Genomic DNA, 263528 nt, shown 5'->3' on the forward strand with positions numbered 1-263528 from the left:
TTCACATTCATGTTATTTTAAAGAAATATTGATCATAACAAACTGCCAAACATATGTCCTCTACTTTACTCAAAAGTAAATTCTCACAGTTTTTAAACTGATATTTTCAATTTTCCTAATCGCACATGTGTTAATTGCACTTTGGCCTACGAAAGACTTCCAAACTAGTGATGGTGTCATCACCCAAATCATCCTTATACATGCACGTTGTAAACTCATATTTGAAACAAACACAGACAACGTTCAACCTTTTAAAGGATTAATGTGAAACAGAATCAAACTCCTACTCACACACTGCCGGAGCCTGACAGATTAATGGGTTGGCCGATAAAAAACAGCTGATATGAGTCAGCATCAGTGTTTATGTTGGACAATATTTGCAGACATGAACACTTTTAATTCACAGAATAAACAATGCACTAAAGATGTGCATTTAGGTCTCACAATCCAACTTCTATATATTTGGTTGTATTTGTATTTTCTTTTATGTATTCTTATTCTTAATAAAGTTTAAACTGTAAGAATTTGATCCCAACATATTAGGAATCGTTGCCAAACATTTCCTTCAATATCCATATCAACAAGATAAACACAATTTGAGTGTTTTATTCTGCTAATCTGTATTTTCAGTGTATTTGGTGAGAACCGTAAAGTTTGCAAACACAAATTTAGACACACAATGGTGGTACAGTAACTTTTCTATCAGAGCAATTAGGGCAAAGTGTGTGTAAGTGGCGAATACAGAATTACCTCTTAGATGCCAGAGAGACTAAGGCTGTATGAAAAGACTTCATTCAGCAGAGCCTGAGAGCGATGTCTTCATGTCTCTAATATAAATTAGCCTCCTTGTTCTCAGGCTCTGTAATCTCTCCATTTTTGGCGAACGGCTGCAGACGCAGCTGGGAGCTCTCACATCAGCTGTCATTTAGAAAACAGAGCAAATTGTTGTTCATTTAAAAAAAAAAAAATCAGCCGTTATTTCTCTTTCCTGCTAATCTCTGCTATTCAGAGAACCACACAGTCCCACTGCACCCCCGAGGTTTCTCTAATAAGCCTCTATTTGTTGTTTAATCTACTAAAGTAGAGGAAATGTGATATTGCTTCAACTGACGTGTTCTCAAAAGCATGAAATCCCTGATAAATAGACGACCAGTTTTACTTCTCTTCCACTTTAACAGTATTGACTAGTCTTTATCTTAGCTGAGCGCATGAAGTCAAAATGTGATGTTGACTTTACAGTGTGATTACCTAATTCTCAGAGGTCAGAATCTGTACAATCTGATCCAGTCTGTGTTACAACAAGAAGACATGTGTTGGAATTCTCACAGCCCTGGTCACAGTCTCATGTGTTGCTTCACTGAACTCAAGAGAGATATTTGTTTTAGAGCTGACCTCAAGTCACCACGTTCCTCCTCTGTGAAGAGGAAATGACCCAAACCTGAAAATACACCAGATGAGAAAAATTAGCTTCTCTTTCTATAGATGGGTGCTATAGCTCTTTGCCAACACATGTAACTTTACAATTTAGCATCAAACACGTGACCCCTGTGACTGTTATATTTTCATTAATTTCATAATTTGGCTAATATTGCTGATACAATAATATTTAAGCAAAAGTTAAATGTTGAAGTTGGTCTACAAGGAGCTTTTTTCAACCACTGGAAGTACTTTCTGTTTTTTTGAATCAAATTAATAACATAGTCACATAGTTTATATGTATAATGTGGAAAGCAATTTGTAAGATAATATAGTCAAATACTGGATATTTGAGGCTAATAACGACATTTAGAAATTATATAATATGCTACAACAATATATCATCTGTTGCATAACCTATAAAAGCTAATTGTTATGATATTGCACATTGGATTAAAAATATTTCAGAGGGTTCAAAATCAATCACTTGCCACTTTAGAGATAAATAAACCGTATTTAGTACGAGTTTACTGTGTAGAAAGAAAACCAAACTCACTCACAAACGTCAGTAATTTTATTCCAAACTTGTAAACAAACATTTTCATCCATCTTACACTCAATAAAGATGTAGAAGACCTGAGCTTTCCAGTCTCTTACATTGACTTTAAAGTAATCCCTGAAACAACACTAATCTTTCCTAAGATTAGCATCTATTATTTCTCTTTTCGATAACACATTTAAATCTATCGTGTTGTAGTTGTAGCAGGTGATGCAGTTACAAGTATATGGGTTTTCATTTTCATTTGAGGAGTTACCGTGTTGATCTATAAACAGAATATTTTGTAAAGTGGACCTTTAAATCGATTTCTTGCTTAATGGGCATCATACTATGAACAAAGGATTTCCTGAGTAATATTATGTTCAAATATTTTTGGACTATGCATAGGTACCTCTGCTATCAAACGCAGTACTTGAACCACTGAGAGTTGTGTGTCAGCCATACAGAACTCTGGTACTTTTTGCATATACTGAAGACGGAATTAGCCTCGTTCGGGGGTTAGAAAATGATATATAAAATTGAATGGAGATCGATTTGGGGATTATACCTTTGAGGCTCAGTAAAACATAACTGTAAAATCTAAAGTGACTCTACCTTTGGCCTGGTAGTGGTGTTTAAGGAACAGCCAGAAACAGCAGCACATTTGTTTTAGGGATTTGTCTTGTTTTCAGGACAATGAACTTCGCAGCTACGATTTACTTCCTGTTTCCGAATCATTGCTGAGCTGTTTGAAGTATGAACACTCTGCTTAATAACATATTTACACAGATGCTGCATGTGATGAAACAGGAAGGGCAGATCAATTTCATAGATGTGGAAAAATAGGCTTTTGACTGAAGTTACATGTGTTCAGACAACGAGCTACTGGAAATGGACCAGCTGATGGTGGTACGGGATGTCTCCACTTCCACCTCCATCAATGAGCTGATTTTGGTAACAGTTTCTGTTTGTTTAGGTGCCATTACACCCACTGCAGAGAGGAGGCATTAAAAACTACAAGAACTGTACAATAGCTGAAACTAGCTGCAACGTCAGTGCTTTGCCTTATAAAATGCATATACAGTATAATATAACATATTATGAAATATCCCTTTTTGTAGAGGAGCGAAACACATAGTTTGAAGACCTCTCCTCTCTGTGTTCAACATTGTAAACAGTCCATGACTAACTATTACATATATCAATTTGCTGAAGGCCTTTGCTCACATACAGTATTTGTCATTAGTTATCCTGCATAAACACCATAATGGCACGCTACCTGGAAATCTTAACAATTCACAGATTGACAAAGTCCCCACAAATGTACAATGTTTTCAAAATAAAATGATGAACGTTCCATCTCCACGTGACTTTTTTTACTAATCCAATCTTTCGCAGATGAAATAAGAAACGGTCACATGTCACTAAATATCTCCCAGTTAGGATGAAAATTACTTCACACCAAGCAAATTCAAGTGGCTCCAGTTTTCTCCTGTTCATCCAAGGCCAAAGTTTAAATCCACCAATGGGTTTTAATAGTTTTGAAGTTTCCTTTTTCTTCTGTTAAATCAGTCTTTAGAGTCGCTAAGACCACAAACTCGTTTCTCATGTTGTGACAGAATCACAGTAAAATTCTCAGTGGAAAACAAAGTGCTGCCTCATTTTTGGCTTGATGAACGTTTGGACCCCTTGGGTTTTTTATCTTGGTCTTTTTGCTTTTCCTGCTTCTTCACTCTCTTTTTCTCTTCCTTGGCTTCCTTGTACTTCCAGACAGGAGGCTCCAGGTAGCCCTTCTCTCTTTTCTTCTTTTTCTCTTTCTTTGGAGTGGGCTCGCCAGATCTTGTCACTTCAATCTTAGGAATACAGCCCGAGGGGAAGATGCTGTTCCTGTGTGCTATGCTGCGGGGAACGAAGCTTTTCATGCCACCTGAGGCCAGGCTCTCCCTGCGGCTGGAGTCCTGGCAGCATGTCAGAGATACGGAGGTGGCTGACACAGCGGGAGGAGAAGCTGAGGTGATGGAGCCGTTGCTGTGGGATACTGTGCCCTCCTCCAGCTCCTTGATGCTGTGCTTTTCGAGCAGTTCGGGAACGGCAAACCGTCGCTTGCCAATCTCTGGAGGGCTGGTGGGACAGAGAGGACGGCAGCCAGTGGCTATCAGGGGGCTGTGGATGCTTGTGGTCATTCGCACCATATAGTCCATGACCCCATTGTCTTGTGGGTCCTGAGGGAAGCTGAAAGTAAGGCTGTCTTTTAGACGCTGCCTCAGTTTCTGACTGGTTGATTTTGGGGCGGTGGCCTTTGCCACCAGTGGCTTCAGCTCAGGCCACTCGGGCATGTAGCTTTCACAGAAATGCTCAGCGACAGGATGAGCCTGCAGACGGCGTATTCTGTTCAAAGTTTCAAACCTTCCTGTCCTCAGGACCCAGTCCTTCAGGCCTCTCCCTTGGACCATGTCCATTGCATTCATATCAGCACCTGTGCATGAGAAAAAAGCAGAAAACAAGGAAACAAGTTATTGGACGATGAGAGAAGTGAGGAAATCAAATGCTGCCTAAACAGTAAAATGACCCCACCATGTGGTTGCTTTTAGAGCCAGTATTAGAAATGCAAGCCCCTTGCCAATAGACTTCCTGATCAGCTGAAAACACTGCTGTTGCCACAGTAATGGTGTTGTTTCTGCTGTACCTCAATTTGAGCCAAACTAGTTAGAAGGGTATGTTACATGATACTTGGTGAAAATAGCCAGGAATGCAAAGAGGGTGTTTTGGATTCCTCAGGAGCAAAGCTACTCCCTTTGCCACGGACGTTGGCCTTTGTAACTTAGCAGACCTTTCAATTGCACAGAAAGCAACATGACAAACACATTTCTCAAGTGCCATAAACCCACCATGCATTAGCAGGGCAGACACACACTCCTCTCTGCCCTGCAGGCCTGCCTTGATGAGGGCAGTGAAGCCACGGGGATCCCTGACCTCAGTGTCCACGCCAGAGTAGAAGTTGAGGATATAGTTCAAAATGGTGATGAAGCCTGAATTGAAATAAACAACCACATTATGTTTCTGGGGTATTAAATTGAGACCTGATGTTGAGTTTATGTGTTATTACGGTATGACTTCAAACTTACCTGCCTGGGCAGAAATCATGAGGGCAGTATTTCCATCATTATCTTGCTGGTTGATGTCTATTAATGGACATGTATGCAGCATGGTGACAATATCGACGAAACCCTTTGCCACAGCAAACATCAGTCCATTCTGACGAGGAACAAGGTAGAAATAAAGTGGCCTTTGTTAAAATCTAACTGTACCTATATGTACATCTGTATATATATATATTTGTATCTACATATACAAAAATAAACTCCTCACCCTGCCATTGATGTCCATCTCATTGGCCTCTTCTTTAGTGACTCCTCTCTCCAGCATGCTGCACAGGGATGTGGGGTCGTTCCTGGCACAGGCCTCGTACACTGTTTTAGCCGGCTCTCTGGGATCTTCCTCCATTTCATAGTCGGGAAGCACCGAGTCATCGGAAAGCACACTCTCTGAGTCCGAATCATCCAGGAGGATGTCGCAGTCATCGGATGGGCCTTCGCCCAGGTGGGGGTCATCACATGCAGTGGCCATTGGACCCCGCACTCTGCCTTGGATCATGCCTCGGTGTCAGGTCTGCTGTCCACTATTCGCATCTTGAATAGAAAATTTAAGAAAATGAACACGATTTCTTGATTATCTTTTTCCAAATTTTTTCTCTGAGCCATGTGACAGCTATGCACTTCCTCTGAGTTCTGAGTAGCCAAATCGGGGGGTGTGGACGGGCATTAATTCTAACAAAAATGAAAATATAATGTTGGAACAGATTAACATATCACCTTTAAATACTGTCTGGCCCAGTCACACAGCATGGAGACTGTGGAGTGCTCATTTTCAATTTAGATAGATGCTACTGCTACAGTGGGGGAATAGCGGCTTTAACAGACACTAAACAAATACTGTGGTCGGTGGTCACACGCTGCTGATTTCATTTGAAGTTGTACTGCATATTATATTGTGCTCATCCCAATAAGAAAGGTTCTGTTGACTGTGTCGACATTTGTGTACAAAAGATACGTCACTACAACTAGCATCTAGTTTAGGAACATGCATGATTTGTTCTCCATCCATCCATGAGGGTTGCTGACATTGGCTGAGGGGGCGGGTACACCCTGGACAGGTTGTCAGCCTATCACAGGACCAGCATACAGAGACAAGCAATCATTCACACTCACATTCACACCTACGCTCGGTCTAGAGTCTCCAATTAACCTCACCCCCAATCTGCATGTGTTTGGACTGTGGGAGGAAAACCCACAACCTCCACAAAAAGACTGAACCGCGATTCAGACCGGGAACCTTCAATGACTTCTTCTCCTCAAATCAAAAGTCTCAGTAGATGTTTGACTGCGAAACTACAACAAAACAATGGCAGCCTCTAAGGTAAGCATGCTAAATCGATCTGTTGACCTGAGAGCGCCTTGACTAAGGCATGATGCCTAAAGTGGATGAGGAGCTTCATCTCTGCTCAGCCCCTCTGCTGAGATGTAAGTCATTTACAAGGCATCCGTATCATTGCCTGCGCAACATGCTTTGTTTACCAGTGTTTGGAATAGAGTAGGAGAATAGTTATTATGACTGAGAATTTACAAGTAATGCCCCCATATGTAGGCTAATTAAAACTCAATTGTATAAAATGGTGCAAGCCATATTTACAAATTAACAACAGGCAGAGTAATGACCGACAAACAGTGTTTGATTTCAGCAGGAGCCCAGTCTGTGACAGTGATGGCAGGGAAGGCATAGCAGGAGGAGTTTACTGGGTTGAGAAAGGCCATATGGTGCCGGAAGCAACGGGAGGCCAGTGTAGTGACAGCATCTGTCATGGTGTCTTAAGCGTGTCACGCTGCTCTGCACTTCAAGTACACTCCGGTTCTCACGTTGTTTACAATTTGTGTTTGCATGTATGTAAATCAATAACCTCCAAACACACTCATAAAATGTGTTGTGATCTGTTGGGATTGACTTATTCCCAAGGAGCTGCAGATGAAAGAGAGAGAAAGAACTTGGCTGCTTTAATGTGCATCAGTGGATGAATTGAACCTGTAAAGCAGGGAGTCCAATGAGTCTCTACGCTGCATACATCATTAAACCAAATCACACAGATAATTGTTCGCACAGAATTAGTTTTGCACCTGGTGACAATTATATGTTAATGCTAAGTTATTAGCCTAATAGCATTGTTTGGATAATCTGTCGTTAGATGTCAGATAGAACTGCTCAACTCCTCTAATCCCGCAGACATATGTTTCTGTTTCATCTCTCGCAAGAAATAAATGAGGATTATTATCACAAACATTTTCTCTCTCTTCTTCCTCCTTCTGCACAAACATAGAAAGCTCTCACTTTACTCTGCCACAGTGGCCTAAACGTCTGCTGCAGTCCAAAATAGTAATAGTCAAAAGTCTCACCCTAAAACAATCCAGGGATTGTTGGTCCTCTTCGCTCTTTGTTCTCTCTTTTAAAATTTGCTCTTGTTGATTAAACCATCCTCATGTCTTTGACCTCCACTCTTCCTGATGGTTCTTGGTGGAAACTGGTTTCAGTTTAAGTTTCCCAAACTGACTCCAGCTCGAGCCGCCCCCCTCCCTCCATGTATCCCACTGGCCAGTTAGCTCTCCTCATCAGCAAGCAATCCGTCCAGGTCCCAACTTAGACTCCGCTGTCCTAAGTCAGGCAACATGCTCTGTCCCTCTCATCCTGATTACAGAAGATTTACGGATTAAGAGAAAGAAACAGACAGAAGCCAACCTTGCTCCCCTTACAGTCTGTTGAGTTTAGTCTGCTCTCCCTCCTGCTTCTCCCCCGCGCTCGTCTCCACTGCTCTTTCACAATCTGTCCACTCACAGCTCTCGTCTGCCCATCTGTTGTGTCAGAGCAAACCTGTATGACTGTCCAAATAAGAGCTTTGACGGAATCATGGAAGTTATGGTTTCCAAATCTGCTCTGCTGCCAAGGACCCCCTGCCTGAGTCATTTCAGTCTGTGCAATGGGAGACAGCGCCTTGGGCCGGGGTTTTTCCCATGGAAATCCATTTACTGGGACAACAATCTAACTCTGCTCTTATTCTAAGCCAGGGGGCCTTGGCAGTAATTATTCCCATGACAGGAATGACACACATACATGCTCAAACACATGGCACGCACAAGCACAACTCCTTAGTACACCCACACAGGCATTGTGGAGAAAACAACTGATCAGCATACTGATGTGATGAAACATCTTAGAAAATGTTTGTGGAAAACTTGCACAGACGAGTTCAATAACAGAGTAAGAAGGGCCTGCATGTTCTCTATTACAGTTCTTCTATTTTTGACTTTCGTTAATCTGGTGACATTGTTTTTTTCTCAACAAAACTCGTAAATAATCTTGTATTCAAGTTGTAAGAAACGTGGCTCTCTAAAAACAACCTCTTATTTTGAGGTCCGAATCCCTTATGTGAACAGGAATAGGAGTATCGTGTCAACAGGTTTATTCATAGCACCGCAGGGACTCAAGCACGTGGTATCAAAGGTGCATGTAAACAGATTAACCCTCATGTTGAAGTGGAGTGAGGCCAATCAGTGACTTTGTACATGTGAATGCAGCCTGGATTATGCAACAGCTCCTCTCTGTTGTAGAAAGGTCGACCGCCCCCTTGTGAAACTACCGGGACGTGCAGTACCAGGATGTGAGGTTAGAGTTACTGTGTTGTAGGTGAGCAAGATATTTAGACTAAAATAGCCCCAACATTAATCCTCACTGTAGCTTTCAGCTGCTCTCTACATCACCTCCAAATATATCTGTCTAGTTTGCACAGAACTCTTCATTTGACATGAGTGGAACGGTTTGTCGTCAAATTCTGTGCCCGTATAAAATTATTGTGATATCAGTTTGTCTGTAGAGCCCCGTTCTGGCAGTGTAAAGCCACTGTGACAAATTGGATTCCCTTTGAAACAACTTTTTGAGAATTATAGTTGCTGCTCTGTCTGAAGAATTAACCAGAGATGTCACTGACGCTTAAACACCTCCAACGACGTCATCCCTGCTGGAGCCCGTCAAACGCCTCAGCCATTTCCTTATTAGAGGCTGCCCCCGTGGCAAAGAACCATTAGATCGGACACAGAGCATCACTCTAACTTCAACTACAACTCGGAAGGTGCTATGTTTAGACACAAGGGCCTGAGTTGTGTCTCGACTCTGTACTGATATGAAACACAGGAAGAGGAAAAAAGAGGGACCTGCTTAGGGGCAAAGATTTATCGCTTGTGAGGCCAAAACAGAAAAAGGAGCTGATAGGGAAAGGGAAGTGTGTTTGGCACACAACAGGGCAGAGTGTAGTGGTGTGTGTGCGTTTGTAATTTTCCTTTATCCTATTAGCAACACAAGAATGACCTCTCTGTGGCACCAGATGGGGGCAGTGTAGCACACAATGCATGCTCCAACATGAGGTTGTAGTTTTCCCCCCAGAACTTAAAGCTTTTGATTTTTACAAATGATCATCAAACTTGTGGTGTATGAGTAAAGGAACATTTTGTCCTGATTCCCACCTCCCGATAACACTCACACTTTCCTTATAGGGTCAGAGTTATTTTCCTCCCGATTCTGCAAATCACTCACTCATCGCTGCAAATGGCAGCTCAGTCTTCTCCCCAGACACCACGGTACCCACCAGAGGTCAGTGGCAGAGCAGGAGAACTTGGAAAGAGGCTTGGGAAGCAATGAACTAAGTTTAGCCGGCTTAGTGACTGATTCTAAAGTCAGTGCTCAGCTAATTTTAGATTGTTGGCAGTCTCTCCACCGCCGCTCCTACCAGCACCTTCTCTGCTCAGTAGCAGTTTTCTATATGCATTATTTTTAAAACATTTATTTTTATTATGCGGAGTGAAGACAGACTGCTTTTACTGCTAATTTGAAAGCATTGGAAACCCCTCGGGTAATCAGGTGAATGAGAGGAAGCAGGGAGGAAGCAGCTAAATGTGTTATGCAAGGCAAGAGGGGGATTTTTGGATGATTTGGGAAAAGTTATTATGAGGTGAAGTGGAAGTTTGTGGGGTTTTACTTTTTACTCATGCTTGGTCAAAAGTGCATACTGAGCAGATGTATTGTTCAGTGCCAGAGAACACACACAAAAAACATCAAACATAGAGAAGTATGGAAATGAGAGCACCACAGATCAGTGTATAACTCTCTCCATCATAAATACTTAACATTTAAATTATTTTTGAGATGAAGCCCAAACAGATGACAAGTTTATACAGTTAATTTAATATAACATCTTTCACAGAGCGAGTCACTGTTGTAAACTGTTGAAATTTAACAATAAGAGACAGAGAAAGCGTTTTTGCTCAAATAAAAAAAGTAGGAAAAGTAGAAAAAAGGCAGATTGAATTTATTAGTTTTTATGTGATGAGATCTTATGTCAATAGGAAGGACATTCCAAAGTGTCTTGCCATGGCTTCAGATGTGCAATCACCTTTTAATCATGTGCGAGGGACAACTAGTAAACTCTGCTCACAGGACCTGAGTGACCTACTGGTGATGTAAGGTAGCAACAGGTTGGAGATGCACCTAGTTCCCTGGCCATGGTTCGATTAGCTTAAAATGAATTCTGAAGCCAGAGTACAGAATATGGAATGGGTGTGATGTGCGTCATCTTGTTGGATCCGGTCAGTAGCTTTGCAGCAGCAGCATATTGGACAATTTGCAGGCGTAGACAATTTACTGAGGCCGGTGAAAAGGGACAGTAATCGAGTCTGGGAGATATAAACGCGTGAATCATCAAGTTAACAGATATTGCAAGGTGATTAAGCAGATTTTGTAATAACTCTGAATTCATTTGGTCTTCTTGCTTTAAAATACCAGAAATACAAACCTCTACACATATGAAGATCATCTTGTAGTTTTATTTCATATTGAATCTAAATGACTAAAGTATTTCAGTTCAAAATGTATAAAAAACCCTCAACCACAGAGACAACTGCGCTTTTGTTTATTTTTTGCTAAATTATATATAAAATCTAATTTCCATTTCCTATGAATTATCATGCAGAATAGGATTCCTACTTTATAAAACTGTAAAATGCCTCAGGGTTCATGTGCCATTTCATTCTATTATCAAGTCATCACAGGCTCATAGGCTCCTCTTTTGGCAGCTCGGGTTGGGATAAAGCGATTCTGATGTCCACACAGTCTTGACCTTGTGCTAATGGGGGGTGTTAGTGATGTGGAAACTTTAAACGAACACAAAGTAGTTGGTGAAAGCAATCCCTGCTCGACTCAAATCTTCACGTCTCCCTTTGCACTTTTTCATTCTTTCACTGCTCTTTCTTTGTGGAATCTAGACGTCTGCCTTAGCTCAATGAAAAGTCAAAAGCTTAAAGGATAATTTGAAAAGGGGATTTAGAGCTGAGGTGGTGGAAAGTAACAGTTTCAACGCAGTTACGCTCAGGGCTTAATTTGTCTTTGTTGTGTTTCCCTGGTGTTTTGAAAGTTTATTAAAGGTGCATTGTTTTCTGACTGCCGACATTCCTTCTGTGTCTGCTATGTCTCTGTGTGACTGAAAGCTCAAATGAACTGGGTGAATTCAGCGGAGCAAAGTGAGCCTTACTAGGACTTGTAGCCTAACTAGGTCTCACTTTGGCACATTTAAATCTTTAAATATATCATAAAAGTGCAGAGACAATTTAAATGAGAATAAAATGCAGAATCTAATGTGGCAACCTTATACTGCTGGGCAGGTCTTATAGGCCCCGTACACACATGGTAGTACCATGTGGTTTATGTGATCCAATCACAAGCGGACAGCTCTGAGTCCATGCATTAAGAGCTTCTCAGTCCTATATGCAAATAAACACGTACATCATTTCCGCTTGCAAAGATGTAATGCATGGCGAGAAGCAGCAAGGAGAAGAAGAAGTCAAAAGACACCGTTGACGTCTTCAAGGCAAATCGCTTCTGTTGTTGTCTCTTGAGTAGGCGCTCGTCCAATGTGGCCTGGACAACATTCGCGTTCACACTGCTAATAGAATGTGGACACGTTTGGCCTAGACCACCTCTGAATGGAGTCTGGCGTGATTGGATAGACGTCCCATCTGAGTGCGTTCACACCTGTACTTCGAGCTGACCACTTGTGATCGGATCACAGAAACCGCATGTTAATACCAGATGTGCACGGGGTCACAGAGACTCTCATGGAAGAAGCTGGATCACCCCCGGCCTTGTCTGCGTATGACCAAAACAGGAGAGCGAGTGGATCTCTGGCTGCACTTTGGCTCAGTGGAGGTTAGAAACTCTCAGACACAACTGGAACATTTTCCAGAAACTGACAGCAATTTTATATCATAAAAAAACAAATCCTTGGTTGTACAACTCTATTTTCTCAGAGAGTTATATATAATATATAACTTCTAGATAAAAGAAAAAACATGGAGCATAGTTTCCAGGTGATTTAAAGGCAAATACTCTGTATGTTTCTATAACTTATATTGGTGCCAAAGCTGAACATAATTCCTCAGAGGAACAGCAGCAATGTTCAGTCTCTGACCAAGCGTCCACTTTTTAATCAAAATGATAAAGCTCCTGCGTTATAGATTTTTATTAAATCTTCAAGAAGTCTATGGGAAACACAGTCGTAACTCCCAGTGTCAGCATGAGAGAGTTCAAAAAATGTTTTCAGAGACAAAAAGGTGAATGAAGATGTTCAAACTGTAGAGAAAACCCATCCATCCATCCTTCGACCCGTCCATCCATCCATCCATCCGTCCATCCGTCCATTCATCCATCCATCCATCCATCCATCCATCCATCCATCCATCCATCCATCCATCCATCCATCCATCCAAGTGGCCATGGAACCAATCCCTGCTGAGACTGGGCGAGAGAAGGGGTTCTGGACAGATCACCAGCGTATTGCATGGCCTGTAAAGAAAATGTTAAATTGATTAACAGGGAAAATAATGATTACAGCAAAGACGAAAACTTTTAAACACCTCATGAAGTTGAGCCCACTTTTTAGTTTTGCCGATTCTAGAGGGAGCCTACATGAGCAGCACTACTGGTAAGTCGTCCACCATTTGGTTTCAAACGTAAATATCTCCACAACTATTTGACACATTTCCATAAAAAGGCATTCAGACATTCATGTTGACGTCAGGATGCATTGCGTCCCTTTGGGAATTCTCAAAAGTCTGAGCTGTACTCTGTGTTTGGTGCTGCTAGCAGCTAATAGCATGTTAGCATTGGCACTGTGAGCGTGTTAGCATTCTGACATTTAACCTGCTATTAGTGGCAGAAAAGTATAGGCAGGGCATTTTTGAGTAGAATTACACCACAGTCTTAGCAAATCCTGCAACAATAAACACATTTCTGCAGTTTAGTGTTGAAGAAGTGATTATTCCACAGAGTAATAATGTGTATATACCACTGTGAAGCAGCTTCTACAAGTAGAATTACGTACATGTGCCTTTGTGAAACTGGGTCCACAATAAAAACAAATGGTCCAGAATAAATTGAAACTAAAATGGAAGAAATTAATCAACTGAGAAAGTATTTATGTACATTATAGATACTTTTGTTTCTGCCTATGAAGTCTAATGAAAAAATATCTTATCTATTAAATGACAAATTGGGACTTGGTATTATAAATGTACATGTGTGTTATTCAGTTTTTCCCATGTTGTTCCCAGTTGTAGATTTATGATGAGGGCTCAAGTGCCTCTTCTTACTTCTTTGTTTTCTTTCTGCTGTTGTTCATAACTGTGCAGTCACAGTGTGGATATAAATAACATAACGTACCTCATTACAGACACATTTGAGTCGTATTTGGGAATTTATTCAAGCATTTATACTTGCCTAGTGATATAAATATGTCCAGATTTGTAACTCTACATTCTCGATTAAAGTAACACAGGTTTAAAAAAAGAAAATCAAAATCTAGCAGTGCAAGAAGTGTGATCGATGTGTTTTTCTTGAAGGATTACACACACTTTCCATGTGGCCAGCAGCGTTAATCTGTCAGTGAGCAAATAAGCAAAGCTTTTAATCAAATCATTTTAAAAGCAGGCGATCTTTCAAGTGACCACAAACAAACAACACTGCTGTGATCAATCAGTAGAGTTAAAGAAGCTGTGGAAGTTGTGTGCACGATCGATGACAGTGTCTTGAATAGTTGAGCTTCGTGGACTGTGTGTTCATGCCTTATTTGGGCTGCCCAGTTCACACAATCTGTGTGTCACTGTGTGAGACTTGGCCAAAGATGAAGAGAGACTGTCGGGTGCCAGGATGGGTCAAAGCAAGACCGGAGGAGATAAAGAAAAAAGATTGAGATAGTTTGAGGTTTCGGGGGAAAGAAAATCCAGGTGGTGAAGACAGAGCAAGAAAACGAAAGGAGAGAGAGAATGATGGAAGGAGGAGAGGTTTTGGGGAGGGGGTGGTGATCCTCTGGAGCCAATGGAGAACAAGAAAGGAGGATTTCAGGGAGGGTAAAGCCCTGAAGGGACAACTCACCGTTCAGCACTCAGAGAGGACAGGGGAGGACTCACCTCACAGAGAGACACATGGAGGATGACAAGGAAGAATGACAAGGAAGAGGACAGATGACTGTGTTCAAGGAGGCCCAAGAAAACCTTCTATCTGTATTTCCAGGAGACGCTCATATTGAGAACACAAGGTGGACGTATTTACTGGACTTAGAGACACTTGCAGCCAACTGTTGTGTGTGTACTGGGAGAGAGAGGAGCTGTGAAGTTCCTGTCCACAAGCAGGAGACTTGCCCCCCGCGTCCAGGATCAGTTCTTCATATGCGTGAGGTTTCCTGTGTACCAGGGTATAGAACAAGGTGGGCTACGGTGGTTCAAGCTCCAAACTGTTGCTCTGTGTGAAGGAGCTAAACACACAACGCAGGACAGACAGGTTGGGAGAGGTTGAGTCAGAATTGGACATCGAAGGCCACAACAGCAGGAGGAGAATAACTTGAGGTTTTGTTTTGGTGTTGTGGACAATGAAGGCTCTGCAGAAGAATCAGGGACGCACCGACCAGATGTTGGGAGCCATGGCTGACGTGCTGACTTCTGTGGCCATGCCCAATCAACAGTGGGTGAGTTGTGAAGCCGTGTTTGTGCGGTCACATGAAAGCTAAATGTCACAAACAAAAGGCAAGCAGCAGATGCATGTGGAAGCATTTTTCCGAGCTCGCAGAGCGTAACGCAACATCATAACACTCATGCTGAGTTTATTTTAGGTCATAAGTATAACTTGGTCATAAACCTAAAATGGTCAAGCAGGAGAAGCAGAGAGAGGGAGAGTGAAAGAGAGAGAGAGAGGATGGAGGGGTTGCCAGTCTCCGTTCAGTGCTCAGCTGGAATCTTGGATGTTTCCGAAGAGGAAGCAGAGTAGTGGTGATTAAACCATCTGACCATAAATAAAGTCATGCTGGACTGACCCCCTGCTGCAACACTGCAAATTCATCCTCCTTCTTCCTTCCTCAACTTTTTCTTTATGTTCCTTTCTTCTTTTTCTTTTTGTTCACACATTTCTGCATTGAAACTGTTACAGGTGATTCTTTCTATTTTATCCGCAATTTTAAATGCTTATCTACAAAATCAACATAAAGTCTAGCATATAATTACATTTAATGAACTTGACTGAATTTAAGCACAACACAACAAATGGAAATTGAAAGAGTCAAGGGTCAGAGTGAGTTAAAAGGTCCAAATGTCTGTCTCTTTGAAACTGTTTATCTTGATGAATCATTTCCTCCCTGCCAAATAGTGGTAAAAACCATAGGAGTGATTATAATCTCCCTCCATCTCTGCAGAGGAGCGATAACTCCTTTATAAACCTCTGCTCTGCTGCTGCCAGGCTTTAAATACAAATTGAAACTGTCGTCTGAGAGGCAGCTTTTTTTCAAGCTCTGTGGCAAAAGTTGAACCTCAGTGATTTCCACTGCATTCTTGTTCAGTCTGTAATGGAGGAAGAGGGTAAAGAAAGATGCCGGGAATCGTGGAAACAAAAGCAGCCGCTGGTATGTTTTGTGGTTACGTGACCAAAGGTATACTCTGTACAATATACCATCACTTCCTCCACCGCTGACAAGGGCATCTCTGTGTGTAGCTCTCAGAGGGGGGTGAGGCGGACCTCCCATCAAGCGAGGATGAAAAGGGGCCTGTCCAGGGCCTGTGGGAGCCGGAGGGGCTGGAGTGGGAGCAGCAGGCCGCCGCCACCACCAACACAGAAAACCCAGAGCGGAGAGAAAAAACAGGTAAGACCTGAAAGAGCCGCACCGAGCGTGACAGACCATTTTGTTCAATAAAACTCACAATGCTAGTCCAAACACTGGCTCTGACCAAACCAGTCAGAGCTTAGACACTCACCGAAACACAAACTTTCAGAGTCGGCTTTGATTCTTTGTGTGCGACGTCTCAGATTTCAGCGCAAGTGACATGTAAAACAGCCTGCTCGGCCACTCCATCACTCTGGTGAAAAAAGAAACATAGTAAACAGTGATGATTTCTTGATCCAAGATTCATGATATAAACAAAAAACATCTTGAATCTATTACCTGCCATGTGAGCTACTGCCCAGGCCTTTCCAGCGAAGTTTCAGCTAAGCCTGCTCTTGCATGTTAGCCACATGTGAGTCAAAACAGGCCTGAGTCCCATCTGCCATATCTGATGGTGGTCATTAGGCAGTAATAACTTCAGGGGAAGTATCAGATGGGAGTCACCTGGGTGTTTACTCTCATTAAACTCCACCCTCCGTATCCTCTATTAGCACTGATGAGTTGAATTGCTTTGCTGTAATGTAGCATACATAAGTACGTGAGAGAGACTGAGAGTTCTTGTGTGTGTGCCTCTTTGCTCGAACACTTTCCAGATGGGGCAAGAAAACATGTTCAGCTGCCGGCCTTCCCCTTCTGACCCAGCACTGTTGTACTTTCTGATTTTTGTTGTGAGAGGGTTGCGTGCGTTGCCATTTTTTCCTTCAGTGGAATAGAACAAAAGGAGCTTTGTCGCTGGCTCAGGGTTTGGGTGAGGGAAAGTGTGTGTGTATACATGAGAGGTTTGCTGGTGTGCACCGTGTGGCCGGACCACTGACTGTTGTGCAGAAAGGTACATGGCGTACACGAGGCGTGTGAGTGAGGCCAGAGGAAGCTGTCAGCGATGCTTATCTGTAATGGTCTTACTAGGATCGGGTGTGCTGCTGAGGTTAATGCTGCCAAATATTATTTTAGCTCACAGCTCAGGGCTCTGAAAAGCAAGAAGAATTCAGGGCCATAAGGATGTTAGGGATGATGACCACAAGGGAGATTGTTTATTTCAATCCCAGACGAGCTCTTCTGTTCAAATGTTTTTGCGTAGCCCAATTTCCTCCGGATGGGAAATTGGATGGAAAAATCTATGAAACACAAGAAAACATCTGAACCCACGACAACAAGATACAGATGATGTTGTGGCCTAAAGTAGAGCTCCACTATAAGTGTTTAAGGGGACTAGCAATTCATGGTTGTTAATGTGATCTGTCTACCTGAAGTATTCAAATGCATCCACTTCCCCCCGTGCTCAGGTCCAGCACGGGCGTTGCCATACACGACGGCCACCGGAGCCCGCTCTCCGGAATGTCAGGCCACGCACGAGACGCAATACACGGAATAGCTGAGTCGGCGCGGGCTGTATCTGCAGCATGCGCATTCTTGGCCCGTAATGTACCCCCCTCTTTCTTTGTGGGGGGACATAAGATTAACAGACAAATTTTAATTTGTTTCCTCTCCATTCAATATTCATATAATCAAATAATGGATCAGGGTTTTAATGTGTGAATGAGCTAATTAGTTTTTATCAGAATCTGTGTATAATGTTAAATACATGAGTGATTTTTTTTTTTTAAATGAAGACATTGAAGAAAAGCATTTAAGTAAAAAAAGCAATGTTGGTGAATTTTAGTAAACTTGTAGTAGAAACTAGATTTGATCAATATTGGCCAAAAGATAGTTATTCCATTGTAATTTTCTCAATAAAGACCTAAATCTCAAACTTTTTTTGACAAAGTTTTGAGACAATTTTACATTTTCATTTAAAGTATATATTTATACAAGACAATTACACCATTTAAATAGTTTATTTTACAATAAAAATATATGCAAATTACCATTCTACCACTTAGATGAGGTTATGTGAAACTTTATTGTCCACAATGAGGACAATTTTCTTTTACTTCAGGAAAAACAACGATATAGATTACAAATAAAAACAAACGAGAAAATAGAGTTTACTCACAGACACTTAAATACAGTTCAACAGACCCATTACAAAAATAACATAGAGTTCAGGGCCCCATACTTAATTGTTTTAACAACTTAGGACAAAAGATTACCTGTTTATGGTGGCACATGGCTGTTTAATGGATGGTACGAATCACTTGTTAAGTCTCAAGCTTTCTTTTTGGTATTCACAGCTGTTGCATCTGTTGTTTCCCTATGATTTCCCTGTAGAACCAAAGTTAGTTATAAAAAGGTTAATGCTTATCAACCACTAAAAACACAAATACAAATGGCTGCATGGTTTGATTGGCAGAGGACATTTAATTAAAGACGGGGCTCACAGGACTGTAAGTGCTGTCTGGGATCTGCTAGTGGCGTCACACAGGTAACTTCTTGTCTCCACCACGATCAATTATCTTTATTTCCTTATCCCACTTACGTTTAACTCCCCCTCTTACTCAACAATGAACTTTATCACAGTTGGACTTTCTCTTCTCCTCGAATCGTTTTCTTTGCCCTCATTTCACCCTTGTTTTTTTCTCCACTACCTATGTATCTCCACTCTCCTCAACGCAATGTCCTCAGCGGTGGTATGTTAAACCAGGCCTCCTCCGAGTACACAGAGCTGCTGATCATATTTCTCTCAAATCTCATCTGTTCCCCCCTCTCTCTTCCTCGGCTCCTCAGACCCCCGTCTATACTGTTAGCACTCTCGCTCTCCCCAGATGAAATGTGTGTCTGTTGTGTAACACAGATCAGTGATGGATGGCCACGTGTGCCCAAGCACTCTGTGTTTTACTATGTTGTCTTTTCCTATAGGTAAAATGCATGAGGCCACAGGAAAACAGGAAACTGCATTGAAGCAGTAACAATAACAGTGCTGTAATCGACACACAACTGCATGAGTACACTGGTACAAACCCACATACACTGTTAATGTCTCTATTTCAATATACACATGCTCACATGCAAGAACATTTGTGAAATATTCTCACTTTTCAATTTCCTCACAAAAATGGTGAAGAATTTAAATATTTACATAATTTTCTTCCTGAATCCTCAAATAATTAAAGGATTTAAAAAATGGAATATCAGAGACCTGAGCTAACATATAGAGGGAAAACATCCATATGTTCAGAAGGACTATATGAACCCAATGTGGTGGCGTGCATATTTCATCACATTGACCTTATTTATGAGTAGTTGTTCTGTAAACTATGCAGAAAATGCATGCCCTTGTCCATATTGGGGTGTGTGAGAGGCTGAGACTGTGCCATCCAAGGAGAAGTGCTGATCTCTGAGGACCCTGCGACTGAACTGTATGTGTGTGACCTTAAATGGGCAGAGATCCCCCTGAAGTTGCATCATATTGTATAGTAAGGGCCAGAGATTACACAGCCTTACCTCACACAGGTAGATAGTGTATTCTTTTGTGCGTATATATCTACACAGTTGTAACAGCGTCTACTGAAATGCATGTCAGATGACTCCTTACATCCTGAACTGGGAAATATAACTAGCACCACCAACACAAACTGCAAATCTCTTTAATGTATATAAACCCACAGAATACAGTGACAGGACCATGTGGTTATAGAGTTGTCATAAATATCACAAAGTTAAAAGTTTGATCTTCTTCATCAGTTTTTTTTCTGACTCTCCTGATGTTTTTGTACACAACGTAAATGACGGATCAGTATTTGTTTTAAATCTGTTATCTGCACCTTTGACCCATCGATCAGGCCCTTTACGAGAAACATTCCCATGAAATAGTGAACGTAACTTCAGGTACGAGAGTTTTTAAATAAGTTAAGGAAATAATATGTAGAAATTCTTCAATAAAAATGACTAAACCCTTGACATATATTTTCTTGACTTGTGTACCTACATTTTCTAAACTGTTTCCAACAACGTTCAAACTCAGAGAAACCCCGAGCTTTTTTTTGGTCGCCTTTTAACTACGTCATATTCACTTTACCTACGCCTTTGTCCGTCTCATAACTTCCTCAAAGGATGTGTGACAAAGGAAACACATTTACTCCTCCCTCCAAGGTTTCTCTGTTTTCTCCCCCTGTTAAAAGAGATGTTTTTGTAATTGCTCCTCACTCTATTAGGGTTAAGGGCAGAATACATCACCCCTTGTTAGGCCCTGGTGTGATTTGTGAATATGGGCTATACAATGTTTTTTTCCTTCCACTGTTTGTATTGGTCACTTGTAAAACAACACGATCATTCATTGCCGTTAGTTGCTTAAGGTGAATAAAATTTGAATACAATTCACATCCGTAAACATGATTTGTGTCTGACTCGCCTCAGGTAGAACAACTCCCATGATCCCACGCTTCTTAACACCATCCTCAAACTGGGTCTTTTGGTATTGCTTTGACTAAGAGACCAGTCACCTGTTTACTATCTAAGACTCGCAGAGTCACTGAGTCGTTTCTCTGTCTTCCAGGAAAATAAAAGTCCAGTATTTACTTTCTTTTAGCTCTAGTTTTGGTCACAATCAACTCATGCCTAAGATATGTTGTTTTCTAGCTCCATTGTTCTAGTTGCTAACTGTGTCTCTCTGCTGTTTGGTGATCACACATTAACCCTATTGATTAGCTGCTGCTCACAGATCTATCATAATTAAAAGATCACAGCATCACTGAGTACACATCTTGTCAATGTAATCAAAAGCTTAAATATACATATTGTGTCCATTTAATACAATCTTGTTTTTGTCTAAGGCCGGAGAAGAATGAAGCCAGCTGATTTGGAAAAAGTTTGATTCATTTGATTCATTAAACTATGAACTGTTTCCTATTTAAGAGCCAACTGCAATACAAGCTAGTACACCCTCTTCCTCCATGAAATTGCCCCTCTTTATTTTTTATGTATATTTTGTCCTGGTTTATTTTGGATGACAGGTTTAATCCTCTCAGCCATAGAGGATACCAGTCTGGAGACTTCACAGATGATTCTTCTCAGCTGCTCTTTGCTGGAGGCTGTTGTTGCTTTCTCTTCCTTTTTAAATCACTCCAAATGTGTTCTATTGGATTCCAGTCAGGAGACATATTTGGTCAGGTCATGTTTTTCCCTCACCTTTTTCTTCTTTAAAAACGTTTGTGATTTTCCAGTGAGTTATAAACTTGCATATAGTTCCATCTAGAAATGTCGTCTTTGCAGTCAGACAGTCCCATATCATTACGCTCCCATGTCCGTGTTTCACGGTCAGTGCTGTGATGTCTTTGCCACGTCTATGCCAGATGTGCTGCACCTCGTCTGATCCAAACAAATTCATTTTGACTTCATTTGAAGAACGTTCTGCCAGAATCTCATCAGGCTTCCTTTTATGGTTCTTTGGCAAAGTATCGTCATGAAGTTTGTGTTGTGTTGCTGCAGTGGTCACAGGTGCGCTCACTTTGAGGTTGTAACTTTGGGGCCAGTATTCGCTGTGTAGTCTATCTATGCCGTCTAGTAATTGTGTGTGTGTGTGTGTGTGTGTGTGTGTGTGTGTGTGTGTGTGTGTGTGTGTGTGTGTGTGTGTGTGTGTGCGTTTTGCTTCTGTGCTGGTGATGGCCAGCGGCTGGAGGCATTATGATTTTGTGTGTCTGTCCCATCCTTGTGAACGCGATATCTCAGGAACACCTTGAAGGAATTTCTTCAAATTTGGTATCAAGCTGTCACTTGAACTCACAGATAAACTGATTAGACTTGGCTGGTCAAAGGTCAAAGGTCAAAGTCGCAGTGGACTCAGAAAACATGTTTTTGTCCTCTTGAACATACTGTCTCAAGTCTACTTCGACCGAATATCTTCAAGTTTGACCAAATGCCACTTGGACTCAAGATGAATTTATTAGATTTCAGTGGTTAAAGGTCAAATGTCAGAGATACCTCATATGAATCTGGAAAAAATTGCATTGGTTGTCAGAGGCAATTCTTTTTTCAAATATACATAAGACCAAATACCCTATATTCCAACTTGAAAATACAATGAAACAGTTTTGAACACTTTAGCAATATTTCACAGGGCTGAACTCAGTTTTGTTGTGGGCTTTACTCTGTCTCTGTTGCCTATTCTACATGAATAATCTGCTTCCAAAACATATTTAATGTGTGTGTTTTTATGCCTCTATGCTGACGGCAGCTGCAGCCATAGTCATTGTACTTGGTTGTCCTTCTGATTGCGAGTTCCACTCTCATAAACGTGATATCACAGGAATGCTTTGATGGAATTTCTTCAAATTCAGCAGAAACATTCAGTTGCTGGTAAGAGACAAGTGGGATCTTACATTTTTGTCAACACGACTCATCAGGAATGCTTAGAGCAAAATTGATTACATCTGTGGCATCACACCACATGTGTTTGGCCATAACTCAAGAATTTGTATGCTTATTAAAACAAAATACACATCAAAACTTGTATTCAATTCTTTAAAGGTCTTCACTACACGTATTATATGAGCCTGGACAGACACGGGTGTAAAATGAAACTTGGTTGGTGCAGGCAGAGAAGCGTGAGGAGGTAATTCTAGTTTGTAGAGTTAAATTGCAGAGGCTCGTGTTGTGCTTTTAGAGAAATGGGTCAGGCAGGGCTGGCTGGAAGGTGCACATCAGGCAGGTCAGACACCTCACAGGTCACTGCTCCACAGCACAGCTGGCATTTAGTCTGCAGAGTGACCTGGAAGGGAGGACGCAGATTATAGGGACAGCAAAACATGTGAGTGCACAGGCAGCAGCACTCACAGCAAAAATCAGGAATACAGATTTGTATTTCCATCAGTTTGTTTGTATGGATTTGCAGCATGATTCCAGCTAATTTAGCGATGGAGCAGAAACAAATCTCTTTTTCTGACGTTTCCCTCAACAGCAAAACCGCTGCTTTCACAAATTATTAATTAAAGATAACACGGCAGTGTCTCTCCATGTGTGGTCCCTAGGTTTGCTTTTGTTTAATTAACGTCTTCTCCTTTGGGTGGCGTTTTTAGCTCAGGATTACGCCTTGAACAAAGTCAGCAGGCCCTGAGTCCCGGTGCTCGCATGCTGCTTCTAGAGCAAGGTTCACAGACCAGGTCCAGAGAGAAAAAGCAATGGAGCGAGGCTGCGGGTCAAGTAGAGGAGGAAAACTCTGACAGCCTCCAGTAATTTCCCCAAAGTGAGAGGACATAGTGTGTGATTGTTTGAACGGAGTGTGTGTGCGTGTGTATAGTGTGAATGCTTGTAATTGTGGGCGGTGCATGAGTATTGTGGATGTTTTGAGCAACACGTCTCTGTGGGTGGTGCACCTCCCTTCTGTGTGGTGCAGAGCTCCTGCTGCCTGCAGAGCTGCACTGCATCGTGAGGTACAGCAGTGGGAGGTATGGACTGGTACCAACACACACACACACACACACACACACACACACACACACACACACACACACACACACACACACACACACACACACACACACACACACACTGGTGTAAGTACCAGTACCAGCACTGTAGTTTAGTCTAATTGGAGAAAAACAGCAGCTCTCAGCAGACCAGTGGGACACAACAGAAGAGAACAGGACAGTTTCTCTGTGACTTCTGCTCCGTGATGGGACACCGGCCAAAAAAAGCCTCCCCTCTCATTGGCTTGTCCAGAATGCCAGTTTTCCTTAATTGGCGTTCAGCTTGGAGATGAGGGGAGGGAGAGAGACAGAAAGAGAGGGACCGGGGGAGAAGGAGTAAGGAACATGAAATCTAAGTGAGCATTTTTTGGCAGGATTTCAGCTGGCTGATGAAGTGAGGAGAGGCTAATGTCAGTGGGGGGGTTGGGGAACACACTGCGAATAAGCAACTGCATATCTGCTGATGTGAGAGTTGCTCTAGCTACAGTATTACTGTGCATGTTCATGTCACATGTATCTATTTCCTTGCTCATCCTATAGCTTAAGTTTAATCGAGCAGTGAACATTGTGTTTATAGTAACTTTATTTTTGAACGAGCCGCTTTACATCATAGATCATTCTCGAGATTCCACTCTGAACACGCTTCCTAAATGTGACTGAGTGTCTCTGGTGGAAAGATGCATTCTCCCTATTTGGCTCGTTGGCCTCAAATGAAAAACACAGCCATATATCTGCAAGTGTGCAGATCTGCAGACAAGCCTCTAAATCCATCCCAGTGTGAATGTACTTATATAGATTTTTATTTAGCCGTCTGGGCCGCTTTCGACACACCTGCACAAGCATGCGTGTGCAGATGAATCATCTTTAGTGTGACTATGTGACTCGTCAGGGGGATGCAGAGAGGAGGAAGGAGTGAGGGGGAGAGATAAAAGGAGAGAGATGAATGGGAGTTAATGCATGCCTCACCTCAGATCCCCTGCTCCTCCCTTTGAGCCAGGGGAGGAAAATGTTTTCCATATTTCTGCAAGCATCCAGGGCTTTGTACACGAAGCCTCTGTCAATGGCAATTATTCAGGGTGGTTTCATTACACATAAGATACTGATGGTGTTGAATACACAGGCATACGACTGTATCCGTTGTATGTCAGTATGTTCCACAGTGTGATACTATGTATCCCAAAATAAAACAGTTCATTTAATGTTTACATTTGAAACAGCACCTCTGACTGGGCGAACCAACCTTATGCAACAAGTAAAAAATGCCCCCTACTGGGTGTCTGGCAGTAAAACACTTTCCTCTCCCTCTAGTCTAGTTGGTGTTTTGAGCAGGCATGTGTTCATTCAGTTGGTAATGCTTTGCCCCCTGGATTCTCATCCGCGTGTCTTTGTTTTGCCTCGTTTCGTCTGTTCTGCAGTCAAGTTCGCTGTCTCTCAAACCCACCTTGAATCGTGCTCCCGTGCTTCGACAGTGTTTGTCAGCCATATCAGACAAGTGGAGCCATTCCAGCAGCGCAATTCAATATTCCTCTGGTGAATCGCCCCTTCAATCACAGTCGCTTAAGGCATCCATTATGAGAAAAGAAATGGAGGGAGGGAGGGAGGGAGGGAGGGAGGCCAGGAGAGAGAGAGAGAGGGGAGGGGGGGTGATTGTGATCTATCTGTGTAAGTGTTGCATGTGGCAAATCTGTGTGCGGCCTCCCCCAGAGAATAGATAATGTATCTGTGACTGTGGGGTTTCTCTCTCTGCTGCAGAACTTTCTTCTATTACATGTCACTTTTCTCTGAATATTTTTGAGTGAGGGAAAAGAAACAGATATGAGGAGAGAGAAGAGTCGAATGCAAGTGTGTGTGTGTGAGTGTGAGTGTGAGTGTGCTCTACTTGTGTGGCTAATGGCTGAGGCAGCCCGGCTCGTGTTTGCTCTGACAGTCTCCTGTAGACGACAGAAACATCTTCGACAGCAGTCTGCCACCATCATGTCACTGTGGAGAGATGGATGCTGAAGAGACAGTCCAGAAAAACTATTGAGGCTCTTGACAGTGCACCTGAATTTGTGGTGAATCCAGCGGGGGGGATCCCCTGCTTTGTTCTCACATCAACTTCTCCTTGATCTCTACAGACTTTATAAAAGGAGGCCAGGCAGATAAAGTCCTGAGAAACTGTGGAGCGTCTCACTCGGACATTTGCGTTCACACGTGGAGAAAATCCAGAGAAACTGCGGAGCCCAGTGCATGTTTTAAAGCAGCATATGCCGTGTTCACGTTGTGAGATGAGATCACTCACTGAGTCATGAGCTCAGCTGCCTCAGGCCTAAGAAATGCTGTTTGTTGGTCAGAAACTAATTGGTCAGGTTTCAGACGGAGCAGCGTCTCATAATAGCGTTCTCGACAACCATTTTCGGTTTCCTCCCTGGTTGTAGTTCCATTCTTAGTTGTTTCCTTGGATAAGTCGTCTCGCTGACATTTCAACACTCTGATTTCAACAGCCGGTGACTCATAGTCTAGTGTTAATTCAGTTTAATATGCTCTGATGCAAAGCACACATCTAAATATGGTAATGCTATGTTGGTCATTACACAACATCTCCAGCTTCTAGGTTCAACACACTGACTTGGAAAAGTGACATTATAATGATTATGAAAACATTAAGACTGGCAGATTGTGTATTTTGTGTGTTTGATCTCAGTGATGTTTCTTTTTAATCTGTTTCTTTTAAACCCATAGACGTGTTGCGTCAGTGTCACACACATGCAGGCATCATTTTATGGATGAACAGGTGGAAAATCAATAAATAACAGCACCTGTGATGTTTTTTTGGGGAAATATACTTCGAACACAGATTTTGAGATCAGAGTTGGGCAGTATGATAATGTATTCTTAAGGACGTTTTGCTATAATGTGTATTCCAAGAAGAAGAGGAATTCTTTATTACCTCCGCCAAGGAGGTTTCGTCTGCGTGTGTGTGTTAATTGGGAGGATATCAAAAAGTACTCAACCGATCTCTATGTTAGGGTGGGGCATGACCAAAGTAGGAACCAATTCAATTTTGTTTTGCGAAAAACTGATCGGGGGCTGACCCAGGATTTTTGTTTCACTGATATTGCGAAATAGGGCGTTTTTAAACATTTCCATAATTTAGGGAATAAATCATGGATTTTGATGATCTAATGAATTAAAATGTGGTCTCTTAAGGGGACTGTTAGGCCTTGGTGGAGGTATGGGCTCTAGTTTCAGTGATGAATTTACATATTTTTAATCAACATGACCTACAATATAAAACAAACTTGTCCAGTAATGGATTAAATCATATTTTCTGATGATTATTTAAATTTGGGGATTAGTTTCAGCTAAGCTTGTGAACTGTTCTTTAGCCTATAGGTTAGGCTACACACACACACACACACACACACACACACACACACACACACACACACACACACACACACACACACACACACACACACACACACACACAGAAAGAATGCCTACATTATGAAACGTGAGAACTCCTTCTCACTCCATGGAAACACTAAGAACAAAAATCAACACTGACCCCCAGGATGATAAATGAACACAGACGTCAGTATTGGAGCAGCCCCAGCCAGGAAAGCCCACTACGATCCATTTAGTGAACATATGTACACACACGCACACATTCTTCAGAAAGTGTGTAACACGCCGACAGACCGTGGCTCTGACACTGTGGCTGCCTTACTGGAAAGTACATGACACCTCCAACCCAACATGGCCTCCCCTCTGTAAATAGCATTATGCATCATTACAGACGTTACTATTAGCAGGGTCAGCTCTGAGTGGAGAGCATGGCATTTAATCTGCTTTCTGTGCTGGATACCTAAGAGCATGCATGAAGAAGAAAAAATAACAGAAGACGGCGGACGAGAGAGAGAGAGGAAATAAAAGGGAGGAGGGGGGAGAAAACAGCTGAGAGGAGGGGAGAGAAACAGAGGAGAGGAAGAGAGAAAATTGGGGGAGTGGGAACCTTATCCTAGAATAGCCAGCAACTAGAGCTGCAGACTCCACCCTCCTCACCCCTCCCCTTACTATCTCTCTTTCTCTCACTCTCTCCCCCCTCTCTCTCTCTCTCTGAAGCAGTCTCCCAGTCTGTCATTTGACCAGGCAGTTCACAGAGGCAAGAGCTCAGCACCATAAAGAAAACAGAGGGACGGGGGCTCATTCAATATCACAATAAGCTTGCTGGAATGTTTCCCTGGCTGTTTATCACCAGCTGAAGAAAAGAAACAACCCTGTGAGTGTGGATTTTTCCTGTTGGCTGCTGCTTTTTTCTTTGCGGACTCTTCCTCTTCTTCTCTGTGTGGATGTGGGCTTTAACTCTGTCTGCAGTCCACTGAGGAGCAGGATCCACCTTCACCCTTTTGGGGGGGATTTACACTTTGAGGAGTGGAACCTCTACTTGGGAGAGGGTGAGCGAGGGAGTCTGAGAGACAGAGAGAGAGAGAGAGAGGGGGACAGAGGGGGAGTGGGAGAAAGAGAGAGTGCCGGGCCATGCCCACCTCTGCTCATGGTTCACCAGCATGAAAGGGGGCCACCATCACCATCGCCACCACCGAGGCTGTGGCTGCCAACACTTGTTCCGTAAAGTCCTCGCCAAGTGTGGCTGCTGCTATGCCCGAGTCAGAGGTCAGTCTCTCTCACACACACACACACACACACACACACACACACACACACACACACACACACACACACACACACACACACACACACACACACACACACACACACACACACACACACACACACACACACACACACACACAGTTTGTCATTGTCATTCTGAAGTTTATCTACATTGAGGCTGGAAAAATGCTCTGTGAGTGTTGTGCTGAGTATTGTGTACACTTATCTGTTGACCATACTGAACTGAAGCAAGAAGTGACTCCTCTCTTCTCCTCTCCTCTCTTCTCCTCTCCATTTAATACCTCACTCTTTTTTTCTCCTCCACATTTTCTCAGATGTCCACCCACCTCTCCCTTATCTCTCTTTCCATTCCTTCTGAGCGTGTGCTAATGGTTTAAGTGTAAACCTCGATCCTCTCGCTTGGTCTCTCCGCCTCCAGCTACAGCAACAGATGTGTATCAGACACACATCTGAGCAAGCATATGAAAAAAAAAAAGAAGACGTCCGTCCTTCAGTGTGGAACAGGAAAGAGGACATGAATTACACATTCCTCGCTTTAAGATAGAGAAGGAAAAGTGAGGGAGAGGAAGTGTGTTTGGGTTAGTGTGTGTGTGTGTGTGTGATTTGGAAATTGACCATCCTCATCATGATGAGTGGGTGTCAGTTGGGTATGTGCAGCACGTGGATGGATGGAAGACAGGGGGAGAAACATTCCTCTACCCCAAACAGTGTTTTCAGAGAACAAAAACAGCAGTAATCTCTCTCTCTCTCTCTCTCTCTCTCTCTCTCTCTCTCTCTCTCTCTCTCTCTCTCTCTCTCTCTCTCTCGCTGTAATGAAGTGCAGCAGGAATAGCAGCGGTCCATTAGTATAGTGTGGTCGAGTAAAAGCAGCGGGTGGCATATGTAATAACAACGCGCAGTCGTCCACTGCAGGCCGTGTTGCTTGTTTAGAGTTTATACAAAACTCTGGGCTCAGTGTAACATCAAGCTGAGAGCAGGGCGAATCAGAAATCAGATCTCTCTCCGGATACTTCCTGTCTGTCTGTCGCTTTTCCCCCTGTCGCTGTCTCGTGCACACACATGACCCCTGTCACTGTGACTTGCAGTCTAATAGCAGTGTAGGAGTTTGCACTGTGGTGCCACGCTATGTGTTTGTTCCCTTTTACAAGCCTACATCAAAGGGATAAAGTGTGGCCCACCCGCTGAGGCTCTGTACATAGGGGGGCTCATGAAGTAAGCTTTCATATTATTGGCATGCATTGCTGGATGCATACCTCAGATTCCTCCAGCTTAATCTGTTATGTAATGGATATTCTCCTTTTCCATCACCCGCAGCTCCCCGCTGCACCTCCACCATGTTATCATAGAAAATACACGCACACTTAGATCATAATATATAAACATGTGGGAGATGGGAAGAATGAAACATTTCAGGCTATTTAGAGAAATCTCTTTAAACTTATGATAAGAGCGTTTTTTTCCAAATGGATTTCTTTACAAGAAAACTTTTGGTGTATGCATGTGGCTGGTTTTGGTGCAGTATCACAGGCTGGAGTCTCTTGATCTTGCTTTACGATGTTGAACAGGAGAAATATGAGTGCTCTGTTTCCTCTGGAGACGCCACATTATAAAACTACAGTAGTCTCTTAGAGTAACTTAACTCTTAAAGTGAAGCTGTGTAGTCTATAAAGTCTCCTCATACAGCATATAAAGTACGTTTTTATGTTGCTATCACTACTATGCCGTGGAGCTCACATACAGTGCTTTTCTAATTATCCGTAAAGCAGCTTCTATAATTAACCTGACGTCTGGGGGAGAAGGGGCGGCTGGTGGACTTTTTCTTTAATAGCACTTCCTCTTTCTCTCCTTTTTTATCTAATCTCTTTAAAGTTCTGTCTCTTCACTGAGTGACACATCACATTTTTGGTCTTTTCAAACTCATTCACTGAGTCTGCCTGTGTTGGGAAACTTCCAGTGGGAGCACAACCTGCTCTGACACTCAGGACCCGGCTGTTTCTGTTGTGGTGTTGACAGGAAAAACACTGAACACTGAACAATGAAGGTCTGACTCCTCTAGATCAAGTCCTCAGCACCTCTGACCGCCAAGGCACAACAGTCCCATTAAATTCAATCAAGCTGTGCCAGATTTCGCAACACTCATAGATATAAGTTCAGCAAACATGCCAGGTTTTTTTTCATCAAGAGCCACAAGTTATTCTGTGGGAAATCTGTGAAAATTGTCAAAAAATCCTACAATGTTCAAGAAAGTGAAAAAACATTCTTGGATCTGCCCCCTGATATGGATTCCCACCAACATTTTATTAGTTCTTCCCTGACCCATATCACATCCTTCGACCAAGTTTCCTGGTAATCCGTCCAGCAGACGCAGATAAAAACAAAACCTTGAAGCTAAAATGTGTTTTTAATATGCAACACCAGCGAATGCGGTGCCTGGACTGACTGACATTAGACAATCAAGATCAAAATAAAAAATGATGGCTAATTGCGTGAGCTGCCAGATTTCTAATGTGACACCGATATCCGCAGCAAACAAAAAGATTCCCAGGCTGCCTTGCTCTATTTTCTCGGACGTAGCTGATGCTACGATGCATCCACACCATTCATTGATTCTAAAAGAAGCCACTCCACTCACACCAGAGGAAATGATAGTGTACTGCGTGATTCATTCCCTACTCAGGAATAATAACCCTTACTTGTACGCGGCACGGTGACACACAGTGCAGTGTGCCATTACGTGACTCCATCCCGGCTTCATTCACACGCACACTCAGATCAAAACAGGCCCATGTAGCTTTAGGTAAATAAATAGCTAAACTCAATCCCTTCCGCTGCTGTCGGTCAGACTAAATGATGGTCATCAGTTCTGCCTACAGCCGAGGGACTGCAGTGCGCCAGAGAAACAGGTGAATCAGTGGTTTGCAGTGGCACTCCACTGACTCTGCTGCCACACATTTGTTTTTTCACTTCTTAATCAATGTGTATTGAAAGAGGAACCCATAGACATTAGCTAAACATGATGATGTCTGGATGTGTGTGTGGGGGGGGCTCTGTTTGCTGTGTGTGTGTATGTTTCAGGTTTATTACTTGACAATTGCCAGAAGGTATGACAAAAAGAGGAGATACGACGATATATAAACATGAATGCGGGGAGAAGGGGAGGAGTTATTGATCTGAACTTGACGGAGGAGACCAGAGCGATGGACAGGTGGACAGATGGGTGTAATGAAAGAGAAGAGCATGTATCATTTAGCTCTGATGTAAGAACCGGTCACATCAGCAGATTGGCTGCGTGAGGGCCATTAGTGAGGGCAGTTTCCCAGTAAAAGACTGTTGGCGAACCACATAAAAATAGATGGTGTGCCATTGTTTAGTGTCGTCCACAGGGATTTTCCCAGTCCAGGGGGAGGAAATGAAACCTGTGGATTCAACAAATCACTTCTAATGGGAGGGTTGCACGTGTGTTCAACTTCTTTTTGAGGATCAAACACAGATTGAGTTCACTTAAAAAAAGCCATTTGCATACTCTGATTGATGACACTGAGAGTGTTTTCCTTATACATACAGTACATAGGCATGATATACCACTGCACTTAAAACCAACTCAATCATTTTCTAAATCACATCTTTACTGCGGAACAGCCTCCCACACAACTTATGGTATTTGGGGTGCACACTGAAGGGAAAGCTGTCACATGTGAATGCAGACTGCCAGAGGAACAGAGAAAACAAAGAACTATAAGGAAAGAGTGTTAGATTGGGCTTCAACAAGGTTGCCAACCCATATAGACAAATATATATTTTGAATATAAGCCTCTTTGCTGCACATGCTGGTCTGAATTAACTTTTCAAGAGATAAAGGTTAAGCCGTGGTCAAATATTTTTCTTTGTTGAATTTCGTCTATGAAAACATGTCACATGAAATGAATGGTGATGAATAGAAAACTGCTTCTGAAATCGGTTTATATGCAAAATATACCTTCAAATAAAATTGGCTGCACTGGCATGAAATGAGTTTGAATAATAATGTCTGAAAGAGTGAAGAACATCCATCAATATCAAACTAACAAACTAAGCGCTCTTTCTCAAACGTTTTTGATTTAACATTCATCATTATATTTGAAGCTGCGCACATTTTGTGTGAACTTTTAAATACAAACTCTGCTGCCTCTCATCAGAAGGCTTTTCCATATAAGTCAGCAAAGGGAGATTTAGGTTTTAACTTAACAAGAAAGGCTCAATCTGAGCTTCCTTTTCGCTCTCACTCTGTCTCTCTTCTCTCAGCATGCACTTACAGATGTCTCCAGTTTTTTTGGTTGTGAGATTTTCTCAAAATATTCCCGGCCCACTCTGTTCCACCGTGCGACAGTAAGCAGCTTTACCTGTGTCTGAGATGACTTGGGAGCAGCTGTAACAGCAGCATAGCAACAAGAACAACTTTTCTATCTATAGACCTAGAATATCCATCTTTTCCCATAATAAGTATCTCAATCTTTCTGTTCCAAATGTCTTCCTCTCTCCGGCCTTCTCTTCCTCTGTATTCTTCTCCAGCCGCCCTGTACATGCATTTTGCATTTATACGTGCTCCCTGTGCATCTGTGAGTGTGTTTATTTGTGGGCATCGGGGGCTGGTGTTGACTCATGCATGCAATGAGTTAGGACAAGGATCCCCCCCAGCAATGACATACACACACACACACACCCCCACATGCATATTTATTTACATGGTTGAATGACAAAGACAGAGAGAACAGACAAAATCAGGGAAAAGATTAAAAAGACCCAATTCAAAGAACGTTAAATGGAACCATAAGTGCTGCACACTCTGTTCCCTGCCCATGTGTGTCCATTGGGCATACACACATGTATTTGTATTTGAATACATGCAAGGTGCGTTATGTAATTTTTATATTATATAGTTCAATGAAGAGAGAAACTATCAGCAAATTTTTGCCTACACTTACAGTATATTATGAAGTTGCTGCAATAGATTAGGCCAATAGAACCTTATGTTTATCAACTAGAATGACACTCAGGAAAAACCTCTGCAAAAAGTCCCCTAAACCACATTTAAATGAACAAGATCCCGATTTTTATTGGGTTCAGCATCTAAGAAATGAGAAATTATCAAATATAAGATCTTGCAATGTTAAGGGAAGTGAAACAAATTCCCTGTTCCTGGGGTCATACCAAATTCCAAACATTTTCACGGAACTTGGTTCAGTTGTTTTTGCATCATCCAGCTAACAAACAAACATACAAACAAACCAACAAGCAAATGGAAAGGGGTGAAAACATACAACTCTGATGCGGTTAATTATTCCCATCATTGTTTAATCTACCGAAACAATAAATCAATTTCTTGTTTGGTCATAAAATATAAAAAAATAATGAAAAATTACATCTTATAGATTTTTTGGACTGACCCACAGTCCAGAACCTTCACGGTTTATTTATCAAGTATCACATGAAAAGCAGCAACTTCTCAGAACTAAATCAGATGAATTGATTATCAAAACCCACTAATGGATCAATCGTTCCACCCTGTAACTGAACTGTGTGACTTTGTAAAGTATTTTTTTTATCCGCTCCTCATGCTTGTTGGCTGGTTCATTGTGTTCAGCAGAAGACACGGCTCATTTGCAGTTTCCAGCCAATTTAGAAGAAAATACTTCATCATAGTCGGGGAAATTATTTTTGTCCACTTGCCCTCCATTTCAGACTCTGAGGGCTGGATGAGTTACAGCCCCTTCACGTGGGAGGGTTCAGCGTCCCTCTTGCTCAAGGGCACTTTAGCAGTGTGGTTGTTGTTGAGTTTTTTTTTTAGACACATAGGAACATGATCCTCAAGGGTTTCCTCGGCTAACCTGTGACCCTATGACCTGAATGCATTTAGATTACAACTGGAGTTCACTTTTGACAGAAAGCAGCACTCTTGGCAAATGCTGGGGGAAAATTGCCTTGACCAGTTTGTCTTTTTATGTCTCAGCGGGAGCAACCTTCTTTGTCATCAGCTTATAAGGCAGAACTCAGACATTATGGAAAAAGCAACAAAAATAGCTGAAATTGAAGGTATGCTGCTACACTGCTGTGGGCCCGGCCTTGTGCTCGGCAGTCTGAGATATTTATAAACGCTGCACCCCGGCCCACCCTGCACCTTGTCATCTCCTCCTGACCTCCCACCCAACCCCCCGTCTCCTCTCTGCCGGGCAGCCGATCTCCTCCGCATTGTTTCTCCCTCACTCATACATGGGAGACAAGGACGCAGATAAATGAAGCGAGAGAGAGAGGGAGAGAAGCCGAGTGCGCTCACTCAGCGACCCAGTGCTCCCAGTCTCCCGGCTGGATGGGGAAATCAGCCGGTCTGAATTTCGGGTTGAATGTTGCATGATTTGCTGGCTTTGGAATGTGAACACCAAGTGGAGCATTAAAATCATTCCTGGGGCATTCTCATTTTCTCTCTCTCACCTCCTCTTCCCTGAGTTTCTCTCTCTCTCTCTCTCTCTCTCTGTCTCTCAGACTGGTCGGCATAAGGCCAGTCAGCCGATTATTAATTATATCTTCTCCCCTTTTCACTATTTTCACCATCTCCCTTTCCTCACAGTTCATTCTCCTTTCCTTTTTGCTCCACTAGCATGGCCTTGCCCTGACATATTTCCAGGGCTCCAGTGCACTTCTCTTCCTCTCTCTTTTCTCTCTCTCTTCCTTAGGCCTCTGTTTGTAAATGTGCAGAGGAGAAGAATGAGGGAACAAATTATGAAACACAGGAGTGCATTCCATACCTTGTTTAGAAAGAATTCTCCAACAGCGCAGAGGGGGAGAGGAGCCACTTCCCCCTGCGAGTCTACCCCCACTTTCAGGCCATATGGGTCTTTTTACGTCGGTGGTCTTTAGGAGTATCTGTTACATTTGTTCTGACCACACTGAAGCTTGGATATTAGTCTTAGTGTCCCACTCACTCCTCATTATGTTCAATCAAAAAGCTCCAATGCTGCTGTAATGAGGTGTGATTGAGTGCAGAGCAAAACGTGTTGACTCTGGTGGAGGAAACTTAAAACCACTAGACAAATATATGAGTAAAAGTAAAAAGTACCACAAGAACTTTTCTACTCGAGTAAAAGTACTAGAGTACTTGCTTTTTAATATACTTAATCTATTAAAAGCAATTGGCAAATGTAGCTTATTCGCTTCGCTTTATCGTTATGAGTGAGTGCTGCTGCTGCAGGAGGCGGAGTCCAATGTTACCTGCCCACCCTGATTGGACAGTGGACCAATTCCCTCTCGTTATTGATTACTTTTGAAAATATATAAAATCATGTTCCATGTTCCACGTTCCACTTTATCTTATGTGATTTACTTACATTTATATCTCTGCCTTGTTGTACATTCAGTTTGAATGGTATATATTTTTAATTATATAATATAGGTCATTTTATTTTAGGTTTAGGAACAACAGATGAAAATAAGCTTATTTAGTTAACTATTAAATGTTAAATGTTCTCAATGTACTTTGTTATACTCCCCCACTGCTTTTTACTCAGAACATCTTTTTTCATCCAGTCAGACTGGAGCATGCTCACTGCAGGTCTCAGAAACAGGTTTACTACAACGTCAACGTCCTTCAGACTAGACACTGATTCTGGATCGTCTCCCTCAGCGATCCTCCTCAGATAATTCTTGATAAAGGCCTTTGCTGAGAAACTTTCCATAACAGTGCTCTAAGCAAAGCAAACAATGGAAAGTGACAATATTGAGGTCAATGCAGAGTTGTGCTGATGAAGTGAGTTTGCTGCTTCTCTGCAAGTCGACCCTGAGGAACAACTGCCTGTTGCCTCTGGGAGAGGTTTCCTCGTTCTTAATCAAATCTTCAGTTCAGACAGTGGACACATGAGGCCTCTACCAGTTTGTTAGTGGTACAGTATATGTTAAAGGAAGCTCTAAAGGCTTTGGTTCCACTGTCTAATAATAGAACATCAGTATAGAGTGTTGTTGCCCTGTTGACTTCTGACCTAAATTGCGTCTCTTGTTCATCTCTGTGATCAGACGACAGTTGAACAAAGTCATGGTTCATCAGCTGCACAGTATCTTAAGTATTAGTAAATCATAGTGACTTCTGGGTGTGAAACACAACTCTTTTTCAAACTAACAAACCCTGTTGACCTGTAGCTTCTTGGCTCTGTTCACTCCAACAAAAAATGGGTTGTGTTGTGTGATAAAGAATGGACCTGTTTTCCCCTTAATCGTCAACAGACGACATTGATTTCCAGCTATCAGTAGCAGATTGTTACCACACACAGCTCAGATAGAGCGTGCAGCTTAGGAACACAGCAAATGTCTTCTTCACTAAGTTACTGCATTTTCAAAAAATACAGTACGTTATTGCAAATGATCATGCACTATACCCAAATAGTGGTAACTACCTGTCAAGATGTTTTTAACCCTAACCCTAACCCTAACCCTTTAACTATAAAAATACAGCAAAGGTTAACAGTGCAGAGTGTTTCAAAGGACTTTGGAGGCCTCAGGCAAAAAGGGACCTGGGGGGGGGGGGCTATATCGTATCAAACCGAACACCCCCAATAATCCTCAAAGAAAGACATGATACCAAATATCCTCTAATCTTAAATACTTGTTTAACCCCCGATTTCATTGCCTGGTGCCTCCGTTGCAACACATGCAAAGTTGAACTCTGCCCAACTTCTGCCGTACGTAGCGTGAGAAACATGATGCGACAGAACTATTCACATATTCACATGTGTAGAAGCAGTCGTGGTGTGCAGTGTTAACGACACATACCAATGTCCCCGGTGTGATTCTATGTGGGAACCTGCGTTGTGCTGCATATTCTCTCTCTCTACATGTTCAGCATCTTCCCCGTTCAAATATGTAATTAACATCTTTGCAATCAATTTTATTTTATTCTTGTTCAACTGCTTGTCTTTATATAGCAGGAAAAAACATTACCTCAGCTATGATCATTTTAAAAGATCATTGCCCCAAGGCCATCCCAGAATATAGAGATGTGCTTCTGCTCTGAATGACACCGGCTTACAACTGACAAAAAGAGGAAAAACTCAGACTGCAACATTTATGCTTTTTCTATTGCTTTGCTTCAGTATCATCATTTAATTTGAACCTCTCTAGATCTGCTGTATCGTCAGCACTGTTCAATCTGTGGATGGATAAAAGGTGGACCAGCCCCAGGACTTTCTGTAACACGAATTCATTTTTACGTTTTAGCATTCATTAGTAAGCCACCGAATTAATGACCATATGGAGAGTTCTGGCTCCAATTTGATCTGAAATAGACAAAAGCCGACAGGTGCAGATGGTTTTCTTGAATTTGGAATTAGCTTTTTCAAAAGCACCATTTGTGTTCACATCATTGTTTTACAAATAACCAGAAGGCATGACACACATTTAGTGGAGTGTTACTGTACACACGGAAATATTCATGCAAATGTATGCAAATTATTACTGTGTGTGTGTGTGTGTGTGCCACAGAGCATATGTGCCTGTGTGTGTCCCTATGTGCAACGTGAGTTAATGCGTGTGTGCCCACATGTGTAGGTTGATTTCATGTCTTGCTGATATCTTTTGTGCCGTCCCTCATTCTCTCTCCTTGTGGGTTTAGTTGCTATGGCGATGCGAGTGGGGAGAAGTGGAGAGCCATGGAAAGGAATGAGAATATGTGTCTGGAAAGTCCATCAAGTCGGACTGAGAATCACTGTACTAACACATCTTTACATGCGCAGGTCAACACAGCGTGCCACATCTGAATGAGAAATTGTGCTTCACTTTTTGTTTACTTCTGAGGTTTCGACATGTGAAACTCCTTTGCTCAACTCAAATACACAACATATCAGGATGTGTTGAAAGCCGGGATGAGGAAGACATGTATATCGCGACCCTATGTTTGAGCGATTTGCATGCCAGAGGCTTCAAACGAATCCTACCCGCAGTTCACATCCGAGTTGTTTCGTTGTGTACAGTAGTCCTGGCTACGTGCGGTTCAGAGAAGTGACCTTGTGCACCAGCCAGCGTGAAAAACAGCGTGAGCACAGAACCCAGAGCTAAAAGTACCAGAGCTGTCAGGCAGACTGGGGCCAGGAGGAGAGGCTCCATGTCCCCACGGCCCAGCAGGCACCACGGCTCTGTCTGCAGCAGGCCCCCTCACTGGCACGGCCACAGCTGCCATATGGAATCACAATCGCTTTTAATTTGCTCTGTGTTCTCAGCCACCTCTGGCTTAATGGCAGCTTTGTTTACCCTTCATCACAAGTGTTAGTCTCTCTCTCTCTCTCTCTCTCTCTCTCTCTCTCTCTCTCTCTCTCTCTCTCTCTCTCTCTCTCTCTTTCCTTTAGAGAGAGCGAGAGTGTTTGTGCATATGTGTGTGCCCAGATAATCATACAGTGCTTGCTGCTGCCTGCTGCTAAAGAGGCTGTAAATGTAGTGTTGATCATCACTATAATGATCTGGGCCCACACCGTGGCAACATAAACTTTGGAGGGCAGAGTATTTCTACACTGTGGAAGTGATTCAGGTTGATCTGCAACCTTCATGTGAAATGATCTTAAGTGAGTATGGTTCAATCTGCTGTGCAGGATGTGGCTCGAGCTGGTCTTCCACCGACCAGACGGTCTGTGGTTCCTCCAGTCTCCATGCCGAAGTGTCCTTGGGCAAGACACTGAACCCTAAATGTGCCGACAGTGTTTGTCTGATAGAAAAGTGTTTTGTATAGAAGCGCTGTATGAATGTGTGTGTGAATGAGACTATATTGTAAAGGGCTTTCAGTGGTGGATAAGACTGGAAAAGCACTATACAAACACAGTAACTGAATAAAATCCAGTCCATTACCATTATTGGATTAACTTCCATCATCCACATCTCTATCAGATCAAGAGAAGCAAAGTAAACATTTTTTTCTGGACAAATTTAAGCTGAAATATCAGTGTTAAGCTCATCCACTGTTTCTGAAAGTTGCTTTTACAAAGAAATGAACTTGTGTGTGATACTCAGCACTGCATAGTTTGGCACTAGTAATGCAGTCAAAATCACATTCTGACCAAATTTAAATATTAATGAATTTATAACATTGACATATTGTACTTCTATCAAAATATATGTGGTCTGAATTCTTTCCCTTGATATTTCCCTTATTTTAAATGCAGTTTCTTTCTTCCATAGTTTTTTTGGGAGAGACCAAAGTTTAATAAAGTTTTGGATTGGGCTTGAGACTTAAAGCTTAAATTACAAACTTGATACTGGATTTTGGGGTAATTACCAGGCAGGGAACTTTCTAATGACAGACACTTAAAATGACATTCTGAAACACATTGTAGGATGTGGTTTTCTAAGGCCTCTATAGGATACCCAAGTGTCTGCTGCTTTGAATTTGACCACTATTAGTGGCTATAGAACTTTCCATTCTCCTGTTGATCCCGTTAATATCTCGGTGTGAGTGTAAAATGGTCCAAGCTGGAACCTTAATCCCTTGAAATTGAAACAGTAATTCAGGCAGGGAATTTGACTCCAACCGAGGCCACTCTATTCACGCAAACCAGCAGACCAGCAGAACTTTGCAGGCTAACCCTACATGATGTTGCAATAGGAACCAGACTACTTATATACATTTGGCCAGTGTGTTCGTCTGGTAGGAAAGTTATTCATATTACAATATACAAACATTGTTAGAGGTTTAATTACTTTAATTGCTTAGCCTAAAGCAGAATGAGGGACAGAGTTATGTTCAAATGATCCAATCAAGCATCAAGGATATTCAAATTATGAAAGAAACGTCCCTCAAACCTTTACTAAAACATCATGAGCTACAACAAAGTAACTCATGTTTTTGACTGAACCTGGTACTGATGAACCTGACACTTTATTATTTGTGCTTTTACTTAAGTAAAATATTTGAGTACTTCCTCCACCTCTGCTAAGCTTCTTGCTATACTGTCCCTGGTCAGGTTGACTGGTTACGACATGGCCAAAACAACCCTCAGGCCACCAGGAAATATCCTGGTGCACCCAACTGGCTCTCCATCGGTGTGTGTGTGTGTATATTTATTTATATTTGTGCATTTGGTTCCCGGGAGCTTACACTAAGGGGAATAACGGCTGATGGTTCGAGGAACTTAGCTGGTTTCTCTCTCTCTCTGAATGGTTCCGGAGGAATGTCTGGAGTTTTCAGACCCACTAACCACAAACATGGTCTCACATTGTCAAGAGCCAGCAGCAGCAGCAGTTGCAGCAGCAGCAGTTGCAGCAGCAGCAGCAGCTGGAGGAAGAAGCAGGGTCTGTGGTGAGATTGCAGTCACCCACTCATGCGGATGGACTGCTTTAGATGATTCAGATGCACAGTCGATGCTGGATGAATGAATGAAACCTCATTTGGGAAGGTGGGAACAAAGTCTATCAACAGGAAAGCAGCGAGTGTGATGTAAAAGCACAACCTTCACCATTTGAAATGCATCTCCACACATGCTGACCTGATTTTGACCTTCAGTCAGCGGCACGAGTGGAGTTTTAGATCTATCACTCAGGAGAAATGTGGGAATTAACTCTTTCACATTGTTCCACAGACAATAGGATTAATGGCAGCATCGTCTATTCAGGTTTTTGTGTGAGTGACATCGCCTTGATGCTTTAATCTGATGGAAAACGTGCCAGGGAGGGCTGACGGCGGGAGACCCCCCCCTGATGACTTGTTTGTGTCACTTGATTCTCGTACTACGTATTGGAACCACGGCTGTGTGTGCATGTGTGTCCGGGTCAGTAGGAGGACAGGAAATCTCTGTGTGACTGCAGTGTGTCGCTGCCAAAGTTATTGCACACTCTCACAGGACCCACACATATTAAAAGGATGAGAGCAATTGTTGCTGTTGCATATGCCTTTGCATAAGATAAGAAATTAGTATTTAAAGGGTAGTTTGTGTCTGATTCGTCTGCCTTCCCTTCTTCTCCTTTACTCTCGCTCTAGGTTTTAGCTTCCTTCTGGCTGCCATTTGTCTGCCTTCTTCCTGTTTTACCTTCATTCATTGCTCACTTTAAAATCATGAATAATCCCCAGCTCTCAGGTCCATCTACCCATCTTGCATCCCTCTCCCTTATTATGCTGTTCATTATAATACAAATTCATATTCACTGGAAAAACGCGTCAGCTCGATAATTGCTGAGGATTATTCAGGCAGTGGGCTCATTTGCTTAAGCTGTGTACTGACAAGAGGAGAGGAGAGGAGAGGAGAGGAGAGGAGAGGAGAGGAGAGGGGAGAGGAGAGGAGAGGAGAGGAGAGGAGAGATCTTCCTATTACGTTTTTCTTATGCTAGATCATCAGGAGTCGAAAAAGGTGACAAATTTGACAAAAAAAGGTAACTATAATTGGGACCACAATTTGTCAAATGCCACCTTTAAAGTGTGAAGTTATAGTCAATTACATCATGAGGTTATAACACCCTCTAAATAATGTAATCTTACTGTTACCAAAGTAATGTGAGTGGGATATATTTCAAACCTATTCTGACCTTTTTCAGCTTTTTTTTAAAAAACGGAAACAAATTTGCATCCCTGTGGTGTGCAGCAGTTTTCTTTGCCAGTTTGGTTTTGCATGTCAAGCTTGTGCTGATCTCAGCAGCCCCCGGGAGCAGATCTGGGCACTGCATCAGAGCAGGGCGCTGCGTGTCCTGATCCAGGGGCAGGACCCAGTCAAAGTCTTAAAAAACCAAGCTGCAGTGTAGAGAGCGATGCAGAGGGAGAGAGAGGGTTAGAGTGCAAAAGAGGGTGGCAGAGTTTAAGAGGAAGAGTCAAGACGAAGCGGAAAGGAAGAGGGAAGACATGAGGATGAAGTATAATGAGAGAAAATACTGAGATATGAGACAAAAGGTCAGGAGTTTAAAAAGGTCTAAAGATTGTTTCTTCAGCTCAAAAGAATAAAAGGAGATTATTAAAGATTATATAGTAAAAGATTATTATAAAATACTCCTATAAAAGTTCATGGGAGGACAGTAAGAGGGTTTCCGGTCATATGTTTCAGGTACTAAGTGCCTCATTGTCTACCAGGTCTTTCAGTCTGCACATCTGAGTGCCTGAGTGCAGCCCAGGTCCTGCTGGTTGATGGGAAGAGTGTCCATTTCCTCTGAGTGGGTGAAATGTAATATTCAAGTAGAGCTGGGGCTGAAGAGCATTTAAGGTAGAAGGGCAACGAACCAACGAGAGGATAGAGAAGGTAAGAGTTGTTAGCCACGATGCAGGTGGGCGTCTGGTGCCTGTAGGTCAACTGTCACACTCTCCGACAACCCCAGTTTTTACCTTCAAGGATGCCGGCCTTGATGGGCAGCTCCAAGAGTCTCTCAGACTCGGCTGGACGTTTGACATGTTTGGCACTGCGGTAACCAGCAGGCTGCGTGCTTCTGATGTGCTGTGCGCTGTTTGCTCTGACAGAAGGGCGACACTGGAGGCCTGGATCACAGGTGAACAGTCGGTGGCAACCCATCTGGACAGCAGCCCTGGAGAAAATGTGCATGTGGCATTGCAAGTGTGTGTGTGTGTGTGTATGTGTCCCGAGAGGCTGTGGGATTGACAGAGGGCTCCAGAGTGGAGCGGCTGTGAACAAGTTTGCTCCATTACAGCCAACGCTTTTAGCCTGATTTGTCAGCTCAGCAGCTCTCACTTATCCGCTGATCAATAAAAGGAAGCTGGACCAAACTTCTTCGAAAAGGCCGACACTTAAAACACATCCATCCACTCACAAACTCCTGCTTCACCGCCGAGATTCTCCCTTATATTCTCTCCAGTTTTCTGCTGGACCTTCATGAGAACATCAGGCGACTTCCTTGTCCACATGACTGTGAGCCGTGTCACAGATTATTGGATAATTCAATTTAGTTGCAGACAAATTCAAAACTTTAGTAAACAGACACGGTTCGTTAACTCTGTGAAAAACAGGGAAATCAAATGATGTGGAGCTGCAAATATCAAATTGATGCGTCAATTTTCAGAAAACTATTGTTTGTACAAGCAAATATGTTTGATGTGTTGCTTCCTGCATCTCAGATGTGATGATCTTCTGCTTCTTACATAAGAAAATTGATTTGTTTGGGACTTTTCGGGGCATTTTGCTTAATCAAGAAAATAATAGTTACTTGCTGCCCCTAATTTCATTCGATCAGACAAGGAGTCAAAAGTTTGATTTACTACAAAAGAAGTTGCTGATTATTAGTAAAACAGCTGAAAGAAAAAAGATGATCCGATCGTGTGTTATCTATTCACATCATGAGCAGACAGAGAGCACATGTACCTCCGCCAAGGCCCAACGGCCCCCTTATGAATCCACGTTTAAACATGTCAGATTTTTTGTTATTCTCTGAGAAATCAACGAAAATGCCCTCACAGTGTTAACGGAGGAGAAAAAAAATCCTGGATGTGCCCACTTATCAAGATCTGCTCCAAAATGTAAGGTTATTTTTCCCTGACACATTCCACATCATTCCACCAAGTCTCGTGATAATCTGTCCAGCGGTTTTTGCGTAATCCTGCTGACTAACAGTCAAACGCTGATGTGAACAGCATCAAGAAAAAGTCTGAAACTTCTTTTCAGCAGAACCCACTCATCCACCCCAGCAGCCGTGAGTTTGTCACTGATCACCACTGATCCTGTTGCTGCACCTTCAACTGTTAATGATAACAACCACACTAACCAATCACATTAACTGAATCAGCCCAGGGAATCGTTTCTTCTCAGTGCCATTATGGAGACGGATGTCACTGGGCTCTATCAGCACACAGCGAGACGAGAGTTTCCTTGGTGTAGGTGTGAAATTACATCAATTCCTCTCATCTTGCGGTGTGTGGGGGGAGCAAATTTGCCCTAAGGGTACGCTCATCATCTCCCCTTGTGCTTTAATTTCCCTCGCTGTCACTGGGAAAAAAACAGGTCTGTTATATATTTCGCTGTAATCACTTGCGTAAGGTTTTATAACAATACAGAGATTTAGGTTCTGTGGGTCAACAGGGAAACCGACCCATAAATACACAAGGATCAGACGTGAGAACTGCCGGGTTGCCATGGAGACAGATGCTGATGTAACGATCCTCATTATAAACCCAGTAAATTATGTACACGCTGCATGTTGTAAATCTGTACATTTGACAGAGCCACTGTGTCATTCTGACACAGAGTTTCAAATCATGAAGCTACACTGCTGTCTCTGCTCATATTTAATTGCTTCTAGGCACAGAAAGGGTGTCAGCCTCTCTTTTTTGGTTGATAAGCCATCTCAGCTGATGTCTGGAGATGGTTAGGAGCAGTGTTGCTGGCTGTCTCTGCACTGTGACCTCCTTCAAACCTGGCCTGACTCAAACCTGAGCAGGGAACACTAAAGGAAACACAAACCCCTGGGTCTGGACCTTGTTAGAGGTCAGTGAAGCTGAGGACGGGGGGTTGCACACATATCACATGTGCTCAGAATCATTTTTACATCCTCTCCCCTTCTCTCTAACCAGGGACCCCTTAGGACACAGTGCAGGCGCTGCCTCAGGCTTTTTTTTACATCATGAGTCGTAAATACAATGACTTTCAGATGCTTTTTGATTTCCAGTTGTATTCTACAGCTACGACATTTCAAAAGAGCAAAGGGCTTGAACTGAGACTGCTGTTTCCCTGCTATGTCGTCTCACGGTCTGTGGACCCATCCAGTGTTTGTTTAAATTTCCGTCTATTCCCCGCAGGGTTTAGCCGTCTCCCTTCTTTGTACCCCTCTCTGTTCCTCATCTCTTCTCTCTGCTCAGCCCCCCAACTTGCCAGATCTCCTTACACTCTCCAGTCTTTCATGTGGATGGGGGTAGGTGGGCGGTGGAGAGGCGGATGGGGAAATTGGCCACCCTGGGATCAGACACATGCATGCATGATGCCTGTAAAATGTACAACGCGACAAGCCGGAGAAAGATTTCAGAGGAAGTGTCTGTGCTGGCGATGAACTGTTTGTACTCTGAATCCACAAAATACACATTTAATCCAAATCTGTGAGCAGTGGACTCATGCACATGAGATTTATTGCTCTGAGGTTAACCCTCTCTCAAACAGTGCGGCTGAGGCTTGTGCAGGGGCCATTTTTTCACACAGTTCATTTGCATTGATCAGTGCGTGGAATCAAATGAGTAAAGTGTGGAAAATCTCAATCTCTTAAGTATGAACACGGGAGGAGGGTTGTGAATGTATTTGGTCTTTGAAGTCGGGACACAAAATGGGCCATGCTGTGCTAGCGTGCCTCCTGCAGTCTGGGCATTACTGTGATAAGATCTTCCTCGATGGCTCACATAAGGAGCCCAGAAATGAGGTCAGTGTTGTCTTCTTATAAACAAATTCAGAGACTTAATAAAATCTTTCTGGAAAGTGCATTTTTGGAAAAACTAAAGGCGAGTTATTTACTCTTTGATCTTTGATCTTTGAGAACTCAGAGAATTGCTGTGAAATCACTGCTGCATTTTGGTGAAGATCCACCACGGCAGTGAGTCTGAGCAGAGGAGAGTGCTTTTCCATCTGTAGGTGACTGGTGATCAGGGGTCAGAGGTCGGGTCTAGGGCAAGAAGATGGAGGGGAGGCATGACCTGCTCTTCAGACACGCAGCTCAGAGGAAGCTCTATCTCGGGCCTGAAGGAGGCAGGAGGAAGGGCGGCAGGATGGGAATGGAGGACAAGACAGAAAAAACAAACAGTCCCAAGCGAAGACCTTCCCTACACAGGATTAAAGTGGATGTCCGGTCCCAGTACCCCCCTCAGCTCACTTCCCATGTCCTCCTGACATCACAGTTTAGCAGCAGCAGTCGATCTGCAACGGGTCTGGAGTATTTTTCACATCCTGACCTCAGCTGTCTGCCTCGCATCAGAGCGCGCACCGGTCATGTGATTGGACGCACGGCTCAAATATGAAAGAAAAAAAAATGTGGTCCGTCTGACATAAACAGAACAGTGTGTCTTTTAGTGGGGCTCACAGCTGCACAGCTGTGTTTGAGGAGGAAGGCTATTTATATATCCACACTTTGTTTTGATTTCTCTCTTTACGTCTTCTCTCCTGGTGGGTTGACACGTCTTGTGCCGTCAGTGCTCGATCACCTCTCACTGACCAATACTGAACAATGAATATTTCCTTTTTGCATTATTGTTTTTGTCCAAAGATTATTAGATTCAACAACTGAAGTTTGAATTTAAAGAATATGAGCTTTGACCGATTAAACCCTTATTTTTAGTGTCTCCTTCTTCTACCAATAATCCTCTCTTTCTCTCTCTTTCTCTTCCCTCCAGACTCGTACTCAGCAGCGGGCAGCGAGGGCAGCATCTCCACCTCTGTGGCGTCCCTGCCCCCTCAGGCTTCGGGCAGCTCGGCCCCCAGCTCTCCGGGCTCCAGACGTTCTGTGAGCACCCTGAAGAAGTGGCTCACGAACCCCGTCCGCAAACTCAGCGCCGGGGCTACTGCCAAAGGAGAGCGCCAGGTCCGCAAACTAGAAGGAAAATCTCCGTCTCTTCCATCCCAGAGCCACGGCCAGGACCTTGGCAACCCCCCGAGGCCTGATGACACCCTCACCATCCTGCCTGTCACCCACAGAGAACTGGTGAGAACTGAAGTCATGATGAGGATGCATTCTTTTTTATTTTGTTCTTGGTCACATGAACTTTGTGCTGTATGGTTCTGAAGCAAACAGGCTATTACATATATGATAAAAAATAACAGCAGCATTACTGGCTCAGCCTGCAGGAACCCATGTTCTCTGACTCACGTGCTCTCTTTTCATGTTCTGCAGCTTCCAGCGTGAGCGTGTTTCTGTTTGCCTGAATGCATGAGTGTACTCCACATATTTTGCATCATGATGATATTGTGTTGTTCTGACACTGTGGATGTATATGTGTGTGTTGCAGGAGTGGAAAGATGGCCTGGCCAGCCCTGAGGACCTGTCACCCGCTACACTGCAGTCCCCCAGCTACATAACTGACTCCCTCATTGGCTGCACATCCCTGCCAAACACTCAGGTCTGTTCACATGACATACTGTAAAACAACCACTGTCCAGCCTGTTGTATCAGTCACCACCTGATGTTATAATCACAAATTATAGAAATTACATGATTGAAGCATTGTGTTAATAGGGAGATTTCTCGATGCCACAAAATGTGAGTGTACCCGACTGTTTTTCTGAATCAAATTTGGCTTTAATGAGTTTTTTAATCCACTGCTGATTCATTCTAGTGAACAGTTTACTGTCTGTGAGAGGAGTAAAGCCGTTCTCTCTGTGAGGACCCGGCCTGGCAGGGCAATGACATCAGTTCTCTTTGTATCTATGGTCCCCCAGTCAGATCTGGAAATGACTAACTGTACTGCTGCTGGCCGAGCTCAACTATCAACTCAAACAAGCACACAGATGCACACAGGAGATCTCCGTTCTGTGACCACACAAACACGCACACACACACACACACACACACACACACAACAAGGCATGCAAAGATATGCTCACAATGGACGTACTGTAGCACACACATGTAACGGAGTCCAAATGAATCCAAGGCGCTCTGGGAGCAGATCAATGCAGCCGAGAACCAGAGGGTATAGTTTGACAGTGTCCCGTTTGATGCATGACTCACATTCAGCATGTTACAAAAGGACATGCCCGGAGATAAATAGGAAATAGCACGAAATGGCAGAGAAGATGAGAGATGACTCCGCTTCTGTGAAGTGAAAAACAATACTGTGTGTGCACACATGCGCTTTCATTTTTCCATCAAACACTCTGAGTCAGTCGCTCATGGCAAAGACGTGTCTCCAGTCAGAGGGTTCCTTTTTGTTTGTGAGGTGAAAGTGAGGCAGAGACCGGGATTCGCTCGGGCAGCCGCAATATTGTATGAATCAGCAGAGCCTGAGTCCTTTCAATATGAAACAATATTGATATCTGAGCCTTTGAGCGCTTCGGAGTGTCTCCTGTTAGACACCAGTGCACTTAAATCCTAATTTCAGTCTCAACAACACATCAAAAGCCATTATTCGATTACATCATGGGGGGATGAGGTCAGCGCTGTTGTGTTTTTACTGCCAATCTCTTGCAGTGAGTGAGAGAGAGAGAGAGAGAGAGAGAGAGAGAGAGAGAGAGAGAGAGAGAGAGAGAGAGAGAGAGAGAGAGAGATTAAATTATGTAGGTCAGTCACCTCCAAGATGTGGTTTCTGTCTCTCTCTACTCCACATCCGTCACCGGCCACATGTCCAGTGTAATACTCATTGTTGTTTTTCATCTTGTCTTGTTGTCTCTAAAGTCGACCACAGAGGAGCTCAGTAAGTTTGGATTCAAGGTTTATTATTTCATGGTCAGTGGAAAGTTCTTGTGATTGTGTGTCAGCAGTCAACTGAGCTGTGGTGTCAAAAGGAAATCCAGAACCACAGATCATAGTACAAAAACAGTTTGTGCAGTCTGTCATCTTGACCACCGGTAAACAAATAACTAAGGAACAACGCAATAAACTAAATTTGTGAAAACAACACACATAATATAATCTGATGTGAAATGTAAAAACTCAAATAGATGTAAAATTATAGAGTAAAAAATAATATAGTGACTTGAATATTGTGCTCGTACACAACTATAAACAACAATTTATCTGCAGTTGTTTGTTTATTTGTTTTAAATGTAAAATGCACATGAATTAACACGTCCAACATGTAAATGTGACAGGTTTAGCCCTGCAGGCTATTTTGCATTTGCAGTCCTTGAAAAGAAGAAAAACATACAAATTACATATAGGCATAAAATATATATTTATATAAAAAATAACAGAAACACATACACAAACACTTAGCATAAACAATGAATAACTGTATAACATATAAAAACATGGGTTAGGGCACATAACACATCAACCCCATTAAAGATTTTCTGATTATTTAGATTTTTAAGAAATCTAACTTCAAATTCCTCTCATCTAAAATATCACATTTTGAGAATAACTGAACTGTTGTTAGATTCTATTAATGATAATGATTAATGAAAAAAAATCTACTGTCAGCTTTTGATAAAGCTGTTTTCATTTTTTTTTTCGTTTGTGAGCTTCTGCGTAGAAAAACAAAACTTTGAACAGAGGGAGAAGAGGGGGATTTTTCCTGTGGGCTTTGCCACTGCACATCTGGAAGTGATCAGGGAGCCAGGGAGACCTGTCAGCCAGGCTGGAGCACTCCGAGCAGGGCAAGACGAGCAGGGGGAGCGAGGGTCTTTATGGAGCCTCTCTGTCTCTCCCCCCACGCCCCTGTGTCTCCACTCAGCTTTGTCTCTTTCATTCTTTACTCTCTCTCTCACACACACATCACTGTGACGGAAAGCTCACAACTCGAAGACACCGACACGTTTATCAGGGAAATGGCAGGTGAGCAAGTGGAAAGGAAAGTTCTGTCTATCTTTCCATTTGCCTAAATGTCCATCTGTCTATCCATCCATCTATTTATTTCTCCATCGGGCGGCCGCCTGCCAGGGTAGTCTGGGGGATTAGGTGAATGTCTGTGGTGGGTAAGCAGGTTTGTGTATGTGTTTAAGGTGGGGAGGTTCTGCTTGACTGGGACAATTGGACGTGGGGATTTAGGTGAAGACAGACGACTGCTCCTATAAGTTTACACGGTCAGGAGAGTGAAAGCCTAAAAAAGAAACTGCTCAAGGAATATGGTGAGAAATAGTGCATCTCATCATATAAGGACAAGTGTGGTTATGGTGACAGAGACTTTCAACTTAAGGGTCGTGAGCAGATGTATCCATTGAGTTTGTGATGATATCGGTCTGTGAGGGCTTTGTTGCAGCGCGCACAATGGCTATATTTGTGCCAGGACCCCCACAGGAAATGATATCAATTCCAGGAAAAAGCGTGAAAAGGAGGTCATGTTTATAACACATGAACACAATCGATTGGATCAGAGTAACCTTGGCTTTATCCTGCGTGCATTTCTATTTGCAGACATAAGGCAGTAATCCACTCAGGTGGCAAAACAAGGAAATATAGTTTATGAATTCACTTATAAATCAGAAATATAATGTAATATCCACTGGGCATGCTGTAATTGTATTCTTCTTAACTCCATCAGGAACCTTCAAATCTTTATTTGTCGTCTCCTATGTTGGTCCTTTTCACTCTTTGTTTTTTTTATCTTTCAATCTATCTCTCTCCATCCATCTGCGGCTGATGTGCACAGCACGGATCATTAACGGTGACAATCTGAATCTGATCTTCTTATCATTCAATCTCTGCTCCATGTCTCGCTCTGCTCTCACTGGTCACCTTGGAAACCTGCTTCACTATCATCTCTCTCGCTGCGCTTTACCTCCCCTTGCTTACTTCTTCTGGCGTGATCCATAACCCTGTCCGTCTCTGTCTCCTCAGGACACGCAGTCCACCAATGTTTTGCCGGACGACAGCGGCTCCGTGTTGATGGATGACACCTGCAGCCAGTGGTCGGCTGCTGCGGACACTGAGGAGGAGCGGAGAAGTGCCTTGGAGAAAAGCTTGTACGTGATTCATCAACGCAAACATGATCTTAATTCAACATGTTCGTGTTATCACATTCTTGCGTTGCTGCTGTGTAGAAATGTGTCAGTTATCATTTCATCTTATAACTAAGTCCTAAAAAGATTTACAGCCTGTTGCAGCACAAGCAGCAGGATGCATGTGGGCACAGTGGTGCTAAATGCAAACATCAGCGTGCTGACATGCTTAATGACAACCTCGACTGCAGTCTACTGACGGCTTACAGGAAAAATAAAGTTCTGAGACTAAAGGCTGCTTTTTAATAAGAATGGCACTTACAGAGCATCATGAAAACACATTTTAATTCACTAGATGCCGATTTTATTTGGATCTGCACCAAATTATACAAACTCACCAAACATGGCGGATTTTTTAAAATCAGGATCAATGAATTATTCTCTGAGAAAATCAAGAAAAGTGTTGGAAATCGCTCACAATGTTAGAGAAGGTGAGCAAATCCGCCACCTGATCCGGATCCAAAATTCATTGGCTTCTTTCTTGGGTCATGCCCCACCCCTCCACAAAATTTCATGGAAATTAGGTTGAATAGTTTTTGCATGATCTTGCTAACTATTAAACAAAGAAACAAACAAAGCATAACCCCCCTTGGTAAAGGCAATTATCCCCACATATCCGAGTTTTTAAGAACAAGGACATTATTAAAAGTTAATATAGTAGTATAGAAGGTAGTTGCTGTTGTTTCCTGAAAGAGCTGTTAAAATCTTCATGACTGAAAATACTGTTAGATATCAATTTTACTGAAAAGAATATAAATTTATTATTTATTCTGCATATTTGCTGAATTGTTTGCTTGTCTAGACTAATTCAATCTTAACTCAGGGGTTGATTGACCTCCTGTGACTTTCAGCATCATCTCATGGTCTTCATCAGCTGAAGTTTCATACCAACTTCATATAAAGACAACTGAGAGCCACTTCCATGACAAATATAAACTGCATTTGTTGATCAGGACTGTGAGATGCTCTCCTCTGTTACATTTGACATTTGTTTGTTTGTTCCGCTTACCTCTTGTTTACTGAGAGGCTGCAGTGAACTGGATTTAGTTAGCTGGAAGTTTGCACTTAAAAACTGGCTGCGTTTCTCTGTAACTGTTACCAGACACACTCCTTTCCAGGATATACAAATTTACAGCTCTGTATCGGTGCCTTTCTGGAAAATTACTCAGAAACCGTGACTCGTAAAATGAAGTGCTACTGAGATTTTGCTAAGTAAACTCTAACACCGATCCTCCCTCATTTGTGACTTTACAGGTATGTACTGAAGGAGCTTGTTGAGACAGAGAACCACTACGTGGGAGACCTGGGATTCATAGTGGAGGTAAACCTCACAGTCTGCCAGCTAAGAGCACACAATCGGAGAGAAGAAGAAGAAGAAGGAACTTAGTCATCGAGCGTCCGTCTGTCAGAGAGAACTTTCTAAAATCTTATCTACGCAATGTCTCCACTTCCCTTCAACACCCAAGATTAATGTTAATATTATCGATAATAACAATAATAATCATCTTCATCATAATAATAACAATAATATCAATGTAATAATGATGAAATGAGAAGTTAAAAAGTACAACAGTAATAGAACAAACAAGAGGGATATAGAAATAAATAATTAGATAAATAAGTGTATTAGGATTTATGTATTTATTTAAATTTTTAATAAAAAGAAATAAGACATTTACAAAACAACACAAGGAGGACTAGAACAGTGAATACAAACCAGTTACAACAATGTCATCATCATCATCATCATCATCATCATCATCATCATCATCATCATCATCATCATCATCATCCATCATCATCATCATCATCATCAAGGAGAATATTTTCTGTATCCTCTTCCATCTCTCATCAAATGCTTTTGTGTGTGTGTGTTTTCCCTTGCAGGGTTACATGGCCACCATGAGCTCCAAAGGAATACCGGAGGACATGAAGGGAAAAGACAAGATTGTTTTCGGAAACATCCACCAAATATTTGACTGGCACAAAGAGTAAGTCTGTGATTTAAAGAAATCTATATTTCCTCATGGGGAAAAGATGCATTCAGACTCAAAGACAAACAGGGATTTGCAGACAATTGTGTTTGTGACTAAATGGAGGACAAAGGAACAATAGGTCGGGAGACAAATCTGACCTTTCGTTTTGGGGATGATTGCGCTTGTGTTTATGTGTGTGTGTGTGTGTGTGTGTGTGTGTGTGTGTGTGTGTGTGTGTGTGTGTGTGTGTGTGTGTGTGTGTGTGTGTGTGTGTGTGTGTGTGTGTGTGTGTGTGCATGCTCTGCAGCTACTTCCTGGGAGAGCTGGAGAAGTGTTTGGCAGAGCCAGAGAGGCTGGCTCAGCTCTTCATTAAACATGTGAGTATGACTACTGCATAGACACACAGACACACACACACACACTCAGTCAGTAGAAGTGTCTGGGTCTGTTTGGAGCGAGGGTAAATAGAGCTAAGAAAACACGCAGAGCTCCTGTTTATCCTTTACCATACGTCTTCTCCTTCTCTCTCAAACTGCCAGCGTCTCTCCTTCCACTTCCCTGTTACTGATATGTCTCCGTCCAGGCTGTGTTTTTACAACAGTGCACACGGCAAAACACACACACAAACACACACACACACACAAATGACACACTGGCCAATTTCCAGTCTGGGCTGGAGTGGTCAGGAAACACCAGGGAAAAAACAGCCAAAAGAGACAACATGAATAGGACAGGGAATAACAAACCCTCAGCTCACGCCCTTTGATACGAAAGCTTTTTTTTCTTCAACGTAAACAGCAGCATACTTCTCTCTACATATCTGGAATCAAGGTCGAAGCATACAAGACATTTTTATTTCTACTTTTGATTACATTGATAGAGCCTGAGCCGGTATGGAGTCATGAGACTGAAAGGGAAAAAAATTTGATTCACACATATTGGTTAAGTGGTGGCACATGCACACTGGGAAAAACATAATTGGTAATTTGACCAATTTGCCTTTGCCTCTGAAAATGATTAAGTTTAATGCCTGTGTCGCTCTTTGGCTTTATTCACTCTTCGCTACGCAATCCAGCCAAGCCCAGCTCACTGGATAATCAACTTTAAAAAAAAGCCTGTGTGGGAATAAAGAAACCTTTAACTAAATCTAAGCAGGGTGTCACATTGTGAAAAAGCAGAGTGAGAACACGGCTCGAATGAGAAGCAGAAACCCAATCTGCTTTTAACAAGAGCTTTGCCACCAGTACAGGACATGCGTGATCGCTGACACATGCAAAATATTAGCACATGTAAACATTTATCAACACAGGAGGCTGGTGGACATATTCGCTCCCTTGTATTTGACATGCAGCCGTCGTCTGCAGTGTTACACGATGTCCACATTCAGGTGGAGCGGCTTACTGGTCTCTAGGTTACAGAGCCATGCAGCCTGTTGCTAGGTACAGCCTTATATCAGCAGGCTCTGAAAAGGCTCCGGTTACACTGAGGGTAACCTGGGTGAATTATACATAACCTGGTGCTCATCTACATGGAACTCCATTAGGGCGCCGCAGGACCGCCACATCTGCACCCCCATGTCAATCAGTCACAGAAGAGTAGGCACTAACCAGACAGAGGCAGCTTCAAAGGCCCTTTGCTCTGAGACTAATCGTTAGCTCCGCTCCCTCTCGTCCCAAACGGCAACCCAGACGCTGCACATCCATCGCTGATGTTTTTCCGCTCACGTTCAGTAGCGTTTTCATTTGTTTGTAACGCAATAAAAGGCACATTTGTCTCATGTTGATGTCATCTCAGCTAATTTGTGTCAAAGGTCGAACTGAATGATTGTAACGAGATGTTTGTTTATGCAGGAGAGGCGTCTGCATATGTACGTTGTGTACTGTCAGAACAAGCCCAAGTCGGAGCACATTGTCTCCGAGTACATCGAGACTTACTTTGAGGTGAGCATATAACACATTTTACCACTGTTACCTGCAGGTTATGTTTTCATCATGTGTTTGCTTGTCTCTGTTTGTATGTGTGTTGGTTTGCATGATTACGCATACACTACTGGATGGATTAGGCTACTATGGAACTTGGTGGAAGGATGTGGTGTGAGTTACGGGAGAACCCATTAAATGTTGATGTGGAGATCACGGGGCGAATCCAGGAATTTGTTTCCCCTTTTTTTAACATTTGTGAGATTGTTTTCTAACATTTTCATCGATTTCTCAGTGAATAATTAATGGCTGAAATAAATTGACTTGTGCAATTTGGTGCAGATCCAAACTAAAATCCAGATCTAGTTTTATAAGGTTACTGTATGCACCTTACTGAGCACCATTCTAGTTCAATATGTAATCTATGTTAAGTCAATACATTGCGAAAAATGTAAATGTTTCTAGAGTCAATCTCAAAAAAATGAAAACTATCAAATTCCCACATATGAGAATCTGTAAATATTCACTCTCATACCCACCATGCACTGGTCACTGGCCACTCGGGCCTATAGTTAATAGCACATTTAGTATGCATGCCTGCCTGATTGTTCCTATATTATATATTATACATGGCCATGTGGATGTCTTTTCAGCTGCCATTTATTATTCAGATCGGCTCCTTTTCATTGTCAGTAAACACAAGATAAATGGACAGGGATAATCCCTCTGATATATTGTTAAAGACAGACGGCAGTGGCTGTCAGCTTCTGTGTGTTGTGCTGCGGCCAGCCCCCACCATGACTGGTGTTGTGTTGTTGTGTCTGTCTGCGCCGTCAGGAGTTGCGGCAGCAGCTCGGCCACAGGCTGCAGCTCAATGACCTGCTCATCAAGCCCGTCCAGAGGATCATGAAGTACCAGCTGCTGCTCAAGGTGAAAAGCAGGACACCGCTGCGCTGTTGATCACACACCAACACCTATGCACACGCACACACTGAGCAGCTGCCTGGTGCACAGCAAGGGTCAGCCTTGGGGTTGTAAACATACAAACACACACAATCGCACACGTACACGCTACGGCACACAGGGTGTATTGTCTGCTCTGACTAAATTGTAGTCGGAGAGGAAGAGGAACAATTACATCATGAGACTCCATTCGCACCGCATGATTTAAATATGTCTTTGAAGATGATCATAAAATTACATCTCTGGTATAAAACGTTGCCCTTTGGCACTCAAATGAAAGGTGGGTTCAACACCCATAAATACTCCTCCAGATGTCCTCACCTTACTCTGAGCGGTAAACCTGGAATGCTCTGGTGACCATGCTGTGTTTATTTGAGCAGGACTTCCTGAAGTATTACACCAAAGCTGGGATGGACACGGAGGAGTTGGAGGTGGGTGTCCTCATGCATATGTCTTGATGGTTTTTTTATTTGCAAACTCGTTCTTTTTATTGATTTTCCTGACAACAACCGGACTATTGACTTTCAAACAGAAAGCAGTGGAGGTGATGTGCTTTGTGCCAAAACGTTGCAACGACATGATGAATGTGGGCAGACTACAAGGCTTCGAGGTACGTCTCAGGGAATTTCAAAGTCTTTCAAACATTTCTCATGTCAGCCCATGAAAACTGCACTGTAACAACTTCCTCTGTTACGTTTGTCTTCGCTGTGGTACCAGGGTAAGATCACAGCTCAGGGCAAAATGCTCCAGCAAGACACCTTCACTGTTACGGAGCAGGACAGTAGCTTCCTCTCCCGGGCCAAGGAAAGACGGATCTTCCTGTTTGAGCAGCTGGTCATGTTCAGTGAGCCAATCGACAGGAAGAAAGGCTTCTCACTTCCTGGATACATCTTCAAGAACAGCATCAAGGTGAGCACCCGCGGTGAACTCAGATCAGCCACGTGGGATGTTTTAGCAAAATAAAATCCAACAAAAATAAGAAAGGCCAACTTCCCTCCTGCGGGTTCTACGTTACACAACAGATGCCACGCTAATTTTTGCAGATATCAGCACACGTTGCATAATCCCACATGGCAGAGACCTTTTAGAGGCTTGCATGTGTTAGTGAAGTATTTAACAAGCAACTCAGCAGGACGGATTCCTCACAGACGCGAGTCAACTGTGATATGTTCCAGGTGAGCTGCCTAGGAATGGAGCCCAGCGTGGACGGCGATGAAGCCCGCTTAGTGCTGACTTCACGCAACCCCGATGGGAGCGTGGTGCGCTTCCAGCTGCAGGCCTCCTCCCCGGACATCTGCAGGGCCTGGGTCAATGATGTGATGCAGATCTTGGATTCCCAGCGTAACTTTCTCAATGGTAACTACCAGCTGTTCTCTGAAGACTACGCCGTATGCTCCCCGATCAATAAATCATGTTTCAGCTTGGCATATTATCCATTTATTGACTCTGTTGTCAGGTCACAAGTTGTCTGTCTCGCAGTGTGGTAGCCCATACCTGAAAATAAACAAATAAAAATATTCATGGTCAAAACTATAGGCTAGTAAGCAATTCTCAAAATGCTGACTTTGGGTGTCATAATTTTTACTTGCTATGTTGTGTATTACAAGAATTTGGACAACTTTTATCTTTATATTGCACATTACCAGAATAGCCTAATATTGTGTATAGTATTTATATTTCTGGATTGTTATGTAATAATATATTATTATATCTTTATATTTTTTTTAAAATCTATATTTTCACTAGGTATATTATAAGTTTACTGTACAGTCACATTTTTTTAAATTAGTAACTTCTAATCCAAAAAATACACTTTAAATACAGTTCATAAACATATTTTATAACACACTATGATGATAAGTTGTCAGCAGCTTCAATGTATTATTATATTATTGTGTTTTCTGCAACTATAACGCCCCCTGTGGACACTGAGTAGATGAAAAAAAATCTATAAACAAATGACAAAGTTTTACAACATAATAATAAATAATAAAACTGTCTTCTTAGCAAAGGTTATAGTTGTTTTCAAATACTGTATATTAAAAAAACATTCAGTAAATCTTTACATGGTGGATCATATGAAGTTGAACATATTAATAATATTTGCTGTCTGTGTCTTCCAGCCTTACAGTCGCCTATCGAGTACCAACGGCGGGAGAGCAAGTCCAACAGCCTCGGCCGCTGCATGAGGCCCCCTCTGTCTGCTGCTTGTGCCCTGCGGCCCCACTCCTCCGCCTCCATCGACCGCCACAAGCTGCCGTCCCTTCACTCCCACAACACCTCCTTGCCCACCCTCTACCTGCCCAGCCAAGGCCCGGGCCCAGGATCCAACGACACGTACTCAGCACGGGACGTAGGTTTCTCCCACTCAAACACAGGGGTTTTAACTATGAGGCACACGACACACTGCCAGGCCTGCTTTTTAGCTGTGTGACTAAATATCGCACAAATGAAATGATAAAAAATGGTGCTGTGTGTTGACTGACTTCCCTGTTGTTTGCATCCGCAGCCCACTGTGGTCCAGCCGTGCCCTGCTGATCCCCACACTGTTTCTCTCTCACACGTCCAGCTGGGCTTCACTGATCAGCCAAACTGTCAAGCTGTGTCAAATGGGCTGTACACACCCACCACACAAAGTGCACAGGTAGTGTATATTTATATATTATAATATATATATATATATATATATATATATATATACATGCATTTCGAGACAAAGCTGTTCGAATCAGGGCCTCGGTGCTGCAGTTAATATGTAATTATTTTCCACATAGTTAAACATTGTTCTCCTGGGTTGTCTAACAGTCATTATTCAACAGCAGCACTGGGAAAAATTAATGACAAAACAAGCCACAGGAAGCTAACCACTGGGGGAGTAATGGGCTATTGAAAAACGTCTGACAATAATTCCAATACACTCATTAATTTTTGTTAAAAGATGAAAGACTTTAGCAAATGGTAACAATTTATTTAGATACACACAGTGTGGTGTGTGTGTGTGTGTGTGTGTGTGTGTGTGGAGGCGATCTTCAGTTTGTTGAATGTGATCTTTTTTTACATTGAATATTAAATCTTTTAAAATTTTAATCCAATCCGTTGCTGCAGCCGACAACAGGACCATCCTGTTGTCGGGCTCTGCATCACCATTAGTGTCGTGTCCCTCTGTCATCATGTCGGCACTGAGCCCTGTTGACAGGCCAGCAGTTGTTGTTCTCCACCTCTTGTCTATGTTCGCTCTGTTTGGATAGGCTTGGCAGATAACAAACAGGAAGCAGACTGGGTCAGAGGGAGATGCCTATCGAAGGCAGATAATTGTTTCCCGTACTTGTGCTGGAGAGAATAGATGGAACTTAGGCCAATGTAGAGGCTATAAATTAAATATTGCTGATATGCAACTTTTTGCACAATCTCTCGGATGGTGGGGTTCAGAGCAGGAAAGGACTCTGCTATTCTAAATCTGTGTGAAGGGGAAATAATTGGTAGAGTTGGAACTGAGAGTGTGGATATTCCGTGTGATGATTGTTCCCTCTCTTCCCAGCAGAGAGCAGGAGAGGCCTGCCGAAGGGGTCAGCCTGTCGACGCTGGGAGCCAGGGTCCACTGTCGGGTTTCTCAGCTGGACGACGCCCCAGCAACCTGGCCCAGCTAGACGAGGATGACCTATGAACTCTCACGCTTACCCTGTCTCCTGGGTCGGGAGGAGAACAGCAGCTAAAGCTACAGCTGTGGAGGCAAGAGGACTTGTCTACTGTCTGTCTAGGCCAGGCTGGGCCCTTACCTGGCTCAACAATCATTTCTGGAGTATAACGGAGGAACCTGAAGGATCGAATGAAGGAATTATGAGCTGCATCTATAAAAATGACTTTGCTCCTGTTTTTAGAGAGCCACGTAAAGGGAGGGGAACGAGCCTCGGCCACCTTCAGTGTACATATATGGCAGCCGGTGGGCTTACAATGAAAAGAGAAGCACTCAGTGGAAACTCAGTGCTATGACGATTTCTGCTTTTTACCTTTTCGAGAGTTTGTACGCTACAATCTTCTCTCTTTCGAAGGGCAACGGGGGATTTGCTCGATGAAGAAATATCCATTCCTATTCGGGGCGGTCACTGGAGTTGCGTGTGCCTGAATGTGTGTTTATGCAAAGCTGTGCGGATGTGTGTGAGTGCATGAGTGTGTGCACGGAGCTCTGGTGGCTCCTCTCGTACTCTGGTCAATTGTCTTGGTTATATTTGTTTTCTGATGCCCCATTGTGAAGTACAGCTACATACATATACATTGTCATTCCCCTGCTGACGACTGAGTTTGCTGTTTATGTCGAGAAGAACGGGAAAGGGCAGAACACTTGATGTGAACATGCCACGAGGAGTCTGCTCGCTCGAGCTGCTTCTGAAAGAACTTTCTTTTCTCACCACGGCTCTGAGAGACCCTGTGCTCTCCTATTCTGTTTGACTGGCCCTCCTTTTGATCTGGACAAAGAAGGCGTGAGGGAGCCCCCTGGAGGTTCTCCGTGGGTATGACGTCACTCCAGAATACTTTTTTGCACTTTGGGCAAATTCCACAGGAGTTGCTACATAGGTGCATTCAAAGGGGACTGCTGTGCTGACCCAAAGTGTTGCAAGCTACATCTCCTTGTCGGGCACAATGCTACTTAACACAGATGTTTCTTTGCAGGCCGGAGTAGATTTGGGGACTCATCCTTAAAATTGCATTCGTTTAATACTGATTGTTTTATTAGTCCACTGTTGTCATGTCCAGGCTGTGCACCATTTATATAACCTCTGTTAACTTTTGCTCGCATGGGTTAAACACTGCGCAGTACATATGATTACAGGAATCTTACATTGCCGCTTTTAAGGAGAAGAAGGACCCAGTTTATGCCAAGAAATGTTTCCGCTCCAGTTGGTTGAAATGAAGGATAATGTGTTGCTGGATGAACAGAGTGATGCTGACAAATCTGCATGCAACCTCTTCCTCAGACAACAGTGCCAAAAAAAAAAATAACGCAGCTCACGACTCAAATGTTTCGTGCTCATGTTCGATAGTTCAGTTTGCCATTACTCTAACGAAATAATTATAGATATATGAGTTCCGATCTGGATTAAAGAGGAAAGCAGGGTAGATGAAGGGGATTTATTCTGTTTATATCAGGTCTGTTCTCGTTTGTGGCCAGTAGAGGTCCCCACAAGGCTTTCAAATCCAGTTCAGTTGGACCATACAGCTGCACCAAAGATCAGTAGGCCTCAAGTTTCAGTGCTAACATTGAAATCGCTTCATAATCAGTCTGAGAAATAAAAGTAAACTGAAAGGGGAAGACATTAGACTTTAAAGACATCGCAGCTTTAGTCTGCGGTTGGTGTGAAACGCTGAGTTTTCATGGGAAATACCAATCAGGCAGCTTTGCATGTGACACAAAAGGAATACCACTACAGAGAACCAAAAGCAAGGACGTATAAAAACCAGGAGAGGGTCGATTAACGCCATGTTTGACTGAGTAGAAACTGTTGTATCATATCAAATAAAACGTGTCTTTTTGAAGCTGATTGCCGTCTTTGTGCTTCTCTACACAAGCTCTCCTTGACAATAACCATGTTTTTCTTTTAAAGTCGACAGTCTGTTGCGGTGCTTTGTAACCACTTTGTGGAAATATTTGATCAATGCGTTCACCCATACTTGTTCACACAGTGAAATTAAAGTATTATTTAGCCGTGGAGGTCCTTGGCCTCCTCTGTGGGACCTCTGACAAAGACAAAGTTTTCTGCTTGCTCTGGTGTCCCCCCCTTTGGAGAAAGTTCAAACAGGATTAAAAACAAAGAGAAGAAACCCCTGGATGAGCAGACATCTGGTTGACTGGCCTCTTGAATAAAGCCCCATTCTGGGCAGTAAAGCAGGGCCGATCGTAACACGGCTGTGATATATGGAGGCTGTGGAAGGAGGGGGGCCCGGAGGGGTATTAACTTTCACAAGGGTGCAAAATCAAAGGGAGTTCCTGTCACCACTGAGGGGGTCTCAGCAACAGGGGTCCCATTCACAGGGAATTCCTCTCCAGTGCCCTCTGTTGCATCTGTTGACTCAATCTTCTCCATTGAGAGAAAGAAAACACTCATTAAAAACCACACGACTGTGAACTTGATTGGAGCAGGCGAGACAAACAGGCCCGTCAATGGGATGAGTATTTGCTCTGAGGTGTGAAAACCTTTGAACAGCCTGTACCATGGTGGGGCTTCTTTCTTAAGGATCTTCTTCCTTCACACCGGCAGCACAATGAGCAGTGTTTCCAGCCTGAATGCAGGCAAATCATCATTTAAATAAAATGTTAAATCTTTGAGGAGCTCCGGGGGCATCCTTGAAATTTCACACATTTACTGGATCAGCTGGTATAAGAGGGTTTAAACATTGACACCCGCTGTCAGTCACAGATCTTTACTGATCAATCAGTCATCGAGACGTAAGAGAAGAACATCATTAGAAACAGTGGAATTGTTTCAGCAAGGACAGTGTTTATTAAAATTTACATGCGGCCATGACCCCGATAAAATTGTTAATGGTATTTTTTTACATATTTTACAAAGAACTTTAAATGTTTGCTAATCTGGAGCAATGATGCTTCACGCATCTGAGAAGATCTGTAGATCAAACGCTCGCATGTCTGCTTTTCAAAAAGAAGATATTTACCTTGAAGAAGACAAATTAGGATTTTTATTTTCTTTTGGAATAAAAATCTAATTACCAACAGCAACACAGTCATTTTTTTCCCGCTCTGAGCAGAAGTTATATTGTTTATACAGCAACCGTCCACTGTACTAAGGCAATCGTTTATTTTGAACATGGAAATATGGACAAAATATAATATTTTTGCTCAACATCCTTCACATAGATAAAATATATACAGCACAGATTTATCAACACCAGCAGAAATTGAAAGCAATTGTTAAAGGCATGACGTCTGTTTTGTTCCAGTGAAATCAGTTTGTGTGGCATCATGAAAAAGTACAATGAATGCACCGAAAAAAAACACTCACAATGTCACTGAAAAGAAGGGTTCAAGTTCTCTTTAAAGGTGGCTTGCCTCAAACAGCACACAGTTACTTTCTATGAATCAAAAATGGTCTCTAAATATATTTGCATGGTTTCTACTGGGAGTCCAAAAAGGGGGTTTTGACAAGAGGAGGTGTTCAGGGAGCTGGACGCTTACCCTCTATAGTGCAAACCTATGGCAGCAAGTGTGCGTCACAGAGTGTTCATTGATGGTTACTTTTGAATGGTGGTGGTCACTCTCTCTTGATGTTGGTGAGCAGGGGGTCCGTGCTCTGTGCGGGCTGCGCGGACCGGCTCTTCCGGGTCTGGTGCGTCTTGACGTGCTTGGAGAGGTGGTCGCTCCTCATGAACCTCTTGCCGCACTGCTGGCACCCGAAGCGCTTCTCCCCCGTGTGCGTGCGCAGGTGCCGCTGCAGCTCGTCGGACCGGGTGAAGCTCTTCCCGCAGAAGAGCCAGTTGCAGATGAAGGGCCTCTCCCCGGCGTGCCAGCGCAGGTGCGCCTTCAGGTGCGAGGTCTTCTTGTACACCTTGCCGCACTCCGGGATGTGGCAGATGTGCAGTCTCTTCTTGCCGAACTCCAACCCCCCGCCGTTCGCCTGGCAGTTGGGGCACTTGCAGCGTCGGCAGCGGCGCGTCGAGCTCAGCAGCCCCTTGGAGGTGCCCTGGAGGAGAGCGGCGATCTGCGGCTGGTGGCCCAACACGAGCTGTCTGCCCAGGGAGAAGGGGTGGTTGGAAGGGGTGGCGTTGGTTTGGGGCAGGCTCCACCACTGCTGCCCTTCCTCCACGTGACCCCCAGGCAGGTGGTGCCTGGCGGAGGAGTTCTGGAGGAAGCTGGGGAAGTTTTGTGCCACACTGTTGTGCTGAGGGTAATAGGGGCCGCTGGCCTGCGGCTGCGAGGACAGGACTTTCACCGGGGACAGTTCGAATGAGTAGGATGAGGGAGGTTCAGCGGGAGGGGTGAGAGGCAGCTCATGGTGGTGGTGGTGATGGGGGTGATGATGATGATGGTGGTGACCCAGGCCGGACTGCATGTGTCCGGGGAACTGCACCTTAGGAACCGTGAAGGTCATCTGGTGGGTGCTGAGGGCCGTGCTGGGCGTCATTTCGTTGCTCCAGAGCTGAAACATCCCCGATGCGGAACTGACGGTGCCCTCGTAGGGGAACTGGGAACCTTCTGAGCCCATGGAACCTCCCACCTGCCAGGCCTGGCTACAGGTGGTGGCCAGGAAGGAGAGGGCGTTAGGAGCTCCCTCTGGAGAGGAGCTGGGCGTCCGGTCCTGTGTGGAGATTCACAAACACATCAGATTACATGCTCCACTGTTAGGACAACAAGATTTAAATCTACATTTACTTTTACGCGGCAGTCTAAAAAAAAAAGTCTGGAAATTGACACTCCAAGTCAAATTAATAATCGATTTAATAAGACTATTTCTAACATTAATTATCCAATTATGTTAAAACATTTCATCACTACAGCAAGTTTAATCATCTCCTCAGGCATCACACATATTCATCCATTACGCACAAGTTGTGGAGACGTGCGCTTCCACCCCAAACAACAGCAGGTAATCTGTCAACTATAGTTTGATCTGCTATATATAAAAACAGAGACGGTGGCCTGTAAAACAAACCTGTAAAAATGTGTGCAAAAAGTTGTCAGTCCTTTGTATCGTCAGCGCAGCCATCTGTCCTCGCGCTCCTGCTCGACGCACCTGCAACCCAAACCGCGCCGCGCAAACTCTCAACTACAGATCACAGCGCACCACAGAGAAAAGATGCTCACATTCGGGTCTTCCGGCACTTTTTTTGCAGAGTAGATTGGAAAATCCAGTGTCCTTCAAACGCCCGTCAGTCCACTATGGGTCATTTTTTTTTCTGTGCAAGACCCAGATCAGTTGCTAAGTTAAGAGAGAAGAGAGGCGCGCAATAAATCCTCGCGATCATCTCACAGGCGCCCGAGCTGCATCTTGTCTTTATAGAGAGGAAAGATCCTCTCAACGGGGTCTCCAGTATGATGCAGGAGAGCCAGTCAATAGAGAGATGTGACGGAGGGAGGAGGGGGAGGAGGAGGAGGAGGAGGAGAGGGGGAGGAGGGGGATAGGTGAAGGGGTGGGCTACTCATAATTTCACTCAATTTCAACCAAATGCTGACCCCAAAAACATGGCTCCTCCTCCCACTGTTCTGCAAAGAGAAAGGATTCAAATGCAAAGAGTCCTGTCAAATGTGTACTTTTCACTGTATCATGTCTATTTTCACATCTCTGGAGGTTTTTGGTGTGTGCCACTTCTTTCATTTTTAAATAAGGTCACACACACACACACACACACGCACTTTTCACAGAGTTAACATTTAGTCTTTCAGCAACTTGCACAATAACAAAGTGCTTCGTCTGTTAAAATATCTAAGATTATTATAGCCGGCTTAGTCAAAAATACTTTGAACACTCTGGGACTATTTGCATACGGCTTCAACTCCACTGTGGGGATTCCAGTAAAGATAGTAAATAAATAGATTTTTTATTCGTGGCAACAAATAAAAAACAATCTGTGCCGTGTTACATGAAAAGCTGGACAAAGTATGATCCCATTCAACAAATAACAAAACAAACAACCACAGTGTTTTGATATAATATTTCACAGGTCCATTTATTAAAAATGTCACAAACATCAAAGTCAGGTGCTGAAAATTTACATCAGAGGAATCGATGACAAGACGAATAGTAGTTTGTTAAGATTTTATTAAATTGCTGAAAACACTAAGCACAAAATTAAATTGTGATTTTTATAATAGTAAGATGCATTAACATGCTTAATTCTGCTTAATTGAGATAAGACATGCACTTTACTGTAAAACCTATCACCTGATGGATGAAGTGCTTTTTGGTTGAGATGACACAGGAGGTAGTTTCGAGTTTATTTAATTTACTGTTTGATTACATGATGACACACACACACACTCATTGTGTCTTGACGCAGCAGCAGGCAGCTCACCGGCCTCTCTGAAGACAGCCAGGGTATTTTCCCTCACAAAGCTAATTGATAAAACTCAATCAAAGCCGCGGACTTCTCACCAGTAGGTGACATGTCAAATAGGTCGCCCTGTGTGACACTCTCGCATTTCGGAGTTCAAGTAGAGGCCACTTCAGATGTGCTCCATTAAATGCAGATTGAGGCTTAATCTCATTCTGGAAGTCTGTTCACCATTACAATGTTAGGAGTTTAAATCCAGGCTGGGAACCCGTTTCTCATGTAAATTCCTGGTTCCTCACTTATCTGCTTCTCCTTGTTTCACAGACTGTGATCCTTAAATAAACACACTCCGAGGAGAAGCCGGCTATAATTAGAAATAACTGCACAAGATCTACACTTATACATTATTTGAACAGAAATGTAAAGATCCTTTTATTCCACTTAAGTTATTGACAGCTTTTAAAAACAAGTGAAAGACAATAAAGATAATCACTAACCTGTGCTATTTGGGTCGGGCCTTTTTGAAGTTATTAGTGCGACGGCGGAGCAGACAGAGTGCAACGCCACGTTATGTCCTTGACAAAGAGACACCCCCGCCTGAAACAAAAGGTTTCTCAGACTCACGACGACTTACAGACTGCAGCTGCAGCGTGTTTTATCAATAACACAGATTGTGTTTGTTTGAGGACGGGGGGAAACCCTGAAAACGTTGAAAATCTGTGTGTTTTAAATAATTATGCTTTTCCTTTTATGAAACAATTCGCAGGATGCTAGACCAGATTAACATTTAACCAGGACAACATGGCTGATAAATCATTTTAATGAAACGCTCCAGATGTGTTCCATCACCTCTGGCTAAAGAGGATTTCAGCAACTTCTGCAGATCAATACTGCAGCGATGATATGAAATGAAATGAATGAAAACGCATTGATGCATTAATGATACAAATTTTCCCGAGCAGATCTTAACAAACACGATGCAGCTCCTGCAGCTTTGACAAAACTGAAAACCCCTAATTCCAAATTAAAGAGAACATGGGATGAGATAATAAGAAAACAGCAGTAAACGGCAAAGAGCAGGGAGGACATGGAAACGGTGAGTGTATCTTGCAGGCAGAGTTATACCACGTCTCTGGTTTATTACGGAGCAGAAGTTGTTAATTACCCTGATTCTTATTTCCTGTCCCCTCTCCCCCACACCACCCCACCCCCACTGTACTGCTTCCCAGATGAGTGGCTTTGAAGTGCAAAGTACCCTCTCCTCACTTTGAACTGTGAAAACAATGCTCATGTGGTGGTGCTTACCTTCCCCATGTTACCTCATTTAAATAGACCTGGATACGGCTTCCACAGTTTTCAAGGGAAAACTCATTTCCAGAGAAAGAGGTCCCTGTGTTCATTAAACAGCTGGTGAGATTGCTGGTAATCAGGTCTGCTCCGTCATACACAGCATCGCCGCGCTGTGACTAGGTGGCGGCGTCTTCAACTTCAAAAACTGACAGACTCAAATACACCCTCAAATACGCCGCGTTCAAATGCATGTTTCCAAACAGACACAAAAGAAATCGGAGAAAAAAAGAGGATTTTAAAGGTCCACTGGGCGTCTTTGTGAGAGTTTAATGTGCAGAAATCCCCCCCCAATCTGGGATGATGTTTTTGGTTCTTTTAGTAGATTGTAGACAACAAAAGCCGTTGTTTTTGTTGCAGACATAATCTTAAACTCAGTGCGTAGAATATGCAAGTGGCCACTCGAGCTGTCTTTTTTTTTTTTTTATCATGCCTGGGGGCCAGTTTAAAAGCCTCAGATCACTAAATTGTCCCAGCTGTCTTGACCATCTGCACTCGAAAAGGGCAGCCGTAAGTGGAGAGCGGCCTTTGTACTGGTGGCCATGTCAAAAAGCCAATTTTATAGCGCCGTGCCACCTCAATGGCCCTCATGTGACAAATGTGGCCTAATGGATGAGAGCGGCAGCATGTAAAAGCCTGCTGCTAACTGTAGTGCTCCACTCTTTAACCATTCAGCGAGCCAAGACAGGACAAGATGGGCCGTAATTACCATGACACTCGGCTTCATTGGGATGAGCGGCAGCGGCAACAGCTGGACTTTTCAGGGCGACAATTTGATGTACCTCCACCAGGAGTCTCTTTCCTGTCTCCTATTGAGTGTTGACAGTGAGAGGGACGAGCAAAGATTGATGTTTTTTTTACGTTACTTAGGAATATTTTAGCTTCACCTCTGCGGACCGGAGGATCTCACGACACCGTGCTGCCGCTTTCTTCTTCAGCCACAGTTAATCAGTTGTGTCACTTGATCTCTGCAGGTTCATGTCCTCGTCCGACAGTTAAGACTTCGGAGCCTGAAAACGGAAAAGCTCACTTTTTTCTTGTCAGGTTGCTGCAAATGGTCCTTTTAATAAAACTCCTGTCTCGTCTGACCTCAGTTATTTCTGCTCTCAATAATCTTCCTGCATAAATTGTCTCAAGACGATGAAGAAAAAAAGGGGGGAAATGATTTTGCTGAAAATGCAAAGATAAATACATTCTGAATTAATCCCTCACACCTTTAAACAAGGTACTTTAAACTTCATTTTATTTTTAAATTTAAATTTGACATTGCAGCTGTCATCACGTAAAGGGATTTCATTTAAGATTTTATCACTCAGGCGTCTTAATTTACCCGTTTAGTTAAGTTGTAAATACAAACACTCTAAATCAAATACAAATGAAAGCATGAATTAGAGAATTGTGAGAACTTTTGCGCCGCTACTCAAACTACCTTGCTACCGCAGCAGGATTCTGTGTTGTGATTCCCACCCCTTTACCACAGTTTACATCTCTAGGTGCGCGAGGAAGCAGTGAAACCATAATAATAACTCCCTCATCTCTTGTCCATTAGCATGTACGAAAACCCCAAAATCTCCAGTCTTGGGCAGACGCAGGCAGACAGCACGCATCTCCACTTGTCAAAGAAAACTTTTATCAATACCAAGAGCACTTGAAGTTTGTTTGCATTTTGTTTTCCAGCACTCTTAACAACTTCAGAAGTCAGATCACAGGAGTATCTGATCAAAGCGCTTCGTGGTTAGTTCTGGAAACACAGGAGTGCTACACCACGCTTTGATACTCCACATCAATATTTCAATTCAACAATCACTTGACATGCACCCATACTCCCAGAGACGAAAGACGAAAGGGGATAGAGAGAGAAAGAGAGAGATAGTAGAGAGAGGGAGAGGGAGAGGGATCCAGGGGAAGATGGAGGGGGTTTGGGAAGTACATATAAAAGGAATGGATTGAAGAAATCGCTGCCTTCCTCACCTTTGTGGTGATGTTATATAAAATGAACTGGATTGCCCTTTACATTACTAATGTAATCTGCTAAGATACGGCAGCACAAGTCGACACGTTTCATCCTGAAGCACATTTTAGTCAACACGCAGCAAAATGCTAAGTTACCCGGCAAATCCGTGTCACAAAATGAAAATTAACCCCAAAATCCGACGTTAACGTTTCTTCTTCAACAGACTCAAGATCTACAGTAAGTTCGGTAACTTCACTTCTGTACCAGCAACGACGCTGAAACACTTGTCACACAGACTGGAAATCTGAGCAGAGGATATGTTTCATGTTTTATCAAAGGAAAGTAGTACAGGAACTCTGCAGTGATAAAGATGAATACGGTCCATCTGCCAAATGTCACTTTCATGGTGCTTCATAATCATTTCATCATCTCGACAGGATACGACACACTTTGAAGGTTTCGGCCTATAAAATATGGCGTTTGATCTGAAAAGAGACTTGTGGCAAAGTTGCACGAGGAGACGTGTAAGTCAATCAAGAGATAATCAGTGACAACCACCGGCAAAGACTGGAGTTATGCTTCTGTAAATGTGAGTCATTTGCACTGATGTAAAAGTGTAATTAAACATTTTGGAGAGAGTGAGAGGATATGATGGATACTGTTCTGCTCATATTTCTCTGCTCAGTATGAAGCTGGACGTAGGAGCTGGTTAGCTTAGATGAGCATTAAGACCAGAGGCAGGGGGAAACAGCCTGGCTTTGTCCAGAGGTAACAAATTCTGCAATATGATTTAGATTATTACCTTCGCCATGGAGTTTCTGTCTGTTAGGTAGCAATATAAAACATAAAATCTACTGGATGGATTACTAACCATGTGGCATGGATCAGGGAAGAGACCATAACATTTTGGTGAGGATCAGGGGAACGGATCCAGGATTTCTTTTTTTCACTTTCTTTAACAATGTGAGATTGTTTCTTTTCAACGTTTTGCCAGATTTCCCCGGGAATTATTCACAGATCTTGATGTAAAGAATCCGATCAGGACTGTTCAGGGAACTGATATCTATACAGCCTCTTTTTCCACTGGTTAAAAAAAAACTCCACTAACACCTGCTAACATCTGGCTTGTGATATTCACTCCCAGGTCAAATGACTCTGCAAACAAAGGTTTTAATTGGCTCCAGCTCCAATAGGCAGTGATGGAAACATGTCAGCCAGGTGAATGTGCTAATAAAGCAAGGTGATAGAGCCGGGGGTGGGTTCCTGGGTTCTTGACGCCGAGCAGGTTGCACAGGGAAAAAAAAAGGATATAGGCAAACTCCTCTGCTGGAAATGGGAAAAGGAGGAAATTGCCTTTTTTCTTAGCAGGATTAGAAATGTTCAAAAATAACATGTCTACCTGCTAATTTTAGTGTAAAATAGATAAATGAATGTGTAAAATGTGTTATTATCTTATGTGCACAGACATGAAGGCGGTTACTCAGGGAACTTAGACTTAACCACAAAAACAGATATAGTATAGTTTGTTATCATAAGGTAAACATCTGTAGTTGTACATACTGAATAAACTGTATATACGACCAAACAGACCTCAACCATTTATACATTTCTATTTCTTTTTAACTCATCCTTCATTTAGATCGTAAATATATTTATAAAATATTTTCATTATAATGAGTTAATCTAAAACATAATCTATACAACTGAGTTTTTTCAGTCAGTCAAAATCCTCCTATCTGTCATCATAGCTGATGAAATTGATTATGACTTCTGTTTGATAAAATCCACCGGCAGCGTGTTTGTCAACTGTCTGACATCCTGAATTTCCTGTTGGTGCTCTAAGTATCCACTGTTGGACCCTTTCTGAGCACAGTACATTTATGTTGATTCATTTTCAACCAACACAACATTTAAAATTAATGATAACTAATTTACCCAGGAAAAGAATGGATTGTTTATTCATAGGGTTTGCTGTGTAAATTCCCTAAAACGATGAATTCCCCTACAAACGCCTGTCTGTGCGGCGCCACATTAAAATGAATAATAAAAAAGCAAACGCGGAGACAAAAGGAAGAAACAGAAACAATGGGATTATCAATCATAAAGCGTCTCCAAACGTGTTTAGACAAAGATGAGCAAAGGTAAATAATTAGCTCTAACACTTGACAGTATCACTTACAGCCATCAAGCTAATGGGTATTGCAGGCAGGGACCCGCGCCAAGTGATCTTATAGCTTTGTTCAGTGGCTGTGGGAGATGTGAGCACCTGTCACAGAGATGCTGGCGTCTGATCTAAAGTACTGTACTCAGGTGGGACTGACTCCAGTAGGAGATAGGAATAAAATAACACATTATTAAAAATAATTATGTATAAAGCCCATGTTTTTATCGTATTTAACCTCCAATTTGAAAATTGCCAAAATAATATTCTGCAGAGTGATTTTCTCTTGCAGGGGGCCCTACAGTAGCATCAGAGCTAAAATGTCATCCACCCCGTTTCATAAATATTACCCAAGAAGCCCAAACATGCCATCTGGGAAGCGGGACTCACATCAGCACGGTAACCAGATCTTAAGGCAATGGGCTCAAGCTGGAACCCGGAATGCAAAGCGGCAGCAGAGATACAAGGGCTACATGTGCAGAGGAGTGCCGCACAGCCAGAGCAGTAGATCTTTTTTTTTTTTGTTGTAAATGTACGCCTGTGATGCCACTATCTGTTAAGCCCCTCAGTCAGCTCAGCCGGCGTAATGTGAGGGGAAGTGTCACCCTGTCACCACCATGCCAGGGATCAGCCTGCTGTTTGTGTGTACTGCAAATCAGGCCCCGGCTTGGAGGAGGAGGGGAGGAAATGACACAGAGGCTCTTTCATCTAATCCTTGTGGTGTAATTTGCACCTCAGTAAGTTTAATTGATGACTACTGATCAAATGCTTGCCTTTGAAAATAAAATCTTTGGGATTGTTATTTTCCCCTTCAACCTGCAAAAAGAATTCTTAATGCACCCGATGAGAGGTTTCTGAGTGACGGATCCGTTTTTGAGAGTTTGAACCTTGGTACAGTAGTACAGTATACCGAACTCATGCCAATATTGTGTTTATTTCCTTTTATTCACTATGTTAACTTTGCGACAAAGTTCATTAAGCAAACTTGGATGGAGCAGACTTTTCTTTCTTTCCATGGTGGAGCAGCAGCAGCAGCAGCATATGCACCTGGGTTCTGTGTGTGTGTGTTTCTACTTCCTCCAGAGATCCAACCTGAGCATCACTGTCATTCAGACAAATGGATAGTGACAGGCCAAGCTTATCAGTGTCAATGTTCGGCTCCTCTCCGGGACTTTGATTCCGCACTTTTCCCACAGCTGAACAGAAGGCTGTGCTTTGCAAAACAAACCAACAAACAGGGAACCTGAAGAGTGTGATGAAAGAGTAAACAACACGGCCCGGTATCATGCCCCACAACCATGACACTTCCTAAGTAGGTTACCACGGAGGGTAACCCAATTTAACACGTGTGTCTGAGCACAACACGCTGAGAACTTCAGGAAGTTGAGGGTCGCTCCGGCGAGGAGGGCTGATGAAGATTGATCCGGTTCAGGACCGTGGCCTTTGCAAAAAAAAAAAAAATCAAGTGGCCCAACCGCTAATGCCCATGCACATGTACATAGCAGTTCATTATCAAGAAAAATTATAGGCAGTCAATCTATTGATGTTGCCTAACTAATTGTAAGGCAGGGGGATTCAAAAGCAGATGTTGCATTTCAAAGCAGTTGTGAGCAAGGAGACAGGTTATGATTTATGCTAAAATGTGTGGCTTCAAAGCATCCAACGCGGCTTCTAAACAAATTGAACAAGTCAAGCGCTATTCACCCAGGACCAGGAGGGAGCCCGGCGCTTGTAGATCAGAGGCGCACGGCTGCCGCTTGTAATATCACTCAGTGGAGGAGGGGTCCCACAGGGGGGGAAGCCGCGCAGAGAGGCTAACGCCGAGCACTGCTCACACAGAAAGGAATTATGTACGAATGCAGCTGCAACACCTGTGCAGAAGCTGCCCCTCCCACCCCCCTCCCTCCCTCTGCTACGCTCCTGGAGCGGCATGCACGCAGGGGGGAGTGGAGAGGGGTGGGCAGCACCTTGAGACTTGACATCCTTCCCGTGGATGGCACTATTATTTGGGAGGAGATGGGAGAGATGGTGGGAGATTCTGGGCCGATGTCAACACACTGATGCAATTTTAGTAAACAAGGATACTGGCATGGGCTGATTGGTGGATGGGGGAGGCTTTAAAATGTGTTTATCCCTGTTGTCTCCTGAATGAGGCAGGCCATGCGAAATGTTTACTGATGGTTATTGACTTGACTGATGTGAGATCTTTCAGTAACATCACAGGCCCGACTTGCAGATTTGCAGAAATAGAAATAGGGTGATTCAGGAAGTGCGAATGAAGGGTTGTCTTCAAAAATATTAGATGAAATAAAAAGAGAAATATATAAACTACATACTAATGTATTTGTTAATGATACACACTTCATAAAGAAAATAAAAGATTGGCGTATTATCCTGAATTCCACATTGAAGAAGCCTCATACCTCCTTGTGGACATTAGCATACATGTAAAAAGACAGACTACACAGACTTCTCTCATTTTTCCGTCTGTTTTCCTCTATTTGATGCAGCCTAAATTGGGACAGGAGAAACGAATTGCTAAATTTTTAATTAACTTCATAACATCTGCACTTGTGCTTTGAGAGAGCAGCGAGATTTCCTTTTAACCTATTCCAGCACATTTGCACACCAAGGTAAATCTTGATGCTGGCACTCTTACAGAAAGGAAGAGGGAAGAAAAAAAAAAATCAAAAATGGAAATGAACTCTCACTTGTGTGTGCAGATCAAAGAGGCAGAATTATTCAACTTTTTTTGCCATTGCTTGATCTCCAAAAAAGACGAGAGGAAAAGTAGGGGAGATAGATGGATGAATCCGTTTGAGTGTTCGTCGTTGTTTTTCTATGGGCTTTCTTTTTTCTTATCCACTGTATTTACATCATGACTTTAATGTCTTCGTTCTGGGCAGCTCCACTGTGCAGGTAAAACAGACTCATGCTCAAGGGTTTTTTACTCCAAAGCATACGTAAAAAAAAAAAAAAACTGGAACCTTTCTCAAGTAAAAGTGATTTAAATACCTGAAAAGACACTTTAAGGGTAAATTAATAAAAATAAAAATATCAGTGTAGGTTTTAATAACTGAAGCATGTTATTGTTGTTGCCCAGCTTACGGGAAACCAGAGCATTACACAAAGATGACTTCTCTCTTTCCCCAGCATATCAGCATATCTGGTAAAGTGTCATATAAATTAAATAAATGCAGATGTTTTGCACATTTCTAGTTGCTTCATAGCTGCATCCTGTATTCTCACGCAGCTCATGAGCCCCAATGACAAATATCCACATGATGTTTGTGAAATATCTGAATTACCCTGCATGAGTCTCTCTTAATATGTCTGAAATAATATTTAATCAAACATTAACACAAATTTATGTCAAATAATATTTATTCAAAATGTGACCTTGTGCAAACAGATTTTCCGTCACATCTCTGCTGTGAAATAAAAACTGTGCACGTGTGCAACTTCAACAGATTGAGAGAGAATCAATCCACTCGCTTCAACATTATCTTCCCACCAGTATTACAATTTCACCCGATCTTTTACCTGCTCCTGTGAAGTACCTTACAGTTCAATACCGCCCCACTAGAGAGGGCTGTAGTGGAGGCCACACAGTTCACTATAACACACACTGACTGACTGTTCCAGGACAGAACAGCATCACAACTGCATCACTTTACAGAATAGTACAACTATTTACAGGTTCATATAGAGATTGTTAGAGAAGAGGGGACTGATCCATTATTTTGCTTTAAGTTGACTCTGTTATATGGCCTCACCTCTACTGTTACAGTCTCTCCTGTCAGGTCGGAAGCCTATGAAATTGGAGCAGGGAGCGAGTCCACCAACTCCCCCCACCCTGGTTATAGGCACCTGCACGGGCAGCCCCGACTGATGTGGGTGATACCACAGCACACACCAAAGCTCCTTCAACAAATCTCCCTTTGATACCGTGCACACAATGATGTCTCTATAGGACACCCCCGTCTCACGTCTGTGTGTGTGTGTGTGTGTGTGTGTGTGTGTGTGTGTGTGTGTGTGTGTGTGTGTGTGTGTGTGTGTGTGTGTGTGTGAGTGTGTGTCAGCAGAAAAAGAAAAAGGCCATTGGAAAAAAAATGTTTAATGAGACAAAGCTCATTCTGGATCAAAAGAAATAAAAAAAACGTTGTTGCATTTGCTTTACCATACCTCTCCACAAGAGGACGCTGCTCCCATATCGTATCTGCTCCATTCCTGTTACCTAGTCACTCATCATGTGTCATGTGCATTTTTTTGCAAAACTGGTGAACTTTATTTGACATAAATGATAACTTTGTGAAAAATGATGAAACAGTAACAAGAGTTGAAACAGTTGGTCAAACTCTATTTCAAGGACATTAACTGGTTTGTGCCTCCTAAGCTCCTGATCTCATGTCGTGATATAAACTGGCACATTAGGTGCAGATTTGTACCTTTTATGTGATAAGTCTTGATTTTTCTCAGACAACAAGTCATCAAACAAATAAACAAACAAACAACACAGAGGCTCAGTTTGTTATTTTGTTACTAAAACTGACACCTTTGGTTGTCATGTGCTGTACACATTTTAAAACCTTTTATATGCAAATGTGATTTGTGAATTTGAGCTACACAAATAAAACCGATTTGCCCTTTTAAAAAAAAACAACCTTTTTAGATGTGAACAGAAGGTTTTGAGTAACAAAGCTCTCATGAAAAAACACCGCCCCTCTCTTCAAAAGCAATCTATAACATCAAAATAAAAGCATAAGATATCAATAACAACTGTAACAAAACAAAAAATATTTCTGACGAAAGAAACAGAAGAGAAGTGACAACAATAAAGTTGAGTTGAGAAAACTGGGGAAATATACATTTGAAAACCAAACATTAAAAATATCCAAAATGTGTCTATTTCTAGAATAACACAACTAAAGCTTTAAAATGTTTTCTCTTTTTCAACACAAATTCTTCATTTCCTGTTTTGAGAACTTGAATCTGGTCAGTTGGAACAAGCTCAACAGGCTTGTGTCGTGTTGGACGGACCTGACACCCCATGACATAAAGCTCATACTTTAATTTCCAATAAAAACATGTACAAACTCAATCTTATGTATTTAACATCTGTCTGTTTTACCCCTTTCCTCGTTTGATGTGACATGTCTGGTTGCATGGGTGAATTGTTACAATTTGCTGCTATTTAAAATCTGTTTGTGCAAACATTGTCTTGATTTACACAACTGTCAGTGTGTTGTCAAAGTCAACTTTATTAATAACATGTTAATAATACTTTTGACCTGCACCGATTCACTTTTCTCAACAGGTCTGTGTGGTCCAGTTGGTTATAATTTCTCTTTAAATGCCCAGAAAATGTGTAGTGCTTTGATGCATCTATCGGTGTTTGCAGAACTCCTTTCTTCTATTGACATGTGTAACAAAAAAAAGAAGAAAAAATAAATCAGGGAGAGTCTCATCACAACCAGCGAGGTGGGGGGAGCCCCCAGGCCCTTGGCTTTGTCTGCCTGTTGAGTGGGGCCATCAGATAACAGTCAGGACAATGGCGCTCCATTCTGAGGGCTCTCTTAAATGAGCAGGAAGCGGCGGTGAGCGCCTAGTGGAGGCTTCTGGTGGACTCCCTGGGGTCCGCTCAGCCCTGACGGAGCACGCCACTACTGAATGGCTGGAGAGCAGGAGAGGAAATGAGAAGCTGGTGGCCACCCAGCCGGAGCCACGGGTGGCCTTTGATGCTGAATAAGTACGGGTGGGAGCAAGGGAAAGGTGATGGAGAGGCGAGAGGAGAGGAGAGGAGAGGAGAGGAGAGGAGAGAGAGGAGAGGAGAGGACAGAAGAGGAGAGGAGAGGAGGGGAGAGGAGAGAAGAGGAGAGGAGAGGAGAGGAGAGGAGAGGAGAGGAGAGGAGGAGAGGAGAGGAGAGGAGAGGAGAGGAGAGAAGAGGAGAGAAGAGAAGAGGAGAGAAGAGGAGAGAAGGGTGAGGAAAAATTCAAATTAAAAATTAAAGCCTCTAGAGATGACATCATAATATACTGAAGCTGATCTGGGCCCAGCTCAGGTGTTTGCATAACAAAAACAAATCCAAAACATCAGACACTCATTTCTGAGGAGATGATTGCTACATGGTTCACTGCCATGTAGATTATGTGACTTTTGTTTTCACTGTGTTATTTACGTTACGCTCACATGACCACATGGTGATGATCCATCAGCTACAATATATAAAATAAACTCCACCAAACGATGCATCCATCTTTAAACCGTCTCTCTCCTCGGCTAAGAGATCTTTTTTCCCCAGCACAGTGTTTCGGTTGCTTTCTCTGCATGTAACACCAGAGTTCATCAGATGTTTGTTTTTTGCACTGGTTCTGACTTCTTGCCCAATGTGGAGTGATACAATAGCCCTTGCCCTTGTTTTATTTTTGTGGTCTGGCGTCAGATGTGTGTGCATGAGTGATGGCACGTTGTGGCAGGAAGGCCGTCTGGCAGCGGCTGCTCTAACAGCTCTGGGCCCACGTCTCCCTTCCCTCCACCCTGGTGCTTACAGCCGGGTACGTGCTGCAGAGGGTGTCTGCTGATGCAGCAGCCCTGTGACCACATCCACACAACTCGCAGGCTGACGTCAGGGAAATCCACTGTTGGAATATGACTGACTGGCAATAGGGGTTACATAAGAAACTGTAAATGGATACGATCCCTACTGCAACTGAGCACGCTCCCCTACTGTGATCAGCCTCTTCATTACTGCCCTGAGAGACTATGTTAACAGATTACAACTGAAAATTAATTATATTTTACTTACAAAAATCTATTGGAAACCAATGTTTTGTTTATTTTGGACATCTCATGAAAAATGTTGGACATCTCATGAAAATCTGTTTCTCACATTTTCGTTTAATTAAGGGGTTTTCAAGTGTTTTGCAGGAAAACTGTTTGGAGTAACACATGCTCAAACAATTAGAGTCTCTTATGCACATCTTATAGAAGAGTAAGACGATTTTAAACAGCTATCAAGTTGTGTGCAAGCAAACTATACCATTCATGGAGAAGTTCAAATTATTAGGATCCGTTCACCCACACTCAGCGAGGCTAGTTACACTTGTACATTATTTCAAACAAACAACGGTGGCAGATTTCAATTTGGATACTATAGCTTTCATTTCAAAAAGACATCAGAAGGTGTCAATCTAACTGGCAGATTCATTTTTTTTGCGCGTGAGAACGGCGTTTGTATTTCTGTGTAATCCTATCCCCCTAACAAACTTAAAGAAAACATTTGCTTGCTTGTGAATAATAAGCAGCTGGAGTCGCATAGAGACGGGTGGTGCTGGTGATTGCAGCTCCCGGTCCAGCAGCTGGAAGAACATGGTGCTTTTGTTGCACTGTGAGTTTTGTGCCAGGGACCGGTGGAGCTGAGCCTGATACACAGACACTCCAATCGTTTTGTGCACCATGTGGGCCTATCACTGCCTGTGGAGAAAATTTGGCTACTTTTCCATTATGGCATTCATAACCTGCTCATATTAAATATATATATTTTTAAAATCCTTTAGAGGTGACACAGACATTCACCACACTGTTGTTCATGGTGACCCCTACTGTCAGTATGTCAGGTTTCAAAAGATTTTACTGTCGAATTTCTGTGAAAATTAAAGGCAGATTTGGCTACTTTTTCATTATGGCACTCATAACTTTCTCATATGAGCTGGGTTACAGTCGCTAAGCTCTGATTGGACCAACACTCTTTAGGGGAGGGGTCAAGCGAAACGGTTGTCTAAAAAATAAAACAGACAGTATGAGCAGTGATTGAGGGATGAGGAGGTCCGTGGATCGAGCACCATATTGAGAACCAGCAATGCTTTGAGCACCATAAATTAAATTCCACGCTTCCACTGCATTGGAGTAAAACCAGAATCATATCTTTTTTGGTTTTTGCTGTGGTGCACACGAATCAAACTGCTGAAAACTGTTGAGTCAACACTGAAGGGCAGTGAGCACAACCCGCCTGCTGTGAACCCAGAGTGAGGTGAGCCTCGCTGCACCGCTGACTCTCAAGGACCCACTCCATCGCAGTCTCACGCACAAGGCAAAGTCTCCTAGAGTCACTACGGTGGATCAGCGCAAAATCTCATTTGCTTCAACCCCCAGTGCTGTGGCTGAATATCTGGTTGTCCGAGAGTAATTTTGAAGTAACATGCGCAAATTCTCTCGCTCAATGTCAGCAAGGATTGGCTCCGACTCCCCTTGTGATCCTCAAAAGCATCAGCAGTATAGATAATGGATGGATGGATGGATGGATGGATGGATGGATGGATGGATGGATGAATAAAGTCAGAACGTTTCAACCCTCCATTTTAACATGGAGATCTTTCTTTATTTTCAAACCCATTATTTTATGTGTACTGAATACGGAGCTACTTATTATTCTCTAGCCTACATACACCAGTTATAAAACAAATCAAAGTATAGGGTGTTGCCTGAAGGCTTTGAATGACAAACCAGGGAAATGTTTCACCGTTTGGGTTAAACGCTGTAAACGCTCTACAGCTGAAAGTGAATCTAGTGTTGACAGAAGTATGGAGGTGAAGCAGACAATGTGAATGTGAATGCTGACAATGTGGTTCAAGGCTGTGTCGCCGCTGTGTACTTGAGCTGGACAATGCTTTGGCGTGGGCTAGGAAGGGAAACATCCTACAACCAGTCTTTCCAGTCAACCAAGGGGCCTCTATCGGTCAAACTCAACTCCCCTGCATGGTTTAGTAAATGTAACTTATTTATTATCAGCTGTTATAATTCAGTAAATTATGCTAATATTACTCTGAAAGTGCTGTTGTGCTTGAAGGCAGATTTTAAGTTAAGTGTGAGTCCACAATCCGGCACTTATTGTGAGAGGGGTCAGTCTGTGCTGAGAGTCAGCAACAAGCACAACAGTCAGACAGAAATACTCCAGATGAGACACAATTGGAGAGTGTTTGTTTTTTCATCTATGGCACAACATCTGGACAGTGGCTGAGATAAAGAAATGTCAGATGGGAACCAGGTCTCACCTTTTGTTCTCTCCAGTTGACAGACATGCTGCATATCCTCTAATTTGGTGCGATCGGCCATGGAAGAGCAGAGGAGATCCCAGTCTTGAGGGTACATCAGCTCTACTATGGTTCCACATGAGTGTTTTCGGCTCCATATCAGTTTTAATCACCATCCTTACTAGCAAGCCTGAAAACGCATATTATGGGACCACTCATATACATTAGGTATGAACGTGCCAACGTTAACAGGAAGGCAAGCGCATCAAACACAGGACACGGGAATTGTCGCAGATTGCTCGAAAACAGGCTCAGGAATGCTTGTAACTGATGTTGTCCACACATGGTAGCCGAGGCTGATGCTGTTTTTTTTCTTCCAGAAGGGGGGGGTCATGTGATAGGAGTCTTACGAATCAGCAAATGCTGCGACCGAAAAGACCCAATCGGCAGGCGGTTGTAAGTCTCTACATTATTGTTTCTAAACATCTTCGTTTCTGCCCATCCAAACAAAAACGCTGTGCCGGAGTTTTCAAAGTCCAGCAGCTCTAAAACTTTGGAGTAGTGTGGATACCCGGCATATCCATTGCAGAGTAATGTGACATTATAGGCCCCTCACCAGTAACCAGTAACATATCCACACCTCATTTAAATGGAAACAGCATTTTGATTACACACTCAACCCAGATTAAAACGGTTTGTGTCGTCAAGTCCTCATCATCTTTGTTGTAGCCTCAATGAGAACATAAAACTTAATTGTGGAGGAATTGTGAGAGGACGCGTCAGCACAGTTCCTTGGGGAGCCTGTTGATGTAGGCGTGTGCTGCCTCACCCGCCCAGGAGATGCATGACCCAGATGGTTGATAAATGGCCGTGACCAGTGTAGGTGTGGTGGAGGTCAGGAGGCGTTCATCAAGAATGAGAGGAAAATCAGCGGCTCACTCCTACTGGACTCACGCACAGTTAAAAGCACAGCTGGAGAATATGAGAGAATTGAGAAACTGTGACACTTAACAAATGTATGAGAATTAAGAATATTAACATAATGGGAGGGAGATTCTCCACAGAGCTTTGACTAAAGCGATTTAGATTATAGTGTGTTGTTATTTCAGGCACAGTTAAAAAGAGAAGTATTAGCAGAGGAATAAAAAGTTAAAGAATGCAAGAATTGTGTGATCATTGTATTGCCTAAATAATGGCGCTTGACAGGACACTGTAAAAAAATGCACTTTTCCGTGCACATCAAAGGGCCGAATGATAAATTCCTGGGTTGTGCTCGGCTCTTAACCCCAGCAGAAACTTTGTATGGTGTGAGTGACAAATCACAACGACTTCTCGAACCGACAGGAAGAATTCTGCACCGAGGCACGACTCATGAAGTCAAACAATGTAAACTGGTCTGGACAGGCTCTAATGGATGGAGACGAGCACCGGGCGGAAAGGGATGGGAGAGGTAAGGAGACAGGGATACAAGGAGAGGGTTGGCTGCCAGCAGCCAGCCTCATAGACAAGGTCATTTCCAAAGCAGCGTGCTGTGGGGGGTCGGGACAAGCATCCCATAAAGCAGATAAAGAACAATAGCAGGAACTATAGGCCACAAAAATGACTGGAGCCTCTCCCTGGTCCAGAGTAAAACAAAGACCCTGTAAGATCACGACACACACTCAGCATGAAGGAGACAGGGCGGGAGAGATATTTTTATAATTTGATTAATGCTAATGCAACAAGCAAAGCGGGATCACTAGGTTTACGCTGCGAAACACAACTAGAGTTGTCAACAAAGCGCGACAACACGCCGCGAAACACAAATGGAAACACATACCACAGAGTAACAGATGATTGTTCCTTTTCATCTAACCTCAGCCATTAAAACCTGTGACTTCACATTTAAAACATGCAAGTTTGTGTGAAAAAAAACAGGTGGTATCACTTGACACATCTTGTGCACACGAAAAAGGTGTTGAGACCCTGTTTGTTGGTGCTGCTGGGCTAATTGAATGCACGCTGCGCTGTATGAATGGCTCAGCCTGTGTACTTTGTGTCTTGTTGTGCCACTCAGGTATTCACATTGTCATTGTTTGAAATTCATAAAGTGCTGCCCCTGTTTTGATGGGGCAGAAGGGTTTTCGTGTCTGGTTCGGGGTTAACACTCCATATCCTTTTCCATTCAGCACATTGTTCCTTTTACCACTGATTAATATCTTGTTTAAACAGCCCGCAGACACACCAGGCCGTCGGTATGTTCATAAATCCTCAGGAGCTGATCAACACAATGGCAACACATTCCTGGCATTTAAAGGAAATTCCTTATATCACTGTGTCTCCTCTCCACCAGAGACACAGAAATTCTAGGAATATGACACTGGAACAAAAACAATGCCGCGTGCCTGTTTATTTCATTTAGCTTATTAGAGGTCGGGCAAATCTCACCCTGGACCTTTCACCTAATAACTGTTTGGCTTCATATACATCGTCAGCAATGTTTTCTCCTGCATGGAAACACAACAGTATGGAGGGAAATTTGTTACATTTAGAATCAAGACTCGTCATTAGAAAGAAATTGAGACGTTTATCACGGTTTAATCGTTTGACCTGTCTCCTATTGTCGCTGATTACTAAACCTCCATTGCTAATTATGACTTCATCTGCACTGAGAAAGTGACAAAAATCTAAATGATGAGTTCATATCCATTAATTTTTAGCTCTTTTAAGTATCTGGCTGAAATATAGATCCCGGCTCCACCGTGTTAATGGTTGGGACATGGATAGAATGAAAAAAAGTCAAAATACTCATCAAATATATTTTTCTGAAAGATGGTTTCCGTCATTTTTAGGAAGTTCTAATCACTCTGATGTATGTTCAAGTTCATGTTTTCCAGTAAGTTTAAGATTAGTTATTGGGTGCTATAAAAACATCATGACTCACAGCTGAGACTGACCCGTGATTGGTCGAGTATGTGTATCGGTGCGACCTCACTACCTGGGCTCCATCCCCTCTGGCCCCAAATGTACATGAATGCATTGTTCGTAGAGACGTGTCGTCCATATTTATACACAGTCCAGTCTATGCAGAGAAGGGTATCATGGGTAACCATAGATCGCAGAAGGCTGCGTAGGAGCTGACATGCACACCTCCTAAATGTCAGCAGCACGCTGTGTGGACCTGTTTATCTAACCAGTTGACTTCAATGTGACATCAATGCATATTCTCCTATATGTGTAGCCTCAAGGAGAATATTTCCAGTTTAAGTATAAATATAAAGTTTTAGGCCATATTATTCGTTTCATATACTTCACATTGTCACTGTGTGGAGTGAAGTTGACTATGCCAGTAAAATACACTGTATCCTTGAAGTACAACAAAGGTTAAACATCTTAACAGATACAATTGTGCAATCCAATGCTACGTCATCTTTGTTTGATGTGTAGTGAGGTTTATTTTGCATTTCGAGCTTCAAACGTTCCATCCTTCTGCCCAAGGTCTCGGCCCATTCAAACTCAAATCCTTGGGTGTTGTCCTGCGCAACAATAGGAAATGGTGGCATTGCCTGCACTGCCTCACGTAGCTTCATGGGACGGGGAGGGTCACTCATGAGATGGGAGAGGTTCATTCAAAGAACCAATATCAGGTCATAAATCAAAAATAAATTCTCCATTTTCTTTGTTTCCCAATTACCCTCTGCCTCATGCTCACTCAAACATATGAGAACATCTCTATTTTGATCAGATCTAATGGTGATTTCTAGATACATTTTATAAACATTATATTAATAGCAGTAAACACATAGATCCAGATTGATCTATTTTATATTATAATCATCCAAAGCTCCTTTGTATTCGCTCCTGCAAGACAAAGAACAACATCTCACTCATCCCACGAGATCTGTGATCAGAGTCAATGTGCAGTTTGATCCATGAACCAGGCTGCCATGTGTGATTGGGTTTCACAGGTGGCCTCACGGGTACCGGACCCCTTTTTCTTACGGCCCCACAGTTTAAACTCCCCTACCCATTACAGACATCCATCCTTCTCGGAAATGAACTCCTTGCTAACAGACCTGTGGTTTGAGGTTACACCTCATCTCCAGCAACAATATCACTTTGATCCCTGTGGGCGTTTCACAGTGCTTTACATTGTGTAAGTCAACTGTGCCTCTTCTGAGCTTGTACCTCCCGCACAGCTCTCAGGAGGCTGGAGATAAGGGAGGACAGGGGTGTGTGCAGGGCAAAGGATGGTGTGTGTTGGTGGAGGAGGGGGTGTGAGTGTAGGAAAAGCAGATTGTGTGTCTGAAGGGTCTGCAGTTTTACTTTCTGAAAAAAACAAAAACACTCTTAGCAGTAGGACCCAGAGGATTCATAGTACAAAAAAAAGGGCCAGCACACCTTGATGTTGTGAGGCAGGACCAAGATGTGGAGAAAAAAAAGTTGTTCAACACTGTAACAAAAAAAAAAGAAAGTTAAAGCTCCGAGCCACGTCATTGGCTGCTGAGGGTCTGACAGGAAAACACAATGGATCCTGAGGTCACGGCTGAGTTTGCTATATATGTATAATCACAGACTCCACTGACTCCACAGCATGAGTCTCCACCTCAGCAGGGACACGATGAGCGCGTCGGTGGCCGTGTACAGGAACATCTACACGGAGGACCGCTTCCAGCAGGCCTACGGCTCCGAGGACAGCGCGGGGGGAAGCATGCGGCTCCGGGAGAAGCTGGCCGACAGGTGCAGGTGCTCGAGGCGGGCCTGGCTCCACCTGCTGAGGGAGAGAGTCCCCATATTCAGGTGGCTGCCGACCTACAGGCTCAGGAAGTGGATCTTAGGGGATACTGTGGCCGGACTGACTGTGGGGATTCTTCACATCCCGCAGGGTGAGTCAACCACTACATACAGCATTGAAAAATCAATGAATTCAGTAAATAATTAATTAATGAGTTACTAAATTAAATATCACCAAAATATTGTATTACTGTTTAATTGTAAAACGATTTAATTTCGGAATCAATTTAGCAAATATTGTATGATTATTATAGTTATTATGACAATTATTAATAATAGATTACCAATAGTGATGATAATAATAATAATAATCATAATAATCATAAAAATCACAACAATATGTAAGATCCCTTTATAATCCCACAATGTGGAAATTTCTTGTGTTGCATGAGTAAAGATCAAATGTAATAAATAAGTAAACATGCAAATATAAACAAAAGGAAATATAAAAATCTATATAGAATAGAATGTGAGCAGAATATATACATTGTAACTGGACTTCACATATAGAAATGAAATATATGTAATGAAGTACAACTATGACCATAAAATTAACATTAACAGTGAAGATAAATACTTAAAAGCTTTCTCTTTTCTTCATTTATTGTCCTGTCTCCAATTAACAGATTGAAGTTATGAACATTGATGAAGTGAATCATTTGTTTGTTTATTGTTAACTATTCTTTTAAATGTCCCTCACTGAACAGGCATGGCATTTGCTTTACTCACGTCAGTGGCACCAATATTCGGCCTCTACACCTCCTTCTTCCCTGTGATCATCTATATGTTTTTTGGCACAGGTCGCCATGTGTCTACAGGTATAACTCATGCCCACATAACGTCTGTTGTTTACTTTATAAAAAACATTGTTTTACACAGAATCTTATGTGATGGCTTTGCCTTATGTACAAACATTATCTCATGCATGCATTTGGAAATCCGACTGTCAGCCCCCTGGTACTGAGATGATGGATCCTTTCTCAGGTACCTTTGCTGTGGTGAGTCTGATGACTGGCTCCGTGGTGGAGCAGCTGGTTCCCAGTCCTCTGGGACTGAACTCCAGTTCGTCTGAGGCGTCTGACTTCGAGGCCCAGAGGATCGGAGTGGCCTCGGCCGTAGCACTCCTCTCAGGGATTATCATGGTAAAGGCAGACGCACAAAGTCCAGAAGTCACAAAATGAAATAATAATACAAATGGGAACGTCAGATTTATCTGTTTGTAAAGACAGTCACACTCCGACACAGCTCACGATGCTTCGTTGATGTCTTGTGTCACAGCTCTGCATGTGTGGGCTTCAGCTGGGCTTCCTGTCCACCTATCTGTCAGAGCCAATCGTTAAGGCTTTCACCAGTGCTGCTGCCTTCCATGTCACCATCTCCCAGCTGCAAAGCATGCTGGGCCTGCGGCTCCCTCGCCACACCGGGACCTTCTCCCTCTTCAAGGTAAGCAGCGCTTCACAACGAGGCCCCGATGCTCTGATCCAACATGCGGTCTGTTTTTCTCACAGCTCACAAACTTGTGTGTTCAGACGTTAGCGTCAGTGATGGAGAACCTGCCTCACACCAACATGGCGGAGCTGCTCATCTCCATGGTGTGTTTGGCCGTCCTGATCCCAGTTAAGGAGATCAACATGCGTTACCGGCACCGCCTGCGCACACCCATTCCTGTGGAGATCCTCACGGTTGGTCAAGTGGCTGTATGAATGTGTAGATGATATTCACTGTGCAAGGAAGACATTAGAAGGTTTTTATTCTTCACTCTTCAGGTGATTGTTGCTACAGCTGTGGCCTACGCCTCCTCACTGGACTCGTCTTACAACATCGAAATAGTTGGTCACATCCCAGCTGGGTACGTTTTTTATTTACAATTTGTAAAATACTAAACTACTATCAGATAAGATAAGATAAGATAAGATAAGGGTGAAATTCACTTGTTACAGCAGCAGATAATGAATATGAAGTAGACAAGAAAACATGTGAAAGTATGAAATGGAATAAAATAGGAAATAAAATAAAATAAATTGAATAAAAAAACAGAGGATATGTACATAATATACACTTTTCACCACAGACAGAATATTATTGCAAAACTAATTGCATGAGGATGTATTGTATTTGTGCATTATATATAAGGAGATATTAAATAAGGAAATACTAACCTTTTAAATGATTTTGGTTTCTCTCATCCTCAGATTTCCACAGCCACGGATGCCTGCCTTAAAGACTTTACCTGATATTGCTGGAGACACAATAGCCATAACATTTGTTGGTTACGCCGTGTCGGTTTCACTGGCCATGATTTATGCTGATAAACATGGATACTCCATCCAACCCAACCAGGTAAAGTGTGAGAAAGGGAAGAAACAGCTGCTGGTTGAAATCTCAGCAATCTGCTAACTCTCTGTGTTGCACCTGTGTTTGGTTTCAGGAGCTGCTGGCTCACGGCATCTCAAACACGGTGTCCTCGTTTTTCACCTGCTTCCCCAGCTCGGCCACTCTGGCCACCACTAACATTCTGGAGAGCGCTGGAGGATACACACAGGTAGTGCACATGATTTACAGTAACTTCTGTGCATATTATTCTGTCATGTGAATGTCCCGGTTGTTCCAAACCAATTGAAAGATCATTTAAAGTAAGGACAGACAATATATCTAAATGCTTGTATCACCTGATGCTTTAGACACAGCAGCAATTAATCCTATACATTTAATTGTGATCAGCAAATTCATCTTAACACTAAATGGAGAAATACAAATGCTGATTTCCCATCTATAGCTCATTGTTCGATCATTATCAATATCTGAGTGTACCTTATATTTATAAGCTATAAAACAGTTTAATGTCCACTTGAAATTATATAAAACCTTAATATTAAATTTGTATTAATTTTTTTTAAAATTGCTCATTAATCAAACTTTTATTTTGCAAAAGAAAATGCAGCTAATGAGGAGCAAAGCTTATAGTCACACTGAGATATTCATCGTGTGTGTGTGTGTGTGTGTGTGTGTGTGTGTGTGTGTGTGTGTGTGTGTTTGTTTTCCTGCAGCTCTCCGGCCTGTTCACCAGTCTGGTCGTTCTGATTGTCCTGCTGCTGATTGGGCCTCTGTTCTACTTCCTACCCAAGGTGCATTTTATGTGTTTGTGTCTCTAACAAACATGGGACAGAGGACAAGTGGGGGAACGTTCACTCACCACATCCTTTATCTCTCTGTGCTCAGGCAGTCTTGGCATGCATCAACGTCACCAGCCTCAGGCAGATGTTTCTGCAGTTCCAGGACTTACCTGAGCTGTGGAGGATCAGCAAGATGGATTTCGTAAGGCCATTTATCAGCACTACAAGAGAGACATGAGTGTTTTCTGCCATGTGGTCCACATATAGGAGTAAAACACAACAGAGTGGAGGCAAGATGGTTAATAAGCTCCCTAATAAGCAGTTGGTCAACAACTGATCCATAAGGCACAGTTTATTGGGTTTTTATACGAACTTGACATACTAGATCATCTAGTTATCCTGTTCAAGTTTTAAAAAAAAAAGCTGTATTTAATTCATGCTATCTATAGTGAAACAATATTTCTTTCAGCAGCTTTTCCCCTCTGTTATTCGTAGTTGTAAAATGGCAGACGGCCACATGAAAATCAACTTCACTGAATTTGAAAAAATTCTATTTGCTGGTAATTTAGCTGGAATATTTAATAGAATTTACACCGTTTTTATACAGTTTGCATCAGCTGAGCAGTCTGGTCACAAACTGATGATGCATGCACTGTATATTCAAACAGTAACTGCCAAACAGTTGCAAGGCTATTAGAAATAAATGCCACTCCAGTAAATGAGAAAGCACATCAATCAGCTATGGGACAATGAGCACAGGAAGCACATCAGATAAATCACCTTCAATCCTCCTCTTTTCACCCTGACGGCTGTTTTTGCAATTATTATAACCTGACGTGACGATATGTTTTATCGGTCCCGTCTTCGTGCAGATGGTCTGGCTGGTAACATGGCTGTCTGTCGTGGTGCTAAACGTGGATCTTGGTTTAGCCATCGGAGTGGTTTTCTCCATGATGACTGTCATCTGTCGCACACAAAGGTACAGTTCCATTCCCTCTGCACAATGTCAATATTAAGTTACAGCCCAGCTAGTACCTTTGCCAAACTGGTGTATATCTAAGAGACATGAGACCTGAACTGACAGCACACTCCTCTGCATCTGCTATTGAGACATTAAAACCCCACAGGGACAAGGATGCAAGTCCTCCTCTAGTAAAGGACATTTATCTTAATTTTTTTGTAGAGACACACCACTTCATGTCTGTCAGTCTAAGTAGATCACGTTTCACAATGTGTTACCCATGATTCCACAGGGCTGGTTGTTCAGTTCTTGGCCGAGCCAGCAACACAGAAATTTACAGACCTCTGGAGAAACACAGCAAGGTGAGAAGATACTCCTGCTGCTCCAGTATGAGCAAGTAAACCCTCCACTTCAAGACAGTTTGAGAACATTTACTGTAATTTTGGAGGGCCCCATGAATTTCTTATTTCTTATTCAACCAAAATGTGATGTTCATAATTTCAGAGGGAATGCAGGGCAGATCTTGAAAGTAGATCATGAGATCGTGCTGGTTTCTTTGCAGTGCTACGAGGTGCCTGGAGTGAAGATCCTCACTTACAACGGGCCGATTTACTATGGCAACCGTAGCTTCTTCAGGGAGGAGATGAGCAGGTTGCTGGGCCTGACGCCAGAGAAGATCCGCAGCTGGGAGAAGGCCAAGAAAGCCCTGGAGAAACGGGAGAGAGAGGCCATCAACACCGTGGTACGCTACTGTAATCACTGCCAGAGCTCAGGCCAAACACACTGTGAAATGTAATTGAATTAAAAATGTCTTATTGTTCTCCCTCCTCCTCCACAGGAAAGAGGCATCGCAAACACATCATTTTCCTCAGAAAACGACTTCTTTAAATCAGGTTAGTAATAACGAAACTAAACAAATACGGTCACTGTAGTATATACACACATTTCTAATTCTGCATTTTTCTTAGATCAGCTGTATTTTCTTGTGATTGCTCCTGTGCTGCAGATCATTTCAAGGAAAGCTAGAATTTATGTTTTGTCCTGCAGAAACGCCGGAGAGTGACGTCCAGGCAGTGTTAATCGATTGCAGCAGCGTGATATTCGTTGATGTTGCTGGAGCAAGACTCTTCACACAGGTGAGGCGGATAGAGCACGACATGGTGCCAACTTCACTGTATAGGCTTTTCTCCATGACTTTTTTTCACTGTGTCTACACAATTGGTTGCTTTTGCAGATGTGCACCGAATGCCAGAAGGTTGGAGTACATGTGTATTTGGCCAACTGCAATGGTAAGGGTGATATTTATACACAGAATACATTTGTCAAACTTCACCTGCATGACATGATTGAGCGTTGATCGGGGATTTCTGTTCCTTTTAGAGAGTGTCTTAAAGATCCTAACATCCAGCGGTCTAATGAACCACATGAATCCTCAACATATTTTCGTCACCGTTCACGACGCTGTGATGTATATTCAGCAGCAGAGGGTAAGATAGTTAGCAGACATTTTCACAAATATACAATATACTTTTATTTGCTTAGATCGTTGTAAACAAATCATGATGTTGCCGTTGTTTACTGTAGGAAAAACCTCCAGAGAACACCACAACTGTTTGGGTATGAGGACGTGGATGAACCATCCTTCTTTTAACCAACGGTCTGGGACTAAAATGGCGGAGGGCATCAGGACTTCGTCACTGGTTTTCCCTGCTGAGTCTCTCAGCTGTGTCGGAGCACTCCAGCATGTGGTTCAGATTGTATTGTACACCAGTGTTTCAAAGAAGCAGTAGCCTGTTGTAGCACTATGTCATGAATTCAAATTTTAATTATATTACAGTGTTAACTAGTTTCCATAAGACTCCACCGTGTCACACTTTGATCCGCCACACATTCGGAAAGCTGTCAATGCCGCAGAAACAACAACATACAATCATATATTCAGTATAAACACATCTGAAAAAGTCGAATGTTTTTTACTTGTATGTGACAGATATCAGTTGTGTGTAATTTCTGCGTGTTTTTTATTGTCATATATGCTGGAACCTTACCATAGAGATATTTATTTAGTTACTGTTTGTCTTTTGCAATATGGATAATTATACATAAAGTGCACTGAATATGTTGTTTAAATACTTTGTATATTTATATCTTGTTTTTTTTTTTAATAAATATGTGCTGGAATATGCAAATATGTACATTAAACGACATCCCATACAGCCTTCAAACCATTCTGGCTTTTAACGCCACAGAGGCTGCACAAAATACTACATTTATCAGCAACTGTGACAAGCAGGGGCTGTTTTGACAATAACTGTCTCCCCAAAGAAGAATTTGCAGTGATTACAAACAAAATTGATTAAATATCAAAGCAAACTGGGTTATAGGTGTCTACATCAATATTTGGGCGAGCGTGGTTATTAAATATGGATACATTTGAGGAGGAAAGATGGTGTGGAATGTGAAGCATGCCAGTCTGAACAGATATTGGGGAGAGAAGAAGAGCAGTCTTTGTATTTGGTGAAGTGCCGCTTACCAGCGAATCTGCACCGAGACTTAATGAAAGAAGAGAAATACAGGATTCATACGACAACAAAGACGGAGGGGATATGTGCAACAGAAAGGAATGAAATTGTGGAATTAAGACCAGGTCATCTGTCCCGGAGCTTTCTGCTTTGTTCAGCATGCAACATGAATCTTTTTCCAGATGTACATGTCGTCACATCACATTGAAGATATGTTTTACCACCATGCTGCCCTCTGCTGTTCAACAAATACAGATTTTCCCCTCCGCTGCGCCTCATACGAGACCTGCTACCTTGACCTGATAAAACTATATGTAGTGTGAGCTCTAAACCAGGACAAAAAAAACTAATTATTTCCCTGCTTGATGTTGGATAGCCAAGTTATTATTATTTTTCCATATTTCAAAGAGGCCTCTAGACACTGCACCCTTTGGGTTTTCCCTTTAAAGCTCAAGGAGTGTTTCACTAATTGGCAGGAAGTAGTCCACTTCAATTAGAACATGGTATACAAGGCTCTGGCCAAATGTTTACCACGCCAGATTCTACCGGCAGACCTACTAACACACATGCACACACACATACACACACATACACACACACAAACGACTCCAAGGAGGTCAGCAATCTAATGACAAGCTTTGATTTACCTATGAAAATGTGTTCACATACAAGGTTGTTAAAAATGGAGAAATCAACATATTCAAATGAAAGGAAAGAAATAATGCTTCTTTCACAGTGTCTGTGACGTCAGACAAAAAGAGACTGTGGACTATAGAGGAACACTGTTTTCAAAAGAGGTTACGACATCAAGCTGTTTCTGTTATTTGAATGAATAAAAGCAACAACAAGATATGGTGGAGCAGACAGTCTTTCTGTTAACACTGCTCATTAGTAGTTTTAAATGACTACAACTACTATGACTACACCTCTACTTCTCCATCTCCTCCTACCAGTACTAATTTAGGTAACAACCTTTAGGTACCAGTACAGGAAGTAATTCAGCTAGAGATATTTTTGTTTGGTCTTTTGTTTCCATCTTGTGGTGAAATGATGGAATGGCAAGTCCTTTACCCTGAGGTCACATGACTGTCACCAAAGTAACAAACTCAAATCCTCAATACTCAGATACTTTAGTCCAGTACTGGAACAACAATACCAACATCATCAGATATTTAATTCAACAATGTGCAATCATACATTCACTATTGTTGCTTGGGTTGGAGATTGTTTGAACTACTAATATTTTTGGATCTCAGAAATAATATTTGAGCAGCCGTCAGCGCCACCAGGCCTTTGAGCCATGTAAAACATCTTCAAACATAAGATACTCTTTACACAGGGGTTTAACAGAATACTTGATGGTTATTATTTAGATAGAGATGTGCATACATCATTATACTAAGCTCATTAACATTTTGAATGCAATATTTTATCAATAGTCAATATCAGTCTATCACCATCTTGTACTTGTCCAGAGTTGCAGCAAAGAGACAAGATGACTGTGATGATGATGATGTTGATGATGCTTTAGATAATCTTGCCTATGGAGAGTACTATTATGCTCATATACTGTCCGGACTAGTTCGTCAAGATTTCTGCGGAAAAGTGGAAATTTAATTCCGTGCACACACATATACATTTTTCTGATATGAATGTTTACCTGTGTCATGGTCGTCTTTTCTGAGGTGCATCAACACCGTTTATTAAACGTAATGAGCCGTTGTATTTCCCGCCCACTTTTGTCGGACACAAAGTCATTTGCACGATGAGCTTTATTGTTTCCTCGCTTTAATTATTCAAACAGAAAAGTACAAAAATAATCTCAAGCACAGCTTAAAAGTTAAATTACTCATTTGTACATCATAATAAAGACAAACTCAAAAATCCTTTGACTTGCCGAACAAGACATGTTCCAACACTATGTCCCTTTAGCGCTTACAGTCAAGTCACGATACATTCAAAAACATCAATATCTAGGTATGCTCATCTGAATTCTCATCTGAACGCCTTGAATATTTTCATTGTTGTCAGTGCAAAGTTTTCAATCAAAGCTGCAAACAGGGAGGCTTATTCAAAGTTACAGTGTCTGGATTAAGACAACATTCTTTTATACATCAAATTAAATATTAAATTTACTTATACATTTGCAAACAGGTGAACAATTCACACACTACCACGTTGACAAAGCAGCATGATGATCTTAAATAAATGATTCACGAATGTTCCAGCACCGAAAACCCTTATGTTTGTATGAATTCTTATGTTCAAATATGTACAAATGAATTCATGAACGCAGCAAAACAACAACCGGGGAGTGGATAAAAGCTTACAGTTAACAACCCGACATAGGCAGAATTTACATAATACAAATTGAAATACACAAACAGGCATTACATTACTGGAAAATCCTTATAATAAGTGAGGAAACAGGATGACAGTGGCCCACCCACGGGGTTTGAGGTGTCAATGAAGGGTTTGAGTAAGTGAATCATATTCTTTGACCTTTGCTGTGACCAGATCTCAACCCAAGTGAATATAGCTGGAGGATTTTGGACCAACGTGTTAGACAACGCTCCGTCAAACCAAGAAAATGAGGAGATATCTTTTGGATGTTTGGTGTTTATCCTCCAGTAGACGTGCACTGAAGTGCTGTTGTGTTGTCTCATAGTGGCCCAACACATTGCTCAGACTGTCAATGTTAGTGTTTCCTCTGATATTTCATCATCTGTGTGGTGTAATGCATTGCCTGTATGAGCTGAATAAACCTCAACGGACGTTGGTTGTCATTGTGGTTTGAATGTTCGTGTAAAGCTCCTTGAGTAGTTGACTATAAAAGCACTATATAAATACAGACCATTTACCATATAGTTTTAGGTTGTGTCTATATATTCAATCATACCTCTACTGTGCGTTTCATTATTTTTCTGATCAATATAAGCTTTAGTCTCTCTAGCCTCATTATTTGCGTAGATATCTTGGAACATATTTTTTGGACCATATCTCTGATCACCTTGACCTTAACTGTTAGCTCTGTAGGTTAATCATCTGTAGATACCCTCCCAAGTGGTATTCCCACAGAGTTTGGTGAAGATCCAAACTGCGATATTGGTCATTTTGCACGCACACACGCTGTAATATAGTTGCTGCAGTTGTGTTTGTTTGTACCCTTGACTCAGTTTCAGTTACTAGTCTGGCACTGAAACCTGTTCTTGAAGTAGAAGTCTTCATTATGAATGTTGCTTTCAACGTTGGAGTAACGGAACTTGTTGTAGGCCTTTTGATCGTCCGTTTCACCCCAGGGTAATTTGATCTTAGATGCATGGTTCACAATGACGTCGCTGCAGGAGGCGATGTGGAGGGAGCCCAGAGCGTCAATGAAGAACTCTGCAGCATCAAAAGAAGGTTTAGTTTTTCTGGCTTTTTAACTTGAGGCAACTCGGCAGCTACATACAGATAGACTCACCCAGATGAGCCTGCCGTGACATGCGGGGGTTGAAGCCCACCTGCTGCACCTTGTATGTCCGGCCCATGAAGAAGTTGATGACAGCATCAGCAACCACGCAGTTGGGAAATTCCTCGATTACATGGTGGTAGCCATTTCTGATGTGTAAACAGTCGCCCTCCTCTCCTCCTTCCTCCACTGAGATGGTGTGACGGTATGTTGCAGTGTAGCCTGTCACCTCTCTCACTGCACCACCAACCTACAGTCGTTACGTGGCAATGTTAGGACTGTGGATACTTGCAAACAAGAAATAAGATATAAAGTTTACACTGTATAATACAGATGGGGAAAAAGAAAAGTACACCTCCCTAATTTTGACTGCGTTATTGCCATTTCAAAACAGAGGTTTGGACATCATGTTGTCATGTCAACAGAAGTTGCCATTGCAGCATCTATGTACGTGTCTGTTTTTCTTCATAGATCTCCAGAAATGGCTAATTAGTTTTTAGGGCTAAAAAAGGAAATGTTGTTGTTACCTGACATTGTTTAATTTACTTCATGCAAATGTTTGAGCGAAAGAGGAAAAGCGATGAAAAGGGAAAAACTGGCACCAATAAAAGTTTAGCATTTCCCTATTCCTGCCAAATTAGGGAGAAGTGAACTACAGCTGGAAAGAGCCTTGCTTTAGCATTATGGGCACAATGGACAGAAGCACACTCTTCATCCTCTTGGGAGCATTATTTATAGATACATTAATATATAAAGTCAACATTAACTCAGCAGATACACTCTATTGTATCTGGGGATGAATCTCACCAGATCTAGCGAGGTCTTCTCCAGGATGTCCACCATCTTCTCCAACTTAGTGTTTGCACTGAAGATGAAGTCATCATCCACCCACAGAACATACTTGGTTATCACTTGAGACACTGCCAGGTTTCTTCCTGCAAACCAACCCTGTATACAATGGATGAACGAAGGCCACAACACATTAACTGAACTGTTTTATAATCACAATCACTCAGCAAATATAAGAGATCTCAGGTGAGCTCGAGTCTCATAAATGTGTGTGAATATGTTTGTGATTTAACAATTCTTAAATCTCAATGATCAGAGTTCCAGCCCACAAACATACCAACACACAGGACACTTTTCATGCACATCCTGAATGCCAGGTACACAGAGGAGGCAGTGGATGGCTACTGAGCACGGAACACCTCTCCTTAGAGCTTCCACACCGAAAGCAGAAACTACAGGTGTTCCTGGAGTTCTGCCTGCCTGCCAAGGTCAGTAATAACTTTATGGATTTTTTGATAAGCCACTGATGCGTTGTGATTTGCTCTCAGTCGCCAGTACTACTATGGCTGATGGATCTATTGTCAATATATTCGTGAGAATACAGTAAAGCAATGATGCAAAACACTATGTTACAGATCTTATCTTATGTTAGTACAAGTAGATTGGTACTGGAGGGCAAAACATCCAGGTGTGTGAGGAGTTTGGGAGGGCTATAGAGAGGATTCAGGCAGGGGAAACAAGCTGTGGAGGAGGAAGTACTGATTATGTGTGGGGATATCATGAGGTGATGGAAAGAACACTCCTCCTGGAACAACTTGAAATCGTTGGCAAGGAGAAGGGTGTCTGAACGACCCGCCTGCCACCATGACCCAACTCTGGGTGCCAGAAAATGGATGGAAGGGTTGCTACCAATGCTGAGCAGATTTCTAAAATTGCATGAGTCTGGACATAAGATGAAATAATTACTCACATTTAGCTGATGTATTAATCACCCATAGAAACAGGACCTGACTGATGATACTAGAGACACACTTCAAACTTCTTTACCTTTCCAAATGGCATGATGTAATGTTCAATGTGAGGCCCAGTCACTGGCTCAGGGTGTTCAGAATCATCTGCTATCACTATGGTGACGGTGGGATAATACTGGCGTATGCTGTCGATGAGATCTTTGAGTTTGTCATAGCGTATGAAGGTCTTGCAGGCGATGGTGACAAGTGCACTAATATTGTACTCTGAGTGGAAACAAACAAACAAACAAACAAACAAAAAGACATAAATAAATATGTTGCAATGTGGCATTCAAGCACTTTCCATCAAATAAAACTGATATAATTGATCACAAACCTTTTTGGTTTCCAGTGTTGTAAAGTCTGGGGATGGAGCCATGTCCGACTTTGATGGTGAAAAATGAGCGGTGACCCTCATTCGCAAACTCAACTGCAGAGCAAAATAACAACTGTGATACTTTTTCTTATTTGAGTGGAGCATATCTAAAAAATACCACTGTGTATTTACTGTGTCATTGAATTACACTGTGACACTATTGCTGCTTAAAGTCATCTTCACATATCAACAGCATCCCCTCCCCCCCCCCACCCAGATATGAATCAAGAACACTGAGCTGTAAACACATGACAACAAAACACAGCCTCTTCTGACCGATAATAACCAAAGAAGCAGTGGTCATGAGGTTGCACGGTTTCCAGTTTGCACACTCGTCCCAATCCTGTTGCCCTGTGGGGAGATGTCTAATTATGCAGCACCTCTGTATTTGAAGATAATAGTAAAACGTTACACGAAAATATATGATTTCAGGATTGGATGGTATAAACGGTACAGACAAGTCTTGGGTATAAATAAACCCGCATGGTAGGACTTTAAAATGTACCTTTGCCTGAAAAAACCCTCACAGATCTAAAGTAGCAATGGCATAACTACAGCAGTGGGGGGCAGCAATGCACTAACTGTGCTGAGGGCGTCAGAGAGAATTTAGCCACAGACTTTATACAGACATTGTTCTGGTTTTAAAAGTCAGGCAACACGCAGGAAAAGAAGCCACTATGGACTCCTCGTCTACATTTCAGAGAACCCTTGAACCTTTAAGGAAGGTTCAACGCCTTTTCTCATTAAAATTATAAACTAATTATCTACTGATTTAGTCACTTTCTCCTACATAGGGACTTTGGTTTATGAGTATTCCCACATCCACCCAGGAGTCAATGCATCTATCATGAGTGAGCTTATGCTTCTTCTATGGTAACACTGAGAGTCCAACACACTGCAACTTAACAAAACACATGCAAATGGGGAAAACATCTTCATCAGTTTCACAACACATGCGCTGCAAATACTCGCAACCAAATACTCCCAACACAACCTAATACTAGCAAAACAACCAAATACTCGCACAAATACTCATAACACAACAAAATACTTGTGACACAACCAAGTACAACACAACCAAATACTTGCAACACAACCTAATACTCTTAACACAACCAAATACTTTCAAGACCACCAAATAGTTACAACACAACCACATGTTCACTACACAACCAAATAATCGCAACACAACAAAATACTCACAACACAACCAAATGCTCACGACACAACCAAATACTTGCAAACAACCAAATACTCGCGACACAACCAAATAATTCAAACACACAGACATGCCTGTTGTTGCCATGGTGACTCATGACTTATGTTGGCTATTCCTCAGGCTGGTTGTTTGCAGCGTGTTTCAAGTTGCAGTGCATGTGTTGTCAAATCGATGAAGATGTTTTGTCAAATTCTGTGATGTGTAGTGTTCTCTTAAGTTGCAGTGCATTGACCTCTCAGAGCCACCGTACCATTCCTGTAATTGTGACTGAGGCAGCAGCATGTTAGCTTCTAACAACACGCAAAAAACGATGGCTTCCTTCCTGTTCCAGTTTTACATGGTGTTTTACATTTTTAGAGCAGTTGATCTGTCAAATCTAACCTGGTTTTGCCTGCATGCTTTTCCCTTTGTATATGGAATGAAATGCCACAGACAGTGAGCCATGGTATTTACCATCCATCACATAGAAATGATGTGATCGCATTCAAATGCAGTGTAGTGTACAGATAAGCACATGAACTCCAAAAGAATGTTGTGTGTTACACTGTGCATAAGATGAAACTCAGAATTTACAAATATTTACAAATGACATTCTATCTTTTAGACTAGTGTTCACGTAATAACTTCACCTGTATCTGCTGTCTTTGGATGGAAAACGGTGTTTGTGTATGTGACAAACTGGAGCTGCTTGTTCAGAGCGGAGAGATCCTGACTCGACAATATCATGTGCTTCTCTCCTTCTCCTTTGACAGAGACACTGTCCACTGTAGCAGCAACATCAAAAGTCCCAAGAGTTGCAGTCAAAGACACCTGTTACACAAGTTAAATGATTTTGGGTGAAAGAAATATAAGAAAAACGTACACATTTATGTATGTAACCACATGAAATCCCTAAAATTAAGAAATTACCGTATGCTTTGATTTTTTTTCCTCTTTAAGGCCCAACCCTATATGGAAAAAGAGGAATTGTTATCGGATATAAACACAGGATGGTTGTTAGTGATTTAACTAAATAATTTGTGATGTGGTGACATTTAATCAACATATTTCTTTGATATGTGTTGTGTTAAATATGCTGTTACCAGGAACGATGATTGTTTTAAGGGGTCGCACCTCCACACCCTGGGTAGGATACTGAAGAGGACTGTTGGCCTCGGCTACAATAGGTAGGTCTGCAGGGCTGTAGGACCTTTACTTAAAGAAAATATCAGACAGAGAGGTAGGTGCACATTAATATGACTTTTCTGTATGATTAGAGTCTTGAGCTAAAAGTAATCATTCACATTTAATCAAAACTAGCATGAGCTGGTGTATTTAAATTCAGGGGTTAGGTGTTGTTCCCGAATGACAATTGTGATGGAAATCTGGAAATACAAGAGGCTGGAAAACACCAAAGTTATCCACGTGTATTTTAATAGGGGCTTTCTGCAGAAAGGATCAACACAGAGAGTCACAAGGATCTCAGAGTGAAGATGGAGGACACTCAAATGCAAGGATCTTATATAGGAGGACTAAGGCTGTCTCAGAACCAATTAAGACTGGACGACCACTCCCTGCTTCTCTGTCTGCACAAGCAGCAGTGAGCTCTGCTGCTTGTGCAGACAGAGAAGCAGGGAATGGTCGTGCAATCAGTGTATCATGTGCTGTTACCACAGAGAAAGTTCAGTTCAAAGTCTGGATTCTGCAAAGGTGTTTCCTGTAAATCTGGTCTGGGGAAACAAACTTCAGTTATTGTTACTACACAGTTATGTTGTCACCATCTCCTTCTGTTGGAAGAAGAGTAGCTGGGTTTAGAACATTACAGCTTTTCACAGTGATGTTAGGCATTTCCAACAGAATAGCATGTTATCGACAGCATCATAGACACAGCATTTGGGATCAGCAGGGTGAGTGGGGAGTATCCTACTAAATCATTGGAAGCCATGACAGTCTTATCTGAAGCTGCTACAGCTCTAAGACAAGTAAGGAGGCCTGTATCAACAGGATCATGTTTCGTTGAGAAAAATGCCACAGGTCTCTGTTTGCCCCCATGGTCTGGGAGTAGCACTGATAGTAGCCTCCCTTCTCGTCAACTGTCTGTGTGAAAGGTCGGTCAGGGTTCAGTAGTCCTAAGTCGAGGGGTCGTTTGTAAGGTCAGTTTCAAGTCAGTGAAAGCTTTCTCTGTGTCATCAGTCCATGTCACCTTACTATATGCTTGTAGGCCTTGTCCGTGTGCGATTGCGCTGAGGGCTCCTCGAGGACAGCATAGTTAGGAATAAATTATCTCCAAATAAGAACACATTCCCAGGAATGACATCACTTGTTTCTTTGTAACAAGTTTAGGAATATTTTAAATTGCTAATACTCTCTCAGGGGAGAGGGATTTGCCCTCTGCTGTGATCACATGCCCTTAAAAATTAAACTTGTACTTTTACAAACTGCAGTTTTTCAGGCTTGCCTTATGTCCTTCTGCATTTAGATGTTTTAGTAGAGCTACAGAATCCTTTTCACAATATTCTTCAGTTAGAGCACAAATCATTAAATCACCAACATATTGTAAAAGTGCACTTCCTGGTGTTACCTCTAATGATCTTAAGCTTTCTTTTAGTGCCTGGTTGTAAATGGTCGGTGATTCACAATAGCCTTGACGAAGGCATGTGAATGAATAACTTTCTCTGTTAGACGCAAACCAGTATTGGCTGTCTTTATCAATTCGAACGCTGAAAAATGCATTTGCCAGATCAACAACAGAGAACCATTTACTATCCCGCAGAACTTGCTAAAGGATTGTCTAAGAATTTGGAACAGACGGAGCGCATTGTTGTACTGCGGCGTTGACAACTTACAAATCTCGGATGAATCGCAAATCATCAGGTTGTGATTTATCAAAAATATGCTTCACCGGAAAAATCGAAGTGTGCACTAGTGAATCCTTGCAAAGAACAATTACACCTGCCCTCAATAGAGAGTTGAAAACTGGTGTAATATCATCGATGGCTTTCTGTTTCAGTGGATATTGTCAGATCATGGTGTGATAACCACAGGTTCCATGTTTTAAATTAAACCCACTTCATGATTACCTTGAGCCCTTGAAATGTTGTTTGCATAATGTAAATATACATGTGCATATTGGGCGTCTGTATGTGTGTCTGGTACCAGTTGAACAGTCCTGAATCTGGGAACAACAGATGTAAATCATTTTCTAAACACTTGCAAAAATGTATTATACTGAACCACAGGATCTGATATCTTTTCCCAAATGTCAGCATTGACACATTTTTTTATCCACGGTCCCAAGTCTTGCCATTCATCATTTTTGTGTTTTGACAGCAAGACATGTGAGTGTGAACCAGGAACGTCAAAAAAGGAAAGCATCCTCTGAACATCTGTGAAGGAACTGAGAGGGTGACTTATTTTCTGGTTTGAGTAAAATTACAGAAACAGCACATCTATGTTCATTCCAGAACATGCAACTTAGCGTTAAATTCTCTTTCACACAACTTTCTTCACAACTTTCTCTTAACCATCTTTTTTCAAAACATGCATCTCTCCCTTTGTGTTTGTGTGCAGTGCAGTGTAAATCTTCTGGATGCATACACGTGGTGTCTGTTCTTAGTGTGACTGAATGGGCCTTATCCACTAGATCAGTGTTGATTGATGTGACAACAGATGAACAGAGCTTCCATTCATACGCATATAACAGTGAAGCAGCATTACACTTAATGCATGTATAAATCTGTGGTGGATCCAGATCAGCCGTTCGGACCACTATGACTCCTGATGGGGTGGAAACTATAAAAATATCCAAAAGACACATTACATCTCTTCCCATCAAATTAATTGGACAACATGAGGATAGCAAAAATGAACACTTGAATTTTTCAGTGATGCCTCAAATTATATTATATTATAATATCACTGAAATGTAAGATTTTACTTTTCTGGCCTGACTTACTTTTTTCTTTCTCCTTTAGCTTCAGTCTCAGCTGTTTTAGCCTGTCTTATACTAAAACTCCCCCCAGTTGGAAACCCACATTCTTTCATCCATACTTGTATCACACTTAGTGCTGTGTCACCATAGTTCCTTCGCATGACGTTCATATTAGGATTACTCAGATCAGTTCCATTATCCAAATCTTTAAATTGTTCATTTACCCATGTAAAGAATTTTTTTTTATTAAGAATTAGTTACCTTAAGTCTTCAATCAATCTCCAAAACGCTATCGTAAGGAGCAAATAGGAAACGTAGCAATATAAACATCCTCAAAATAATGTAATACCCCCTACATAATATTACCAATAGTAATTTCCTTTTACTTACTTGGTCTCTGGTAATTTCTCAATTTATCTCTCTTTTTTCTTTTTTTTTTAATCCATTTAATACACATTAAAAAATCCTGACCAACATGAATCATAGTGCCTTAAAGAAGTTCTCTACATAGCGCGCTTTTGGTGAGTTGCCTGACACAATGCAAATACAACTCAGTATTATGTCCTCTCTGTGGTTGCAGTTGAAACAACTTTATAAAGGTACCTCGTCAGTCTACCTTCCAGGATTCTTCTAAACCTTGGTTAAAAATTTACGGGGCTTTCACCCGTCTGAAGGATGTTATACCCTTAGACCAACTTCTTCGTAACACTATGTTTGCCGGTAAAAAATAATAAATAAAAATACACTTGAAATCTCAGATCCTCACCAGATAGATCGCAGCGCTGAGACGATCCGGGCTCGAGTCTCGGTCCCTGCATCTCACCCGTCCTAATGGGGAGGTTAAGGTTGGAAACTTTTTTCCCAAGAAGATCACTCAACCGTAGACACCGAGTCCAGATGCGTCCAGTCGTGCGATCCCACTTCTGACACCAAATTGTGATGGAAATCTGGAAATACAAGAGGCTGGAAACCACCAAAGTTATCCACGTGTATTTTAATAGGGGCTTTCTGCAGAAAGGATCAACACAAAGAGTCACAAGGATCTCAGAGTGAAGATGCAGGACACTCAAATGCAAGGATCTTATATAGGAGGACTAAGGCTGTCTCTCAGAACCAGTTAAGACTGGTTCTGTAGGCGCAGGTTGAGAGAGGAATCTAAACACAAACAACTGATTTACATCTGTTTCCTAAGGAGATAAGCAGACATACATTCCGTTCTTTGGAGGGTAAATAAGTGGCAAAAGGGTCTGGCAGTGGCAGACAGGGCTGCAAAAGTTACTCTTCAACTATAAAATAGGTTTCAACCACACTTAGTTAATTTTTCCAGTACACCTTGTTACCTAATGATTTCTCTGATAAAACGTTCACTGTCAACCAAAGATAAACCTCACACTGAACATAGGACAGTGCTGTTAGATTTCCTATGAAGAATTTTCTGTGAAATTCTTTTTCAAATATCTTTAGGTTTTGGATCACTGACCTGACAAAATATGGCTCTGAGAAGTTGCGAGTTAACACATTTTTTGCTGAAATTTTACAGAAAAATGTAGTCCCAGATTGTAGAGTCGATATGATGCATTTATGTTTGCCGATATTAAACAATTAAAAAGAGCTTTGATTTATAGAGTAAAACATGCAGAAAGGATGTGCATTTATGTTTGCATCGTATGTATAGAAATAGTTTATTTTCTTGATTCATGTTCTATATATTTTGTTGTACTTGGTGTTATAACTTCAACTTAGAAATCATTGCAGAATTACAGATATATTTACATACGTCACGTCGTCTGATATTATTTACTCCCTACTATCCGCATCAACCCCCCAAATTATCAATATTGGTCAGGCCCTAGTGCATCTACAGTTTGTGCACCAAAGATATGGAACAGAGGGTGATTTGAGGTTTTCATTATCATCCTTTATGTTTGCACCTTTCTTTATTCATTTGAATGGCAAATAACACTAATGGCAGACGAGGAAGGACTGGTGTTAAGCTGCAGTGAGAACACGGACAGTGCTGGCTTAATGTCAATACAGTGCCTGATAATGTGGTTAATACTTTATGACGGACACAGTATCCAGGTTACTTGAAAGCCTGCACTGCGTCCTTGAACGATATCTGCCATGCATCCCCACCCAATTTCTTATCTCAGCTTACATGTGGGTGCAGCTAAAAAATAACGTGAGTAGGCGAACACTGCAGACACAATTTGAGCAAGGCCTTTCAATAGATCACAGTGTCAGTGTATTGAGATCCCATGTCAGTGGTGGATGATTAATTGCAGATCAAACTAGTCCCTGACTCTTCATGACTAACTCTTCTTTTTTGCAGATATAAGCCAAGCTGACAGTTAACATGATCCCAAAAGGGTTTACTACTGTATATTTGTCATCTACTGAACCTTACCTGCTCTGTGATTTGCTGTACTCTTGAGCTCTGTGACGCTTCACACCCTCAGGGTCAGGATAGGACTCTAAAAACGCAGTATCGAGTTTGTGGGCCCACACGCGTGGGAAAAGCAGATTGGAGAACGGCAGTTGAAATGTCTCCTTATCAGCCAGACATACACATGAGTTTTGAGCCAGTTGTCTGTGTCGGAGAGAAAACAGCAGTGAGTTGATAAAGATGGAAAAAATATGATATAAAAACAGAATTAAGTCAGAATTACAGTCAAATATTAACGCACCGTGCCACTTGCTCTTTTATATGGAAGGCAATGTCGTCATAGCCACTGTTGATGTCTTCAATTTGTCCCGCGAGGAGTTTCTTTACTGAACCCCCGTGTCTCGGTCGTAAGTCGACTCCTGAACTGGTTTCATGGCTCCAAGTACGAAACAAAGCTATCAGCCCGCCGACACTGACAATCAGTCCAAGAAACTTCTTGCAGGTGTTTCGCATCTGGAATGAGGATTAAAAGCAATTGGGAAATTTTTTTTATTTTTTAGTAAGAGTTATATTGTGTACATTACAAATATTAGAATCAGATCTACACAGAGCTTATCAGATCTGATCACACATGTTTCAGGCCGCAGATGCACAAATTAAACCTGTTGGTAGTGTGGCAGGTAAAAACTGTTTAACACCCCTGTCAATGTATCAGCATTAATAATTTAAAGCCCAAACTGAATTGATGAGATGTAATTTATGCCCAATGAATACACACGTTTGATTGTTGTTGTTTTCACAATTGACACTAATTGAAGACCACTTAATCTTAAAGGTTACTCACTGTAGATGTTGAGCTGAGGTGAAGGTTAGTGTCTCTGTTTTTATATTTGCACTTATTTTTCTATACTTAGTTTATTTACTGACGTAATAAACATTGTTTCAATTCACAAAGGAAATAGTTTATACTGTATCATAACTTTATCTATTTTAAGAAGGATTCATTATTATGGTATATTTTTATGTTCCACTCAATCTTGTTTTATTTATAATAATCTAAAAGATAGTTAGTGATAGAGACTTCAAATAATGGCACAAAGTTATAAAGAAAGACAAAGATATATACGTTGCATTCTCAGGAAAAAATATTTATAGCATATTGGTGGAAAAATGTAGGTTAGTAGCCTTCCTTCAAAAACACTTGGGAATTTAACACTTTTTTATTTCCAATCCTAGGGCCTTAAAAAACACAATGGCATACAGTACAGGCTTTAATGACTCTACCATGCAGAGAATGTGTTTTTCTTTCCTACTACAACATTTGGTGAGGTGAGGAACAATACTTGTCGAGATATTAATGTCAATATGCGGCCGCCCACCTAAGTCGTTTTTGAGGCAAAACAAAATACAAAACGCAGATCAACGGAAGTCAACATCACACTTGTTGAACCATAAACCACAGAGGGAGGGCCCAACAACCTGTTTCACAGGAGGAAATGTGCAGCAATGTGCAGAATCAGTTCTGCACACAAAATATTATAGCACCAGGTGTCGGTTGTCAGTTACAACAAAGACACATCCACAAAGGGATGAACAACAGCACAAGAAGATGGAGGTTAAATCGAAAAATGATTTAAGGAGCCAAAAGTAACACACATAATCAAAATAAAACACAAATTGATGTATAAACATCAGAAGTTGTGATTAAAAATACAGTAAGGAAGTGACAATGACTATCAGGCAGATGTGGGAAAGTGATTGTATTAGAATCAGAAAACACAAGAGTAACAATACAATAATGTAAGAGGACTGAGTGTTAAGATTAAAAAATCAGAAGGACAGCAAAAAGAGTATAAAAGCCCCAGGTTTTGGACAGTTGTGAGCACTTTCTTCCATTGCCTGAAAACTTCACTTCAATCCATAACTGGCGAACCGCCCATCAAGAAAGAATACCTCGAGGATGGGGCTGTGGTAGCAGCCAGCACTTATCTTTGAATTCCTGCAACAGCTCCAACTAATGATATTCAGTAGATTTGAGATATCCTCAACTTTTTTTATTCAGAGTCAACGGAGGTTGTGACGGGCTTTTCTCCATCAGGGCCCCGAGGCTCTGGAACTCCTTGACTGATGAGATTAGGCTCGCCAACTCACTACCTATCTTTAAATCATTGATCAAAACTTTTTAACATCTGATTTGTGTGATGGAATTCTTACCTCTCTGCTATACCTTGTATGTAATGTTTTTCTACTCCATGGGAATTTTATTTGTCTTTTGTGCAGGAACCTTGACCTTGTAGGAAACCAAATATTTGCGACCAAAAGCATTGGCACTGACCCATTGCTGATTGTGTTGTGTGGAAGCTGGCAATGCCACATTTATTAAAACAAATGAATGAAACCTATCCAGGTAGCGTCAGTCAAATGACTGAGAGGGTTCAAATGTGATTTCCAGAAAAAGGAAGTTGTAGTAAAAGACAACTTGAACAGTTAAAAGAGAAACGGAAGAGAGAGAGAGACAAAAGGAACAACAGTGGATCGCAACTCAGAGGCAGAGAATGAGACACACAAGACACGCAACCAGTACATACGTGAACACAACAGTCTACTAATACACTGTATTCCTGTCTTTCTGAGTACAAGAACAAAGGAAAATGTAAGGTGAATCTGGACTCCTTGTCCTCCTCCTCTCCTCCTCCTCCTCCTCCAGTGCAACAACATCAACCTCCACCAGATCAAGGAGGACAGCCATCAGTCCCCCCATCTCCTCAACCAACTCGCCAAGCGGAAGGAAACGCAAGCGATGATGAGCCGCACGAGAGAGGTGCTGCAGGTGGACCACACCCTGATTCCACCACAGGAAGTAAGATGCAGACAAGAAGCATGATGACTGGTAAACAAGTGACTGGTACTTTCCCTATGGTACAAGTGGCTGGTGGACAAGGCCCAATGCTGGTATTCAGACCATGGCCAGATCAAGATATAATTGAAGCCATGGGTCATGTCTGATCCAAAAGAAAATGTACAAAAGTGGGAAAGTGAGATGGAGAGGTTTGTCAGAGAATATCGTCCCGAATCTTGCAGAGACAACTCAAAAATGATTTCCACAAGATGAGTACTGTGTTCACAGTGGAGGTGATGAGACGACTGAAAGATGTAAATTATACCAGCCGTAACAATGACAGCTCCGGAACAATTTAATCCATGTTACGAAAACTGCTTTTTGAGTAAGAATGAATCCAACTGCCATTTCCTCCACTACGCAAGGCCCTAATAACACTGTCAGCGCATACTTGCAGAGACTTACAGCTTCTTTTGACCTGCACAGTGGACTCACACGTCCAGCTAACATGGGAGCATCCCCATTGTCTGATTCACTCCATTGCACATCACATGTGAGTTCAGGGCCACACAGCAGTTATGGGAAGAAGTGGTATATAGACATGATGACACCATAAAGGTTAAACCTAATACATGTGTATTGGACAGAGGATGCTGCTGCTATGTCTGTCTCACTCTCTCCAATGCAGGAAAAAGCTGTTCACTGGAGAAACTCCTCATGTGTCACTCGCAACACCAGTACGATGGAAATGGCAGGATTTGGGCCCGTGGCTGGGGCGGCTACATCTGAGAGATTTCAAACCGGTTGAAGGGGAGCCCTGGACAGAATACAGCGAGAGTGGTAATGTATACCGCACTGTATTAACTTAGTGGAAGACGGTAAATCCCGGGTGAAACTTTACTTTAATCTGTCATGACAGACCCACAAAGCATTCCTGAATTGGCAGAGATCCCATCATGATTATGGGACAAACAAAAATATGATGTGGGATTGATGGAAAACATAAAACTACTAGTTGTTCATCCAAAATCAGATTACAGACCATGTCTGAAACAATATCCCCTCAAACAAGAGGCCATGCAGAGCATCAAACCGGTTTTTAGGTCATTACTGCAAGCGGGTGTAATCGATCCATGTGAGGACTCACCAGTGAGCAGCCCAATATTTGGACTCGCTGTCCCCAGGGATATTGAGAGAGTCCAGGTGTATTTCACGCCGCACTACAGGAGAACTTACAAGGCTTACATTTGCCAACTGGCTCAGCTTTATTGCAATATGTTGATGATTTGATGATGTGTAGTCTATCAGAACAGGCCTGTAAAACAGACATGCATAAACTGCATTGCTTAAATTTCTTGTAGAGAACGAGCACAAAGCCAGTTTACCTATATTGCAATTGGCCAAACAGGAAGTGACTTATCTAGGACATGTGATCACAGCAGAGGGCAGATCCCTCTCTACCAAACATGTTAAAGCTATCCAATCAGTTCCAAAACCTGTCTGGATTCATTTTAATCATTTTCTTCATACTTTTACTTCCAACTACATTTGGTGTAGTTTCTTAAATGGGAGAGCTTTTTACTCTGTTGCCCATGACAGTAGGTGTTTAGTTCAAAAAGGCATAGAGGAAATGATGTCTGATCTACTGAGCGGGTTACATGTCTTTATAGTACTGCCATACAAGCCAGCTAGCCAGTCAGATTTAGCTTTAACCGCAGCGTTATTTTCTTATACCATGTATTTTGTGAAGCACTCAGTAACCTTCTTTAGATAAGTGCTATATAAATAAAGTTATCATTATGAAGATGATGATTGTTATTATTAATAATAAATACAGGGACAGATTCATTTGATTGTTGTATTCACTTGTGTACTTCTGTATTCTCGATTTTACTGCTTATTTCTGTTAGCTTCAGAAAGTATTAAACAAAATGTCCTGTCTGCATTTAAGGTGCAGATCCCTTTAGAGCAGTGGTCAACCATGAGGAACAAACCAGAACAACAAGAATCAAGAAAGTACAATTTCTTCAAGAAAGAAAAACTACAAAGTGCTATAAGTAAGTGCCATTGAAGTGCTACTAAATTGTTAGTTTAAACTTTTATTCAAGGTATAGTGGGAAGATGTGTGTTTTTAGTTTGCGGCGGAAGATGTGTAGACTTTCTGTCCTGATGTCAATGGGGAGCTCATTCCACCATTTAGGAGCCAGGAGAGCAAACAGTCATGATTTTGTTGATATCTTCTAAGAAACCCACTTAGGAGGGTCATACTTATTATTTTTTGCAATTTCTGTTAGGCTGAATGTACAAGAAATAAATATACACAAAGAAGGGCAGTCGTGCAAATGTTTCTATTCAATAGACAATATTCAAATTAATATCAACTCATATTTACAATGCAAAATATGTACCTCCTCAGTTCCACATCATGTTCTGCAGAAGAGCTGCTACTGCAGCACAATGTTTTTACATAATATAGGCTTTGATTTGAATATGGCCACAAATAGGATTATTTCCTTGTATGAAAGAAGTCCCTTGTACTCAAATAAATACCAGTACTACGCAGTATGAAGCCGTGCATCTTCTGCTCCAGCAAATATTTAACAATAAAAAAACCTTTTTAAACAAGGGAATGGATTCCATCAACAGAAACGCTGGAGAGCTTTTATTTTGAAAAGGCATACAGAAAGTGTTGCAACCATTTGTTTGTGACATAAATTCATCAGAAACACTTTAAAACTCAGGTGAAAGATCATCTTCTCTGTTTATTCTGCTGTGAACCACGATGTTCATCTCTCTATGACACAAACGTATTTACATCACTTCCCGAACCAGTTTCAAAGTAAAAGCACTCCAGCGTTTCACCTTCTCATTTGTTCCAGCGGATCTCTGATTGTTATCGACAGACCGGAAGATGCGCATCTTCATACCGTAGAGGCCTGACATTTAGTTTAGTACATAAACCAACTTGTTCTTGAAGGAAATGCAGGAGATAAACCTGCAACTCCACCGCCAGTAGCGGACACACAGCGCGTGTGAAAAACTAAATTTAACAGAATAATTATCTATAACGTACAACAACAAATAAAGCGCTTTTACTTACAGGCAACTGTAACATTTCTCCTTGAATCCAAGCAGCCACACGCTGGCAGCATGAAGGGCTCACATGATTATTCATATGCAGACTCAGCTTTTTGCTTCATTACGCTTCTCTCCAACTTTGTGGTCGTTTTTTCATCTGTTTTTCGTTGTGAAAATACCTCGCACTGCTGATACAACATACTTTGGCGTATGGTGTGACTATTTACAACATGCGGAGCGTGGTGACAAATGTATATTTTATCTAATTAATTTCACTAACTTTTATTAAAACTATTTTATTAAAACTCTCCAAACTAAGGCTACAAATCCTCAGACACGTGGCCTTGGAAGAAAGCCCTTCTCTTTCTTCCAAAATAGATATGTAGTCCCCCCCAAAAAAAGTGCGCACACGTCTTAAGAGCCAAGTCTGTATTGGGTACAGACTCCTCTGCTAAATATGATGAAACCAATGAAACAGTATTTCATAGAAATGGAAAAAAAAGACAGGAGGGAGAGAGAGGAGGATTCTTACTGTTGTGGATTCTGGAGGATTAATAGTCCTTGTTCATTGAAGCCAAACGAGACACTGATAGTGACTCAGGCGTCAGAGAGAGCCACTCCTCTTCCACAAGATGAGACTTAACTGGGCGTTACATTACATTTCGGTGATTTCTTATCAAGTCATGTTTTGACTTGGTTTGACTTGTTCTAGCAGTTTAAAAGGATGATTTAATCTTCGAATTGCTTCATTGACACAACAGAACCCCGAGCATAGCTTATATGAGGGCACAGTACACTTCTGCATCACATCTGTTGGTTCAAGCTCGCTCAAAGTGTGTCAAGTGCACGCGTTGGACATTTGCATTGAATGTATTGCAAGGGTGCGGGTGTTTAAGAAGGAATATGTAATTTACAAGTGCAGGTCGCTGTAATTTTAATGTCCATTAAACTTGTAACCTTAAGATTATTTAATAATTCAATTTAATAATTTTAATTTAATTTTATACTTTTATACTCACCTGCAGCTTTTCAGCCCACTTCCCTAAATTAGTAACCAATTGGAACAACCCCGATTCCTCTTCTCACCTTCTGTCAATTATCAACCAGCTCTAGATGCAAATACAAATCTTTTGTCAGTCCACTTCAGAAATAATATAAGCATTGGAGCAAATATTCGTAATGTCAGAACATATGTTTTTATATGACACTTTGTCCTGGTTGATCCTGTGATGATTAGTAGAGTTATGCAACCATGTTTACTCTCCACCCTTGTGTGTTTGCTCATTGTGGGACCAGTTGGGTTTCTTTGTAAAGTGCCTTGAGATAATTTATATTATGATTTGGCGCTGTACAAATAAAGTTGAACTGAATTGAACTGAATATTATGAAAGTAATACTTTTTTTTTTTACAAAAGAAAAAGTTAGCATTGACTGAGGTAAGCCTATAGAGCATGTGCAGGGTATGCATCATCACTCTGATCTTTTTCATTAAGTAAGATTTGAGATGCTTGTGCTGGTTAAATCCATTGGGCACTGATAATACTTAGGGTTAGGGTTAGACCAAACAAACACTTCTGATGACCCAGGGCCATTTGACACTTTTTTTTAACTTTTTAAATATCAAGTTGTGGAATGGAATCATCCATCTAATTATAGCCTATAGACATATACGTTTTATTAATTAGATTCATCCAAATGCATTGATGAATCATGGTGAATCAACATATACACGATCATATGAAGTAGCCGTTATGGAGTGACATCTAGTGGCTCAACATGGAAACAGCGACCCCTGCATGTAAATCAAAGTCTCAGCTAATTGCCTTTAATGCATCTCAGGAGGTGAGAGGCGGCTTCCTGTTTACGTCAGCGCCACCCAGCCAATGAGAGGCCGCCTTTTTCTCCCAGCCGCTCAGCCCGTGATGCTGAAGAATGTCAACGTTGAGCTGTGTCTTCCCTCTTCCCTCATCATCTTATGTTAGCGACTCACAATAATGTCGACGTCAACACGAAACCACACAACGGATCAACGTGGGCGGCACGTGACGATGTGATTGACAGGTGCGGTTTGCAGTAAGGCTACTGGATTTTTTTTTTCTGTCGCTGCTTGAGGAGTTGAAAACATATCGAGCTCACACATGTTCGATCCCCCGGCGAAGGTAAACCACACACACACACACACACACGTACGTAGATGTTATGCATGCATGTATACACGTGTAGCAGTGCTGGATGGGAGCAGACACACAGCTGCGGTTGGGTATCAGAGACAATAGGTTTTATAGGTCCCGGATTCCACATGGCCTGGTTTCGCTGTCACAGCAGTCGGTGTCATGTGTTTCTGGTTTGAACGGATGTGAAAGCCTCCATTGCGGTGTGTGTGTGTGTGTGCGCGTGCGTGCGAGCGAGCTCCTCCACTAACAATCATTATAAATAACAACGGCGACACACTCACACACTCACACACAGAGAGAGAGCTGCGTTTAGACCAAAACAACCCGCTAATCGCTCCCGTCTGTCTCGGATCAGATCGCCGGGGTCTTTAACCTCGAATCCGTGAGCGACAGAATGAAAACAGTCGATAGATAGATCGATAGATAGATAGATAGATACTTCATTGATCCCAATGGGAGATGTAGGCAGCCAGCAGCAAACAAAACAGTCAAACACAAGAGGAAGAATTTTGCTGCAGTGAGATGAAAGTCCGGCCACCAGAACTATACTACAGGGCTGTCACTGTAAAGAAAGACACAAGTAACTTGAAGCCAAATATGCATACAACATACAGAGTTGTGCATTAGACTAACATAGCCTGTAAAATGATGGTACAGCAGATGTAAGTGTGTTTAAAAAAAAAAAAATACAAGACTAGCGACATAAACAATATTAAACCAAACAAAGATAAATACAGTATAGGCAGTAATGGTGACAGTCTAGGATTCATGTGTGCTATTGCAGGTTTGTTTTTAGTGTATTTAAATGGTTCAGTGTGTAAGATTTAGTGAAATCTAGTGGTGAAGTTGCATGTTGCAGCTGAAAACCCCTCAGTTCACCCTCCCCTTCCAAACATGAAAGAAAAAACCTGTGGTAGCCTTCAGTTGTCATAAAAACTCAAAAGATGTTTAGTTTGTCCAGTCTGGGCTACTGTAAAAAAAACATGGCGGCCACAGCAATACCGCAAAGATGCCCTGAATTAGTGAGTTGGGCCATCTGTGCCATATACCATGTGGGCCACTTTCGGGTCACATCCAGATTACACCTAGTGCAGCGCATGTTTGCCAAAAAAGGTCCACATATATTTGGGGCCACGTTTGCCATTTTGCATGCATTTTGTGCAGGTCACTAGTGCCACATCACTGTCCACAGATTCAGATGCAGCTGCTGCATGGTCAGTGCATTCACTCCAATAAAGATCAAGTCCAGGACCGTTGCTTTCCAGCTTTGTGAGATAGTTGTCTAATTTGTTTTGTTGTCTTTTCCTGTCCAAAATTCTTGTGTCAACACAGAGTAAAAATGTTTTTAGGGCAAATGTCAAACTGGCAAACAGTAAATTTGGTTTGGGAAATGTCGGCTGTGAAATTTGTCATTGTCTGGATCTAAAAACTGTATTTAGACCCAGAAAGTGTTTGAAAGCGTATGCTTTGAAACTAATGTATTGCATCGTTTCATTTCTGTAATGCGAATGTTAAACTATTTAACCATGCAGATATTTGAGGTTATTGCAATTTGACAGTTTGTAATTTTCAAAATCTTTTCATGATTACTAGACACAATACTGTACATGCAATCCTCAAAACTGCTCACTTTAGATGGTACATGTAATACAACCAAATGTGTACATACAACTGATCCTAGTGTGTGTGTGTGTGGGTTGTAGGTCTATGCAGACAACTGGGACATCGCAGTGCCGGAGAGTTGAGTGTTAGCATGAAGGGCCCCAGCTCCAGATGGGCCTTCTCCCTGGGCTTCCTGGTGGGAGCCTGCAGCATCTACTTCTTCCTTCACCAGGTGTGGTTTGAGAGGAGCTACCCTGTGCTGTCGGAGGCTCAGGAGCAAGCCACAACAGTCGGGGAGTCACCAACCAGCTGGAGGAAGGAGGGAGCCGCTCTCTTCGGCCTGCTCCACCCTCAACATGCAGGTGCTTTACACATCACTGCATCAAAAGAGTTGCATAAGTATTTGTTTATTCATGGCAAACTAAAAGTCAGGATGCAGCACTGATATTGGTCAGTTGTGTTGGTTATTGGTGACAATAGGGCCGATCGAGTCGGTGCGATATTTTTCAGTCTGCGTGCATCACCACCAATCAAGTTCACAAGTAGCACTCCAACTTAAAGCATGGCAGAAATCGACAGAAGGCAAAACGCTATATACACTGTGCCAGACTCTGTTACTCTGCCTTTTGTCGTTATCTTAATGATTCAATATCCACCAGATTCACTTTAATTCCAGTAGTACATCTACCAATACACAAGTTTAGTGTTAGCTTGTAGCAGGAGCAGTCCACAGTAATGTGAGAAATCACTGCTGTCCTACTGGTGGCAGTTCACTCGTTTATCCCTGGCAAAACTCTGCACAAACAACCCACTGCTGCCAGTTTCATGCTGGTCACTCTTAAGCCGTTTTCAGACGTGATCTCTGCAGGAATTTCCGCAGAATTGGGTTCAGACTTTCTCCGGAGGTTCCTTTCGACACATGAGCAACGCAGCGGTAGATTCTCCACTCGGACACGTTCACAACAACACTAATCTCCAGCTGCGGAGATCCCTCTGCACGTGCACCCCCACCGGAGAATGTTCAGTTCACGGCTGAAAGCAGCTTTAGTGTGTTAACTGTAAACGTAATGGGTAAAGCAGGAACATGGGAACAGTTTCATTTGGTCCACTTCATGGTCTGCTTCAAAAGTAGGACAACTCGGCGCTGACTACAATTGTACTGCATCACCTTACATCAAAGTCAATCTTATTGTCAATTCTGCCTTACGTAGACATAGACAGGTTTGAAATGCCATTTCTCTCTGTTCCCTGTTGTAAACAATCACTCCTCCAAGCTTTACCATCCCTATGTAGCTCACTACAGACATCATGCAGCCTATTGTTAACCCTGATTTTATATATATATTGTATTTGTTTTATTAGATTATCTACAATATATTTTGTGACAGGGAGGGAACTGAAAACAAAAGGTCTTTCGACAAGTTCTACATCCACTGCTACGGGACAATAAATAGCAATTCAGTAAATTTGTATATATTTTGTTAGATTTTAATTTAGAAAGATGGCAAAAAAGTTTGTTTAAATCAGGTTTAATGTTACATTTCAAAGGATCATCCAAGTGTCTTGCACACAGCTTATTAGTTAAACAATAGTATCATATTGGCCCATACCAGAGCCCACATTTCAGTGTTGCTATTAGGAATGAAAATATCAGATCAGTGCATCCCTAACTAATAGATGACATCATATGATAGGAAACGATGTGCAGATAGGGTTTGGAATTAGCCGTGGTAAAAGATGGATTGTAATGTGGGTCAACAAATCTTCAGAAAATTCATGATGAGCATTGCTGCAGACCTACACAGAGAGGGGCATTGTGTGCACACATCTAAAATCGTAATGATGCATCAGATCTGTGACAAGGAATTCGGTTGGCTGATTCCAAACAAATGCAAACGTAAAGTGCTACAAATAAGTATAAAAGAAACTAAGTCCAGATATTTGCACACTCGCCTACGTAAAACTTGAAATACAAATCAGCTTTGCCGGTAGAATCACACATAGAATTTTTTTTTACCGCACACCAGTTAACATTGTCATTGGCGTGTTGTACTGTTTGCTTTGTCCCTTGTTTTTTTAGATGAAGACACCAGGGTGGCAGATGTGTTGTACCAGAAGATCCGTATTCTCTGTTGGGTGATGACAGGGCCGTATAACCTGCAGAGCAGGGCCCACCATGTCAGGGCCACCTGGAGTCGCCACTGCAACATGGTGGTGTTCATGAGCTCCGTGAAGGACACCGACTTCCCCACTGTGGGACTGGGCACTAAGGAGGGCCGTGACCAGCTCTACTGGAAGACTATCCGAGCCTTCCATTATGTGTACGAGCACCATGCGGATGAAGCGGACTGGTTCTTAAAAGCGGACGATGACACCTATGTGGTGGTGGACAACCTGCGCTGGATTCTGTCCAACCACACCCCCGAGCAGCCCATCTATTTTGGTAAACGCTTCAAGCCTTACACCAAGCAAGGCTACATGAGCGGAGGAGCAGGTTATGTGCTCAGTAAAGAGGCCCTCAGGAGATTTGTGGAAGGCTTTCGGACCAAAGTTTGCACACACACCACCCCTGTAGAAGACCTGGCACTCGGGCAGTGTTTGGAGAAGATGGGCGTCCTGGCTGGCGACTCCAGAGATACTTTGCACCGAGAAACTTTTCATCCATTTGTGCCAGAGCACCATCTAACTGGCAAGTTCTCCAAGAGCTTCTGGTACTGGAGCTATTGTTACTATCCAATTGTTGAGGCAAGTCCTTTATCCTTCTCTTCATTTGTAAATTAGTGCTGCAAAATGGTATTACAGAGTGAATAGGACAAAACTATATAAGCAAAATAAAAATGTATATATTACATGAGCTCAAAGTCTTAGAGAACGTCCATTGTATACCATACTGTGTAAATGCAACATTTGCATTTTGGTGCAAAGTGGCACTATAAAAGAGAAAGACACAAAGAGGTTTATGGGTAATTCCTCGATCAGACAGACTGGGAGTTAGTCTTATTAAAAGGGGGCATGTGAGGTTAGGAAGGAAAGCCACTGAGAGACCTGGTGAGGGGAAAATCCTTTAATATCATTAGCGAACACCAACATTTAAAGGTAGAGAAATATTCTTTCATTTTGAAATACACAGTCTGGACCTACTGAAAGTGATTCATACGTAATGCACTGTTTTATCTTGCTTTTCGATGAATCAAACAAAATATTGGTTTTGCGGTCAATCCGTCCTCAGGGTGATAGGAGCTGAATGAATATGCGAGTACCTGGCACATTTGAATTCTGTATCTGATCTCTGCGTACAAGGAGTGAATTGGAATAGGAATGAGTTCATTTTAAAGTACGCGAATGCAGCTGAGACAATGTCCCGGTAACAAAAGGAAAATTGGTCAATTTGTAGCTGAAGATGCAACTAATTTATTGTACTTTGCAATTATAATGAGTCGGGTCCATCACTGATCTCGTCAGATGCTGCCTGTCGGTGTACGGAGCTGCTTTGTCTCCGGTCTGTGAAAGGAAATCAAATTTACTTTTAATACTAGAGTAATTGTGTTTTTATCACACTATACTAATGGAAATGTGGTTTTAGAACTGTCAGTATGTTAATTTATAAGAAGGGTAAGGTGGGAGATCTTCTAAATTTTCATTATCATGAACAAAAGCTAATTATCAAGGCTGTCAACCTCTAACAAATTTTTCTTTGGAGCCAAAGCCTGACATTCTCATCTCTACAATGTTGTTCGTGCTTCCACTGTTCAAAAACGTTTTAAAATGAAAGGGCCCCTGTGTTGAAGGTTTAACCATAATGAACATGGGCACTGTAGTTATTCTTAAGTCAACGTCACACTGTTCTGCTGTTTTTAAAATACTCACTAGTGCAAACAATGTGTTTTTAAATCCACCACAGAAAATAGTCCCGGACAAATTCAGGATTTACTCATGTGTCAGTTACCTCTTGATAAAATAATCACTGTGTAAATGGGGGAGATTACTTTGCCTTCTCTCCTAAATGAAACTGTAGATTTGTTAAATTGTTCTCCAGCCCTGGTGGAAGGGAGAAGCGGGACGTGTTTGTTTAAGTCTTTTCCTGCGATTTGTAGAATAATCCCGGCCTAATCCTTTAAACAAACACCAGCAGAAAATGCACAACACGAGATGTGTTTGCAAGATTAAATCCCCCCCATGTATATTACAATTACAGTATAAATGGAATGTGAGGTCTCAGAACTGTCAGTATGTGAATTTAATTAAAAACGCAATTGAGGATTACATTTTTAATATGGACAAAAACAAATGACCAAGGACAGTAATGCATTGTTCCTACAAACAAGTATTTTCTTATACAGATATAAACACCAAAAGTCCATTATAACCATGAAACTTGTGACATCTGACTGCAGTGTGATAAATGATGGAGGGTCACACTTTTTTAAATGTTAATGAAAGTATTTTGATACGATTTTCCCAAATTTGCCTCTATATTTTATATAAATCCATCACAATGTTTTAAGTGTAGAATTTCAGATTAAATTCACAAGGGGTTTAAACTAAAACATTGCTTTAAACTACTTGGGTGTAACTTTTAAACAAAGTCCCTCTGTTTTCAGAAGGTCAAACAATTGGACAGATTATTTTTAATACTTGGACAGAAATTCTTTTCCAGGCCTTTGCTGCAGCCACCTTCAGTTGTTGTGGTTCTTTCTGCCTTGTTTCACCTTCACAAAGTGAAAAATGTGCCCAGTTGGGTTGAAGATGGACGACATCCTATTTATTTTCCTTAAGAAGCACTTGGTCCTCATCATTATCCATCATGCTTCAATACCACATTATATATTTATATTCTGTTCCCATCAAATTCGACTCTTGGAATCAACTCCAGACCTTTTTTTTGTCAGGCCTCACTTTGATTGTCAATTTTCCTGTTCCATCTGAGGCTGTGAAAATGGAGGAACCATCTAAAAGATTTTGACGCTTGATGTAATATTTTTGTTCAACCTTTTTTTTTTAATTAAAAAGTCTACACATCAGTCACATCCTGATGGCTTTTGTTTAAAATCCATTGTGATAGAGTGTAGAAGTAAAAATATACAAATTGTCTCTGCTAAAATGCATCTTTAGTTAATGTTTTATTGCTCTGTGCGTGTGTTCATGCGTGTATGTATTTAGCATGTTTCCTCATGTCTGTGCTTTGTTCTTCCTCAGGGTCCACAGTGCTGCTCTGACCTGGCAGTATCGTTCCATTATGTGGAAGCAGAGCTGATGTACACACTGGAGTATTACACCTACCACCTGAGAGCGTACGGCTACAGGCCGCGCTATCAGCCGTCGCTTCGCCGGGGTCTTAGCCTCGGTACCCTCGCACAGCCCGCTGTGACGGCAGGATTTAGAGGAGCTCAAGAGGTGACCGATGGAAGGATTCACTCGACTGCAGCCTTTTCTGTCGGTGGCAACCAAACCAAAGGGAAGATGGAGTCAGAAGAAGGGGGGAGAGACCCTGTGAACTCACAACTCGCTGAGAACAGGACGGCACTCACACACGACAGAAAACACTGATCCTGTGTTTAACTCTGATTTGTCTGATTGAATCTAGAGACTCTTGTTTCTCCTTTGACTCAGTGATGTGGCTGATAGAAGTCGTGACAGCTTCCACGACTGTGCCAGAGAGTGTATCACCACAGCCAGTGTGACACTGTAAGCCCTTGGCACAGTCTTATTCGGTGGCAGCTGCAAATGGCTCAGCTATTTTCAAAGAAGATAAACACTCTGTTTAGCTTAATTAAACCTGACATGTTTGAGTTTTGACACGACACAGTCATAGATGTGTGCTTGGGGCGATGCAGGATATTTTCATCTGTTTCATGTGTGGGCCAGTAATGCAGTGACGGATGTCTGTAATCATTTTATTTTTCATTTGTTTTAATTTCATTCATTGTTTTAAAGATTTTCCGTAAACTGAGAACAGCAGCGATTTATTTAGCCTTTTTTGAACACTTTGCTTTTCTGATGTTAAATCTGATATTCTGGTGTTGCTGTTCAGATGTTTAAATTTGATTATTAACAAATTATTTTTTTAAATAAGTTTTTGTTGGTATATTACCTTTTTTAATTTCCTTTTGAGTCCTCTGGAAACCCACAGTCAGCAGTGATGTTTGTTTCAGAACTGTGCTGTTATTTTAGATTTTTTTTTTTTCCCCTGAAACCCTGTTTGAGAACACTGCAGCCTCTGATGAACACATTATTATACAAAACTCCATAGAATTCCTCGTCAAGTCATTTTAAATAACGCAGCAGTGACACACTGCAGCGGACGGGATTGAATGTGACTGTCTGCACTTGAGCCACGATTTAAAGAATCAATCAAACAGCTGCAGAGAAATGCACCCATGTTTCAAATGAATAAATTCTGTATAAAAAAATTCTTTATTTTGAACTTTGAAGAAACAGAATGACATGATACAGAAATTTCCACCGTTCACGTCTGATTATGTTTGTTTTTTTTCCAGGTAAATCAAATACAATCTGTGTAGTTTATGGTCATTCTCAAAAGCCAGCCAGAAGTTTTACACGTGGGAATCATGTTGGTTGATTTATTGTTTGTATGGTCGTCGATGACTGTTGTTTCAGTGTCTACAGCCCCTGAAGAAACCTGCAACAAAACACATGCACCACACATAATAGTAATCAGTGATATATATATATATATATATACACACACACACACACACACACACACACACACACACACACACACACACACACACACACACACAAAAAAAATAATGGGTTAAAAGCAATGGTTTAATGCACAGTCAAACTAAGGCTAAACGCCCTTGAGTTACAAATGTTCATTTTCTGTTCTGCATACAGAAGATATAAAGATGTGTTATGAGTCAGCAGCACTTAAAACAGGACATTAAAACTTGAACAGCAGGAGTAGTTTTATATCCTTTATCGGTCAGGTTAAGTGTGAATTTTATTTGTATAAGTAGTGGAGACATAATGTTCTATCCAATGATTGAAAAGGGCAAGACACCCACCTCAGTCTGCACTTGTTCAGAAAAATGCCTCTCCTCTCTGGATACTCTCTCCTCGGGCCATTATCTGTGAGAGCAGACATGATAAAATAATCCCATACACCGCGTGAGACAACCCTGAAATCCCATAAAAGCTATAACAAGGTGATTGTAGATATTTGACTCTTCTCACTCACCAGGCTCTGAGTTCCTCCTCCCCATGAGACCAACAAATATGTCATGCATTTCTCCTATCAAGAAGAATGAGATCCATTAAATTGTGTTTTTTCAATCACTTTAAAGAAAAAGAAATCACAATAAAAGACAAAAGTCTTACTTTTTTGTGGAGACTGTACAATGTTGGCATCTGATAAAAATAAAAAAGGAAAAACGTTTGACAAACAAGTTGACGGAGCATTCGAGAAAAACATGATCAAATAAAAACAGTCTTGAATTTTTCTCTCTCCAGATTTTATCATTAACACATTATTTTTTACTATTACAAATTAATTTAATCACTGGTCGTCAGTTGGAAAGAAGACTCACCCGTATCTCTTCTGCCCATCAGTCCCACAAAGCTGTCATAATCCAAATCGCTATACCTCTTCAGAATGTTCCGCTTTAGGTTGTCCAAACCTACAGTCTGTGGCATTTACAAAAAAAACACAAACATTATTTTCTGTTGAAATATATTCTGTATATGTTTTTGGTCATTACGCACGAAGACGCCTACATCTGAAGTTGATCTGCGCGATCCGGTTTCTTCGCATCTGGACTGGCTGTGCCGAAGTTTCAGGATGAAGAACAGAGTCACCAGCAGCAAACCTCTCCTCATTTTCTCAGCACCACCTACGCGAGGAGATTTAGGGTATTCCCGTTTGAATAGATGTTTTTTTCACGAGCAAATACATCACATTTTCATCAAGGAACCTGTTGTGCCTGTTGCGCATAGTTCGCTGCGTAATGGATGCGTAAAAGCGCATTAAGAGGTATGGTTACAAAGATATAGTCAATAAATACTCGTGCTTTCCCTTTGCAAAAAGTCAAACCTTAAATCCAAACTTTAAAAAATATAATAATGTGTAAATATGTTTACTTTAAGCAATACGAGGTGCATTTTTCTTTATCCTTACCTGATTTCTGTCGAGCAGGTGATTTTGTAAAAGTGTGAGCTGCGTGCGCCCTGGTGCAGAGTGGAGAGGGTTCGGATAGATCCTGCAGTGAGATCCGGAGAGGGTAACCGGGGCGTCCAGGCTTTGGGGTAAGAAGCAATAGCTGGATACCTGCGCAACGCCAATCAGCAACTGGTGAGTAGGAGGGGTTTCAGGTCTTATATCACGTTGGGCTGAAGGCTACGTAGCCTAATTATTGATGGTCATGATGCTGCTGAGAGCTGTTAGACCCCCCCCCAACTAAACACGCACGCGCACACACCGTCATTAAAAAGAAATTCGTCCAGGCAATGTCAGGAGAACATGCATGTTCTTGGACTCCTTTCCATCTGGGGATTTTCTTATAGATTTGCCAAAAAAAAGAGGCATCAAACCAACATAACAATTTGAATCGAAGTTTCACTGTTTGAGTTGGAAACTGAACTAAAGTACATCAGTCTCATTTATCCATCTCACTGCCATCACATGCTCCTCTCTCCTCTAGGTGCCTTTCCGCTCCACTGACCAGTTGACATAATCACTGACAAGATAATAATCTTTTTAGGAAGTCATTATATAAAACAGCTGCCTCTCCATGTCAGTACAGAAGACGGTGATGTATGTGACTAGACAGGCTCCACAGATGGGATCGCAGTTGACTGGTGGACTCATTCATACACAAAATATGAAACAAAACCAAAGATATATCCACCTACTGAACATCTGAGCAGGTTAAGGTTAGTGAATGAAAGAGAAAATTCATTTCCCCTTCATTTCATTCAAATTACATGTAAATAAAAAAAAAAAAAACTAAATTCAAGTGCACTGCTTATCACGTGGCGTGTTTTTAAAAAACTGTTATTCATTTCAGTTAATCTTCCAGCTGAGACCACAAGTGAAGCAGTAAATGCAGACATTATCAACACAGCCACTGAACAGGCAGGCAGACGTGCTGAGTGGTCACGACTGAAATCCAGACGTGCTGCTTGGACGGACAGATCTTCATACCAGTATTGACACGATGAGTAACACGGGGTGCTGAGGATCACTTGAAATCGTTTTCATGGCAGCTAGGTTCCCCGTTAAACTGCTCTGACAGATGGTGAGATGAAATGTCTGTCTTACACGCACCAGTAGAAGCAGCAGTATGTGATTTAGCTGCTCTGGAGCTGTTGTAAAGGCATCATTTCTATTAAAATATACATAGGCTGGGGAATAACATTTACTATTCATGTAAATGAATGTGTGTGAAAAAGTATTTCCCTTGCATCATCAAAAGCTAAAAAACAACTAAAATTTAACCCTCATACCAAACCCATCGTATTACACGAGCAATCACACGCTGATGCCTGTGCACACGTTCCGAATGCAAACAAGCATGAATATTTCAGCAAAGCAAAGTTTGAGATCATACAGTAGCTGTGAAGCAGGCAGCAGGGACGACTGCACATCGCTGTGGCCTCTGGAGACTGAGGCCTGATGGGCGAGGGTGCGACACCAACAACAAAGCACCAGGCAAAATTCCACAAAAGGTTAACACTACCATGTTTTAGTAATGACTTCCCGTTTCCATATTTGTCCCGTTCCTGTATAGTGTGGGGGTGAGGCGAGGGGCCTGCAGCAGTGCAGGGGTTCGGGGGAGATCTGACAGAAGTGGGGGGGAAGTCATTAATTGCATTTTTACATTATTAATAATGTTTTTGGGCCAACAGTGAGCACAGGGAAAGAGAGCCAGGGGCTGTTTATTCATGACATGTCAGGGCACGGGAAGCCTCTCATTTGATTGGATATTGGGACAGGTGTGCTGCAGGGCTGGACGGATGTCCTGCTATACATCACAGGTAGTCACATGCCCTGCGGACCCCGGAACACTAAGACATGCACCCTCCGCTGTTGCAATTTCAACGTCATTCATTCTTCCCGGCACTTGACGCACATCGGAAAGCGGCTGCAGTCCCCACAAGTCATGAGCTCCCTCAGCGCGGCAGACAGTCGCGAGGGTGATTGGACAGTATCGCCCTGACATTTCAACAGGACGTTAATGGTCGGCTCGGTAACAGCAGGTAGCTCATGGGGGCTATAGGTGGACCAGTGTGAAAGAAGACGAAAGTAAAATGACACAGCTCAGCTTCATGCTGAGTTCACTTGATTTGAATAGGTATGAAGGTGTCTGTGCACGACAGATTTATGTCAGATAGAGGTCTAATACTTATCACTGTGACTATCAAGTCAATTGGAAACTGGAAAACATTCAAATCTTCTTTTGTAAGTGAATAAATGTTGTTTGTCTAGTGTCTGGGTCAGGGTTCTCCCTTTCAGATGTTTGCCCTATTTTCTCTGCATTGACGTATTGAATGAACAAGCTGAAAGGACTGAAATAACCTTGCTGTGGCTCATATATTAAGAGAGAAAAATATTAATAAAAGATGTTAGAAGGCCAAATTAAGCTGGAGGCCACGTAAGCCTGAAAACAAACTGGCCCTTCACTTTGCTGTGGGGTCCCTGTAAGGACATGAGCAGACACATTCATTCCTCTATAGTGGTGGAGGAGAGCAGCGGATAGAGCCTGGAGTACAGTCACACTGTTATTCCTCTCCTGTCCCTCTAATGGAGCTGCCAATCATCCATTTGTGCAGGCTTTCATGGCCTGAGAGGGCAAAGATAAAGTAAGATCCACCCCGGAGTTAAGAGGAGACAGTGACGCCACAGCCCTCATATGGGAGAGGTGTTGTGAAAGAACGAGCGATCACGGGGAGACGGAAGCAGTGCCCGAGGGCGAGAGAGTGAGATCAAAAAAAAGATGTGCCCGAATTTTTTGCAGGATGTAGATTTAGCCATTGTTGCGCACATGCAGGCTGTGGTGGACGCACGGCTCGTATGATCTCTGGCCAGTGAGTCCAAAGGTAGTTCCGTCTGTGTAAACATGAAAGCAGTCCTTCACACGCTCGGTGGCCGTCCCTGCTGTTTGCTGTTGCTTGTGGCGACACGGAGACTAAATCTAGACGCCGATGCACACACCTGTCAATAATTGAGTTAACAGGCTCTAATCTAATCGGTGGGGGGGTTAACTTCGAGTCGTCTTCAACTTCGCCTTGGGGCATGCAAAATGACTTTGATGAATGCATTTTTTTTATTCCATCTACTCCACCCTGATCTCTGACTCGTGAGGTCCTGCAGTGTCACTTCCATCTAAATGTTAATTTGAAGGCTGTTTCTTTAAGACTGGCACGGATGCTGATTTGCTCTGAAGGTCTATTTGCATTAGTTGTCAGTGGGTATGAGAAACTGGGAGCTGTGGTGCTGCCAAAACAAACCACAATGTCTCTTCCCCCCCCCCTTTGTTTTCAGACAAAGTGTTTTGCTGCTTCCTCCTTGTCGACCGCTTTTCGTCCCCTTTAATCTTCTCTGAGCGACAGTAGTTAGCACAGAGGCCTTTGGGAGAAAATAAGACACTCTGAAAGCATTTAGGCTTCTGGACCCCTCCTCAGATCGGGGCACTGTTTTGGTCTATATCTGAACAGAATTGCCACTTTTCCACTCATGATGCCATGAGAATACTCTGGAAGACACATTACCATCTTGTTGGTCTCAGACACAATCAGTGCCTTTTATAGGCTACACACTGTAGTCGAGGAAACAGATGCAATCAGACGCTCAAGTCGTGTTTTCAACTCTAGAAATGTGTTTTCTATCATGAAGAGTTTTGGTGTTGGAAATCAGAGGAAAAGTGAAGAATTTCTTCTTTTATTTTTTGGCCAAATGGTTCAAAAATGGTTATATCGACTTTATGAGGATTTTCCACTTCCAGTGTAGTGCTGAATTGCCTTTATTTTTCTGTTCTCACCACAACCGGTCGAGGCCGATCACCGCCCACATTGAGTCTGGTTCTGCTGGAGGTTTATTCCAGTTAATGAGTTTTTTCTCTCCACAGTCACCAGAGTGTTTGCTCTTTGTGGGAACTGTTGAGTTTCTCTACAATTTTTCCAAGTGCCTTGAGATAATGTATATTATGATTTGGCATTATACAAATAACATTTTATTGAAAGGTTAGACCGCAGCCAACATTTAAAACCTTTGGGTAGCTGCTGTTGCATCTCATAGCTTTGTATTTGCATCCAATTTTGAGTATTGCTCATTTGTATCCAACCCACCATATACCAGCAAGTGAGTTGGTGAAGTGTATGAGTCCACAATACACTTTTGGAGTTTCAGGGGTAAATAGTGTTGGCGCCAATAATACAATCAAAGTAACTTCTTCAGATGTAATAAAACAACAAAAGAAAAAAAAACATTAAATGGTTCCATACTTCACGTGTGATGTCATCCAAGTGTCCAGAAGCCCAAACATTCAAATTCAACTCAAAACGGCTTTATTTACAACTTGTTTTTAGCCTAAAACTGTGAAATATCACTTTAAAACCATGAATGATTTGTATTAAAGGACACAAACTGTGCCAAGAAAACATTTCCACACACTATTACACCACTACTAGCAGCCTGGACTGGACAAACCATCTGTGTATCATCTCAGCAGAAATCCACATTCATTGGACCAGGCAACGTTTTTCCTGTCTTCAGCTGCCCGGTGTGGAATAGGCTCTACCTACTGCAGCCTCAGGTTTCTGTTCTTGGCTGACAGGAGTGGAACCTTTCATGGTTTTCTGCTGTTGTAGCTCATCCACCTCAAGGCTCAATATTCTGAGATGCATCTCTTCCTGTCATCTTAAACCAGTCTGGCCATTCTCCTCTGACCTCTCTCATCAGGTGTTTCCATCCACAGAACTGTCACTCGTGAATCTCCTTATCCCTGAACTTACTTTGTTTGATGCTAACAACCAATGCTGTTGTTCTATGAGCTATCCCACCTAGTTGAGCTACAGAAGCAACAAAAAACTATTTTGGTGTAGAGGTGTAATGATTAAATCTTTTACACACTTTTATCCATCATGTCCACCACTAGTAAATAGCCGTATTTATCTTCCACTTTGCTCTAACTGTCTTTACAACTTGCCTCTCCTTCACACACACTGATAGCACAATGTAAGTTGCTGGTCTTACCATTGGGAGCCATTTAGGGTCCGGTGACTTTGACATGTGGGCAGGAGAAACTTTTTTCTCTGTTGGAATGATGACGTAGTCACTCACAACGATACAGCTGCTTTAATGTGTAGAAGACGAGCTTTTATTTGAGCAATTGTGTTAATAGCTTAGCTTCCTGTTTTATGTTATGAGACCTGCAGCGAGAATGATCAGCACCTGCACTATTGAATCTGACTTGTTTGCTGTGCCACGTTTAGATTTGCATGTTTCCATTCTTTAGCTTGAGTTTAATAGGTTCAGTGTGCAGTGCATGCATCAGGACGTTAGCACAGGGGAAGGCAGAGCTCAAGACTCCTCCCCAGCACAGTTGTCAGGTATTTCCCAATCTTCAATCAAAGCAAACTGATGAGTGGCAGAGCAGAGCGGCCTCCACTCCACTGAGTGGAGAGGATCCCTGCATGCACTGTGGAGACAGCTTTTTACAACACTGATTTTTACCAAAAGAGGAAAATTGACACTTAATTATGTAATTAAGAATGTTATTATGTCTGTGGACACGACACCAGTCTCTGTGGATTGTGAAAGTGCCTAACAATTTCTTGGAGTGGACTCTATTGATTTCCTCATGAAGGACGCTGCAAGGTGAGGAGCCACTGGACCGAATAGCGCTAACCTCACTTGGAGAGACAGCCAGGGAGAGAGGTTTAAAGGACTCCCCTCCAACTGCTGCACACCTCAACTGTCTAGGTGGGTTCCATTTTCCCTCTTTAAGACAAACCACTGGAGGCAAATACACTGGAATTCAATTGACCATCTTGTTTCCATGTGCCTAGAGTCTACACCAGCTGGACCACAGTTTGAGCTGACCCCACCTCCATTGATTATTGCGCCTTAAAGAAAATAAAAAAATAGATTTTGCAAAAATTCTATCTGGTTTGTTGTGGTGTTTGTATATCTGGTCACTCCATCAAGCTCTTTTTTTTATAAAAAATAAATAAATTTTAACATGTACACACAAGCATGCACATCCTCAGGGTTTCAAAACTGATGTGGAGCCAAAACGCTGGTGTGGTCAGAGGTCATTTTATTTTATGATCACTGTTTTCAAATAAAAACACAGTAGTATGGATGTAGCCTGAGACTTGATGACTGCTTTGGCCTATCAGCCAAGTAACAGGATTCCAGTCACCTGCATGTCTCCAACTGGGGGCTCAGTGGTGGAGTGGCCATCTTGCATGTGTTGCAGAACAGTTCTGAATTGATTTACATAGTTTTTTTTACGCAGAGGTTGTATTGTCAAAATGGACTTCCACATTATGGGACCAATTCACCAGTTTCCCATAACTACCCCAGCCTTCCTGACCCCTCACTGTTTAGTTTTGAGTGTCAGTTGTACAATTCGCCTCCCTCTCTCTTCTATTTGCACGTAGCGCTCCTATTGCTGCTGTCTAGTTGAATGGAGAGAAGCCTTTTAATGTCATGCATTGTAAATAGATTCTGTATATTTTTGGTATAGCAATCTGTGGTTCCTCTTTATCCTGGGTCTTGAGTGTCACTCGGGGTCACATACCTTTTCATTTGAGTTGCTTTTTGGGTATTTCTGTACCTGCATTATTTTGTTGAGCCGTTTTTAGTCTTGCTAGCTGCAGGTTTCACAACAACCATTTTTTTCTTCATATACACACGTGTTGTCAATCTGGCTTGTGTGCTGCATAAGAGGCATCGTAACTATACCTGAGCATTCACCATAGAAGTCCCAAAATTCATCTTTCCTTCTTTCACGGTCATAAACGTAGACAGCAGCAACGTGAGTCACGATGGTCGTGTCAGTTTTTGGACATCTGAGTGGATGATGGGGATGTAAAATGGGGTTTATTGCTCATTATGCTGTGAGAGCTGGAAATATTTGAGTTGAGCCTCCAACACACCTTGGTATCAGGCTGAGTGACTGTGCCCAGGTGTGAGCTCTCTCCGCTGCTTATTTCATTTCTGTTCCTCTCGCTCGTGAAATCGTGTCAAGGGAAATTATAGAATCATGAAATCAACGTGTGCAGGGTAGTGACTGAGACAGAAATTGGAAACCATGAAACACTTGATTGTTGCATTATTCAACGTGATCTTTTTTTTTTTTTCACTTCTCACAGTGTGTGTGTTCTTCTGTTTGAGCATGTGACCATATGGCAGTAATGACGACATGACAATTTTAAGCTAGTGATTAAATACACACGAACACCAAAGTGCACATATTTTATTGGGCTGTAATGTGACACATGCCCATGAGACGATGTTGAAAATTTCCCAGGACAGTGCTGGAAATACTATAGGTCACATTGATCTGACCTCCTCTATTGCAATTACCCCAGTCATTTCCTGGGGGGCGTTGCATTAGTTCACTGCTCTTTGCTAATATGGTCAGTAGGTTCCATATTAGTTACATAAAAAAAAGCAAAGGAGGATTTAAAGAACGATCCACCACTGACTGCTGCCCACTGTACGCTCATAATTGCATAACTTCAAAGCAGAAGATTTGTTATGGATTGCCACAGTGATGAGACTGGACCAAAGGTGGAGTCCTGCATAAAAGGTAATTTCAGAGACCATAAAAAACTTGTCTATGAATGGCCTCTGGCATTTTTGGGTTCCAATTTGTCTTTCTTTCACAGGAGACCAAGTCAATGAAACACATTATTCATGGAGCACTCACCTCGTTTACTGGACACATTCCCTGCAAGAAACAGCAGTTATTGCTTTCATGGCATGAGGGGTCAGCTACTGATGAATCCTGACACATCAGCACTGTCGGGTCTCTCAGCTCAGAGTGTGGAAGGCACACAGATGTCAGGTAATCATGAAATATCACAACAAAACTGGTTGTAGATTGTAAGGGGTGTTGCGGTATTGAGAGAAATCAGTCAAATTAAATAAATACATTGATGTAAAAACATACTTTTCATTCTGTTCCATGTAACTCTCTACAGATCTATTAATTTCATGGACCTTTCTGGTTAAATGTGAAGAAAAATATATACATATCTTTTAAAATCAATTGTCATGATTATCTAAGACCTTGTTTTTTCCTTGTTTCAAAAAAAAATTAATTTGTAAATACCTATTAAAGATTTTCATACTTTGAATCAATGTTTAAAACCAGGATTTCGTGAGACTGACGCAGATGTGTCCACACATGGGTGGCATTAGGATAGTTTCATGTTATGTTGGTTGAGGTAGCAGTGGTATTATTTATTGTGACATTTTTATATTGACAATAGATCAAAGTAGGTTTGTGTAATGGCAATAAAGTAACAAAAACAGCCCCAGGCACCATCTTATTTGTATTATACACAGTATACTCCCTGGCATAATGTGTGAGTGTCAACAGTGTATTCTCACAAATAACACTTTTTACTTTCTTGCGTTGCACCATTCATGCAAATTGAAAATCTGTCTTCCTTCCATGGCAAATTTTTCTCAAGTTTGAGAATGCACCATTTTTTCTGAGAGTCAGACTCTGGTGGCCATTAGAGGAAGTGCAGCCCACATTAACCGGTGGTTTTGACTTGGTACACTCATGTCAGTCATGATCTTTCTATAATAGCATTGATTTCTGCCTCAGGCATTATGCTATTGAAAGAACATTAATGAGATCACAGTTGTAGTTGGTTTGAATGTGCCCCAGCCAAACATAACTCAGAACTGTTTTGCATATGTTCTCATTGCATCCGACCATTTGTGCGCGCTCATCTGTTCAAATGTGCGTCCCCCCCAGTGAGTGCAGCATTTTTATTTTCTCTGATTACTGATCATGCGTGAGAAGATTTGACTGTGTCTTCCACAGCCACGGACAGACAGATAAAACCAAGCCCACCCCCTCAACCGCACACAAAGACACACAGTCATGTCTCCAAGACTCCAGAGGACATTTCATGGACATTTCTTTGAGTCACACTCTAGCCTAAATCGAAAACCTTAAAACATGCCCTTGCCTTAAAATGTATCATTCACATTAACCATACTATGACCGTGTTAACAGATTTAGGTCCCCACAACATGACAAAAACGCAGACCACTCACACACTCGCAGATGACTGATGGCCCTGGGCTCTCCTCTGTAAATGACAAGTGCCATCCATAACAGGCAGGCAGGGGCTGGTAAAGTGATTACTTTCATAACACACAGTGTCCGGGTAAACACAGCTGGCACCACGTCTGTCACCCTAGACACGAAGGCAAATTGCTCAGTCCATGTAAAGTTACAGATTGTGTTTTAGGTTGGTCTTAACAGATGGATGGGCTGCACCTTTATTCCACCTCACTGACCGAGGCAATGGTCTGAGCCCGAGGATGTCAGGGATGGACAAGTATGATAAACATTGATAAGATACCGGGAGGCACGGCGGAGCAGATTATAAACTCATTATATGTCACTATCTGATAATCACATGCATTGTAATTCATTACAAATCTGGCACAGCTGTATAATGGGATTTTTATCTGACTGCACCATATCCTGATTCTAATGACTGTGCTGTGATTTGCTTATTACATTACAGTATAAGTACAAACACAGTGTATTGTCTTAAACATTTCAAATCTTTACATACCCATGGTACACCCACTCCACTTTATACATTTGCCTGATTGGACCTGTGGGTGCAGTATAGACTGTTTACATAGCGATTCAGGTCTCATATGACAAACTCAGCCAACAAACAACGGGCAGATTGAAACTTTGGGACGTCACTGACAGTCAATTCTGTTTCACTATAAGAAAGTATCAATGTTTCTAACGGCTTATATTCTCCAGGCCCTGCATGAATATGTCATGAACATCCATTTCATGTTTTAATGTTGTGCAGCTGCCAGTATCATTGTGCATTGCATCATGGGACAATAATGTACTGCATACTGAAAGTAGGAACACTGACTTTTCCAAGTTATATTTAAAGTTGGAGCCAAATGGGTGTTTTTTGGTTTCTTTTTGGCGTGCTGGTATGCCACGCCAAAAAAATGCAAAAACATGTTGGTGATGGGTCATGTCCCACAATTAAGTATTAAATATATGTGTGTGTGTGTTGGACATATAAAGATTCACACAATTAAATCTCACAAAACAATGGTCTGTTAATTTTAAACAAATACTGATGACTAAGAATTCACATTCTGCGGGTGGCCATCAGTGTTGAGCCAATCAGTGACAACAATTAATACTGTAATTGTAAACCAACTACATACTTATAACTAAGTATATAATAGTACCATTTGTGATAGACATTGGAAAACCACAGGTACAATTAATGACGATATATTTTCCGGTCTCTTTATCGTGCATTCTCGCCTATTTTATGAAACATGCATCATTAATAAGCTGAGTTTCATTCATTGTCATTTTTCCTTCCATGGAAATTGCTCAATTGCTGTGAAAGTTCCCAGCTGAGCTCAACACAGCTTCATCAGCTAGAATAACTGAAAACACCAGCGTGGACGTGTTAATAGAAAAAAGGAGGAAAGGAGGTGCAGGTTGTCAGTGATTCCATAAAAATAAATGTAAAACACTGACGGGGGAAAACGTTGATTATGAAGAACTTGTTTCATCTTGAAGTGAAATGAATGAGTTTGAGTAAATCATCTTTGGGGCTGAGGATTGCAAATGACCTCAGCTGCTTTGTGAAAAACACATCTGTGGTCCTCTCTTCATTTTTTTTTTCTTTCTTGCATTTGTAGACACTTCATTCCAAAGATAAACACTTGCTCATACACGTCAGTTCTGTGGGTCTTCATCAAGACTCAGTTATTTTCTCAATTACTATGCTTAGTGTGATTTTTTGAATACAGCGGCGTGTGAAAGAGATATTGCTTCGGAGCTACGGAGAGGAAGACACAGATGTCAGGGGACATAAAGATAATTAGTGAGTGGCTGTCACAACAGGATACTGTTGAATGACAACATTATTTGTTTCCCTCCATCAGTAACTCATCATCTAATTAAAGGTGGCACTTTATCTTTCACATTACATCCAGTGTCTCACCATCAAGCCTCAGTGTCACTGTTTCCCCCTGTCCCCCACTCGTCCCACCTTTGGTTTCGTCACCACCGTTCCCTGAAATGCTCCGGGGTTTTACATTGCATGCATTGTGGGGGATTTAAATAGAACATTCTTGGGAGGACATCTGTGACGCACTGTGCCTTTTGGGTAATCGCATCATTAAGGAGCTGTACAGTATGGACAGTGGTAGTGTGGACAGCTGGGCAGGAGCTTGAATACCAGAGGGTGGATGTGTGAAAGTGATTCTCTAAACATCATGGTTGTAGATAGAAAATATATATTATACAGGATTTTATTCAAAAGTGAACAATATTGAAGTGGAATGTTTCAAACCTGCCGATCCAGGTCCTCCAGTCTGAATGTGACCTCGGAGCCCATCGTCTGACGCTGAAGGGTTTTGCATTTTATATGTAGTGCTGTTGTGTAGTCCTGGGTATTTATTTGCGTCCTTTAAGTTGTTGACTTTTTGAGTAAAAGCACATGTGTAGTTCTTTTTGATGCTTCAGTTTAACTGTAGTGTTGACTTGACTAGAACAGATCCAATGATTTGTCTTAATTCTCTTTATTGTTTTGTCGGGATTTTTATTTTCTTTTTATTTGGTCTGCTTTTAATCTTTTTATTATTCTTTTTTAAATTCTTCTACCGATCAGTGCATTCTCTGTGTCTTGCTGTTTTAATGATCTAATGAAGTTTTATGGCTGCGTGTTAAATGTGTGTATGATACTTGATCTATCACCGTGTTCCTTGCATGCACTCGGCATTGAGAGGTTTTTTGTTGCTTAAAACCACCTTTGTCTTTCTCTGGAAATATAAACTTCAAATAAAACACCACATAAGTTTAAAATATTGGACCTTAGCGTGTGGATGACAAAATATCTGCTGTAAAAAAGTAACGGCTGTTTTATCTTTTGTAATTTCTTTGACTCATGACTTCACTCAGTCATTATTTCCCAGCATGCATTGATTGCGTATTAAACTTGTCCAGAGACCTTCCTTCATAGTCTCTGGAAAGAAGTCTCAAGAAACACACAGTAGGTGATGGGGACTTGATGTTCATCTTTAATGAAATTTTTTTTAAAATTATGGTTAAATTAGAGCAAATCACAGTAAAGGTCAGTGTCAAATTCTGTGCTTGCCTGCGTCTACATTTGAATAACAGCATTGGAAGCAGCTTTGTATTGTGTTAATAATGAGCTGTGGTACAAAATAGCTCCATGGAGCCGCTGCACCTCTAAGTTCATAATTTCTTCAAACTGGGAACATATAAGTGATGTACAACTTATTATCTTGAGTTTATTGAAAATAATGATAAATTTTAACATTTACAAAATCTCATATAACAGCTTAAATTGAGTTAACTCCGATTTGTACAGCAGCAGGGTGACTTTTTAAATTAAACTTCAAATGATTTACATTCATATTTGCTCTGTTGGCGACTCGGTGCTCTACGTTCAGTTTATTATATTATGAAAATTTCCCAAACCAGTATCCAGTTTCCAGTGTACTGCAGTTCTTAGTGTTTTCCTCGACAGTTCACACGTGATATATAAATATATTTTCACTCATGTACCTGCAATTCAGCCATAAATAATTTGGGCCTTTTAGAAACTATGTAATGATCTAATGTTAATTAGCTACTCCCATCATGTTTGCACTATTTAGCTTTTATTAGTGTGACACTTCTTAACAGTCAGTTAAAAAGGACTGTAATGGAACGATGTTTGGACAGAGCTCGTCTCTCTGACATTTGACACATTTTCAATAAATGTCCTGATTTACAGCAGTTTATTTCTTTTCTAAAGTCCTGTTCTCGCTCAAGGACAAAAATCAATGTTGACTCACTGTCAATTTTCACCCAGCACACATTTTATTAAATTGGGTCCATTCACTTCTCGAAAACCGTTGATTAGATTCACCCTTGCCACGGCCTGTGCTGCGTCAGTGCAGGAGGGCAATTTTCCTTGACCGCCTACTCCAGCATGAAGCACGACAGACAGGTTTCTCTCAACCGTGGCTTTTGTATTGAGCTGCTGCCATGCCAACACAACCGAGCCACCCGGCTGCCATCGGCTCGGCCCTCGAACTGATGTCGAGCTGTTAAAACTCCTATAAAGACAAGAATGTTCGGCTCAAGATCTACCTCCATACACCAAAATTTAAGTTGCATCATATAATCCCCTTTTATATAGAGTGTGGTGATTTGGGAGTTTAGTTATTGCATGTATTGTTGAGGATGTAATTTCCATGAAGAAGACAAGATGTTAGGCAGGGGACTGATCCCTCTGTCTCGTGGCCTGCACACATTCCAGTCTTGAGGTTTTCACACAAATTCTGCAGCCAAGTGAGGGTTGATAAATGTTTGCCATAGCAAGATGGTACCTTTAGTGAGAGATGAGAGAATATAGACAACAAAGAACATCAATGAAACAGGGAAAAAGATCAAGCGCTACAGTTGGTCTCCACACAATCTCATGACTAGTTAAAGAAACGAGATAACAGACTTGCTTGCGTCACTGTGTCTTCTATCGCTCTCCTCCCAGCCTGCACTAGTTATCTCGGATGCACTTGAACCTGCCAGCTCATGTTGGTGGAGACAGACAGGAGAGCACACGCCTGGATTCACCTTAACTGTAACGCTGAGGGAGATGTGTTTTCATGCTGATGATGTCATGATTCATCCCACTCTGCCTCTGATATGGTCTTATCTCAGGGTTCTGACATTTTGCATTTGTAATCACATGTGTACACACTTTGAGTCGGTGGCAAATGTTTGCTCGGAGGATGTCTCGTAAAAATTAATGGCATTCATGATTGTTTTTCTGTATATAAATAAAAGACAAAAGCTTTTAAAAGCTTTTATCTTACATTTATGTGGACTAAGATATTAATCATGTGGACTAATGTCCTGCGTATGATTCCTTTACATTCAATTCAATTTTACATTTACATTTAATATCCAGTGAAATTTCATGCATCCACAATATGAAAATCTGTAGCAAACAAGAAGAGCCTCCTATTACCTGCTGTATTTCTAATCTCGAATGCCTCAGATTTCTTAGTTTCTGAGTTTATTCAGTACTGAAAAGAACATGTTCCCTAATTAGATTGGAAACATGTGCAGTGGATGTAATTATAACATCTCAATCATGCTCAAAATTCATCTGGATTGTTTTATCAAATTTTTTTTCCCAGGAGGCTGCCAAAATTAATTTGTTTGATTCTAGTTGGCGAACAGCTGTCGACAGCTTATCTTCTTTTAACAAGCAGAAAGGGACATTCTTGTTTTCTCATAAGTATCAAAGATCAGATCTGTCTTGTAGCTTTCGCTTTGCATATACACCATATGTGATGCAAAACTCTTTACAGGGAGAGGGAGCCAGCGAGGAGGAGAGAAAGGGAGACTAAAGAACATGGGCTCTATTCTGAGGTGCAGACTTCCATTTAGAGAAAAGTGCAGGTACGTATCTCTACCTCTTCAAATTCCATTTGAAGATCCCCGTCTGGCCACCTCTCAGTGTGTTATTGCCACATCTCAATGCATGGAGCTCTGAAGATAAGAGCTTTTTGGTCCCCCTCTCATGGCTACCTAGTGCAAACCAAGGTCAGTGCCATTATGCTTTTGCTTTTAGGACTCGTGATCTTTAGAAATGAAACAAAAAAAAGTCACCAGTTTGTGCGAAAAGGAGGAAAAAACATAGTGAGGGCTCTTGATGTCAAAAAGTAATGAATGGTATAAATATCTGGCAAAATAACATGCCACAGTTAAGATATTGTATTTCAAATTCAATGTTGAGAACCTTCATTTTCATTATTTAGGATGATTATTACTATTATTTAATATTACAGCAATATTGCACAGAAGGGCAGTGTCTGTATTATGTGCATAAAACAGCCTCAGCAAACGAAGATGGTCAATTTTGCTGTTAATGCTTTTGAATTTTAAAATTCATAGGACCAAATAAAAAGGGTAGATTAAAATTAATATTTATAAAAGTGGTTATGTTCCCACAATTCCCGCCAATGTGCAAGAGTTCCCTCTCTAAATACTGTATATTCTATCTCAGAAGGGCTAAGTTTTTATACAGAGACTTTGATAACAACATGTTATATGAAGAGTCAACTTTGAGTTTTAACTTTTTTTGTTTCTTTAAATATGCCACATAATCCTACTGTATGAATCACTTAACTTTTTACGATGACCTCCCAGCATAAAGAAAGTGATGATGGTAATGATACATACTGATTATATTTATATATTCACAGAGCTGAAGGGACGGCTCTACATAATGCACTGAATAGATACTTTCTGCAGATATCAGTACTGAATGTCCTCGATCATCGGTCTTCATTTTACATCTAAAGCACTGCATTGTTACAGAAGGCTGATGTGCAAATAAGTTTAACTGCTTGTGCTGTGTTGAATAAAGAGCTCTTTGTTAGTCTTGCTGCATTGTTTAATATGGACCTGCTTCCCAGTCAGGACAGTAGGACCATCTAGTGGCTGATTTCTATATTGTTAAAAGATGCAGAGAATTGCAGTCATTGTAGTCAGAAATGTTTAAAAAAAAAAAAGAAGTCCCAGTGGAACGACACAAGGGTCGTGTCTGACAGGAAATCTGCGATGCTCTGAAGGCAGAACAATGCAGCTCTTCATCACACAGCACAATGCAGCAACAGTCTTCTGATTGAATCTGCTCCTCGCAGAGGAGTCACAAATATTTCTGAAGTCTCTTATATTCTGGCCCCTGTCTGAAGAAAAGCTGAACATCTTGAGCTTTGTAAAGAAACTTGACAGAGAAGTTGTATTAGATTGCATTCGACTAAAGTGAAGGAAAAATGGGTTTTTCTCAGCTGCTCAAATATGTTTTTTTCTTTTTCTCAAGCAGCATATTTACAATGCAATGCTAAATTAGCTCAACCAAAACTGGAGAAAAGAAAACTGAAAACAACAAACATGAAAACTTAACGTAAAAAAATCCGGTGCAATAAAGAGCTTTAAATTTGGGCCCTTGGTGCCGACTGTGGCCGGCTCATGACGGGATGGTCTGAACCTGAAGCATGACATCATGGGAGAAGCTCCACTGTTTATAGCTCCTTCTTCTCCAGGAAACAACACTTAAGTTAATGTCAGTGAGTGTTTACCAAGAGATAAATATTATACATTAACAATAGAATAACACTCTTGAAACAATGATGACGTATATGTAAATTTCAAATGGAACAATTCCAAATGGAAACAAGCAAATAGCAAGGAGAGAGCCGGAAAAAATGATTGTTAACTTTTAAGTTTTATTTAAAACACAAAAACACTTCTGAAGAGTGAATTATCCCTTTAAGGTCGTGATTTCAAAATGTTTTGTCTGGTCTTCCTTGCCCTATAAATTCAGAAGTGTCTGTTTGTAAAGTGAGTTGAGCACTTTCATATACACTAGATTCCTGAAGAGGTACAAATTAGTCAAAACAACGTTTCTTTGTTCATCTGCCACTCCTCATAATCTGTGCTGTGGCCTCCTGGTGGAATGTGGACTCCAGAAGCATCAGGCAAAAAGACCCGTCAATAAATCATTTTCTGGCTTCACTCCACAGTGAAGTTACAGTGGTAGGTTATCAGGCATCTTTTGATCAAATCTGAACACGTCTTCCCTTTTGTTTGAAAGCAACAGATGTGAGATTGGTGTCATCTTGGGATAAATCTCCACAGACACTTAATAATTGAGCGACTCCTAATTTATGGAAGCAGGTTTTACATTTTGTAATTCACAGCTAGAAGCTCCACAATATGCAGGACTTTACTCTTTTTTATTTAGTTTTACATATATATGTATTTTTCCTACTAATTAATCAGTTAAGTGGTTGCACAAATTCTCTCCTAAAAAATGAACCTTTGAATTATTTTATTTCTTTAGCATTTTGATTCCAGCTTTACCATCTAAAACCATTAATGTCAAGTCAACCAAACAATGACTGATTCATAAAAAGCACAGACGTTCATTTCATTTAATGATTTATTGACATGTACTTTTTTTTTTATTTCCACCATGGTTTCCCTTGATACCAATAGTATTTACCATAAAGTTTCTTTTTTCATTTAAATTACATTTATAATGTTTTACTCACATACACATTTATTGTTTCATTTTCTTATTGCAATAAACAAGAGTAGCCAGAATGAGTCAGGTATTGCTACAGTTCGCCATACAAACTCGTTGTCCCCCGTGACAATGAAATTCAAAAAATAACTTTATTGGCAAGACAAAAAAATTACACCATAGCCTCTCTATCTCTCTCTCTCTTCTCTGGGAGAGACTGAGGGCAGAATAAGGCTAAGGCTAGGAGCCTAAACACAGCTAACATGAAATACCTGCCCAGAAAGTAGGAATCTAACATTTATTTCCCATACGTGAATGATGAGATGGATCGATGGAAATAACCACAGACTGAACATGTTAAGGACAATATGAACATATCTGTGGTGCTGCTACTTGACTGACCTACCGGGGACAGGACTGCAGTACTTTGTCAGGTCGGGTCATTGATTAGGTCTGATAGGAATCCAGGATGACTGATAAATCTTCCTAAACCAAACGTTGGTGCAGGTTTTTGTTTGTTTTGTTAGGGCACTTTAGCTCCAGGTCACTTCTGTCTCTGAATGGTGGGGGAGAGGGGGGTGAGAGCTGGTCCCAACACACACAAGAGTACATATGGTAACACACACACACACACACACACACACACACACACACACACACACACACACACACACACACACACACACACACACACACACACCAATGGGAGAGAGAGAGAGCACGGATCCTGGAAGTGATCTCACACGCAGAATGAAGTCTGCAAAGGAGGCTTCGTCCAGCAACAACAGAAAAAGAGCACAATGGTGGAAGCTGACCCAGAGCCAGCTTCTTCTTTAAGTAATGGCATTGTTAATGTTCCTCAGGACTTACACTTAAACACATTTCACACACGCAGAAAAAAAAATGCAATTCAGTAAGTTGAACAAAAAAAAAATAAACACATCTATCTTTAATCCCTTGATACCTGGCATTGTACCCTGTTCCCCAAGCAGAGATTACCATAGTAAAAAGGCCCTTTAATATGAAGGGTCGGTACCTAAACCCAGCTCCACCTCGGTCTCTCCCTCTTTAAATCCCTGCGAGGGCTCGCACTCGCCTCATGGAAGAACAGAAAAGTCTGTCAGCTGGCATGCTCCCGGTTTACACATGACTCCAGACAGCATGTCACAATGATAACAGGTCACTCTGATAAAAATTGCTCATTGCATTGCAATATTCAGACAAAGGTAAGACATTAGAGCTCATTGCTTCTCAATGAAAGGGCACAGTGTACATCTTGTTCAGAAAAAAAAGGGAGTGATAGCTTCAGGCTGTCGAGCGCGACAGGTCTGCGGCCGCCGAGCTCAGCTGAGCTCCTGTGGCCGCCCGCTGAGTTAGATTCTGTGTCTATCTGAGTCAAATCCACGATCCATTAAACTCCTCCCCCTTTCTGCTTTTCCCTTCACGGATGCAGATATCAACATTTTCCATCTACAAAAATATTTTTTATTGTGTTTTTTTTCTTATTTTGCTCATTTGTATGCATGACATAAACACGAACAGTCCTAACCAAACAAAACAAAGTGCTCACCAGTCTTTGTAGAAGAAAACAAATCATGGTGCGTTTCATGGCTTTCAGTTGTAAGACAGGAAGTATTGATGGACGCCTTGGGCTCAAGCTCCCACTGGCCTTGCTGTGTCACTCCGGCTCCACATCATCGCTAAGAGAACGTATTTGGCTTGGCTTTCATCGTCCTCTTTTTTAATTTGTTCCCTTTCAGCATTATGGTTGCCAGCGCCGATGTGCCCTCGACCATAGACTAATTTAAACCTTTGGATACGGGGGAGGTGAGGAGGATGGGGCAGGAATGGAAGAGGGCAACCCAGTGACGCAGAGGCCTGACCCTTCAGGAGCTTATTGCGTGGCGGCGGCTGCATGCAGACACAACATGAACACATCGGAGCCCAGGGTCACACCTAAGTCAGACCTTCACACCTACACAGTCAATCAAAAGACCAGGGTGAGGTCCAGGATGTCAATAAATGTTTTTTTTGATAACTTCATGTGAATAGAAGTCTCACGCTTAAATCATATGTGTTATGTTCCTAAACATTTCTCATTACTGTGAGTAGAAGCACACAACCTTCTCATCTAATGGAATCTAGGCTGTGGACAGGGATTGTGTGTTATACAGCAGTACAGTACGTACCAATGTGTGAATTCTGTTGTTTTCCCCATTGTCTCTCCCCTTCGGAGAGGTTCTGCTCTGACTGATATGAAGGTTGGCAGATGTGCCCTGCAGTGATGCTTCTTGGTGCAGTCTATTTTAAAAAACACAGATTCGTTCAGGCCTGTGTGTGTCTGCATGCCGCCTGGGGTCAATCCCTCCACTGACCCGTGCCAGCCCTCCTCTCACCTCACCCTCCCAGGAAATGACAGTGGGGACCGCAATCCCCCACAGTCACTTCTCTGCTCCCTCAAACCCCCCACCCCCCACATTCACACACACACACACACGCACACACACACGCACACACGCACACACACACACGCACACACACGTACGCACACAACCATCAGACGTGCTAAGATGCGGCCACCACCTGCCTGTCAGCCCGAGTCATGCTGTGTCTAGCGAGAAGCTAAGTGTCACAAACTGAAGAGTTGCTGGCCTCCGGTGCAGAAGGGGGCATGTACAGTACGGCGGAGGCTGCCACAGCTACATGTGACGCAAACAGAGAGGACCCTACTGACATAACATTACTGTCTTGGTTTTTTGAGGTGCATAGGATGAGAAGAACACGTTGAGCCGTGATGACTGAATAATGACGTAACACTACATGTGGTTTAATGTTTCTAGAAAGGTCTGCATGGGTTTTGTCTGTAGCGATCGAGGCGGCCGTGACAGGGCCACAGTGCAAGGGAGAGGGACCAGGGGAGGTGAGAGATGCCCAAGGGAGTTCAATGCATAATGAAGATCTCTCCTCTGCTCATTCCATCACCCAGAAGTCTTTGAAATGAAGGGAGAGTTTCAGGTAAAGGGAAGAAAGAGAGACATATACTTCTACTCCTCTCTGCGGCTCCTTTCCCTTGTTTTCTCTCAGTTCGATATTTAAATGATTGGATTCCCCGCCCCCCCCTATCAATTGCTGTTTGTTGATCATGTTTGTATCTTCACAGTGTGCTTTTGGAGTGGCTGTTCCTGACTGGCCGGAGTCAGCCGGTTATGTGTCAGTAAGGGGAGAAGAGGATTGGCCCGTGGGTGGTGCGGATGGGCCCCGGAGCAGGTCTTAGGATGGCGTGGCTGAGAGGTGGGCCTTGCAAGAGGTGATGATGGTGCGCGTGTTGCCCGGAAGCTGCCGCGCGGAGGGCCAACTGGTTCGACGAAGCTGCAGCGGCCATTGCTGCAGCAACAGCCAAGGGGCTGGGCAAGAGGCCCGCACCCAAAGCTTTGCTGAGATCCTTAGAGAAGGTCAAAGTAGACTAAAAACAGAAGGGGGTGAGGCAGGAAACAGAAGACGAGGGGGAAGGGAGAGAGAGGGATAAAAGAATTAGAACCAGAAGGTCGAAACATGTCGGCGAAACAAATATAGACCTTCTTTTTCAGACTCTTTGGATCTGTCATAATGCAGAGATTTCAGACACAGCCCAAAACAGGCACACTTTGAAAGGGACCAGATCAACATGCTTAAACCACGCGTCATGTTCTTGTTTATCACTGTGTATTTGCTTTGTGGCTTTCAGGTTTGTTGACTGAGTCAGAATTAAACTGTGAGCTTGAAAGGTTACCGTCAGATCAGCTCCCCTGTGCTTCTTGTGTCGGCTGAGGAGGGGGTTAGGCTTGCCCGCCATGCCGTCCCGGTGCCTTCGACTTGATATGTGCTGGGAGGAAAGAACACAGGAAGACAGATTAGCCCCACTATCTGTAAGTATAAACGTTTTCCATTCAAACAGATGAAAAATCCAGCCACATTGGTTGATTATCTTCTTTCTACCTGTTTGAGTTGCAGTTCGGAGTTGACCCGCACGTTGCAAATCTCACAGTGGAAGGTTCTTTCCTGAGTGTTGGGGTCCACCGGCCCCCCTCCCTGCTCTCCAATGGGTTTGGGGCCCAGGCGAGGATACGCCTTGATGGGGCCCAGCCCGCTCCGTGCCTCCAGGATAGTTTTGTGTTTGGTACCTGCACAAAGAGACGCACACAAACAAATACACGGCAATGTCATTAACCGAGATGAAATTACCTATTTAGAAGCTAATGGAATAAAATGGAGTAATACAGTGGAGATGTATCACTATTTATAACATATGAGTCATGCTGCTTTCGCCTGACTAAATGAAAATGAGCATGTACAGGGTTTCTCTGCAGCTCAATGCACTGAAATCAGTAACAGCCACAAAGATCAGAGCATAAAGAAAAGAATATGTATGGGGCCCTTGATTCTCCAGTAAATCACAACATATGCAGGACATAAATTACAAAATGTGTTGCAATATAACGTTGTAGTGCCAGCTTTGCACCAGTAGGTGGCAGCAGCTGGACAGCTGTGCAGCTAGTGATGTGGAGGAAGAACTCCAAGCCCCCTCTAATGTTAATATTATAATAACAGATTGATTATGTTGGAATGAGGGGAGAGGTTGAGATGAGGTCATATATTATTTGCAGTATGTAGTAAATTATCTCCACCACATGTGCCAACACCAATGAAAGCACAAAACCACTGAAGCTTCACCTTCAAAATAAATAATTTTGCCCGTAAATGTCAAAGTTTGAAATTTGAAGGGCAGGTTATTATGAGAAGCAGGTTTGTCCTGGCGTGGATTTCAGATTATTTTCGTGCTTTTTACTGTTTCACAGTGGGAACAAATAAAGATGTCAAATTCTGAATGAAGTCCACGCTGTGAAATGGTGCCTGCTGTTGAAATGCCATTGTTTCTGGGAACCATCAATAATGCTGAGCATTCAAAACACTGAGCAGCTTCATTATAGAAGTGTGTTCAACACAGTGGACATAGATCAATATATAACACATAAACTCAGACATCTTAATGTGCTGACCCCCTGCGTCCTGTTTTAAATCCAATTATTATTCCTGCAATAATAAAAACTTGAATACTGAGCAGTTCAGAAGAAATATATTCTGTCAGACGCCTGTGATAAATGATGTCCACACGCTAAAAATGATTTAAGATATTCTGAACTGTGGGGATGCATGTTTCATACTTTCATGTATAGCATTTCTCTTTTCAGTATATTTTTTATAATTTCAACAAATCCCAGCGGCTGAATATGCAAGAAAGATCTGATATAGGAAAGAAGCGCTATTACTTTCCAATTCAAGTGGTCTGCAAAGCAGCACATGACAAGAGTGTGCCAGAATAGTATCTCATTAAATAATCACACGTTTTGTTCCTGGCTGAAAGAACAACTGCTTGGCCTCTCGGCTCTCAGAGTAAAGTCCTGCACTGTCACTGGCTCTGACTTTGAATCTGAGTCACTCTCTAAAATCCCTTTGAACGGAGTCAAGGTTACAGAAGAGAGCGACAATCGTGGAGGTCGGGTGGCAGGTGGGGAACATGGAGGTTGTGGCCTCCATTGGGGAGGAAAGGGGCTGGAATGGCGGATTTTGCTCGTGGCCAGAAAAGTGCTCCTGGGGTGTCTGTTTTTGTCTTTGTTTTATTTTGGTAGGACAATGGACGGCTCGGTGGAGTTTTCGTCTGTGTGAGGTTGACTCACAGCGTAAACCGACACACATGGAGACAAGGAACATTTGCAAACACAAAAACATGCAGTGCGTTGACAATAAACTGCATAAATACTAAAATAACATTACATAGGCTTCATCAATCTTACTCTCTTCTCTCTTATACGTTGGTCTTCTCTGCAGTTTGTTCTGTGTCACGCATTCTGCTCATGTCTTTGTGTCTGCACAGCATATGCTTTTAGGTTGGAACTATGTGCTAACATGCACCGTAGTGATTTTGAGAATGATTGAGGGTGATTGCTTCCAGATCATTTCGCTCATAGAGTTTCAGCCATTTCCTCTCCTATTAATCCAGTGGATAAACTTTATTAATTATCTAACCAGGCTGTGGTTATGTTTAGAAGCTGTAATATACTCTGTGTGTGTTTGTGTGTTTGATCTCTTGCTTTACTTCCATGTGCCAGTACATAGTCAATGTGCTGGTGGGCAGATGTAATGCAAATGTGCTGTTAGGAAGTTGATGCTACAGAATGAATCAAAGTGTGACATAATGTGAATTCTAAAAGCCTTCCACTGGTTAATCGGACCATGAAGTGAGTCCATATTTTATTGATTAACACTTCAGCATTAAGAGGTATCGGTTGGCTGCCTTTCAACAATCCTCAAAGGAAGCGGGATTGAGTTACACTGATGTGGAGGCCGTCCCTTGATGTGCGTTGTACTTTTTCTATGCGGAGTAGATGTGCGTGTTGGAGAGTACGACTCCCTGAAGACAGGGTGGAGATCCAGCAGGTAGAAACTGCTCTCAGAGGTAAACAAGGTCACAGGCAGCGCTGAAGTGTGTAGGCCATAAAGAATTAAAGCAGGCAGACAGAACCTCGGGGGCTATTTGGACCCCCTGAGAAAGTGTCGTCCTGCGTGAAAGCTGTCTGACTGAATGTTGAGGCTGGTGTTGTACTGAGATCACACACATAACAGCCTATTTTTCTTTTATTTTCCCTCTAAATCCCCCATACAGTGGTTACACGCCTAAACCATCCCTCTCTACAACTTCTCAAGAGAAAGGCTCCAGGCTATGCAAAACACAGTTTTTTTTTTTTTTAAACGTCTCCTGCTGCCAATGACAAGATAAATCATGAGTCTCTGAGTCGGGGGGGCAGGCTGTCTTTTAGATAATGATATGTCTTGTGTGATTGGGGTGTTGATGTGTTAGCAGCGTGCCGTGTGAGAGAGCAGACACTCTCAGGTGAGGTGAGGCACCTTGACTGAGCCGCTGGAACCAGGAGATCAAGGCTCGGTTACAGAGGTGCTGCCCGTCAGTGTCAAACAGATCAGCTGTCTGCTGATCTGTGTTATTCTCTGCATCCTCTGCTGGGTCGCACTCAACCTGAAACACCTACTAAGGACATTTCTTCAATCGACTTTATGCGTGTGTGTGTGTGTGTGTGTGTGCAACTTTGAGGAGGATTAGCTCATTTAAATATGATACATCAGTCCATTAAATATCAGTAGATCTTTACATGCACTAGTTTATATGTGATTACCACCAAGGAGGATATATTTTCATCGGCATTTGTTTGTTATTGAGCAGGATCTGAAATTGTGTGAAATTTGGTGCAGATCCAAATTAAAATCTGAATCTTGTGAATTTAAATGTGGTTTTATAAGGGGGCTGTTGGGCCTTGGCAGAGGAATTCACCTATTGAGGGACATTCTAGTTCTTTATGAAGTTACTATTTGATTTTCCTGGCAACAGTGATGTTAAGCTTTCAAAGTTTTTGAAATTTTCATTTCAATTTCAATTCTCTCCCCCCTTTCCACCCACCTCTCTTCTCTCCCCCATTTCTAACCTCTCGACCCCGACTAGTCGAGGACAAATTCCTTTTGACACACACAGGTTGGGAAACATTGTGTTTGCAGCAACAAAATTTTGTTTTGAGAATCCAACCACAGAGAAAAAACAGAAACTCAACACAACATCCGAAGAGAATCACCCTCAATCTCTCGTGGTTGGATTGCCAGTTAATTTCTGGCATCAATCAGGGCTCACACATGAACTCACCCTTGTTGTGGGCCTCCAGCTGTGACAATGAGTTGACTGCCACCTTACACAGTGAGCAGTACAGCAGCTTCTTGGCCTTGTCCTCCTCTGTCTCTGGGTTGGACGGGCTGCTGGAGGCTGAAGCGCCGGCGGCTCCCGCTCCGGATCCCAGCTGCTCCGAGGTGGCGCTGCCACTGCCGCAGCCTGGGGAGGGGGAAGGGGGGATCAAGGGAGGGGTGAGGGTGGGCAGGAGGGGGCACACTGTGGGCACGGAGGTGTCCATGGGCGTGGTGGGCGGGTCGGTAAGAGTGGGAAGGGGCCCCGGGGCCAGCAGGGGCACATTTAACTGTGAAAGAGGCCGTGGTTCATCTGCAAAAAACAAAGGAGAGAAAGAAAGTAAGTGTCAAATGCGACGTGTGGAAGAACATAAGCACTTTTATTGTCCAAAAAGTTAATTACACACACAAGAGAGTCGGACGCCATTGTCTTTAAACTCTGTGGTGAAAGCTGCAATTCAACTCTACCATGTCAAACCACATGGGTAAACAACACCCAGCTCAAAGAGGAAGGCTGCTCCACAGATTAGACAAACCAGCATAAAGCGCTCACAGGCGGAAGTGCTTTGTATTTCCTACTGTACAGGCCCCTTCAGAGAGCGCTCCTTTTAATTAAAGCTACACATAAACTGGTTTAGAGGAGGAAAACTCATGTCCCACGTGTTTAAAGGGATGGCCATGTGGTTAATATGTTTCAAGGCTTTTTGAAGTTTGCAGGCCAATCTTTCACTGATGTGGTCTGAATATCTTCCGAAGCGAGGAATAGGAAACAGATAGCTCAGCCTGCATGTGCATGTTTCCACTCTTTCCCACACACCTGCTGTTCTTGGCAGGGGTTGAAGCTAAATGACACTTTCTTTGTCATAGTTCAGTACGGTGGGTCCAAAGAAAATATCATTAGGTGAGCTCTGCTCTCGCTTTCTGCACATGTCTCCCTCTGCTCTCTCTCCCCCTCTCTGTAGTTTCTTATTGTTGTTTTTTCTCTTTTCCCTCACGGAACATGTTTATACATACATTTCCAAACACATGTTTCTGGTCAGCCACTCCCATGCGCAATGCCTTCGGTATTCACCAAGCAGTGGGCGTTGGCTGAAAAAAGACCCCCTAAATTTGGGTGGGGTATTCTGAACTCTCCCATCAGGAGGCACCAGCAGGCCCCTTTCTCGAGCTCCCCAGGATGTAGCGCCAAAGACAGACAATGCAAAAAGCCCCAGTGGATTATGGTCTTAAAGGGATAACGTGGAGTATTTCTGTGAAGAAAGAAGTATTGACTTTAACTACTCAGTTTCCTTTTTAAGGATCACATGCTTTGTCGTTTTGTCACATGACAGAGAGCATATATGGGCCGTGGTGTTTTCTGCTTTCGTTCCACCCTGAGACTCTTATGTGACTATATGGTAATTTGTGCATTGTATAACTACAGAGCTGCTCTGCCTATTCTATTGCATCATCTCTGGTGAAAATGCCATTTTGAGTGCTTTCCATTCCACCGCTTTCCAGGATCAAAATTCCCTCTCTTTCCATGGTGAGAGTTTCCAGCTGCAGAGCTGCTGGCTGCATGTGGCGTTTGTCAAACAGATGTTTAATTAAAAAGGATAAAATAATTTCTTGCGCCGACTCTCTGCAGCAATAGAGAGGCCATAAAGCAGGATCAAAGTGCTGTGTGCCGGCCTGAAGTGGTAATTGTGACTCTTAATGTGCCTGCTTGTGCCACTGTGCAACTGAGCTATAGTTGGGTTGACTAGCTCAGAATGACTAGGCAGAATAATAATAACGATAAGTAATTTCCAGTATGGATGTTGACGTTTGCCCACACACAGCACAAACACATGTCCATTAATTCATAACCATGTGGGGGAACAAACGCAGGATCCACAGAGCCAATAACATGTGGTCTGAGTTAAAATCAAGAGGGGAGAACAGAGGTGGCTGCCCAGATAGAAGTGAGGGATAACCTGGAGGACCGCCACGCCGAACCATCACATCCAGTCACCATTACACTTCATACCACACTGAACGTATCCTACGCTCACCCCCCCTTAGTACAAGTTCAGCTTGAGGCCAACCCCTTTAGGCTGCCTAGCAATGAAGCCACAGTAATGCACTGAGTCTGTCCTAAAACCAAATCCCCTCCTCTCAGTGAGTGAGTGTCTCTTTTTGTCACATTTAGTGTCTAGAATCCAAAGCCTGAAAGATTCTGCACAGAGAAGACAAAATGCCTTATTTTTCCTCACCCAAATCTCAAAGTATCCAATTTTCAGAGGTACTCGATGCTTCAGAAAGTGCTGTAAGTCTAATTAAAGATTGATAAGGCAGTTAGCTGACCTTTGTCCCCTTGTAGCTGGCCTCACAGCCAAACAGAAGAAGGGATTATTCACGGGGAGAGGTCAGCGGAGGGAGATAACTCAGTCCAGATGCTTTACACTACAGCCTGGTGTGTCTGCATGGACTTAATCCGCTTCAGGAAATTAAAGCTATGTATAGTATGCAGTCCGTGGGGAGAGGTTCTGTTGATAAAGCCACGGGATTGAATACAGACCGATTCAAATTCAGGCCCAAGGAACTTCTATTGTTTGCGGGGGGACAGTCAATGTTCATCCCGATTCCTTAGGGGGGGACATTCTATCTTCTCGCAAAAGCTTTTTTGGAAATTTAAAATATATCTGATTGTGGAATTGGTGTGGAAGGCAGAAAATTAAAGAGTTCCTGCGTAAGCTTTTAATATGCCTTTACATCGTGAGGTCTATAACTCAAACTGGTCCTCACAAAAACAGAAGTACAAGGGTCACGCGAAAGAGGAATGAATGGAGGGCGAGAGATCCCATGTTTGATGTTATAAATAATGTAAAGTTGAGAGCAAAATCACAGAGTTATGGCTGTAGTTAGTGTGGGACCAACATTATGCAGATGTGGGGCAGATCACATGTGCTTTTTTAATGTAAATATCCATTCAAAACAGTGCAATTAAAATCCAGGTAACCAGATTACAGAGGTTTACTTTCAGTTTCAAGTTAACAGGTTTGCCTCAGCAATGGGGTATTGAGTGAGTGCGGCTATGGCAATTTGTAGGGCAGGTTTGTTTCATTGTATGTGTGTGTGTGTGTGTGTGTGTGTGAGTGTGATCAGGGGTAAGAGTTACATAGGCAGGATGACATTGTCTGCCACCAGTGCCCTGCTGGTACCCTGCCAGTGCCCATTCTTAATGATTAACGAGCAACGAAACGTAATGCAAGACCCGAGCCTCATTCATTATGCAGCTGGGTGCTGTTTTCCCCCGTCTGGCCTACATCTGAACTCTGAGTCGCACACTCCCACACAAATGCACACATACACACTGACAAGCAAATTATGTTTATCAGATAGCCGTGTTATTGCAGGTACATTTCATCAAATAGCTCAACTACGGAGGAAAAGTCGGGTGAATTCCCAGAAACTAAAAAGTCCAAGACAAACAGCAAATGTATCAGCTCCGTGTAAGCCGACACTGCAGTCACCTCACTGCCGTGCAACCCTAGCCCTCACATGCAAGTCCTCTGTTTAATTGACCTTGGGTGTGTGTGTGCGCGCCCTGCGACTGTTTGTGTGGACTCAAGCGCGCTATAATATCAGGGTGGTTTTAACAGGGCCCTTCATTAGTGTGGGAGTGGCAGCGGAGGGATGAAGAGAATGGGGAGGCAGGGAGGGAGAGCAGGGTTTCTCTCCAAGTAAACAGCTGCCTCTCCATCGGCCAAACCCTCAGTTCTCCAGGCCAAATCCCCCGGAGCCAAAGGCCTCGTCTTTGGGGATAACACTGACCACAAACCCGTGAAGGGCCGTAAAAAGTCCCGACCTGCTCTGGCAGCCATTGGGTTGAAGAGTAAAACAAAAGCATAACTGACCTTCCACTGTTTAAGCCTTCAGCAAGGTCTTAATGTTATATCCTGTTTATGGCCATCACTATTTCATGTGATTGTGTTAACGAGAAATGATGTGGCGTGAAAGAAAAGATCATTATTGCCATGCTGGACTGTGTAATTGTTGAATGTCTCAGGATACTGTGATACTGTTCAATATCCAATATCAACAAATAAACCATTCACAAGAAACACACGCTGTTTCAATGGAGTTGCACTGTGAGAAATATTCTCCTTCCTCGCACTTCTCCATGTGTATAGGGCTTGCACAGGCCAAACCACATTGTTTGTGTATGTGAGTTTGTCTACGTGTTTTTGTTTATGTGTGTGCATAAACTTATGTGTGTAGCCCAATGTGTCCTTGTCCGAGTAACCCCTGCGTGACCTGTGTTAGACTCTACGCAGCCCAATGTGTCCGTTCTATAGATGCATGCATTCCCAGTTGAGGTCATGAACAGAGCGGTGGGACACACAGGATGTACACACACAGACACACAAACACACACACACACACAAGTAAGCAAGCATGCAGGCAGATCAGGAAGAGATGAGGTTCCAGGGTCACGAGAAAAACGCTTGGATGGAAAAAGGCATTCTTTCACATGTTGCTACTTTCAGATCTTAATCATGGCAGGCTTGTTTTGGCTCCTCGTGTTTTTGGAGCTCACCCCGGGAAGTCTTACTGATGGCGATAGGCCTGGAGCTGATGTCAGATCCCCCATGAGGGAGAGTGAGTGAAAAGAAAAGGGCTTGCTTCTTACTACTCTGGATCAGCAAGAATAAATTTGAAATGTTACTTTTATGGATAGTAAAATATGAAAGTCAAAGACAGTGCCTGGGCTATATTTGCCTTTTATTGGACCTGTTTCATCTCCGTTCATCATCTTTGCTCTGTGCCCTCCTGTCAATAAGGTGGAAATGTCTGGTAAACAGTCAGCGACAGGAACCTTTTGTAAATGTCACCGAAACACGACTGGTCTATTCATTCCCTCGTGTTTGATCCAAAGACAGAGCGGTGACACTGAGGCAATGGAAAATCTCCTGAGTGGAGAAAAGAGAAGGGCAGAGGCACACATGTACCCCAGTCTCTGAGCTATAGCTTGAAATAGGAAGACGAGCATGACAGGGAGAGAAAAAGTAAAACCAACTAATTCTGCCAGATGTGAAATTACTCTTCACTTATTTCAGATCAGCTGTTATCTCTGTGCTTTCTGGCTTCTGGTCCCATTCCACAATGGTGTCATCTTTATTTTTCTCCCGTTATTACCACGTTGGACTCAAGCAGCATGGTCTATTTTAACGTTGTGGTGTCACACTTACTCAGTCACATGAAGACAAACACATGGCAAGAAACTGCCACGTTTTCATCGCTCAATGCCAACACACCCACTCACAGTCTAAATGGACGAGCACCAAACCAGTTTCACGTTTGACCAGCTGAACAAAGCATTGCTGTGGTTGGACTGGACTAATACAGACTGTGGTGGGGTGATGATGCTTTTACTTTCATCCACCTGTCACTCGGAGAGCGAGACACCTGACATCTGGGTTGGTTTACTCCTCTCTCTCTCTCTCTCTCTCTCTCTCTCTCTCTCTCTCTCTCTCTCTCTCTCTCTCTCTCTCTCTCTCTCTCTCTCTCTCTCTCTCTCTCTCTCTCTCTCTCTCTCGCTCTGCTGCTCAGCTGTTGGCCAGACAGGATCAATAAAAAGTGATCCCCTGGCATGTTGTACTAAATTAAACTGAAAAAGCAGAGCCTGTGATGTAAACTGATGGTCTAACAGTAAACATCTGTTTGTTTGAGCTTCATACACATTCTTTCTACTCTATTTTAAAGTAGACTATGGTTGGAGATGTAAATATTTTCCCTCTTGGCAGAACCGACTGCCCAGTGCTTGTAAACGGACGTGAACATGCTGCTTAAACCTCAATTTAATACCATTTAAATTTTTTAAATTTTACATGCTGGATTCACAGGAACTGATTGTTTCATCTGTGTTCAACTTTTAACGCAACTTCCCCGGAACTCTGAGTCACATTTAGGCATTTATGAATTATTTTTTTTATTCTCTCCATCCAATAAACACTGTCAGTGCATAAAAATAATGCCGGCGCCAAATCAGACCACACACAGAGCTGATTGGCACACAAGAAAAACAACACACTGCAAAAAGCTGCAGTGATTAGATGCCTTTGTTATTCTTGCATATTTTCCATTTCATTTTCCAGCAAAACGATAAAAGCCACCGAACATACTGCATGGATTGAAATGATTATTTCTACAACAAAAGACACATCTTATTTGTTTTTTGTTTCTTTTTTGTGTTCTAGTCCTGGCAATATTTTCTGCTTTCTCACCCGCTTTGCTGGGCTCAATGTCTGCGATGGTGCTCGGGGGTCCGGGCGGAGACGGGGCGGAGATGGGGGGCACAGTGTGAGGCTTGTCCCCCTCCTGAGGACGACTCTTGGAGGTTTCGATGCCTTTGACTCTCCTGGCGTGGCGGTTTCCTTTGTAATGCGCTTCTGCCTGACTCTATAAGAGAACACGGGACAAAGTACACGTTAATATTGCAATCGAACAGGTAAAAAAAAAAAACATTTCAAAGTGGATACACATGCTATTATGTTATTATGATGTAATCCAATATACTGAGACTGGAGCCACAGACAGCAGGCAGGTTTACAGTGGACAATCAGATTGATTACAAGCATGGGAACAAAAAAGATGCAATGGTGCAGTGAAGGAGACACCTGAGACATATACCTGTCTGCCCCGCCTGCAGCTCAGTCCTCTTACTGTCAGGTTTCCAATTTAACAATAAATAAATCATGCAGTATATGCAGACTTATGCCTATTGTGGGTGATCGGTTTGTCTCCATTGGACTAACTGCTCTGCTTAAAGTGACATACATCCTCTGTAGCCTCTACTGTACTTGACTGACATTACTAGAGCCCTGCTGAGCGACAGTATGACGCCATGCTATCGGCCTGGAGAACCTATAAACCCCTCACTGACACAAGCCTACCTCCTACAACACATACACATTATTACCATACATATTATCAACGGGCATATCTGGATTCTTACGACATAAATAATGCTGACTGCACAGTCCCAGACATAAAGTGATAATTCACCCAAAAATTTAAATTCACTCATTATCTTCTCACCACCATGCAAATGGAGGGGTGAGTGAAGTGTTTGAGTCCATAAAAAACTTTTGGAGCTTCAGGGGTAAACAGTGTTGCAGCCAAATCCAATACAATTGAAGTAAATGGTGACAATTTCCTCAAATATTACAAAACAACAAAGGTTAAACATAAAATGCCTCCATACTGCTCCTGTGGTGTCATCCAAGTGTCTGTAAGCCCCGACATTCACATTCCACTCGAAGAGAGAACGAGGCTCCGGAGGAGGATAACAACACGGTGTAAATGATGGTGTTTCGAGTGGAATTTGAATGTCAGGGCTTACAGACACTTGGATGACACCACACGAGCAGTATGGAGGCATTTTCAGTTTTTTTCTGTTGTTTTTTTTTACGTTTGAAGAATTGATCACTATTTACGTCAATTGTATTGGATTTGCAACTCCAAAAGTGTTTTATGGACCCAAACACTTTTATTTTTGGAAACTGGAGATCACCGGGCATTCAAGCCAAGAAGAAAAAAATGGTGCAAAGAGGTTTATATCAGAAGCTGTAGCTACTATACAGATAGAACAAGCTACGAGCTAATGTGTTTGTTCGGTGCGTAAACAACAGAGGTGAGTCATCTGACAGGAGACTCCCGGAACGTCAGCGGCGTCTGTGTCCAGTCTGTGTTTGTTTGTGTCTGCAGAGAGGTATGTGAGTCGGGGACAACATGGTGGGCGAGATGTGCGTTGGCTATACTGAGCTCTCACCGGTGGACTGGCCTCACAGTATGGTGACTTTAAAACAAAAACACAGTCATACACGCACACACACACTCACACGTTGGCCAGGTGGTATACATGAAACCCTGTTTGCCATCTGTTCACCCGCACTTTATCGCCCCTCTTTGACTCAGATAGCTCCCTGCTGTCTCCACGAGTCTACTTTGTGAGCAGTTGTGCCAAATACTTTTCGCATCGAGGGGCCAATGATGAAGATGATTGTTAAGTGGCTGGATTACAGCTCGTTGCCAGGGAGAGGGAGCGTCATGGTCTTGACTCGTGAAGAGCGGCTGACAGCTGCCATAGGTGCTGAAAGGCTTAGAGAATTTGACTGACACTCAGGACGTCACGCCGGCCGCAGGCTCAAGAGCGAGGATCGACTGGCTCGGTAAAGGAGGCAGCAGGGGGTCGACGAGTTATGCATGTGAGCCCCGGTTGTGTATGTTTGCCTTATGCGTGCCTGATGGCATCCAGGACACGAGCTGGCAGGGTAAACCAGGGGTTTGGGCTGCAGTGATTGAGAAGATCACATGAGTCTTGTAAATCATGAAGACAAATCGGGCTGTAACCGTACAATGTCAGAAGGGTCTTAAGGAGCTGCTCTAGCAAAGCCACCAGATCAAGGTGGAGGGAGCCGTGGGTGGAAAGAGGGGTGGGTCAGGGGATAGGGGCGGGGGCAGCTGAAAGAAAAGTGATCTCTCAGATGAGGAAGGGAATGTGGGCAGATAGAAATGTATATGGTGGCGAATGGTGAGGCAAACACAAGAGGCTTTCTTAACCTCTCCCACCAAGCCTAGGGGATCAACTGCCAAGCTGCTGAATGACAGTTTGAGGTCCTGGATGGAGAGAAAGGAGAGAGAGTGTGAGGGAAAGATAAAGTTCCTAGCCAGGGAACAAGACAAGGTGATATAAAGAGCTGGACGGAAAATAGGAATGATGTAAAGAGCTGGACGGAAAATAGGAATGATGTAAAGAGCTGGACAGAAAATAGGAATGATGTAAAAGAGAAAGAAAAAAACTCAGACACGAAACACTGCGCATGCAGCATCAGCCTGTGATGACCGTATTTCCTTATCACTTCCCAGCATGACTCTGATTTTCAGAGGAAAGCTGTGTGATGTTCGAGCCCAGCTACAGCTGCAGCTCCAGATGAGACGGGGGGGGGGGGATGAAAAAAGGAGAGGAAGTTAAAAGTGAGAGAAAAAATAAAACAAGGGAGAAACAGAGTGAGGGAGAGAGTACTCAAGGAGAGAGGAAGAGGAAGGAAACAAGGGAAGCATATCAGCCAAAATCTTGCTGCAGCGGCTGTGACGTTGGTCAATGCAGCGCGACGGACCCTGTGATGTCACTAATGCAGCACGCCTCCAAGGTTATTCTGCATAAAACCCCCGTTTAGCACCTCACGGCACCGCGCAACACAGGGACAGTGGGGCACAACCCCCCACCCCACCCTCTTCCCCTCCAAGCCTCCTCACTCCCACTTTCCCAAGATGCACTGGGGCAGGCAGAACCAGACACTAATCCATGCCCTTGACAAATGCATCTTATAATAAGTAGTGGCAGGCAATTTTAGGCATTTCTACACTGTAAATAATGCAGCATGAGAGGGGGAGACGGACAGAAAGATGGGGGAAGGTTGCTGGGAGAGAGGAAGGCGTAGAATGGGGGGAGGCACAGAAGAGAAAGATCAAATGAGATGAGTAAATGATGGCAAAATGATGCGTGAAATGAGGGGCGCACAGGGCGGGTGCAAGAAGCCAGAACTGGATCCTTTGAAGACAAATAAATTGATTACGACATAATATGTTATCTCTCATCTCCGTCTTCGACCTGAGCAAACCCAATCCGCTCACAGATAAAGACAGAGAAATGTCAATATCAAGGGCAGAACTGGAAGAAATTAGGCTGGAAATGGCAATCGCAGGATTCTTCAATGTGTTTCCTGAAATATTCATCCTCATTTGAAAGTAACAGCGAAGAGAGTGGGTGGGAAGTAATTCTACAGCAATATGGAGGCCAGTTTTTCTCCCTACCGAACATGATGGAACAACCACAGCCTGCTGCAAGGGTGACGCTGCGGACACATTACGTCGCAGTGGGTGCTTTATTCGAGCACATGTGATAGTGACAATGACAACAGAGAGGTGGCGTAGTCCTGCAATCCCGATCCTGAGGATGAACAAGCATGTGTACATGTGCAGTATTCACTCACTTATCCCTGCAGATTTTACAGACAGAAATGCTCTATTTAGCATTATAACACAGTGTTGTGCTTAATATGGTTTACATTGTGCTACATATATGATAAGAGTAAATTCTGCCATATTTAAGGTTTCCCTTGTCTTTTCCTCTTCGCTCTCCGCCTCAAAACAACACATTTACTGTTACGTTATGTATTTAAATTCTACGCAGATGCGCTGCATATTTTAACCTCATCCAAGAGGACACGTCTTAACTAAAGATGCCACCATTTGATGGCTAGCTGCAGGTCTCTAAGTATTTCATTGTGTAAACATCTCTGTCTAACGGTTTTCTTTGCCTTGGAGGATATACAGCAGAGGACTGTACAAAGAGCAGGCTTCACAGCACAGCCCTGCAGCTCCCAGACCACACGGAAACCATGATTGTAGACCTGAGGAGTATTTAAAGCACGGGTCCATTCCTTAATGTTGTGTATTGTGGATGGATGCACGCCCTAGACCTGAAGTCTGCACCACCGAATATGGAGAATCAGCCAAATTATACGCTGCGCACATGACATTTGGCGCTGATGTCGTCGTGTGTCTGTCCTCATGTGCAGCAAAAAGACAAAACTGATACTGAGTTGTCGTCACTGCACATAAAATGCTTCCATAAGATTTTTGTTTGCTTTATTTTGTCCGTCAGTAATCTATGCAAGTTTCCCAGGGGCACACCATGCCATTAAACTCACATTACGAGTTTGGATAAACTACACCATATGGACAAACAGATGAAACTGCTGCTAATATTAATTGATAGAATTATAGAAAAGCATGAAAAACATAATTAAGATTTTACGTCATGACTAATGCTAATGTGAAATTAACTTTCCACACGCTCAAAATCTCAATCAAGCTTCGTCCGTGTTGACGAGCGAGAGAAAATCTCTTTGAAAAAGCCGGAAATAAAATCCCATCTCCCGCTCCTTGCCGCTGCAGCGGCTCTTGAGGCTTTGTGCTGCAGTGATTATCACTTCTAAACTCTGAGCTGTCTTGAAACAAATAAATTCCACTCGGATCGCGTCTGCCAAAACACAGCCCAAACAAATGTACCACATCCTCTGTGTCAGTACGTGCTCTCAAGAGAACAAATAGGATAGATAGCCCTCCAACACATTCCTCCGGATAATGTGTTTGTGAAAGGTGGTGGTGGATTGTGATTGCCTAGATATACAATATTCCTACTCATGTACACTACTATCATTGGCAATACATCTTTCATTAAAGTTGCCATTACTGCTCCTTCATCTCTGTTAGACATTTTCGTATGTATTAAAACTGAAACATTGATATGGTGTCTTTTCTCATCGATGTTGTAAGTATTGTTATTTTGTTGACGGGCTGAGCTACACGCAGCATCTATTAAACTCTGTTTCTTTTCCCCTGTTAACGTTTTTTTTTTGGTAGTGTCACTCTTGCTGAGGGTGAAAGACGGAGGCTGTCGCACCTTTTTAAGCCCTATGAGACAAATTGTAATTTGTGAATATGGGCTATACAAATAAAGTTTGATTCACTGATTGATTGAAGGCGTGAGGGACAGAATAGAACATATTGAATGCTGCGTAGGGAAATTGAAACAACATGAGTGATGAAGGCAGAAAGGAAGAAATGCTGCGTATGTGCTGGTGTGTTTGTTCAGCGTCCCTGTACCTCTGAGTTGAAGCGGATCTGGCAGACGTTACAGGAGATGACTGGCCGCTTGGTTTTGACCAGAGGAACTCCAAAGGTGTGGTTGATCACGGCCTTCTGCACCGGGTCCATCTGACAGAAAATGACAGGGGAGGAGACAGAGAGAGAAACGAGAGAGAAGATAAGGAATCTGTGAAGTACAGTTCATACTTCATAATGACAGGGGTCATGTTGTGCTATGCCCACTTACTCTTATGGAAGAGGACAGTGTGGGGTAAAGAGGCCCCTAGTTTTTTCTGCCACTCTACAAAGACCACATTAAATCCAAAGACACAAATGTTTAAAGCGTCTTCCAGTGTTTGCTGCACGTCTGTGTTTATAGTCAGCAAACACTGGTCAACACTGTTGACAGCTTGTTGCTACAACTGAGACACCTGTTGCACCCTACCTAAGCTCAGGCTGATGATCCTGACCAAGTTGTAGCTTCATACTGTCCCCGTGCTAATTGTCTCAGCTAGGACGTCCGTCATCTATGTATAAATTTAACTGACTTTCTTTAGCATGTGTCGGCGGCTAAGCCTCCGACTTAAATCCTGACCCTGACACCAAAGGCCTTGTCTGTACTCATCAAAAAGGGCTTCATTTCAGTTATTTATCTGGGTTTGAAGCTGAATTTAAACTGCGGTCATCGTTAATAGACCTTAGCATTAGTCTGGAGTCGATGACTGGTTTGGATTTCCATAACAAACAACTGTCTGGCAGGAGGTCTGCAGATAGAGCAAAGCAACATTTAGAAGATGATGCGGTTCGGCTACGGGTGTGCAAAAGAGAGGACAACAAACAAAAGTGGACATGGAGTGTGTGTGTGTGTGTGTGTGTGTGTGTGTGTGTGTGTGTGTGTGTGTGTGTGTGTGTGTGTGTGTGTGTGTGTGTGTGTGTGTGTGTGTGTGAGTGAGTGAGTGGGTGTGTGTGTGTGTTTTGAATTCATAAGAGGGAATGTTCCAGAGAGTTCTCCAAGTCTGATGCAAGTCTGTGGGTTTGGGGGGGCCTGACAAACTCTAAAAGACTCAATTTGGGTCATCAATGTGTTTAATTTGGCTAATTACCAAGCTACATTACACCGAGAGCCATAGTCTCTTGAAATATTCAAAGACTTTGCCTGAAGAGTGAAGAGTTGGGAGAGGACGAAATGAATATCCTCATAGCAAGGACAAGTTTAAACAATTTGAATTTCTGCACAGAGCTTGTTCCTCGGCAACTGCAAAAAAACAGGGTAAACAGTAAAAGTAAGAAATGGGGGGGAGGACCAAGAAGTTTAGCTGGGCGACAGGACAGCCGAGAAACACACCATCTGGAGTCGGGAGGAGTGGGAGAGGAAGATGTATTTGGAGGAGTAGAAAGAGAAGGGGGGGGGACGAGAGCTAGAGAAAGAGCGAGGCAGAGGCCCAGGGCCGGACATCCTCACATCGCACATTCTTATCTCATTTGGCTCTCTTCACCATACTCCTCATTCCATGACTTCTTCTATTTCTCTCCCCAGAAACATAACGTCAGCTGTGTTGCTGCTAGTGCTGCTGCTGCAGATTCACATGGACTGAGGAGTGGGGGTGGATGATATAATTATGCATTAGCCATCTGAAACCAACACAATGAGTGCAATTAAACACACGTTTGTATCAACAATCAACTCAACGTTTTGAGTCCAAAGACCACCAAATGTCACTTTAACTCCATACTCAGGGCGTCCATGCTGTTACCCATCATCGCCCCTTCCAGTAAATGTGAACAACAACAAGCGGTGGAGTAACTGTACATGTGAATCATGGGCCTTTCCCCATCCAGTCAGTTCAGTGCAGCACTCTGGGTGTGGGTCACCAACGATCCATCCAGTAACTCCAGCTGTTACTAAACCCACTCTCCAGCTGCCAACAAGCCTTTTTGGATGGCTGCTCACACAGCCTCTCCCAACGCTCCCCAAAGCATGTCCTCATGAAATAGGAGTGGAGCGCTATGATGTAATTGAAGAGGAAGTTTCCAAAACACTGCTCGGTTGCTTTGACCGGTTTTGAGAAAAATCAGCAGTGGGGTTTCAAATTGGCTGCAAAGTCCACTCAGTCTTAAAAAAAAAACAATTAGCACATAATAGGTACAGTTGCCTTGTTGAATAAAACTCAGCTGGGTGAGTTCTGTAAAATTCCATGTCACTTAGAGTCCGGAGATGTTTGGACGTGTTGAGAGCGTTGGATGTAAACCACACAGATCACTGACCTCGAGCATAACTCAGTCACTCACTTAGTCATATCAACAGCTCCACAGGCCTGTAAGACCCAAACACAGCAGAGTATTTATTTACCACAGAGCCTCTGGAGTGGAGAAACAGATAAAAGAGCAACCAAGCATCCTCTGGGAATTTACTGACCTAAACCTCAACTCCATTTCTTTTTCGTTATAGCTCACTTCTCCCCAGTCTTTGTTTTTCCCGCTTTCATCCTTTCTGTCGTTTCTCTTCTCTCTCTCATTCATGTTTGATCAATTTCCTGCTACAAAATGCTTCAAATTGTTGAATTCCATCAACACGAATCATGTTGCTGTGTGACTCTTGGAGGAACCATGCACTGTGGCAGGCACAGTGGAGTCATGCACGCCGCCAGGTAAAGAAGAAAACACCCCTTTGAAGTTCTACACCACGTCTGAGTCACTTCCAGATTAAGAAACCAAAACAAGCTCCAAATATTCAGGTTCTCACTCACCTTCTTCTCCTCCGTGTCTGTAGGAGCCTGGAGCTGCATTGGTCCAGTGTGTGTGCTACTGGCCGAGGTGAATTTGTGGGTCTCAGCATGTGTGAGACTCAGAGCTTGTGTTGCACCTTCCTCACTCATTCAGCCTCCTGCTCAGATGGCAATTCAGAAAACAACTAACTAACTAAAAAACTTGGTGCCTAATGATGCATTACCACTGTCTGCTGCAAGGATGTTTGCAAATCTCTCCCTCACACATTACCTAACAAGTGCCTATCCTTTCTGCTCAGCCTCCACCTCCTCTCCTCTCAGCTGCTTTCTCTCTGTCTCACGAGTCCCCTCACCACGCTTCCCAGTTTTCTCCTCCCCTTCTCTCTCTTGCTCTCTCTCTCTCTTTCTCTCTCTACCCCCCTTTTCTTCATGCATGCTCAGCCTGTCCAGATCCAGATGCAGTCGAGGATTGTGTGTCCCACTGTCCTCCCGCTCAACTTTTCCTCTTTTCCCCAAGTTCACACCATCTATCAAATGTCATCATCAGCCAGTGGAGCTTTTGCCTCGGCCCACAAATCAACTAAGTGTGAATACACACAATACTATGAGGTTTTTACAGTGGTTTTAACAGGTACAGTGTGTGATGTCTCTCACATAGGCACGTTACACATACTGTGAGCCCCACCAGGAACTGGACAAACCGAACCTTTAACTGTTGCTAGTTCTGATTGATCCACCTCAGTGTGAAACCTGCAGAGGCAACAAGTCGGATGAAACATCAGTGAGTCCAGGGATGTTTAATACTGAGATAAAAGTGTTATGAAGGAGGAGCCACGCTGTGTTTAGGAGGAGAGGGAAACAGAGATGAAAGCCGGACCAACGGCAGGTCACATTCAACAAGTAAGCGCGCAGCCTTTGCATGATTCGACACCTTCATCAGAAATTCCTGACTTTGCTCCGAGGCTCAGAGCTGTGTGTGAGCGTGTTCGTCTATATCAGGACCCGCTTCTGCAGATAAATAATTCAGCCTCATCACTGTCTACGGGCACATTGGGAGAGACAGGCAGGTAGAGGACAAATCACATTAGAGCACCATTAAAGCTGTATATGGCTTCAGGAGAGGCCATTCCTCTGCTGGGAGGATAATAACCCTCAACGTGAAGTAGCGTCTCATTAAGACTGTACAAACTCAGCACAGATCACTTATTAGGAGAGAATGATAAAATAACTAGCTGCCAGCTTTGTGCGGGAACATCTCTCATTGCAACTGCTGCTATTACGCTGTGCTTTCACTGAAATATTGTGAATATCCATATTTATTACAGTGCGCCGGTGCGGGCAGACACCAAGAGGCATCAGAGATACATCTCAATGTGAAATAATAATATAGTTCAGCCTCCATTAATACAGTTAATGGAGGCTGAACTATATTATTATACAGAGAAAACAGAAAACGATTGTTCAAACATTTTCCAGCCCAAAAGCCCAACAACACATAAAATATAGTCTGGGATGTAAACAGAGTGGCAAACTCATTAATTCTGGGACTTCCTGTATAAACTGACTCAACTACACAGCAGTAAATTAAACAGAAAAAGTTCTCTGGGAAAGCTGAGGGCCACGACTGCATCTGTTTGAAAACATCAAGACGGCGTTTACATCAGCAGCATCCTCAGCTGTATCCTTTAATTCATTTACAGCTCAAAATATTCCCGAGTTATTCAGCAACCGATAAAACAAATTAACGTCAGGCCCCACAAACAGCCAACTCCTCCATTGTTTTTAATGCAATGCAGTTAAAGCACTGAGGTCTTGGTCAACAAGCATGTGTCAGTGTGCAGTTGAGCTATAAGGTCATACTGTCCTCCAAGACCTCTCCTATGGCCCCATCTCCTGGACACAGGGCTGTAAAACACCCCCCCACTCAGGCCTGACTCGAAGACATCAGCAGCAGCAACAGCAGCTATTAACATTCACTGCGTCCCGAGGACCCTCAGACGCAAGTTGATGTTCTGAGGATGAAGACGGGGAGCAGAGGGATGTTACAGAAAGAGGAAGAGAGGGATTCAGAGGGGGGGGGGTGGGGGGCGCCGCAGAGGCAGTGAGACAAAAATGAAGAAAGAGCGAGCAAGAATGAGTTTCAGGGCTGTGCCAACAGATGCAAGAGAGGAAACCGAGTGCCTGCATCATTTCAGTGTCTCTATTAATCCATGTCTGCTGGGTGCGCTGCAGTTTTAAGATCAGAGCTCCCACTTATGTCATGGCCCGTGGAGGGCAATTAAAATGCCTGTATCGTTAAAAAGGGGTTTAACAGTGTCTGGACTTGTGTCACTATCCCTGTAGTAACATACATGGCTACAGCACATGTCAGTTAATTCCAATTAGTGACAGGCGATTGCTGTGTCTCGTCGTTGAAGAATACGAGCCAACTAAACCCGGATGACACGCAGAAAATAACTCCGGTGCAGACATGGTCCAGGAATAGCAGTGCCCCACATACTACACATAGATACAAGGTTCACTTATTTTACATATTGCTGACAAGAAATGTGTTGACAATCCCTAATGGAGTCTGGAGGAGCAGGCAGCCCATTATGCTGAGTTGGTGAAATGCCAAATGTCTCCACAGTCTAATCTAAATTATAAGATGTTAGTCGGGGCCTGGGGAAACAGGAAGATCCCTCTCCGTTAAAATAAATACCACATCAAACAAACTGCGATGTTTGAAGTACATAGCTATAAGGATGGCCTTAGAGCCGCTCTTTAATTCTCGGGTCTTTGATTTAAGGAATAGGAGAAGGGTGTGTGTGTACAAGAAATAATACAGTCTCGGGATTGTCTTGCTTCCCTTATAGAATGAATTTTTAATGTGGGTATAGCAGCCATTCAACAATTAGAAGACACACTTTAAAGCTCACAAAAGCATTAAAAATGTATAAGTTGCACATGGATTGTGAAATCATCATGAAGGTAAATACACAGACACTACAATGACAACTTGAATGTCCTGAATTCAATACAAGGCTGATTTCCTGGAGGAGCTAGGCATCTTGTGTGTTCCTCACTGCACTGGCTGAGTTAAAAGACTTCAGTGTGTGTGTGTGTGTGTGTGTCTGCGTATCTGCATCAACTCTCACCGTGCTGAAGTTGTGGAAGAGGTTCATGCTGTGTGCAGGATGTTGGGTCTCCATGGGGAACTGCAGGAAGTGCTTCAAGTCCAGGTGGGGCTGGATCATCGTGGGGGTCCGCAGGAACGTCGGCACCGCCGCTCCGGCCCGGTTAATTCCTCCTACAAGAACGCAAAAGGCAGAAATAGATAAATATACAAGCCATTTTATACTTGAGTGTATAACATAGTTCAGAGGCACAAAGTTCCCATGGTTGTTTCAGCAATGAAAAGACATTTGTGCAAGTAATACATGTACCAGATATATTTCTTAAATAAAACAACAAATTGTTTGCTGTTGTCGCTGAAAATGTCCTACTGACTTCCAAAAAGCACAATGGACCATTTTTGCCCCTGCAAAAGCAATTATTTATCTATGGACAGAGCAAAGTTATGTGGCACCCAGTGGAACACGCAAGCTCCAATCTGTGTGAAAAAGCAGCAGTGATTGCTGCGGACAGACATCCTGGTTACAAACTGACAAGACTCATACACTATGGGTTTGTGGGCTTTACGGAGTTTGCAGCACCAAAGCCTAAAACATCCACATCAAATGAAGCAGGAATGCCACCGAGAAGAAAAGGATGCCAGAGAGGCAGTGGGGATTCCTCCACCTGCCTGCCAGTAGTCTCCTCTCTCCTGCTCTCCTCCCCTGGGAAACATCTGCAGCTCGATGATAATGAGTTTCATCGCAGCATGTGTTGCGTTATGTCAACCTGACCCGTGCACCAGAGTTGGATCACTTGGTTGCGTCTAATTTTAGAATGAAAGAATCACAGACTCTGATTCCGCTACTCCCGTCTGACACATGCTCCCCTGGCTTTGACTGTATCCAACATACTGTTTGATGGGATAGAAGAACAAAGACACCTGTGAGCAGGTACTACGAGGGTACACACACCCACACACACACACACCTGTGCACTATATGTCAGTGTTTAATTCTCCTACAAAAGCGTGCCGTGCTGTCATAATGATACACAGCTCCCTCTTCGCGTTGTTGCTCCCATCTGCCTCCTCTACCTCTCCTCCTTATCCCTCCCTCGTCTCCTCTTTAACCTCTGTCAAGGATGATAGTGATGGGACCCACACAGCAAAACTCAGCCTCAGCAAGCTCTTAGATTAAGCCTCTTAATATCCGCAACTGGATTTTCTGTGGCTTTCAAATTCCCCCGAGACTTAAAGCTCTGCCGCTTTCCTTTTTGGGTCTGCTTTAAGATATACGCTCTCTCTCTCTCTCTCTCTCTCTCTCTCTCTCTCTCTCTCTCTCTCTCGCTGTCTCTCACTCTGCTTCCTACAGCAATTTGTTCCTCTGCCCACCTCCACGCTTTCACATGATAATTTGGTCATTATGTGGCACATCTGCATTTTCATCGAGCTTTATGTCGACTGGATGTGATCAGGGAAATGATACGGCTGTGGAGTGGAGAGAGATAGTGAGGGGAGATGCAGTGTAAAAAAGTTTGGATTAGAGGGAGTGGGTGAGAACGATGGAGAGAGATTGACTCTGTCAGACTGGGTGAAAGTGCTGTCTCAGCTGAAGCCCAGCTGCCTTCTGCTGCGCATCTGTGGGCCTTGAGGTGGAGAGGACTGCATCATTACCTCTAGTTAGGTAGGGAGGTTCTTCCACTGAACCAACCACTAATACACACATGTTTGAATGCACGACACACACACGCACACACACGCACAACTATTCTTCAATTATCAGAAACAAGTTAGCTGCCTTGTGCCTGTTGGTTTTCCAGCTGGTGCATTGTTTTTTTTCACAGGCTGACTCTCACAAACACTCCACTCCATTTGCGTGTCAGTATGTTTCAGTGTTAAAACTGGCCAGTGATGCGTTTGTGTGTGTTGTTCCAAGTAATTTCTCAGAAGAACAAACAGTCTTCTGTCGGTCTTTTAAACTGAGCTCCACCTCGATGCCATTTGTTGGTATGCCAGAGGATGGGAGGTCCTTCAGCTGCTCTCTCCTCTACCTTTCCCCTTCATGACTGATTGAGGCAGCTTGCTCCTCTGGGTCTGCGTCAGTAACAAGATGACTAATCCACTGCCTCTTGAATGCATTTATTAGGGAACTATACCACATGTTGATACATAGCCCGGTGCCTGTGCGTGTGTGCTTTGTTTGGAATGAGTGACACCCTGTCAGCTGTAGTTGCACAGTAGTAATGTTTGCCGCTCCCCAGCGAGTCTGCACTTGAACACGGAGGCTGTTTCTGGCAGTGGGTCAGCCAGCCTCTGGCATGCAGACACACACAGAGACTGGCTGACCAGGGACCACAACATGTCTCTGCAGCAGCAGGAGGAGCTGCAGTATAAAGTGAACGGAGCTGAAGATCAGCCAGGAGAGAGAGGAGCAGTCGTCCTTGAAGCAAAGACAGTCTGTCCCATTGGGGGTGCGTGCACGCGTGGAGCAGGCACGTGTGTTTGCCAGTGTGTGTAATTCAAGTGTGTGGCTGCTTTCTTCTCCCAGTGTATAATTACCCACATTAATTTAAACCTCTCTTTGGGGACCTTCTCACAGTGTAAATCAAACAAATCGTTGTGTAGCAGCGTGCCTGTGTGACCCACACAATGTTTTTTTTCTTTTTGCATATGTGTGTTCGCACAGATTGTGAGTAAGTGCATATTTGAATGTGGTCCCACCAGGCTCGGCTCTGCTCATTGACAAAATCTTGCATTAGAGCCAGAGCTAATAAAACGATAAGTCATAAGTGCTTGTTATTTCAAACAACTGTTGTGTAACAACAGAGAAAGTCAATCAAATGACATAATAAAACCACAGCACTCTGTGCACTAACGTGTACATACCACCCACACACACACACACACACACACACACACACACACACACACACACACACACACACACACACACACACACAGCTGTAACGCACTAGTAGCCTACTGAACAGCTGCCTTTCTGTCTTTATTTTATGGCAGTAATTAGAGATGTTCCAATACTATTTTTTCTTTCCCAATACCGATACCTGGGCTTTACTGGCTCCGATCCAATCCCAGTGCATTTAAAAAATAAACATATTTTAACAGCTATATGCTACTAACCCTGTGTGGAAGAGGATGGTTGCTGTCATTGTCTTTTGGTCTGGCTCAGGTTCAACCCTTTACAAATGCTTTATGAGATTAATATAGTTGTAATTGGCAACAATGGTGCCCCTTGCACACATGGTAAATGTTGCCATTTTACTTGGGACGTGGGACAATCCAGTGTGAACTATTGCTAAATTTGCTAACATGTTAGCTATAGCTCTGGCTAACGCTACACTCCTCGAAATCATCTCTCCTTCGTCGCTGGTGATTTGGAGCGGCAAAGAATTGATTCCGGGGAAAAGAAAATTAAAATTTTATCTGAGTGAAACTAATATATTTGAAATACATGGTAATGGATCTGCACACTTGTACTCGCCGATGCCCCAAACAGCATTTATGGTAGAATCTGATGCTGGTATTAGTATCGTAATATCTCAAGCTGTCATTTTTAGGGGTTGTAGACTGTCAGTAGAACAAAACAAGCACCTTTGGAGATGCAACCTTTGGCTTCAGGAAATTAAAGAATATTGTTTTCTGTCATTTCATTACCTAACTGATTATCATTTAATAGATCCAAAAAAAAACAATTGTGGAAAGAATGGCAATCAATAATGGCAAAACCTGAAGGCTTTAACCCTTTGTGGTGCAAATTAAGACCTAAAAAGCTAATTGCACCACACAGAAGTGAGTGAGGATGAAGAGTGTCTTTACTATGTGTATCTCCATATTTCCTCCCTCTGTCCTTTTCCCTGACTTTTTGAGCCTGTTCTGCGTAGATGCCCGAGTGAGACAGACTGACAGACAGGCCGGTCTGGAAGAGCAGACAGGACTCGGTCAGTGATTTGGATGCTGTTAAACCTTCAGTCATGCCAGGAATCCCCTGCTCTACCAGCGGCCATATAACCAGAGCCCTTAAACAGCCTAAAAGCTTGTGGCTGCAGCTCATTTTCATATGTGTGTCTGTATAAGCTCTCACACAACAGGCAAAAACCCATACTTGCATTGTTGTTCCGCACAAACACAGATGACAGTAAGAAAGGATAGAACTGGCCATGTGCAGGTGGAGGCAGAGGGGGAGGAATGAAACATGAAAACTGGTGCAGTATAGACAGAGTGGAAAGGGGGGAAAGAAGGAGGGTTAAAATTAGAGAGCAGGCAGCAGAGAGATCAAAGAAGAGAGTGACTGATTCTCCTATTTGGAATAATTTGCCAGCCTGCATGGCCCTGATAAGTCTGCTATTGGTCACATCACCGCTTCCACTCTGGAAATACATACAGTACGTACACACACACACAGAAAACAGACATACACGTTTGTGTGTGTGTGTGTGTGTGTGTGTGTGTGTGTGTGTGTGTGTGTGTGTGTGTGTGTGTGTGTGTACATGCATGTCTGTGTGGTTTGTACAATTGGAGGAAATCAACATAACAGTAAAGTGCAAATAATAGATTGGGGATCATTGCCTTCTTATATTGTTTCTGCCTATGTATTGTGTGATGTGCCCCTATGTCCTTCATGCAATGACTATGAAATGTTGTAATATTGTTGATGATAGTAGAAAACAAACCTCTGAAACTATTACAAACTAAAAAATGTTTCCCATTGATAGCACCATACTGTTATAAGATACTGCATTACATCGTACAAATATTCGACAGTAATAAATAAGGTTATTTTGTTTGTGCAGAATTGTGTTCACTGTCGCAAATATCTAACTCCAGAAACAGAGGCTGATAGAGGAAGAATCTTAAAAATATCCCTGTCGGGGGTTTTCCTTGCCTATGCTGCAGAACAAAAAGCTGTTTCTAGAATCTAGGCTGAGAGAATCTTTTCATGTCTCGAGATTATCTAACAGGCTGTGTAGGTTGTGCCACACTGTGTTCAGCCTTCTTTCCCATGGGCGTTGGGTGCATTCAGGAGAGAACAATGAGAGTGGGGTAAGTTGGCACACGGCGGGTTGGACAGGCACAGATGTGCCAGGGCTGTTGGCAGCAGAGGCCGGGGAGAGCGAGGCGGTAACAGTCAGTCTGCCAACTTGCCTTTCTGCAGGGCCGTAAAGCGGGCACCTGTCCCGCACATGGCCCAGTGGGGAGGGGGACATCAGGAAACACACACACGGTTTAGTCATAGCTGTGGATGTACTTGATGTTGGAATATCACCAACAGAGACACAGATATGATTCAATACATCTGATAATAGTCAAGTCAAGTTTATTTAGCAACACAATACAATTAAAGAAGACACACTGCGGAATAACAGAAAATAATAAAATAAAATAAAATAAAAATGCTTTATGATGTGGATCAAAGCAACTAAAGGACACTCAAACGCCCAGAGTATTCAGTCTAGTCTTAAATATGTCGACAGAAGGGGAGTAGACTGGTGGCAGCTAGAGAGAATGCACCCTCACCCTCACCCCTCAGCCGCGACTAAGGAAGTGGAAAGGGGCCAGAGAAGATATGTATTTAGAGGTCAGGCCTTTTTGTGGTTTAAAAACAAATAGAAGAACCTTAAACCTGTAATAGACAATACAGCGCCTTACTGGAGATTAATAAAACAACAACTCAGTATATTTTGGGGGGATTCTCAAAGGTGTATGCCAAGCAGCAAGTAACGATCATAGCTGTCTTAATCAGCCCTGTGTGTGCGCTGCAGTGAGATTTCAGACAAACGACTTTCTCAGCCGGAGAAAACCTGCCCTTGCTCCATGTGTTCGTTGTTGACAGAACTCTGAGACGGTGGGATGATTTGAAGAGACCGGGAGCTGGGAGCTTCCTCATAGACCCCAATATAGTTTCTCATCAAACCTCCACTCTCTCTCTGTCTCTCTCTCGCTCTCTCTCTCTCTGTTGCTCACACAACAGGGAACAGCAGACTGGTACTGCAGAAGCACCATTAGCGGCTGCTCAGACCCAGTCTGACAGATCAGAGGATGAAGGCTGTCTGCACATTGACAAACTCATGGCAGAGAAACAAACTGGGGTTGCCAGACTGTTTCATAACCACGGACGAGGAGGAGAATTCTCATGACAAAAATGACTGGTTTACTTTTACATATTGCGATCAGGAGAAGCTGTCAGATTTTGTACTGTTTCTTATGTGTTGTAGAGTGTGACGGATGGCTGCCCATCCGTCTGGCTGTCCACCTCCATTTCTCCGACCATCGCTCTCCCTCTAAATTCGTTCCTCGCCTCCCTCATGATCAGCTCAGTGTGTATTCGGTGCTGTACACAGCTGTGCCCAGGACTACAGGAATAGCCAATTCATTTCAGCGGCAGAGGCAGCGTGATAGAGAGTGGACCCAGAGCACAGGAGGGAGAGAGAGAGAGAGAGAGAGGGAGAGAATGAAAATTTGGTCCTGTTCCATTCAGTATTCCCTTCCAGTCTCAGGCTCAGCAGGACATTGTGCCTCCCTTTCACCTGACCACCGGCCCAATCAACAGGATCACAGGCCTCGCCAAAAGCTCTGCTGAATGGTACACAGATAATAACACACACACACACACACACACACACACACACACACACACACACACACACACACACACACACACACACACACACACACACACACACACACACACACGCACACAAAATCTAGTACTTCTACCTTAGTGGGGACACACTGAGGACACGGTAATAATACCCTCCCTAACCCCTTAACCATCACAACTAAATGACTAGTCTTACCCCTCAAACGGCTCTTTGAAAAAGATCTATCCTAAAAATGGGTACCCACTAAGATATGAGTAAGCCCACACACACACACACACACACACACAATCTTCTAAGGTTCAATCTAAGGTTGGCAGATGCATACGTACGCAATAGATAAATGCTTGATCACACACATTGAGGACACAAGCATATGTCCGTGCACACACACACACACACACACACACACACACACACACACACACACACACACACACACACACACACACACTGTTCCAAAAGACTGAATGCACGCTTACACCTCAGTGCACTCAGGTTTGCACATAAAGGATTATGAAGTCAGGCCCTTTAGAGGCAACATTCCTCTGACTCACATGTCACACTGGCTTTATGCCTGTGTCCATCATAAGGCATATGACTCTGTTTTAAGTTTGCCTCCCCTGTCACCTTGATCATCAGTCCTAAAGGTTTTTTTTATATTTCTGGTGGCTGTATTCTGAGCTGCTTGCCTGGACGTTCCCCTCACAGACAGCGGTGGCAGCAGCATCCCTCCTCCAGATTGCTGCCTCAGCCTGAACTCACAGCGTCTGACTCACGATGCACTTCATCGGAGGAGGTAAACAAGGCTCACACAGCGCTGGGAGTCACACAGTGAAGCTTCCCACCTTCACACAAGCAGGCTAAACCTTTAAACCCCGAAACTGGAGCAGGTTTGACTGTCAATGACCACAAGAGGGTGCTGCTGAGCCCCTCTGTAAATGTCAGAGCAGCAACTTCAAGTCCATTCTTTAGCATCTGAAAATGATTATAAAATATAACTGCATGTTCCTATCAAACTTTATCTCCCCCATCTCCTCTAATCACGGTATGCTAATTTCTAGCTTCCGATGAAGGTTAATATATGCACACAAGGCAGGTGGATGGTGATAAAGATCTGTTTGGTTTGCTGCAGCCTTGAACTGCTGGTGTTATGCTACGCTCTAATGAGAGGATTACGCGGGGAAAGCTAAAAATTTGTGTGAGTGCCACAAATCAGAGTTGGCTTCTCTGTTTGTGTTAGTGTTGTGTGTAAGGTATGTGTATGTGTGTGTGTGTGTGAGAACCCGTTTGAGTTATAGACCTTATGGTGTGAGGACATTTGAGGAACGTGAGGACTTTTTGACTGGTCCTCACTTTCGGAAAAACACCTTTAAGTTTGGGTGGAATTGGGTTTAGGTTAGCGTGAGGATAAGGGTGGGATGTAGGCATTTAGTTGCATGGTTAATGTCAGGGATTAGGGAATGCATTATGTCGATGAGGAAGGCAGAAGTACAAGTGTGTGTGTGTGCGTGTGTGTGCGTGTATTTCTTCTTGACAGTGTGCACACTGTGGGGAAGTGTAAAAAAGGTTATGAGAGCTTAGTTACTGTGATATGATACAGTGGTTGCTGCTCAAGACTTCAGCACAGTGCTAAGTATTAGTCAGAACATGTTTCAGTGCTTAATCCAAATATAAGCACCGCAGTGAGACTCATGAACACACACGCACACACGCACACACGCACACTGCAAACATTCCATAGTGTGCCGTGCCAGTAGTAAAATGTGATGCTTTACCTAAATGCCTTACAAATGAACTGTAGCTTTGTTTTTTAATTGTTTTCTGAGCATCGGTGCAGCACAATCAACATGTTTGTGTCTGTACATTTTTCTCCGCGTCACTGGGAGGGTGTTAAACTTTCCCCTCTAATTGTAGGTCTCCCCTCTAACCCAACCTACCAATTTTGAGAACAGCAATTTCCCTAATTTCATTGTACTCTAAAGTACGGGTAAAGTACAGCCTGGTGCAGCACGTGCACGCATGTGGTGTTATGCTCTGTGGCTAGAATTGAAGAAAAAAAAGCCCAAGTACCAGCATAGTGAAGGTCAAACAAAGTTAGAGCAGCTTCAAAGTCTCACACGCATAGTTTACATTTTTAGGTGAAAGGACAAATGAGTGTGAGTCCCCTCCCTTCACTGAGTCACACAGCAGAGGGCCAATCTGCTGCCATTTGCAATCTGATCAGAGAACTGAATTCCAAACTAGAGCAGCTTTTATTCCAAAATACTAACAAACAACATCAAGCACACATACCAGCTATTAAAAAACACGTAGACATACTTTATATAAGGCAGGGTAAGCCCTCGGTCTCGCCCACAGAGGAGTATCGTGCATAATGACAGAGTGGAATGGGGTGGTAATGACACGCTAGTGAGATAATATGATAGAGGAAGGCCCCCAAAAGCCCCCCCCCCCCTACAGAAAACCCTACCTTGATCTCTCCTAAGTAGCTGAATCAAGGCGAGGAGGATTTAATTGCCAGTCTGAATCTTTGGTAGACACAGAGGAGCTGCTGGCTGGGGACTCCAAGAAAGATGGAGTAAAGAACGATGGAAGCTCGGGGAGGAGGCATGATGTGAATATAATGCAATGGAATGAGGGTGAAGACAGTGTGTCTCTGATACCGCTGCCTACGATGCCTGTCGGTCCTCAGCGCCACAATGCGAGGAAACATTCACAGTACAGGGCAGACGCATGCGATCGAGCCACAGAAGCAGATGCACACCCCCTTTAAATCCTTCTGTTAAATCCCTGGCTGGCTACTCGTCCAGCAGTGACTGAACTTTTGGAGACTGTTGGCTTTTGTTGCAGCACACAACCACACGAGGCACACTCGCACACTGACAGACACACACACACAAGCGCACACATCTAGTGGTCTGATCTCTGCTGTGACCTTACTAATTCGTTCTGTAGATATGCTGTAGCGCTCCAATCGGCTCTGCAAAGCTAAATCCTTTGGCTGCGTAATTTTTCTTTTGATTTTACGTAGGAACTGTATTATCTATCCATCAAAGGGCAATAAAGGTGGGCTGGTAAAATGATCCAGGTGTATTTCTTCCCTGACTGATATCCTGGTTGTCTCTGGTTCCACCTTAAATCAATATCTGATAAAGATAGTGATGACACTTTGGGAGAGAAGCCATACGTCTGGCTTCATGTTGGAACCTGCACCAACACATTCAGGACAGGTTGAATAGATTTAATGAAAATATTATGAATTTGGTCTCCTTACATTCCGATGTGATATTTATCACTGCAGCACCTTTTGTGATGAGAGCAAACGATGTAATTACGTTTAAACTGTACCGCAGGCACATAATCATTTCACAGTGCAAGGATCAGCGAGTGTGCAGCCTGTGTGTGTGTGTGTGTGTGTGTGTGTGTGTGTGTGTGTGTGTGTGTGTGTGTGTGTGTGTGTGTGTGGTGACGCAGAGTGTTGGTGCTGTTTTGAGGTCAGTAATGACAGACAAATAGCTGTCAGGGCTAATGGATGAGGACAGCCAGGAATGATGGGAACACAGAGAGAACAGTGCAGCACAGCTCGATGCAGGCCAACTGTACAGACACGGCACGCAGCGCGGCCACAGTGTTCACACAGAGAGAGGGTCACAATGAGCGCATAAAACAAACACACAAATATGAGCAAACACACACCCCTGTGTGGTTACCCTTGTCAGGGCACAGGCTCACATTCATTCCCCTTTCGCACTAATCCTAACCCACATGGTCAGACAGCTAACCCTGTTTTATGTAACTTTAATCCCAGTATAAACGTGGACCTTTTACCAAAAAATGTAACCCTTGAAAATCTAATACTCACTGCTGTTAAAGATAGAATATGTAACAAATCTTCATTAAAATGTCTACAAATAGACCTATGATATATTTATGTAAATGTTTCCTACAATGTTCAAACCAACCGATTTTAGGCAGGAGTCGTTTTCAGACATGACCTGCGGATAAAGTCCGGAGAATTGGGTCCGGACTTCACCCGTGGTTTGTCTTTCACACATGCACAATGCAGCGAGGTTTTTCATTACAGATGTGTTCACAACAGCAACAAATCCTCCACGTTATTCAAGCCAGAGGTGGTGCAGCCGGGTGCAGCAGGCAGAGGCAGGAATTAATTCGTATTAATTCCACTGCAGAGATCACGTGGTTTTACAACACACAGATAGTCAGCTCTTATCACCACAAATTCTTTTGACATCTTCGTCTGTGTCTTCTACGACAACGTTTTTTCACCTTGAGATATTTGGGATTTGTTCTTTTAGTTTTCTTTTCATTCTTGCATCTGTCGTGTGTAGGAAGCATCATCAACGCCCCCTCCCCGCTCTCACTAGTACATTTGCGTTCAAACATGCTCTTTCTCCAGAGAAAGTGCGGAGAATCTCCGGAGTTCAGTGCATATCTGAAGAAGATTATGGGACAAGAAATGGTGGTGAAGACAACAACTCCCATTATCCCACGCTGCTTCGTGATGTCATAAAACTAGATCTTTTGTATTGACTGAGCGACCCCTAGATGCCGAAGTTACATATTGTACGTTTAAAAACGTAGCTCTGAAAAGTTTCATCGGATGTTTCACAGACGACCAGTGTTGTAGAAAACTAGTATGAAACCTTTCTGTGGACATTAGATACTTGGCTCTGACTCTCTACACACACATTTTGAATATGTGAATTGAAGCTGACAGTATCCGGTGCCGTCCTCACCTGTCTAGCCTACAGGTGACAGGTTTGGAGCTTCAAAGACAGATCTTTGGTGCAGTATAGTGTTTATTTCCAGATTTTGATATGTTGTGATCAGCTTACTATTATGTAAAGTCCAGCAGTTTCAGGGATCACACCTTAATAATATGGGAATAACCTGCTTGACTCACTGAATCATCCAGCAGCAAAAAACACAAAAAGGTTCACAGCAGATTCCAAATTAATCTCTTCCAACAGCCCCATCCTCTTTTAAATTCCCTGCTGCCTGCTCTCTTTCTTTCTCAGGTTTCTGTCTTTTTATGTATTTTTCTTTTGTAATGAACGCTCCTCCCTTGGCTGACGGCCAGTCAGGTTTGTAAGATGATCAGAGAGTTTGTTCAACGGAGATGTGTCTGAATGTCCCTGCATGGCTGAGGGCGCAGTCTGAGTCAGTGATGGATGTACTGTTGGAATGCTATGGAGGAGGAACACGAGCAGTGTACCTTGTGGTGTCTGCTGAAAGACACTGATCCACTGCAGTGGGGGGAGATTAGACATGCAGCACTGGTAGAAAGGAGAGAGGAGACGCTGTCTGTATATCAGTGCACAGGTGAAGAGGCAGAAAGAGATGGAGAGAGAAAACCAGAAAAAGAGGGAGAGACAGGGGGAAAAAGGACAAGGTGACATTCTGAGCCAAAGAAGGCAGCACACCGTAACATGTATCCTCTCCCCCTCTCCCCCTCTCCCCCTCTCCCCCATCTCCACCTGTCCTCCGCCTGTTCAGAACCGCTCCTACTTGTTCCTTGCCGCCCAGCCCCCACACCCAAACCCACATGTCTCTCCCATCTCCTCCCCTTCTTCCCTTGTTCGAGGCAGCGGTCACAGGTGGAACAATAGCCAGGACTTTATTCCCATGCACCTCCCAGAATCCTGCGCCCTCAGGTATGGAATTCTATCACTCAGCCACAAACCGGTGGATCAACCCAAATACACTTCGGAGGAGAGCAACAATGGCGCCAGATTCTCTATGAGATTATACCACAAGCCCGAAGGCTGAAGAGAACAGGAGAAGGCATGATGGGCTGGCAAAGGGTGGATGTGGAGATTAGAAAAAAAAACACTGAGCTGTTTGAAGAACATCAACCATAATATACCCCTGCCCTGTGTTTGCCAGTCCATTTCATTTCTTCCAGTCCCCAGGGAGGGTAGAGGGCAAAATGCTATCAGCCAAATAGAGTGGGGGGAGGATACTGTGGTTGACGACCCCTGCTTTCATTGCAGCCCTGCAGTGTTTTGTCTTTGAATATGGAGTAGCCTAACAAACGGGCATGTCCTCTAACACAGTGCTCTCCGTTCATCCTTGGCCAGTCTAACCACAGCCCAATCTCTTTAAGTGCTGGGGGGTGAGGGGGGGTCTCCTCTGTAATGTCACTTGGCAGTGGTGTGACCACAAATGACACTTTTGTTAAAATCAGCATCCATCATCTCCCCCCTATAAAGAACTGCAGGCAGCTCAGGAGGTTTGCTAATATCAGGATGAGCCGCCAAGGATTTTATGGCGGTTAATACAAGAACTTATTTTTAAAAGAATGCTGGAGACTTTTTGAGTCAAACACACACTAAAGTCCCCCATGGATGCAGATTCCCCCGGCAAAGCTCATTATATGACAGAGGGAAACCTCCTTGAAACAGACCTGAGCTCATTTGTCAAAACACATGAGCAACGCAATCCCTCTGTTGTCTCGTACACTGAAGTTAAATTGAGAACAAGCTTTACGTGTTTTCGCACCTCCTCCCGCACCTTCTGCTCAGCTGAGGCATATTCAGCATATTTCTTTCCACGGTAGTCAGGTGATGCATTATTCAGCGAGTACCGGCTTGATCTCGGTTGTGATAAATCTCTACGTCTGTGGGCATGTGGACATAAACCCCCGCACCAACTCACAAACAAACTTCCGCTCTCCGGTGTTGATTCACGGCGAATAAAGAGGAACTGAGCGTCCATGAATCACACCTCCACGGAGAGACCTCAAACAAAGCGTACGGTGGATGAAAGGAGCTCGGGCTTTTGAACGACTCTCCAAAGCGGCACGGTAATGAGAGTAATGAGGATATCAGATGCTGAATGTGGTGCAATATGCTTGTTAAATGTGACAGCTGAATTACATCAGATGTTCATCCCTGTGAATCAAAACCCCGCTGAAGCCAATATGATGTCCTGTGGCTAAACATTTCCTCGGCTCACACTGACATTTAAGAAGGCCCCCCCCACGCCATCGTCGTAGACATGTTCAGACTCATTGCGTAACTTACAACAGGGGCAGCATGGACCTCCGCAAATCCGTTCAGACCCTTTTTTTCCCCTCTCAATTCCTCCTACTTCAGTAACATGAAACACTAGATCACTGTGGTGCTATTGCAAATAAGTACTAAACTTCAAATTCAACATTTTGGGAAATGCATTAATTTGCTTTCTGGCTGTTAGATGTCAAGAATGATACAATTTTTCAATATCTCTGTTAAGCAAAAGATTCGCTGAGTTATGCAAACGGCAGAAAATCCCCCCTGACTTGCTCACTACAGCTGCTCGCAGACATGGAGAGAAGAAACGGACATATTCCTGAAATTTTCCAGAGGGAACACATGTCTGAGTCAGTTGCTCCAGACATTATCCGTTACTTTTACTGCCAGCCCCAAGTAAAATGTCTGGAAAGTTACCAAGTGAGCCCAGGTGAGAATACAGCAGGAAAAATGTTAATAGACACGTGCTATACACCAAGAAGACGCCAACGAAGATGTGAGAGAGAGAGAGAGAGAGAGAGAGAGAGACAGAGAGAGAGAGAGAAGGTTGAGGGACAGAACAGAGGGAGAACGATTAACAAAAACCTGAGACAGAGTGCTGACTTGACATAATCTATTTTTGTTTTGTCAAATGATTGAAGGAGTCTGCACCCTCACACACTCGACCTGTTCCTCCACCTCCTCCTGCGCCTCCCTCACACTCACCAACCCCCCCCCCCCAATGCCACATTCTGGCATTTTTTCTGAAGATCAGAGGGAGGACGGAAGGACGGGAGGAAGAGAGGGATGATGGTCCAGTGGTGTTTTCTGAGAGAGCAGAGTCAGGGAGCGAGTTCAACGCCACGGTTTAGGTGCTGCTCGCCTCTGTGGCCAGGGCCTCATTGTTATTATTATTTATTTTTTAATGAGCAGCGCTGCCCTCCCCTCTGCCATACAAAGGCCTGATTGAATCTGGCGTTCCATTAGCATGTTAAAGAGGCCCGGCTTCATCTGTGAGCCGCTGACTGACAGTGGATATCATCTCTGTAATTGCTCTGTATACTGGAGCCAGAGCCAACTAGAGAGAGAGGGGACGCACACACACACACACACGCACACTCACACACAGAAAGAGAGAGAAGGACTGTGAAGGAAGGGGGGAGTTGAAGAAGGATGAGAAGGGAGGGATTAGAATTTTAAAGAGGGGGGGATGCAGAAAAGAGGGGGAGACTTGATGAGAGGAGCTGGAGGATCGAGCTTCATCTCAATTTGGTACGGTTGGGACCCCATGCAGAGAGCTGGGAATAGTCTGTTTGAATATGGGTTTTTTTAAAGTTACACTCACAGCGCGTGACACTTATCAAAGCAGAGACAGTGGCGGTGTTTCATAACAGAAGCCCTGCATGTACGAGGCTGTTACACAAGGAAATCCTGCCGCACAGATTCTACATCTTTTATCGCGAAACTCTCAGAAAACCACATACGAGACGGTGTCGTGTGACATTGTTGAGCAGACACGGTCAAGCACCGACGGGACATGACCCCTGTACCTGACACCTGTATGTGACACATTCTCCTCTCTGTCAGCTCTGCACCACATCTCACCCTGTGTCCTCTGCTCCTCGCCCTGCCGCTGTATACAGATTGTTTTGGCTTGTTCCCTCTCTCTCTCTCTCTCTCTCTCTCTCTCTCTCTCTCTCTCTCTCTCTCTCTCTCTCTCTCTCTCTCTCTCTCTCTCTCTCTCTTTCCTCTGTTTTTGTTCTCACTCTATTCTCCCCAACTCTTTCGCATCTACTTCCTCATCCCCTGCATCACTGAGCACCACTCCTCCTCCTCCTCCTCTCCTTCCATCGCCCTTGCTCTTCCCTCTCTCTGTTCCCTTTGCCTCTCCCTCTCTCTCTCTCTTTCTCTCTCTCTCTCTCTCTCTTTCCTTCTTTCTGAGTGCCCCTCTCTTTCTCTGCAGTAAATGGTAATTGAACAAACAGTGTGGCGGAGGAGAGCTGCAGAAAAGATGGTTATCCTAACTCCACATGCCATGCATCCGAAATTAGCCCCCTCCCTCTCTCTTCCTCTCCGTCTCTCTCTCTCTCTCGCTCTCTTGCACCCCCACCGCTCTCTCCCCTCCTCTGCTCGGCTGTGACAGTGACAGTGTGACATGTGTACAGTCCCACAGCATCATCACCCTCATGTATTAATATTGGAGGACAGCGCAGTGTTGGCGCGGTGAGTGTGTGCGGAGGTGTGTGCAGATGTGCAGCGCCAGCACATGTCCAATCCTGGTGAGACCTGGTGACAACAAAGGATGACAAGCTCACAGAAGTGCTCTTATCCCAAATCTGCACAACGTTGCACACAGGAACTCTCAAGAGCGTCAACAAGCCACACGTAATCCTAACTCATTGTGTTACATTTGCTACTGTTTGTCCCATCGTTATATAATGTGATCGGTGCTGCGTGAACTTTCTAGATATGTCTGCCTGTATGAAGGTGTTTTCACTTTTTGACAACAAAAAAAACAACACAAATTGGGGCTTTCATATCACAAACGACAATCCACAAAGCACATTATGCTACAAGGTCTAATTTAAAAAGACTGGATAGATGTACTAATGACATTATTAATGTAATAGGTTAACGTGTTCAGGTTTAACTGTGAAACAAAGCATCCATCAACTACAGGAGGCTATAGTCGCTGAGCTTTATTGGTCTATGAATTTTCTTTTTTAAACAAAAACAGTAAGTGTTCCTGGCCTGAGTTATTTCCGGCTATTTCTAAACTAATCTGCTGGAGTAGCTCTCTTGTATGAATGTGTGGATTTATGTTATTTTGGGTCGTCTCACACTCATAAAGCTCAGACAAGCTAACAATTAACTTCCTTCCTTTGCTCCTTTCCAGTGGAAAATGCTGCAGTGGGGCGGAGCGCAGAATACAAGCTTTGTAAAAGTAAACGTGGATTTCTAAGTGTAATTTAGTTTTAAAGACATACAGTGGCCAAGTGCTAAATCTGCTTCACCCGCAGTAAATCTAAGGAACCGTATAGTGCCAGTCACCAACAAGAGAAATGCTCTGAAAATTATCTTATTCAATGAAAGAAGAAGAGCATTTATTAAGTCAGACATTTACTGTACATTTTTTCAAAAAACAGCAACTGTTTAACCTCACAAAGAATATTTGGGACCCCATATGGGAATGAGCGTTTTTAACTTTTAGTATTATCCATTAATTTCATCCACATGTATGTTTTATACAGCTCGTTTTTCCTTTTACTATATGTTGTATTTTTCCATATTTCCATATTTCAGCTTTAATTTTGCCACAAAAACTGGTGGAATGTCTAGAAAATGGTTTGTAATTAAACAACAATTTTCTTGTGCATCTAGAAATGTCTCTATCAGGGGAAATTTGGGGTTTAGTATCTTGCCAATGCACCTCGCCTCACAAAATGGGGGAAACTGTCTTAAAAACTGGAAAGTGCAAAATCATCTTCATAAACAATAATGACCTCACTCTTCATAATGACCATAATGTTTTCACATCAGGTGTAAAAGCCACATGGCAACACATTATTTCATGGTCACTTCTGTCACTTCAGATTATGCACTTTTTTAAAAACAGGTCTATTAAAATTCACTCAAATATCTTCAGGATAACCCCCCCCCCCATCCCACGACCACACATCTGCCCTGTCCCCTTTCCCCCACCTTCATGTGTGCCTCCATTTAACATCAAAAAATTAAAAAGCACAAACTGAGGGGCTCTTGACTCAGACGCAGAGCACCTGAACACAATGTACCCTGCAAATGCACACACACACACACACATTCATGAACACATGCACACACACACACACATCACAGTCCCCCTCCCTACCCTCCAGGCGCTGCTTGCTCCACTAACACACCATGAAATCTCCAACACTCACAATACATTTACATGACATTACTGCTGAAGTGCTATAAAATTGGTGCCTGAATAGCTACTGCTGAGATGCATTGTTTGTGTGTGTGTGTGTGAGTGTGCGTGTGTGGGTGTATACATGTGAGAGCAAAGCACAACAGGAGTTTCAGCAGCCATTTACATTATGCTGATTGTCAAAAACACAATTTTACAAATGGTCTGTAAAATGGAGAATATCAGCGTTTGTGGGAAAATGAACTCCACATGTGCGTATGGGTCTATTGTCTGCCGGTAATGATCTCCTGTGGTCTCCTGTGAGCTGCTATGGGATTAGAATGGTAATCATGGAGCATGTTGACACACACTGTTAGTCAGATTGATGTGTTTGTTTGAGTGCTGTACAGACACACAGCTTTACACACCGGCTGTCTGCATTAGCCACTTTCTAACTAATCGGCGCGTTAATGGCTTTCCCCAACAATGTTGTGCATACGCAATGTTTTATTCAAATGCTCGCCGGGTCCATCTGCAAAGTGTTGAAATCTATCACTGTTACTTTCCCTTACGCAAATGCTCTGTCCAAATCAATGTAGCAGTGTCTGAAGAGGTAGTTTATCACCAGCAATTATCCTCCAAGTAATACCCTCCCTTGTCTGTCTTGGACCAAGCAAATGGGACAAGTCAGAATTTCAGATCCAATGAATATTGATGCAATCCCTCAGGCCAATGCTGACATATGTATATATGTGTGTGTGTGTGTGTGTGTGTGTGCATGTTTGTGAATGTGTCAAAAGTGGATCAGCTGCGACACTGGTTTATATCTGCAACAATACAAACAGCCACAGGAAAAAACGCAGACTGCAGTGTTCGCTTCCATCTCACCCCTCCCTGTTTGCCCAGTTGCTTCTATTCTGAAACACTTGACATGTGTAAATCAAAGGCTGCAACTGTTATTGTTGGAGCTATTTTAGATTTGACCACAGCTATGGCAAGGATGTCTTAATGTCTCGGATATAATTTATATTCCCGGCCTTACTTGTGGAGGGAACTCTTATTCTGGGTACGCTAGCACTCAAAGCCAAATCAGCATAAGCATCGTGGCAGCAACTTAAAGTGTCTCCCCTCAGCAGCGAGGATGAAGTCTGCATATGCAGTTTGCAGGCTTTTACAAGTCTGTGTGCATGCGTGCTTTTAGCCACTGTCACTGTGGTGTCACTGTGGTGTCAGTGGCCTCACGCCACCGACAAACAGCTCACCCACACAGTCTGGTGCGCTGCTAAAAGGACAGACAGATGTGACGCTACAGTGCCGATGACAACAAACCGTTATGTTGCCTTTCCCGTTCCTGACTGCGTGTTGCACGTCCCACGCGCCCCTTTTACTCTCATCCCTCTTTTCCTCTCTCCTGCTATCAGAGTCTCAGACTGCGGCAGCACGGGGCAGTGAGATGGAAAATACAGTGATTGTTTCTGACGAAAATAGAGGGGGCTCAGTGAGATGGAGATGCTAAAAGAGAGACGGAGAAAGAGAGAGAGGGAGTCAAAGGATGACAGAGCAAGGGGGAGAAGCTACGGAGGAACGGCAGGGAGGGAGAGACGGAGCATTTGAGGAGACCATTTTGAGGTCACTGTGTGGCAATGCAGACCCAAGGGAGGAACATCTCCACCGAGAAGCCCTTAAATTGTGTGCATTTGACGGAGGGAGTAAAAGAAAGAAAAAGGAGGGAGAGAGAAAGACGGAGAGAGGGAGAGAGAGTGGTGGACTGTACCATAAAGAGTCTTACCTTGTTCTGCACCATGCACACACAGCACCCCAGCTGTCATCCAGCTTTGCTCTCTTTCTCCATCAGAGCCGGTGGGGACATGCATCATTCATGAGCGGGGACTTATTTGGCTGCGTCATCTACTCACACAACTGTCAATAACTTTTTCTGCCTCTGGTCTCACCGTTACTTCAGGCAGCAGGGTGCACTGGATGCACACAGCCATCATTGAAAAAATAGCAAACAGCATCTTTCTCCAAGACAAACAGCGAACCGCAGGATATGGTTTAATGGCCAACGATGGGACTTTCACTGATAAATATTTTACACCAAAAGTTGCAGTTATACACAGGTTTTCTCAACACGGATTCACCCGCTTAAAGTGATTGGCTCCTTTCCCACTGCCTCTCGCCCGGTTGGTCATGTTTGACGTCACAAATGCGGCAATAATTGAGGAGCGCTCTCGCCTCGCTGTCTTGCCAAATTTGCGTGTTCACCTGGGTGTCACGTTTTCATCACTGCTGATCTGAGCCGGAGTCGATAAAAACCTGAGTCTACTGCAGAGTCATTTAACCTGGGAGTAAATGCCAATTGTATCCATTCCAATTGCAGATAAAAGCCAGAAATGAGTCAGTATTAGTTGTTTTTTTGATTTGCTTTACTCCATTAGATCCTGCAGTACATGAAATGATAGATATAAAGATGTTTCAAGTCCAACCTTGTTCGAATGATATTAAAAAATGGGAATCACTAAAGAAGATTAAATGAATGTGTTTCTTTTTTTTAAAACAGCCTTTAGGAAAAGAAGAGTTAAATATTCATTATGGCAGTTGCACGAGAAAGAGAATCACATGCAGACGTGCAGAGAACTGCCGTGTCCTGCCCCCGTGTCCAGCCTGTCCTCTTCCCTGAGTGCCTGTGTCGCAGGCTGCTGTGAGGCTGCCTGCTGTGAAGGTCACCCTCCCTGCAGCTATGGATTACACAGGCGCGCACAGTCAGGCAGAATACGATACTGCCCTTCAGGGGAGGTCTGAGGCTCAGGATGGCAGCGATGAGGCCTCTGGACCCCATCGGGACCAGCCTTTAACATATAGCCTTAGTCTTTCTATCCATAGACAACAAAGAGACAAACAGTTTGCTTCAGCAGTGTGTCCATGGCTTCTGTGTATGGTCACCACCAAGGTGTGTGAACAGGAGCCCTCGGGTATCAGAGAAGCACTGATGGGCCGACAACAGTCACAACGCTCCCAGCAGGAACAAGAGGGAATTTAATCCTGTGGTCTTCATCAGGTGATATCAAAGAGCCTTCAAAAGAGCATTCATCACTCTGTTTTTCGAGCCTGAATTCAAAGACGGGGGCTGGCCCCTTTTATCCTGCAAAATGGTGCAATGAGGGTCAGTTTTCCTTTGAACAGGACCAGAGTCATTTGACAGTAGATCTCTCTGGAGTCATGCCAATGATTAAAGGTTGCAAGAGGCAAATATATAAATGCATATATATACATTACACACAGATATACTTGGCAGATCATGTTGTCCTTCACTGCCTCGGCTCTCCCTGCTGTGACCTTAATTTGTTCTGTCTTGAGTATGAGTGCCCACCGGGCTGCTGATGCACCTCAAGGGAACAAACTGACAGGATCTGTGAGCATGATGTAGATGCAGATTTAAACATATGCGGGACAAAAACAGAGATAGAATGAGATGAGAAGAGGAGGGTAAAGAGTGAGGCAAAGACAAAGGCACAAATAGAGAGTCGGTGTGCATGTGGTGTGAGTGTGAGATTCTCAGGTGAGCTGCAGTGACAGGTGACAGGAAGGCGAGAGACCAGGGCTGAAAGCACTGGATTCACGGCCACCAGTAAAAGCAAAGGAACACAAGCTGTCTCCCTGCCGGCTAATCCTTTAATGAAGATTTGTGGCAGTGGCTGGCTGGTGATTATTGCCGCAGCACAGAGACAAAAAACATCTTCGGTGCTACTGTATCAATCCCTCACATCCCTCACATTTACACAAGCTATTATATATATATGAGAAGATTTAGGGTGGAGGCCGAAACACTGCTGTGATCATATATATGTGCTCGTTACTGCTGTGCTTTGACACGCTGTCAAAATCCTGATGCTAAATTAATAAGCAAACCAATTACAAGCCCAATCATTAACCAACATTATTCAGTTGTGAAGAAAACAATGTGAAGTCGCTTCGTCCTGTCTCGTCCGGGCCATTTGCACCGATCCTGACTGTGCTAATTAAATGGAAATGCTTGTTTCCATCCTTCCTCTCTGCGTATCCATGTGTTACATTTCATCAGTGTGCTCTTGAACCACGTTAACAGCCCCTGTGTTAGCTGAGAGCTGTGCTGAGCATATAAGAAGGAGTATATTCATCCGTGTATCCGATAACAGACGCTGCACGGAGAAGCTGTCAGCAGGAGATTTGAGATTGGAGAATTCAGTCCTGGTTAACATCCAATGCTTTAATTTTTATCCACCAATTATAAGAAAATAAATCAAATAAATGTGTTGATCTTAAAAAGAAATCAAGGTTCTAAATGTGACACCAGCCACAAGGTAGAGACTTAGTAACATACTTTAAACGGATGACCTCAGATACCACATTACCCCTGTGTCCCTTACAGCCTTCTAATCCGCACCTCTGGCAGCTCACCCTCCTGATCCTCCCTTTCTCCTCCCCCGCACTGCCCCTAGGCAGGGGCAGGGTGCTGTGGTGCAGGTCCTGGCAGAGCCCCTTCTCCTCCCCACCCTCTCTTCCTCTCTGAGGGGTAGGGCCGCTTGTTCAGGGAAGAACCTGTGTGGAGACAGGTGTGCATACCAGACGCCTGTACTAAGCCCTGCGCCACGCGGATCCCGTAACTACCTGCTAGGGAGAGAGCTCCCCGGCTCTCATCCAACACAGAACTAAAGCATTTCCAAAGAGATCTCTTACAGTCGCCGTCAATGGGCAACATGCCACAAGGGGCAGGTCTGACCTCAGCCTACTGCCGCCTTTTTAATCACCCTGCACTTTCTGCGTCTCATCAGCCGTTACAGAAACCATTAAAACACTCACATGGCTGAGTATATTTTGATGGCTGGGGGAAGGCGTCGAGGCTGGAGATTTAAGCTATTTTGAGCTGTTCATGTAACTTTAAGGATTAAATGCAAGCTCAAGGCTTCTTGGAAGCAAAAGCACTATTGCTTGAGTCTGTGTGCCTGGCTAACCCTGTGCTAGTAAAGCCCGAGCTGCTTGGGTGGATGAGGTCACGGAGTGAGGAGACGTCCTTGTGGCTATAAGTGAAGTTCACACAGGGCTGTAGGATGACATGCCCGACAGTGTGTCAGATACACTGCTCACAATTCCCCTCTGCATGAGTCAGATGATACACAGAGACTACAGTTCAATGCATCCAGTCAGTAAGGAAGCATAAATTTCTCCCCATAGGCCGGCTTGAAACGAAAAATCGTCTCCCCCCGCTCACCACATATTTAGTCTTCCTCATCTCGCCGTTTGCTCATTTCCTCCCCGACTTTATCCCTTCAACGCTCCCTTAAGTCTCTCTCCTCCTACACTATTCACTCAGCCCCGCTCTCCCATTCTTTGGTTGCTTCATCAACTTCCTCCTCCTCTTCCTCCACCTCCTCCTCCTCCTCCTTCCCTTCAGCTTTCTCCTCTACAGCCATGCCCCTATGAATTGACCTTGCTGCATCTCAAGGAGAATTGATTTCTCTTTTGGTCTTTGTGTGAAACCCTATCTCAACTGCACTCAGAGGAATTTCCTCTCCCCCCAGAGCTGGACGGAGGTAATTCTCTTTCATGAGGACACTTTTCACTCCATTTTATGTCTGCCTTTCTCTCTCTCTCTCTCTCTCTCCCCCTCCTCTGCTACCGATCTTCTCCACCGAGCACACAGAAATAGAGCAGACATGATTAATGCAACATCCATCGCCGCCAAACGTTAGTTTTGCTCAACCTTTTTATGCTTGGCTGCTGTTCGGGAAATTGTTAGTGAAGCACCTCTCACCACTGTTACTGAATTATCACATTAGTTCATCGATGAAATTGTTTTTACAATTTTTCGATGAGCGTGAATGTCAAAGAGAAAACACAAAGACTGGATCCGGCATTAATTGTATTTCATATGTGAAAACAGAGGGAGATGACATCCCTCTTTTCTGAACACTGTAGCAGCAGAGGGCTGTGTTTGATTTAGAAAATCTTAAATGCAATTGACCTTTTAAAAGTAGCCAAGCATGGTCATTATGAAGCTATGTTTCTCCATTATAGTATAGCTGCACTTGTATGACACGTACAACACCAGCCCGATCAATATATTGGTTGCCAATAATGTCAGCCGCCATATCGCTAAGATGTGCAATGATGTTTACAAGTACATGAAAAAATTGTTTTTCTTGATTCAAGTTCTAGATATTCTGTTGTCATTGGCTATTTGTGTTTTCTTTGTCCATAGTTATTTATAATAAGGTTTTATTCTTATATAATTCTTAATTACAGACCAGATTTGTAAAATATATATACATCAATCAATATATCTGAAAGATCTGTCAGGTTCTGATACACATTATGTCAGTATGCATTGTCGGGCTCTGGTTGAAATTGAGTCCCCAAATTTCCTTAACAGAATAAGTGTGCGATTGTTATATCATTATGATAACAGCAAAAATAATAACCTTTATTTGTATTTAAACAGAATACTGAGACATTCAGTCCTAACTATCTCAAGATGAGGAGTAAAAGGAGGCTGTGGACACGTAACTGCATTGCTAATAATCAAGCAAAGATCAAAAGTTCGGCATGAACATCAAAATAATATGTAATTGCCAATCAACATATCAATAGGTTCGGGCTTTGAGTAAAAGTGTAGTTAAACAAAGACTTACAAAAGAAAAGGAGATGGAAAATAAATAATCTACATGATAAAGGCAACAGTGGCACTTTGTAAACCCCAGAGAGCTGCAGTGTGAAGAATCATCTGTGCCTCTTTCCACTTTGTGATCAGAGCGACTGTTGAAGCATACAAAACATTTTCCAGGCTTCAACTCCCAGGTGTCTTGTAGCCCCAGGACTCCCAGTAAGAAGACAGCCAGGCTTCCTTGGTGAATGCACTAATGTGACACCATAATCACGCACAGGTGCTGTTTGCGCTTCACGGAGCAACAGCACCGAGCTGCTGGCGGTGGCAGGTGCCGGCGCTGGTGAGCGTGTAAACTTTAGCCCACATTTTTTATGTATATGCATTCACCGCAGAGCTGCATCATGGTTACATTCAGTGTGTGTTCTGAGTAAAAAAGTGAAAAGTGAAAAGGCCTCATCACTCAAATTCACAAATTGAAACCGTGCGTACTCTTGTGTCGCTGTGGCCTTTGCTTTTAATGAATGGTCATTGACAGAGGGCACTGCAGTGACGCCAGTGAAGCAGTGGGAGTAAGAGGAACAGACACCTCCACCTCCCTCCCTTCTGCAGTGCTACACACACTGATCGCCCACACACACACACACACACACACACACACACACACACACACACACACACACACACACACACACACACACACACACACACACACACACACACACACACACACGCACGCACGCATGCACGCACGCACGCACAACTACACAGATGCAGTCACAGACACAATGGGTTGTCTTCCCACCAGTCCAATAACAGGCCTATTTATTAGAGTCTCTTACAAATAATATTGACAACCTGCTGACATAGAGTCACTCCAGCATAAACAAATGGAGCAATAGAGAAGAGCAGGGGAGGGGAGGAAGCAAAGGAGAAGAGACCTGTTATAGTGGCTTTTTGACTGAGGACTGATTTTTCTGCAAACCATGAGTGAGACAGATGTAGAGAAAGACAAGAAAAGAGAAAGAGAGCAGCCACTTCTTCTTCTTCTACCCATCCACATACATAAATCCACACATGCACAGACACAGTATACAGAGTCCCATTAATCTTGGATCTTAGGTTACTCCGGAGATATGAGTCCTATTCTAATTATGATTGTGGGAATAAGTCTTATCAATGAGCCCCTTGCCACATGGAGGAGGTACTGAAAGCTGAGCTGGGTCAAGTGTAGAGAACCAGCTCATCTACACTGAGTCACTGCCAGAAAAACATATTCCCCTTGAAGAGAAACAGGATATTCAGCAAAACAATGTGGTGAAATATGAAGCCAGTGTCCCACTTGTTGGGAAAATGTAAAGCATGCACATTAAAGTGAGGGTTGGTAATCCTGGGAAAGCTAGAAGGAACAGGCTACACTGATACATCCCACCCGTCCCGACTGCCCTCGTGACATAGCTACGCTCTGAAAACACATGAGCGCGAACTGACTGACAGCTGCTAGAAGAAGACTTTTCTGTGACCTGCTCGCTAACTTCTGGCTGTCTTCTCTGCTAGGCATGCAGGTCAGCTAGTGACAGACCGGTACACCAGCAAATCATTTCATTTTGTCCAAATTAGATGATTGGTCGTGTTTATTACAGTCCTGCGTGGGCCAGGACAACTTTATGTAACGATGATTATTGGTACGTGAAGAGGTTTTCAACAAACAATCGCCTATAAAAGTGTTTCAGAAACTACCTACTAACTCCATTTTTAAGTTCTAACCTACATAACAGAACATCCAACTGAGATCACAGAGTGATTAATCATTCAAAGGTTAACTTAGGACTGTTGATGTCTTGGTATTTCCAAAGCATCGGAAAGAAGCAATGCATATGACTGTTTAGCATGTTTCACTGCAGAATCCTCCAGTTTAAGCTGCAATGAGGCGTTCCAGTTATATCTTGGATATGCAAAGAAGCCTAAAGGGACTCAGTGTACTATGCATACCAAATATCTGGCTCATTAAGAAGTTATAATTACTGTGTCAGTTTGACATAAACCAAAAGAGCAAGGCGGTCACAGAGAAAATGGAGGGGGGGAAAAACTGCTGATCTGCGCAAAGACATATTCTAAGGTGTTTGTTCGAGCTGACCTCTAGAGCCAGGTGAGCGTGTGCAGGCAGTCACAGGGAGGGGGGGGACGGAGAAGAGCTCGGTGAATGGAATGAGCAATAGCTATGCAGACAGGTCAACTGAGAGACACACTTTATGAAGACAGATGAGGCCGGAGTGGGCCCGCAAACACAAAGACAAAGAGACAGAGAGACCGCGTGGCCCTGAGCTGTGGAGGTCATCGCTGACTCAAACAGACAGGTCAGATGAGCCGCAGAACAACATTATAACATGAACCAGTTGTGACTGAAGCTTCGCAAAACACATTGAGATGGAGCTAACAGAATGGAGTGTCCCACGGACGCTCGTCAGACAATCATCATGCAGCATTTTGGGTGACAGCGAGACGACATTACTACAGGAGCTCCCCTCCGGGCGTCAGCGAGCTGGAAGCGGAGTCTTTTTTTTGTCACTCAACATGGCGGCTGGCCACAATGACGCCACAGTGTATCGAGAGGTTCTACACCTACAGGAGCCCAGTGATCATGTTCTCTATCAGCTCACCATTGTTCCGCTTTGCTCTGTTCTCTGTCCAGATGACACACACTCACAGTTAAATAGGCAAACACACACACACAACAGCAGCAGCAGCCCCGTACCCCCAACTTGGTGCAGAGCCCATGTCAGGCAGAGCAAAGCTGGCTGCCCGCGGCTTTGTGTAGAGCACTCTGTACAGCACAACCACACCATGCCATTATCAGCATCAGGACTGTCATCACTATCACAGTGGCCAAAGACCTCTGCCAGGGCCACGGATTGCAGACACAGCTAGTTATCATGGATTTGTGAATACAATATCAAGGACGGAGCCGCATGAGGAACGGGTGTTTGCTCAAGGTCAAACAAAACAACGGATAGGAAACGACTATTAGCCACACAGACACAGCTAGTGATGCATTCGGTGAATGCTGGCAGAAGCACGCCATTCATATTACACGGGCTTTACATTTTTTTTAATGACATATATATCGCCATTTGTCAGAGATACGATATCACAACCTTGCAGATTTATATCAGCGAGGTGAATCAGTAAATTTGCTGATTGGAGGTCCAGATCAGCAAGCGCCAGAATTGTAAAGGTCATTACAATGTCATTACCCTTTTCAGGGGGAAGAAACCAGAAATGTCAAATCGCTCAGCTGCCACATCATCATGCAAATAGAGCAGAATGTTATAGACTGGAAAAAAACTCAATTTTCAGACAGAAATAATAGAAGATACCTATCTGACTGACAACTTAATAATAAGGAGGAGCCAGTGTCAGCTTTTTAAGCTGTGTGTGCGTGGAGAAAAGATTTCCTCACACCATTAGAAGTGACTAAAAACATATGGATTTGGCATTTCTGAGCTACAGCTACATTATCGCTGTTTAAACACCACTCAGGCTGCTGTAAATGTCTGCCGTGCAGTGCAGCTACACTGACAGCAGAGGCTGAAAACATGATACTGCACAACACAAGTCACATTCCATGTTTTATTACTCCCGCCACAATTGAAATAGACCCAGTGTAATAACTACCCTACACTCAAACCATTGCTCCGATGAGCGAGTTTACCCAATGTTTGTTACCGCGCTACAGCTGCAGCTCAGGGTTAAAGCCGCCACTAACATGTCCTGACCAAAAATCATTTACGAGAGCTTCTACCATCTGCGAGCTGATCAAGACAGTGCTTGCCTAAATGTTAACTGGGGCTGAAGCGAGGAAACAGTTTTTACTTTTGACCGGCCGCATTACCTGGAAATGTAACCCAGGCACAAACACAATCACAGACAGAAATGAAACAAAGGATAAACTGGAGAAAGTGCAAAAGTTCCTCTGTCGCTGTTCAGCATGAACTTTGATAACTTGCTTCGAGCCTTTCGCTCACGGGAGTTTCTTCAACACGTCAAACTCACACACCTCTGACAACATGACTCCCTATAATCATTAGAGATGTCTGCCTGAAAAACATGCCTGCCGGGAGAGCAGAGGAGCCGGAGCAGCGCCGGAATCAGCCCAGGCATGCGTTAAAACAAAGTGGCCTCTCGCCAAGCCCATAACACATACACACTTTAAACAAATGCACGCACGGTAGCCACACACAAGTCTCCGGGGCACATTACACGAATTAGAAGACTTTCACAGGCTGACACACACACAACGCGTTGCTTGGTGAGCATACACACACACACACACACACACACACACACAGACACACACGTTGTTGCTATCGTATCCATACATCCAGGATCAGTCATTTCACTAGGCATAGATGCGAAGCTCCCGTCGTCTGTGTGAATTTACAGGCTGACTTTGTAGAGACCACACAGAATCCCCTCTCTCTCAGACATGGCCAATATGAGAGCGGAATACTAAAGAAGAAAGCGCCGGCTGACTCAGAACAGCGCAACCCTGTAGAATAACTCAAAGCTGTACAGTGCAGCGAGCAGAGGACCGAATCTTTTTGTTTTTCTTAACAATAGGACACTTTTGTGATGACCTGTTTGCTCATCGCCGATTAGGATGGATAGAGGAGAAGTGTGCATGGAAACTGGGTGTCAATTCCCTAAAGAAAGGCATATGTGCGTGATTAAGTCCATATCAAGTGCTTGTACACATCTGCATTCCAATGGTTACCAATACGTTGGTGTGAAGCCATATTTGTCACTCCAGCTCTACCAGCAGGATGGGAGAATGGTGGAGCCTGGTCATGTGACCAAACAGCCCATAATGATACAGTCCACTTTGACCTTCCCTGTCATCGCTCACACCTGCCCCATCAATGGCACACTATTACAGCAATTACACCCACTAACCATGATTTAAGGGTTCATCCCAGACGGCGCTCAATAGTGACGGATGTCTGTGTGGCATGGAAACCAAGCAGTGCACACCAGTAATGAAGAGGTGCTGCTGGTCGAGAATAAGGACGAGTGAACCGAGAGAACACGACCTTTAAAAAGTTCCGTCCACCCAATATAAAAGCCACAACTCACCTAAAATCATGCTGTGTGTTGCCCTTGGTGTCCCTGGGTTGACAAGAGATCCCTCACTGCCCCTGTCTCTCCTGCTTTTTCCAAGGGAGAACGGCTCCAAATTCTCTTTTCAGAGTTCCTCTCTCCCCACTCTCCAAAAAGAGGCAACTCAGAGAGGCAGCACTGGATGTGAGGAGAGACTGCTGCTGCTGCTGCTGCTGCTGCACATGTCCTCCCTAGCGCCTGTCCTCTCCAGGTGAAAAGCTCAGTTTCTGTGTGTGGGTGAGGGAGAGAGACAGAGAGAGCGAGTGTGTGTATGTGTGTGTGTATGTGGAGGAGTGGGGGGGGGGTCCAAAGCTTCTGCAGTTGTGGCTCAGGTAAAGCCTGAGGACAGTATGGAGGGGGTGAGAAGCACAGGGTAGTGAGAGAGAGAGAGAGAGAGAGAGAGAGAGAGAGGGAGAGAGGGAGAAGTAGGGAGTCAGAGAGAGGAGGGGGAGCCTAAAGTGTGACAGCCAATCGCAGGGGGCGGCTACACAGCCAATATCTTCTTCTCCACAGCAGCCAGGAGGAATTGCAGGGGTCTCCAGCAAACAGCTGACATGCAGTTTCCCTCAGATGTATCATCTCACTGGGAGCTTCAGAGGGAAGGTCTTCAGTGCTCTGTCAAGTCGGCGCCTGCTTTGCTCTCTCTAGTAAAACACACACACACTCACTTTCTCACCCTGGCTCTCTCTCTCTCTCTCTCTTTCTCTCTCTCCCTCTCCCTGCTCCTTGTTTTTGGGGTTGGGTATAACCTAAAGGCACCTTACATGCCTCTGCTCCGATTGGTGGCAGCCTCGACCAATGGGAGCAGCAGCAAACACTTGTCATCATGCAGAGTGGAAGTCATGAAGGAGAGACAGAGCTTGACTGAAAAATGCCGATTCCCCCACAATTCTCCTCACCCTCCTTCCCCTGATTGTCAGAGCTGTTTATTGCATTTTGTTGTCTGCCACGCCGCCCCCTCGCTGTCCTTTGACTCCATGTGTATGTGGACTTGTTAAAGGATTAACCTTTTATCTGTGTGGCTCTGTCTCTCCCTCCATCTCCTAACCTGCCCAGGCAAGGTTACACATTTTATCAGCCTCTGTGTTCGTCAAAGGGATGGAATTTAGACTGTGATTGGAGCGGGGAGTGTGTGTGTGTGTGTGTGTGTGTGTGTGTGTGTGTGTGTGTGTGTGTGTGTGTGTGTGTGTGTGTGTGTGTGTTGGGGGGGGATGGCAAGCAAGAGAGTAGAGATGAAATAGAAAGCGACAGAGCAGAGGAAGCAGGAGAAGGAGGGGCAGAGATTAAACTAAATACAAACTGACAGAGGGATGAAGAGACGTGGAGTGACAAGAAGAGACAACCGGGAGGATGGAATACAGAGCTGCACACAGACACAGGAGAGGAAGGTCTGTGGGAGAATTTAACTGTTGACCACAGCAATGCGGTCACTAATTGAAGAGGGGGCTTCGCAGCCAGCTTCTCATGGTCCACTTCCTTCACGCCGAGAAGCCACTCAAACAACGTCTGCTGACATGTCCAAGAGCCACTCTCTGCTTCTCTCTCTTGTCCCCCTGTAAAGAGGAATCACAGGGAAGCTACAGAGCGCGAGGAAGAGAGCGAGTGAGAGACCTTTTGAAAATCACACAGCCACAATGTTACTGAGAAGCTCGGCGCTTAAGAGAAGGCTTAACAAAGCTGTCAAAAAATTAATCCCCTTGGGCAGGCATGCTTGCAAACACACAGATACAAACACGTGAGCCTAGGGCTATGGGGGGGAGAACGCCGCCTGATGTTCACAGTACCTCCTCTTGTCCTGCTCTCTCCTTCTCTTTTCTATCTCTACTCCACCCCCACCCCCACCCCCTTCTCACGCTCTCAGGCTGAGGCAGTGAGTCACAGGGTGTTGGAGTGAATACTAAGGAGGCTGGCTGACACCTCCAGTACCTCTCTGCACAGCAGCTCGGTTGCACACATTTAATCCATTGTATGTAAACACTGGCAGACTTAGGGGTCCATAAACACCCACGCAAGTTCCTACAGATTGTACGTTTGGGCCACAACAAAAAAATCCACTGATGAAAAGCTGCTGGTATTATAGAGCATATGGCAGCTCTTAGCTACAGTGAGGTGCACAAAAATCATCCTACAGTCACAACCACCAACCAAGATCAAAAAGAGAGAAGTAGTTTGTCGTATGTCATATATAATAAAACTAAGATGGATGTGGAAGATGTGGGCCAAACCTCTTCCAACACAAAAGGACAAACAGGCAGATTAGAAAAGGAATTCAACCCAGTGAGTCCTTGGATCAAACACACATCATGTCTGCAGTTTTTAAAAATGGGACACATAGCATAGTACAAAAGTCATCAGCAATGCATGCCAGTCCTTCAATGTGCATGTGTGTGTGTGTGTGTGTTTGTGTGTCAGCAAAAGAGCTGAGATAGGGTTTCCTCATTAGTTGTGTTGGTATCAATAATTCAGAGCCGGTCCTTGTTGGCGTTCAATGGGCCGAGTGCTAATGTGCTGTCGGGCCAACGGGGGCCCAGGGCCCAGCGCCACTTTAATGGGTGTCATGATGAGAGGGTGGAATCGGAGCAGGGGGATCCTGTATCATCCGTATAGGAAAGAAGAAGGAGGGATGAGAGCCCAGAGGAGAGGCGGCAAGGCCACCAGAGGGGACGGCAGATGTCACTTTTGGACAGGTATGTGAACTGAGGGGCGATGAGGAGAAACAGGAGGAAGTGAGAGGGAGGAGGGAAGGAAATTGGATGTTTAGGTTCCTTTGTTTGCCACTGAGGATGATGGGCTGACCTCTGTTACCTCCATGGGGAGGTTTTACTGGGCAAATCTTAAGGGGGAATATTTTAAATGAATAATGGCATTATTTCATTTGCCATCCACTTTAATTGCTAGAGGTACTTCACTTACAAATGGCACTTTAAAAGCAACAGAAAAAAATAGAATACAAGGTGAAGCTTTATCTTGCAGGTCCATAATTTCAAAATAATTTCCAAGGAAAGGTTTTAGGGAATGTGTAATCCAGGACCTACTATAAGTAAAGAAGTTCCCCAGTCAAATGCTTCTTTTATTATAATATATATATGTTTATATGTATGCCGGTTGCTTTTCTAATTTTGCATATTCAGCTAACCTGCAGTCCTTTGACCAAAAACTAAAGTAAATAAACTGGAGGTTAATCACTGTTTCTTTTTTCCATTCAAAACTATCAGCTTACATCATTACTTTTATAGTTTTTAAGAAATCACTAGGATAGTATCCAGACGTGAAGGACACGTAAAGTAAAGTGCTGACAGTTTTTCAGTAATAACAACACAAAAAGATTTTTTGGGACAACAGATGATACATAAGAGAAAGAGATGGAGTCAGACAGGTTCAGTTGGGGTGATGTGTTCTTCATCTAAGCAATACCGAATGCAATGCCTCTGAGGGGAAACTGAGTCACAAAGCATTGTCTAAAAGTAAATAGGAGTTTTATTTCCTTTAATTCCTGTGGATGCAATTTCGAAAATGTTGTTTCTCGCAAGGTTATTATATTTTTTTATTGAAGTTTCTGTTTTGTCGTAGTGTTTTGTCCAATTCTTTATTTTGTTTTGCACATCAGGGCCACCATTTAGGATGAGGACAAAGTTGGTGAGCTCCCATAATGTAGTTAAAGGTTCAGTGTGTAGAATTTAGTGACATCTAGTGGTGAAGTTGCATTTTGCAGCTGAATACCCCTCACCTCACCCTCCCCTTCCAAACATGAGAGAGAGTGGAAACCTTCAGTTGTCATAAAAACTCAAAAGGTGTTTAGTTTGTCCAGTTTGGGCTACTGTAAAAAACATGGCGCCCTGCGTAGAGAGGACCCGCTCCCTGTGTAAATATGAAGTATTTAAATATAAAGGGCTCATTCTAGGGTAAAGAAAACAACATTCGTACAATTTAGATGAAACACACTAGTGACAACATCACTAGGATTATTTTATATTCAATTTCTGCCAACAGATCCCTTTCACCTAAATCTTACACACTGGACCTTTAATACAATTGTCCACCCACACACACAAACACAAAAGCTGCACAGTGATTATTGGTTGATCTATGCTGCCCTCTACTGGAGCAAGCGTGTCAACACAAGATTATTATTCCTCATAAGTGAACATTAAAAATCTCTTGAAGCATTCCAGTTTGAGTGACTCTGTAACTACATGGGAAGTTCCGTAATGAAAAATTTATAAAACGAGAGGCTATAATGTTCCCAGAGCCATGTCAGCACACGCATGGGTAAATAAGGGAACCAGAGAGACGTGAGGCAGCTGGTGTGGTATTAATGGCCTGTCAGAATGAATCAGAAACGCCTTACTCAAGCAGGAAGCTGTGTAGTCGACACAACAAAGTTGACAAAGCTGCCGTTGCCAATATTGTTACTGGAAATGTTTTTATCTGCAGAATTGCGAATTAGACAAAGTGCACACGGCCCGAGTGCAGCAGGTCAAATGTGAAGGGACATGTAAAGACGATGCACAGTAATAGTCTGTGAGGGTTTATCACACCTGAGGGAGCGAGCACATCAGATGCCACCAATCATATAATGCTATAATCTGTCTTTTTCATCCAGTCCTGCAGGGAGGGAAACACACGTTAAATCTACACTCAGTGAAAAATGCCAGACAGACTCTAACTCACGTCGCTTCAGCAGCTCAAAGGCAAGTGTCAGAATGCAGCTTTGGTTGATCATAAATTCTGCTCATATTTCATTTCGTGGTCCATGGCCTGCAGGAGTTTCTAGAAATCTTCTTCTAGAGTCTGCATGCATTATGTAATGAAAAGGATTTGTCTTGATACGGAGTCCGCACCGAGGTCACGTATCATTCTTTGGGTGTGTCCTGGCACCGTGGTGGTGAATTTAGAGACTGCCTTCGAAGGTCAAAGGTGAGGGGGCCAGGCAACTGTCAGGCAGCATACTTGTTCCTCCTCTCACAACGTGGCAAAGCATTTACTGGAGCTTATTAGACTATCAAATATGATTCAAATATACTGTGTTACTTGAAGGAGAGTTAGAATGGCCCTGAGTAGAGTGCAAACGTTAAAATAGTCCCCTTGTGAAACCACATTTAAACTCACTAAATACAGACTTTTATTTGGAACCAAAATGAATACACTCATAAATACCAGTCCCCTATGCCTGATTTTTCAATGTTAAAAAAAGTGGGGGAAAAGAAATGTCCTAGTCCCTTCAATTGTTTTTGCGTAACCTTGCTCGCTAAACAAATAAACCAACAAGCAAACGGACAGGGGTGAAAATATATACAATCCTTGGTGAAGCTAATAATCAATACTATATGAAATAATGACACACATCCCATTTCCTGGCTTCATTAAGAACATGCACGTAGCGCAGAAGTCAACCAAGTACGAACAGAAAGACCTTTGCATTCCCCTTGAACCTGCCTGAGCCTGCAAGTCTGACGGTTCAGCATATCAGTTCGCAAATGTGAGGGATAATCATCTCACTAAATTTAGACTATTGATCAGGCGAGGATATGTGCAGGAAATGTGACCAAGCTGAACAGTATATATCCTGTGCATTGGTTGTTCCCGAGGAAAGACTTGACAAAATGAGGATACCCACAGGCCTTTGGTGTTTTTAACTGCTTTGTTGCTTAGAAGAGGCTAAGGACACTCAGAAACAGAGAGAGAGAGAGAGAGAGAGAGAGAGAGAGAGAGAGAGAGAGAGAGAGAGAGAGAGAGAGAGAGAGGAGAACAGAAGTCGATTTTCCTATAAAATACCTAAGATACAATATAAAAAGATAAATATATTTGTTCTGAGATTTACCTGCCACTTACTTTACCTGTTTTTCTTACTATCCAGAAGAGCTTACTCACACTGTTAATCAGACAGAGCTTTAACATGTAATTGCTTGTTGTAAATAATGACAAGAAATCAAGGAGGACATTTTTCTTTATGGTAATATAAAATATTTTCTTTTCCAGATTCTGAGTATTTTTCTCCTTAAGTGTCAGCAGCCAGTATTTTGATTACCTCCACCAGAGAGACAATGTCTGTTTGTTTGTAAGAAAGATTATTAAAAAATCACCGGATAGGTTACCATGACATTTGGTGGAAGGATGTGGTTTGGTTCAGGGAAAACCCCATTTTATTGTGTTGCGGATCCAGATCTCAGGACAGATCAACGATTTTATTTTTTTCACTTTGTTTAACTTTGCGAGACAAGGGCATTCCTTAAAAGTGTCCTTGATTTCTTATATAGAATAAGTAACGGATCACGATAAAAAGAAATCAGACACATTAAAGGGACTGATATTTATGAGTGTGTGAAATTTGGTGCAGATCCAAATAAAAATAAAGATCTAGTGATTTCAAAAGTGGTTTTGTAAGGGAGACTGTTGGGCCTTAGCAAAGGTTCTACTGAGTGCCATTCTAGTTTCATGTGTTTACATTCATGCTTGGGCAACACAGTTTTCGAGCTACACAGTTTTCGAGCCAAACTGAATTTGAGGAGAGATACAGACGATAATTAGGATTTGTGTGTCTGTGAGGAGTGTGTACTCAGGTGGGTGTGCCGGTCCTGTGAATCCACGCCTCCTACAGAGACGGAGAATGTCGATGTTGACTGTCACATTCTCACACATGCCTGACATTTTTACACCAGCACTGGAGGAGAGGACGTCTTCTTTCCAACGGCACTGAAATCACACACCGAGCTCTAAAATTGAAGCATTGCTTCAGTAATTTCTGTTGTGCTGCGACTACTAGACTAAATACTTTAGGCTGACACGTGGCAAGTTGTCATTACATTATGATGTGTGCATTTTATAGCAATTTGGGCTGATTATATTCTCCATAGATCATAGTGTATTTCTTAAACTCAGCCTAGACTTACGTGGCGGATGGATGAAATGAAAAAGGATCAATCACAACCCCTGCGACAAAACATATAGTCTCATCAAACAGCGTCTAATTTTCTACCTTATTTTGAACAAACAACTAAAAAGGGCGCACAAACCAACATGACCAACTCTCACACAAACACCTAAACATGGACACACACACTCACACACAAGATGCTAGCAGCTCTGCTTAAAAGTATGTATGTTCAGTTTAGATGAGATGGCAGTAGAGGACAGGTGGAGCTGTCAGGACCGTCCTCAGCTCCACAGACTCATGTAGTGTACATATTCAAGCTGAGAGTTAAGATCAGTCACTTGCATACACGCACCTACATGCATTTATCTAATCATTCATTGAAATAAAGTTGTTTGTGCTGCGCCGAGGCATATTTATATATAACATCAAGAAATCAAACAATCACCACAAAAATTGTAGTGGAAGTACTTCTTGCTCCCCAGAAAGGACAATGCCAGATCATTTGAAATAGAAGCCGACAGACACAGTAGAATTAGATAGGTTTGATTTCTTACCTGTGTGCCACATTGACTGCTCTTCTAGTCCTGTTACTTGTACTGAGGGAGTCCAAACTCTGAACCTCTGCAGGCAAACTGAGTCGGGTCCGTTTCTTGTGTCAACTCCTTCCCGCAGCATGAAAGTGGCAAGAACTCTTCACATGCAATAAAACAAAAAATGACCCCAACAATCCTCAGTTGTTCTCATGAGTCCGAAAAGATTCCAGTAGCTGCGTAGGCAAACAACATACCCTTACACCCATAAGGCAATGCGAAGGACATTTCGGAAATAGAGACCGCAAACACATTGCTTCTATCACCTACCCTCCTCGACATCCTCCTATCTCCTCCCGCCCTCTCTCCCTCACACTCTCAGCCCTGTGTGAAAACAAAGTTGGAGCAGGAGATTCCAGCAGCTAATCGTGGCAGACCTCAATAAGTGAGGGCAGGGGAAGGAGAGCGCAGAGAGTCGGAGGCGAGGAGCGAAGGAAAGGGAGTCAAATGTCAATGAAGGAATAAGGAATGAAAGTGAGGTGCAGTGAAAGAGAGAGGAGAAACGCCGACCTGTGAAAAGGTGATTTGTGGCACAGAGTTCCACTGTCTCTCATGGAGGACCACCCATCAGGAGATGGAAACCAACAAAGCAAACACTCAAGCATGTGTTAATAACTGTTGTGGGCCTTTATTTTAATGAAAGCCTCAACTCCACGAAAGTTCTCCGCTGGTGCGACGTGCTCAACGGCCACGCTCTGCACCAGAAAATGAAGGAGGGCAAACAGATAAACCTCACACCTATGGGGCAGCAATGTTGAGAGAAACATCAGAAGCTGAGAAAAACAGAGCAATGTATGGAAAAATGTCAAGAGACAACAGTGACAGGCACATGCAGAAATTCAGAAGTAGATGTTAGTCTGCATGTGTCTGGAGAGAGCAGCCACCCACCACACAGGCCACCTGGAGCCCATGTAAAATTATGTCAAGACATGTGGAGTCGATGGCCAATTCATCCAATTCCTATTTGGATTTATACACACTGAGTAAAAAAATCCTACACGCAGACGCACTGTGTCTCCGCACTCCCACAGGCACAAGGTTAGATGGGGAAAAGGACACCAGTTTACAGTTGTTAGCACATTTCAGCACCGAGGGGCCTGAGGGGTAGAGTTACAGGGGCACACTGGACCAAGGCTGTCTCTCACACTCATGAACACACTAGTAAAGTTCACACCACAAACCATTAAAGTGAACAACTGGATTTCTGGTCAGCGCGTCTTCATTACCTTTTATATTCTCTCAGTTGGAAAATGTGATTCATTTCTTAGAGATCTGCTTCAATAAGAGCACTAATCTTGCTTTTTTATCCGTCCGTTAATATCTTTAGTGTGAGTTTTTGTCCCATTTTGTTGACTTTTATTTATTCTATATATTGTTCTTTTGAAATTTGTTATAATATATTATCATAGCTTTCAAAATATCTATTATGGTATTTAATTGTCAGCATTTTATCTGTTTTGTCTATTCTTGGCTCATCAGTCAATTGTGAAGCACTTTGAACTGCACCTGCCTGTATGGAAGGTGCTATACAAATAAAGTTGAATTGATTTATTGATTATCTGTCACTGTGGGAACAATATGTGATATTTTTTGGTTTCAGGTGCAGGTTAAAAGAAAGAGATTTCATCACAGGATTAAACTCAAATGTGCCTCATAGAAAGGATCAGAGCACCTTCCTTAAATTTCTCTCAATTGCCAGCAGAGGGAGATACAATTCACATAACATTTGATGTGATTGTAATTTTGAATAGATAGATGTTATATAATCCTAAAATTAAAGTGTTAATTAACATAATTGATTAAAACGTCTGGAGATCAGATGTTTGATCAAGGTGATAGTGAGTGATTAAGTAAGTTCCTGCATGAGGACATTTTTAAAAATCCATGTTTGGATTGGATATATTTAATTTTTAATAGAACACATTTCCAAAACAAAATAATAATTTTAATAAAATGATGTTTGAGATGAAGAACTTGAGCATTTTTCTCATATTTATTCTCTTTTTTCCATTAGAAAAGAATTCTGGTGGAAGAAACTGAAAGGGGAACTCGATAGAAAATTCTTAAGTTCTTTTGTTGAGTTTTTCATGTTGTGTTGTTAACAGTTTAAAGATCATTTTTCATCTTGGCAAGTGGAGTCAAATTAAACTCAGACTTTCAAAGTTGTCCCTGTTACTCCTCAAAGTACCAGTAAAAAAGACATAATAAGAATTGACTGTGCGATGCTGCTGAATTGAAAAAGGAGTTATAAGATCTTGACCGGAGTTAAAATTCAAGTAGAAATGTCCTTCACATCTGAGAGCGTTTAGAAATAAATCCCGATGCAGTGCAATGAAATTCATTTTGTAACCTCTGCCAAGGAGGTTATGTTTTCACCCGTCAAGCAAGGTTAAGCAAAAACTACAAAACTAGGTGGAAGGATGTGATATGTGTGAGGGAAGATCCATTAAACTGGTGCAGATCCAGGAATTCTTTCTCACTGTGTTTAACATTTTGATATTTTTGTGAATTTCTAAAGAAATAATGTAGAGATCTTGATGAAAAGAAATCCGAAAGAGTTCTATTGAGGGGAAATCTGGTGTGGATCTGGAGGATGATTTGGATTTTGTGAATCAAAATAAATATTATTAGGAGGGTGATGTAAGGTCACAAATATTCCATTCTGTTTTATGTTTTAAATCTAAATACTGTGTTGTATACTTTCAACTCATCAGATGCAATACATACAAGCCGGAGTAGTTCATGAACTTTGGGGGGAACTTACACACACGCAGCATGAAAAACGTGCAGTGTAGCACTACAGTTGTTGTGTCATGTAAGTAGGATATACAAAACAAATACATGTGAAGTAAATAAGAAGATACCAAGATAATACAACTTTAAAAAATGGCCAAATAGTGAGAACCATGACTACTTCCTGATCAGACCTCTTCTAGATGAGTCTGGTTACCTCCCATCCCCATCGCAGCCCGGCCCACCTCGAACCTGAGCAGGCCTCCATCAGTGGAAAACTGAAATCACCTGTGTTAGTGTGCAGGGCCAGTGTGGCGCCATTGTGACTTTAGACACACACGTTGGGTCTAGCCCGTTCCCGCTGAAGATATGGCCAGCATAGACGTACTGAGCACCAGGTTTTGCTTTTATGACAACATGTACAGTCAGGATATACGAGAACAAAGCTTTGCTGACTGGCCGTTTAGGGAGGAATGTAACTGCACCCCTGAGAAGGTGAGGAGGACACTTGCTTTGCCGTGGCAGAGATCATGACACTTCTTGACGCCTGTGAACATTTGTTGATTTATTGTTAAAAAAAACCATTAATGATTGATGGTTCGTTTTGACAGTGCAAGTAGGACAATGTGTGTTTTATCGAGAGGAGAACATGTCTGCAGGGAAGACGTTAAAGTTCAGGTCTGTGTGAAGTCAGACTCATATCTCAGATGTTTCCTCTCATTTCAGACAGGATGTGTCAGACAGCTCTTCAGAATACAGCCCATTATACATAAAACCTGCACATTACATAACTGTGGGTTTTATGAGAATAATTATTGAAAGCTAGTAAACCTCAACCTTGTGTTCACAGCCATTTTACGCCGCAGCCTTTTTATCCAAGGCTGTGACAGGTTGTGATTTACGGTTAAGCAGGTGCCAGATTCAGTTTCACGGACCCCCCCGCTCTTGCCATGACGGACGAGCTGCTGACACCTCACTTGATGAGCAACACTATATCCCATGTTACCAGATCATAACTTCCCAACCAGTTAAAAGGAGATCAACCGCACTGACACTTGTCCTCCTTAAGCTCTGACCTTTTTTCTTTTTTTGTATCACACTTGTTATCTTTGTCATTGAGTTATCAGAACATAACATTCCTTCAGTTAGTGCTTGGCTTTTATTTGATAAGACATTAAGGCGTTTGTTGCTGTGTGTTTGCTTTATCAGATGGCCAGGGCCGGGTTCATCCACTGCCCCAGTGAGAATGAGCCTGATGTCGCCTGTTGTTTCTTCTGTCTGATTGAGCTCGAAGGTTGGGAGCCAGATGATGATCCCTGGTAAGAAAAGCAAGTCAACCTATTCAGGCCTCCACCTTTACCCTTATCTACCTTCATATAGGCACTGAAGAATATTGTGCCGATGCTGTAGCTTCTGAACTGAGTGTTAGCCATACCCAGAGTCCTCTTTGCTGCAGGTTGAGTTCCGACCCAGCCCTGCCCTTGCTCCGTGTTTAACCCACTACCTCTCAGAATAGAGAGAATCTGTCCCGTCAATAAAAGCCACAGTGTCAAAGTATATTTAAAATACGTTTGTTACAGGGTAAATGTCAGATGAATGAATTATTATGGAATTCATTTTTGTAACTAGAATAGCACTCAGAAGAGCGCATAGCTCTGCCAAGACCAAGCAGTCCCCTTTAATTCAAGCTGCACCCAATTTCACACATATCATCGATTATTCCTTGAGGGAAATGGTGAAAATGTAAAAAAAAAAAAGCCCCAGCTCACGAAGTTAAAGAAAGTTTAAAAAAGTCTGGATCCACCCCTTGATCTGGATCTGCACCAACATCTAATTGGTTTTTCCCTGATAAATAACACATCCTCCCACAAGGTTTCGTGGTGGGAGGATGTTCAGTATTTTTTGTGTAATGCGGCTATCTAAGACATAAATAAATGAAAAACGTTGATGGAAACTTAACCTCCTCTTTGCAGGCAACAGCTTACACACTCTCTGCACAGTCATCTGAAAATAAAAAAATATTGAACATTTTTGTGCATTTATTAGGCCTTGTTATTTGATTTATAATATTGCACTTAAATTTATATTACTGCATTTGTCTACCATAGGACTGGTCTTTTACTATGGTAGTTTTTATTGTGTCTTTTAAAGTGTCTGCATCGTGTCTTTGAGGATGACATTATATTTATATGCATTGCTGTTTCATTTTTTATGTATTAATGACAATAATGTAACCTTGAACCATAATTCCTACTTGATGCAGCTGTTTCTCAGTCTCAGATTACCACATTACGCTTATTTTAGTTCTGTGGTTTTTGCTTTTACAGAGGATTATATGCCGAGTGAACTGCATTATATTAAAAGATAACATCGTTCCTCTTTATGTGCCACTCTCAGTTTAATGTAATCGTCTTTATATATCATTTCTCCTGCCCAGGACTGAACATGTAAAACGCTCTCCTACCTGTGGATTCTTAACCATGAAGAAAGACTTCACTGAGCTAACTGTGGGGGAATTCTATGTCATGGAGAAAAAGAGGCTAAAGGTCTTCCTTGTAAGTGTCTGTGTAGATTATATGACATAAAGTGAGGGTTTAATACTTGTGCTGCACTTTCTCCTCACGTTCTGCTGCTTCTGATGTTTTCCAGAGGAAAGTGTGTCATAAGAAGATGGCATATTTACGGGACGAAATCGACCAAACGCTTGAGGGGCTTAAATCTCAGTTTGACTCTGAGATTTAAGGAAACTGCACACAGGTGTTACAAGAGCCTGTGGTTTTCACTCAGTAGTTCGATGCAATACCAGTTTGAATCAATAAAGTTTTGAGGAATATGATGCTTTGGTTGTAGTAGTTTGTTGAACCACAAGATGGTGCTTTAGCACTAAAAGCTCCACAGTTTTCTCCTGTCCCAGACAATTTGTGGAGTTCCCTAATCTTACACTCACAACCTTCACAAAGGCAGCGTGAAATGAAAGCGCACATTGAGCAGGATTACAATGCTTGCTATATTCCCCCTTTTACAACCAAATACTTACCATTTTCCTGAACGTGCCACCATCTCGACCAGGCCTTTTCAAACCTTGACCCTGGACAGATGGCCCGAAGCCCCTCCCTCTCAATACCAACTGTTGCCCCAGTAACATCTGTTACATCTAGAGGGACAGTGAGCACTGGGGGCTCACCAGGGCACTCGCCTTGCCCCGTGAGGAGGCCTGAGATTCAGGAAACACTGAAGGATGCTGCAGCTGACAATGGAAAGTGCACAGAAAAGGTGCTCATGCAGTAAACACTTCTAGAAAGCCCTTCCACTCTGTAATGCCCCACTGGTCTTGTTGAGCCTTTAAAGACCAAAGGGTTACCATTCAGTTATTTGCAAGAGTTGGTGTAAAGTTTTGAGATTTACACGTTTATTTGTATGAAGCAGGAACAGGATGTCGGGCTCAGTGTGAGCGAGTCTCTCCTGTGTGCGATGAAAGGGTTGGCTTGGATGGAGCGTGGGATTAAAAGATGCTATTCCCTTCTCCAACCTTCCACTGTTCTGGATTAATGTCTAATGTAACACTCTGGACACTGAGCCCAGATCTGCTGCTTAATTCTCTTTTATCCGCTTGCTGTGGAGCAAATTGAAGAGGGAATATTTTTAGCCCCACAAAAGTAAAATACCCATAGGTGATGTAAGGTTTCTAATAACTCTTTTGCAGGACTTTATTTTCTTCTTTAATGAAAACTATTACTAAAATACTACTAATATTTGTGCAAAAGTATACATTTTACATGCATGTGGCTTTTGCGTGTTAAGAGGAGCATCAGCTAAATGAACCACTTACAAAAATTGAGCTACTGATGAGATGGTGAGTTTTGACATTTAGGTAAGTGGTGTGATATTTGCACAGATCACGAGGGGCATGTTTACATCAATTGCTAATGTAACTGTAATCAGGGCTTATACCCACATACCATGTCATCCACTTACTTCTGTGTGCTCCAGAAAATGAACAAAGAGAATGGCATGGCGTGACTCCTGTCCCAGAGAAGCACAGATGTGATAAATACGCTTATCTGTGGGAATGGTGCAACACCGTTGATTTGATTGGATCCCAAAATGAGGAGGGGGGGAAGTTTTGCTTCATGTGTTTCCTCACAACCCAGTTTTTTTTGCCATTATAATTATAAACCCATTAAATTGCATTTAAAATGATTCATTAGGCTAATAGGAATTTGCATTTCACCAGTGCACGTATTCGGTTCTTTTCCGTATCTAATTAATAAACTGTGACAAAAGGTTTGCACCAGTGGCCTCTCGTGCATTTTTCTAATTAATGAGTTTCTGCTAAACAAACTGTAAACAGAGAGTGTAGCAGATGGACAAATGGACAGATGTTACCAACAGAAAGTTTACAACCTGAGCTTTAGGCCCCATCTGTTGCTCCTGCGACTGGTACCTCCCTCTACCCTCCTCCAATGCTTCTCCTCGCTCCTCATCAGCATCTATCATGGAACCGTCGCCCTTCATGCTCCACACACTGCATTACCCTAAGTGAATGACTTCAGTATTCAGCCCCAACAGCCTGACCTGGTATAACCTTTGATAAACAAAGGCTAAATGCAATTTAACAATTTCCTCACATAGCAAATATTTTGCACGTTTCACACTGTAAATCTTGTCTTTGCTTCACTCTGAAAAGTTCTACCTGAGGCAGGATAAATGATTATACAGGCCAGATGACCAAGCGGCCACGACCTCACAGTGGTCCTGATCTCGAGCCACGTGAATTTGTCTTTATCGTGCTGCATTCACAGATAACAAAGGGACACGCCAAGTTACTTTCTTCCTTGCATCACAATTGGCAAGAAATTAAAATCCCTTTTCAGCTCTTCCGCCTCTTTAATGTTCTCCCACGTCTCTAGCAGCGAGGCGTGCTGGCTGCTCGCTCTCAGACACCATCGGCCCTCCTACCTCGGCTGTGTTTTTTGTGCCCTCTTCCAAAGGGACCTCCATCTGTCCCTGCACTCAGCCCATTGTGGTGTCCCAAAGCCCAGCAACTTCTACAATGCAGTGGGCGTGCATAGAGGGGGGGGCCAGAGTAAACACGACAGCATCCAGATCCCATTAGAAGCTCTTTAACTCCAACACCCTAATACTCTCAGAGAACTCTGCAAGGAGAGGGTGCACCCCGTACCCTCGTGCACACAATATCACCTTTTACACCCCTCTCCCTTAGGTAATGAGTCTGAAAGTAGCCCTCATCCCTCCCCATCCGTCTCCTTTTTCCTTTTTCTCTTGTAACAAGCTGTCAATCAATTTCGTTATCGTTGTGTTCTCTGACAAAACTGACATAGTTATTTGAGTTTTACTCAAAGTTTTAAAGAGGGCAGGGTAGTGGTGTTCTTGCTCAAGATGTTGATGTAGAGAACCATCCTCGGATTTGTATTATTACCTCTGAAAAGGAGGTTTTAAAGGAGGTTGCATTTTTATCAGTGTTTTTGTGTTTTAACCAAGATTACACAAAAACTGCAGGATGGATTTCCGTTAAACTTGGTGGAGGGACGTGGTATCGGTTAAGGAAGAAGCCATTAAATTGCGGTGTGGATACAGATCAAGGGGCGGATCAGGGGATTCATTTTTCCTTATTGCGATATAGGGTGTTTTTTTTACATTTTTCACAGATCTTGATGATAAGATCAGGCACATTTAGAGAACTGATTTCCATGAGCATGTGCAATTTGGTGCAACTTGATTCAATTTAAAGGGGACTATTGGGCGGAGTGCCACTCAAGTTTAAAGCTGCAATTAATTTTGTTCATGTCTCAAGAGAGTTTAGTTTATAAATGATTAAGCTGATAAAGTTGGATGGAATGTCGTACCAAGCTCAATAAAAGGCAAAATATTATATATATTTATTTACATCGAATTGCTTATCAGTGTTGACGAACCCAAGCCTCGTCATTTGAATTCTCTACATCTTCTCATGATGCCAACCTCACCATCTCTCATTGTTTTCATCGGCCGTTGCCCACAACTCTGTTTCCATCTATTTGGTCTTTCTTCTACCAGCTGCTTGTCTAAGTCTTGGGCGTCTCTGTTTCAGAGTGCATGCTCCACCTCTCAATTCGGGCGCTCATATGCTCCCCACAGAGTTCTGTTTGTGTGTGTGTGCGTACTGTGGCACAGGAGGAGGAGGAGGGGGTGGGAGTCACTGTGTTCGCCCCAGCTTAAAGGCAGAGGGATTACCGGCACACAGACACTGATTAAAGCCTTCCAGCCTCCTATGGCCCCATTAATACTATCTTAATCACAATGCTTTATCCCTCCATCTCGCTCCTATGGATCAGGACCTTTTCATTTTAGTGGGAGCAACTCTTGTTTGGCCAGTGGATTAAGTGTGCTGCACGTAGAGACTGGAATATGAGCACGAGAGAGAAAGAGAGTGTAAGCTTCATACAGCACTTCAAAAACTCTGTTGGGTCAAAGTCTGTTTTAACTATATCCTCCCTTTTTCTGTGACTTCAACTTCCCCTGTCAAAGTGAATTATCATGAAATCCTAACATTTGAAATTGTAATAAGGGATCATGTTGTTTATAATGTGCAGTATGTAAAACTAAAATCCACAAAGATCACAAAAAAATGTTATGATCAGTAGTTTGAGTGCAGCTACATTGATTATCTACGGGCTGATATCTGACATGACCTCACGCTCCCAGGGGGACGGAGCCACAGGTCGTGCTCTGCACCTCGGCCAAGATGGCATTACAGAGCATGTGTTCTCTTACATCCCTCATGGCCCGTGTCATAGATATGATGCACTTCAGTCTGTGTGCACTGTCTGTAATACAAAGTACAGCAAGGTCACACACACAGCTCAATCAATAAACTTTAATGGGACCGAATTTTCTTGCTTGCACCAATAAAATATAAACTCAATACCAAATCCTAAGCTTCTATCTTTTTCTACATCTTCCATGTAACCGTCAAACTATTTCTCCCCCAATCTCAAGGGACAGTCGTGCATCTCTGGTTTCCGTAATCTTGTATCCAAAGTTAATTTACGTGGATTATTTCCATATCCACCCACTCATGTATTTGGACTTTGGAGGATAATCCACGCACCCTGCCCCCCGCCGCTTGCGCAGAAACAAAACAGCAAAGGCACAAAGAGGGTGTACGCCAGCAGCTAACTCTGCCAGTACTTTCTCACAGGCCAAATGTCTGCCTGTGTGTAAAGCTATGTGTCATTCTTATGCCAAGACTGACACACAAGAGCAGAGAGCACAAACTCGTGAATGAGGAGCAAGGACCTCATTCACCTCCCCTGCCCTTTCCTCCTCTTTCCTCTTCCCCTTTTACCCCTTCAACACACTGACTCTCCTCTTCCTCTCCCATCCCGCTCTCTCTCTCATGCTCTCACTCTCTCTCTCTATCCCTGCAAATTGGCCCAGCTGTCCATCAGCCCCCCCGCAGTTCCCCCAGCTGTCTGCCCTCCCCGAACGAGAAACCCCACAACAATACAGGTCACAGGTCAAGAGAAAGAACAGGCTGCATTCACAATGGACCAGTGGCGCCCAGTAAAACAATCGCTCCCTTTTTCTCCTGCAGCCTCACTGAACTGTTGCCTGGACTGGAAAAGACAAACCTTTGGAGAGGTAGCTGAAGAGGGGGAAAGTCCTCTTGGACAACAGCCTCCCGGGCACACTGCCGTCCTCACAATTGCCTGAAGGAGCACAATGATAAACACACTCGCTCACATTGGCGCTTGCTCTCACCACTCCATCTTTGCACCACGTTGTTTGTCAATGTCAAGAGCCATCATGTCCTTCAACGCGGTCATTAAAGTCAAAACGAGGACTTTTGTCATCCGCCGAGTGATATAAATGTGTTAGGAACATTGCCACTTGGAGTTGATCTGACATATAAGTATTGGAATACAGTACATTTTACTGCCTTGGTGCTAAAGTTCAAATTAAAATGCTTCCATCTTTATTGTATATTGAGATCACATTAATTCTCAAAGTAAATTTTAAAAAGTGTCTGTCTGCTTATAGCCCCAGCTCTTCATATCCATATGTCATGTCTCTGAACAGAAATCTGATGCTTTTCTCTCTTTGACTTAATGTGAATGAGTTCTTTGAGAATGAGTTCTTGCCCTACAGTGTTTTGGCATGAGCTGGATGGGAAAGTGAGACATGTGGTAGAGAAAGCCAACGATAGGGACTCAGAAAGGCCTCTGTGACACATTCACCTGTTCCCTAGAGCTGTTTTCCCATGGCCCACAACAGCCTCCTGCCTGACCTGGTAGAAACCCTGGAGCAAGCCTCTGAATGACATCACACACACACTCACATACACACGCACCCACACCCACCCACCCACACACACACACACACACACACACACATCCTGCAATAGATCTCTTTTGCCTGGCAACAAAGTGTGTCTTTATTCCATCAACTTGTGCAGTTTCATTGGTTTTTATATCAGTGTGTCCATTTTAGCAATTGTGAAGAAGAGCCTCAGGGATTAAAATTCTCTTTAATCTGAGATTCTCCAGCTTTATATTGAAACACTACTTTGCATTGAATTGAAGCACAGCAAAGCTGCATAATCACTGTACTGTTGCCTGTGAACTCAGTAAGACAGATGAAAGTGACTGACAGGAACTCCCAGGGTGAGAATGATGGATGAGGAGCCGTTGATTCACTTTAAAGACTTAAATACTACTACTACTACTACTAATAATAATAATAATAATAATAATAACAATAATTATAATAATAATAATTGATGATACTTATTATTAATAATAATAATAATTTGAGTTTGATTGTGTTAAACAATCGAGATTCCTATATTGCCTTGTATCATCTTATGCACAGTATAGGGTCTAGAGAACAGCAGGAAAACTTACATCTAACCACATAGCAAAATCAGTGTGAAAATGCAAAATGAAGTCTATTTCAGTTATTTGTTCGTGCTATACGAAGGAAACTGGACCTCTTTAATGTTCTTTAAGACATATAAAGTCTCATCTGAAAGGTTTCCTCAGTTCAGGCTGAACAATGAAGAGTCTCAGTTTTGAAGAAGTCTTTGAAACGAGAGGTCAAATTTCTTGAAGAACCTCAAACAAGCCCAAATGCTTTTGTATCACATTTAGAAATATCAGAACCTGGAGAATGTTCACCGACATCTATCTAAATGACCATTTTGTTGTTGGAAATGTTACTATATGACAGAATTAATATTCAAGCGTCCATTTCATTGATGCATTGGAGCTTCATATAAGTCCACTTGTATAAACTGGGGAGGTGTAGACTTTCTATTAAGTCCAGCATAACACAAGAAAACACATGGAAAGCATTGTTACTATGGAAATAGCATATAATATAAGAATATTTATTCAATTAAGTGCGAAACAGCAAAATATTTACAACAGTACAGTATGACAAACGTTGTGACACCAAGTTCCTGAAAAAGCTCAAATAAATAATTTAAATACAGTACAGCTGCCTGTGACTGACAATAAACCATGAAGACAGTGAAACAAAAGAAAACTGTGCTGAGAATATAAAAAGGACAAGACCATGTCAAAATAAATATTAAATACAGATATAAATAAATGCATTGCTTTTCTTATGGCAAGAGGGACATTGGCAGTAGGCCTCAGTGCACAATTTAGGATGGATGGCTATTCAATCTTTTTTTTTTTTTGATATGTAGACATACAGAAGTTTTCTTTTTTTTTGTTCAAACCCTGCACACGAATCATCTGTGTGCTGCTTAGGGTGATTTGGTAAACTAATCTTTAGTTCAACTCCGCAACAACTGAGGGGGAAACTTAAATAGAAATATTAAAATCCAAATAACAACATATAAAAAAAGAATAAATAAAATATTAAAAAGTTATGGGTGCATGTTTGTATCAGGTAGATTGAGTTGAGGTGACGAGTCTCTCTCTCTCTCTGAGCATTCAGTGCTCTCCCAGAGTACTAACGTAAATGGAAACCATTATTTTCTGTACAGTTACGTTGGCCATTGTTCTTACAGCAGTTTGTTCAGGGGCAGTGCGTCTCCCCTGGCAAGTTTTCATTCACACGTCCTTCACTCGTCTCATTTCAGATGTTACCCATGTGAGTGGGGACCAGGTGAGAGGGAGCGAAGGAGTCAAAGGCCACGTCCAGGGGCAGCTCGTAGCGGGAAGCCTGAAAGAGCGGGTGGCTCTGAGGCCCACCTGGTAGGACACCTGTCGTGGAGGTGGGGTAGTGGTGCGACATGAGGTAGTGGGCATGGTGGCCGGGGTGGGGTGTGTAGTTCCTCTCCGACTCGTGGGGAGAGGGCTCATGCTTCAGGGCGAAGTTGCCACTGATGCTGAGGGGAGGGGTGAGGGGCCCGTCGTATGGCGGGGTGCCACTGCTGCACTCGTTTGAGGAGGGGTTGTCGTACACAGGCCCTTTGAATCCCTTCATGTGGAGGAGGTGGGATGCCTCCAGGGAGCCATAGGGGGGGCTGGGAAGGCCTGGGGACGGGTAGCTGAGGGGATGGCCAGCCTGACCCCCCACACCGCCCATCCCCGGGCCTCCACACTTGTCCTCCAGCTTGTTGAGCATCATCGGAGTGGGTGCCAGCTGCAGGCAGCCGGCCACGAGGTTACTGGTGGGCTGAGACAAACCTTTACACAGCATCTCCATGAAGCCATTGCTCTCTGTGGATTGGCCACTCTCAAGCACCTCGGACAGGGCCCAGATGTAGTTGCGTGCCAGGCGTAGAGTCTCAATTTTTGACAGCTTCTGTGTCTTGGAGTAGCAGGGCATAACTCTGCGGAGACAATCCAGGGCATCGTTCAGCCCGTGCATTCGGGAGCGTTCTCTGGCATTGGCCTTGACCCGCCGGACACGAAACCTCTCCTGTCGAGCTTTGGTCATCTTCTTCTTCTTGGGGCCTCTCCTTTTGGGACCCTGCTCTCCATTTTGTCCATTCTCGTCGTTATCATCCTCTTCCTCCTCCTCCATATCTTCACTGCCCAGCTCTGTGCAGGAGCGGACATTCAGACCAAGGCGGGTCCTCATGTCTGGGTACTCGTCTCCATCCAGTGAGCTGCCGTCCTCATCCTCCTCCTCTTCCTCCTCCTCCAGCCAGCTGAGGGAGCTCACCAGCTCACTCACATCCCCGCTCTTCTCAAATGGTTTGGTCATCATTTTGATCTGAGGAAAAACAACATGAAAACGTTCAATCAATTGTTACCACATATCCAGTTTTTAATATCTGTTGTTGCTTTTCACAACAAACTAGTAACTGGCAACTTGTGTTCCATAAGCTACAGAATGAGTGCTTTTTATTTCAGCACTGCAGTGTGGACAGGTCACCGCTCTCACTCACAGAGCTGCTCCCTCTGTCCAACAAATATTTGGAATAAACCATGAAATTATTCAAAGCATATTATAGTGTGATATTCTGACATTAAGGAATAGATGGCTGTTTTTAGAATAAAGTGACCCCTGCTGTTTGTGCTGTAGTCTTCTCTGAGACACTGTTAATCTGGGACATGAGGGGATTTACTCAGCATATAAAATTAAAAGATTAAATAGGCAACCTCGAGACCAACGTGGACATGTCGCTCCCACACAGTTTATAACTTTAAAAATAATTCAGTTCATTTCAATAGAACTTTCACATTTTACAAAATAAACTCACATCTAGAGCCTAAACGTTATATAGGCTGTATTGTTATTCAAGAGAAATGCGGACCTGGGACAGAGCATGTGCTATTGTTTTGAAAAAACACTGTCCCAATTAATTATTGTGCACTAAGGCGTATAAATGGGACAGATTAGGCAACTGCAATTATAAATTCAGAAGTTAAGACAGAATTATGTCTGGACTGTGTGCTACTGGATATAATTAAACATAATTACTAGAACAGTACAAATATAAGACTTGAAATCTATATTTTATAACTCTTAAATTCTTAAATTAACCGTTTCAGGGTTAAAATATAAGTGCGTCCATATAGTGCCTGTGCTGAATTTAGCATCCCAAATCGGATTTCACTAATATGATTTTAATAAATAACAAATTCTCACCTGTTTGGATTTGCTCTCTGTGAAGTGATGTGGGGAAAAAAAACTGTCTAATTCAAAAAGACTTGCAGCAACTGAGTGATGAATCCAGAGTGGCTGATGTGTTTCTCTCTTCGTGCATGTGCAAGTGTCCTGAGCTGCTCTTCTCTCTCACACATCCATGAGTGTGCATGGAACTTTCATATCCAAGTGGTCCAGACTCGGCTCGTTCTTCTTCGCTTTAAACCGGGTGAAGCCCCTCCCTCGTGGCGGCCCCACCCACCATCAACTCATCCAAACGCGCGTGGCGGGCTCGTGGCCAGAAGTTTCACCCGCATGCAAATGAGTGAGGGACAGGAGGAGGAGGAGGAGGAGGAGGAGGAGGCGCGCGCCCGGGTGCACGTGCGGGAGGTCCAGTAAATGTAAATGTGCGCATATTGGGAAACACCATTAAATATGTTAATCAGGGATGTTGAGACAACCTCTTTGCAATATAAGGCCCATGATGTCACAATGGAGTTAAGATGCACATAAACACCCATTGGACATATGCACTTTCATTGGTCGCAGTCTATTTGCTTATTGCTGCAGTGCTTGTAATGTGCAAAAAACAAATATTCTTAAACATCCCCTCCCTCTGATGCCAAGTTCCCTGTATCCCACAATATTGTTACACTTTAGCGACATGAAACAGGTTATGCATGCATCACACATTTCAAATATCAGATGTTATGTATCACATCATGTCAAAATTCCATTGACTATAACGTATAATATATAATGGGTTTTTTTCTTACTTAGTTGATTTAGTTTCACAGGATCTGATCTGGAATGACCCTCTGAAATGAAGTTTTGCATCTATAGGCCTTCCCTGATTTATTCTTCACACTTCTAAATGTAGGACACGGGGAAAAGAAAACAAAAACACCATTCTGTTTTGATGTCCTGTGTTAACTATCTTAATCGATTGTCTATCTCTTCATTAGTCGGTTGGATTAGACATTTTCCACTTAATTAAACACAGCGTAGGCCCGGTCATCGCTGCGTAAAGAGACGCTCCTCCGTGTGTGCGCATTTAAGTGATTTTGACAGCTTGGTGCGCGGAGAGCAGGTGTGCCTTGTTCATCCGCTCATTCAATTGTTTTCTTGCATTTTTAGCGTCATATTCGGCCCCCGAGGACTGGTCCGTTTATTGAAATGATCGGTGCAGTTATGAGGAGACTGCAGGTACTTGCACAGAGTAAACAACAACTCAACTTTATTTATAACTAATGAACATTCCCCATGTGGCCTAAAGTGCTCCCACTGCAACACAAAACAATAAAGTAAGAATCAAATTAAAGGGATTATAATAAAATAAAGGGATGAGAATAAATGAGCTAATAAAAGCAACCTAAGTGGTTAAAATCCAAAGACTTATTATACAGTATTACTCTGAATTGAAACATTATCATTTTTACATTAGGAAGTCATAGTTAAATGTCAACAATACAACATTGTCATTTTATTTTATTGTTTACTAATAAAGGTTAATAAACTCATTAACACTGACAGGCCCCAGAAGACTTGACTCTTCCACTCATCAGACCCCGTGGATACCCTTTAAACGACGGTATGGCCGTTTATTGTTTATAATCGTATCTCAATATTGAGCATTTTCCCACTTTTGACCATAAATACCAGGGCATAATGAGCGCCCCGCCAGTCCTCGTGCGCGGCGAGCCGCGGCGCAGTGGGGGTCTATTGTTATCACCGGCCATTGACTGCCGGGGTCTCGCGAGTCGCACGTGCCCCCGCATTGATCCCATTGTGTGCGCGACTGCGCACAGCTGTGCTTGAGACTAAACTTTGCCAACACACCGTGCGTGGACCGAGTCTAAGTGTGAACCTTATCCAGGGTTTGGGGGAATCATGTGTGGTCACGTGGCGAATCGGCAACATCGTGTAAAAAACAGGCACTTTTCCAACGATTTATTGAACAGAGCCGAACAGATGGCTGCATATAGGAAGCGTTAGGAGGGGTGTGAGTGTGCGTGTGTGAGTGTGTGTGGGGAGGGGTGCATCTGTTGCTTGGATGCTCACGCGTCACTCGCTCGCACAAGAGGATGTCTCGTGCTGAAACAGCGTTTACGCACCTCACTAACGGCCTAATCACTGCTGGTCACTGTGGCCATAAAGGCATCTGGAGAGAGAGAGAGAGAGAGAGAAGCCCAGTGTTGTGTGTGTGTGTGTGTGTGTGTGTGTGTGTGTGTGTGTGTGTGTGTGTGTGTGTGTAGTGAAGCCTACTTGTACTTTTATCTTTGTGTAAGTTATAAACCTTACAGAGGAAGGGACATTTTGGCCATGGTTAACTCTGGGGTATGGGGGTATAAAGATTGTTGTGTCAGCGAGTGTCCTAACAAAGATAAAACTGTGTGGCCATGGATAACACTGGCGTACAAGGGGCTAGGGTCGCAAAGCCCCTTTTCTACTGGTGAAAAAACTTACCTCCAATAATTTTGTCTGAAATGGGAATGGATATAATCGGCATTCCCTCCCGGGTCAGATGACTCTGCAGTACACACACAGATTTTTAATGGCAAATTTCTTCTTCTTCTTTATTTTGGGCAGTCTAGACGCTGACGCTGCACTTTTTCTGTGCGATGATATGAAGCACAATGAACTTCTCGTCTTTGGCGCCTAAATAGCCATGAAGGTTGGTGTACTAAGTGTTTTTGTCACATCTTGAAAACGACATCCTTTTGTCTTTGTATCATGCAAAATGCAACACCGGCAAGGCAGCGTGGTAAGAGAGCTTCTCAATTTCATGAGCATGGCACATTCATGATGTCAAACATCAACCACAAGGAAAATATACAGGGAGGCAAACTCCTCTAGTGGCAATCGGAAAGGAGTCAATCGCCGTTGTAGCGAGTTTACCAGCATTTAAAAAATACCAGGTAATTTTGATGTAAAAGAGTTAAAAGTGTTGTTGTGCGTCACGAAGATGGACGTACATGCACAAATTGGTCATGGTTAAGGTTAGGGTTAAGGAATAAGGTTTTGGGGTAAGGCTGTGTGTGTGTGTGTGTGAACCAGACATGTGTACGGCCACAACTCTAGACTAATGTGATGTGCTCAATAATCCCCAGGTACATCCCCCCCCCCCTACCTTCAAACACACTACTGCCCTTCTGTCCCATGAGTGAGTGTGTGGCCTCCACCACACCTGCAGCCTGCATGGGGAATTGGAGTCTAGCAGTCTCCCACAATCCCCATCGGTTTCCCAAATGACTGACTGACTAGCAGATAGGGAATTGCCCTGCTCCCATTTCAGCAATAACATATAAGCCAATCTTCTGGAAGAGGTCATGATGAGCACATCTGATCTGATCCAACTTTTGAGGAGTTTGCATTATTGTGACCTGGGTACTTGAAAAGAAATAAATTATAATACAAAATGATGCAGTTCGTTGCCGTCTTAACTTGTTACAATAAGATATTTGAAATGTATATGAAGAAAGACTCAGATGGTGATTTTGGGGGATTTATCTTTAGTGCTTGTGTTGAAGAATGGCTCATAAATGCATAGTCATGAACTGTCCAAAAGAAGTTTCTCTGTACAGATTTGTCCAAAAGAGTACCAGCACAGGTCTTGCAGTAGCTTTTTAAGTGCTGTTGTTTCTAGTAATGGGGTAACCCCCTTCCTTACAAAAAACACTGCCACAAGTGAGTTGTCTCTCGCTCCTCTCCCCTGGGACTCGGAGTGGAATGGGAGGGATCGGTGCACTGCAGTGTTGACAGATGGGTCCTTGTTCCTGTCTTTTTTCTTCATCTCTATCTCCCTCTCCCTCTTTTGCAAAAAAACACAGACACACTCACACACACACACACCAAAGACTGCTGGAACACAATAGGAATTAAAGCTCTACACACATGCGCCCGGCTCTGCTCCTGAAAGCTGAGCCCCTTGCAGTGATCATAAAAGATATTGAGAGCCAGGATTTGTGAGGGGTTGGGGCGATGTGGCACAGGGTGGTGAGACTAGAGAGATTAAATTGTATTGTTGTGAAACATGAATAAAAAAAGTTTGGTATCATCTAGTTCTACTTAATTATATACATGCTTAAGTTTTATCTTGATAATGCTAAAGAGATTTCCAAAAGTTTCAGCAAATATTTCCTGTTTGCATGCAGCTTATCCGTCTGTGTATGTTTAATGCTTTACAGTAATATTGAGTGTGTGTGTCAGAGCTCATTTGCTGAATATAGTTACATAGCAGACTTTGACTCTGCACACTGAGGAACATCACACACACACACACACACACACACACACACACACACACACACACACACACACACACACACACACACACACACACACACACACACACACGCTTCTATCTTTACACTCACAATAAATTTCCTAAGCCCAAACCCTAAACCTAATTTTAACCTGCACCTTAATATCAAGTCTTAACCCTCAAACAGCTTTTGGAAGTTGTGAGGACCAACAGACACAGGGCTGTGATTCATGGACTTTTAACCTCAGTTAAATCTCCCAATGAAAACTGACTCTACACCATTGGTTAACTTTTCAGTATGAAAAACATATTTTTATTTGAATGGCACTCACACGGTAGAGTCGAGGCTCAACAGTCCTCTTAGCTCAAGCTGCACCAAAATTCTGATTTATTCAAGATTCATTTCAAGATTCATGGATTATTTCCTATAGGAAAAACAGTGGAAATGATGAAACCCTCTATCTCACAATGTTAAAGATCTGCCCCCTGATGCACATCCACACCAAAAATTGAATGAGCCCTTCCCTGACCCATACCACATCTGCAGACCAAGTTTCAAGGTAATCCATCTTCTAGTGTTTGTGCAATCTTGCTTTAAAATCAACCAACCAACAAACTAGTATACAGGGTGAAAACACAACTTCCTTGGTGGAGGTAAGAAGACATTTAAAATAAAATGTGCTTAAGTGCTTTTTTCTATGTCTCAGACTCGTGCATTCATAGATGATGCATGTTTTCACACTGTGCCAGCTGCAGCCTACTCATTGTATCAGTGCAATTAAGACACACGAGCTGTAGACTTTAAAAAAAAGGTGTGTTTGGACTTTTAACCCAGTTATCTTTGTCTGCTTATGGGAATATAATCCCATGTTTGTCTTCAGACCAGCACGTGCACTTCTGGAGAATGGGTTGTCATATCCATACAACTATACTGGCAACAACTTAAGAGTGTCCTTGATCGCAAAGTTAAATTTGATAAGATCTATCGCTGCATTTCATCCGGGCAACATGAGCAGATTGGTTGCAGCTTATTCGTCTTCCTTTGGGCTAATGGATTTGGAACACATTCCAATCGGCCAGAAATATAGCTACAGAATGGGAATCAGGCCTGGGGGCAATTCTCACTAAGTGGGGAGAGAGCCATTAAACAAAGGTGCCTGTGGTTTCATATTCAGGATACTTTACAACCGCCGTCCCAGGACATCAACAGTGTTTTTGGGTGAGCTGTTAGAGGGGGCAGAAGAGGGGGAGGAGGATCCATCTGCCACGCTGCCGGTCCTCAGGGAGACGGGCATATCCCAGGGGTGTTTTGGAGAGAGAGGGGCTGAAAGGATTACACCCAACCACTAATCAACGACGGTAATCTGTGGGCCCCCATACAAAATCCCCTTCGATCCAAACAACAATTTGGAACACAGGATAAAACCTCAGAGTACAGGGACATTTACCTGATCTTGAACAAACCGACAAATAAAAATGATAAATGCAGGTGATTTTTTTAATTGGAAGTATCGGCTGCAGAGGTGTGATTGGCAAAAAGCCATAGTGTCTCTGTGATCAGGTGCAAGTGTCCCACAAGTGGCCTAGCCTGATTCCCAGTGTGACCATTATGCAAATAAAGCAACTAGACAAGCCTCCAACGTAAATTAGACTAACGGATAAAAGCACTTTTCTAATCAATTCAGATTTCAAAAGCATTTTTTTTTCTTAAATTGCATTTTCTGGAATACAACCCCAAATAACAAAATACTACTAAATTTAATAAAGTTTCTTGAACTGCATGGACACTTTTTTTTTTTCAAACATTGTTGTCATATTTCTTGAACATGAATTTCATTAGCCAACGTTCTGCTGTCACCACATGAACTTTCCAGAGCAGTTGTCCCTGCGTCTTATCCGAGGACTCTGTGTCACAGCGGGAACCTACACAAGGTGCAGCTGCTGAGGTGTCGTCCTGGCAGGTTTCCCCATCCGGGCAAAGAATAGAAGCGAATCAAGTTGCCACTACTTTCACGGTCCCTTGTCGCTACGGTTTTGATGTCTGGGGTCTGGGTGGGGTTTGGATCTGGTATTTGTGGGTTTAAAGCTCCACAGGACTGTAGGAGAAGCCGCCTAATGATGGCACCAGTCCTCCGGGGCATAGGGAACTGGAGCATCCTGGCCTGCATCTCCTCTACCTCCTGCAGTATGCCCATTGGCGAGGCAGCCTCTAAGCTCCCTATCCCCGTAGCCTCATTGTTTAGTAGGCCCGGCACTGTCAATATTAAGCCCGGCTAATGTGATCTAGAGGCAGCTGGAGCACCCCGATTATTACCATGACACAGCCGACTGAGGGGTGTAATATCATTAAAAATAAATCAGGTGGTTTGGAGATTTGCTGTGGTGGTAGGGGGGGGGGGACTCTGAATGACATTACGTGGGAGAACTGCCATAATTTCATTAGTCAATTGGGGCACCTCAGAGGATCTGTTGAAACATTTCCTTTAAGTTGCAGTAATTGAATTTGCTTTCACAACACCGAACACAAAATGAAAGATGGGGAAAAATGATGTGGGTAATTTTTTTCCAATTAAGTGCCTAATAATTTTGAAAATCAATTTCAGACCTGCGAAGAACAATGCAGACACCGGAGTAGGATAGTATTTCAATTTCCTAATTACAATTTGAAAGCAGACATGTAGGATATTGCTGTTTTTTATTATTAGCTTCTTGCGGTGGATTATGGTCTCAAATGATGAGGAAAACGTGAGGCACTGCTAATCTTCTTAACGTGTTTGACACCGAGCTGTCTGCTCGGCAGACTCATCAGCAATCAGCTGCTTGGTGAATAGGCTGGAGGCTGAACTGAATCTATTAGCACAACAAATCAGCCCAATCAAAATCTATTCTATATTGTCCCATGTTGTTGGATCATATTTCTTGTCGTTTTAACAATGGGTCCGGTCTTGCTGACTTTGATGGGAGGTGTGTTTTTCCTCCACTTATTTTACATGTTCGATCGGCCGAGGAAGCTCACAGCGTCAGCAGGGCCGTTGGTCTCACAGCGAGGGTCTCGTGTCGCTATTGTTTTGACGCTCGAGCCGCATAAACGGTGATTTCAAGGCCCATTTAGCGCGCGATGGATTGTGCCCGATATCCACGGACCAATGGAGAGCATCGATTATTGGAGGAGCGGGTGGAGTGACGCCAGCAGTTGTAAAGCGGATGGATGAATGGATGGATGGATGGATGGATATGGATGAACGGACGGATAGATAGATAGATAGACAGACAGACAGACAGACAGACAGACAGACAGACAGACAGATAGATAGATAGATAGATAAACCTCTATAATAAATACAACTTCTATTCGACAGATCTACGAATCAATTCTTTTCACAGAAATGAGTCCTCAGGCTCTGTGGGGCTTCCTGTTATGCAACAGTGACATCTTGTGGCACCCTTCAGAATTACGATCTCTCTGTGGTTTTGATTTGACTTTACCAATGCATGTAAACACTACCTCAATACCACAACATAAAATCAATATCATATGAGCACAAGTATGATAAATGGTTATTGTTTTTAACACTGTGATTTGTGAACAGTTGTGGTTGTGGTGGAGCTTTATATACACTTGGCTTGTGTTTAATGTATATTAAGTTAAGTCAATTGTATTTATACACCCCAAAATAACAAATCACATTTTTTAAGTAACAACTTTGGGCATACAACAGCATCTTAGACCCAGGAAGAAGGGCATTTTATAGGCTTATTATGTAAAATATGGCTTGGCATTATGGCAAAAAATTAGAGATTGATAAAAAATGTCATATCAGTTGAGGTTTGTGGTTTCAAACTCTTCTATATGAGCAGAGAAGGACAAATACTTCATAAACAGTAAAAACTTTACAAATCTGAGGTTCAACATTAAAACCAATTATGTGTTATCCTCCTCGCTGTGCTTGTACGATGCATAAGAATGATATTGATTTAAACATTTGTTATATTGGTATTGATGAAAGGAATATTGTTATTATTTTCAAGCCCTACTGTAAAGTATCTGAAAAGAATACTGCTGAATATCTATAGTTGATAAATAAATACATTGGAGGGAAAATATTTTTTTTCCCAGGGACCTCGATATACAAAAACACCGTTATTTTGGAAAAATGGTCTTCAAATTCTAATTGTTGTGTCCCTGTCAACCTCAAAGCAAAACTGAATGGTAACCAATATCATATGGCAAAACAAACAAAATAAGATACAAGCAACATAACATCCAGTTATGCACAACTGACATCACAGGCTCCTTGTGCACTGTACGGTCCAAAATAGTGTGTAAGGATCACATGAGCCTTCACAGAGCAAAACACATTGTGGAGTCTAAATCTCACGGTGATCTGTTTGGCACCTTAGTGTTCCGTTCCTCTGTTTCTGGGCATGTAGCACCGGTGCCGCCCACTCTGCAGGAAACCAGAGCAAGTGAGTATCTCGGGAGCAAGATAAATAAAACATCTATTTCATCATCCAAACCAGAAGAAGCTATTAGCTGCACGACAGGTTGTTAATGAGACAGTGCATTTGTCCATCAGATCACAACACTTCTTTTCACAAACATAAGAGACTGGTATGAGTTGGTCTATCATCTGTGCGTGAAGCTTGACACAGAAACCCTGCTTGGTGCCGCTTCACTGCTGCTTGCATTTCTGACCCAAATAAAAGCATGTGCTTAGCGTCATTCAGCTGAGCCTGGTTCTTTCTATATATATCCCCCTGTTTATCCTACTCTCAAGCTTTCATCGCCACCCCTACGCTCTCCTTTATAAATTTGCTCCCACGCTATTCAATGCATCCACCTCTGCCTCTTCCACCTGCCAGTCCCAGAGCATCATCGGCATCATCAAGCTGCCTCCCCTCAACCCCCTCCCGTGCACAGGACACACACAGCTGACACACTTTACTTCACAGCTCGAACACTCCTCTCAGCAGACACACCGGCAGCGGGTGCAGAGATTTCAGACGACATTTACGTTTAGGGCTTTTTCCAGGGTGTAAGGGAATGGCTCCGAAAAGAGAATCCTCAATTAAGAAATCTCCTTCACCAGTGACCCAACCAAGACTGGGTCCCCCTTACCCCTGCCTGCCTGTGACTGCTACGGCACCGAAAGCATCTCTAGAGCAGAAACCAAGGATGCTGCGTCCCTCAGATTCACCGTTTGACCCCAGTACTTTGGAGGTGAGTGGGGTTGCTGCAGTATGATTTTGTGACAAAGCTAATGTGGGGCATAAAAATAGGTCTATTGGAATAATTTGTTCAGGTCATTCGCAAAATATTGTTTAGCAACCTTAGCCAACATAGTAAATCTCAGCCAGAAACACAAAATAGTGCTGCTGTCAGTAGTGTGGAAGTGTAAAAACATCTTATGCGGATTATTTGCTGTAGCTTTCTGTGACTCGGAAGCTATGATAGACCAAATGGTCTTCATCAATTTACAATGAGAGACTGCAAAGAAGTGGGGCAAGGAGAGTGAGACTGTCAGTCAGTGGCCTCCTTAGAGAGAAAGAGGCTGTTTCCTGCCTCAGTATGTTCTATTTCTTCCATCTGGCAGGTGATTGAATAAAATCAGGAGCTTTTCCCTTATGAGCTGCAAACTCACAACTGTTGCAAAAAAGACAAAATGTCTAACGCCTCTATTTCGTGACTCAAAATATTAACTGAGAGTGTGGACTTCCCTTTATGCCTCTACCTTTTCAGACCACACACATTGACTTGTCACAGCAGTAAAAGTTACTGATGATATTAAAAATGACTACATTGAGTTATCTTGAGGGTTCTGGTTTTATGCATGCTGGCACATTGACATGGTTTACAGGGACACTTAGTGGAACTGAGCCTTTCACTTCATCTGTTCTTGTCCCTGCTAAGTCAGAATGGCCGCTGTGAAAACGCTTCTGTCCAGGGGCTCAGACAGAAGCTGACCTCTGGATAAACTGGGTCACAGACCTCCTTCGCACCAGACACATTTACTTGTCATGGCAGGAAAAGCAAAGATGTTACGAATAACATTAGCCATCCATTCTATTCAACAGTCCCATTGAACATGACAGCGTGACAGTGATGCAGCACGCACAATACCAGGACCATGAAGCCAAAACAGCAGAGAGAATTGAGCGTTATGTTGGATTATCAGTAATATACTGGTAGAAGCATCTCCTGGCTGCCACTATGCAATGCAGTAAATTAGTTATCAAGTAATCAAGAAAAGGTAAAAAGTATTTTTATATTTATCCAGCAGGAAATTATGGATTCTACTGAATGGAGGCAGTCTGTTCAGAAATTTACTTTTGTTTTTCAACTCTAAGATAATCTGTCTATGCATATATACTTATATATTTAAACAAATACATATACATACTAGGGCTGGGCAATTAACAGAAAATGGATCAAAACCGACATTTATAATCTCTAACCGACTTAATTTTACTCATGTTGGATAATTTGGTTAATGCTTGTTTGGGTTTCCGCTACGTTCCGTGCCCAATCACCCTGCTGCATGTTCTCCCCCGCTAACCTGCGCTCACATTAAACGTTAACAATAAACCCTAATCAGATGTTATTAGAACAGGTTGGCTACAGGACTTTACTTTGTTTGTATGATTCGCTCAAAAGCTGAGGAGACACGTATTTAAACACATTGAAAAAAGGTCCAACATTTTGCGCTCACGCAGTTCACACATCCAGCCACGACATCAGTGTTGAAGTGACCAGAACGATCCGGATTCATGAGCCGTCATCATCGATTAATAATTAAAGGTCCAGTGTGTATAATTTAGGGACATCTAGTGGTGAAGTTGCATGTTGCAGCTGAATAACCCCTCACCTCACCCTCCCATTTCAAACATCAAAACTCAAAAGGTGTTTAGTTTGTCCAGTCTGGGCTACTGAGAAACAACATGGCGGCCTCTATGGAGCGAACCCACTCCCGATGTAAATATAAAACATTTGATTATAAAGGGCCCATTCAGGAGTAACGAAAAGAACAATTTGTACAATTTAGATCATTACAAACCTGTGAAAACCTCATGAGGATTATTTTATATTCCATCTCTGCCACCTAAATCTTACACACTGGAACTTTAAAGAAATGTGATCATCAGTTTGTGTGAACCGCGACACACAAAATCAAGGTAAAAGTTTGAAATAATCACGAAATTGATTTGAAGTCATATCGCCCAGCCCTAATACTATTATGTAATCTATATTTTACTCCAATTTCATCAGCTGTTTAACTGTAAACAAAGTAGGCTCTTTGACCACACTGTTAAATGCAAATATTTTAACATTACAAATACAGTGTACTTAGTCAAAACAGGCATAGTTCAACCTGACAATTTTTTTTACAGTATGTAAAAGAGAAACTGAATATCTCAAACAACTGATGCCCACATTAGACTTTGCATGAACATGCTTTAGCTCTGTTGGTGCTTTAGCTTTGCTGCCACCCTCATGCTTTCAGTGTGCATGCCATGGTTTACTGGAGTGTCCCATTTCGCCTGTGAGGATATGTGGGACATGTTAGATTCACCCGCTTCTGCTCCCAGTGGGATCACAGACATGACAGGAGGCCAGAGCTCCTGCTGGGCAAAGACAGCACTTTAGCCGGGCTGTTGAGAGATGTGGCTTCAGTCCATGATCTTACTGGCCTAGAGTAATCCATCGTTCCTGCATGGCCAGACACTCACATCCTTAATGCAAAGCCGAGCAAAGTCATTCACTGCTGTCATGCATTAATTTACTCAAGTGGGGTCAAAACAACCGAAGTCCAACAAACACCACAAAGTGACACACAATGTCACCATCAGGTCTAATGATTCTCCGATTACTTTACAAGGTTTAGGGCGTGATGATTATCCCTGTCCTAAAATACATTTTAGGACATGCTACACCCTCCTTAATTACCATGTCCAATATTCTTAATATGAACTCTAGGTCAACTTTATCAAAACGATTCTAAATCTATAAATATGCAAATATTGTTCATTTCAAACGTTTAATGAATTGACACAAGATGTCTCCTACTTCACTGAAAGCTCTGCAGATTTGCCTGGATTGAATCCAAATTGGTTTTCATGTTGCAAAACCATGTTTGTAGTCATTTTTATTTGAAATAAAATGAGAGCACAGAGAAATCTTCCACCTTCAGCAGATAAATATGAAAACAGACTTTTAGTTGCAATACTTTTGCAAGTGTCTGTATGCGTGCACTCAGATTTGTGAATCTGTAAATGAGTATTCAGATCTGTATGTGTATTGACACTAATCCATAAATTGTACCGAGATTTTAAATGTTTACACATTGTCTGGCCTCAAGGCAAAGCCAGATAAGAGAACCCCCAAGCAATACAACAATATGAATGAAAGGCCACTTCAAGTGTTTAAATCCCTTCATCATTTCATGTGAGAGCAAACTGAGCAACATAGTTTTTAACTTTGAGGCCTTCTTGCCCTCTTGCTTGGGTTAAATTAAACTCTGTAAATTCAGATTAAACCCATAGATTATATAACAGTCATCTCATTTATAGACTGGAAAGTTTAGGGAGTATTAATAAACATAACTAAGGTAACAGTGAACAACACACTACACCTTGATGTTTGTTTCTATATATGGAGCGTGGCTGCCTGTTCTTCCCTCCTTCGTTATTTTCCCCACCCGAGGTGAGCGAAACGCCATAGCACGTCTCTGATTGGCTTACCTTGTTATTACCCCCCTACGTCTAACCAATCGTTCCGCTCACTACCTAAATCTAAACCAATCAGTGTCAGGCAATGGGCGGGTCTTCGCTCAGCTCGGGTAGGATAGCTTCTATGACGCGGACGGTACTGCTGGGGTTTTGTCACCCTGCGCTGCTCCGACTCTCCGTCACATTCTTCGTTCTTGCCTACGCCCGGGACACACCTCAGCCTCCACAGGAACATGGTGGGTTTGTTTCCAGAGCCCCACACTCTTTCCACTTTGTTGCCGCTCGTGTGTACTCGGCTCATGTGGTCGTTGTTTTCGGGAGAACGGTTCCTGCTTTGCAGAGCCGTCCGTTTGTTCCTCAGTCGTCTCGCTTTTCGCTAGCGGAAGTGCAACTTTTCGAGAAGCTAACGTTAGCTTTGCACGGCGGACAAACTTAAGAATCACACAGCGAGCTTAGTTATGTCACTAAAACACTTGCATGTATTTTAATGGGGACTGAATGTGGTGTAGTTAGACGATGTTTGTTTTGGGGGGGAAATGTAAATAAGAAGACAATGTGCTCAAAGGGCCTCTGAGGTTAACCTGAGCTAGCTTTGCCACAGCCTTCATGTAGCCTGATTTCTCTTTGAACAGTCTGACTTCTCGGAAGATCAAATCGTCGGTGAGTTGTGAATTTGTGTTTTGACGTCTCCCCCTCCCCGAATCCAGCTTGTTTTGCATGCTCTCATTCTCGCTTTGGTATCAAATGACACTTTGCCCTGTACCTCCACTATCACCCTGCTCTCTCTCTGTACCTGCCTGTCACAGTAGTCGTGGTTAGGCTAGGTTTGTTTCCTCCTTTTATTTCCGTGCTGTTTCCTCACTTTCCACTTGCAACTGCTTGTCCTTTCCAGATTGAATTTAACCTGGATCAGATTCATGGTAAGTCAGTGAAGAGGGGGCCGCCTTGACAGAGAAAGACCGGTGCCTATCTCGGGAGTGTTCAGGGTGTGATCTGCATGTTGGTTTTGGTTCAAGCAAATTGTTCTACGTGTGGAATGAGAGTCGCTTTGCACTGTCGTTTGGTTCGTCAAAGTCATACCGTGCACATAACGTTATAACCCTGAGCAGCTTTGACCGTGTGTTGCAGTGTTTTTGTCTTGTGGGGTCCCAAAGTGTAAGACCACTGGAAAGTGGACCCCACCGTATGTGGCCAGTCATGCATTCGGATCTGTTTCCATAAGTCTTGTTCTGTTGGATCGTAGTCATTCCTGGCTGTGTCAGTTTGCCCAGAGCTGTGTCTGTTATCTCTCAAGCTGCTCATCTCCACGCGCGTGCCCTTTTTTGGTGCGGGATACAGTGGTGGATGGGTTTTGTCCCAGGGTTGGGTTGTTTAATCACTGTTGACATAATAGGCCATACTCTCACTCTCCTCCTACTTTCCTCCACTCCTCTAATACCAAATATGGTGCTGGGAGAAGTGCTCACACACCAGAAGGGAAGAGGCACATTCCTCAGAACAGGAAGAACTCCACAACAGTGCCTGAGCTGTTTTTGGGGAGGAATAGCTCGGCCCATAAAATTAGGAGCAGCTTGCCAACCCGGATATTGTGCAACACAACTTTGTGTCTCCCTGATTGCTAGATCATAGCAGAGCTTTGTGTTTTGTTATCAGGCTTAACTAGACTGCCTGATGTGGATCAAAGCTAAGTTAAGCAACCCTTTGATCAACAACAAGATTGCTTCATAGCTGACTGTTGAGCAAGCCTCTGTAACTCCACTTAAACAACAACACAGATACTCAGTACTTGTTGTTGTGAATGCTTTAGCGTGCCTGTGTAGTAGCAGCCCACAGTCGTATTGACTATAATAGAAGGGAGGTCAGATGAAACTTAAATGGGTTGAGAAGAAAATGCCCCAAGCCAACTGAAAGAACAGTCTGCCAGATAGATTCTCCGTCAAACAGGTCAAACATTGAAGCAAAAAGTAGTGACGTCTCTGTTGATGTTCACAACACATGCGAATTTAAATACTTTGTTAGGAGGGATATGAACCAAACTGTAGCTCAAAAATCGACGTCTGAACAAAAGTATTTTATCCACATTTGTTTGTTCCATTGCTAGTTATTTTAGTCACAGTTTATATATTTACTGCTACGTTGTTGGCACATTTCATTGTAGTTCAGACATTTGATGTTTAGAAAAGTAACCAATTAGTGTTTGCGTGTTCATACCCGCAGAAAACATAAAAGGAGCATGTAGTGCTGCATTGAAATAGTTTAACATTGTTGGTGTGAAGTGAAAACGTCAGACTGACCAGTTGACTAACACGTTTATTTGCTGTTTTGAGGAAGTAAGAGTGTTTTTAACGTTTGAACCACACTCTTTGCAGATGAAGTAGTGATCACATTAATGCAATTTAGTTTTGTGTGTTGAAACAATGTATGGACGTGCATCATTATTTTTAGTTTTCTTTTATGATGTAGCGTTTATCGATACATTTATTATCCTGAATAAATTGCCTCGAGTTATCCTATCAAGAGTGGCACAGGAAACCTGAGCAGGCTTGTCCATGTGGTGCTTTGTGCCCTGTCTTTTCTTTTCTCTTTTAAATTGAAGCCTCCCCTGAGAAAACGTGATCATTTTTACTCTCATTTTTCATAACCTGTGCTCTCTGTCTGCTTGTTCTCATTTTGTTCACGCTCTGATTTCTGTTGTCTGATTTCACCTTTTTTGCAAATTTCTCCCTATCCCTATTAATCCTCCATACCTGTCTGCTTATCTCCACAGTATTTTTCACATGTCTTTTGTAACCTGCAGAGTTCAAGGAGGCATTCCTGCTGTTCGACAAGACAGGAGATGGGAAGATCAACTTCAGCCAGTGTGGGGACGTGATGCGGGCCCTGGGACAGAACCCTGTCAACGCTGAGGTGCTCAAGGTCCTGGGCAACCCCAAGGCTGAGGGTGAGGGTAAAGATATATTTTGCTTGGAGTGGTGTATGATAAATGTAAATCATGAAAAAGTTTCTAGAGGCTCATACTGAAAATAGCCTTAATTATTCTTGTCTTTTTTTTGCAGAGATGAACAGCAAGATGCTAGACTTTGAGCAGTTCCTGCCCATGTTCCAGGCCATCGCTAAGAATAAAGACCAGGGCTCCATGGAGGATTTTGTGGAGGGACTGCGTGTCTTTGACAAGGAGGGCAACGGCACAGTAATGGGAGCAGAGCTACGTCACGTCCTCACCACGCTAGGCAAGTCCCTTTTTTTTTTTTTTGATCATCCTTAAATAGATGGCTGGCACTTTTTATTACAGGGAAAATACTCAGAATGAAAAGCTCACTGCACATCTGTTGTAATGAAATCTGAATGTTCATATTATCAAAAGTGAGAGTGAATTTTGCCTCTAAGATATCTGATGTGTAAATTTGATAGTGACACTCTTAGTATTTGACAAATTTTCTATTGCGTGTATTTTATTTGTGCACGTCTAACGTATTTTTGTAATTTGGAAAAATAATGTTTAATTCACTTTAATTATTCATATCATATGAATAAACATATTCATGTTTCGTTTTCAGGCGAGAAAATGTCAGAGGAGGAAGTGGAGACGCTGTTGGCGGGACACGAAGATGCAAATGGCTGCATCAATTATGAAGGTGAGAATAACAAAATGTGATGTCAGCTTTTATTAGGTTGATGGGGTGTGACAGTGACATTACAATAAATCAGCAAACTAACCATTGTACCCAGTATCAGAGATGTCACTGATAGCTGTCAGTCTACTATCTTCCCAATATATCAATACTTGATATATTGTTTTAGTTAAATGTTGATTGAATACCCTGTATATCTGTCACATTGGACTGGTTAACCAAAAACACCTTGTTCTTTTATGATCTTATTAATCCAAATAATGAAGGTAATAAGTCTGTAAACTTAATTTATTGATATGTAAATTAAAAGTTAATTTAGGAAAATCCCCAACAGGGATGTGACACAAAACACTAAGATGTCTCACTTTGTTGGATTAGTTGAAACTGCAGAGACACTCATGGTTGTACAGTTGTGTTGCAGAATGGTGTTTTTTTTTCCTCAAGCAAACTAACTTTGACAAGATAACAGTGTGCAGAGTGCACATAAACTGACAACAGCCATGTTTCATTTAGTCCTGAGATCCAGTTCATTAGTTTGAGCTGATATGAAACTCCACCAGCACAGTTTCCTAAACTGGCGACAGCGGCCCTCAGCACCAGCTCAAAGTGAGAAGCTGCAGCTGAATGATTCCTACCCTGCAGTGTGCTAATGACCATTAGCGCTGGAGCTTATTAAACCTGTGTATGTTATCTGGCAATGTGAGACTGAAGCTCGGGTCATATGTTACTCTGAATGTTTGCTTTGACGTGAAATATTGTGTAACTTTTATTTTGAGTTTGTGTAAATTCACATATTGAGTTTTCAATCATTAGAAGCACTTATAATACTAAACAGTGATGTATGACTTCATCTTGTGATGGGATGTTGTTTGTGTTGACGGCTACTGTCCTCTCTAAGACCCTGTATATATGTCAACTGCTGACAGTTTGTTAACTCTTCTTCCTCCACAGCGTTTGTTCGCCACATCATGTCAGGCTGAGGGCCGGTACGGGCATTGGGTATACATGAGATGGCACCCCCAGGCTTTCCTGCATTTGATGTCTTAAATAATACCCATCAGGCCATTCCAACACTAATCAGCTGTAGTGATCACATTTTATATTGGCAAAAAATGAGCGATCGCAAAAGTAGATTTGACCTGTAGGTGCCCGTGGGAAACCCTGGTGGTCCTTCTCATCTTTATTCCTGAGGCTTTGACCAATGCGTAGCCTCCTGCTGCTCTGTCTCTGTCTCTCCTGCAGCCCTCTGTCTTGGCCCCTGGCTGCAGCATGCCCCACTGCATGTGTCTGAGACCCCCCTCCATTTGTATGGGGATATGGTGGACACAGGGAAGAGACTGGTCTCATTCAGGCAAAACCTGGTGGCCACCGTTGCGTCGTTTGAGCTGATTGGTGTTGTGGCCCTGAAGCAGCTCTTCTAATCTCATTTGCATGTCATCGGTGCTATTAAAATAGGCCCTTTCTTCTGTTGGTGTCAGAGGTGCTGCTCTTTTTCATAGATACTGAATTAGATGTTCCAGTTCATTACATTGTTTTACATTCAAGCATAGCCACCAGCTTCAGGAGAGTGAACCAGACCCCTTTTCTACTAACCAGAGAATTGCAATGAGTTGCTAATGTGCTGATTGTTTTCTCCTCTGTACTGACGGAAGCTGAATTTGTAGCTGCCCACTCTGACTGGACTGTAGCTGCCTTGATCTTCTCCCCTTTTCTGTGCTTCTCAACTAGAGGAAAGCGTACAGCGATGATGGCTTCTCTAACCAGCTCTTCTTGGATCATAGACATGGCCTTAATACTTTGGCTGAATTGGAGATAGAGATGATTTCCTCACCTCTTTCTCTTAGTGCCCAGTTCAAACCCTCTTTCCACTGGGTGAGCGGAAATGGGGATCTGCCCCCACATGCAGCATGTCCCACCCAGGTTCACCACTAACCTGGTTGAGGAGGGCAGCCATAGCTCCAGTTGCTGCAGTTGGAGTAGATCTCTGTAAATATCTAGACCATGACACTCACATTGTCTTTGTCTTATGTCTTTTACAGAACTGGTCAGGATGGTGATGAACGGGTGAAGAAACAAAGATCATCCTACTGTTTTTTTTATTTTTACCCTGTCACATAAACCCTCTTTTTGCAGTTGGCCTCTACATTCCTGCCCCCTCCTCATTCCATGGATTAGTTTTCCACATTTAATTTAAGAAGTGCCTTTACATTCCCATCAAAAGACCACAAATAATCTGGCTGTTGCTCCCAATTATGTTGTTTGCATTTAAATAAATGTTTTCCCTGAAAACTTATCTTGGTTCCTTTGAGTGAATTTGTTTGATTCAGTAGAATAATGCACATGAGGCTTTTATTGGACTTTTGCACAGTGCATATATGTGTACTTTCTTTCATTGACACAAGAGGGCAGTGTTGCAGCTGTAACCTGTTAAATTGGCCAATTTGTCAAAAAAAAACTATACACTGAGATGTAAGAGGACTAATACTTTTTGTGTTTCCATGAGCCAATTGAAGATTTTAAAACAAACCACGTGTCTAGAATGTGGTCCTCGTGTTGTTGCAGACAAAATGTGTTTCTCTCTTGTTGCAAATCTTAAGGAACATAATAAAATTCTACTCTTATATCAACAAATGATTGATTTTATTGCTTCTGTCGCCATGTCATAGATTTTCCGAGACATCATCGGTGGCAAACACTAGAGCTGCAGAAGGCTGCTTGCTTTCTGACCTTTTCTTCATTTTTCCTCACTAGCAGCCACAACTATTTCCCCTCATTAGGCACCACAGTTATCGGAGTGTGGAGCTTATGTGTGTGTGTGGGATAAGGTTCAGGAGGGTGTCGTAGTCCACCGCTGAATAGATTGTCCACTAATTACGCCGTGTGTGTGGTCGATGGAAGTCAAGGCTATTGATTATTTTAATCCTCCCTATTTGTGAGTCTGTGATCCTCATGGCTCTGCATTCGACAGGGGAATCGCTAATGGGCCTCAGTGCAGCCTGTCTCAGACCTCTCCCCGTCCAATTAACTTTCAGCTGGAATCTGCCAGGAACGAGAGCCGGGGGCTGGGCCCAGGCTTGGCACAGCTGCATCCCACTTTCTCAGCTCAGGAGCAACAGATTCACCAAATCCTTTAAGTCCAGAATGCCATCGACTCTCTGCTCTAATTACATGTTTTCCCAATAATATAAGAGGTATTTGAGATTCATTCTCCTAATGCTAGGATGATGTCTCTCTCTCTAACCTGGTTTAAGATTGCCCCTTGAATAAAACGGTGAAATTCACTGTTGAAAACATAATAGTATAAATAATTATCAACGTAATGTTTTGTATCAATTTTTTACAGCAATTTTAGATGTTATTGTTCAGATCATATGTCCCATAGTATATAACATGAAAAAAAACACCCACAATTTCAATACACATAGTTTTTATGTCAGCCAGCAACTAACTTATTAATAAATCATAAACATGTTAATATCAGAGAAATATTTGTCAGTTGTCTACTGACTAATTCAACACTTAAATTCCAATTAGTTCCAATTTATTTTTTAACAATTAAAAGGAAATCCCTAATAATAATACCTAAATACCTTTTAAAATTTTTATTCGATAACATAGACTTAATCATAATTAGTACAGTGAATTATGATAAATATAATTGTTGGATTAATCAAATTGTGGTGGAAAATGTTGTAATTTATACATCACTTTATGAATATCAATAAATGCGGAGAACTGTATTGATATTATTTCTGAAATAATTCCCTGGATATATTTCTTGTTACTGGTGCTTTTCAACAAATGGGCCTGGATTCAATCCCCTGATCAGCGAGAGCAACCCTTGATCCAAATCTGATCCACTTTGGTGTGTTTGTACAATTGATCACTATATTGCTCCATTTAAAATGTACATCGGCTGGATTTTGTAGATCCTGGGTGTATTATAAGCTGAGATCAATATAGCAGGTATTAATGTCTGTGTCTTAGACAGTGTCTTAAGACATATTGGAAATCCATGTTGTAGCAGGCGGTGGCTGTGGTCAGCTGCTGTTGCTTCGATCTCAGCTGCGAGTCCACGGTTGTATATCTAACTCTCCACGGTGGTCGCTGCAAATAAAACTGAACAAGTGTCTTCCTGTGCGTATGACCGTTGAACGTGCACGCTTTTATTCAGCCCCGATTTTCCACGACTTCAGAATACACGTAAGAACACAGACAGGGTAGGTATAGATATTTTTAATAGCAATATTGTCTGCTCAACCTGCTCGACATACCAGACAGCCCGTCCCAGGATTACTGTGTTTATACATATGATGGTACTTTTACAGGGTCTCTCAAAAAATAAAGTACTGAGTAAGTATGGCAGTGTAATTACAGCAACAATCTGTAAAGTATTGTACAACAATTAATGTCAGGAAAACACTGCAGCTGTCACATTTTTGGCGCCCTTGTATCTCACAGTATCTGTATTATATTTCCACTCTCACATACACACACACACACACACACACACATACTATTGTCAATAATGCACTTGTCAATTCAAACTTCATCACCCTCGTGTGCCACCCATAAAATATCATTTGCTTTTTTGTCTTTACTTCTCATATTAATAATTTCTTGTTTTTTCTCTAAATCCTGTGTCATCGTGGGAACAGGAATTGTAGGTCAAACATCTGTATTTTATTCAGATTGCCTCATTTTGAACAGCACTCTCCCAATTAATCCCAACACGGGCTCGGTTAATTTCAACTGGTGTAACTCCCTCTGAAGCACAGGGGGGGGAAAAAAATATTTATAAAGGCGAGTTGCAAAATATAGACAGGCCATACGATTAGAGGTCATTAAAATGGAGAGCGGAGATGTGTAAGTGAAGACTGGAATAAAGTGTGCATTTGTCAGCTTTGTCATCTCAGTGAATGACACCCTTGATACCCTTATTGCATTGTAAAAACAATCACACTGATGGTGTTTGTTACATTCTAGTTATCACAATGTCAGTTAATATGGAACACATTATAATATTTTGGATATTTCCGAGCCACAACGTGCAATTTCTATGTGCACTCATACTGTACATGTTCTGAAAGTCGTGTTTGCACACAATGGGCGCCAATAAATTCAGTTGCTTGTCATGATGACTGACATTTTGGATTTTCACTTAATTCACCTTTCTGTCTGTTGGAATCTCAGCGTGTCTGTATGTAGAAATGGTGTTGATGTGTGTGTTTGTGTGTGTGTGTGTGCATGTGCATGTCTGAGCATCTGCATGAATTTGCATACATACATGTCTGTGTACGTGTGAGTTTGTACTCTGTGTGTGTTGATGTTCCTCTAACCACTCCTCTCCCCTGCATGAGTAACAACTAGATTCAGTCTGGGTAGACGAGGAAGCCGGAGAAGGTGCTGTACTTGTTTGTGTTCCCTCCGTGGACCTTGCCTCCGTCCAGCTGCACGCACACCTCGTCGCCCACGTCCAGATGCAGGATCACACTGTTGGAGGCGTAGTCGTAATTCTGATCAGCGTCCTGAGCGATGGCGCTGGCTTTCACCTGTCACCCACGGGGGACATGTGGATTGACAATTAGAACACGGACCAAACTGAGCAAACACTTCGCAAATGTCACCGTCACTTCCTCAGCCGCTCTTTCAAACCCAGAACTACCACATCTCACTCTCTTCTTTCATTACATCTTGTTGTTTTTTCTCCCCCCTTCTCCAGGCGTGGGTTATAATTAATTATTTACAACCTTCAAATGAGACAATCACGAGTATGACATCACAGATGGATGGGAGTGCGACCTGTGACCCCAGATGTGGACTGGAAACACAAGCCACTCTGCGTCTTATCGATCGGCTGTAGCTGGGCTCGGTGTAAAGGAGCAAAGGATGCTGATCTGATTGGGTTGTGGAGATAAGCGGACTCAGTGGGGACAACAGGTTGTCTATGGGGAAACCGGCTCAGCCAAGAAAGAGCAGCTATTGACCTGTTGCTTACAGTGCCTGGCCCAGCTCAATATGCATGATATCGAGTTGCTATGCCGGAGCCAGACAGTTTTACATTTGCATGCTGTGTGTTAGTTCGGTCCTATTGACCCAGCGGCAGTGGATCTTTACTTGTTTGTTAACACATTTAATTGGGTTTACTCATTGTGGACATTTAAATACACATGCTCACATCTAGTTACAGTTGCAGAGGAAACACGATTTGTTCATTTATTCTTGGTCCATTCTACTTTTAATCGGGTGCATAACAAGAATAATGTTTTTTTTAACTGTTTGGGGCTTAATGTAAGCCCCAAACAAAATATTAAATATTATCAAGGCCCTTTATTTAATCTGATTAATCAATAATTAAAAGTCTCAAATGGTGCTTTATTGCAGTAAAACCCTTTAAGGTTCTATTTAAAGTGTTGCTAAAACAATTAAAGTGTTTCTGACAAATGCACTCAGTAACCTCCTTAGAGGGATGTATCAATAATTCTGGTGTAGCAGCTCCCATCATCAGACATATGTCAGCCATCAGTGGCCCTGTGTCTGACTCAGTGTCCATCTATGGCGGGAGCACTCAATCTATGTCAGCAGCCAGACGAGCCACGCACACCTCCGTGACAGCCACAGAATATGATCTGCAACTCAACTACCATCATGTCATCCCCATCACCGGGGCCCCGTTCTCCCCAATGAGCACGCATCAATTTGAAAACAGTCAATCACTCAGCGACAGAGCCAGCCCGAATTACTGTAACTTAAAAAAAAGAAAACAGAAGCCATTTTCCCCTGCACTCAAACATTTGGCTCTCGTCTGAGCACAGTGTTCATCATCTATCAACCCCCCCGGAGTTGTGCTCTATTACCTGGACACTATCTGCGGGTCTCCTCAAATGAGATTCAGGTCATGGATGCTACAATCCAACATAGAGCATGTTGGCCACCAGTGGTTAAGCATGTCCCTGTCCCCTCTAAACCAGATTGATTAAGGGGGCAGAGGAGTCGCTCTCCCGGGGCTCCACAGCTCAACAACTGCACAATAAAACCGTCCACAGTTATTGTTCCACTGTTACAATGGTCTTGTTCTATTAGATTTCATATTGTGTTAGTCCACAGGGGTGTTCTTACATCTAAATAAGCAAGGGCACCCAGATCTCGCTTTTCTGACCGGGTGTTGCAAGAGTTCTGGAAAAGGTGCGACTGTCAGGAAGTGTAAGTTTGATACCCTCTTCCTCAGTATGTCTCAAACATGCCTGCACTGACAACCAGGGAATTATTATTCGAATTATATCATTTTCTACATTATAACAAGGTATTGTAATGTATATATTGCATCTATCATTTCCATGCCATACCTTCAATTTCTATAATTCATTATTTTATTATTTAAAATCAATTTCATTAATATTTTTTTTTCTTTCCTCCTGGTCTTTCTCTGCTGTTGTAACATGGGATGTACTTTTCAGAGATTATTAAAGTCTTATCTTAAAAGGAGCTGAATAGCCAGGCTACTGTAACACTACCAGACTGGTATATAAAGCAAACATGTTTGTTTGTTTTTTATGAAGTTAAATGCACTAAAACATCTTAAATATATATTTGACCTGAGGAGCCCAAATCTAAATAAGAGCAAAAAATGACCAAAAACAGTCATGCCTGTTGACACCATGCAGCACTTTACACCGCTCTGTCGTCAATACGTTGACTAATAAACAAGCAAACAAAATGATTTACGCCCCCTCATTTAAAGAGCATAACAAGACTTATACATTTAAAGGGATTTTAGAGGAACCTGACATCCTTTATATGTTTTCATCTGCGTTTTTTGTTTGTTATTTAACAGGATTACGCAAACACTACTTCACAGATTGCCACACACTTATTGGAAGACTGCAGTATATGGGTCAGGAGAGAACCTATTCAATCTTGGTCTGGATCCTGATCAGGGGGCGGAACCAGGAACTTTTTTTTCACTTTCTTTAACATTGTGAGATGATGTTTTTATTCCTCAGAGAATAATTCAGGGATGTTGAGTTTTTTTTTAATCAGGCATGTTAAGGACACTGATATTTATGTGTGTGTGCAATGTGATGCAGATCCAAATAAAAATCCTGATCTAGTGAATTTAAATGTGGTTTCATGAAGACAGTGTTGGGCCTCGGCAGCAGTACGCACTCAACTGACTGTCATTCTAGTTTTATCTGTCTTAACAAGACAAATTATCCACAGCATTAATTTAGGACCCTTGACCTTTTGAACCTTTCCATCATGGGTGTGATGAAACATTGAGCATAATCTATAACCCCCATTAAGACCCCCTCTTAAAATAATGACACCAATCTATTGTCAAGTGTAAAGGTTATATTGTTGTTCTACTTGACATATGTAGTGACAGCCAATATCACATTTGCATCTTCGGCCTCTTCTGACAGTGATGCTGTTGTTGTCACTTCCTATTGACACCAGGCATATGTCATCCTGCTCATTATTTTTGGCCAAACGGTGTAATGGAGGGAGAAGAGGGGAGACCCATGATCCCACGCCGGCCTTTGTTTCTCATGACTTAATCCCTGAAATGTTATGTCTGTACAACAGAATCATTTACATCGCTCAGTGTGGAGATCCTTTTGTCAATACAAGATATATGAATTGGTGCTTCAGCTGCAGGAACAACACAGGGCATCCATTAATGTAGACACCAGACAGAGAGCCGTGGTGGGATTAGGAAGGGAAGCCGACAGAGGAGATGGATACGGCCGGAGGACACAAACTGATCCATGTGAACCAAGGCTGCACGCTGTGCTGATTCTGGAGCTGGAAGGATTGTGAGCCGCGAGGCAGGGACCCCCAGGGCTTGCCTGTGGCTGTCTCCATCTCCGCCTAGCCCTTTCATTATAGGGCCTCCAGTAAACACGCCTGGGAGGAGAGGGGACCACAAAAGGGGTGGGGTGTTGGTGAGGGGGAGCAGCTGCGGTGTCATTCTCTGTACAAGTGGAGCTGCACTGCAGACGACAGACAAGGATGGACAAAAAGAAGGGACAGGCGAAAAAAAAAAGGAAAACAGGGCCAGAGGGTTGAAGAAATGGGGGGGCTGGTGTACAGACTGATCAAGCGAAGCTATTTTGTGAGACCAGGGAGATGTGGGGGTATATGAAGTCTTGTTTTTTATCTGTGCTGCTGTGCTCCACTGGTAATAAAACTGACAGGATTCATTCACTGTGATATACTGACCTCTTAGAGTGGAGACAATAGAAAAGTAGCTGTTAAACTTACCTAAGGGACTCCCGTACATGGCGAGAGGGTTGTGGACCGCTGGGGTTGGGGTGGGGGGATGTTGTGGAAATAGAATATTTATTGAGTTGGTTTACCCTCTCCTCTGGGAGTGCGGGGATTACATGGCGACAAGCTGTGGCAGAGCCGTACCTCAGATTGCTATTACCTGCCATTCAGAGTTACAGCCTGTGTTCCGCGGCACGGAAACGGTCAAACCTGTGCACAGTATGAGTGGAGGGGACTCATCTTAATTAGTGGCTTTCATTTGGGGCACATTGTGATGTATTTTTGAACTAACAAGACAACATTTGACTTGTCTTCATGTGACAAATTCCATGTATCTAACTCTTTCTCGCCCTCGGCAGTAAGGCTAATTATATTTTACCTGTAGCATATCTCTATACCGGGGGAGGTTAATGCAGGTACTGGTCATTATAGTGAGTGATGACATTTTAAGACTACTCTGAAATAACTTGACCTTTAACTGGGCTATTAAAAGAGACTATGATAGGTAAAGGGGAAGAAAGGGGGGAGATATTAAATAGGAGCCGCACCAGTATCTGTTTGTCTTCACTGTACATTGTGCAAGGAATATTTGATAAAGATATACAGTACAGCGGTGCATTATGGGAACGTAAATGAGAAGGTGTGCAGCTCACATAGCCTGCAGTTAATGAGGGGAAGGGGAGAGGTTCTGCTGAGGATGTGCACATGAGGTGTTACCAGCCCTCACAGCGTTAAGCATGGCAACATTAGAATAGACCGTCCTAATAATGTTTGCTACCGAGCCGGAATGTTAAGTAGCATAAAACCCATCGATCCCTAACAGTGAATTAAGAATAGAGTGATTAAGCACATTTATAATATGGTGGCAGCAGTAGGAAGGGCATGCAGGACGATTTATTTCCAGCAAGGCTATGATAATATTAAATAATTAAGCATCATATGGATCCATCATGATCCCAAACTGGGTTGGCAGTGTGCCTTGCGTTGCTTGAACGTGCAAATGACACAGCTGAGCAAGAACAGGACGTAAAGCTAACACTCACATCACACATTGGAATTATACCGCGAGTCAATTAGCGACACGTTACACACACGGAAGCAGCTGACAACCTCCTGCGATGACTTGTGAAAGTTAGATTGAGGTGTGAGCAGGCTTTACAGAGCGGGGATTTAGTGAAGGTAATTGGTATCGGATCTATAGGAATTCAGTCCTGCACGGCCCAACACATCCTCCTGGCGCTGCATTACACCACACTCACGTCACATGACCCAAGTCGCAGTCCATCAGCCAATGCGGTGTCATTTAAACGTCATTAGCAACAGCACAGGGAGTGAAACATCTAATATTTCCAGGAAAAATCTATTGGTTTACCAGAATTAATCATTTTTCCTGCTGTTAAACTGGCTCTTATGAGCATGTGTCAGCTGCTGGATTGGTGCATGAACACAGCTTTCTCTCTTTCTCTGGCCGGCCTTGATCACTTGTCAACCCGAGACACGTTGAGTGGGTGTCCATTGGTCATCTCGCCTGATCTCATCCTGGCCTTCACCACCAGCCTCCCAGAAGCCTCATCTACCAGCCCACTGTCTCCACAACTCCATTAAGTCATCTGTCTTCCTCTGCTCCACCCCTGATCTCTCCAACATCTCACTTGTTTTGTTTTGCTCGCCCTTTTTCACGGATGTCTCAGCATGTCCGTGCCATGTTGAATCTCTCGGGTTTCTTTCGCTCATCCTCAATCTGCCGAACCGGCCGCCTAACAAATGCAAGGTTGCAAATGACCGTATCTGTTAATTAAGGTGTGACAGTTAAAACTCAATCGCAAAAGGAAGGTGGAGGATTTGTAGCTGTGGCCAGCCATTTTTGTTTTTGGATGAAACAAAACCCCATGGGTAGACAAAATATCCAATAATGTTTCAGCACCTAGGGCAGTGATAAAAACAGACTATTTGATTCTACAGCCTGGATTGCAACCTGTCAAACATTGTGCCCATTTAGTAAAACCCAGCCTCTGACTGGCCTCGGGCAGATTACCCGCATGCCACTGAACTTAACTCCAAACATGATCAGGCATTCTGCAGCAATCCAATCCCACACTCCATTTTCACGGCTCTCGTTTGGGTAGATCCCTTGTTAGTTGAGTGCTCTATTAAACGTAACTGTTTGAGGAGGCCACCTGACGGGTGTCTGATGGACCTCGCTGAGGTTAAATAATTGAGTTGAGTGAAAAGATAATTAATGGAGAATCAATGAACAAGCTGGGGGAGGGGTCAGCAGAGGAAAGTATAGCGGGTGTTAAAGGGGATCTAATCCAAGACGTATAAATGATTTAGCAGCCTACGATGACTTGAATGACAATACAAGACAGAAGGCAGGCAGTCATAAACATATTCGTCTTTGTGGTGTCATGCGTGAAATAAAGTGATGTTTGATGGATGATGAATGATTTTAAACATTCAGTTTCACATCTCGCCAAATCAAGGCTGAACGAAATAGTCCGTGGTGATGAATCAAATATGCACGAGTCTTGGTACACAACATGTTGAGCGAGAGAGAGGTCTGAGCGGAGAGTATTTGCATTTAGCGTCCTTGATGAATGAATGAATGTATAAAGCGACTTGAAGAATGTTTCCTGAATTTGGAGTCCTCTGATAAAAACCCTGTGATTTATCCCACCTCTCCTCGTCCCCCCCCATCAGCCCCTCTGTCTTTAATTAGTGTCTGGGGAATGAGGGAGTGGATGAGTGGACTGTCAATTTTACATTCATTATTTATTTAGCTGAGGTGTAAGCTGACTGGTCCACATACTGACAGACATTTCTGCCGTGCTCTTTTGCACTTCTGTTTATGCGATAATCAAGATCTGTGCATGATATTCACTAATTAGAAAGTTCCTTTTGGCGGCAGCGTTTGCATTCTGCCACTTGTCATTTAGCCACAGTAAATGTGGGAATGCAAATATCTGCAACTGAAACTTGGGTCTGTATATCATGGATTCCCCCGTAATGAGGAGAAAGATTGTTGTTTCATTCTTTGGCTGTCATGTTTCCACCTGAGCAGCGGCATGTGCTCTGAATCTGAAGAGCTCAATGTTACAGAGGTGAATGTGTCAATGGCAACACAGGATGGTCAACAGTGGGGAAAAAAAATCTGTTGCATGATCGTGTGTGTGCATACAAACACATATGTGCGTATACACACACATATATATATACACACACACACACACATACACACACGCATACATATAGTTTTACTAACCAGTCCGTTCTTCTTCAGGTCAGCCCACATGCTGGTCCCGTCACCACCTCTCATTAGAACATGGTAGGTGAAGAAGTAGATGCCAGGCAGAGGGCAGGTGAACTTGCCGGTACTGGGCTCATAGTAGTTGCCTACATTGGTCACCACATCATCAAACTTCAGTATTTCACTCCCCTCATGCTGCTTGCGTAGCCCTGCATAAAAGGCAATTTTGGGAGTGTAGAGTGAGGGCGAATAGCCACCAGGACCTGGACCCTGGGGCCCCTGAGGACCTGGTTTGCCTGGCTCCCCAGGGGCTCCACGTACTCCTGGAGGACCAGAGATCCCTGGCGGCCCACGAAGCCCTGACTTTATCTTCTTCCCAGAGTAATCCTGGGGCGCTGGAGACACAGCTGTCAGCTCCTGGCCTGGTTGAGACGTGGTGTAAGGGTCACATACCATCCGGCAGCTTCCAAGCATTTCATAATGGCTCCCTGAATTTCCCGTGTTCCCCCCTTTGGTTGTGTGGACCAGCAGGGGAATGGCCACCAACAATATTAGAACCATTGCCACACCTACAGCTGCGCCAATGACACGTTTCCTGCGGCTGAGCCGCGAAGCGGCCAGCGTCAGGAAGTCCTCTTCCCCCTTGGCTGGAATAGTGCCGGCCAGGATGAAGCCTCTCAGTGAACCAGTTTGGTGCGTATAGGCGAAGAAGAATGTGGAAAGGAGTGAGGAGTGAACAGTGTATCACTGGGCCACGTATGAGCAAGAAGGCAAAATGGCAGATGGTCAGGAGGGAAACACCCAGAGAGGATCTATCAACAAGATATTTTAGAGCCTTAAAAAAACTTTACATACCAGAGTGTTTAGGCAAATAGATGAAAAAGTGTGTATTGTCAGGTTTGTGGTGAGACGCTACAGACAACATAATTTATTTGATGAAGTCTGTCTCACCTTTTTTGACCTCTCCTGTTGTTCTCCAGTTCAATTCAATTTGCAGCATCAATCAGAAATCATGGCCGGCACTGAGAGGGGTTATTATGGAGACAGAGCTTTTCAAAAGTGTGCTAAAATGAAAGCTGGTGCCAAACTCAAGTCATTGAGGAGGGAGAGGTGCAACTGTTTGTTTTGTTTGATTAATAGAGAATTCCCAGTTTTGTTTTATTTCAAAGAAAAACCTTGTTTCCAGCCCCCACTACAAAGCACAGGATTTCACTTCATGTGGATGTCTCACTTAAAGCCACTTAGTGGCAGAAGTTCATCAGAGGTATTTTCTGCAGAGCACAGTCATTTTATGAGCCCACTCTTATCGTATTTCCACTGTCCACATTAAACAGGTGATGTTTCAATGTCACGTTTGTCAGCCTGGGTGTGATTCTTCCTCTGGTTACATTTGGATCTGGAAATAATAGTAAAAAAAAAGAAACCCAATTATTGATCCGTCCCAAATTACCACTGTAACATATTTAATTTATATAAAGAATCAAGGAATGGTGAAAAAGAAATGATCGACATAAAAAACAAAATCCAAAAAACATATTTTAAATCTATTTGTAAAATTTGGTATAGATATTTTCAAAAAATAAGCAAAATGATTATTTATTATTTTCAACATTTCATGATAAAATGCGTAATTATCCACTGTGCGTGATTGTGTTTACGGTTAAATTTAAAACTGCTAAAAGAAGCAGCCAAGACAAAGACAAAGAAAAACTCACCATCCGTGCTTCATGATCCCGAAACATTTTTTAGAGGAAACAAACAATTATCTGTGTCTGTATCAGTCCCGTCCGCGTCCCAACAGAAAGGACTTTTGGAGCGCTGGAGTTTCCAGATGGAGAGCCGGAGAGCTGGAGAGCCGCCGGGTGCGCAGGAGCTGCAGGGAAAGTGACAAGAGTTTCTCAATCGGTGCTTAATCCCCGCTTTTCTTTCCCAATCGGAGTTTAAATGCCACTAACTTCAGAGCACGTGAAGCCCAAATTTAAAATATCACCAGCCGGAGCACTTTTTGACGCAATTCCAGGATGAGGGGCGCACTGTGATTCTGCCGCTCGTATCCAGTGTCTGTCCACTGTGTAGCGTAGTGCAGTGTTTGGTCCGAGCCGACACCTGTTAGATCGATCCTCTCTCTCTCTCTCTCTCTCTCTCTCTCTCTCTCTCTCTCTCTCTCTCTCTCTCTCTCTCTCTCTCTCTCCCTCTCTCTCTCCTTCACCATCATCTGTGTATTTGACTCTTCAGCCAAATGTATGAACACTGAAACTGTTATGTGAGCTATTTCTATACGATCGTTTTTGTGAACAAAAACTCAAATATTAAATCCATCTCATTTCACATTCACACAAAAAAAGGACCATATACAGGCTGCACGGATGCTTCCAATCCGTCTCCTGTTGCAGGCATGGTATTCACCTGTTGTTAGAGGCAAAAATGGTTTGATGATGAAGCGTTGCCAGATGAAGGCAGATGTTTTCATCTCCTGTACGCTATGGAAGGGAGGACAGTAGGGTGACTGAGTAAAAGCAGCCTCGGTGTGATAATGTGAGGGATGGAGCAGAGACACTGAATGTTCTCCTGAGTCTGTGTGTGTGTGTGTGTGTGTGTGTGTGTGTGTGTGTGTGTGTGTGTGTGTGTGTGTGTGTGTGTGTGTGTGTGTGTGTGTGTGTGCGTGTGGCTCGCATCCCACAGTTTTAAAGCCTCATTAGTGAGACACCCTGCCCCACAGGTTGTGCTTCTCCTTTTCCTTTACCTTACACACATACGCCCTCACACGAACGCACATAGACATATGTGCAAAAAAATGAATATGGAGTAGTTGCACCACTTGTTGTTGGAAGACCATGTTTTGTATTGTTGCGTCATTTTCTCTCTGTTAAAATGACGGCAGATGTAACAGGCGGTGTGAGCTGAAATATTTACCACCAAGTCACATTCACTGGTGATTACTTTTTATATCGGGGACATTTTGGCCAGATTTCTTAGCGCATATCATAATTTCCTTGGAGTCCTTCCCGGTGTCACCTGGCTGACAGGGACCACCACACATCTGTGAGTTTAAACTTTAATGGCTGAAGCAGTGGGAGCCCAGGCGAATAGGTCTACATACAGTATTGATGACTGCCTTTTCATCAACCAGCACCTCCGCGACCCCTCTCTCCTCAGATATGATGACCACCGTCTGGCGATGGGGGATCATTCCGCGTGATCCCACCAGACGTGGAGAGGTGGATGATAGGAGTTTTAAGGTGGGTTTTTTTCCCAGGGATGGTTTGGATTTTGAAATTAAGGTGGAGGCAGTGGAGGGTGTGGGGAGCGAAGGCCTGTGATATTTCCATTGGGGATTGTTGGTGTAGCTGAGCTGCGTACAGGGATCAAGTTAAATGCTGTGTCAGTGCCGGTTTGCGGGCCAGTCAGTCTGGCCCACTAGAACAGTGCTCAGAGGTCCTGAGCGGCGTCGGGCACATTATCATTGCCAACAGTCAGAGGCAATATGCTCAGGATTGGATTTTTAAAGCCTGTTAAAATATTACTGAGGTGATTAATATTGAAATATGCGCATGTCTCTCAGCTATCTGTCTCCCTCTTCCCCCTATTCTCTTCTTCATTTGTTCCCCTTAGTATTCACGCTCACCTAAAGTTTCAGCATTATGCATTATGTTGATGAAATATGTCCTTTTTATGCAGCACGATTGTTTTATCATTTCACTTGCCCTGACGTCACTGACTCACCGCACAGTCTCCAGTGTCACCAACAGAGAAAAAGAGAGCCATAGGAGAATCAGCACTGGGCTGTTTGAGTTATTAGTTTGTTTAATAATTAATTTCATATATTATGATGGACCAAGAATACATCTCTGTCTTTTGTGCACACGCCCGCATAATTCCAGCTCTAACTTTTCTCTCCTCTATTCTGTGTAAACAAGTGGGAGAAGAGCAGGAAATTATTTACGGCCACATTACTCATGTTGTATTTCTCTTCTGTTATGGCTGTTAGTTTGTTAAAGACATTCTAATTCATCAACTCAGCCATCCACAGCAAATAACTCTCACCACTTCCTGTAATTTATGAAATGTTTGGCAAAAAATAAACCAGACCTTTCTTGTTAGCAGAGTAGTAATAGGTCTCAGGTACCACAGTCAGTGATATGTGTCACTTGTCATATTAGGGTTTTGTATGTGTGACATTTTGTTTTATTTTGAGGTAGTAGCACCATCACACAATCCACCCCAGCACAGGGAGTGTGACCAACACATACTGTGCATCAGCTCTGAGGGATGATGACAGATCGTTCTCAAGAGGCACGTAGCTGCCGGAGGGCCGTCTCTCCCGGGGGAACCGCTGCTCACGTCTGCCACAGTTAACACTGACAGGGATCCGGCTATTAAGATCCCATTCTCTGCTATGTAGATCACTGCCTTGTAAATCAATTTTGAGGTCATTAGGGGTGTAAAGAGGTGATTTGGGAGGTTGAGGATAAAAAACCAGGAAGAGCTGTAATAGATGAGGGAAATGATGCAGAGTAAAATACAAATCCACACATGCTGCATGTTTACACACTGTCAGTGCATGAAGAGTAACATGAGCATTAGGTCTGACCCCTTCAAATACAGCTGCTGAAAAGTAATGGAGGTCTTCTACTAAAATAAGTCACATTTTTAGCAGGATAAATCAAAGACAAATACGAGGGTTTGTTTCTTCAGACCCACTCATCCACACATCACGTTGCTCTTGCACTCTGATGTGACTCGCTGTATTTACCCTGTGACTTACCTGAGCCGTGTGTTTACTGTACAGTCATTTGTAACCAGCGTGCACCGGTGTGGATGTGTCTACATCCTGGTGCTGCGCTGTTTCATTAGGTTCTGATTATGGGGCCTGATGCAGAGTGACAGTGTGCAGATTGAGTTGCACAGCCACTCTAATTCTCTCTATTAATAACAACCCTGCACACTGCCGTCCTGAACCACATTTATTAATCACAATTTGTCATCTGTCCAACGCTCCACCCTCTCCTTCCCCGTCTACTCTCGCCCTCCCCTCTTCTCGAGCTGCGTACACCCTCCCAGCAGGGCCAGTTACCGCCTGCACCTCCCCACCCCCGACCTCCCTCCCCTCGCCCCGGCTCCCGTTCGCCTACAGCTCAGAGACATGGTCCGGCATACAGAGGGACGTTCTCGCTCTCCTCTGCTGCTCGCACACTAACTGCACTCTCGAAGGAGTCTGATGAATCAAAAGCTCTCCAGCTTTAATTGGCCAAATAACAGTGAACAACTTGGGTGGTGCGGATTGTTTCGGTGACGATCTGCCGAAGATTATAGGAAATTATGACTGAAAAAACCTTCATACAAGGATTCTTGTATCTCTTTGCTGGCTTTGCAACACATACAAACCTTGCACAGTGTGATGCATCATTACGAGCATGTCCAACCTTTCTCTGAGATAGCATGCAATGGCCTTTTGGAACACATTGCCTCTTTTTTGCATTGATCCAAGCAATCCTGTGTTTCCTTGTACTCAAAATGCTGGCGTTTAATCAATATGCATGCTGGGATGTGCAGATGGTATTATTGCATTATCGGTGAGAAAATATTCCCATAACTATAATCACATTTCTGCTCATGTCTCAGTCAAATGGCCCTTGACCCCACTCAGAAAGATGATTTATGAGTCAGCTAGTCCCCTAGGTCCGGCTCTGCCACTCCAATTTTCAAGCTGCTTTCATGCTCATTATATTGACACGTTTAGGATATTCATTTACCCAGAACTGCAGTTTCATCACACAGAAGAACTTTTTTTCTCCTATAGTTTGTTTCTCCCGGAGTTACAGCCAAGTCTGATTGTTAACTGCTCAGAAGTAATGCCCCCACTGCTGTGTGTTGAGGTTTTGAGGCAGCGGTGTTCTTCTAATTACACCCCCCCCCCCTCCGTCAACCCTCCCTCCCCTCAGCGCTACCGCTCACCACCCACAGCCCTCTCACACACAACCAGGGTCCCTCCACTGTTTCCTTTCTGCAAAATGGGTGTTTGGGGGAAACAGAGGCGATTTTCATGTGCAAATGTCAGTCAGTCCGCTCCCAGCAATCACAGGCCCGTCTCCTCCAGAGATCAGGGCTTGAGACACAGCCTGAATAATTTAGCAGCTCTGTGCCACCGTGCTTTGGGGTCGCAACCTTCTAAAGTGATGACAGAAAGACGTTGGCTGACTTCCCCTCCGATTCACTCCCATTACCACTTATTTACCGTTCCTGATTCCAGGCAGACAAAGCAGAAGGCCACGCTGGGGGGAAGAGAAATCATCGGCGTTGTATAAACTGTGTCATAAAGCAGAGCACAACCAAACAATGACATTTTCACAGCATCCCCGAGTCGGTGGCGATCCCCTCCTGTGCCGCGCCGTGAAACAAACACGCGACGCACACAAGATCATCCGAGCCAACAGCCGCAGACAAAAGAGATGATGGACACACATACAGAGAAAAGGTCGAGAAGTGACACACAGCAGGGACAGATGTCAGAGTGAGAATCTTGCCGATGTATGAAAGGTGTGGATTAACATTCAGATAGTGGCGGGGGGAAAACATAAAAATTCTCTGTTTCAAGGGAGGTCAGAATACAGTGAATTCCAAGGTATGACAAGGAAAAGTGCGGAGACGTAGAGGACAGAGTGAAAGAAATTGATCCCCCCCCCCACCCCTCCTTCCACACAGGCTCATACTACACTTCTATCATTCAGACGGAGACGGACAGCGTTTGGTCTGACAAGAGTGGTCATCACTCGTCTGCCGCCGGGCTCTGACAGCAACATGACGAGGATGAATGGACTGACCAGCTCTCCCAACCAAGACACATGCTGTCAGAGAAATGATACATTTATCTGGCCCATAATTCCTCTCGGTCATGATCAGGTCGCTGACATCTTTCGTTCAATTACCTCTCACTGCTTTAACACGTATCACGCAGTCAATAATCTGTAGATAAATAATAATTGCATCCTTATCCGTGGTTATGCTGCACAATTACTGTCAACAACATTTGGCATTGATCTGTGGTCTTTATAAAAACTGCAGGTGTTGGAATCCAAGATGCAGAAACACAAAAACAACCATAGCTGACTCTGAATGTCTCCACAGTACAGAGGGGGGGTATTATTGGAATGTAAGCAAACGGCAGCGAATTGTGTATTAGTGATGCAGTGGGACGTTCCCATGGAGATGTCAATTGTGATAGCCCATTAGTCCAGCCGGTGAGATGCAGGATCGCCAAGACACACCGGGAGGCATGAACGGCCCATCTTGCTTTTTCTCTCTCCTCCCCGCGCTGTACCTGTTGTCATGCACCGCAGCAACACAATCAGTCAAGTCAAACCTGGTGTGGTTACACTGCATTTATGAAGAGCTTAGAGTGTCAACAGGCATGCGGTTTGACCGCGTGTCATGGGAATGCATTACAAGGGCAGGCAGAGGGGAAGGGAGGACACGAGAGATCCCTGCAAATTATGGAGAGTGATAGTTTGATGACTTATGGTCGGTGGCTGTCAGGGATGGCATGATAAATTGGGCAGAGCGAGAATTACACGTTCTCATTCCTCCACTGTCTGTTTATCTGCTTTCTTTCCGCCTGACCACGGCTTCTCACGCTCATCCTCCTCTGTCCTTGTACCAGTAAGTTCTCAGTCTGACTTTTGGGGCTGCATATCCCACAATGTCTTGTAATGAAGCAGACAAAGGCTATAATCACTTTATGTTTTGTTATTCTTTTTAGCCAATACCAGCAACATGGTTCACTGGAAGTGTCTATCTGATGCTTATTTTGTTGGTAGGTCAGTCCATCATATTGGGTTAGACTGAAATACTGTATCTAGACAACTATCCATTTTTAATAGTTTTCTTATCAACTTTTATTTAATTTTATTGTCCTTTTACTGCTTTTATGTAATCAAGTTTTTATGGTGACATAGTCTTATATTATTATATACATTTATTCAATTTGAGCACTATCAACGTTGGTGTCTGGCTTTTTTGTCACATTGCATCTTGCCGATTTTCTCATACTTGCTTATTGCTTTGCTGTCAAACCACATTGTAAACTCTGTTTTTAAAGGTGCTATATACATTAAGGTTATCATTATTTTCGTTATTATTATTCTATACCATAGGAATTGCCAGGAAAAAGATATGACAATATGAATCCTTCTGATTTTGGTAATCAACAGTTTTTTTTCTCCAGCACCAGTAGCACCTCGACAAAAATGCTGTAAAAACTTCAATAGAACGTTATAGTGCAATTAAGACCTATACATCTTTATCTAATGTGACTAAGGTCAGAATACTCCAAATGTCTCAATTCGACTATTGCTTATTCAGAGTATGATCTTATTTGGGTTAAATCAGTAAATGCTGATGTATGTATCTTATTCAGACTATTGTCTTAATCACTTTGATATCGGAACATTGCTGTATGTGTAATGTATCCTGCTCAATTGAACTTTCTCTCTACCTCCACCATGAGATTGACGATTATAGTTTTAGGTGAATTGTCACAACATTAACTGATTAATTGCATTAAGTTTAATACAGCTCCATATGCAACATTTATGTTTACGACAAATTCCTGAAAAATGAATGACATTCCAATCAGCATAACCTGTACTTTACTTTACTTTACTTTAAGTTGTAATTAGCGAATGTTAACATGCTAACATGCTAAATTGAGATGTACATGGTAAACATTATGCAGTAGATACTAAACCTCAGCATATTGGCAAAGCTATAAATGCCTGTTCTGAAAAGTCTCAAAAGCATAGTTTAACTTCTTTTTTAGGAAATTTGAAACAAATGTATCAATGTGGATATGAATATTTTTTAACAGATGTATTTTAAGTTACTGATGGATGAGGGGATGTGACTTTGCATCCAGCAGGGGGGGGTACCGGTGACCGTGTGTAAAGACAGCCGGGGAGAGAAGAGCTAATTGCTGTGGCCGGTGCATATAGTCCTGGCCTTGAGGTACAAGAGTGTGTGCTCATACACCGGCACCAGGGTTTTAATATGACTACAAACTGCCAGAGGCAGCCAGTGACAGAGCTGCAGTAGGAAGCGACAGGGGTGATTTGATGAGGATGAAAATGAAGCAGTAGCATCACTCTGAGGAGGAGGAGGAGGAGGAAGTTGCAAGAGAAATGATTAAAGCTTGATAATGGAGCGGGGTTGAATGTCCGGTTTGATGCAGCGCACATTGTTGATGGAGTTCACTTATAACGAATAGATAAGCTGATGGATGATGAGAGGGGGCCCACTGCAGGAGCAATCTTGACTTTAGTTGAGCCCATTAAAGCTGAGAACTCATTTGTCAATGAATAATAATCCTCCCAAAGGCCATGAAGTTCGGGGTTCTTCGAGAGTTTTCCCGGTATCGTCTTGCTTCTCCTTGAGCGGCTTTGTTTTGCTTTTATATTGTGCGCATACCAGGAGACCCATTTCCCCATTTATAATTGACATTCCCTGTTGCATAATGTTTCTAACTGACTGATCAGGTATCAGAGATGGAGTTCTTTGTGTAAATGCAGTCTGAATAATTCATACAGGGCTGTCAGAGAGAGAGAGAGAGAGAGAGAGAGAGAGAGAGAGAGAGAGAGAGAGAGAGAGAGAGAGAGAGAGAGAGAGAATGAGAAGGGGCATTTTAGAAATCAGCTCGCCAGGCCCCTGACCATGAATAATTGATCTGAACTGATTAAAGTTTGCAGTGATTACCCCTCACCTCCCCAACAGATAAAACACCACACCTGTGTTTGCTGTCTCTTTACTCATTCATTTTTTTCCCTCTCACTCAAACATGTTTCAATTAACCACGTGGTCACGCTGTGTGTGCCGGAATTTAAGACCCATTGTTACTGTCTCACATTTGAAGAGGAATTTTTTCTCCTCCATGTGCGTTCATAGGCGTTCTCACACACAATTTAGTATATTAAACACTTTTTGTATTCAGGAAACAATGCTGTGCTACCGTTCTCCCCGAGGAAAAAATGAAAATATTCTGTGTTTTAACCAATTCTAAATATTAGGCCTTCATTAGCAGCTGTTGAAGTATTGGAAAACCCATTTTTTTGTTTTACCCCTCAGGCAGTGGATCTTCCGATATCCACAGGCTCGCTCAAACACAACTGTAATTGCAACAGGCATACTGTCGCCGTGACGCTCAAAGATACTGGGAGATACCTTGATCAGCATGTCTCCGCTCGCCGCACATCTGGACATCAGATAACACGCATGCACAAAGACCCTTAGCAGGCTCGTTCTGCAGCGGGATTGCTTCTCACTTTTCCTAACCTTCAAAGTCCGACTAAGGATGCCACTTTGATCTGTCTTCCAGAGCCAAAGAGGAAAAAATGCGTGACAGAGAGCGACTTGAAGGAGGGGAGAGGCAGGGAGTAGGAGGGAGTGTGGAAGAGTGACAGCTAATGACAGTAGCTACAAGCTGTGACCTTTAGAGTGATCACACAGGCATGACGAACCGGGCTCAAGGTGAGAGACAAACCGGCTACTTTGGAGGAGGATGCTACGGACAACAAAGCTTTGTGCGTCTGTGGATTTGCAGCCATGACGCAGCAGTGGTAATGGGGATTATCGGGACACGGGGGATCAGTAACACCACGTTTTGTCAGAGAACAGTGGAGGACTGTGTGTAAATGTCGTTAAAGATAAAGATGATTATCACTTTAACAAGGCAACTATACTAGTGGAGAACAGTCACTTTACCTTTTTAAGCTTTATTTATCCGAGGGAAGGTCAACTGTGCATACCTGATACTGGCCTCTACACACAGACACACACACACATAGACAGTACAGAGCAGAAGTGGTTTTGTCATTCATATAAACCCACAACATGAGCATTTCATGTTGCATAGTTTACAATACTGCTAACGATTTCAAGATTTTGAAACAAATTCCATACTTTTCCAGGCAGTCATTATTTACTCTAAATATCATTATTATAAGGACACATGTGGTGAAGCTTGAGATTCGCACGAGATAGGAAATCAATCCCTGTAGACAATTTATCACCTTTCTATTTTGTCAGACGTATCGTAAAAAAAAAAAAGCATGCATGTAGCAGAAGCTGAGAAACATTTTGTTGTACTTGATCATAAATGAAAGTATTATAGTCATATTTGACCTGATGATGCAGTTAGAAGTGTTATTATCACCAAATATATTAAAATGTATCCTGAAGGGTGAACCAAATGTCATGGCAATTCATTTAATAGTGTCAAAAAGTTTATTTAAAAAACAAATGTGCCTCATGGTGGCACAACAGGAAAAAAAAATCAGTGGATCATCAAAGTCATCAGGAGTCAAATCCCTGGAGATCATGTTTGTCTGTAACTGTCTGAACAAAATGTCATGACAATCAATCTGAATGTTGAGACATTTCATCTGGTCCAAAGTGGTAAAGTGAACAACCGACAGGCTGTCAATACCATGCTGTCAATATAGCAATGCTACCAGCATGGCTGAGGACCAGAATTGGTCCACCTACATTTATTTCTTGAGAGTTGGCTGCTGAGAACAAAACTTTTGATGGAAGCCATGAACAAATCTTTAACCAGTTCCAGCCATATTTATAGATGAGATAATTTTAACTGTGATGTCAAACAGTGAGATTAGATATATGTGAAGTTCCTATAGGTCAGAAAACTCTTCTCCGGCACGCCATGCTTTATTCACCTGTTGTTGTCTTCATCGATGTAAAAACATGTGATTCAGTGCTCTTTGTGACAGAAGACCTTTTAAGAGTGAAGTATAACAAGTAGGTTTTTCTTACAGGTTTGAAATGAATGAAACTAAAGGGCAACGTGTAAAGTAGGAAGTCAATTCAAACATTTTATGGTCTACATTATAGAAAAGGGTCACCATGGACGTCACCTTGGAATCGGCTACACACACACACACATACACACACACACACTAACACACACACATACGCAGGTGGTCATTCAGTTGATCCACAGTCATGGATGACAGCGGGTCTAGGTCATATTTACACTAGATCAACTTGTGACTGAAGTGAACACAGTGAATTGATAGTGAACCATCCATCAAGCGGACATTGTACTTGCACTGGTTGTTTAATCACATCAGTACTAACAGGTCCAGGTCTGAGATCAGGTGGTCCACTCCACAGATTAGACCTGATCTACAGGTTTAAAAACAGAGGGCAGGTTATGGGTGAACATGGAGGAAGTGTCTCCGGTGGAAGTGACTGGGCGCTCGGTCCGTCCTGTCAACCCTGAGCAAACACCCCACCCTAAGAGGAGGAGATGGGAGGAAAAATAAAAAAACTCCCAGATAGCATCACACACGGCTGGCCTGGGCCTCGCTCGCCGTCCACTTGTCTGCTTTCCCTTCGCAGAGCCTTCACAAGAGATGGGAGGAATACTAAGAGCAGGCATGGATTTTCTGCTGGGGGGGATGGAGGAAGAGAGGGAAGGCTGTTGGAGGGTGGCGGGGTTGACTGCCCACATCAAACTCCCCTCCTTTCCTCTCTCGCCCCTCTCCCTTTCTCTTCCTCTCCTTCTCATCTGCCTGGCTCTGGAGGGACCCTCTGTTTGTCAGCCAGGCAGTGGAGCGTCTCCCTCTAACCCCACCCTATCATGGCTCTCTGGCTTTTCCTTCCCCTCTCTCTCTCTCTCTCTCTCTCTCTCTCTCTCTCGCTCTGATTCTTTTGTCTTCTCGCAATCCCGGCTTCTTGTTTTCCTCGGGACTGTTAAACAGCCTCTCCACTCCTCCTTTAAGTGAGAGCCCACACTGATAAAGTCAATAAGGCCCAGAGACAGAGTGAGATATGATGCCTATAAGTGCAAAGCCGTGTCAGAGATGATGCGAATTTAATTGATGCAAAGAAATTGGTCCGTAAAAAAAATAAAACACACGAGAGAGGAGTGTGACTATTGCAAATAAGGTAATGCAAGGTCTCTGCATCATTTAAAAGAAATTTGAATTGCAATGATATATTGCACTGCCCCATATTTGTCAAGGTGTAGTGACTGTGCAGCAAGTTGACTGTCACATAAAGGAGAGGTCCACACATTTATTCGAATGCACATGTTAAATAAAAGTTGTATAAAGCCTCATGTTGCTCCAGAGGGAGCTGCATGGAATCTGATGAAGCGCCTCAAAAGAACGTTTCCTCTGCAGCCCGCTCCTCATCTCTGCTTGAGGCCAGCAGCTTGAGGCCAGTTTTTTTTTAGGGGAGACGAATGCATCGGATAAAAATCAACACGATATCTCTGGTTCTGCTGCATTTCATTTCTGCACAATTTCAATACTTTTTAAAATTCTAAACTGTCCATCATGGGTTTGAGAATGTTATAGGAGTGCAATGCCAAATAAAGTGGAGTACGCCGAGGGATCAGATCACACACATTACAAAAACAGATCCATCCATTATCTACACCGCTTGTCCTTTTGAGGGTCGCAGGCGGAGCTGGAGCCAATCCCAGCTGACAGTGGGCGAGAGGCGGGGTACACCCGGGACAGATCACCAGTATAGACAGGGCCAACGTATAGAAACAAATAACTATGCACACACACGTTTACACCTCCGTCAATTTAGAGTCTCCAATTAACCTAGCCCCAATCTGCTTGTCTTTGGACTGTAGGAAGAGGTACCTGGAGAAAAGCCATGCAGACAAGGGGAGAACATTCAAACTCCACACAAAAAGACCCCGGCCACACCGGGATTTGAACCGTGACCCTTCTTGCTGTGAGGCACTGTGCTGCCCACAAAAATAAATGATTGGCACTATATTCATTTTATATGTATGTCTAGTGGGCTCTTGCCATAATGATAGTGTATGTCTCATTATCTTTTGAGGTACCTACCTCTCCCACAAGACAATCCAAATGGATGGATTTTTGTTTATTGTGCTCTCAACATTGAAAAGATCAGCAGCTAAGATCTGTCCAGAGACAGTGCTGCTGTTGCTCTGCATTAGCCAAAGACTTCACAGTAACCAAGTTGCACAGAGACTGTTTCTTCTGTTTGCACAGAGTAATTGGAAGGCTATTTTTGGCAAGACACGTAATCGCTGAATTTTCTTATTATAAATGTTTAATTCTGTAAACACTGTTCTCACTTCCAGTCTACAAGGAGAAACGTCTTATTTTCATAACAACCCCATTAACTTCAACCTGTCATTTCACAATATGAATTGATTAACCCTCATTGTCTCCTCTGATTTCTTTTTTTTTTTTCTCTCATCCTTTCTTTCCTCTCTGTCTGCCTCCTTGACACCTCCTTCTGTTTCCCTGGCTCCTTCTTGGGCTCAGTCAGCTGAAGCTCGCTCCACACATGTTTCCAGAATAGAGGGGGAAAGTGGAGCATATTGATTTTTGAAGCTGTGAGACGACAAGTTTGGTCTCAGACCCCCCTGTTTACATCTGATTCACTGCAAGCCACTTCACAAGAGAGGTAGAATATATCAGAGAGAGAAAACGCAACACTGTCTGCATTAGAATAAGATGGTAACTTGCAGTTATACTCCATTTTATCTACATCTTAGGTGCTATAGCTTCCTTTGTGTTTGTAAAAAGCGCCGGGGGCAGTCCATTGTGGCTCACCATTGAGCTGCCAGGTCAGATTGCAGCAAATGCCGAAAAAGAGGAAGGTAAGTCACAGTGGCATTTGGAGGCAGAGGCCCCAGTGGATTAAATCTATCATGCCTGCAGATGTGGCCTGCAGCTGGGGCAGGTGGATCACAAACGGCAACAGCAAGGGAATAAGTGGCGATAGAGTAAGGGGGGGCAGCATCGACTAGATTATCATTATCCTATTAACTGTACATCTACTGCAATAACACTCCCACCCCCACCTTAGACAGGAGGATCCATGGGTGAGGTCTCGCTCCAAAGGATTAAATTTGACAACGTTTTATGATCTGTGCGTGTTTTGTCAGACAAACCCCTCGACTCTGTGTGACCTTTGACCCTTTAGCTTGTTTCCCCTTATTCTTTGAGGCAGCTGACAAAGAAAGAAGTGTCATATCGGATTTCTCTATAGCTCCATTTTGTTGAGCCACGCGTGACAAAACCTGCATCTCTTTTGTTTTCCTCATTGTCAGCCCGGTGTGCAGCATTTTATTATTAAGGATTCTATGCACCACTGGATATATTAATCAGTTTTAAACTGGGTGTTGGTGTCACTGGAATGTGGGCATTAATAGCTGACAGTCTATTGACTGGCCTGCCAAGTCTCGTTAGACCAACTGGCAGCTCTTCCAAGACCAAAGCCTACATCACATCCTTTTATACCAGCCACATACTTCCTTCCTCCCCTGCAGCTATTTATCTACCTCTCAATTCATGTCACCTTTCATTTCTCGCTATTGTTTTCAGCTGTCTTCTTGCCTGACCCCTGGTCTCTCTTGAAAGATGCATGTGGATTTCTGGCAGCTTGCTGTTTTCTTTTTCCTACCAACATGCCACGACTCTTTGATTGGCCCGTGAAGCTCTCTTTGAAGCTCCCCCGCATCCTCTAAACATCTCGGGCATCATCAAAGACAACACATTACAGGGGGGCAGAGTTCAACCGGTGGCCACTGTGATTCAAGTGTCATCTCTTCCCCCCTTTTTACAGAGGTCCTGTTTCTGAAGGAGAATAGCGAGCAGGGGGGAAAGGGGGAGGAGGAGGAGGAGGAGGAGGAGGAGGAGGAGGCAGCTTCTCTTCCTGCGTTTGTGTCCATCATGTGTCATGGCCGCTCTTGGCTTTCATGTTCTGTCTGGCTGAGTCTCTCCTGCTCCAGCAGTCTCTGTTTCCTCGCTGAAAATCTGTGTCCCTCAGAGGCAGGAGACGCTCTCTCCCCTGCATCCATTTCAGCTCGGCTCAGCGTAGCCGGGCTCTGCTCTCACCTTGCTGACACCAGCTCCTCAGCAGACACCTCTCCCCTACACGGGCTCAGCTGGCTGACAGGCAGCTGTCCATACAGATAAAGTAAGGGGAGGACACACACTGTACTCTGAGTCACCACCGCTGCCTGCTTTTTCTAACACCTTTCCTATTGCACCTCTTCGATTTAGACATTTCTCCTGGAAGCATCTCATGCTATCTCCAAAAGTAGAAACCTTAAGAAAAAGCTGTGATTATTTACTGAGGTTGTATTTTTTTTTTGCATTTTATAGCTGTTTTCTTGTTTGTTTCAGCAGTTGCTCAAAGTAAACACAAAAAACCCTCTTCAACAGTTCATGATGCTGCTTTTTGCTTATGCAGAGTAATTTCGTTGCTGCATTTCAAGTGGGGCTAATTGTTGGGTTTACTGTAATGTAGCGGACTTGGAAGCAAAAGCACTTGAGAACTAGTCCATGTTTGTTACCACGGGAGAGAAAAATTCAGTTGCATGGCGCCCAAAACAAGCCAGTGGCTGATGAAGACAAATGTGCAAACACATGTTGGCAGAATTGCTTTTTGGTTGAGCGTGATCGGCTACGCTCAGGAGGGCGGAACCAGGAGTCGTGATTTATAGTTTTGTGCTGTCCCTGGACCACCACTGTCTGCTGCCTCCCACTACTGTAATTACCACGTGTCTATTAGAGTAGTCCAGCTGCCCACAATGCATTGCCTCAGCCGAGAGGTTAGGAGAGGAGAGGAGAGGAGAGGAGAGGAGAGGAGAGGAGAGGAGAGGAGTGGGGGGTTTCCAGAGATAGCCTTGTTATTCAAACAGTGTTCCCTACAAAAGCATAATACAGAGAAAGGGTTGAGAGCAAAAAGACTCTGCAGATGATGAGATAAAGGTCAAAAAGAGCCAAGCTGAAAGGTTGAGGTGTGTATTGAAAAGGAAGAATAAGGACAGAAACCGTTATCTTCCTCCTGCAGGTCATGTATGACTTTATTTGGATGCTATAAACCACACAAAACATTTAGTTACAGTATCTAAACAACTGTTTACACACTAAAGGGCTCTAAGTATTATGTAATGCCTGCTCCTTATCAAATTCCCTTCATATTAAAAAATAATCAGGGTTGTTTAACACGCTTTAAACGTAGCTTCAGCTGCATATTTTAAAAACATATTCAATCTTTATTTTACGCTACATGTCCACCTACATTGTATCTCCACCCCAAGTGTCCTTAAGTCTGCAGGTCTGAATCCTATTTGTCTTGCCTTGGGCCTTATAGCATCTCCTAGTGGGCAAACTGCCCACTTCTCAGTCTCATGAAAATTAATGCTTTGAATAATGTGATTCAGTCAATACCATCAGGTACCTTGATAAATTAGAGAGCTTGACATCTTCTGAGCTTGTTTATGAGGTGGATTTCTCTGCAGTGTTTCCATTATGTATTATTTTCCTTTGCTGTTTTAAAATCATGACGTGTGGACAGCCCAAAGTAATTGTCACAACATCTGTCAAAGCATCTACCTGCGTGAATTGTTGTCTTGTGTGGAGCTAATAAAGCATTTCATATTAGGTAACTATATTTCTTTCTTTCCCTTCCCCAAAGAATCTTTTCTTTTTTTTGCTATTCATCTGAATCACCTTTTTTCTTCTTCATGAGAGCTCTGAACTGATAATGAGAATGGGCATTGACCTCTGGTCCATGTCATTTATGCTGTAATTGGCCTAGGGGTGTAAAGAGCAGTCATGCATCAGAGAAGACGAAGAGCTATGAGTGGCCTACACTGACAGGAGTGAGAGAACGTCAGTGGGCCCGCACATGTCACAAACTGGAGAGTGTTATCTACCTGAATATGTATAAAATGATG

General features: G+C 42.9%; 12 protein-coding genes across 23 annotated transcripts; 5 read left to right on the forward strand and 7 right to left on the reverse strand.

Annotated features, from left to right (window-relative positions):
- Positions 1–1972: 1972 nt before the first annotated feature.
- ankrd33aa (ankyrin repeat domain 33Aa) lies at positions 1973–7829 on the reverse strand. Its single transcript, XM_035158295.2, has 5 exons — positions 7459–7829; positions 5324–5643; positions 5080–5209; positions 4843–4983; positions 1973–4430 (listed from the first exon to the last, which is right to left on the reverse strand). The coding sequence occupies exons 2-5, from the start codon at positions 5606–5608 to the stop codon at positions 3613–3615; spliced, it is 1374 nt and encodes a 457-aa protein (XP_035014186.1). The 5' UTR covers positions 5609–5643; positions 7459–7829; the 3' UTR covers positions 1973–3612.
- Positions 7830–14564: 6735 nt separating this feature from the next.
- On the forward strand, positions 14565–61275 carry arhgef25a (Rho guanine nucleotide exchange factor (GEF) 25a). Of its 3 annotated transcripts, none has more exons than XM_035159460.2 (17): positions 14565–15122; positions 16139–16286; positions 46620–46927; positions 47232–47342; positions 50720–50844; positions 52135–52201; positions 52768–52871; positions 53164–53233; positions 54707–54796; positions 55613–55705; positions 56119–56169; positions 56271–56348; positions 56456–56647; positions 56914–57094; positions 57862–58091; positions 58248–58382; positions 59277–61275. In XM_035159460.2, exons 1-17 carry the CDS (start codon positions 15027–15029, stop codon positions 59400–59402), a joined length of 2205 nt encoding a protein of 734 aa, XP_035015351.1. In that variant the 5' UTR covers positions 14565–15026; the 3' UTR covers positions 59403–61275. The 3 variants fall into 3 exon arrangements, with proteins under 3 accessions (XP_035015351.1, XP_035015352.1, XP_035015353.1); XM_035159461.2 differs by having other exon boundaries at positions 14567–15122; positions 59280–61275; XM_035159462.2 differs by lacking the exons at positions 14565–15122; positions 16139–16286 and adding an exon at positions 27752–28303.
- A 988-nt stretch (positions 61276–62263) lies between these two features.
- sp5l (Sp5 transcription factor-like) lies at positions 62264–64767 on the reverse strand. 2 transcript variants are annotated; one of them, XM_035159465.2, is made up of 2 exons: positions 64554–64767; positions 62264–64047 (listed from the first exon to the last, which is right to left on the reverse strand). In XM_035159465.2, the coding sequence occupies exon 2, from the start codon at positions 63952–63954 to the stop codon at positions 63004–63006; it is 951 nt and encodes a 316-aa protein (XP_035015356.1). In that variant the 5' UTR covers positions 63955–64047; positions 64554–64767; the 3' UTR covers positions 62264–63003. The 2 variants fall into 2 exon arrangements, with proteins under 2 accessions (XP_035015356.1, XP_035015354.1); XM_035159463.2 differs by having other exon boundaries at positions 64402–64767.
- Positions 64768–84696: 19929 nt separating this feature from the next.
- On the forward strand, positions 84697–91298 carry slc26a10 (solute carrier family 26 member 10). The gene is made up of 18 exons (XM_035158036.1): positions 84697–85097; positions 85713–85823; positions 85990–86147; positions 86284–86448; positions 86535–86687; positions 86772–86854; positions 87198–87345; positions 87434–87547; positions 88053–88130; positions 88225–88320; positions 88991–89097; positions 89372–89441; positions 89642–89821; positions 89918–89972; positions 90127–90215; positions 90314–90368; positions 90460–90566; positions 90664–91298. Exons 1-18 carry the CDS (start codon positions 84806–84808, stop codon positions 90700–90702), a joined length of 2100 nt encoding a protein of 699 aa, XP_035013927.1. The 5' UTR covers positions 84697–84805; the 3' UTR covers positions 90703–91298.
- Positions 91299–94737: 3439 nt separating this feature from the next.
- Positions 94738–111298, reverse strand: b4galnt1a (beta-1,4-N-acetyl-galactosaminyl transferase 1a). The gene is made up of 11 exons (XM_035160339.2): positions 111192–111298; positions 105044–105255; positions 104764–104946; positions 99529–99635; positions 99356–99393; positions 99076–99256; positions 97189–97281; positions 96889–97076; positions 95860–96000; positions 95065–95302; positions 94738–94985 (listed from the first exon to the last, which is right to left on the reverse strand). Exons 2-11 carry the CDS (start codon positions 105253–105255, stop codon positions 94780–94782), a joined length of 1587 nt encoding a protein of 528 aa, XP_035016230.1. The 5' UTR covers positions 111192–111298; the 3' UTR covers positions 94738–94779.
- Positions 111299–112534: 1236 nt separating this feature from the next.
- Positions 112535–120902, forward strand: c1galt1a (core 1 synthase, glycoprotein-N-acetylgalactosamine 3-beta-galactosyltransferase, 1a). The gene is made up of 4 exons (XM_035160302.2): positions 112535–112818; positions 114537–114797; positions 116516–117180; positions 119632–120902. The coding sequence occupies exons 2-4, from the start codon at positions 114587–114589 to the stop codon at positions 119980–119982; spliced, it is 1227 nt and encodes a 408-aa protein (XP_035016193.1). The 5' UTR covers positions 112535–112818; positions 114537–114586; the 3' UTR covers positions 119983–120902.
- tac3a (tachykinin precursor 3a) lies at positions 120836–122756 on the reverse strand. Its single transcript, XM_035160303.1, has 7 exons — positions 122576–122756; positions 122176–122291; positions 121989–122085; positions 121780–121809; positions 121640–121693; positions 121467–121530; positions 120836–121075 (listed from the first exon to the last, which is right to left on the reverse strand). Exons 2-7 carry the CDS (start codon positions 122275–122277, stop codon positions 121057–121059), a joined length of 366 nt encoding a protein of 121 aa, XP_035016194.1. The 5' UTR covers positions 122278–122291; positions 122576–122756; the 3' UTR covers positions 120836–121056.
- A 16913-nt stretch (positions 122757–139669) lies between these two features.
- znf385a (zinc finger protein 385A) lies at positions 139670–195067 on the reverse strand. 2 transcript variants are annotated; one of them, XM_035160035.2, is made up of 8 exons: positions 194344–195067; positions 165089–165240; positions 159244–159354; positions 153795–153969; positions 147512–147859; positions 143743–143927; positions 143537–143629; positions 139670–143230 (listed from the first exon to the last, which is right to left on the reverse strand). In XM_035160035.2, exons 1-8 carry the CDS (start codon positions 194351–194353, stop codon positions 142979–142981), a joined length of 1326 nt encoding a protein of 441 aa, XP_035015926.1. In that variant the 5' UTR covers positions 194354–195067; the 3' UTR covers positions 139670–142978. The 2 variants fall into 2 exon arrangements, with proteins under 2 accessions (XP_035015926.1, XP_035015927.1); XM_035160036.2 differs by lacking the exons at positions 165089–165240; positions 194344–195067 and adding an exon at positions 161973–162471.
- Positions 195068–204791: 9724 nt separating this feature from the next.
- Positions 204792–207400, forward strand: birc5b (baculoviral IAP repeat containing 5b). Its single transcript, XM_035159688.1, has 4 exons — positions 204792–205059; positions 205774–205883; positions 207002–207119; positions 207214–207400. Exons 1-4 carry the CDS (start codon positions 204934–204936, stop codon positions 207304–207306), a joined length of 447 nt encoding a protein of 148 aa, XP_035015579.1. The 5' UTR covers positions 204792–204933; the 3' UTR covers positions 207307–207400.
- Positions 207401–213922: 6522 nt separating this feature from the next.
- On the reverse strand, positions 213923–216843 carry neurod4 (neuronal differentiation 4). The gene is made up of 2 exons (XM_035159498.2): positions 216640–216843; positions 213923–215760 (listed from the first exon to the last, which is right to left on the reverse strand). The coding sequence occupies exon 2, from the start codon at positions 215752–215754 to the stop codon at positions 214675–214677; it is 1080 nt and encodes a 359-aa protein (XP_035015389.1). The 5' UTR covers positions 215755–215760; positions 216640–216843; the 3' UTR covers positions 213923–214674.
- A 9046-nt stretch (positions 216844–225889) lies between these two features.
- zgc:153867 (uncharacterized protein LOC337226 homolog) lies at positions 225890–235552 on the forward strand. Of its 8 annotated transcripts, none has more exons than XM_035158937.1 (7): positions 225890–226121; positions 230520–230547; positions 232425–232574; positions 232684–232857; positions 233185–233262; positions 234211–234258; positions 235299–235552. In XM_035158937.1, the coding sequence occupies exons 1-6, from the start codon at positions 225945–225947 to the stop codon at positions 234237–234239; spliced, it is 636 nt and encodes a 211-aa protein (XP_035014828.1). In that variant the 5' UTR covers positions 225890–225944; the 3' UTR covers positions 234240–234258; positions 235299–235552. The 8 variants fall into 8 exon arrangements, with proteins under 8 accessions (XP_035014828.1, XP_035014827.1, XP_035014830.1 ...); XM_035158936.1 differs by having other exon boundaries at positions 225891–226121; positions 234211–234245; XM_035158939.1 differs by having other exon boundaries at positions 225915–226121; positions 232425–232568; positions 234211–234245.
- A 1972-nt stretch (positions 235553–237524) lies between these two features.
- c1ql4a (complement component 1, q subcomponent-like 4) lies at positions 237525–247835 on the reverse strand. The gene is made up of 3 exons (XM_035158930.2): positions 247492–247835; positions 245792–247172; positions 237525–238811 (listed from the first exon to the last, which is right to left on the reverse strand). Exons 2-3 carry the CDS (start codon positions 246335–246337, stop codon positions 238632–238634), a joined length of 726 nt encoding a protein of 241 aa, XP_035014821.1. The 5' UTR covers positions 246338–247172; positions 247492–247835; the 3' UTR covers positions 237525–238631.
- Between the last annotated feature and the right edge of the window lie 15693 nt (positions 247836–263528).

The sequence above is a fragment of the Hippoglossus stenolepis genome, chromosome 6 (assembly GCF_022539355.2).
Source record: "Hippoglossus stenolepis isolate QCI-W04-F060 chromosome 6, HSTE1.2, whole genome shotgun sequence".
NCBI classification, from domain to species: domain Eukaryota; kingdom Metazoa; phylum Chordata; class Actinopteri; order Pleuronectiformes; family Pleuronectidae; genus Hippoglossus; species Hippoglossus stenolepis.

What these genes read in the sequence shown, in the direction of transcription:
- c1ql4a (XM_035158930.2), bottom strand. Translation starts at nt 246,337, where the DNA reads ATGGTTCTAATATTGTTGGTGGCCATTCCCCTGCTGGTCCACACAACC. An exon ending in ACCTGAAGAAGAACGGACTG is followed by an intron (nt 238,812 to 245,791) that starts GTTAGTAAAACT and finishes CGTGGGTGACAG; the next exon opens with GTGAAAGCCAGCGCCATCGC.
- b4galnt1a (XM_035160339.2), bottom strand. Translation starts at nt 105,255, where the DNA reads ATGCGAAACACCTGCAAGAAGTTTCTTGGACTGATTGTCAGTGTCGGC. An exon ending in ACATCATGCCATTTGGAAAG is followed by an intron (nt 96,001 to 96,888) that starts GTAAAGAAGTTT and finishes CATTGTATACAG; the next exon opens with GGTTGGTTTGCAGGAAGAAA. An exon ending in GTCACGGCAGGCTCATCTGG is followed by an intron (nt 94,986 to 95,064) that starts GTGAGTCTATCT and finishes TTGATGCTGCAG; the next exon opens with AGTTCTTCATTGACGCTCTG.
- zgc:153867 (XM_035158937.1), top strand. Translation starts at nt 225,945, where the DNA reads ATGGCTCCGAAAAGAGAATCCTCAATTAAGAAATCTCCTTCACCAGTG. An exon ending in TCACGTCCTCACCACGCTAG is followed by an intron (nt 232,858 to 233,184) that starts GCAAGTCCCTTT and finishes TTTCGTTTTCAG; the next exon opens with GCGAGAAAATGTCAGAGGAG. An exon ending in TGGCTGCATCAATTATGAAG is followed by an intron (nt 233,263 to 234,210) that starts GTGAGAATAACA and finishes CTTCCTCCACAG; the next exon opens with CGTTTGTTCGCCACATCATG.
- sp5l (XM_035159463.2), bottom strand. Translation starts at nt 64,455, where the DNA reads ATGGCTGCGCTGACGATACAAAGGACTGACAACTTTTTGCACACATTT. An exon ending in TTTTGCACACATTTTTACAG is followed by an intron (nt 64,048 to 64,401) that starts GTTTGTTTTACA and finishes ATCTCCACACAG; the next exon opens with GACCGGACGCCCAGCTCCTC.
- slc26a10 (XM_035158036.1), top strand. Translation starts at nt 84,806, where the DNA reads ATGAGTCTCCACCTCAGCAGGGACACGATGAGCGCGTCGGTGGCCGTG. An exon ending in CTCTGGAGAAACACAGCAAG is followed by an intron (nt 89,442 to 89,641) that starts GTGAGAAGATAC and finishes GTTTCTTTGCAG; the next exon opens with TGCTACGAGGTGCCTGGAGT. An exon ending in GAGAGGCCATCAACACCGTG is followed by an intron (nt 89,822 to 89,917) that starts GTACGCTACTGT and finishes CCTCCTCCACAG; the next exon opens with GAAAGAGGCATCGCAAACAC.
- znf385a (XM_035160035.2), bottom strand. An exon ending in AGATCCGCTTCAACTCAGAG is followed by an intron (nt 153,970 to 159,243) that starts GTACAGGGACGC and finishes GTTCTCTTATAG; the next exon opens with AGTCAGGCAGAAGCGCATTA. An exon ending in CATTGAGCCCAGCAAAGCGG is followed by an intron (nt 147,860 to 153,794) that starts GTGAGAAAGCAG and finishes TGTTTTTTGCAG; the next exon opens with ATGAACCACGGCCTCTTTCA.
- c1galt1a (XM_035160302.2), top strand. Translation starts at nt 114,587, where the DNA reads ATGAAGGGCCCCAGCTCCAGATGGGCCTTCTCCCTGGGCTTCCTGGTG. An exon ending in GCTCCACCCTCAACATGCAG is followed by an intron (nt 114,798 to 116,515) that starts GTGCTTTACACA and finishes TTGTTTTTTTAG; the next exon opens with ATGAAGACACCAGGGTGGCA. An exon ending in GTTACTATCCAATTGTTGAG is followed by an intron (nt 117,181 to 119,631) that starts GCAAGTCCTTTA and finishes GTTCTTCCTCAG; the next exon opens with GGTCCACAGTGCTGCTCTGA.
- tac3a (XM_035160303.1), bottom strand. Translation starts at nt 122,277, where the DNA reads ATGAGGAGAGGTTTGCTGCTGGTGACTCTGTTCTTCATCCTGAAACTT. An exon ending in GATGGGCAGAAGAGATACGG is followed by an intron (nt 121,810 to 121,988) that starts GTGAGTCTTCTT and finishes TATTTTTATCAG; the next exon opens with ATGCCAACATTGTACAGTCT. An exon ending in TGTACAGTCTCCACAAAAAA is followed by an intron (nt 121,694 to 121,779) that starts GTAAGACTTTTG and finishes TCTTCTTGATAG; the next exon opens with GAGAAATGCATGACATATTT.
- birc5b (XM_035159688.1), top strand. Translation starts at nt 204,934, where the DNA reads ATGGCCAGCATAGACGTACTGAGCACCAGGTTTTGCTTTTATGACAAC. An exon ending in GTAACTGCACCCCTGAGAAG is followed by an intron (nt 205,060 to 205,773) that starts GTGAGGAGGACA and finishes TTGCTTTATCAG; the next exon opens with ATGGCCAGGGCCGGGTTCAT. An exon ending in AGAGGCTAAAGGTCTTCCTT is followed by an intron (nt 207,120 to 207,213) that starts GTAAGTGTCTGT and finishes GATGTTTTCCAG; the next exon opens with AGGAAAGTGTGTCATAAGAA.
- arhgef25a (XM_035159460.2), top strand. Translation starts at nt 15,027, where the DNA reads ATGAAGGCTCTGCAGAAGAATCAGGGACGCACCGACCAGATGTTGGGA. An exon ending in ACATCGAGACTTACTTTGAG is followed by an intron (nt 54,797 to 55,612) that starts GTGAGCATATAA and finishes CTGCGCCGTCAG; the next exon opens with GAGTTGCGGCAGCAGCTCGG. An exon ending in GCAGACTACAAGGCTTCGAG is followed by an intron (nt 56,349 to 56,455) that starts GTACGTCTCAGG and finishes CTGTGGTACCAG; the next exon opens with GGTAAGATCACAGCTCAGGG.
- ankrd33aa (XM_035158295.2), bottom strand. Translation starts at nt 5,608, where the DNA reads ATGATCCAAGGCAGAGTGCGGGGTCCAATGGCCACTGCATGTGATGAC. An exon ending in AGATGGACATCAATGGCAGG is followed by an intron (nt 5,210 to 5,323) that starts GTGAGGAGTTTA and finishes GTTCCTCGTCAG; the next exon opens with AATGGACTGATGTTTGCTGT. An exon ending in CATGATTTCTGCCCAGGCAG is followed by an intron (nt 4,984 to 5,079) that starts GTAAGTTTGAAG and finishes ATTTCAATTCAG; the next exon opens with GCTTCATCACCATTTTGAAC.
- neurod4 (XM_035159498.2), bottom strand. Translation starts at nt 215,754, where the DNA reads ATGATGACCAAACCATTTGAGAAGAGCGGGGATGTGAGTGAGCTGGTG.